The sequence below is a fragment of the Pseudopipra pipra genome, chromosome 16 (genome assembly GCF_036250125.1).
Source record: "Pseudopipra pipra isolate bDixPip1 chromosome 16, bDixPip1.hap1, whole genome shotgun sequence".
Taxonomy (NCBI): domain Eukaryota; kingdom Metazoa; phylum Chordata; class Aves; order Passeriformes; family Pipridae; genus Pseudopipra; species Pseudopipra pipra.
Window position 1 is genome coordinate 1878000 of NC_087564.1, and position 237243 is coordinate 2115242.

Genomic DNA, 237243 nt, shown 5'->3' on the forward strand with positions numbered 1-237243 from the left:
AAATCCCAGGAGACCTGGGCAAAGGACAACCCCCAGATCCCAACCTAAGCCCTGCATCCCCATCCCTCTGAAGGGGTCAGTCTCTCACCGAACACCTCAGCACCTCCCTGTCACCTCTGGCTGCTGGAACCACCTTCCCAGAGCAGGCTGGGGCTCAGGAGGGGGCAGGTCCCCACGTCCCGCCGGCCTGGAGCACTGGAACACTGCAGCATTAAGGACTGGGGCCACACAAGGCAGTGGGAGCAGCGGTTTTCCCCCCTCCCTCGGGACCCAACACCAGGACCAGTCCCCAGGGCAGGGTGTGGGTGCTGAAGCTGCTCCTGTTCAGAGAGAAGCGTCACTGCTCAGGGTGCAAATTCTTTATTCGTGACCTGAAGGAAGGAGCAAAACCTGGCAAGTTTACAATCAAGTAGGAAACACAATTAAGTGGGAAAACAAGCTTCATGGAATTCAGAGTGAGGCTAAAAACTGCCTTCAGCAGCAGGAGGCTGCATGGGAGCAGTGTGTGCCCCCAGGGTGCTGGCACCCCAGTCCTCTGGGAGGATCTGCCTTCACACCAGCTCTGCTCCTGGGAGAGGGGCACCTTGGCTGCATCCATGGCAGCCTTCAGGATGCCCACTCTGGACTCCCAGAGGGGATGAGGCCACTTCCCCCTGCCAGGGGCCAGTTGGTCCTTGTTTCCCCTCTGAGAGCTGCCAGATCCTGCTGCAAAGGTAGAGCTGGCCCCACCACACTGGGTGATTCTGACCCCAGGGGAGCTGAGCTACTCCCCCTCCCTCAAAGGAGCTGCTGCTGGGGGTCCTGGGCAGTTCTCAGGCTGAGATGGGGGCAGAAGAGGATGGATATCCCACGGCAGCACTGCCTGGGACTTGGGAAAGGCCAGGAGAGCAGCTCAGAGGAACACAAAGGGACAGTGACCATCCCAGCCCCACCCCTTGTGCTGTCCCTGCACCCTCAGCCACAGCAGCTCAGAAGACAGTCAAGGCACAGGATGGGTGTGGGACTGCTCCCCACCCAGTAACTCCTGAGCTCTGTCCCCCAGGCAGACACAGGGCTGGCAGTGTCACCACCACCAGCAGTTACCAATCAGAGGCCATGGCCATGGGCACCTGCTCTGGGACAGGTGTCACCCCGAGGTGTCCCAGGGCAGCTTTGGTCACGTCTGTCCATCGCTCAGTCCCACGCTGTCCATCACTGGGGTTGGTTTGCTCCTGCAGACCAGAAATCTGCAAGAGAATGTGGAGGTGGGGACAGAGTCCTGCCTCGCCAGGCCCGGCTCACGGAGGCTACTGGGTGGGACACAGGCAGGGGAGACGGGAAGGAAGGAGACCCCTTTCCCTGACAGCCTGGGGGGAACACATACAAGGAAGAGGCTGTCGGGACCCTCTGTGCCCAATCCTGCTGCTGGGGCGCAGCAAAGGGACATCATGTTGCTTTGGGGGACACTCAGAGGTGTCTGGACAAGCATCCAGTGGGAATGACAAGAAACACCATGTCACAATGCAGGCTCAAAGGACAAACCTAGCAAGTTCTCCTGCCCTCCCCAGGTCATCTCTATGACTGTCCATGAGGTCACCATACCCACTGCCATGGCAGCCATGCACATAGAGAATCATGGAATTGTTTAGGTTGGAAAAGCCCTCTGTGATCATCAGGTCCAACCATTCCCCCAGCACTGCCAAGGCCACCACTAACCCATGTCCCCAGGTGCCACATCCACATGGCTATTAAATTCCTCCAGGGATGGGGACTCCACCACTGCCCTGGGCAGCTGTGCCAGTGCCTGACCACCCCGGCAGTGAAGAAATTTTCCCAGTATTCAATATAAACCTCCCTTGGTGCAACTTGAGGCTGTTTCCCCTTGTCCTGTCCCTTGTTCCCTGGGAGCAGAGCCTGACCCATCCCTGGCTCTACCCTCCTGTCAGGGAGTTGTAGAGAGCAAGAAGATCCCCCCTGAGCCTCCTTTGCTCCAGGCTAAACCCCCAAGCTCCCTCAGCTGCTCCACATCAGACCTGTGCTCTGTTCCACAGGGAAAGTGCTTCCCTGAGGAGCCCTGCTCCGACCCCCCGGGGGGAAATGCACGTCACCTAGAGTTTAGCAGAGGATGAGGCAATACCCAGCAAGGCAGAGAAGCTGTTGGCAGAGGTGAGCCAGCTCCCACCATCCACGACCAGGGTGGTTCCTGTCACGTAGGAGGAGAGGGGGCTCGCCAGGTACAGGCTGCTGTGGGCAATCTCCGTCTTGTTCCCCGCGCGCTGCAGGGGGATCGTGTCAAACAGGCTCGATTTCTCAGCAAATTTCCCACCTAAAAGCGACAGAAAATAGTCAGCTTGGATCGTGGGAGCACCTGCCCATCACCACAGCCTGCCAGGTACTGCAGCATTGCCTGTGGGACTTGTTCAGTGCTCCAGGGAACTGCAATCGGATCCTGGGACAACCCTGGGGACACAAACCTGGGGAGAGCTAAAGGAGGGGAGCTCAGGCCCAGCAGTGGGGTTTGTACTGACACAGCAAGATCAACACAGGACCTCAGAGAGCTTTAGAATCATAGAACCATGGAATGGTTTGGATTGGAAGGGACCTTAAAGCTCACCCTATTCCAACTCCCTGCCATGGGCAGGGACACCTTCCACTAGCCCAGGTTGCTCCAAGCCCCGTCCAACCTGGCCTTGGACACTTCCAGGGATGGGGCAGCCACAGCTTCTCTGGCCAACCTATGCCAGGGCCTCACCACTCTCAGAGCCAACAACTTCTCCCCAGTATCCCATCTAACCCTGCCCTCTGGCAGTGGGAAGCCATTCCCCCTTGGCCTATTGCTCCAGGCCCTTGTCCCCAGTCCCTCTCCAGCTCTCCTGGAGCCCCTTTAGGCACTGGAAGGGGATCTCAGGTCTCCCTGGAGCCTTCTCTTCTCCAGGTGAACCCCCCCAGCTCTCCCAGCCTGGCTCCAGAGCAGAGGGGCTCCAGCCCTTGGAGCATCTTCTTGGCCTTCTCTGGACTCACTCCAACAGCTCCATGTTTTTCTCAGCCTCCAGGGCTGCACCAGCACTCCCCTGACGGACTACAAGAGCCAAACCATCAGGCAAGGCTGAGTTTTGGGGGAGCACATTCCATCATGGCATCAGAGAGCACAAAAAGATGCCACTCAAGGGAAAAAACAGTGCCCTGGGAGGTACCAGCGTTGTGGGAAGGGCTGTTCCCCCCTTCCACAGGGACGTGCCAGCCCACAGGACAGCCTTGCCCAGCAGCAACACCCCACGAGCCGTGTGGCACTGGGGGTCCCCCTGGTCCCCTCCCAGGGAGATGCCAGGCAGGGATGGGAGCCCAGGTTGCCTCACCCAGTCGCCGGAAGCCCTCGGTGCCCGTGATGGGTCCTGGGGCCAAGCTGTTCACACGGATGTTGTTGGGTCCCCACTCCACAGCCAGGTGACGGGTCATGGCATCTGGGCAGGGATTACAACAGGAATGAGACATGGGGAGTGGAGCCATTCCAGTAACTTTTTTATTGGGGGGTGGGGGGCAGGCAAAAAGAAGACTCTGGCTGAGAACAAAGGACCCTGGGAGAGAGGGAAGAGCCTCATCCCAAACCCAGGCATGCAGTAACCACACCCATTCATGCTTGCCCCTCCCCAGGACATCTTCCCATCCCAACATTTGGGAAGAACTGTCTTTTTTACTGGCCCCACACAACTCAGAGCCCCAGCAGGGAGCACTGAAGTACCTATAGCAGCCTTGGCAGCTCCAGCATGCACCTGGAGGGCCTGCCCTCGGTAGCTCAGGGTCGCTGTGATGTTAACGATGACCCCGCCGTGGTCCTGGGGAAGGAAAGGAGATGTGGAGTTAGGAAATGGCACAAAGGGTCACATAGGGAGGACAGCAGAGCTGGGCTAGGAGGGACAGTCAGCCATGGGCACTGCCAAACCATCGCTGGGGCAGCTCTGTCCACCCAATCTCAGAGCTGGGGCAGTCAGAGGAGCCCTGCCAGGAAGGTGGGACATGCAGGGAACAAGGAAAGGACAAGAAAAAGCAAAAGAGCTGGAGAAGGAGCAGCAGATCACAGCTTCTTCAGGTGGCAGAGTATGGAACAGCCCAAAGCCCGAGGACAAGCAGGATTCCCAGGTCAGGGCTGGGATCCCTGGAAGGGAATGGAATGGATCTGCACAGGGTGGGTGGCAGAGGCCCAGCAGCACGGCCCTGAGTACACGGTTGCTGCGCTCCCTTGTGCCCTCCACACTTCCCCGAATTCCTTAGGAGCACAGTATGGTTTGACACTACCCCCTACCTACCAGAGCCTCTCCTCCGAGTCCTCTGGCTCCGGTGCCACTTACCCGGAAATATTTCTCAAAGAGGACTTTGGAGGTGTTGAAGGTGCCGATGGTGTCGATGTCTATCACTGTCTTGAAGGCATTGAAGGACAGGGCACTGGCTGGGCACAGGAAATTTCCTGCAGCACCTGAACAACAGGAACAGTCAGAACAAGACCAGGAGAGATCCCACAGGTTCAGGGCAATTCTCTGACAGGCAGGGCGAGAGATACAGTCTGGGTAGACTGGCGAGCACGTGGAGACAGCCCTGATATGGGGACACGCTGGAGGCTCCAGGTGCCCGGCAGCACGGCCAGCCCGAGGGCAGAGGCAGGGATGGTCCAATCCAGGCAAACAGGGATGGCCATGCACCATGAACCTCCGTGCTCCCAGGGAGGCCCATGCAGGAACATGCCCTTCCCAGCAGCAAGCCTGTCCCAAACCCTCCCCCTGCCCACTCCATCCTCACCGTTAATCAGGATGTCGATCCTCTTGAACTCCTTCAGCGCCTCATCCACCGCTGCCACGATGGTCTGGGGCTGCCTCACATCTATGGACAGAGGCAGGCACTGCTGCCCTGTGGCTGCCACCAGCTTTTTGGAGGCCTGCAAGAATAAAAAGAGACTTCAGAAGCTTTCTGGGACTTTCTTCTTCAGCAGGGGTTGGACCTAGACCTTGTATCAGGTGAGCACGAAGTCGGGGAGGAGCCACATCCCTGTGAGCACACAGCAAACAGCGTGGACAGGGGAGAGACCTGTCTGAACATGGCCAGCTCCTGCCTGGCAGCAGCCTGGGAGCCCTGGGGTAGACAGAGAAAACTCCTGCACATCATGTCCCAACCAAACTGGATGCTGGCCTGGCCCTGAGGCTACAACTTGCTAAGCCCAGTTATCTTTGTGGCCTGCCATGGACACAGCACATCCCAGGAAACATCTCTGCAGGGCAAGTACAAAGGTTGGACCCCAACGAGGCATTTCTGGCATGAGTACAGACATCATTAACCTTTAGGTCCAAAAAGTTAGTGGGCAAAAGGGCAAAGGCAGAGCAGGCAGGTGTCAGCTGTGAAAGGGGCCAGCTCTGCAGCTCAGGGTCTGCCACAAGCCACCCCTGACACTCATTAAGAAAGTGATTTTCCCTAGCAAATTAAGCACAACATCCAGTGACACTCCACCTCCCTGCTTGGACTCCTTGGGCCCCTTCTGTGAGAGGCTTTGAGCCCCAACAACACTCTGGTGCACTGAGCACCAGGAGCCCCAGCCTGTGACCCCAGAGGACTAAAACCTGCTGAGCTTTGCAGCTTTTTCTAGCATATAAGGGAACATGAAATTACAGCACACCTGCACCTTCCCCTCTGCCCCAAAACACAGGATAACAGAGCTTTTGGGGCTCAGTGTACCCACCTCAACCAACACAACCCTTGCACAAGGGCATCTGGAACTACTCCAAGCTGAGGTTTAAGTCTGCCCTTGGGTTCTGCCACGTTTCTGCTGACAAACCTCTACCTCATCTTGTTTCTCTCTCTCTCACCCAGAAAAAGCCAACGTGACGTGTGGAAGAGCCCCCCAGAGCAGGTTCCAGGTTAACTGAGCTGTGCCAGGAGGCGCAGCCCCCCTAAACCCACAGGCACCCTGCCCAGCACCACCAGCTGCTGGTGCTGGAGTGCTCAGAGCTGGGAGACAGGGCAGCACTGGCAAGTCCTCTCTCCTGCTGCACTATTCCCAGGGCTCCCAGTTGCAGCCAGGGAGGGCGGAAGGATTCCCAGACTCACCTCCGACACCCGCTCCAGGTTCCGGCTGGCGATGACGGTCCGGCAGCCGTGCCTGCAGGGAACGGGCTGGTCAGAGGGGCCGGGCAGTGCCGGCTCCTCACCGGCACCTCGGCAGTGTGGGCAGGCCCTGGAGGAGCCGCTGCGGCCCCGAGCCCGCAGAGAGAACCAGAGCTCTGCCCCGGGCTGGGACAGGGCCGGTCCTGCTCCCACAGCCGCAGCCCCGGAGCCAGTCCCGCTCCTGCCCAAAGCTCCGCTCGGGGCTCTGCTGCCCTCGGCTTCACATCCCGGGGCTCCCAGGGCCCGTCACCGCAGCTGGGGAAGAGAAGGGGAAAGGGGAAGGGGAAGGGGGAAGGAGAGAAAGAAGGAGGGAGGGAGGGGTGTCCGGACCTCATGAAGATCTCGGCGATGCGGAAGCCGATGCCGGAGCCGCCGCCGGTGATGAAGGCGACCTGGCCCCTGCGGGAACAGAGGGACAGTGAGAGCCGGGCCCCGGGGGATGCGGCGCGGAGGGACCCCCGCGGCCCCCGGGACTCACGCGAGCAGGTCGGGGCTGAGCAGGTGCCGGTACTCCCGCAGACACTCGTCCGCCTCCTCGTCCGGAGGGGCCTGCGCGGCCATGGCGGCCTCGGCAATGGCGGGGGCGGGGGCACCGCGCACTGCGCCTGCGCGGCGGCCGCCGCGTCACCTTGGCAACGGCGTGAGACAGGGGCGGGCACAGCGCCCCCCAGCGGCCACGACGGGAGCTGCAGCACCACGGGCGGAGCGGAGCTCCCGGGATTCCCAGCGGTGTCCCGGCGGTGTCCCAGTGCTCCCAGCGGTGTCCCAGTGCATCCCAGCGATTCCCAGCGGTGTCCCAGTGCATCCCAGCGGTGTCCCGGTGCATCCCAGCGATTCCCAGCGGTGTCCCAGTGCATCCCAGCGGTGTCCCGGTGCTCCCAGTGATTCCCAGTACACCCCAGTGGTGCATCCCAGTGTTGTCCTAGTACTTCCCAGTGGTGCATCCCAGTGTTGTCCTAGTGCTTCCCAGTGGTGTCCCAGTGCTCCCAGTGCTTCCCAGTACAACCCAGTGGTGTCCCAGTGTTGTCCCAATGCTCTCAGTGGTGTCTCAGTAAATCCCAATGGTGTTCCAGTGCTCCCAGTTGCTTCCCAGTACATCTCAGTGGTGTCCCAGTGTTTCCCAGTGGTGTCTCAGTACATCCCAGTGGTGTCCTAGTGGTGTCCTAGTACATCACAGTGGTATCCCAGTGTTTCCCAGTGCCACCCAGTGGTGTCCCGGTGTCCCTTGACAGCCCAGCCCCCCCCCCGTCCCAGTCTCTTCCAGCGACCTACAGAGGCTACTGCAGCCCACCAGTGCCGCCCAGAGCCTCCCAGTAACACCCCAGTGCCCAACGGGAACAGCCCAGTGCCTCCCAGAGTTTTTCTGTAACACCTCAGTGCCCTCTGGTGTTACCTCAGTGTATCCCAGAGCTTCCCAGAATCGCCCCGGTCTCCCAGTGACATCCCAGCGGCTCCCAGAACTTCCCGGTACCAACCCTGTGCCCTCTGAGGACGCCGTGGTGCCTCACAGAGTTTCTCAGTATCACCCCACTCCTCCTGGGGACATCCCAGTGCCTCTACAGGGATTTCCCAGTGCTACCCCAGTGCCCCCCAGGGACAGTCCAGCACTCCACAGTGATATCCCAGCACTTCCCAGTACCACCTCAGTACCCCTCAGAGCCCCCCAGCTGATGGCATCTGAGGGATGAGACCGGAGCCAGGGCTGGAGGCACGGGGGTTTATTGGGGGTGTCCACGCACGGGGGTCCATCCCTAGGGCCCATAGGTGTGGTCCCTGTCTCTGCTCTCCCAGTCCACCAGCTCGTCCCGCTGGAACCAGAAGCCGATCTCCCTCCGGGCCGTCTCCACGGAGTCACTGGCATGGACGACGTTCCTGGGAGGGGACAGGGATGGGGACAGTGCCACGGCGTCCCACCACCATCCCCCCCTGCCCTACCTGCTGATGTGCACACTGAGATCCCCCCGGATGGTCCCCACGGAGTCCGTGTCCCCAACCATGGCCCGCGTGGACCTGACCACGTTGTAGCCCTCCCACACCTGCGGGACAGGGACAGCTGAGCCCTCCGTGCCCCCCGGGACCCCCGAGCCCCCCGGCCTGGTCCCTCACCATGGCCACCACCGGCCCCGAGGTCATGTAGGTGACGAGTGCAGGGTAGAAGGGCTTGTGCCGCAGCTCCTGGTAGTGCCTGTCCACGAGCCCCTGGTCCACCTGACGGGAGTGGGGGGTGACAGTGGGGACACCCCCCCGGCACCCCCCTCCCGGCACTCCCCGGCCGGCCGTGGAGCGGCATTCCCTGCAGGAACGGGTACCTGGAGCAGCTTCATGGCCACCAGTCTGAAGCCGCGGCGCTCGAAGCGCTGGATGATGTTCCCCACGAGCCGCCGCTGCACCGCGTCCGGCTTGGCCAGGACCAGCGTCTTCTCCCGCAGCTCCGGGGGGGCTGCGCGGACCGAGGGGCAGCGTTACCTCCGCGGGACACGGGGCCGGCACAGGCTGTGCACAGCAGGACCCCAAAACGCCCCCGCGGCACCACGGGTTGTGCTGGGTCCCGGCGGCTGCCGATGGGAACCCATCCCCGTCCGTGTCCCCATCTCCGTCCCCGTCCCCATCCCCGTCCCCATCCCATCGCGGGCGCGGCCTCTGGCCGAGCTGTGCCTCTCAGGCCGGCGGGGTCCCAGCAGGGACCCAAGGGACGTGCCACAAAGCCCTGATGGGTGCTGGGGATGTGTCCCCAGCCAGGAAACACCCTTTGGCCCAGTGTTGTCTCTGGTTTTGGCTGATGGCTCCGCACTGCCGTGTGCCCGGGCCGGGGCTGCGGGTGCCACCCTGCCTCCTGCCCGGCCCCGGGTCCTTCCCCATGCCCGGAGGGTCCCTGGTCACGGCGTCCACTGGTGGAGAGCAAAACCGAGCACCGTGGGTTGGAGGGGTCTGGCATCGCCCTCACCCACAGCACTGCGGGCAGCAGGGTCTGACTGCACCGCGGGCCCTGCCACAGCTGCGCTGCAGGAGGGGACAGAAGTGCCCCAAGGGACAGTGCATCCTGTCCGCTGAAGGGACAGAGGGGACAGGAAGGAGAGGAAGGGAGAGGGAGAGAGGACGCCAAGCCGGGGCATTTCACCATCAGCCCCAGCCTTCGGGTTCCCATCCTGGGCTGCAGGGCTGGGCAGCCTCGGTGCTGGCGGGGGCAGAGTGAGACAAACCACCCCGAAAATTCACCCCCTTTTCTGGGCATTGCTGGACATCCTGCTTTGCCGGGATCCTGCCCCGTCCCCTCAGGACAGCTCCGGGGTCCCTCCATCACAGCCCCGGGGACATCGAACCCCTCGGGACCTTCAGGGAGCAGCGAGCTCTGGCCTCTGCCCCGCACTGGCACACGGGGATGGGGTAGGAGACCCTGGCACCGACTCACACCACAGAGGAGTGAAGGACCCCGCGGGCTGGGACCCGGCCAGGATGGAGGGATCGGGAGCACCGGGAAGGGATGGGCCACCGGGGGCAGGAGGGGACAGGAGCCCCGAGGGGCAGGACAGACTGGGAACAGGAGGGGACAGGACAGGGTCCCCAGGGGCAGGGCAGGGATCCGGAGTGGGTCCCCAGGGGCAGGATAGGGAAGGGGCTGAAGGGAATATAGGGATTGGGACAGGGCAGGGATGGGGACTGGGTCCCCCGAGGTAGGACAGGGACAGAAACCGGATCCCTAGGGCGGGATGAGGATGGGGACAGAGTCCTCCAGAATAGGACAGGGACCAGGTCTCCAGGGCACGACAGGGACGGGGACTGGATCCCCAGGACAGGATGAGGATGGGGACAGGGACAGGGCAGGATCCGCAAGGGAGGATGGGGTCCTCTGGAAAAGAACAGGGACTGGGTCCCAAGGGACGGGACCGTGTCCCCAGGGGCAGGACAGGGACGGGGCCGTGTCTCACCGGAGCCGTAGCAGCGGGGCCCGGGGGGCCTCAGGCCCGGCTGCCCCCGCGGGAGGCTCCGGGCCAGGCAGCGGCCCAGGGAGCCCATGGCGGGCCCGGCGGTCGGACCTGCCGCGGCGGGGCCCGGCCGAGCCCAGGGACGGGTCAGGCTTCCGTCCCTCCCCTTAAAGCAGCCGCCGGGGCCGGGTGGCCTCCGCGCCTGCACGGGAAATCCCGGACAGGGGCGTCCCGGCACGGAGCATCCCGGCACGGAGCATCCTCTCGGTCCAGAGCATCCCGGTCCGGGGAATCTCACCGGTCCGGGGAATCTCTCCGATCCGGAGCATCCCACTTTGGAATCTCAAGCCTGGTGGGAGCAGAGCCTAAATCCATGCCGGGAGGACCCGGACCCTGCCAAGACCCAGACCTGCCGCCCCCGGTGTCCAGGCAAGGAGAGTCCTGGTTAGCCCACGCCAGCCTGAGCTGGGGCACAAGGAATGCCCCAGCCCAGTGGAAGAGGCACAGTGTGGAGCACCCAGGCCAGTGTGCCCCCTCTGGGGACACAGGGCTGCCCTGGACATGGAGTGGGTGCTGGGAAAGGGGTGTTAAGGCCATGGGGGACAGAGGCACTGCCCAGATGGGAGCCCCTCTGTTCAGTTCTCCAAGCCCCATCTCAGCCCCCATACTGGGAAATCGTTTTGTATTGAGCTTCCCCTGCATCCCAAACTCCAGAGACACTTCACGGGAGAGCAGCTTGACAAGGTCATGGAAGTTTGCTTCAAGCCTGCTTCCTAAAGCTGAAGGAAGTGGGGAGCCAGAGCCCCTGTCAGAGCCTGGGAGGGGACATGTGGAGATAGTGGCACTGAGTTCCTCCAAGTACAGGTGTGGCAGGCAGGGAGCTCAGGGAAGGCTGGGAGCAGATCACCACCCACACCTCAGTCCTCACTTGCACGGGCTGTACCAGCTGAGGCACATCCTGGGCAAGCTGGACTCTGCTTCACCTGCCCATGGCAGGGTAGGGAGCCCAAACATCCAACTGGTCCCAGTTCAGAGCCTGGATGGAGGGCTCTGCACAGGTCATCCAAACAGCATCCATTATCTCCCAAGGGCAAACACGCACAGGGAAAGGTGTTTTCCACAAAACTAACTAGAGGAACCATGGGGTAAATGGTGCTACACTCCAACTCACCCTCTGGACCTCACAGCTTTTCAGAGGCAGTCATCTCACATCCACATCTCCAAATGTGATCCACTTCTTCCAGCTGCACTCCCTTCCCAGTAACCGGTGCTGTTCCCACCACACAGCCCCAACTGCAGCTGCCCATTAACCACAGGGAATTAAGACTGATTTCACAGACTCATGGAATGGTTTGGGTTGGAAGGTTAAAGCTCATCTCGTTCCATCCCCTGCCATGGGCAGGGACACCTTCCACTAGCCCAGGTTGCTCCAACCCTGTCCAACCTGGCCTTGGACACTTCCAGGGCTGGGGCAGCCACAGCTTCTCTGGGCAACCTGTGCCAGGGCCTCCCCACCCTCACAGGGAAGAATTTCTCCCCAACATCCCATCTAATCCTGCCCTCCTTTACCTTCAGGCCATTCCCTCTTGTCCTTGTCACTCCAGGCCTTTGTGAAAGTCCCTCTCCAATTTCATCTATTAAATTTAAAAATGAAGACCGACTGAATACTGCTGAATACCTGACTAGAGACTGCAGGGAAAAGAAATCCTTCCCAGCTGCACAATCAGGGATCCACAGCTCCACAAAATCTGGTCCTGCCTGCCTGGGCACTGGATTGCTCAGATGCCACTACAGGATCACTGAGTGGCCAGTTGCTGGCCTTCAGCTATGAGTTGCTGTGATCACTGGGAATGTGGGGAGATTTCTTCCTGCAGGCACTTCACGATCGATGCAGACAACAGTCTGCTGGAGGGAACGAATGGATCAGCCCAAAGTGTGACAGAAAACACCAGGGGACACAGGCACTGTGTGAACGGGGGCTTGGAATGAGATTGTTTTTAAGGCCCCTTCTAACTCAAACCATTCTGAAAATCTGTGATGAAGGAGAGAGGAGGAAGAAGCTATCATTAATCTGCACCTTCCAGGAGCTGCTGGACTTGCTGGGAGACTGGACAGGATGCTGCTCCTTACTACTGATCCTGGGAAAGGCTGTGGATCACTGCCTGCATCACAAAGCATTAACAGAATGGCCTAGAGGGAAACTAACCAGTCCCAAGAATTTAAAACAACAAAGTAAGCACTTTATTCCCATTAAGCATGTCGTTTTAGTATCACAATGGAATGATGAGAAAATGTTTAAAAAAACCAAAAAAAGTCTCTAATCCCCCCATCGGGGAGGTTTTCAAGGCAATTTAAAAACAAACGGAGTGACAGAAGTGCCAAACCAGTCCCAACATCAGGAGACTCCTCCTCTGAAAGCTGGGCAGGGCAGGGAGGTGGAATGACACGAAGGTATGAATGTCTGAAGTTAGTCTTTGGCGCTTCTGCCTCGTGTTTGATACCGACATGATCTCTCAAGACAACTCCACAGAAATCTCCGGACGCAACAAAGTGCTACGTTATAGCAGAAGGAAAGCCCGGGGAGAGGGTTTTCCAACAGTTGGGATGCCCCACGAGTGGGCGTTAAGACACATCCTGCTGACTCCAGCTGAGGGCCTTTGGGCTGGGAAAGGAGAACTAAAAGGAAGCGTGGTGTGTGAGTCCAGGGCGTGGCCATGGGCAGGACCCCATGTCCTGCAGCACTGACAAATCCCGGGAGGAGAGGGGGTGGTGGCAAACCGAAACATGGATCCGTTCCCTACAGTGGTGGAAGAGGAGTCCAGTGCAGCAACTATAACTTCACAGTTCCAGGGGGCAAACTGTCATTGCAGAGTCTGTAGTAGCGCAGGTCGTTCACCAGCCTGTGCACGTTCTGTGTGAACGAGGGCAGGTCCTGCAAGAGAACAAACAGCACCTGGTACAGCAGAGTAACATGACAGTGAGAACAGGAGACTGGGAGGGCCAAACACCCAGGTGTGTGTTCACACATGAGAACTGATCCATTCCTCTGCAGCCTGAGCCCAGGGAATTCCGCTTTCTGCAGCCCATGTACAGGGAGCAGAGATGGCTCCAGAGCTGCTCCATGCAGAGCTGACTGCAGGATCCAGGCCTTGTTCCCAGCACTGGCTTATGAGCATGCACTCAGGCTCAACAGGTATGGTCAGAACCCCAGATTGGTTTGGGTTGGAAGGACCTTAAAGCTCATCCAGTTCCACCCCCTGCCACAGGCAGGGACACCTTCCACTAGCCCAGGTTGCTCCAAGCCCCGTCCAACCTGGCCTTGGACACTTCCAGGGGTGGGGCAGCCACAGCTTCTCTGGGCAACCTGTGCCAGGGCCTCACCACCCTCACAGACAAGAATTCCTTCCCAATATCCCATCTAACTCTGCCCTCTGGCAGTGGGAAGCCACTGTCCCTTGGCCTGTCTCTCTAGGCCCTTGTCCCAAGTCCCTCTCCAGCTCTCTTGGAGCCCCTTTAGGCACTGGAAGGGGCTCTAAGTTCTCCCTGGACCCTTCTCTTCTCCAGGCTGAACACTCCCAGCTCTTCCAGCAGTAATTCCTTGCTGTCCTTCTGCCAAGGCTCCTGGGGGCCACATACTCCCTTACCAAGGGCTGATTTCCCTGAAGTGCAATTGCCTTCTAGAGGCCAGTAATTCTCCCAAGGCTCCTTTCCTACCCTCAACCTTGGTCTTAAATCCCCATTATCTCCCTCAGAAGAGAAATCACTCAATGGACAAGCCTCAGCAGATGGAAGCCACGACCCGCTGGTTTGCCACGATATTCCCAAGGGAGGTTAAAGACCCCCCATTTGATTCCCACACACAAGGGGTTTCAAGGATTGTGAGCCATTGCAGCTATTCTGCTGTTGTCCTTACTGTAACCCATCTGGCCAGCAGTTGGAGCAAGATTTTGGCAAGGATCTGAGTGTCCCACTCTGGAAAATGTCAGTCTACCCCTATTAAAACTTCTTCCAGGAAACATATTCCCTAACTCCTACAGCACCCAGCAGCCTGAGAGATGACATGGCAGTTCTGCTACCTACAGTGAGAAATCCTTGGCTGGGGATTGCTGAGCGTGGGAATGTTTGGAACAAAAGGTACCGCCTGGAAAAACTCCGCCTGGAGACGTTCCACCGGCGCGTTTTGGGGGAAAAACCGTGCATCCTGGGAATATCAGTGTTCCCCTTCTTACCCTGTCCATTTTGAAATTCCTTCCCAGCACGTTCTTCTGGTTGGAGTCCACCCCATCACAGCTGGCCAGGAACTCGGGCAGGAAGGCGGAGTAGAAGCCGTCGAAGTCCACCGAGGCCATGTTGTAGGTGGCGATGCCGATCTCCTCCTGCAGCAGGTCGTGGGACTTGTGCACCAGCACCTGCAGCAGCACGTTCACAAACTGGAACAGCATCGTCGTCCGGAAGATCTTCTGCACAGGGAGAGAGGCACATGGTCAGGAGACTTCACTGCTCCCACAGGAGGGACCAGGGCAGCCAGAAGGACAAATCCGGCAAGGACAGACCGGGCGTGACTGCACCCATGGGCTCTGCAAACTCCTGTGAGCACTGAGGTTATTTGCCAAGCCAAGCCAGATCAAAAATGGCTAAAATAAGGCAAATTAATATCAGATTTAAAGTTAAAAATTAATTTGGCCACACTTACCTCATGCTTTGGGACTTGAAAGTCCCTTCCAGGGCCTAAAGGGGCTTCAAGAGAGCTGGAGAGGGACTTGGGACAAGGGCCTGGAGGGGACAGGACAAGGGACAGGAGAGACAGGAATGGCTTCCCACTGACACAGGGCAGAGTTAGATGGGCTATTAGGAAGAAATCGTTCCCTGTGAGGGTGGTGAGGCCCTGGCACAGGCTGCCCAGAGAAGCTGTGGCTGCCCCATCCCTGGAAGTGTCCAAGGCCAGGCTGGATGGGGCTTGGAGCAACCTGGGCTAGTGGAAGGTGTCCCTGCCCGTGGCTGGGGGTGGAACTGGATAAGCCTTAAGGTCTCTTCCAACCCAAACCACTTTGGGATTTTATGCTCTGACCCAAGTTTTAAGTATTGCTAAAGCCACCAGCATCAAGTCCCATTCCACCTTTAGCCAGCTGTATTCCTCCCCAGAGCCAGGGAATGTGGCCAGCTGCCTGGAATTCTGCACCAGGCACCTGTGAACATGAAGGGTTGTCCTTCAGCTGTGACCACAGATGGACACTGAAAGCTCTCCTTTCACAGGCTAACCAGATTCCCTGGATTCCTCCTGTAATCCCTCATGACAGCAGCTAACAGCTTAGAGGGGCTGGAGGCTGGTCCTGCCTGGCAGTGATGGAGACACCCACCTGGGCCTGTGAGTACTGGATACCCTGTCCCAGATGGGATAGTTGGAGGGACTTGTCCACTATCCCACTGATGATCCCAATTCCTACTTTCCCAGACTGTCACTGCGTGTTCTCTGCTTTCTCTCACAGTCACAGGAGGACACACATCAAGGCTTTACTATGACAAGAGCTGGGATCCCTCCCGTGCCCCCTACACAAGATCAGGGAGGTGGTACCACCACTCCCACCATCCAGAGCATGGCAAGCACCCAAAGGCCGTGGCATAAAAGCCATCAAATCCTGACCTGCAGTTTCTGAGTGGTTTAAAACAAGCCCCAGAACAACACCCACCTATTTCCATGCACAGAAGTCAGGCAGGACCCACCTTATGGTACAGCTTCTGCTTCGTGTTCAGCGTCTCCAAGTAGAAGAGGTTTTGCTTGAACAGGTGAATGTCAGGCTGCAGGAAGGACTGGCCAAAGGCCTGGGAACAAAGCAGAGTTGAAGGAAAGGGATTGGTATTACAGCAAACATCAGACATGCCATGCAGAACAACATCATTTTCACCCTGACACCAAAACAAACCCCTGGGAGCCTCAGTGCAGCAAAATAACAACACAGGCAGTTGTTCAAGTCAACTGTGCCACTGCCAGATCAATGGGAATTTTAGTGGGAACATGGTCACATCCCTGCAGAGCAGCTGCTAAGCTGAGTCCATGGGGAACAGGCAGGCCAAGCTGGCACTGAGAGGGACAGGGATGCTGAGCCCAGCTCCCTCAGCAGGCAGGCTGCTCCTGAAGCATGGGGCTGTTTCTCAGGGATGCTACCAAAAGTGAATAAACCAGGACACATGCACAGGCTGGGTCCTCAATCCCAGTCATATGACCAAGGTGACTGGTAGATGTCACTGCCCTGCACTAGAAAGAATTTAGAGGTGGGACCTGGGAGGCTGAATTGGGCATGACTGATGCAGTAAAGAACCCGGGAACAAAATTTGCTGGACCCTGAACTAACCTGGCAGGGCTGCACAGTGTGAAATAAAACATCTTTTACACCCTAAACACCTCCAAAACACTGTACAGGTGATGTAAGCAGATAAAGTCAGCTCTGTACAGAGACAGGCAGCAGAATTTTAATAATTCCTCTTCAAGGTATCACAAAAGAAGAGTTTATTCCCCCAAACCAGCCATTTATTGTCAAATGAATAAAAATGGCCCAAGTCCCCTTTAAGAATGAGCCAGTTCTGCCCTCAGAACTCGTGTGGAAACCAGCACACAAAGTATTAATATCCTTCACACAAACCACTGACTGTGTGGAGAACACTTACAGAACATTAAATAAGAGTTTCGTATCAAACCAACAAGAGCCAAGTAACAAAACAAGTAGTTCAGTATTGTCAACCAGCCTGAAGTTAATACTGAGACTATTATATAAGTATCTCCCAAAATGAGACATCCACGTGAGTTTGGAAGAGTTACACAACTACAGGTGAAAAACCCTTCCCACTCTCTGCAACTCCCTGACAGGAGGGTGGAGCCAGGTGGGGCTCGGGCTCTGCTCCCAGGGAACAAGGCACAGGAGGAGAGGAAACAGCCTCAAGTTGTGCCAGGGGAGGTTTAAATTGGGTATTGGGAAAATTTCTTTGGAAAAAGGGCTGTCCAGCCCTGGCACAGCTGCCCAGGGCAGAGGTGGAGTCCCCATCCCTGGAGGGGTTTAAAAGCCATGTGGATGTGGCACTTGGGGACGTGGGTTAGTGGTGGCCTTGGCAGTGCTGGGGGAACGGTTGGACTCGATCTCAGAGGGCTTTTCCATCCTAAAGGATTCTGTGATTCCACGTTTAATGCACTGCCACAAGCCCTGTGTGCTCCACTGCAGGAAGGGTTCTGGTGGGGAGAGGTGAGTTACCTGCATGATGGCACTGAACTGGGCTTCGTTCTCCATCTGCTCCTCTGCCACTCCCCTCTGGACACTGGCCAGCACACTGGATTTGAAGAAGTACCGCCAGTTGTGGTGCAGGACCCGGAAAAGCAGCTCAAACAGCTCTGCTTTCACATCAGGAGATGAGCGCTGGGAGGAGAGGGAACACAATTCAAAGTAGGCTCCTGGGCTGGAATCCCACTCATCCCCTGGATCCCACTGCCAAAGGACCCACATCCAGGGCTGTGCTTGGCAGCCAAAGGAAGCACCAAATTCAGCAGCTGTAGGATCATGCTGAGTTTTGAGTTTTACCTCTTGCTTTGACCATCTCTATAATTTTAGCCTTTCTTGACAAGTCCTAAAAAAATCCTCCACCCACACGGCTTCCAGTTCTCACTGACTTCTCACCCAGTTTTCCTCCACAGGCACTGACATCTACAGCTCTTGGAAAGCCAAAGCTTCATTGCTGCCACTCCTCAGCAATGCCTTCCCTTCCCATTCCCCCTTCCCTCTCCTGTGAGGGCAGCCCTACCTCTGCAATGATGGGATACACCTGCTCCATGCACAGTGAGATGACACTGGGCAGGAAAGGCTTGAACACTTGGCCTGGCTCTTGCACCACCACTTGCAGTATCTTCAGGAACTTCTCCACCACCCGGCAGCCGGTGCTGCCCTCGTGGAGGATGCTCTCTGCCAGCTGCTCCCTGGGACAACAAACAGTCATTAGGAGCCTTCCCAGAGATCTGTGTGCTCACCTGATTTACTGGAAAACACGTAATGCCTCTAAATCTGCTCAATTAATACAGGCCAAGTATATTAAGCCACAGAAGGGAGATAGGTTGTGACTGAGGACTGACCGACTCCACACCCCGAGAAATGCTCAAGTGATGGGGCACCCTCAGATCTTGGGCAGGAGCTAATAGGGAACGTGACAGTCCAGTTCAACATCCCACACTGCCAGAAAGTCCATGGGAGAGCTGGAATTGCACAATGGCAATTGACTGATGTGCATATGCTGGGTCACTTATGACTTGGAAATGTTCTCCTCAGATTTAGTCCTGAGACATGACAAAAGTCCGGACACAAAGGTTGGAAACAGCACACTCTTTAGGGACAAGGACTCTGTGTGAGCAGCTTATGAAGATAAATCAACCTGAGGGGTAAGAAAGAAGTGACCAATGTTGGACAATACCTGGTGAACATGTTCAGGAAGGTCTGTATGATCTGCTCAGTGAAAGGCACTCCCATCTGCACCCTCAGGCCTTGGAAAAGGGTAAGGAAGAAGCTCAGCATCTCATCTGTCACATCTAAGATAAGAACAGGAAAGCAAAAAGTGCATGTTAAGGGAACATCTGAGTGCATCAATAAGTCTTTTATGTTTAAATCTTTTATGTATGCCTTAAGTTTGCTCCTCCTGTTCAGGGAACCTCATTTACTCGGGAATTTACCACCAGGGTTGTCTTAGGAACTGACACCCACAGCACTACAGGGCTTAAAAATTGTTCATCCACTTCCAAAACCTGCCAGGGATGACAAGTACAGGCAGCACCAAACACCTCAGAACAAACCCAACACTGCCAGCAAGGCCCTTAGTGTGCTCTGCCTACACAGACTGCTTGGAGAGAGCTCATGGGCCCATCTCTGGTTGCTTACTGGTTTTACAGGGTTAACAGGAAACACCAGGAAATCCAAAACATCCACACAGCTTGGGGTGGAGGAGATAGAACCCAGCTTCTTTTTTTGGCAGGAACTGAAAAGGCTGTTCAGCTTCAGAAGTCATCTTTGAGCACGTGGTTATGCAGTGAGCTGATCAGCACCCAGCTGACCCCTCACCAGTCCCAAGAAAGATGGAATAACCATGGCAAGCTGGAGCTGCTCAGCTCCTCATTCATCATACAGCCTTTGACAGACAATAAACAGCCACTGATGAGGCTGCCAGCCTGTTCTGAAGGCAACAGGTCACTGGAGTCACAGCATCAGCTTGGCTGCCTTGGATCCTCTCTGCGCTTCCTTTCCTCCTCCACAGCTGCTTCATTGAGAAAATCCCACCCAACTCCAAAAGTTTTCCTGGAACACCTTGCTCGTCATGAGACAAGCACCCTGATGTGATACAAAATGTAAACTGCTGGCCAGAAGAAGGTTCCCAAGTGACAGTCCTGGTTCCATCTCAGGGAAGAAAAATCCCCAAACCCCACATCATTTGACCTAATCTGACAAGATCTATTCCTCTTTGTCTTCAAGCTTCTGGAGAGAACGTAAATGGCAAACACAGCCAGAGTATTTTAAAGCTTATTTTTGTGCTCATGATCATCTCCATCTTCTGGAATTGTGTGACCATCTTTCCTGCTGGCAGAGATCTCCCTTCCCTTTTGTGGTTCAGCCCAGTCCCCCCAGCACAGCCTCACAGCACACCCAGGCACAGCAAGTCCACACACTTCACAAAAACACCACGACTCTGAGCGGCTGCTCTGGGTGTGATCAGGGGGTCAGAGAGCTACTCACAGCATGAAACCTGGCCTGTGGTTATACCTGACTGATGAATGAAAGCTGGGAAGAGGGCTAGTGAGACCTGCACGGATTCTTGCAGCGACTGATAACAGATCTGGCGGGACTTGGTGGACTCTCCGGAGATACTTTCTACAATATCTTCCAGAACGCTGAGTGTCTGATGGATGATCACTTTGGCTGCAAAACAAGAGAATTGATACTTCTTGTATGTGCCAAAACTACTCAGGGGTAAGAGGTTCACGCACGTGACACTGCACATTTCTAACTAATTTTTAAAGTGATCCTCAATTAAAAAACCCCCAAAAGATATGCCCCAAACCAGTCCCAAAACACAGACAGAAGTTTCTCTGCACCCCATCAGTTCAGAGCTCTCCTCCTACATATACAAACCCTCTACATTACTTCCCAAGTCCTGAAGAAATTCTTATTTGCCCTCTTCAGTTTTTATAACCATGATCTTCATTAATGCTGTTTCCAGCCAATCTTTCTACTACTACAACCTCCCAGCATTAGGCTGTTCAGTATTCCTAATGCAATCCCTGCTATTTAAAGTTTTATCCCCAATTTGATTCCACCTTCCCTGGGAAGACAGTACTTTGATGGAAGAGTTTACAAGCAACCCGGGCCCTTCACACAGCAGAAAAACCTCCAAAAATAGGAAGAAAACACCAGTTGCTCCTTTCCCACCCTCCCCACAGGCTAGAAAGTTTCTCGGCAATAAGTATTGGAAAATGAGCTTATTGAGGGGCTTATTGTGCTGCTCACACTGCAGCTGCCAGGACACGTGGTACTCACTGTCCTCCAGCTGCACTTTCCTCTGGGGCAGGATGGCCGTGGCCTTGAGCTGCCGGTACTCCCTGGTGAGGGCCGAGACGAGGCTGGCGTGGTTGGTGGAGCGCACGGCCCACTGCTGCTCCCCCTCGGGCAGGTTGGGCCAGGGCAGCAGCAGCACGTTGGACAGGGCTCTGCACACCAACACCTGGGCCTGGGAGGGACCAGAGATCGGGATCACACGCTGGTTTGGGCTGGGAGGGACATTAAAGCTCATTTAAGAAGATGGGGAAGGGCCTTGATTTGAAGCCGTGTGAGGACACTGAGGGCACTTGGGGTGTTCAGCTGGAGAAGAGGAGACTGAGGGGAGAGCTCACTGCAGTTCCAACTGCCTGGGCAGGGGCAGAGGAGGGGCAGGGACTGAGCTCTGCTCTGGGGGGACCAGGGACAGGACCCAGGGAATGGCTGGAGCTGTGCCAGGGCAGGGTCAGGCTGGATCTCAGGAAAAGGTTCTTCCCCCAGAGGCTGGTTGGGCACTGCCCAGGCTCCCCAGGGCAGTGGGCACAGCCCCAAGGCTGCCAGAGCTCCAGGAGGGTTTGGACAACGGCTGGGACAGGGTGGGACTGCTGGGGTGTCCTGTGCAGGGCCAGGAGTTGGACTCGATGATCCTTATGGGTCCCTTCCAACTCGGGATATTCTGTGATTCTCTGATCTCATTCCACCCCCTGCCATGGGCAGGGACACCTTCCACCAGACCAGGCTGCTCCAAGCCCCGTCCAACCCGGCCTTGAACACTTCCAGGGATGGGGCAGCCACAGCTTCTCTGGGCAACATTAAGCAAAGACTTTTACCGTGTCTGCAATTTAACTTTTGTTAGAGCACAACCCCAGAGGGAAGTGACATTTTACAGCTGTTTGACACATCAGCAGTGCTCGCTGTTTGAGGAAAGAGTTCAGAGCAGGTGAGCCCAAGTGAAAACTAACAGCTCTGCAAGGTAAGGAAGAAGCAAAGCTCCAGTATTTAAGGCCTGGAACCAGCTCCCAGCTCTGCCAGAGCTTCTCTGATACAGTAAGTCTCTGTTGTTTATAAAAACAAAGATGATTCTACTTTTGTTTCTTCTTGTCTAGTTTACACACTGAGCTTCTTCACTTGTACAGTACTTTATGCTTCCTTGCTAGCACACAATACAACCATATCCCAGCCTCCACTGTGGCTTTTTAGTACTATAAGCAGAATATATTTATAGTATTTATATTACAGAAGTAATATAAATACTCTAAGTATATTCCATTTATAGTACTTGGAGTAACTGTAGTACTTTGAGTAACTTGGAGTGAGGCATGTGGAGTGCTAACCTATGTTTCACAGAAAACTCTTCCTGTAGGTCAGAATCAATGTGCCTGTACTGTAAAAATGATGCAGAATCAGGGACTGTGTCAGCAAGTGAGAAAGGAATCAGATCTAAGAGGTGCAATTGCATTTTTTCCTTATGCTGTTGCTTGAAATAGATCATTAATTACAAACAGCATCACCGGATATCCACAATACAGAGAGAATTGCTGCCCCTCTGTACTTTTTGAGGTTATATCTTGCTACAGTAAGAGCTGAGGTACAGCCTTCCAAGGACACCTGGTGTACAGAGACATGCCTGAGACAACCCACCTTGTCTGGGAGGCGTTGGGCAGAAGTGTCTGTGATCCTGTTGAACACCTTCTGCACCGCTGGGATGCTGATGAGGAACACCGGGCGCACCGTGGTGGCCAAAGAGACGAGCAGGTGACACGCAGAGAGCAGCAGCTTCTCCTGCACCTGAGAGAGACAGGGTGCTCAGGCTGCCCAGTAACACTCCACCCAGAACCAATGGCACACAGGACCAGGGCTGCCAGGACCAGGAGGGGGGAGCCAGGTGGGGGTTGGGCTCTGCTCCCAGGGAACGAGGGACAGAGTGAAAGGAAACAGCCTCAAGTTGTGCCAGGGGAGCTTTCGGTTGGATACTGGGAAAATTGCATCATGGAAAGGGTGGTCAGGCATTTGAACAGGCTGCCCAGGGCAGTGTTGAAGTTCCCAACCCTGGAGGAATTTAACAGCATATGGATGTGGCACTTGGGGAAATGGTTTAGTGGTGGCCTTGGCAGTGCTGGGGGAACAGCTAGACTCAGTCTTGGAGGGCCTTTCCAACCTAAACAATTCCATGCTTCTATGATTTATTTATCAATTAGAGCGTAAGTCAGTTCCCTTAACACCACGAAATAGAGATTTCCTTGCTTTCAAGCCAAAAAATCATTAGTTTATAAGCCTGTAAATTGCTTATTCTTGATTAGCTTGACGCACAGGGTTATTCAGAACTGCTCTTTGTCTCACCCTACGAGACATTTGCTGTGTCTCTCTCAGACCCACCCCCAGAGCCCCAGAGTGGTCCAGAGCAGACCTGAGCACTTGTGGGTCACCTGCTGCAGGTGGCAGCCCAGTGGCAGCAGTACCTTGGAGCTGATGAGGGGGGTGATGGCCTCCAGCGCCGTGGACACCAGAGAGATGAACTGCTCCGGGTTCTGCCGGTGAACTTCGCTGTAGAACTGGGCCAGCCAATGTGCATAGGCCTGCAGGGCTGCCAGGGACTGAGCGTGGCTGGGGAGAGGCACAGCAGCAGTCAGAGACACAGGATGAAGGGGACACAAAGAGAAGGGCACGGTGCTGAGCAGGGTGGGCAGCTCTGACAGCAGGCTGGGAACAAACACCGGGTACTCTCACACAAATCTGGAAGCTTTGTCTTGAAAAATTCCTTACTGCTATTTTTGCCTTGGTCTGGAACCTGTACATTCAAGGCATATTTAAAGGTGTGCAGCAACTGGGCTCACCATTGACCCACAATATTGAGCCAAAGGTGTGAATTGATAAGGTCAAATTATCATCAACTGGTAGGTTGACTATAACCATACTTTATAATGACACTTTTATCACCATATTAAATTTGAGTCAGGATGTTTCAGACAGGTGTCCTCCAAATGTTTGACAAAGTGCCTTTGTTAAGAAAGCACTAAAAAGTGGATCACAGGTTTCTTAGGGGCATCAGGCATAGAAAAGGATGAAAACCCCTCGTTAACAGCTCATGGAAAACATCTCCCAAATTATTTTAAACGAGAAAAGGAAAGAGACAATTAGAAGAACACCATCTGCATAAAATTCAGTGCTATTAACGTGGGACTAACAGGAGACATTCAGGGAACTGTATGATGAAATCTAGTGGGGTTTTCAAGGAGCTGCTATAGATGCAATTGCAAAGTAGAATACATGTTCAAACCTTCAATTCTGCCCACAAAACACCAGCTGGCAGGGGACACGTTTGTGCTACACAGCCTTGGGAAGGGAAAGTCTCTAAAAGGCTGTCCTAGTGGTGACCTATCACCACCAGCATCAAGATTTCACACAATATCAATGTCTGGATGGCAGGCAGTCATTTGTCCCAGAAATGGCTTGCACAGCTGGAAGACACATGCTTGTCTTGGAAGCCAAGGACTTGAAACCCTCAACTAGGAAAAACATCTTTTACCTGAGCCATAGATCTGACTTTGGTAGCAAAAAATCCATAAACTGGAACTACACACTGACAGTGGATCCAATTTCTTTACAATATCACTATTTGTAACACTTATTTAATCAGTAATTACACTGCAAAAGAATGAGGCTTTTACAGTTTGCTTTCAGAGTTAATATAATGGGCACTGTTACCTCTCAGCACAAACGTATTTTTCTTTAAATGACCTGAGTACACCCCTTAGAGGAAGCAGTGGTCCAAAATGCTGGCAGCAGCCTTGACTTTCATCAGTTTAAAGGGGCCCTGCTGGTGAGCTGCCAACAGCTGGAGCAGTGTTTCACAGAACAGCTCCCAGCCAGGGGTCAGAGCAGCACACCCAGGAGCTCTGATGCTTCTCCTCCCCACAGAGGTCCCCAGTTTGGGTGCCATCACTTGCAGAGTGTCTCCCATACTCACACATCGATGAGGTCAGGTTTCAGCACAGAGGGGACTGCGGTTTCAATGTTGTACAGTTTAATCTGGGATCCATACAACGTCACTTTTACCAGCCTAGAAGTGAAAACACGTGGCAGCGTAAAGGGATTGTTATAATTTGGATATATACATGCATAAATCAGCTTCAGCACCTGATCTGGATGCAGCTCTTCCCCAGTCTGTGTCCATATTTATCTAATATGCAAATAAGATTTAGACCATTTAGTTTAAAATAATTCAGAGTCTACTGCACTGTCTGTGATAAGATGGAACAAGTCTGATGTTCCTGCACGTAAATGAAAAAAATTAATGAAGGCAGCTGTGTAAAGCCCTGAAAATCTGCAATTAGCAACTGTGTGCTAATTAAGTTTCTTGGAGGGGAAGAATAAAATGTCGGCATTTCAGCTTTCACAGGTCTTTTCATTTAAGAAAAGAATCACAGAATTGTTAACGTTGGAAAAGACCTCTAAGAATACCAAGTCCAACCCTCAGAAGAGTTTTCAGTGATTTGGTTTTCAGAGATACAACTCTAAAGGAATCACACTCTACATGTCATTTCTTTGCATCACAAATGCAGATGCTGGAAAACAAGCACCTCAATGTTTTTAAGTAACTGATTTTATTTGATCCCTCCTATTAGTTATTTCTTTCATAAAGGACTTGGGAAACTTCGAATCATAGAATGGTCTGAGTGGGAAGGGACCTCAAAGCTCATCTCATTCCACCCCCTGTCATGGGCAGGGGCACCTTCCACCAGACCAGGTTGCTCCAAGCCCCGTCCAACCTGGCCTTGGACACTTCCAGGGATGGGGCAGCCACAGCTTCTCTGGGCAACCTGTGCCCTCCCCACCCTCACAGTGGGAAGCCATTCCCTCTTGTCCTGTCACTCCAGGCCTTGTCCCAAGTCCCTCTCCATCTTTCTTGTCAGCCCCCTTCAGGCCCTGGAAGGCCACAATCAGGTCACCCCCAAAGCCTTCTCCAAGCTAAACAATCCCAACTCTCTCAGCCTTTCCTCTCAGCAGAGCTGCTCCATCCCTCTAATCAACTTGATGCTCCTCTGGACTCACTCCAGCAGCTCATCCTTCTGATGTTGGTGCCCCATATCTGGAGGCAGCTCTGCTGAGGGGTCTCACCTGAGGGGGCAGAGGGGCAGAACCCCCCCCTGCCCTGCTGCCCACGTTGTGGGATCAGCCCAGGCTGGTTTTACAATTAAGGCTCTGGCCACCAAGTTCTTCATATCTCAATCTACCCATAACAAGGGGAGGCAGAAAAAGGCCCTTGTTTTTCACACTGCAGAGCTCCTTGTGCTGCTGAAGGGACCAGAAGGCCCTGTACCCACCTCTCCACCACAGTCAGGGCGTCGTTGAACCTGGCAGCGAAGACGTCCCCGATGAAATACTCGGCCAGGCGCCCCACGGCCTGCAGCAGGGAGCTCAGGTCCCTCAGGGAGCAGTGCAGGCGCCTGCAGTCGTTCTCTGCAGTGATGTTCAGCCTGTGCCCTGAAACGACAGCACAGCTCATCAGCAGAAAGGCCCAAGTGTAAATTATCACCTGTCTAATAACTACTGACCAGGCGCTGAAAATTCACGTTTGTGCAGGAAAAAAACAGCCATGTAACTTTGTGACTAATACTTACAGCTCTTTGGGACAGGAAGCTACAGGAAATGCAAAGTTTATTCTAATTACATTACAATCATTCTTCTTAAATTAGCTTGGTGGCAGGTCACAGTTCAGATGGCAGCACTGTCCATGGGACTGAACAGTCCAACTGGGAAAGACAATTCCAACTGCTCTGACAACACTTCAAATTCCTCTTTAAAGGCTGATAAAGATGTTCCAAGCTCTTTCAGCCTTTTATACCTTTATTTTCTTCTATATGATATTAATACCTACAGATAACCTTTTTGGTTATCTGCTGCCATCAGAAGTGATCCCAGCCCTGGAGAAAGTGGTTATCCACATTCCCTCTGCTGGCTACAGTTCCAGTGATCCAGCAGCACATTTGGAACAGTGAATTTGCTTCTGATGTGAAACACATTATGTATTTTCATGTTTCTCAGGTACAAGAAACAATCCAATAACTAGATTTGCCAATCTTCTTGCCCACACAGTCCTCCTGCTGCTCAGGTGTGGATATCTGGGCTCAAACACTCCAGAACTTTCACTAAAAAAACAAGTATGTTCTGTAACATCACCTTTCAAAGAAAATCAGATTTTCTTTCCACTCACTGTATTTAATCTCAGATTAAGCTTTCAGCAACAACCTCTCAATTTTGTGCCATCAACACCAAAAATTGTCTGGACACAATCCTGTGCCAGGTTCTCTGGGATGACCCTGCTTGAGCAGGGAGGTTGGAGCAGGTGACCCACTGTGGTCCCCTCCAGCCTGACCCATTCTGGGATTCTGTGCTACAACCCAGGGCTGAATCCACACCTGCATCTGAGCTGCTGCTCCTGATCCAGCAGTGAACAGGGTGGTGCCACAGCACTAAAAGCCTACACATTGCTTATCCTAGGGCTGAAATGATCCTAAAAGTGGAAGTATTTTTTCCAGAACTGCTCATACAACAACTGCCATTCTGCCATGTGCAGCAGCACTGAAAACGTGACAAATTCCTTTACTGGTCACACTAGAAAATTCCAATATTACTTTAAGCTACCTTAATATCCCTCATGCAGATCTCACTACTATTGCTTTCCTTATTTCTCAGGAAGGAGCTGTAGTATTTGATGTTGCACACCTGCTCTTAACACACCTGGTATCTTCATTTCAAGTACTAGAACAAGGAAAGAGCCATACCAATAAAGGGAAATCACATTATTAGATTTTTGTCTGCTGTTGGAGTTTAACTACTGAGCCATTACACACCACACGTGTTCAGATCCTCAATGAAATATGGAAGAAGAAACACCAAAGGAGGTCTTGAGTGTTTCTGCAATCATCAGTCAAAGAGTGAAGAGCAGAGTGTTGCACAGTGGTTATTACCTGTCCCTGAAGTGACCACGAACTGCTGGAGCCCCAGATACACTTCCAAGTTATCCTGCAGAACCGGAAACTGGAAGAGACAAGAAACAAACGTGATTTTGGGGCCTGGCAGACAGTTCACACTCAACTACTGATTACTCTGTCAGAGCAGAGTTTTCTGATTTCTCCCTAGAGCCTTCACACAGACATTAGGAGGAAGGGCAGGTTGCTGGGGCTCTGGGCTGATCCTGCATCCCGCAGCTTCCCAGGTCTTGGCAGCTGTCAAGAGAACAAAGATCACCACCCTGAAGGCAATTCTCTGTGGCAGCTCTTCTCTTCCCACAAATACCAGCCACTGGCCTATCAAGATAATGGTCTGACAAGTGGGAGTAAGGGCACAGCATGTCACCACTAGGAATATACAGCTGGATGTACAACCCAGCCCAAAGAGAGCAGAGGAATGGCAGAGTCTGTAGTGCAGTCAGTCTGTGCTGAATCCACTTCACCTGGATGTACCAGCTTCTCAGAATGAAGCTCTCAAAATACTATGCAACCAGAAAGCTGAGTTCAGTGCCTCTGACAGAGTAGAGAAAGGAAGCAGTGCAGCATTCTGCCAGCAAGCTGCAGGCTGCATCAGCTGAAACTCCATAGGGAAAACAGCCAAGGGAGCAAACAGCACAGTCCTCGTGCATCCTGCTGTGGGAACAGTGTAAGTCCAACTCCATCACTCAAGAGTGACAGCAAACATGCCAGGTCCTGGTGATACTTCAGCTGAAGAACATTTTTCAGCCCTTTCAGTCTGGCTCTATTTAATTTCTATAGCCAAAAGTCACCACATTCAAGGCAGTTGGTTTTATGGAAGTTCACTCCATCAGCAGAAGGAGCTGCAGCCCTTCCTTGCCCATCAGGGGACAGAGTAATGGCAACTTGCTGTCCACTGTTTTAATTATTTGCTACTGATGGCTTGCATCCCACAGCCCTGCAGACACTGTGAAAGCACTGTGATCTGCTTGAGAACCTCCCACATCACCCAGTACCACAAGAATGAACAATGCAGGGCTCAGGAAAGCTCTCCCTACCCAGTTTCCAACACGCTGTGCCTAATTAACAGTGGAGTGTCTTTGTATAACTGCTCAAGGGGAACTATTTAAAAACCCTGTGTTTTCCTCATGTGAATGTGTTACTCCAAGGAAGCCACATATGCTCTCCTCCATCTGACCCATATGTTCCCTGAACACTCCCTCTGTTTGTGCCTCCTGCTGGCTCACATTGTGCCACCACCCTGCTCAGCACTTTCTACTTTTGTTCACTACTTCAGAGCTTCTAGTGCTTAGTTTCTTAAACAAAAATATCAATTAAAAAGGCACTTCAGGTCAGGCATCTTCTGCCTCTGCAGCAGCTCAGTTTTCTCTGCTTCTTGGGAACACAGTTCAGAGGCCAAGGTGTGTGGTATCCCCAGCAGAATTAACGCACTTGATCTGAGATCCCACTGCCCTTTCTCCTCCCATTCTCCTCACCCAGCAAAAACGCAGTGACTACTCTGAATTTTGGACTACATTTACAGCCTCAAGATCTCCTCCTCAAAAACTGTTGTGATGCTACAAACCCAGACAACTTTTACAACACCAAAGTCAGTGACAGCAGCACTGGCTGGAGTTTATCCATGTTTACTGGATCTACTTCCCAATTGTCCCAGGCACTCTCTTCAGCATTTATATCTACCCTTTCATTTAAACAAAGATTCCACTCCTCTTCAAACCCTGATAATGATACTCATCTGCCCAATTCACAGGCTGCCTCCAAGATAAAGGCCAAGATAAACAGCAGGGAGGGGCTGCTGCCAAATGTTTGCACTTTGAGAGATGGGACTTTCTAAAGAGCTCAGTGTCCAGAAAGCTGGACTTAGACAGGCACTGGAGTACTCTCTTCAAAACACACCAAGAAATCCAACAAAACATTTTTTCTCCTTGCCAAGCTTTGCATCCAACCCCAAATTTCCCTACTTTTCTTGGCATTGAGGCATCTATCAAACAGCTTGCAACAAGCTCCAACAGTTGGTGCTCATCTCACACAGGACTTCTGGCCTGGATAACTACTGGGATAAGTACTTACGAGCGTGGAGAAGGCATGAGTTGGCAAGAGCTCCATGACTTTGGCCACCACTTCCAAGCTCTGGCGCAAGTACCGCTGCCACTCCGTCTGCTGCTGCGGGGAGAGACACCGAGGTAAGGACAGCACTTCCAAAGGGAACAGAGCTCTGGGGACACTGGGGACTTAATGGATGCTTGGGACTAGAGAGCTCCTTGCCAGAGCCTGGCTTCTGGGGACACCCAGATACCGAAGATACGATTCGAGACGTCTGATGGAGAGTAATTTGCCAAGCTGTGTTTTGGGCACGTGTTTCCCTGGAGTGACACGGCACAAGGTCTCACTCCCAGAGCACAGCCACTGCTCAGATGACAAACAACCTTTTGCAGCACAACCTGTCCTTCCAGGGCTCTGGCCTCATCCATTTGGCCACCTACTCCACTTTTACATTGATCAGTGTTAAGATGATCTTTACCAATACCAGCTTAGGAGAAATAAGCTTAAACAAAAGCACCAACAATATCTACAGGTTCAAGCTTTTGTCTCAGAGGTATTTCATCATTTAATTTCCACAGCAACCAGACATGGAACCTAATGTCTCTGACAGTCAGAACATAAGGATTTGTATTTCCCTCCCCCATCAGAACCAAGTTAAAATCAAAGGTTCTATCTTAGTGTGACTTTAAACACATTTTTGTCAAAAGCATTTCAAGCTGTTTTACCCCTCAAGCCCCACACACAACGGAGAGAAGAAGCGGCCGTGTGGCTTTGTACTCCAAAGTACAAGGTCTGGGAAAGACATTCCAGGTGCTAACAGTGCAAGAGTTAATATGTGGACCTGCAGCTTAGTTGTTGTTCAACTGTGCTCCTTACATCATCATCTAGTGTCTCGTCATCCAGCTCCTCCAGCTGTGCCTGGTTATACCTGAACTGGATCCGATTCAACACCTCTGTCAGCAACAGAACCAAGGCATCTTCGTACCTGCAACCATGGAAGGACAGAGAAAGAGTTCAATAAAACCCCTCCAGCAAAAGAAATACCTATAACAGAGGACAGTAACACCAGGCACCTCCTGGGATTAAGGGTATCAGGTCATTTCAGACCACAAGGAAAGAGCCTTGACAATACCTGATATCCCTCTGCCTCTGAAAGGGAAAGGAAGGACTCTTAGCAACAGAAGCAGCCCCAGAGTTCAAAACAAGAAAGGTGGGAGAAGCTTGCCAGGAATAACAACAGATGTCCATGAACAGGAGGAACCAAGAGCCTGTTGTTGCCTGAGCTGCTCCTCGGCAGCCTCTGCTCTCTGGGCACTGAGCGAGGAGCAGATGGAGCAGGGCAGTTATTGCTGCCACCCCAAGGCTGTGTGTGCTGCTATCCCCCTTTCCCTGCACTTTTGAACAAGGAATTCAGGCCCTTGTGCCTCTGAAACAAAGCCAGCACTTTTCCTGCTTTAGTACTGTAACACTAAAGGCACGTCACTGAAATATCCCTTCATGTCTGGGAGCCAGGGAGCTGGTACAGAGCACACGAGCCCCTCCTCCTCACTGAAAATAATGCCAAGCTGCAAAATCAGCACAGAGCCACCTGAGCATGCAATAACTCCTGGTGCCACAACACCAAAGTCTGGGATTTCAAGGGGGGTTGGTTTGATTTTTGTTTTGAAAACCCCCTTTCTCAAAGCAGCTGGGGTCTGATAAAAAAGTCCTACTCTTTTCTATGGTAAATCAGGTTGGAAAATTAGGCAAAGACTAAGAGAGATTCAGAGCATGATGCAACCGAAGTGTCAGCCCTGTCAGCTGTGTCACCAGCCAGGCAGCTGAAAGCTCTGTGCAAGGTGGTGTAACCCTGGATTTGGCAGCTTCTCCAGGAGTAAAAGTCGTGGCGTGTACAAAATGCAAAGTTTCTAAACCACAGGACAGGAAATTTCATCTGTGCTCCTGTGGTGTAACCACTTCCAGACTGCCCAGCTCAGCGTTCACACGGCTCAGGGAGTGCAAGGAGCTGGAGCTGTCACTAAGGGCAGGTAGCTCTGACAAACAGCACCAGCTCCAGCCACTTACAAGCCTTTTTTATTTATTTTGCAGCCTCACCCATCCCCTAGAGATGCTATTTGTCACAATTTTCTCCATAACAAGCCATTTGATAGGAAGACAATGCGCATCACACGTGGATGAAGAGGAGCAGAACACGAGGGCTGGGAGCAGCAAATTAGGAATAAATCATAAAGCTCAAACACAAACACCTACTTCTCAAGAAAGTAAAACCCCACACTCCCCATGCTGAAAGGAAGCGCTGTTTGGTGTAAGGTAGTTCCACATTTCTTTGTGGTTATGATGCCATAACCAACTGCTTCTATTTGGTGTGCTCAGCTAAGCTTCCTTCTGCACTTGGTGGAACACAATATGGCACAAGCCACGGTGCTTTTAAACCTCAAAAACCTGAACAAGACACCAGATTTTTAAAGTGACAGCTAAGAGACTTTTATCAAAAGAGAGGCCCCCATTCCAGGATCAGCATCTACAAGGAAGAGGTGTCAACCACTGTTGTAATTAATACACACAACAGGCACTGGGGGTAGCAAGTGGAACTTTCAACTCCCACACACATCTATATTTCACAGGAACACATCCTCTATTTAAACAGGAATTTAAAAATCCTAATAAAATAAAATAAATTCTAATTAATTAATTAGTTGTATGAGCTGTGTGAACACTCTACTCAGTAACTCACTGAACACTCTGTAGGTGACTTACTCTGTGGTCTCTTTCTCTAATGTGTGCTAAAATGTGCTTTAAAATTTGCTAAAATGTGCTCCAGTTCTATTTTAAACTATAAAGGTTCCTTCCTCTGGCTGCAAGGTTGACACACAGCACACATAAGTGACAGTTTCTCTACCCAAACTTGCTTGGTTTCAATTCTTTTGAATGAGTGAGAAGCACTGAGGTTTACACTTATTATACTTCACCATTTTAGAAACAGAAAGGACTCAACCACAATAGTCTATTCCTCACAGCCCTTGCATGGTGACCATGAAGTCTCTTTGCTGCTGGATTTTTTTGGGAAGCAAAAGGAATCCAGAGGAGAGGCTTGGGCACTTCCTACCGTTTCTCACTCTCCACAATTCTTTTATCACAGAATCACAAAATGGTTTGAATTGGAAGGGACATTAAAGATCATTTGTTCCATGCCCCTGCCATGGGCAGGGACATCTTCCACCAGGAGTTTATATCTCCTAATCCCAATTCTTCAGGCACTGCCTCCTCTATCCAAACCTCTCGTTTGTTTTGTTCTAAACTTTGATGATTACAGCCAGAATTTTGAATGTATTTATGCAGTTTATTCCCATTAGTTGCCCACATGTCTGGAGTTCAGTGTTTCCTTTCTTGGGATGAACTACTGAGAAAACACTCAGCCAACCCATCCCTGGAATGGCTTCATTTCTCCTCTTCCATTTGGATTTGGGCTTCTGAAACATAACTTCCAGAACATAGGACATGTGCCAGCTTGGCCACAGAGCTGAGTGAACAGCTATTTGAAATCCTTCCCTGTGAGGGTGGGGAGGCCCTGGCACAGGTTCCCCAGAGAAGCTGTGGCTGCCCCATCCCTGGAAGTGTCCAAGGCCAGGTTGGACAGGGCTTGGAGCAACCTGGGCTAGTGGAGGGTGTCCCTGCCCATGACAGGGGGTGGAATGGGATGAGCTTTAAGGTCCCTTCCAAGCCAAACCATTCCATGATTCCATGCTGTCACATCCCAGCAGCTGCTGAGCTCTCACCTGTTGAGCACTGCTTCTTTGTCTGCCAGGCGACTTTTAATTTTGCTTGTCAAGTAGTCCAAGAAGAGTGTCCAGATGTCCAAGCAAGAAAAGTAACCTTCATGTGTAGGCTGAAAGACACCACAATTCACAGTGAATATCACGAGGATTGATTTCATACAATGAAAATAGGAGTTAACATGTACTTCAATCCATGAGAAGATCTTCTTGCTTTATTGACACATTTCTAGGATGTCACTGGAGAGATTTAGAGCTGTCTAAAGATAACTAAGAGCTTTTGACAAGGGCAGGAACCCAGGAATTACAAGGCTGGGCTCAGAATTAACCCATTTCAGGGCCTAAAGGGGCTCCAGGAGAGCTGGAGAGGGACTTTGGACAAGGATGGAGAGACAGGACAAGGGGGAATGGCTTCCCACTGACACAGGGCAGGGTTAGATGGGATGTTGGGAAGGAATTCTTGGCTGTGAGGGTGGGGAGGCCCTGGCACAGGTTGCCCAGAGAAGCTGTGGCTGCCCCATCCCTGGAAGAGTCCAAGGCCACACTGGACGGGGCTTAAAGCAACCAGGGATAGTGGAAGGTGTCTCTGCCCATGGCAGAGCAATGGGATGGGTTGAACTTTAAGGTCCCTTTTAACCCAACCATTCCATGATTCTGTGATTTTATAAAGCTGTTTCCTTGTCATTATTCTTGTGTGTGGGTGTAGTGGTTTGAATCTTGTTCAAACAAGTGGGAGGGGGCTTAGACTAGGGAATTAGATTTTTGGGGCTATCTCAAACCATGACAGTGGGTATATGGGGCTGAGCTGCACTGTGACAGCTCCTACAGCAAGGTAACATGGACCAAAAGCAAAAGGGTTTGTTTTTTTATTTAATATTAGAAGTTACAAGAAAGTCACAGATTCAGGACAAAGAACAGCATCCCCAAACACAAAACAAGAAAGTCAGAGAGACTTTTCCAGACAGCATTGTCCATTCCAAGGACTAGAAAAAAATTAAAGCAGAAGCAAAGTTAAACATCAGACAAGTTGTTCTTGCAGGGTAACTACATGTGACCTCTGCCAAGAGCACACGAAGCCATTTCCAAGTCCCCAGTACCACTGGGGAAGTGCCAGTAAGACAAAGCAATAACTGCTTTTAACTGGGGCAAACAAGCTGGCCCTGCTGAGCAGGACAATAGAACAGGCTGGGAAAAATGACAGTGTAGGGCTGTACCTGATGGAAAGTGTATTTGAACAGCAGTGCCAGGAATTCAACCACCGGGAACTGAGAGTAGGATTCGATCCTCCGTAGGTGGACGCTCACAAAAAGACGGAGGAAATCTGTGAACTTCTCAATGTAGCTACAAAGAAAAGAGAAAACTGAGAAAAGGGGCAGGATGCCACAAGGAAAAGCAATTTCACTGAAACAGCAATAAAAGTCACTCAAAATCCTTTCAACTAAAGAAGAAACTTACAATTAACAGCCAGCAGAACAATTGAAATATAAAGCCCTACAACAGTTACCTACAGGACGGGGAACCCTTCATTGCTTTAACACCTGAAACAGCAGAAAAGACAGTCCTGCCAAAAGCAACTTTAATATTCACATAAATATCATTGAGTTCAACCAGGCCTGCAAATAAGCACAATCTCCCCACCCTAGAGAAGTAATTTAATAGCAAAGGTGGTCTTGCTGATGGATGCAGGATAAGTGAGATGAACTGTGCCGCTGAGGAATCCAGCAGGAAGTTAATGCAGGAATTAGCAATACAATTGTTACATTTACATGAGGTGTGGGAGAGTTGGGAGCTGGAAAGGACAATTCCTTCTGCAGTGCAGCTATCCAAGACGTCCTGAGCTGAGCCCAGGCTTGTGACTGAACTGGGCTATAGAGAAATCTTCCTCAGAAGCATGGAATTAGTCAGTGGATGGACAGAGTGCACGACCCAAAAGAAACCTGCCACCAAAACTCCAGGGAGTGCAGCAAGAGTACAACATCAGTGAAGGCACAGAAGGTTCTAGAGGGAAAAAAGGGCAAAGCCCACAATGGGGTGAGCTTTTACTGGGGAGTAAGAACACACCCTGCACAACGTGAGCTTTATCAAGGTTAAAAATCATCTTCAAATCCACCCATACAGAAAAGGTTTAATACTCCATTGCAGCATCACACACGCACAGTGAGATCTCCAGCAATCCAATGGTAAGTCCATCCTTCCCACTGCAAAAGTATTTCAGGCTTTTCTTTTAAACAAAAGTTGGGCTTAGCACAGTTTCAGACATGCATAAACAGCCTGGTTTTACTATACTGCCTTGCTCTTCCCTTCTGCAAACTCCTTGGGGTTTTTTTTGGGGGGGAATCCCCTCTCTTTCTAACAAAAACTCCCTCAAGAGACAGAGGCATTTCCAGCTAACCCAGAGCTGCAGCACTGAGGGTTGTTCTAAGCCTACAAAACCACACACCACTTTGAATATGCAAAAAAGATTCAGTTCCTTTTTTATGTGGCTCTGTCTACTTGACAAGAAATCACTGAACACACCTGATCACAGATCAAACACTTCAAAAGCAAAGTCAGTAAAAAGAAATAGAGTCCAGACTCAAACACATCCTTCATTCTTTTAATTTTTATTTTCTAAACAAGCTGTGACCTAAGACCAGTGAAATTCTCCCTTGCCCTGAGCTCTGCCAGCCCTAAAGCCCCTTCTCCAACCACTGAGCCATTGCTTGGATCCTTAGTAGCCACTTCCCATATTTTGGGATCTTCAAAGCCAAACACAAACAAAGAAAAGGCAGTGTAAACTTACTCTTTTCTGGGCTAGTCTGGCAGTTCCAAAGTGCTCAGACCACACTGATCCTTTAACAGAACAAAAATAACCAGCACCACGAGAGGAAGGGAAGGAAGGGACCCAGGGCCTGCAGGTTCTGAGGACACCCATCTACTGAAGGTGGTTTCTTCAGTGCCAATTTTGTTTAGGATTTTGTTAGTCCAAGCTAAAGTGACATTTTCAGGCAGTAAGTTTAGTTTTGGACATTAAAAAAGACAAGGAGAAAACAAAGCTCCACTCCTCCAGAAGCCAGCTAAGTTATTTCAGCTTCCAGAACATCTTAGTTCCATCCCTATTTCAGACTTTGGCAATGAATAAACAATTCCTGACACCACCAATCCCTGGGGATAACATGTCTAAGGAGCAGAACGTAACGATACGGCAACACCATCTCTGCCAGGGCCAACCCAGCCACAGAACTTCCACTGAAACTGGCTCCAAAGGCTGCTTGAGACTTTCCACAGAAGAAAGAACACAGTTAAATATGAGATTGGGGGTTTCCAGGAAAGCTTTTCTGAAGTCCAGACGGGAACTCCTGGATTCTGTGCATATATCTTGTACACAAAAGATGGCACATTCCTACCCATGTCATTTCTAGGAAGTGAGTGACACTGAAGTCAGAGCAAATTACCACAAAAATGAGCAAGTAGAATTCCCTCTTAATCCAGATTTGCCATCTCAAAGTTATTTGTGTGTCTGAAGACATGGAAAAAGACTTTTACAGAAGAAACACCCAAGTCCTCTCTGCATACGGACCCACAGCTTTGTCCAAATGTTTTTTTTTTCTTGTGTGGAAATTTATTTCCACCACCACATACCCACAGTAAGACATTCAGTACATTCACACAGTTGCAACCTCTTTGCCAATGTCAGCACCAGCCTTCCCTGGCAGCAGCACCAAATCACCACCTCTTCCACCACCCTGCCAACACAAGGGTTCAGCCACTCAGCACAACAGCGAGACAAATCTCACCTTCTCTCCTACGAGCAGGAATATTGGATATAAAAGAGTGGAGCTGTTTCAGGGAACAAAAGATGGCAGTAACTCTCTGGAAAATGAGAATATGCAGCCTTTCAAAGTGCTGCTGCTTCCCTGCTGCCTTCAGCCAAGCATGTGGACAAACTCAGTGGTGGAGCCACTGAACAGAGCTCCCCAAGCTGTATTTTGGTTTAAAAGAAGTAAAAATAAAAAAGAATCAAATATGGCCATGGCTCAATGAAGGACAGGAAACTACTACTGTTTTCTTTCAAGTCATGACTGGCAGAATATATCCCCACTTTGTGTTTGAGTTTGGGCAGCGAAGGAGGGCAGACACCGACCAGGAGAGGGGACACTGCAGTACCTTCACCTCACTGAGCCTCTTCCGTGATGTTACAAAAGGTTCAGCTCTTGTGCCACCTCAGACCTTCAGTCAAACAGCATCAAACGGGGGGCAGGGGAGGAAGAGGACAGGAAAGAACACAAACCTGTGCCACCATGGTCCCTCAGCAAAGTCAGCCCCTTACCAAACCTTACCTGTGGGCACCTACCTCTCTGCCTGGCTCCCCTAGCATGGCACTCTGAAAAAAAGGCCATTAGACACACCATGCATGACCACAGAATAATCCAGACAGTCCTTTAGAAAGCACGAGGCCCTGGCACTGGGCTGCTTGGCTGCTCTCACCTCTCATCCAGCTCCTCCAGCCGGCTCTTCACCGTGTGCGCGTTGTTCTCCTTGGTGATCTTCTGCAGGAGGTAGAAAGTCTGCTGGAACATGCGCAGCAAATACTCCTCGAACTCCATAGGCACACAGTTCTTGGACATGAGTTCGTTGATGCAGGACATGGCCAGGACCCCGAGCCGGCCCCGCTCCTGCCCCAGCACCGAGTTCTGGCTGCTGCCGTTGACCGAAGGCATCTTCCGCGCGCGGGTGTCGCAGCCGAACCGGGCAAAGTGGAAAATGGTGGTGAGGAGGGAGGGGGTGATGCTCGTGGACAGAGGGATCCAGCTGAAGAGGTGTGCCAGGCACTCCAGAGCCAGGGAACAGATATATTCACTGTCTGTATCGAGGATGGGGATTGGCTGGTTCAAGAGTTTGGCTGCACTGGGACTCTGCAACAGGCTACTTAACAGGTCACCTGGGGGAGAAACACATGGAAATCAGGGCAGGGACACTCATACTGCCAGTCCCAGCTGTCACAACCAACCAGGGAACAAACTCTGATCAGTTTGCTGGGTTAGAAAGCCACCATTACTCTATTCAGTGCTGGGAGCAGGGGCATAGCTCCACAAAACGTGCATGGCCAGCAACCAAACACACCAGATTATAGTCAAGAAACGTGTACAGATTTCACTTCTCTTACATATTCATCCTATTCCTGAATACATGCATATATGCTAATTATCTCTGTGGACTTGGATATGAGTAAGGGTCTTTTGAGGGTCTTTGGTGGTCATTTCGGAACATCCCATTTGCCAGATTTCCCTTTTATGGTTACAGATCTCCTAATGAAGATCCTTGAGACTATCTCAAGTATGAGGTCAGGTCACGATGTACTCCTCTTATCATTCTTTGCCCTGACACACAATCCTTGTTCTCAAAACTAAGACATCTGCTAGTACATATTAATCACTGATTTAGGGATCAAACACTATTTTGCTAAAGTTAAAAGAATTTTCCAACATCTTCCCCCCCTGCTGCATAGACTACTTTTTAAAGAAACATAACTTGTTTGGGAACACAGCTGGAAAGCAAAACCCACCAGAGTGTCTGGTTGCCCTGTGCAAGGCCAGGAGCTGGACTTTGATGATCCTTGTGGATCCCTTCCAACTCAGAACACTGCACGAGTCAGCAAGTCGCAAAGACTTGGTCTGAGGTGAACTGGTGATTTCTGTATTCAGGAATTAGCTTCACACAACCCTCCTGGCCTCACTGGGAAGGACACTCACACAGTATTTTGGAAAACAGCAAAGGCACGGGGTGGATTTTAAAAATCTATTATAAAATTCTCCCCCCTCACAAGGTTGAGCATCCCTGGTGTAAGCTTGGCACAAGTTCTCTGGCACATCCACGTTACACTGAACCTTGGCAGAGAGGCTTCTGCTTCCCTGTGACACTTGTGGGTGATGTACAGGCAGATGTTCTGGTGTCAGACCAAAAAGCTCCCTCGGTGCAGCACCTTCTCCCAGTGACCAAAACCCCCAGCAGGCACAGATCACACTCCCCAGCCTCCAACCACCCCGTGACAAAGGCTTCCCAAGGAAGAGAGAATTCGGAACAATTCTACACAGCCTCAGGATTTATCCTCCATGACTTTCTCCACTCTCCAACTGAAGCCACAGAAGTTGAATATTTGCAATATCCTGTGACAGTTCCACAGCTTCACTACAAAGCTGGTTTGTTTGGGGTATGTCAGTGCTAGTTTCATTTTCCACCTCCTGCACCCAAACAGGGAACAGAAACAACCTCTGTGCTCATCTTCTACATGTCACTCTCTAGGTTCCTACTACACTTCCTCACTCTCAATTCAACAGAATGAAGGTTCTACTTCCGCTGTTACTTACAGGGAAGACACTCAAACCCCTCAATCATCTTTACCACCCTTCTACAAAGCTTTCATTGCCACTCTGCACCTACTGACACAGGAAGAGCAGAACTGCAGCCACTACTCGAGGTGCAGCCTTAATTCCACAGAGAACCACAGCAGGTACCTATTTTTGACTGCTACTGATCCGAATTTTCTGTGGAATGATCTGGTGTGATGCTCAGAAGTTAAACCTGCCTGCTCCAGGGTGAGCTCCCCCCTCACAGCAAGAGGGCACCATTTCCACTCACCTTTCATCTCCCTCCTCTAACCAATCCATCAGCAACCCAGACACTCCCTTATCCCTGATGTCCTTTGCTTTCTCAAAAGCTTTTAATGAGAATCCTTGTTGAAAATTCTATGGAATCCAAGGGCCACCACCAGCCAGGCTGCTCTTCCCACAGATGCTGCCCATCATCTCCAAGCTTCCACCTGCTGGAAACTCACAACTCAGGTTGTTCAACACAGTTCTCTTTCTTGAGTACAAATCTGGCATTTGCTACACTACAGAATTTGAAGTTCTCAGCAAATCTGAGTGATTCTTTCATGAAAGTGAAATGACCCAACAAAGAGCAGTACAAAAATAACAGGTATGATTTACTGAGCTGTTTCCAAAGAACCCAAGGGCCTGACTGATGAACAGACTCCTCCTAAGTCTCCATTTCTCATCAAGATTGATGTCGTACATCAATAAATTCATAACTCCCTATCATACCTTACCCTTGCTTCTTTCTCCAGAAACAGAAGGCATCACGTGGCTTTGGCTGAATGAGACAACCCTGAACTTTAATCTTTTCCCTGAAGCAGCCCCATGGTGACACACCTCTGCAGATGCTGTAGGGCAGGAGCTGCTCACACTGTGCTTTTACAGACCTCATGGAGTTCAACGAGGCCAAGCACAGGTGCTGCACCAGGGTCAGGGCAATCCCAAGCACAAATCCAGGCTGGGGGGGAAGAATGGATGGAGAGCAGCCCTGGGAGAAGGATCTGGGGGTGCTGGTGGGTGAGGGGCTGGACATGCCCTGGCTGTGTGTGCTGGGACCCAGAAACCCCCCGTGCCCTGGGCTGATCCCACAGCGTGGGCAGCAGGGGAGGGGGGGATTCTGCCCCTCTGCCCCCTCAGGTGAGACCCCCCTGCAGAGCTGCTCCAGATATGGGGGAACCAACAGCACAAGGACGTGGAGCTGCTGGAGAGAGTCCAGAGGAGGCCACGGAGATGTTCCAAGGGCTGGAGCCCCTCTGCTCTGGAGACAGGCTGGGAGAGCTGGGGGGGTTCACCTGGAGAAGAGAAGGCTCCAGGGAGACCTGAGAGCCCCTTCCAGGGCCTAAAGGGGCTCCAGGAGAGCTGGAGAGGGACTTGGGACAAGGGCCTGGAGCAATAGGCCAAGGGGGAATGGCTTCCCACTGCCAAAGGGCAGGGTTAGATGGGATATTGGGGAGAAATTGTTGGCTCTGAGGGTGGTGAGGGCACAGGTTGCCCAGAGAAGCTGTGGCTGCCCCTGGATCCCTGGAAGTGTCCAAGGCCAGGTTGGATGGGGCTCGGAGCAACCTGGGATGGTGGAAGGTGTCCCTGCCTGTGACAGGGGGCAGAACAAGATGAGGTCCCTTTAAGGTCCCTTTTAACCCAAACCAGTCTGGGATTCTGTGATTGTTTTAAATGTCAAGCAAACTCCAAATAAATCAATGAGAATTAAAGATTCTCACCTTTTAATCCATTAACACCAGAAAAAAATTCGGTCCTTGTAACTCCCAGCTTTGCACCCAGCCAAATTACTGAAGCTCTGACTTTAAGGGATTTTAAGTGTCTTTGCAAAAAGGTGACAAATTTACAGGATCAGCTGCACTCATGCTCAAGGAGAAAACTGTCAGGGCCTGGCTCTGCAGCACCAAACATTTCTGTTACTCATCTGTTTGCCATACGACAGTGAATACGCCTAAGGCAGGGATTCATCACAAAATGTGCTATAAATCATGCAAAGACAACATTTGGAAGCTAAGATTATTGCTGAGTAAATGCTATACTGATGCAATAACTCAAATGTTTTCCCACGTGGGACATTATCAGAGTTCCTTTGCCTAAGTGATATGAGAAATGAGTCTGTCTTCAAGTACTATTTAAACCCTGTGCAAGACTTGCAAGGGACCATTTCACTCTGTGCAAAAAAAGCAAGGAAAGGTTTTCCAAGACCCTGAAGAGATTTGGGCTCTGATGGAAGATATTAAACATTTATAAGGACTCTGGAGCTTATTTTGCCTCTTGGAACAGCTCTAATTTCACCTGAATGTATAGAGAAAAGGGTGGTGGCCTCATCTAAGCAATGAAAAAGTTGGAGAGTCACCAGTAAACAGGAGGATTGTGCTGCATGAATGAAGTCCTTGAGGGAACACAGAAAGTGGGCAAGCAGTGGATGAGAGGGAAGCAATTGGTGCTCCTTTTGGAAGCAGTGGAATCATCATCCCTGGAAGTGTTCAAAAGCCATGTGGATGTGGCACTTGGGGACGTGGTCTGTGGTGGCCTTGCTGGGTTAAAGATTGGACTCAGTCTTAGGGGTCTTTTCCAATTTTAATGATTCCATGAGTCTGTGACTTTAAGAACTTGAAGCACCAACAGTTTTAACATGGAGAAAGTGCTTAAGACACAACACAGAAAAATAAAACAGAGAGTTTCAAACGAACAGGTTTGCACAGGCAGGACCCAGTGAAACGAAACCTGAACCTCTAAAGGAACTGTCAGTGTGGTCCTGATTCTGAGCAATTATCTTGAAAACACTCTGAGTAAAAAGTTTGTTTGTTTTCCCTGAGAGGGGAGAAAGGGAAGGCCCAGGACAGAAATGCAGCCTAGTTTCAGTTTGAGAAATACGATCCCAAGTCACGAGGTGAACACACAGGTGGATAAAAGCTGCCTCAGCACAAGCCCCAAGGGACTGAGGGACATCTCAAACAGGCTTCAACGACAACCAGCCCAGACTTTGTTCCACTAGTGTCCTCTCCCAGCACCACTTTCACTACTGCCAAGTGTTACTAGAAGCTTTGATCTATTCTGTTAATATTTCTTGTTCAAACTCTTCCTACCTACAGCAAAATCCACTCCCCTCCCAACCCAGAGAAATATTTATTCCCATTACAGTTTATGTTTTGTATACAAATATAAAAGTGACTTAAGCTCTTCTACAGGAAAGAAGCACTTGAAATTTTGCTCAAACTTCAATGTGAACGTTTTAATACCAACCAAAACATTCACAACAACTGTCTAAATCTGACTGGTGCAATCTGGCCACAGGGAAGTGATCTGCAACTCCTAATTCACCGTTTAAGGTCTCAAACATAAGTGAAATGTGTGCCAAGTGCAAGGATGCAAACATATGTTCTCCACTTTGAATGTAACTAAGAAATAGGTATGTAAATGAGTTTAGATCAGATAAACACCCACACAAAAGCCTAACAGGAATAGGTAGAAAACAAACTTGCACAATGACGTGCTCTCTCCAACTCCCTGACTGGAGGGTGCAGCAGGTGGGTGTCAGGCTCTGCTCCCAGGGAACAAGGGACAGGAGGAGAGGGAATGGCCTCAAGTTGTGCCAGGGGAGGTTTAGATGGATATTGGGAAAATGTCTTTCCTGAAAGGGTGGTCAGGCACAGGTTGCCCAGGGCTGTGGTGGAGTCCCCATCCCCAGAGGGATTTAAAACCCATGTGGATGTGGCACTTGGGTACACATGCTACTGAGTTGTCAGTCCTCAGGAATGGCTGGACTTGATGATCTGAGAGGGCTTTTCCAACCTTAATGATTTCACAATTCCAACTCGCTGGCACTAGAGCATTTTGCACTGACACTCCACAAAGCTTTCTGCCCTCTGAGGACAACAAGCAGCTCTCTGTGTCCTGTTCACTGAGGTGACATTTGCAGTGGGGCATCTCCTGCAGTGGAAACTGCTTCTTCCTGTAAGGGGTTTTTCTTTCCAATCAGGAATTCGGTGGCCTATGAAAAGCTCTAGCAAAGGGTTACCACAAGACGTTAGACAGTAAAGGGAGGAATCTGTGTGTGATATTGCAGGTTTAAGCACATGGAAACACCACCCTGTAGCTCAGTTTTCCTTACCGCTTTCTCCTGAAGTCGGGGATGGTGGCGGAGTGGCAGCAGTGGCACTGTGCTTGTCCCAGATGCTCTCCAAAATACCTGGCCAAAGAGAGATTTTTCAGAACAGGCTGCTAAAGACAAACTGGTCTAACAACCACGGCACAGAGCGCAAGAGAACTTCAGTAGAACACGCCTTTAGCGCTGTGAGAAGGAACATCATGTGTAAAAATTTCTTTGGTAATTTCTTTGGGCTCACTAAGAGAAGACAACCTCCACCCCTCTTCCCAGACAGGACATATGGAGCTCTGCACTTGCACTGGCTCATATTAAGCTGCCCCAACTGCCTCAGGGTAGAGCTGAGCGTTCAAACTGCAGGAGCAGCCCACGTGTTGCTTCGCTGCACCCCGAAAGCGTCGGCTCAGCAGCGCTGTTGGGATGGTGAGGTTGGTGCAGAACTCGTACCTGTGAGGAGCCCCAGCACCGTCTGCACCTGGTCCAGGAGCAGCTTGCGCAGCTCCTCCTTGCGGGCCACGCTCAGGTCCTCCCGCGGGCACGCCAGCTCCTCCGACGTCGTCTTCAGCATGATCAGCCCCAGGGGAGTGGTCACAGGAGACTGGATTAACTGAGGAACACATGAGTGCAACAGTGATGACAACACCCAGCTGACAGACAGCACTGCTGACACACAGCACCACTGACACACAGCACTGCTGGCAGTTAACAAGTGCTTGGACACTGGGGAGTCTCAGCCCCTGCAGTTTGCAGAGCTGCATGTCCAGGGGAGAGAACTGCAAGCAGTCCATTTCCCCAGACAGTAATCTGTGATGTTGCAACAGTTCAAGCCCCGTGGGAATCCTTGGGGTTTCAAGAGAGCTTTCATAATGCCATTGCACACATTCTGTGTTTACCAGTAAGTTTGTTCCTTCTGCTGACATCATCACTCCTCAGAGTCACCTCAGCACCAGCAGTGTCACCACACAACAGGGCTGTCACTGCAGCTCAGGAGCCTGCACCATCAGCCATCAGCTTCCCACTAAAAATACCAACCCCCCACACACCAAAAGCTGCAGCTGGGATCAGATGCCACCAGAACACAGCAGGAGGACCCGACCTCTCCTTGCACCTGAATTGCATCTCAAACTGAGAGTTGTGTTTACTCTGCAAAGAGTAACTTCCACCACATGCTGGAATAGGACTGGGAAAAAAGATGACTTTTGCCTTCATTAGCCACTGATGAAAGACTCATTCAAATGGGACAAAGTTTTATTTCCAGCTGAAGGACAGCTCTGCTCTCCACTGCTAACCCAAAACATCCAAAGTGATTTATGCACCGCTCCCTCGGGGAGAAAAAACTCCAAAGCCAACCACAGTTACTGAAACTAATCCTTGAGGTCATAATTCTGTAATACAGGCTGACTTTGGTCCTAATCTCCCTGACCCACCAAAGCAGAGCCAGGCTGAGTTAACACTCCTAAGAAGACACGGTTTGGTGAAATATCTGGGGAGAAAAGAGCCCATCTAAAAGCTCCTCATCCGGAGGTACACGAGCTTGGCTTTTGGAAAGGAAGGCCCCTGGCACAGGAGCAGCCAGGTGAAGAACCAAATGAAACACACCACTTGTTGGTCAGTTCTGAATAGGCTGAACATCATCTCTCTGAATACTTTCTGACAAATCCCAGAAGTCTGAGCAATACTAAGCCCTGACACTGTTTAAAACAAATTTTAAACCCCTAAGGAAGCAGCACTTTCTCTGTAGAACGACCGGATTTGCATAATGACAACAGAATAGTCCAATTTATTTTTCTTCTCCACCCCTGCAATGGTTCAGTAAAAGGTATGGAGACTATTCAGAGTACTGAGATACAATTTAATGCTAAATAATCAAACAGTTGCTTCAAATGATCTCAGAAAAAAGTCTTGAGATAGGACTCATCTGCAATTCTAAAAGCAAGTCATGCTGCTCCTGTGCTCCTCTTCATTGTTTTCAGGCCTTGGAATTCACTATTAGTGCTTTTCTTCCACTTCCTCTGAACATTTTTGGAATGTGTCTTGCTACATAAATTAATTTATGGGAACATTTCCCTCCATAGCTGAGTTCACAAGGAGAGGCTTAGGGATAAATAGATTCCTAAAGTGAGCTCTGCAATCCCTTAAGATAACCCTCAGAGTGCTAGAAAGGCCAGTGGAACTCAGGAAGCAATTCAGTTCAGATCCAGGTGAAAGGACAGCCAAAACAACAAGTATGGACGGTCATCTCAAAATATTTAGTGTCAAACTGACAATTCAGGCAAAAATTGCAGCATGTTACACCACAGGAAGCTGTCTGAGAAGTGATTACACCAGTTACTAACAAGTTCTGCAGACAAGTCAGTATTTTTTTTTAACTTTGCAGTTAACACTAAAGCCATTTCCCTTAACAAATAAACTCCTGACACTCAAGGACCTGGATTTAAATGACTGTCTCGTGGCTTGGCTGTGGGCTTTGCTGCATTCAAATCATGTCATTATGTCAGCAGAAAAAAAACGTGCAGCACTTCAGTTTACACTCAGCCTTTTTAAGTTCATTAGGAACAACTTTAAGGAACCTGGAGACAAAATACTCAAATCCAAAGAGGTTTACACCAGCCTGGTCAAGCTCCAGCAGCAGTGAGCTCTTACCCTGGCTCAGGATTCCCTGGGAAGATGCTGAATTACAACCAAAATTCCAATTAATGGCACTGTCTCAGTCAGGATCCTCTGATTCATATTCGAATCTTCCTGCAAGAACCTTCTCAAACACCCCACCAACATTCCATTAGTGACTTCACACAACGAGGTACCTGAGATTTTAGGGTATCTTTGGCTATTGGGTGAGAAATCTCCAACAGCCACATTGAGAAACTTCACCTTTGAAAATCACCCAGTGACACATCCATAGTTTTACTGACTTCTTTCTTTAAAGAACGACCCACAACTTCTTTATTTTCAAGAACTACCTCATAATATTTGAAATTCAAAGTTTATACTCGTTTCACTCACATAACTAGAAAGACACGTAACCTGTAGGAATTTAAAAGTTACCCCAAAATTAGAAAGGAAAAGGAATTTAAAAAGCAAGTTTGGTTTTCATGCAGTTACTTCATCTTCATCAAGGCAAGCCACTACTCGAGGAAACAAAATGATGTTTCCAGAGGGAAAAATTGGTTTGGTTCACGGATGGACATCTCACCTGCAAGATGTTGGTGAAGAAGTCGTGGTAGAACATGGGCCAGTCCTGGCGGCCGATGTCCACGATGACTTTGCAGAGCTTGTTCCTGATGAAGTAAGGCAGAGTTTTGTGGTGAGCCAGCAGGAGCTTGGGCAGGCAGCTGCGGATCTCCATTTTGTCTTGAGATGGGACCCCGAGCCACATCTTATTGATCAGGTTCTGGAAAAGAACAGACAGAGCTCCCAGGTGAGCTCATCTTGGACGTGCTTTACTGAACTCAGTGAGAGAACGTGGACACACAGAATCAGGGAATCACAGAACGGTTTGGATGGGAAGGGACCTTAAAGCTCATCTGTTCCACCCCCAGCCATGGGCAGGGACACCTTCCACTAGCCCAGGTTGCTCCAAACCCCGCCCAACCTGGCCTTGGACACTTCCAGGGATGGGGCAGCCACAGCTTCTCTGGGCAACCTGTGTCAGGGCCTCCCCACCCCCACAGGGAAGAATTCTTTCCCTCCTGGAGCCCCTTTAGGCCCTGGAAGGGGCTCTGAGGTCTCCCCAGAGCCTCCTCTTCTCCTGAGGCTGAACAACATCATGCAGGGACAGAGCACAAGCATGTCACCATTTTAGCTGGTTTTTGGTCAAGCAGAATTAACTGGCAGTTATAGAACTATTTCCACTATCTTTTAACCCTGGACATCCAGATTTTCCCCTTTAAAGGGGAAAGCACAGCCTCCTGTGAAGCAGGAAAAGAGCAAAGCAAGTTCAGTTTCAGATGGCTCTGATGGCACCCAGGTGTCCTGAAGCTGAGCTGGAAGGTCACTGCAGTGACTGCCTGGCAGTGACAAGGCACCACTGGAACAAAAAGCTTTTAGTCCACTTAAAGCCAGAAAAATTCCAAAGGAAGGCACAGTTGCAGATTGCTTCCCTGCCACGCTACGATCCCATTTAGGGGCTCTAGAGCATTAGGAGCTGAGCCTCTTGGAATAACCTACAGAGGAGGCTTTTACTGAGGCACATCCACAGTAGGGATGTTCTGTACAAAGGCACCACTTCACAGCAGAGAGGTACACAGGGATATTTATACATGAACTCCTCAAAGAAGTTGGTTTTGGGGTTTTCTAGCAGAGAAGATCCAAAAGGATTGCTTAAGAACAACAATGACCCAAGCAACTGAGGGTTCCTCAATGCAAGCCCAGGTGAGTTTCAGAAGCCCCAATAAAAATGGATGTTGCCTTAGCTTTAATATCTATCTTTCAGTGATCACTGTGTTTTGTCCTACTCCTTTAACCTGACAGTGGCAGCTTTCTCCACCTACAGATGTTTTGGGGAAGATGTTTTCTTTTCCAAAAGCAGGAGGTGAAAACGGTTTATCTGGAAGGGGTCCAGGAGGAGTTTTATTCCAGATTCACTGTTAACTTTCTAAACAGTCCAGAAAATACAATATCCTCAAGAAGTTTTGGGAATGATCCTTGTGTTTCCACACACCCTCTGACTGACTCAGCACTCATGGACAGCTGGAGATGGATGAAGCTGCAGACTAGGACTGGCCATGGCTCTGAGGACCAGTTCAACATGCAGCACTACAGCAGTTAACTTTGGAAATTCAAGCTCCTCCATGGAGAGATCCTAATCCCTCAGCTGGGATGTGGAGTTCTGTCCCTCACTCTATACTTGGACAGTGGTTTCTTTATTCTGGGTACAATTAGGGTTTTTTTCAGTACTACTTCCTTTTCCCCTTCCAGGGAAGCAGAGGCTCAGTAAACAAAATTCAACTATGAAGTTGAAGGGACATCCACACAGGATGATCACAAGGGTCATTGGAGTCCAACTCCTGGCCCTGCACTTGTTTTCCTCTTCATGAAAATCAGTTTAATTTTTGCAGGCTGCTGTGGGACACCCATCCCAGAGCAGGGAACAATTCCCATTCCATTTGTCTCCATCAGCCCTCCTTGAGGGGAAGGCAAATCAGATTGATTTTGCAGATCGAGTCCAGACTCTCTATGCAATCCCTAATAAATAAAGTGAATATTTAAGTAAAGAAGTCAACAACAACACAGATAATCTGTCAAACCAACACAACTTTAAGAGCAGAGTTGTTTGTTTTACCTCAAAAGTGGCTCACTGCAAAGGCTACAAGCTCTGATTCAGAAGCTCAGCTCAGAGTGCCCAGCCAGCAGGAACACAACAGAGGCCACAGCTGGACCAGGGTGAGGTGTGACATGGACCAAACCCCAGGAGATCCTTAGGGAAAGTCACTTGAGAAATCAGTTGATACAACAGAGCTGTTCACAGAGTACTTCTGTTTCTTCCAGTAGACACAGAGATCAATATTGAGGCTTTTAACCCTAATTTTGTTCTTTTATAAATAGGTGAAGGGTGGGATGTGGCCACCTAAGAGAGACCTCACCTCTACAGCCAGCACAAGTTTGCAGGATGTAGTTCAAGACCATCAACCACAACAATGAAATGTCAGAAAGATAAAAGCATCTTTGTCTTCCCTCTCAGCATTAAAGTCTGCAGGAGCTTGCAGCAGGTAATCACACACATATTTCTGATCATAAAAAGGGTATAAAAACAATAACTCCCTTAAAAGCATCGTGCAGAAACTCAAGCAGCCTCTGAAACTGGAGGTAATTTTGTACTTAGAGATGCCAGGAAATGAATTCTTCAATTTGTGTACAAAGATTCATCTTCCCCTACTCTTAGCCTGCCATTAAGCAACCTCTCTAGCAGAGAGCAATAATAGCATTCTTTATCTCTGTACTTACCAGGGCTGCCATTCTAGACAAACATTTCCCCCAAAAAAATCGATTGCCAGATAAAACTGCACCAGGCAGAAGATGCACTGGGCAGGCAAGAGCTCAGAGCTCACCTCAAACACAGTCAGACTGTACATCATCACATAGTCATTCCTCGTGCTGGACAGGAAGTACAGGCAGAATCTCCAGGCTCCAATCTGCTGGGCAAAGTTATTTAAAAGCTCCTCTGCAAAAAAATAAAGTACTGTTTTAAAATGTACTTTAGTTTTAATTTTAACTTCAATGTAAAACATTACATTAAAGTTCCTAAGCTGCAAACAAATCCCTAACAGTGTGTAGTGACAGCACAGTAACACACTGAGCATAGAAGAGACTCCATGTTCAGGGAATGGTTCAAACAATCTGGAGGAGGAAAAAAAATATAATAAAATCACACTGTAAAGTATTAAAAGCAATCTAATGAGAGACTTTAATGAAAACAAAATAGATGTGTTATTTTAGAAGCAGTTTTGACATAACTACCACAGCAGACTAAGAGCTGAATATTAAAACAAATCACACAAAAATTGTATTATGAGCATTACCATTTTATCTATAAAAGCCAAAAGTTGTGATTTCAGAGCACTGTGGAAGAGTAGGAACATGTTAGATCACACACAGTGTTCTAAAACCACCTTTTCTAAATGCAATTGCTTCAAGAGCAAGGTCAGTGTTTCAAGAACCTCTCTGAACACTCAGGTAAGGATTTGGTCATCTCACATCCAGTGACAATGTGCCAAAAAGAAGAGCCATAAGGGCTGTTTTACAGGCTAAGCAAATTTAAAGCTTAATCAATTTGTTTCTTTCCTGCAATTTAAGCAGGAAAATGAGGGATACACCTTTTCCACAGCAGATCTCCACCACGGGAAAAAACACAACAAAACAAAATCCTTGCCTAGTTGTTTACTTTTTACAGGATTTCTGGGAGAACGATTTCTGGGACAAGGATTCATGTTGATCATACTTTTGGCACTAAAGACAGCAGAAACAAAACAATCCCAGAATGGTTTGGGTTGGAGGGACCATAAAGCTCATCTTGCTCCAGCCCCTGCCATGGGCAGGGACACCTTCCACTAGCCCAGGTTGCTCCAAGTCCTGTCCAACCTGGCCTTGGACACTTCCAGGGATGGGGCAGCCACAGCTTCTCTGGGCAACCTGTGCCAGGGCCTCACCAACCTCACAGATAGGAATTTCTTCCCAGTATCCCATCTATCCCTGCCCTCTGGCAGTGGGAAGCCATCCCCCCTTGTCCTGTCCCTCCATCCCTTGTCCCAAGTCCCTCTCCAGCTCTCCTGGAGCCCCTTTAGGCACTGGAAGGGGCTCTCAGGTCTCCCTGGAGCCTTCTCTTCTCCAGGTGAACCCCCCCAGCTCTCCCAGCCTGGCTCCAGAGCAGAGGGGCTCCAGCCCTCGGAGCATCTCCGTGGCTGTTTGAGAATAAAAGGAACCTGACTCTTTACAGCCACCAAGCACTGACACCCAGAGCACCTGCAGGACCTCTGCTGGCTTTCAGGACATATTTAATAACACCAGCCAAAGTGAAACCTGGCTGTTTATTCCTGCTTGTCACTTCCCATTAACTAGGACAGCCTTCTGCTTTGTATTCCTAGTGTTGAAATCCATGCTCCATCTCTGTGCAGTGGTTTTCAAGGACACAGAATCCAACGACGTACAGGAAGAGAAGAATGTCACTGACACATCATTTACAGGACCTGCCATGGGTCCTTTGAAACCCAAGCCAGACAAACCTTGCCTTCAAGTCCTACATCAGCAGGAGAGGCTTCAGGATCAGACACAGCTCCTCCACCCACAGAACACCAAGGGGACCAGCCCAGCAGCACCATGAACTCACCTATCTCGCGTTTCCGCTCGTTTGTCGTGCAGTTGTGGAAGAACTCTGTCATCAGACTCTCCAGAGCCCGCAGCGAGGCCTCTTCCGATGCCTGGGAACGACATTGTAAGGAAAGAGTTCAAACTAACTCCCACCCTGACTCGTACTCAGGAGATGGGCATTAGGTGTCCACCCAAAAACCAACAGGAGCAGAGTGCAGATAACCTGGAATTCAAACTGCTCATTGGTGCCAAGTAGCAACGAGATTCGTCCACTGCAAGTGAAAGCTCTGGCTGTGAAGGACCATTTGCTCAGCTCCACTAACTAATGGCAACAATCCCGTTATTTTGGTGGCATTTAGTCACTTCAAGTTAGTTAAGTAGTTCTCACTAAGACAGCAAACTCAAATAAAGATCCTTTCAGATGTTTAGATAATAAATATCATGACATGACAGTAAGCATGAACTCTGAGAGGACTTTTGTTGGACACCAGGAGGAATTTTCTTCACAGAAAGGGTTGTCAGGCATTGGATTGGGCTGGAGTCCCCATCCCTGGAGGTGTCCAAGGAACGACTGGACGCAGCACTCAGTGCTCTGGGCTGGGTGACAAGGTGGGGATCGGGCACAGGTTGGACTCAATCTTGGAGGTCTTTTCCAACCTCAACAATTCTGTGATTCTGTGACCCCTGACACCTGTTCCTGTCTTTGCCTCGGTGCCATCCCGCTGCTCAGGAAGTAGAAGCCTGAAAGATTAAGGAATTTCCCACACTGGGAAAAGCAATATACAAGTATTCAGCAATCTGATACCAGAGGAACATCCCCCCATCCTCAAATTTAGCTTTTATTATTGGAAATCATCAGTTATAGCTCAGTGTTTTTAAGTTCTAAATAAAATTATCAGGATTAGCACACAATCATTGCAGGGTCACTATAGTTCAGGAGCTCTCTGGAGTTGGAATGATTTTATTCTGGCAAGGTACCAGCCTTAGAAAGAGTCCTACTACAGTACAGACCACACCATTAGCTGGGCTTCTCATGTTTTCAACTCATTCTGTCGCTAATAAACGCATCAAGATTCGAGCCCCAACCATTCTCTGCACAGGAACAAAGTCAACTATTAAAGAAAACTGAAAGTTCTGCCTCAAAAAATGCCAAAACAGAAACAAAAACCATGCCTGCCAGCCCTCGGCAGAGATGAGCATGTGAGGCAACTTGAGAAACACTCCAGGCTCCTGCTAGTTCCCACTTCCACACAGAGCAGTTTTCCCAAGGGCCAAACAGCAGGAGACCCTCCCCACTAGATTAAGCCCCCAGGAAAACCAACTCAAGCAAGAGGCCTCCAACAGAGAGATAGCAAACCCCCCAAGAGAAGTTTCCAAACCTTGGGTAGATCAATTTGACACAAATCCCCCCTGTTCTCGCACTCCGCTTTCCACCAGAAAAGATCAAGATCACCTCAATTCACAGAGAACTCTCAGTTCTTCACAGGATGGCAGAGCTCCATCATCTCTGGAGAGTTAATTGAATCCTTCTTCAGGAAGAGTAGTTGAGATAAGTCGATTTTTTTCCAAGACTCAAGATTTCTTTCCTACTTTTGGAAATAAATTACAGAGTTCTCATAAATCTTGAGCATCTGCCATGTCCCCATTGACTTCAGCACTGAGATTTGGAAGGTGACAGAGCCTCCTCCTAGGAACACACTTAATCTTTCATAGCAGAACACCACCATCGTGATGTTCAACGTGTCAAAAGCAGACAAACAAACCAGAGAGCACAACACAAACATTTAATGCAAAAAGCCCAGGCTGTCCAGCAGCCAAGGCCAACTTGGGCACAAAGAAACAGCACAACCTCCAAGATTGTTTTCTTCTCTTGTCTGACTTCTCCCAGCTGTCCCAGAGGCCAAAGGTGAAGAAGGAGAAATTGTCTGAAGTAACCAAAACCCAGCCCAGGATTGGCTCTGCAAGCAGGAGCCTCCCAGGTCTTCCCTGCCTGTGGGCACAGCGTGTACATCCCCTTCTAGCCATGGGCTGGGTTACAAAGGATCTGTGTTTGCTGATGCCTTTGGGGATTCCTCAAGTTCACCAGATCCTGGAGCACGTGGTCATCACCCACCTCGCCAGCAAAGCCCTGATAATGAGGCCACTGAGATAACGAGCTGCAGGGGAAAATCCCTGCACCCAGACAGCCCAGAGAGCAGATGAGTGAGACTCCAATCAAGGCAGAGCTGCTAGAGGACCTGTGGCTGTACCTGCTGGAATATTTTCTCTGCTATTGCTCATGTTATTGTGAGTTTGCCTTCTTCTAGGGTTCTGTGTTTACTCTGCATTGAGGAAAAGGGCAGGAAAGCACCACCACTGTCATGAAGAGAATGCCATGAATCCTGGTATGGAGCAGCACAGGTACTAAGGGTTGCTTCAGGACAAGATCCCATCCCATGGGCAGCCAGAACCAGCAAGGTGCAGTTCAGTTTCTGTTCTGAAAATCAGCCATTTGGGACATGCACAACTTCCATTTTTAAAGGTTTCCAAGGAAAGTCAGGACCAGCAGCAGCAGAATTTACTACAGACATACTGGGTAATGGCAGTTTGCCTCATCTTCACAAGGCATCACTAAATATTCAACTGTTAAAATAGAAATACTTCCCATTTGCTTTCACAAAGTGTATAATCTGACCCCTCTTACCCCTAGTGGCTCCCAGGGCTGGATCAAACCCTCAGGAAATACTATTTCTCTCTTCTGCCAACCACTTGAGGGAAATACACTCAGTTCTGTGACTTGTGTTTGCAGAGCAAGTAATGTGAGCTCCTTACCAGGAGAGCTTTGCAGTTCACTAACAGTATTTGAGGTAAGATGTGACACGTCACCATCCACACCAGCTCCACTGCCTGAACACTGCAGTTGAGTTCTGACCCACAGGCAGCCACAGGGAGGATCTTGGCTCCCAAATTGAGCAGATCCTCTGGCAGAGGTGATGTCCTCATCACAGCTCCGTTAGGGGAACAAGGCAGTGAGAGGTGAAAGCAAACATGGCTAAATGCCAACACACCCACAGCTGCTGTCCATGTTCCAACAGGATATCCACACTTTGACCTGGCAATGGGGTCAAAATAACATCTCAGAGGTGTGTCACAGCTGATTCTCCCCAGAACGGCCCTTTGAAGTGCTGCTGTGCTGGATTGGGTCTGTGCCACAGGTCTGCTCCTCCTGGAATTGTCCCATGTGACCCAAGCACGACTTGATATGGATCAAGTGAGGCAGAGAGCCACTGTCAACCTCTGTCCTTCCCGTCCCATTTCCCCTCATTAAGTTTGCTAAAGGTGTTCCACACGTTATCAGGAGGGAGGTGTGGAGCTGTTTACTCATTCCATTTATCTACGGACTCCAACCTCCCGTGCCCTCATCGTACAACCAGAACAATCACAGGTTCACAACTCAAACAGCTCCACTCTGACAGAAAACACAAGATTTCCTACCAAGAACTTGCACATGCAATGATTCTCCATCCACCTGAGCACCAAAAAGAAGGATCTACACTACCAGCTGATTTCAGGGCTATCTCCAATTACATTTGAAGTTGTGTGAGTCATTTCTCATTTATGATTTCTGCTGATTAAGGAAAAAAATAGCTGCCAACTTACTGCATTCAGGCTGTTCAGTATTGAGACTGCACCTCAGTAAGGCTCTGGAGAAGCAAAATCTTCGTCCCCTGCTGCTGACTCCAGAACAAGCTTAGTTTAGGTTGCAGACTATGACTAAAGTCTTCGGGTAGAATGAGTTACTCATCCAACTCCAGCAAACAACAGGGGAATGATCTTTGGATTTCAATTCAGACATTGCACATTTACACTAATGGATAATTCAATGCTAAATTTAAGTTTGTATATAACCAGAGACAATCTACCCCTTAAAAAAGTACCTGATCATTCTGGAAGAAGTGCTTTCTAAAGCCATTTCCATTTTCTCCACAAGCACTTTAAAAGAGTTCACTTCCTCTTCTATTTTTTATTTCATTTTACATTCTCCGAGGGGATTGTTTCGTTTAGAGGAAAGCTTTTCTCTAATGCTTTGCCATAAAAACACAAGCTGTTAACCTTTTAATGTTTGCCATTAGAGCATCAACATTCTAAATATGGCAACTCAGGCTGGTGACAACTGTAAGAGGGTTATGGCAGTTCAGGTTTTTCCTAATGTGTTTGGAAATGGGTATCGCTCCAAGCCAAAATTAAGGCAATCCCTCCCCAAAGCTTTTTTTAGTAAGATGTTAATTGCAGCTGCAACGTTACAAAGGTGACTTCATCCTCCAGGCAGCACTGGAACACCTTCCTGATGTGGAAGAATGGATTTTACACCACACAAAGCGTCCAAACACCTCCTCCAGTGGCAGGTGGGAAAAACCCTCGCGCTGCTGCACGTCACTGCAGATTGAATCCCTTCCACAGCTCCAAATAAAGAGGACAGGAGTTCTGCTGGGGAATTGTTACTCACCACCCTCTGCACCCATCATGGTTTTAATTCCAACGCCCACTCCTGTTCCACCCCTCCCCTCCGTACCTGCACTGCTGAGGCCCTTTTCACACTGTATCTAACACCCACCAGCCCCCAAACCCCCCTACAACACGTACTGACACCAAATGCAGATCTCTCCCCGGCTTCCTGACTTTTTGGAGCCTTCTCCTGCATCCCAATCCCAGCCACCCCCTCTCCTACCATCTCCAGTGCAAGGCACAGAGCCCAGCAAGACACACAACTGAGCCTCCTCCTGGTTATCAAGATTTGGATCTTAGCACATTTATCTGCTAAAATGACCATCAGCTACATCTACCAGCTTGTGGGCAACTCCTGCAGGAGAGGAGGGACACCAAGTGAAACCTGGCTGTTGGATGCATTCCCAGCAGGAATTGCTATAATGCCACCAGCAGACAGTGCATAGGGTTAAGAAAATTCATGCACAGCACCAGTATAAAATAACTCATTATCACCCTGCCTTTGCTAAGTACAGTCCCATCCTCTTCCACTTCAGACCCTTCTGCTTCCCATGTTGTGCAGTAAATTAAGAGCAGAGTCACATACATAAAAATACAAACAACTACACTCCAGCTGCTGAATTTTCTTCCTTCTGTATTTTTATAATCTTAATAATACACCTATGTATTATTAGTACTACTAACATGCATATGTGCTAAGGTAGTAATTTATTTATTTAAGAATTACCAGGGTGTCTTTCAGAGCCCCTTCCTGTCCCAACCCTAACATGATAATGAACAAGGAAATCAGTAATCACCCTCTCAGAAAGCCTGGGGATCATTTCAAGCCTTCTTTTATGGGTGACAATAGGCAGGATCACCACTCCAGAGAATCCCTGCAACAGCCCTGGGTCACTCAGCACACTGAAATTCGTGGCAGAAGTGCACTACTATTTTTAGCAACAAAAGCAGAATTATGAAGTGTTTTTAAAAGAGTTGTAGGGCACTGAACACATCCTCCAGAAAGGATGAACACACGCTGGGGGGAGGCAGAGCTCTGAGCTCAAAGGCAGCGTTACTCTCTGTATTTAATCATTTTTACCAATAACTGTAGAAGTTGGGAGTTTCACACCAACTCCCAGGATCTCCTTTTCAGAGGTCTTGCAGGAGGAGCCCAGAGCATACGTGCTCCCCCGCAGTGCACTGCTGATGGTATCAAGACAGGGCTCAGCCTTTACTCTCAGTTTCCTTGTTGCATTTCGGAGATGTTTTTGTGGTTTAAAGAACCGAAACTAGACTTGGCCTCACTCTGTGCTCTGAGAACAGTTCAGGCTCCTGGTGCCGTGTCGAGATCTCCGGCTGCAGAACTGACCCCCTTACCTGGGTCACTCAAGGGCCACAACTTCAATAGTTCACTGATCAGACAGGGATTTTGCAAACTCAGTTCTGTTCTAGCAGATTTTTTGCTTAAATTGTGGGATACAATTCGTAGATTGCTGTTGTACCTCGAGGCAACTGGCAGAGGAATAAAGGCACGACGCTCCTCTCCATCTCCCTGCGGCGCTGAAGCTCAGGGCAGCACCAGAGCTGCTTGAAGTCTTGCTGCCTGTCCAACTGGCCCATTCAGGAACCCCAGGCTGCACTTCAGGAATCATCAGCTAAGGATTAAACACAACCCCAGGCTGAGCACCGTGGAACAGGCTCTGGAGAGCCAGCAGTGACAGAGAACCTGATGTGTCGATCAGGACACAGATCATCTTCCCTGTAACACTGCCTGCTCCACAAGTAATCAGCACCTTTTCAATAGCCAAGGGATCTTATTTCTTAAACCTTCTTGGACAGGCAGGTTCAGTTAACCAGGCATCAGGTTTTAAGGTTGAACTTTGATTAACAGGCTCAAGTGTCTGAGTATGATTCTTTCTACACCAGTAACTCTTAACCCACATAACCAAGCCCAGCAGTCAGTGCCCTCCACCCAGCAGTTCCACTCGCTTCAGTACCTAGAAATGTTCTTAGAAACCCACCAAAGGAATAAAATAATCACAGCAAGCTAGGATAAGCAAAGGCAGATTGAGGCAGTGCTGTTTCAAGCCACACTCAGGCTGAAGACGAGCCCAAGAACGATTTCTGGGTCCCCGGCACTCGGTCACGTGCCCATGACTTCCTAATTGATTTCTTGTGGTTTAGCTGCTGGAAAAGGCTTAGCAACACAGTATTTTCCTAAACAAGCAGTTGCTAAAATAGCAATATACAGCTGAGAAATGCAGAAGTGCCCAAAACAGACTCCTCAAGATCAATATCCTGCACATCACCAAAACAGGCCCAGGTGCCTCTCGAGTTACTTTTTGGACTTATAACTTAAATCTGACAATCCAGCCACGGCCATCAGATCTTGCTCAGTAGCTTACACAGTTCTGAGCTGCTGTCCACTGCTTTTTAAGCCACCAATGATAATAACTTTTCGCTTTGTGTGTTATCAGCAAAAGCAACCAAGCAAAACCTGTTCTTCAGACACAGCACAAGGTTGAGCATCTGCCAAGGGTGACCAGCTGGGCATGTGCCACTTTCCAGATGCTAAAACACTGCAAGGTGACTCTGGTTCTCTCCCAGAGTTCAGAATTAATGTAAAATTTTGGAGTGGAGCCTGGAAACACCTCTGTAAAAGAACAGGTTTGCAAACTCAGTGCTTTGGTCTATCCATTCATTTTTGCTGGGTTCCTGGGATGTCCCACAGCCTGTGGCAGCTTGGAGAGGGATCCCATCCTTTCCTGTAAGGCAATGCTAGTGCAGGAGCTCTGCAACCATGGTCACAGGCTTCAAATCACTTCCTTTTTCCCTGCATAAGCAAATCAGGCTTGCACAAGCAGGACCACAGGGCTGCCCCAAAGGCAGCTTCACCCACTGAGAGAACACTTCCTCCACAGTTTTAGGTCAATTAACCCGACTGCTAAACAGGCAGGTGGCAAAAGGCCATACTCAAATGTTCCAGAACAGCAAAAGATGAGCAGCAATGTGCCAAATGAACTTACAAAAGGTACCCAGTATGGCCATTTTAGCTGAAGTCTGCTTAAAAACCCCACAACTATCACAGAGTCATGGAATGGTTTGGGTTGGAAGGACCTCAAAGATCATCTTGTTCCATCCCCTGCCATGGGCAGGGACACCTTCCACTAGCCCAGGTTGATCCAAGCCCCGTCCAACCTGGCCTTGGACACTTCCAGGGATGGGGCAGCCACAGCTTCTCTGGCCAACCTGTGCCAGGGCCTCACCACCCTCAAAGCCAAAAATTCCTTCCCAATATCCCATCTAACCCTGCCCTCTGGCAGTGGGAAGCCATTCCCCCTTGGCCTGTCCCTCCATCCCTTGTCCCCAGTCCCTCTCCAGCTCTCCTGGAGCCCCTTTAGGCCCTGGAAGGGGCTCTCAGCTCTCCCTGGAGCCTTCTCTTCTCCAGGTGAACCCCCCCAGCTGTCCCAGCCTGGCTGCAGAGCAGAGGGGCTCCAGCCCTCGGAGCACCTCGGTGGCCTCCTCTGGACTCTCTCCAACAGGTCTATGTACTTCCTGTGGTTTTAGTGAGTCTTCCTACAGAGAACACTATTCTTGCTCTTACAGATGAGTATTTTACACTTAAAAATGCTAAAAAACTTGCTCCTCACCACTTGTTCAAGTGTGGCAGGTCCTTTGACCAGAGAGAAGAGCAGAAAAAGAGATGTCCAAGTGACAGGAATGGTGAACCCAACATGTTTGTGGATCAGTTCTAAGGAGTCCAAGACGCATTAACAGATTTTTAAAAACACTTCTCAGATATTTCACCGTCTGCAAAGCTGCAAAGAAATCCTTATTTATCTCAACCTACAGACACATCACAATAACATCCAGAGAACACCCTGACTCACAGTTGTTTGCAGCCCCAAGTGAAGGAGTCTCTGGAAGTCTGCACATATGTGGAGCTGGACATGGGAAGCACTAGGACAAGCCAAAAAGAAAGTGAATGTAAGAAAAAACAATTATTCAGCATGCAGCTGCAGAAAGGCAAATCCTCCTGGGATTTTTCCAAGTCCACTTCCAACATCCAGTTCTGCCTGGCAGTATTAAGCCCATTACCACGGGGAAAAACCTGTCCCAACACCTGGCTACACACAGTGACATCAGTGCAAGGTTTGGGGCAAACCTGGGGGCAGGATTATACCTCACCCAGTATATGACACCAGCAGACCTGATTGCCAAAGAGGAATGATTCCACTACACAAAAACATGGAATTTTTAGACCTTTGCCCCTGCCAAAGTGAAGAAAAAAAAGACTGTGATATTCCAAATGTAATTCCTGGCAAGAGTAAGTTGTGTCGGGCATTTAAGAGTGTACAATGAAACCATCGTGGATAACACCATGGGAATAACTCTAAGATTCCTTTTATTCATTAAAATGTTTCCAAAGGACAGCTCATGCAGGGAGAACACCCAGCCCAATCAAAGAAAAACAAGATGTTGGTATCTGCAATGGTACTGCACTTTGTGGTACTCCACAACAGCATCTCCTGCTGGGACAACCAGTGTGTTCAGCCTCTGGGAAAGGTTCCAGGACCTGCCCCACAACTGGGGGGATTCCAGTGGGCCAATACAGGGATATTTGCCCTGGGGCCAGGAGAATCCAAAGCGCCAACACACAACCAGGCTTTGGCCAACACAACCCAACCCACTTCATCGAGCACCAGGAAACAAGAAAGAGCAGCTGTTGCAAACCAAAGCTCCTTCTCCTCCTCCACCTTTCCCCAATCCCAAAAACTCCTGGGGTGGGATCAGAGGAGCAGCTGGTGCAGCCCCCAGCCATGGATGGGAGCAGGAATTGTGCTGCTCCTGAGCACCTACCTCATGTTTCCATGTCAGAGGTCATGGATCACATCCTCCTCCTCTTTGTTTCCTTCACACTTGCAAAAAGCAAGACAAGGAATTGTAGAAAATTCCACCTTATCCCTCACAAGCAAAGGAACAGGGTAACAGCATGGGGAACAACAAATCCAGCCATACAGAGCAGCTGTTTTTACATTATCCCCTCCAGAGCTTGATTTTAAACATCCAGTTCTCCAGCACCAGCTACTACTCCAGGAAAATCGTCACTGGGACAAACTTCCATGGAAGAAGCTGCCCTCAATCCCAAAAAATTTGGGTGGTATTGCAATGCAGAAGAAACCTTGTTCTGTTCTTACCCATTGAAGCAGGAGAGAACCAACCAAGCACAACACAGCTTTTTCAGGCAAAATTATTTCTCCTAAGGAAAAAACCCCTCACTTTTTCCTCTGGAAAGCTGCATCCAGTGCTGGCTTTGGCATCCTGACAAGCCAGTATACAAAACAGATGAGCAGCTTCCTTCTCCAAAGAGGGGACAAAAAGGAATCAGGACAATCCCTCTTGGGAAGAAATCCATGCTGCATTAGAGCTGTAATAAAATATTAAGTCAAACTGCTAAAAATACACCCAGAGATCCAGCTGTAAACTTGGAGATGCTGAAACAAATAAAAAGTAATCTGGAGCATGAATGCAAAGTGTTGGGAAACTGGAAAAGAAATGGAATTCTAGGCATGATCCACACAGAGGAGGGATTGGGGGGAAAAAAATTAAGGAATTTGTGGTGTTGCTAGAAGAGGCTGGAACAGTTCTGGTGGAGTGAGAGTATCCTGACTGTAAACAGAAAGCAGAAACATGGATAAAATGTGTGTGGAGGGAAGGTAAGGTTGGTAAAGAGTTGCTTCACCACCAGAACACCTTTCATAAGCTGGAGGTGCTTCTGAGCCCAGGAGAAGCTGTGTCACTCCCAAAATTCCAGAGGACAGAGGCTCTCCTCAGAAGACTGACAAATAAAACCCTGGATGAGCAAGCAAGTCCTTGACCATCAGAATCAGTAGGAAAACTGTTTTTCCTCTACCGAACTGTTAATATTTACACTTGGGTTGGAACAGTGAGGCCTTCACAGGAGAACGGGCACATGCTGCACACTTAATAAATGGGATTCCAAGGATTATTTGATCTAAATGGGATTGTAAGAATTTTATTTTGATAAAACAAAGCAGCAAAGGCCTTGGTTTTTAATTCTCTAAAAGGAGAAGGTTACCAGGTTAACACCTGGGATGCAGAGAGAGCCAAGGCAGCAGTGACCCAAATACAAATATAATTACTACCAGGAAATATTGAAATATCTGCTGACTGATAAAGGGATATTGGAAGGATTTTAGGACACATTTTACCAGACACATATCAGCCTGTACATAAAAAAGCTCCATTCTCTTCTACTTTGCATATACTAACACCTGTTGGAAATATAACAACATCAATAGCAGCTAATTCTCCCTGGTCTAGACGACAACATCTAATAATGTGTCCTAAATTCACCAAACACAACCCAAATTCCTTGGAGATTTCAGGAGCAGTCGCAGTGCTGAACCCCACGGCATGAGCTTGGCAGGACCTGCCAGGTTTTAATGCTTTCCTACTGAAATAATTCCAACCACCACCCCCCATCTCTCAGCATCATCTATGAAACAAGCTTTTCAAACTCATTTACTCAACCTTGAGGCTCAATAATTTCACCTGGATACCTTTTAGTTCTCCTGGTGACAGGGCAGCCTGAGTTTAGCTACCCAAGTCTTTGAAATATGCATGGATCGTACTTATTATAGATCTTGAAAGGTATTATGGACAACCATTCTGCTAAATGAGCTGTTTTCCTCAGAGAAAAAGCTTTTCTTGGGGGAGCATCCTTGGCAGACACCAGCTCTCCTGCTACAGCCTCAGTTCCTCTCCAGAGCTGCACAGACTTTGCTGCAGAGATAGAGAAGATGGGAAAAATCACCAGCATTAGGTCTCACCTCCAGTTTAATGATTTAATAACTGGAGATAACTGGGGGGTACAGAGTTATAACATGACTTGCCAGTCCAAAAAGGAAGCCAGATGCTGGAGCTGAGGCCAGAACTTCCGAGTTCCTATTCTCTCTGCTCAGTAGTGAGTCAGAATGGTTGTACAAAGGGTTTACTTTTAGTGGTAAGCTGTACATAAGGGAGATGTACAGGGAGCAGACAGAAGCTCAGGCTCCACCACAGTGGTGCAGTTTTGGTGCTGCACTTCAGCCAGGACTGAGGGCAGGGAGGGAGGGAGGACACTCTGCAAACACCTCCCGTGAGGCAGAGCCCACCTCACCACGTGCCAGCACTTCCTGCCCGTGCAACACCAGCATCCTCTCCATCTCCTGCCATCCCTGCAGCTCACGTGTTTCACCCACAGCCAGAGCAGCCCTGCCATAGTTTGAATGTCTCCAGCACGATGGGACAACCAGGCAGGGGGACTTTGCAGGAGCAAGAAGCTGCTGCTGCCTCCTGTCACAACATCCTCAGCCATCTGCACGCCCAACATCAGCAGTGATCCCAAAACCAGCTCTGGTTCACCTCCCACAGACCCGATCCAGCCTAAGGCCAGCAGCTCAGCTGCTCTGACACACAGAATCAACAGGAGCTATTTTGGTAATTCAGCAGGAGCTCCTTGGCAACCAAGAGTGCCAGATACCCTGTGGCTCACCAGCATTACCTGGCTGCATGTGCTGCAATCCACACACTCTTCTGTCCTTAGTGAATGGAAGGCCTAAACCATCACCAAGGTAGCTCCAAGTGTAAGAATATGACAGCACTTACTGCCAAAAAACTGGGAAGGTGATAATAGAGGCTGTAAAATAAAAGCAAGGATGCTGCTGTGGGAAACTTAGAGATCCAGGCTACAGACAACCACTGCCTACTCCCATTTCTGCAGCTATATTTGTCACACACAGAACCAGGACACAGGATTCCTGGGATCTGTGCTGCCACTTTCATTGTCTGCTCCCTATGTGGCTCCACACTCAGTGACAACCTGAGGGAAGCGTGACTTGTTCCATGAGGAGCCTGTTCTCCAACCCCTCTGATCCCACACCTCACACAGCAGCATTTCCTGCAAGAAGTCCCTTTTCCTAAGCTGGCCTCGCTGCTGGCAGAACACAAATCCCACATAATTGAAGAACACATTCCCTAGGAGGCAATCACCCCACTTCAGCCTCACATGGGAGTTCCAAATGCAATTCCCAGGTGACAGGATTGCTGGGGAGCTCCTAACTGAGCTCTGAGGGCCTCAGAGACTGTTTATCTGCACCAGTGCAAGGGGAACAAAGGTGAAGGAATGAGTGATGAGACAAAACAAATGCCTTCAAGGATTAGTGCCACAAACAATATTTATTCTGAAGCTGTTCACTAAATCACGTAGAAAGATCCTAAAAGTTGAGCATGAAACTATATAATAATTTGTGGCCTGTGAAGGAAGAGAAAAGCTTGAAGTTGGATTTAATTACTCTGTGTTTAGAGATTTAACTCCCCAGAAACCCACCTGATTTTGCAAGACTCTTTTCCCTATGGGCACATCATGACATCCTCATTGCTGACCCCCCTTTCTCACAGGAAGCCCCAAACTGGACACTGCACACAACGTGCACGAGCAGCCACAAGAACCACCCCACAGGGACAACCAGAGCTCAGCAAAGCAGGGCTGCTCCTCACAAACACCTCTGAAAGCCAAGGATGATTCAAGCTTCTCCTGAAACTAAGTTTTAATAGTGGCATTAAGATTTCTGAGCCATTAGTGGCACCTAAGCCCAGCAAATGGGCACCTGTTCTACAGCATGTGCAGTTTCTGAGCTCACTGTGCATCACTGGTTTCCCTCTTGCCTTTCCTGGGCACTCAGACTTCACAATTTCCTCCCAAAATTCCTTCCCAGTTAATCAAGCTCCAATTCATCACTGCTCACTCCATTCCAGATCAAGCCAATTCAACTCCACTGTGAAAATCTGCTTACATGAGCCTGTATTCCTGACAGCAGGGTTTAATTATGTTTTATTTGTTCCCAGGATGCCTTCCAGCAGCTCATCTTCCCCCTTTTCCAACTGTTTCCAGGAAGGAGGTGCACTAGCAGCAGAACATGCCCATCTGTAAGCTCCAAGGAAATGGAAACAGCAGGAAAATCTTGCCCAGGAGTCACATGAGGAGTTACAACAGCAAATGGTGCAGCACAGTCCGGTGGCTGTTTCCATTTCCCAAGGCAGGGCTTGTGGCTGAGCCAAATGGTGGATGTTGATGGCAAAAGGAAGCAAACATGGTGTAATTCAGGAGGATAAATGTGTGTGTCCATCTCAAGGCAGGGGAAGAATTAAGAAGTCCTTTTGCCACCTGCAATTTTAAGTGGTCTACCAAATCCTCCAAACCACAATATTTATTCATCTTTTTGAACTTGGGAGGGTTCACTAAGACGAATCCACCTCAAAAATACCCCCCTTTGGCTGAAGCTAAATCTAGAAGGACCTGTGGCACGTGGCAGACACGTCAGGAGCCCACCTTGAGCAGGCAGGCACAGCAGGTACATCCCTCACCCACACACACCCAGGAGCAACAGGTTACTACTTGTATTTATTGAGACCATATCCCACCCCAGCAGACCGATATGGAGCAGCAAAGCCTCTCAAAGGCACTAATGAAGCTCAACTTAAATGGGCTCCAAGAGAGCAAGGATTCAATGAACCAGCAAAGAGCACATCAAACAATGAGCAGATGTGATTATTTCAGTTCTTAAGAAATTCACAACCAAGACCCAAACTCCAGAAGAAAATGGGTGCAAGGCCTGACCCTGCAGCATTTAAGTCAGTTTAAGCAAGAAAGGGGTTGAAAATTAGATCAGAAACTACTATCTGTGCCCAGTGGGACTCTCTGGGGGAGACAAGGCAGGAAGATTCCCATGAGCTGCTGAAAACATCTCTCCACTCACTGACCAACTGCAAAGGGCATGTTTGTGGCTTCCCTTTGTCAGTCCAATAAACACTGGGAGAGAAGGTTTCCCTGGAGGTAGAACAAGGGAGAAATCAGAACAGCAGTTGTGGTATGGTGACAGTGAGCAGCACCACGATCCCCTGGAGGCAATTCCCACCTCCCAGCCTGGCTCTGCCTGCACCCAAAGGATCAAAGATGTCTCCTCTGGCTCCTTATCAAGGGGAAAAAAGATTGTGCAAATCAGACTGTGCTGCATCTCCTCTGTATCTCTCCTTGGGATTGCACAGGGCTGACGCTGCTGGGAGGCAGCTGAAGGCCACTGTCTCCAGCAGAGAATCCAGGACATTCCTGCAGCTTATCCAAGGCCAAACTGGAGGCCAACACGGCAACTCGGAGACTCTGAACCACAGAACGGTTTGGGTTGGAAAACACCTTAAAACTCATCTCGTTCCACCCCCTGCCATGGGCAGGGACACCTTCCACTAGCCCAGGTTGCTCCAAGGCCCGTCCAACCTGGCCTTGGACACTTCCAGGGATCCAGGGGCAGCCACAGCTTCTCCGGGCACTCCCTCCCCGGGTGTAAGGCCGGAAAACCTGTAATTCCCAACACCCTCTGGCACCAGGAGGAATTTCTGCCTTCCCGGCCTTTCCCCTCGTGTGACCAGGGCGGCTCTGGGGCTGCAGCCCCAGGGACAGGTCCCGGTTTCCCCCGCCCGTCCCGTCCCCGCTCCCCGCACTCACCATGGCCGCGGCGGCTCCGGGGCGGCTCTAGGCAGGACGCCGCGCTCCGCTCATCTCATGGCCGGCGGCGGCCCGGCGGGGCCTCCCTGCCCATGCACCGGCGAGCCCCCGCCGGCCGCGCACCGCGGGCACCGGAGAGCCGCCGGCGCCCAGCCCCCGGGCCTCCCCCGTTGGCGGGGACGGGGAGCCCCGGGGCGCTGGGCAGGGCTGCGGTCGGACGGTGCGGTGGGTGGGGGTGCGGCCCGTGCCGGTGCCGGGTGTGAGGCGGTGCCGCTGCTCGTGCCGGGTCCGTACCGGGACTACCTCAGGCGCATCCCGGGCCCGCCCCGCCCCCCTCCGGAAGCGCTCACCGCGCCCGCGCAGCCAATCACGGCCCGGGCGGTGGTGCGGCGCCTGCGCAAACCAGCCGCGGCCGCCGCCGCCGCCATCTTGGAAAAGGTCGCGGCGCCTCGCGGGGCGCGGGAGAGGGCGGGCACGCCTGGCCACGCCCCCGAGAGGGAGCGCATGCGCGAAACGCCCTTCCCGCGCGGCAGCACGGGGGTCTTGGACTGCGCACGCGCGCGGTGGGGGAGGAGCCAAGGGCGGGACTACGGGTGGGCACGCGCGGAGGGGGCGGGGCTTGGGAGGGAATGGGATGGGATGGGATGGGATGGGATGGGATGGGGTGGGGTGGGGTGGGGTGGGATGGGATGGGATGGGATGGGGTGGGATGGGATGGGATGAATGGGCGGGGAGGGGATGGGATGGGATGGGATGGGGATGGGACCCGGAGCTGGGCCTGACCCTTGGGCTAGTGCTGGTCCCAGACCTGCCCTGGGACTGGATGTGGGCCTCGCCCCGTATCCGCAGGGATGCCTGTGCTCCCAGCTCCTCCTGACCCCCCAGCAGAGCTCCAAGGACACCCTCTGTCTTTGCTGACTTCCTTCCCATGTAACTAATTAAGTAAATAAATTAACTGGGGCGGGGGGAACCCCCAACCCTGCCAGCCCTGCTCAGCAAGGACAACAGAGCTGCACGGCCCAGAATCCCGTTCCTATTCCCATCTCCCAGGTTTGCCGCAGCCTGGAGCTCTTTGTGGCCATGGGTGTTCCAGTGCCTGATGTGGCCGGGAGAGAAGATATTAACAGAGAGATCCAGATCCATTCATCCAGTGAATTAATGTTAAATAAAGAGAAATCCAGTCCCCAACTGCTGCCTGACAGAATCAAGAAGCTGGGACCAGCCATAGCCCCAAAACAATGAAGTTGATACAGATCCAAACATTCCTTTTGGTTCCCAAACTCTCAGTGGCACCTGCAGTGACAAGAGGTGGCTGAAACCAGCGGCTTAACTGGCTTTTGAGGGGGCAGCCAGTGCCCCTGTGGGGACATTGCAGAGGCTGGCACTTACTTTAGAGGATTAAACACCGGGAGGAGGGAGAATAAACCCTCCATGGGGCTGTCACTGTCCCCAGGGCTCAATAAGGAGCTTAGGGCTGAGCAGTCCTGGGCACGTTTTCTGTCACGACACATTTTCTGTCACGGAGGTTTTATTTCCGCACTCTCAGCACAGCACTGACCCCAGAGGGGCCAGGCAGGGTGAGGGAGCTCCCCACCCAGGGTGAGGAAGAAGCTGTGCAGGTGAGGAGACGTTGCCTGGACACACGGGAGAGAATGGCCATGAGCTGCCACGTGCTGATAAATGACCATGTGCACCCCCAGGCAGAGCACTGGCTCCAAAACCTACCCCCAACACCTCCAAAACACCTCCAACACCTCCCAAACCCTCCAATGCCTTCAAAACACCTCCAACACCTCCGAAATCTCTCCAATGCCTTCAAATCCACTCCAACATCACCAAAATCTCTCCAACACCTCCAGAAACCCTCCAACCTCCCCAGACCTTCTCAAAACTCTCCAAAACCTCTCCAACATCTCCAACCCCCCTCCAAGCTCTCCAAAATCTGTGCAACATCTCCAGTACCTTTCCAAAACCTCTCCAACATTTCCCACCCCTCCAAAGCCTCCCAAACCTCTCTGACTCCTCCAAAACCCTCCAATATCCTCAAAATCTCTCCAACATCTCCAAAACCCCTTCAAAATCCCTCGAGCATCTCTAAAACCTCTCCAGTCTCCTCAAAATCCCTCTGACACCTCCTGAACCTCTCCAACACACCTCCAAAACACTCCAGTGCTTCCAAAATCTCTCCAACACCTCTGAAATCAATCCAACACTTCCAACCCCCCTCCAATCTCTCCAAAGCTGCGCTGTCTCCAGAACCTCTCCAAAGCCTCTGCAATATTGCCAACACCTCCAAAATCCTCCAATGGCTCCAAAATATCTCCAGCCTCTCAAAAATCTCCCTGAAGCTCCTCCAACACCTCCAAAATCCCTCCAACACCTCCATACATCTTCCAACCTCTCCAAAATCTTTCCTCCAAAACCCTCTATTGCCTCCAAAACTTCTCCAACATCCCCCAAACTCATCCAACACCTCCAAAATATCCACAACACCTCCAAACCCTTTCAATAACTTCAAACCCTTCTGACTCCCCCCAAACCCCAAAACCCCTTCAAAATCTCTCCAGCAGCTCTAAAACATCTCCAACCTCTCCAAAAACCTCTTCATTGTCTTCAGAGCCTGTCCAAAACCTCTCCAGTGCCTCCAAACCCCTCTGACACCTTCAAAACACCTGCAACCTCTCCATACTCTCTCTAACATCTCCAGAATCTCTCCAAAACCCCCAAAAACCTCTTCAACATTTCCAACGCCTCCAAAACCCCTCCAATACCTCCCAAATTCCTCTGACTCCTCCAAAACTCCTCCAAAACTCTTTCAAAACCTGTAAAACCTCTCCAGCACCTCTAAACTCTCGAAAAAATCTTTCCAGTGTCTCCAGAACCTCTCCAAAGCTCCTCAATGCCTCCAAAACTCCTCAGACACCTCCAAAGCTCCTCCAGCACCTCTAGACCCCCTCTGACTCCTACAAAACCTCTCCAACATCTCCAAAATCCCTCCATCATCTCCAAAATCCCTCCAACACCTTCAAAACTCCTCTGACTCCTCCCAAGCCCCTCCAACACCTCTGCGACCCCCCAGCTGAGCCGAGGCCTGTGCTGTGCCCAGCAGAGGGTTGAAGTGAGGCTGGACCCCTGGATCTGCCACCTCAGCAGGGCTCACATTAGGATCAGCTGTGCTGGCACGTTGCCATGGTGATCATTACAAGGATAAGCTCATTCCAACAGGGCCGTGTGTGGACACACGCTCCGAGGCGCCAGGGAAAGCAGGGACACGGATCTGCTGTGCCAGGACATCGGCTTCCAGAGCCAGGGGGGACCCACTGCTTCCACCACTCTGGGTTCTGGCGTGGGATCCTTGGGGGCTCCAAAACAGAAGTGGCCCCATCTCCCTGGGCTGGGGTGGGAGGGATCTGCAGGCACAGAGCCAGCTGGTGAAACAAAAAGAAGGAAGAGAACCTTCTGCCAAATTTCTGGGTCCCTACAGGGAGATTTCTTCTCTGTTCCTGTTTTCCCTGCAAAGCCCAAGGAGGTGGAACAGCTTTTAAGCACAGGATGTGGGGCTGAGGGTGATTGTTGAGCTTTGCAAGCCTTTGTCCTTGCTTTGAGCCCCGAGGCAAAGGGATCATAAAGCATGGAATGGTTTGGGTTGAAGAGACATTAAAGCCCATCTCGTTCCACCCCCTGCCAAGGGCAGGGACACCTTCCACTAGCCCAGGTTGCTCCAAGCTCCATCCAAGCCCTCTCCAGCCTTCAACACTTCCAGGGATGGGGCAGCCACAGCTTCTCTGGCCAACCTATGCCAGGGCCTCACCATCCTCACAGACAAGAATTCCTTCCCAATATCCCATCTAACCCTGCCCTGTGTCGGTGGGAAGCCATTCCCCCTTGTCCTGTCCCTCCAGGCCCTTATAAAAAGTCTGTCCCCATTTTTCTTCCAGGCCTCCTTTAGATCTCACAGACACAGCACGGTGTCCCCAGTGTCCCTGTGCCTCACACAGGCAATAACAGGTCTCACACAATCCCATGGGGGATCATGGGGTTGTAGATCCTCGAAACTCGAGGTGCAAGGACTCCCTCTGCCACCAGCATCCCTGGAGCCTAAGAACTGTGTCCTGGAAATGTGGCCATGCCAGACCCTGGGTCTGCTTTATCCCATTTCTGGAGCTCTGCCCATTGCTGCAAGTGCCATATCTTAAAGAAAATACAGAATCCACCCCATCACTGAGTGTGGCAGCCCCCGTTTGAGTTTGGGGCTCCTCAAACTGGGAGGCAGCATGGTTTGGACCGTGCCTGGACTAGCCACAAGGTAGGAGAAGTCCTCCTCCTTTTTTTATTTATGTAACTTTATGTTTTAAAACACAGAAGAAAGGGAAATACTGTGGAGCCGAACAGCTGTTTTGGGAGATCAAGGGAACAGGATTTGTGAAAATAATTTGTCTCTGCATGGTTTATCACTTAATTTTTATTACAACCAGCCGCTCAAATGCACTGGAAGGTGATTTGAAGCCCTCTTATCCAAGCTTCCTGCACAGCTCCAGCCTTGATTGCAGCCCCTTCAATCCCACATTCGAATATTCATCACATTTAATTGCTTTATTCCTGTTTTGCAGCATTTGGGGTTTTGCTGTCAGGGTGAGTCTGAGCCTCGCCGCTGGCGGGGCTTCCCCTCCCCTCCCACCTCTCTGTTCCCATCTCCTTCATTGTTCCTACCACAAACTGAGCTGTAACTCATTTGGAATGCCATGGATAAGTGAGCATTTTACTGCCCTGCCACCTCATGTAAAGCAATTTAATGAAAAGGGTTAAGCTGTGTTTTATAAGTCCAATAAAGCGGCTTGGAAAAGTTTTGTCCGCAAACCCCCACCACTCCCCGTGTCTCCCGAGTTCCTTGGCAAGGAGTTTGCTCATTTAGCAAGATGTACAAACCCAGCAGGTAAAATTCCCGAGTACAAATTCCTGCAGAAAGTACAAATGTGGGTAATTCATTACATAAACCCACCGCAGCCTGTGCTCTGGGGAAGGGGTGCTCCCAAAATGCCTCCCTCCAGAATGGGTGTCCATCCTCCTCCACCTGTGTGAGGCACAGGAACCCACAGCCTGGTGTCCCAGGGATGGAGAGAGGTCAGTTGGGGCTGTTATCCCACACCATCCCACATCCCTGTGCTGGGCAGACCGGTCAGGACCATCCAGGGTGGCCACGGTGGGCAAGGGACCTTTGTGGCCACCACAGCTCCTGGCCAGGTCCTCCTGCCTCCTGCTTTGCTCCCCACTGGGATTCATCTGGGGCTATGTGGGTGCTGGGTTTTTGGCACACTGGTTATATCCCTAGGAATGGCTTTCCAAATCCTGTGAAGGGCAGCTGCTCCTAGACTGGGACCGAAGAAGCCCACGGGTCAGGGCACTGAGGAGGAGGTGCGGGGGAACACTGGCAGGAACAAGCTCCAGGCAGGCTTTGTGAGTCAGATGTTTTGCATGTATCTGAAAGGGAGCCCTGGAAATTCATCCCAGTGTCCAAATCACCCCTTCCAACAGCTCCAGAGCCGGAGAAGCAGGTGGGAGAGGGGCAGCAATGGCAGCTTGCTCCCTCCAATGAGAGATTCCTCCACTCTCCTACAGGCAGGAGAGAGGACTCATTTGGGCTGTGGCTTCTTTCAAACCTACACAAAGATCAGAATCTGTCCCAACCTTCTTCCCAGACCTCAAAATCCCACTCAGGCAACACAACAGGATGTCCTGACCTACCCTTCCACACCTCTCCCTGCTCTCAGCCTCCCGTGGGTTTTGTGGGGGCACCAGCAGAGGTGTGGGTGGTGGTGGAGGAGGATGATGGAGCTTGGGCTCCCATGAGCCAGGTCCCACCCTGAGCAGTCTGTCACCAACCACGAGCTCCTGTGGGGATCCATCAGGAGCCACAAGTGTTCATGACCTCTCTGGGTTGACACTCCTGGGTTTTTATTGAGCGAGGGGGCAGCAGGGTCCCATCAGCCAGGGAAGGTCTCCCCTTCTTCCAGGAAGCATAGTGTGGAGTGGGATCAGGGGCTCCCAGGGACTGGACACGCTGGCCAGTTCCCTTTTATTCTGTGTTTCTGCTCTGCTCCACTTGGCCCATTAGCTGAGGCATTAAATTTTAACATTTTTTGTTGCTCCTTGCAGCCTGTTCCTGGTGAGTGGGTGCCTGGGTGGGTGCCAGGGCCCTGGCGCCGCACTGGGGGGACCTGGGGGACCATGGGAGTCTGGCTGTGGTGGGGGTACCCATCTGCATCCCACGGGCAGGAGAGGGGCTCCCAGGGACCAGCATGGAAACAGGATCACTGCAAACACTCTGCACAGCTCTTGTGCTCTCTTATGGGAGAGCTGGGAACATTCAGCCTGGAGAAGAGAAGGCTCCAGGGAGACCTGAGAGCCCCTTCTAGTCCCTAAAGGGGCTCCAGGAGAGCTGGAGAGGGACTTGGGACAAGGGCCTGGAGGGACAGGACAAGGGGAAATGGCTTCCCACTGCCAGAGGGCAGGGTTAGATGGGATATTGGGAAGGAATTCTTGTCTGTGAGGGTGGGGAGGCCCTGGCACAGGTTGGCCAGAGAAGCTGTGGCTGCCCCATCCCTGGAGTGTCCAAGGCCAGGTTGGATGGGGTTTGGATTCACCTGGGCTAGTGGAAGGTGTCCCTGCCCATGGCAGAGGAATGAGATGGTCTTTAAGGTCCCTTCCGACCCAAACCATTCCATGATTCTGTGATTCTATGAGATGAAATTGCGATAAACTACCCTCCAGGCTGGTTCCATCTCTCTCCTGGGGGACAGGACCCAGAGCAGCACGGCTGGAGCTTTCTGGCCATGAGGAGCTAAAAAGCCATCAATTTTTGCCATTAGCTGGGGGTGTGGCTGGAGCAGACACCCGCAGGCAGAGCCATGCACTGAATAATTCAGGGTGAGAGATGACGAAGCCCATGGGCCAAGCTGGGGAAACCTCTCCATGTCCTCCTGCTCCCACTTCCCAAAGACATGCCCTTTGCTTCTGTCCCAGGGTTCTGGATGTGAGCTGGGGTGATGGACCAGATTTGGGTCTCAGGGATCTGGGGGACATGTGCTGGTCCCTGAGCTGGTCCCAGTGGATGGGTAATGGTGAGTGCATGGGGCCTTGTGGGCACCTGGCCCAGGGTGCTGGACTGGCTTATTGGCCTGGAGCAGCTGGACACTGCTGGCATGGCCACCCTGCCTTGTACCAATGGTCCTCTTGGGGCAGGGAGACCAACTGTGGGGCAAAGATGCCACTTGTGGGGCACGGACACAGACTGTGGGACAGGGACACCCCTCACAGGGCACCATGGTGCTTCTGTCAGGTGCCCTGCAGTGGGGAGCAATCCTCCAGGATGGCTCCAGGATAGCTCCAGGATGGCTCCCAGGCCACTCACTCCACCGTTGGCAGGACACAGGGCACCCACGGGCACCCAGGCTGAGAGATTCCCCCCGGGTTGTGCAATGTCTCCTGTGTCAGAGCCTGGGAGGTCAGACGGGCAGTGGGGACGGAGGATGGGTCCCTCGGTGACACCCCGTGCACGGGGCGGGCGGGCTGAGTTTGCCAGGTCTCAGCTGCAGCCCTGGCGAGCCCCGAGGGAGCCTCCAGGCGCCGGGAGAGGGCGGCTGGCGCTCGGGCAGGCGGCAGGCGAGGAGTTAACTTCCAGCCTCGCCGCGGGAGTCTGGAGCTATTAATACTCGCACGCTGGTTCAGCTGTCAGAGCGAGCGGCTGCTCCACCGGTGAGACGAGCCCCGCGGAGCCGCCGCTCCACGACGACACAACTTTCCTCCTCCACCAGCGTGCTGGGCTCCCGACCCGGCCGCCTGCCTGCCGGACCCTTCCAGACCCCGCTGGATCCTGCCAGAGCCCGCTGGACCCCACCTGCTGCAGGGGACACTTTTCCCTCACAGCCACACGGGCACCGTCCACCGTCCGGTGCCACGGGGCAGCCGCTTCCCGCGGCCTCTGAAGCACCGCAGGGCTCGGACCCCTCGGCCGGGTGATGCCATCCCAGGTGCCTGCTCGCACCCCCTGAGGAAGGGCACTGCCGCCGGCCGGGCTGCACGATGGGTGCCGGGGCGGCACCGGGCATCGTCAGCCCCGGAGCGAGGGCGACGTGGGACACGACACAGCCCAGCGCTACCCCCGTGCCCGGTGAGCGGCCGGTCCCGGTGCTCAGCCCGGCCGTGTGACGGGCCCCCCGACACCATGGCCCCGACAGGGCCAGCGTGAGCCTCTGGCCACCGCCGGCACCGGCAAGGAAGATGCCAACACCCCTCCGGCACTGCGTGCCCTGCGGTCCCCCGAGCCCGGGCACGGCGGCCACTGGAGCAGAGCGATGGATTCCTTCTGCTTCGTCTGCTTCCAGAAAGAGGAGCTGCAGCCCCTGCACCTGCACAGGTCAGTGCTGCGGGTCCCGGGACACCACTGGTGGTGACACAGCGCTGGTGGGGCTGTGCCATGAGCCCATGGTGGGGCATGGCATGGGAGCAGGGCACCGAGCGGGGCTGGGGGACAGAGCCTGGCGTGGGCCATGCCAAAGTTTCCTTTGGAGTAGGTGTATCCTCTCCTGGCCAGAGGAGTCCAGATCCTGTTCTGTGCCGTGGAGTGCCCAGAGAGGCTGCAGTGCACAGCACGTGTGAGTGTCTGCCATGTGCTTCCCTGGCAGCAGCACTCTGGGGAACCCAGTGGGCATCCTGTGCCGTGCCATGACATGCTGGTGTGCTCATGGGAGCGGGGCAGTGGGCAGCGATGTGCATTCCAGAGCTATCCCAAATCCATCCAGGAGACATCCCACCCACTCCTGCCCACCTGAGCAGGGTCCCTGGCCAGTCTCTCCTCTTCCCTGGCTGGCTGGGGCCAGGGGGCCAGAGCAGTTTGAGGGTCCCCAAGGACAGCCACGAGGCTCCCCAAGGCCTGTCCCTCTCAGCAGCTGCACCAGCACTCACCTCCCCCTTCCCCAAAATCTCCTCTGCCATCGGCACTGCTGAGCAGCAGCCAAGGAGAATGTGCCGGAATTAGCCGGGCAGCCGGTGAGGATGCGAGGTGTGAATGCTGGAACATGTTGTGCCCAACTGCTCCTCCGTGGCACCGAGCCACTGCCGGCTCCTGTGCCATGCCTTCATCCCCAGAACAGAGCTCCCACCCGCTCCAGCCAGGAGCCTGCCAGGCACTGGCTGCCCATGGCGAGGGCTGGGGGGGCTCAGGGCCACCGGCTGGGCTGTGAGTGTGGGACAATGCAGGCAGTTTGTCCTTCCTCACGGTGTGCAGGAAGTTGTAGGATTTGTTTTGGTGTAAATCCTGGGGTTTTAGAGCCTTGGTTTCCGTGAGTCACTGCCCAGGTGGGGGGGGACAGGGAGACCAGGGATCGAGAGGGGCCTTGGGTGTGGGTGCTGCTGGCTGAGGGATGCACAGAATTCCCAGGGCTCCCATCCCACAGCCCAGCCTGGGGCTGGAGCTGACTGGCAGCATCCACACTGTGCTGGGTCACAGGTGTCACAAGTTTGTCGTTCTCAGCCACAGAGGGAGCACCCAGGGTGGCAGTGTGGTGGCCCAGAGTCCTGAACGGTGGCCACAGGGACCACCCCTCCCTACACAGGGGGATGGAGAAGGAGGAACATCCTTGGCTTGTGCCTGTCCTGCCCTGCTCCAGTGTGGGCTACGCTGGGGGGGTCTCTGTGTCTGAACCCCCCTCTAGTTGTCACCAGTCTGTCCCTGAGCCTGTCTGCATCTCATGGTGACATGGCTGTCACTGCATGTCACCTCCAGCACAGCCCCAGTGGGATAGCTCCTCTCGGGTGACCAAAGGGTGCTATCAGAGGGTGCTCCCTGGTCCTGCCACCTGCACCAGGGCCAGTAAGCGGGGCCCACGCACGGATGCTGTGGCAGCATCTGTCCCCCATGCCTGTCCCACCGTGCCTGTCCCTCCATGCATGTCCCCCCATGCCTGTCCCCCCGTGCTTGTCCCCCCATGTCTGTCCCCCATGTCTGTCCCCACGTGCCTGTCCCCCCGTGCCTGTCCCCCCCTGCCTGTACCCCCGTGCTTGTCCCCCCGTGCTTGTCCCCTCATGTCTGTCCCCCCGTGCTTGTCCCCCCGTGCCTGTCCCCCCGTGCCTATCCCCCCGTGCTTGTCCCCCTGTGCCTGTCCCCCCATGCCTGTCCCCCTGCGCTTGTCCCCCCGTGCCTGTCCCCCCCATGTCTGCCCCCCCGTGCCTGTCCCCCCCTATGTCTGTCCCCCCATGCCTATCCCCCCGTGCCTGTCCCCCCATGCCTGTCCCCCCGTGCTTGTCCCCCTGTGTCTGTCCCCCCCTGCCTGTCCCCCTGTGCTTGTCCCCCCGTGACTGTCCCCCCCATGTCTGTCCCCCCGTGCCTGTCCCCCCGTGTCTGTCCCCCCGTGACTGTCCCCCCCATGTCTGTCCCCCCGTGTCTGTCCCCCCGTGTCTGTCCCCGCAGCCTCTAGATGGTGCCAGGAGAACGGTCTGCGAGCGGAGGCGGCCGGCGCCGTGCGGTGCTGGATGGTGCTGGGTACCGGGGTGCCGAAGTGTTCGGGTGCCAGGGCAGACCCCGTGGCTCTCCCCGTGCCCCCAGCTCCGTCCCTCCCTCTCCCCGAAGAAACACGTTCTGCCTCTTTTCCAGGGAAACCCATTCAAAAGAACCCCCCTCTGTTTCCTTCCAGCCCGGTAGCTGCACAGACATCATCCGGCTCCAGAGCCAACACCATTCCCAAGCTCCCGGCAAGTGCGGCCGGTGCTGCAGGTCCTGACCCAGCCCGCAGGACGCTGTGCCCCCCGCTTGGGGTCCACCTCATGTCCCCCGGGAGCACGGACGGGCCCTGGGGCTCCGAGGACAGGGACATCACCCCAAGGGCCGCCGGCAGGGGCTTGGCGTGTGCCCACCGCTGCCCCACAGCTCCCGGCTCGTGTCCCCTCCCCGACCTTGAGAGCAGCCGCTGGGAATCTCATCCCGGCTGCCACCACATGGGATGGCAACACACGCGTGGGGGGACCACCGAGGTGGGGGGCGCTGAGCCCCCCGTCCACAGTCCGGGAACCAGCTCCCACCAATCCCCTTTACCCTGGAATTCCCCATGGATGGGCGCTGTCCCCAGGGACGGAGGGGGCCCCCAGCGCCCCCCGGGCTGGCGGGGTGGGGGGTGTTCGGCCCCCAGCCGGGACACGGCGGAGCCCCCCGGGACGAGCGGCTCCCTTTGCCGGAGCTGCGGCTCCCGGCGTGCTCCGCTCCCGCGTCAGTCTGCCCGCTTCCCTCCCTCTCCTCCTTCCCAGCATCCCCGCAGCAAGCCCGGCAGGTTTTGGGTCGTATCACCGGTGCGTGACAGGCTGCGGGTGGCGGTGGAACCCCGATCGTGGGGGGCTCAGCCCCTGGGCTCCTGCTCTGGCCAAGCGACGCCGAAGGGACAACCGACCTTCTCGCTGAATTCCGAGGGGATTTGGATTGCTGAAAAAATTTGGGGCTTTCCAGGTCACTTCCCACCACCCACCCTGTCCAAGCACATCCCATGGCACAAGCTGGATATTCCCTTTCTGAGCAGAAATCCCAGGGACACTCGTTGTCCCTCGGGGAGCTGGGGGATCTTTGCACGGTTTGGGATTGTATGAGGTGATAAACATATTTGATCCGGTTTCTTTCATCTCGTTAATCTTAATTAGTTATTAATATTCTGGGAGTGCTTTGAAGGCCACAAGCTCGGTGCAAACGCTCCCTGGTACTACTGGTGTTACTATTACTCAGTGTGTGTGACCCACATGCTGGCGAGGGCCTGGGCTGCAGCCTGGAAGCCACAAAGGGAGCTGACAAGCCCCATGGAGCCCCACAGAGTCCCACAGAGCCACATGGAGTCCTGCTGAGCCCCAGAGAGGTCCGTTAAGCCCCATGGAGCCCCAGAGATCCCCACAGAACCCCACAGAGTGCCGATGGAGCCCTGTGGAATCTTCCATGGAGCCCTGCTGAGCCCTACAAAGCCCCACGAAGAGCTGGTGAACCTCATGGAGTCCCATGGAGTCCTGATGAGTCCCATGGAACCCCACAGAACTCCACAAAGCTCCATGGAGTCCCATAGAGCTCCACTGAGCCCTGCTGAGCCCCACCAAGCCCTATGGAGTCCCACAGGGCCCCATGGAGTCCCACAGAGTCCCACGGAGCCCTGCCAGGCCCAGCTGGTCCCTCACTGCCAGCTCAGCCTCTGTGTACCCAGAGCATAGCACAGCCCCATCCTCCAGCACCGGGGGGTGACACTCGGAGATGATCCATGTGTAGGACCTGTGACACCATCCCCGCAGCCTGCCGTGGTCCCTGGGCTGGCTCCCTGGGCACTGGCACCTCCCACCTGACCTAGAAACAGCCCTGAGCTATAAATAGGGCGGGAGCCAAAGGAGAGCTCAGAGGAGCAGCTTGGAATGCTGCAAGCGGGAGGCTGTGGGAGCTGGAATGGCATGGCAAGGACAGGCAGGGGACACAGGGTGACATGGGACTTGGGAAGGGGTGAGGCTGGACCCACTCTGTCCCCAGCAGCCCATGGAGTGGGGTGTGCAAGGAAGGCAGGTGTGGCTTTCAGCAGCCTGTGTCCTGCTGGCCCAACGGTGCAGGGAGCACCATAGCTCTGCCCCCATCTCCCAGAACTTTCCCTTTTCCCAGCACCCTCACCCCACGACACTCTCCTGCCCTGTGCCACCCCTTTCCCAGCCCCACAGCAGCTGCTCTGGGCACCCTCCAGCCCACCCTGGCTTGCTGGGGCACTGGGCTCTGGCAGTTCTGCTCTCATGCCACGCAGATGCCCACATCCCAGTGGGGATCACCCACATCCCAGTGGGGATCACCCACATCCCAGTGGGGATCACCCACACTTGGAGCATTCGAGCCACGGGTGCTGGAGCTATTGCAGGAACTGGTGAGTGGAGGGAGACTGAGGGCACTGGCACTGTGAGCCTTTCCCAGGGCCCAGACCCTGGGGCTGGCAGTGCCCCGTGCAGCTGCCAAGAGGGAAGAGGGTGACAGTGGCACAGCCGATCCTGACACAAATTAAAGCACAGTGCTGGAGTGTGATTCACCCTCCTGCTTTAAAGTCATTCATGAAAAGATTCATTGCTCTGCGTCCTCTACAGGAGCAGATCAGAGCCGGCAGTGAGTCAGTGCCGATGGCTCCCCGGCCCTGTCCAGGGGTTGGGTGGCTCAGGGGGCAATGGGACAGCCCCAATCCCAGCAGAGCAGGCACAGCTAGTCTGTGGGAACAGCCCAGTGCCACCCCTCAGAGCATAAGGAAGCCCCATGGCTGTGGGTCAGGTCAAAGTGGCTTCAGGGGAGCAAAGGGACCCAGCACCCAGCTGAGAGTCAACCAAATCGTGGTCTGTGTTAAATGTCCCTGCTCCACATCTGTGGGAACAGAAGGAAATGCAGGAAGAGGCGATGTGCCCAGGGGTGCTCCAAGGAAGAGCACGGTGCCTACCCCTCGCCTTCCTCCAGAAAAGCTGTCACTGTCCCCTGGCCTGGAGGTACCTGGGAGCTCCTGGTGCCCAGCTCTGGCATCGCTTGCTAAGCGTGTTGCCAAATTTAAGGAGGCTGAAGGAAAGCCTCTGTGCTGCCTTTGCCTCAGCTGGTATTCCTCATCTCAGCCCAAAGGGTCTTACCATCCGTGGGAAGCCTCGTGTCCTGCATGTATTGAGGAGCAGCTCCTGGGGAGCAGCCTGTGCTATGGTGAGGCATCACCTGTGCTGTGGTGGAACAGACTGCCCACAGAAGCTGTGGCTGCCCCATCCCTGGAAGCGTTCAAGGACAGATTGGATGGGCCTCGGAGCAACCAGGTCTAGTGGAAGGTGTCCCTGCCCATGGCAGGTCCCTTTCCATCCAAACCATTCTGTGACTCTAGGATTCATGGTGGGCATCACCCACACCACAGTGGACATCACCTGTGCCAAGGGAGAGGGACCAAAGCCTTGGAGGGCTCAGGGATAGCAGTGCCCGGGGGACCACTGGGCAGCAGGATCAGTCCTGTGCCTGGGCATTCCTGCTGCATGGTGCCAGTGCTGCTGACCCTCATATGCTCCAAGCTCGGACTATCGGGGTCCTTGGGTGGGTGAGGGGTGTGAAGCTGACCCCTTAGGAGCACCGGTCTCGTCTCTATTGTCCCCAGCCCCGTGGTCTGCTCCGTGCCGAACCCGCGGTACCGGAGCTCCGCACCCGGTGGGGAGGGGGCGGCTCATCCCCGACCCCCCTCTCCAGGGCTTCTCCCGCTCTTAATCCCTTCAGCTACATGGAGGGCGGGGACAAGCAGCGCCCCGCATCCCTCATCGCGCATCTCCCCATCCCCGCGGGGCCGGCGGCGGAGCCCCCCCGCTCCTCCCGCTCCTCCCGCTCCTCCCGCTCCTCCCGCTCCGCGCTCCCTCCCCAGGGCGGCGCCGGTGCCGGTGCGGGCGGAGCGCGGCGCGGGGCGGGCGCTGCCGGGGGCTGCGGGGGGCTCGGCTCCGCTCCGCTCCGCTCCTCCGGCGGCGGCGGCGGCGGGGCCGCGGCATGAGGAGCCCGGCGGGGCGAGCGGAGGGCGGCAGCGGCGGCTCCTCTCCCGCCGGGGACGGGGCGCGGCGGCGGCTAGTCCCTCCGGTAAGGCGGCGGTGCGGGGCCAGGGGTGCGGGGATGAGGTGGGGCGATGGGGGTGCGGCTATGGGGGTGCGGGAGACGCTGCCCGCCCGGTACCGAGGCCGCCCTTTGTTTGCCCGCACGGCGCTGGGAGGGGGCAGACCCTTCATCCCGGTACAACCGGGGCTCCGGGATGAACGGAGCGGGGAGAGGCACCGCGCGGTGCGGGCGCTGCCCCCGGGATCGGCCGCCCTCCCCGGCCCGGGTCCCTCCTGCGGCCGATGGCACCTGCGCTCCGGGCGGCCCCGGCACGGCGCGGGGGGGACGGGGAGGAGGGACGGGGACGGCGGGGCGTTGAGCGACACCGGAGCGGAGCCGGGGCCGGGGGACCGGGGGGCTGGTCCCCGGGGGCTCCCCATGGATTTGGGGGCGTCTGGAAGGATGCGCTGAGGTGGAAGGCAGCTGGAAGCAGGGGAAGGGGAGAGCAGGGAGAGGCGGCCTCGGGGGCAGCTCAGGCCATGTCCCCTCGTGTCCCCTCATCACCTCCCATCGTGTCCTCTCATTGTGTACCCTTGTGTCCCTTCATCACCTCCCCATGTCATCTCCCCTTGTTTTCCATGTTCCCTCATCTCCCCTTGTGTTCCCTCATCAGCTTCCTGTCTTCCCTCTTACCTCCCCTCGTTGTCCCCTCATGTCCTCTTGTCATCTCCCCTCAAGCCCCCTCACCATTTCCCCTCCTGTCCCCTCATTGTCTCCTCATTGTGTCCTCTCTTGTCCTCTTGTCATCTCCCCATCTCATCTCTTGTCATCTCGCCTTGTGTCCCCTCCTGTCCCTTCATTGTGTCCCCTCATGTCCCCTTATGTTCCCTCATCACCTGCCCTGTCCCCCCATTCCCCCCCATGTGCCCCCGTGTCCCCTCGGTGCGGGCAGGGGTGTGGACCCCCCCTCCATCCCATCCCAGCCTCCCCCCGGCTGCGGCGGGGAAGGGGGAGCGTGACCCACTTTCCTCCAGGTCCGGCCCCTCTGCCGCTGTGGCCGCGGGCAGGCGACGCCAGCCGGGAGCCCCACCACAGCTCGGGGACCGGGAGCGGGGACAGGGACAGGGTGGTGCAGCCTCACCACCCCTCTGTGCCAGACCGGTGTGGAGGTGTCACCCACGGGGAGGTGAAGCTCAGAGCTGGGTGCCCACACACCGAGCCCCCGACCTGCCCGGCGCTCAGAGTGGCCCTGAGCAGGGTGTGCCCGTGCCCTGCCCGGGATGCCGTGGGAGGAGATGAGGCACGGTGTCGGTGGGAGCACCCTCCTTCCTGGGAGCATTCCCAGCGGTGGGAGCCGGGGCCGAGGCAGGGGGGATGCCCAGGCTGCGTGGGGCACGTACAGGCTGTGCAGCCTCTTGGGTGGTGTCAGCTCTGGTTTTTGTGGTGGGGTGATGTGCCCCCATTGCCCCCGGGAGTGAGCAGGGCTGAGGGCCAGCTGGCCCTGCCCTGGGGACCCGGTGGGCAGGCAATGGGCAGGTGCCGTTCGGGGCATTTGTCTTTGCAGATCCCAACCGTGCGGTGCTGCTGGCGCTGGTGGAAGAGTTTTGGGAGGGAGATGATGACAGGCTGATGAAACCAATCAAACAATGAAGTAATCATAAATCCCCGGTGCCGGCGGTGAAGGCGGGAGCAGCTGGAGGCTGGAGGAGCTGAGGTCCTAACGAAACCATCCCGCTCAGCAGCAGAAATCCCGGGAGACCAAAGCACTGAAAGGTGGCCAAGGTCCTGTCACCAGGGCTGATGGACAGAGACAGCACAGCACAGTGTGGATGAGGGCGGGGAAAATCCTGCTGGCAGCTCCGGGGGAGCAGTGCAGAGGGCACGGAGGACAGCAGCAGGAAGGAAGAGTGGTGGCTCCCCAGGAGCTGTTGGAGGAGAGAGTTCTGGTGCTGCTTTGTTTGCTCTTCACAAATTTGCCTGCGAAACCTGAATCCTGGGACCAGAGGCTGAGGAATCTTGTCACAGGCTGATAGTCAGGATGGGAGATGGATCCCACAGCGGGAGACACTACGGATGGGTGTGAGGGGGCCTGACCCCGCCCCACAGCTGGGACATCCCCACCGGGACAGCAGCTCCTGCCAACTGGGATCCTGCACGTGGCTGGGCATTCATTGGCTTTGCTGAAGACGATCCTGGTGCTGAGAAGGCTGTTCTAGTCTAGGCAAGGAGCTGGTATGAGAATTGTTGGATACCTTGGAATTCAGTGCCAATTCAGTCCCAGATTGGGGTCACTGGGAAATCCCAATTGCTGCAGGTGCTTTGGTGGAGGTTTGGTGCTAGTTCGGGTGGTGTCAGTGGTGCTCCAGCACTTCCCTGCAGAGCCAGCCAGGGAGCGTGTAGATGTGCCCCATCCATGGCCTCTTTGGGGGTGGCTGCTCCTCCCAGGCTGCGGGATGCTGGCAGAGGGGCTGTTCCCAAACTGCTGCCACAGGCTGATGTCCCTGAGCCACGTGTGACCGACCACTTCCTGGACATACTCAGCTTATCCCGAGCGGTTTCGGATGGTCCTGGGATGGCACAGGGGTCAAGGAACTCTTTCCCTACACGTTTTGCTGCTTTTGGCGAGGTGGGAGGCAATGGCTGGCCGGGGTGGAGGCTGCCCAGCCGTGGCAGGTACCAGTGGCTCCGAGCCCCCGTGAGATGCTTGTCCTCCCCCCGTGCCTGCAGAGACGGCCTCGTTAGGCGAAGGTGCCTTTGCAAGCCCTCCCTGGGCTCCACCGTGCCACGGCCCCCAGGAAGCACAGCTCATATCTGTTATCTGTTGTGCGGGTCCCAGCGGGGCGGAGGAGAGGAGAGGATGTCCCTGGAACGGGGTCAGGCAGGAACAGAGGCAGTGGGGTCTGGAAATGGAGCGGGGCACTGGGAGGCAGCGGCTCCGCTCGGGGCACGGCCAAAGCACCACTGGCCCCTTGCCCCAGGGACACCCCAGCACCAGGGTGGTGTGGGAGGAGGGGGACCAGGAGCAGCAAAGGGCCAACCCCCCTTGGACATGACTTTGCTGGCTCAGTGGGTAGTTTGGGGAAAATAGGGGAGGTTTGGGAGCTGGTTAGGGTGTGAAGGGAGGCAGCTTCCTCCTGATGGGTGCCTTGGCCTCCAGCCTGCTGGGCTTGGAGGGGAGTCAGTGTTACCTGCTAATAACTAAGGATTTGGGGATGGCAAAGGGAGAAATCAAAGCTCTGCCCAATACCTACCAAGTGCATGTTTCTCATTTCTCTCCTCTTTAAAGAGAAATTGGGGTCTTGCCAAGGCCCTGCCCCTGCCCTGCATAGGTTTTCCCTTAGTTTTTCCAATTCCTTTCCCCAGAGCAGCCCATGGTGCAAGTCCCATCCCCTGGCCAGGCTCCCAGCCCTGCACTGGGGTCAGCCCAAACCCTTTTCCTCTAACCTCCCTCAATAAATGGGTTGTTTTTCTGTCAGTCTCTGATGCGACCAGAGGGAGTTTTTCCCCCTTTCCCTCTTAATTTCCAAGCAGCTGCTGCTCCAGCAGCCTCCTCTAGGGGAGCCTGGGGCAGCTCTCCCGGGCGTCCTCTGCTCCTCTCAATGAGCTCTTAATGAGTTTGCAATTAGTTATCGGCAGAGCCGATGTGCCCAGGGCTGGGTGTGCAGTGGTGTGGGATGTGGAGCAGGATGCAGAGCAGGGCAAAGCATCTCCTTCTAAGGATCAGAGTGGGAATGGTTTGTTAGTGCTGGCCTCAGTGCCTGGCAGGATGCTGGGCTCTGGATATGGGATTATGTCTTCCCGGGATTTGCTCTGTGATGTTGGTGATGGAGCCGGGAGGTTTGGGAAGAGGAGCAGCAGCTGCCGACGGAGACGAGTGGCTGCCTATAAATACCTGCCAGGGAGCAAGGAAGAAGTGGGTGGATTATCCTCCTCACTCAATGAGATAAATGGTTCTGAAGCTTAAACACAGAACAATTTTAGTCTGAATAGTAGGAGAAACGGTTCAGGATGCGGAGATGATGGCAGGAACCGCCTGTGGTGAGCGGCAGGTCCCGGTGCCACGTGGCAGCAGCTTTGCTGCCCCTTTGCCATTCCCAGGATCCAGAGTGGTGGGGGCCTTTGCCAGGGCTCAGCTGGGACGTGCATCCTTACTCCCTTCTTGGGAAAACTCCTTCAGGAATACCTGAAACAACTGAGCTGGGAGAAGGCGGGTTTGGCTTCCTTTGGGCATGGTGATCTTCCAGTGTTTAGGGGCAGGACAGGAGCTGGTGCGCTGAGAAAAGGCCCCATTTTGGCTTTGGTGTCCCGACCTGGCACGTTGGTGGGCCTGGCCTGGGCACAGAGGGCAGCCAAAGATACGAGACCTCAGCCCCAGCTGTGCCAGGCTGGTGGGATCTCTTGCCGCACTGGCACCATCATCTCCCCGTGTCCTGCTGTTCCCCCATCCCAGCTGTCCCTGTGAGCGTGCAGAGCTGGAAATGAGCCCTCGCTCCCACCCGCTGCTGCCCCGCTTCGCTGCTCACATCAAACCCAACATGTTTTCAAAAGCATTTCAATTTTTAATGAAAACTTCTGTGTTTACGCTTCCCTCGGTCTCGGCACATTGGTATTTTGGTCACCGCTGCTGTTGGGTCCCTCCCGGGATCGCTGATGGCTCCGTGTTCCCGTTAGCCCTGGCACGGCGGGGTGTGCTGTGCGGGGCCGGCACTGCGGCAGGATCCCGGCAACGGCCCCATCCCTGGAAGCACATCCCTGTGCCAGCCATGCAGACCACAGCAGGGACACCGGGCTTGGTGGGATCTCTGTTTCTCATGGATTTTCCTCGTTTGATGGTCAGAGACACCTGGAAACCCCAACAGGTTGAGCCAAGAGGAAAAGCAAACAGCCTTTGACTTGGAAAGCATTTCCACAACGCATCAGTCCTTCCCCTCCTCTCTCCCATCCAACCAACAGGTTTTTTTCCTCAAAGCCCAACTTCCCTGACGTGAATAATTGCATTTCAACACCGCTTAATTAAGAGACATCGATGAGCATGATTGTAAATCCAAGTGTAGACGGAATTCTTCTTGCAGGATGCTGGGGGCTGTTTTCAGTCCTGCCTCCAGCAAGCTGCTGCACTGATCCACCTCCACCTCCAGCACCCAGACGCTGAGATGGTGCTCCTCTGCCAGGAGGCCAATGAAACACTATGGAGATGAGCTGCTTTGGAGATCTTATGAGTCAAACTGTTACATTTTTGGAACATCATGATGTTGAAGTTCCTTTTCTATTTTTTCCCCAACTTCCCAGGGAAAAAAAATATAACTATAATAAGTGAAGAAGCTGAGCTTTGCTTTGGGATGAGAGGCAGCATGGTGCAGGGAAGGAAGGAGGAAGAAGTTGGAGATCAGTCTCAGTCTTGTTGGGAAAGGGTTGGGTGTGATCTTGACCCTGGGGGGTTGTGGGTGCTTCAGGGGGTGATGGAAGGTGACGCAGCACCCTGAAGACAGTGTGGTGAGTGACTCCAAGCTCTTGTTGTAGGGATGGTCAGAGTGAGGAAAAAGAGTCACTGGTTTGATGGGAGTGAAGAATGTTGATGCTGTTGTCCATGTACTGCTGGCTGGGCCACCCCTTGCTCGGCTTTGGTGAGATCCCACCTGGAGTACCGTGCCCAGCTGTGGGGTCCACAGCACAGGAAAGATGTGGATCTGTTAGAGCAAGTCCAGAGGAGGCCACAAAGATGATTATTGGGATGGAGCACCTCTGCTATGAGGAAAAGCTGAGAGAATTTGGATTTTAAAGCCTGGAGAAGGCTCCAGGGAGACCTGAGAGCCCCTTCCTATGCCTAAAGGGGCTCCAGGAGAGCTGGAGACGGACTTTGGACAAGGGTCTGGACTGACAGGACAAGGGGGAATGGCTTCCCACTGCCAGAGGGCAGGGTTAGATGGGATATTGAGAAGGAATTCTTCCCTGTGAGGGTGGTGAGGCCCTGGCACAGGTTGCCCAGAGAAGCTGTGGCTGCCCCATCCCTGGAAGTGTCCAAGGCTGGACAGGGCTTGGATCAACCTTGTGTAGAGGAAGGTGTCCCTGCCCATGGCAGGGGGTGGAATGAGTTGAGCTTTGAAGCTCCTTCCAACTGAAACCAGTCTGGGATTCTGTGATTCTCTGAACCAGGGCATCCATCACCTTGGCAGGGGGAGGCCAAGAGTCAGTGCTGATGGATAGTCAGAGGGATATGATGGAGGGATTTCTGGAAGAGCCATCATATCCCACCTGGTTCCTGCAGCATGGCCCTGGCTCTGCTCTGGAGTGTCACTGGCTTGTGTGAGGCTCGGCTCTGGAGGGGGCTGCAGTGGTGGAGGGGACAGGGCTGGCTGCCAGGGTCCACACTGAGGACTGTGGCAGCAGTGGGGAGCCCCTAAAGGCCTCAGTGTGTGGTGGCTGTGAACACACCGGGGCTGAGGAAATGTGTGTGTCCATGTGTGTCCATATGTGTGTCCATGTCCCTCCCTCCTGTCTCTGCCATGCCCTGAGCCCTCCCTTTGCCCCCAGACGTCCCCCTGAGTTGGTAGCACAGGGACCACTGACCCACACGGCTGCAGCCCCACAAAGACTGGAGCATCCTCTCCAGAGCAGTTTGGTTGGTGGCCACAGGGCACAGAGGGGTGGCACTCAGTGGGGGCTGCTCCAGCCCTGGGGGTGGGATGGGATGGGATGGGATGGGATGGGATGGGATGGGACGGGATGGGACGGGATGGGATGGGACGGGACGGGATGGGATGTGATGGGACAGGACATGGTGGCTTTGCAGCACCCACCGAAATGCTGCCACGCCTCTGCCTTGCAGCGCAACCATGAGCGCGGGTTCGATTGAGCAGGAGCCGTCGCGCAAGCTGGCCTGCTGCGGGGTGCCCCTCATCACCGAGGACATGCAGTCCCTGGCCATCCGCACCCTCTCAGGCACCGACATCAGCAAGCACTACGACCTCATCCGCGAGCTCGGCAAGGGCACCTACGGCAAGGTGGACCTGGTGTCCCACAAAAGCACAGGTGAGTGGAGCAGGGGGCTGTGCTGGGAGCAGAGTGCCTGGCACATCCCAACCGTGCCCCGGGCTCACCTCCGTCCCCTGCCCTCCGCAGGCACCAAGATGGCCCTGAAGTTCGTCAACAAGAGCAAGACGAAGCTGAAGAACTTCCTGCGGGAGTTCAGCATCACCAACACACTCTCCTCCAGCCCCTTCATCATCAAGGTCTTTGACGTGGTCTTCGAGACTGAGGACTGCTATGTCTTTGCTCAGGAGTATGCCCCTGGGGGGGACCTCTTCGACATCATCCCGCCTCAGGTGAGAGCCCCCGCCCCTCCAGCAGGAGCCCTTTTGGGATGTGGGGGCTCAGTATCCCCAGGGCTCTGAGCAAAGCTGCTGTGGTGCTTTGGTGCCCCTGTGGGAGGGGGCTGTGGGTGCAAGGACTGGGCAGCCCTGTGTGGGTCGCTCCTGAACACAAGCACCTACAAGCAAGTCTGGGACTGATCACCCATCCCCTGGGTGGCTGAGATCCATCATCCATCCCTAGGGTGGCCTGGGACCCATCACCTGTCCCTAGGGTGATCTGGGCCTTGTAATGCATCCGTAGGGTGGCCTGGGACTTATGACCGTCCCCTGGGTGGTCTGAGATCCATCACCCATTGCTAGGATGGCCTAAGGCCCATTACCTATCCCTAGAGTGGCCTTCCCATCACCCTTCCCTTGGGGAAGCTGTGGCTGTCTGAACCATGGAAGTGTTCAAGGCATGTTGGACAGGGCTTGGAGCAACCTGGTCTAGTGGAAGGTGTCCCTGCTCATGGCAAGGGGTGAAATGAGATGGCCCTTAAGGTCCCTTACAACACAGACCATCCTGGGGTTCTATGGGGAGTCACCACCCATCCCTCAGCTGGCCCAGGGCCCACCACCCATCTCCCTGCCTCTGAAAGCACCCAAATAACACCATCCATGACCATGTTGGATGTGTAACAGGTATATATGGGGTCCCCGAGCTGGGTGGGAACACCCCAGGGCTCGGTGGCGGGTGGCTGACGCCGTGTCTGCACAGGTGGGGCTCCCCGAGGAGCTGGTGAAGCGCTGCGTGCAGCAGCTGGGCCTGGCCCTCGACTACATGCACAGCAAGAGCCTGGTGCACCGGGACATCAAACCGGAGAACGTCCTGCTCTTCGACCGCGACTGCCGCCGCGTCAAACTGGCCGACTTTGGCATGACCCGCAAGGTGGGCTGCCGGGTCAAGCGCATCAGTGGCACCATCCCCTACACGGCGCCCGAGGTGTGCCAGGCCGGCCGGGCCGAGGGCTTTGCTGTGGACACCAGCATCGATGTCTGGGCTTTTGGGGTGCTCATCTTCTGCGTCCTCACCGGCAACTTCCCCTGGGAGGCGGCGGTGGCGTCCGATGCCTTCTTCGAGGAGTTCGTGCGGTGGCAGAAGGGGCGGCTGGGGGGGCTGCCCTCGCAGTGGCGGCGCTTCACGGACAGCGCCCTGCGCATGTTCCAGCGCCTGCTGGCCCTCGACCCCGAGAAGCGCTGCCCCGTCAAGGAGGTTTTCTACTTCATCAAGTGCGACCTGATGGCCGAGGTGCGGTGCCGGCCCTCCTACCGCTCCCGCAAACACACCAGGGACAAGCTCCCGGCCGGCTCCCACTGCCACGAGGCCGCCGGCTCCTGCACCCCCGCCCCGCTCAAGAGGACCGTCCTGACAGAAGGGAGCGGAGCGCGCGGCCCCGAGTCCAGCGCGGCCGCCCCGGGGACGGCCAGCAGGACAGATGGACGGCAGGACAAAGGCAAAGGACAGATGGTCCTGGCCACAGCAATAGAGATCTGCGTCTGACGGCGCCGCGGCAGCGGCCGCACGACCCGTCCTGTCCCCCCGCCCCGGCAACAGGGATGGGAGGAGTTGCTCGTGGTGGAGGCACGAGCCGGGACCAGGCTCTGGGTCTCCCAAAGCAAAAAAACGGAAAAGAAACACAAACGAAGAGGAAAAGGACAGAACTGGTTGCGCTCCGTAGCGCCGAGGATGCCAATGCCCCCACCCTGCCTGGGTGAGGCCGGCAGCGGAGCCCAGCCAAGGGCACCGCGCGCTGCCAGGGAGGACAGGGGTGCCCACGGTCCTGCCAGGGCCATGCTGCCCCTCAAGGCTTCCCACAGGGTGGCATGGGGAGAGGTCTCCCAGTACAGGGAGGAAGAGTCGGGAGGGTAGTGGGTGGGAGGTCCAGGGCAGGCAGTGCCCACTGGCTCTCCCCCACCCTGTGCTTGATCCCTGGACTGGGAGTGGGAAGGCCGATGACCCCATACCATGGAGGAGGCCTTTGGGGAGGTTTGGGTGGGTGATGATTTGTCCCCTTCCACCAATCCCCTCCCCACTGGTGGGGACCGGGAAGGGATGAGGAGATGGGCACCGGGCTGGTGATGGGGAGCTGGGGGGTTTCAGGCAGCCCAGGACCCCTGGCAACCCCGGCTGCCTCCCTGTGGTGGGAGGTGCTGGCAGCCATCGATGTAGCAAGTGTCCCTGTCTGTGTGTCATTGTGTCCCACCACTGCCACTGGCAGCCCCTGCCCCCCCTGCCCTGCCCCACATGGCCCCAGACCCCACTGGAGGGACAGGTCCCTCCAGCCGGGAGCTGTGCTCTGGGCTGTGGCCCGTGGCCACAGTGCCATCCAGCAGGTTGGATGCTCAGGGCCAAGCTGGCTCTGCCATAGTGGCATCTCTGCAGACTCTCTGTCCCTGGGGACTGGAAGAGGTGGCAGCAGTGCAGCCCCAGGCTGGCCTGCACACCCCGGGAGCAGGGGAGGGGGCTCTGAGCAGCCTCCAGAGAGCCAGCCTGGTTCCCTGTGCTCATCCCATCACCCCTCCTCGCTGTCACCCCTTCCCCAAGCTCTGTCACTCTCCCCTGGGGCTGGCGGGGAGGAGGCGGTGGGATGGACCCCCGGGGCTGGCTGCAGCAAGGCAGAGGGTGGTGGCAGGAGCCGCTGGTGGTCCCTTAGTGACAAGGTCACGGGGGTGTGTGTGGGGGACACAACTCCCCTCGCGGTTTTGGGCACCCAGCGGAGTGGGGGGCTCACCCGGAGAGGGTGGGGGGCACCCCAAGGCGGCAGCACTCTGGTATGGTTTGGGCTTCCCTCCCATCGGGTGGGTGCCGGGGGCACCCCCTGTGCCCCCCGGCGCCGCAATTCCCGCACCAAGGGCTATCCCGCTCTCCAGCAGCAGCAGCAGCAGCAGCAGTTTACAGAGCAGGCGGGCGGACCCCCCGCCCCCGCTGCTGCCCCCGGGCCCCTCCGCCCCCCGCCCGCGGTGCCGGGCCCCGGGCGGCCTTAGAAGTAGCATTGCCCCAAGTAGAGACGCTCTAGGCGCCGGTTTTTCTCCTTTTTGCCTTAGGTCCCTCGATGTCCTCAATCTTTCGTGCAATAATGTAGATAAGGGATCCCGGCCGCCCCGGGAGGGCTCGGCGGTGCCTCTCTGGGAGGGACCTCCCGGGGGTCTGTCCCGGGGGTCTGTCCCGGGGGTCTGTCCCGGGGGGTGCCCCGTGTGATTTCTGTCCCCATCGAGGTCGCTGTGTCGGTAGGTTGTCGGGTTTTTATTTCCAGTTCCCTCAGCTGTCGGGTTTCAGACCTTCTTCCCGTAGGAGAGGCTGTAGTGTCACAGACGTTACCTCAGTTTGTCACTGTTGAAAAGGATTAAAAAAAGAAAAAAACAAACAAAAAACAAAAACCACAACTGAAACCATAAAAAATTACAAAATACATAGTTACAAAAGCAACAAAAAAATTGTCAATGGCGGTGAAGACTTTTTTTATTAAATAAAGCAAAAGTGATGCTGCTGGTGTGGGCGGGGAGCACAACCTCTGCCTGGGGCTCGCTGTCCCCCCAGTGTCCCCACGTCCCCTCCATGCCCGGCCATCGTGGCCACCCCTGGGTGGGAGGGGAGGAGCACGGGGAGCAGCACCGTGGGGCAGGGTGGCAGCTCCCTTGGGTGGGGGGCACCGAGCTGCCCTTGGTGCAGCCCCCTCTGAACAGTCAGGGCTGCCTGATGCCAAATGTATTCCAGCCACGTCCACAGGCTAATTTCAATTTCCTGGTAATTATGCAAATGAATGTGGATTTAATTAAGGGCAGATTTCATTAAAGTCTTCTTGGGGAAATGAGAACAGGATGGGGGAGAGCGAGGAGGAGGAGGAGGTGGCAGGGAAGAGGAGATGAAGGCAGCGCCTGCCCCGGAAGATAAATAGTCACAGGGGATGCCGAGGGGATGGATGGGATCCCTTGGGAGTGGGGGTCCCACTGCTCCCTGCCCCAGGACCCCCATGGCGGGGGGCTCGGGGTCCCCAGCCCAGGGCGGGGGCTGTGCGGTGCACAGCTGGGAGCGGTGCCTGGGATGGACCCCGGGAAGATGCAGCTCCTTGGTGCATTCCCAGCCCCGCTCCAGGGACAGGGCGCCGAGCCCCGTTCATCCACAACTCCAGCAGCGACGGCTCTTGTCTCCTTCGCTCCCAGCAGGACAGGGAAAGCATTGCTTCGACACGTGATTTATATTTTTCTCTTCCCCGGCTAAAAATACAGATTTGGCCACGACAAGAGGTCTAGGAAATCAATGTCATTGTCACCAGGCGCTGGCTGGCAGGACCCTCCCCTCCCCGGTGCAGACAAAAAAAGGGAACGCTGCCATTTGACGTCCTCGAGCTGAACCTCCCGCGGCTCCAGCGGAGCTGCCTTTAATTCAAACTGAAATGGATAATTTTATCCCGGCAAGGTCGGGATGCTGAGCCCGGCAGCACCAGGAGGGCCAGAGCTGCTTGTCTCCAGGTAAAACCTTCAGACCCAAAAAACGTGTCTGAAGTTTACCAAGCCACCACCTGCCCAACAAAACCACCACATCCCTGCATTACTTCCGAGTTTGCTCCCAGGTTTGGCCAGGAAGGCAGCCGGACATCCCGGGGGCCATGACCACTGACCTTGGGCAGTGCCCCAAGCAAAGGATGAGCAACACAATCACTGCTCTGAAAGGAAGATAACTCCTCCATTTGTACAGATCCTGGAGGACTGGAGGGAAGAGGCGCAGGGTGGCAGGTGTGGGGTGGCATGGATGTGGGTGCATGTGTAAAACCAGATCTCTCCCGAGCTGGAAAGGCCTGGCTGTTACACTCAGCTGCTGAACCTTCCTCTCATTTCATCCACCCTTTGATTCCAGAGCTGGATTGTGCCCGGTTTTGCTCAGAGACACCAAGTGAGGCACTGCAGCCCCAGCTAAAACACCAGGGGTGGAGAGTAAAAATAGCTGGGAATGATCCACTCAATGGGAGCACAATGATCCATGCCAAGCTGGCATTGCAGGAAGTCCCACCCCAATCCCAAGCAGGTCCTTTAAAAGGTAATGTTTTGCCACTAAGACGGTGCTTCAGCTCCCCCCTGACTCAGGAGGGGCTGTGGGATGAGAAGTGAGTTCCCACTCACGCATCCCAAGCTGGGAGGGGAGCGCAGGATCCGGGCTGACGGGGGCTTCCCTGGCCTGGCACAGGGACATGGGGGGACGTGAGCCTGGCGTGGTGAGGACCCATTAAATGTGCTTCTCAGGGCTGATCTGCTTCCAAGAATTTCCAAAAATAGTGGCAGCACCAAGCTGGAATGGGCGTTGGGAGGAAATGTGACTCATGTGCCACCCGGCACCCCAGCGGAACCGAGCACAGGGCTGAGCAGGAATGCTGGAGGGATGGGAGCTGTGGGAGGAGGCACGAGGGCATTCCAATCCCTTTCTGGTGGCAGCAGAATGCCCACGGAGGGGATGCAGCTCAGGTTCATCCCTGCCTGTCCTTCCCTCGGGGCCCCTCTGCTGTCCGTGATTCCAGCTGCTGGGAATGATGGACAGACGTCAGTTAAAGCCTGGCAGCTGCCAAGGGCCCCAGCGGGGATGAGCTGCTGGAGCCAGACAGCAAAAGCTGTCCTGAGGTGGAGAAAAATCCAGCCTGTGCCACGTGAGATGTCTCAGCAGGGCCACAGCTGGTGGAAGATGGGAGAGGTGACCTTGTGTGACAATCCAGCCACTTCTGGGAAGAGGGAGAGCAGAGCTGGCTGCACCTCCAGCCCCATCTCACCACAGCCAGTTCCCAGGTACATCCCTGCCTGGTGGAAAGAGCTCTGTGAGCATCCCACAGGGAACAGCTCTGGGCCAAACCCTGCTGGGTGTGAAGTGCCTTTGCTTCAGCCTCAGCTGGAGGATTTCAGCACAGGGCAGAGGGAAGCAGGAGGCTGCTGACATCTCTGCATTGGCTTTGTGCTCCCTGCAATGGGTTTGGACACATTTTTTCATCCAAAGGTGTTTTTTCCCCGTGGAAAACCCGGTGTTTTCACCAGGGTCTTTCAGCTGAAAGAGAGGTGGGTGTGTCAGCTTTGGGAGGAGGGGGTTGATGGCAATTTTGGGGTGTGGGGGGATGCCAGGGCTCAAGGGAGGGGATGGAGAGCACCCCCAGCCCTGCACACTCCCCCACCACCCAAAGGGGTGGGTTATGGGCTCCAGCTCGCAGGTCTCCCACGTTGCCATGACAACAGCAGCATCCCAGCTTGGCAGGGATGGGAGATCTCCTCCATCCCACCCCTGCCTCGCCCGGACATGGGTCTGGATGCCAGCACAGGCAGCCCCCCTGCCGTGCCTGCCCAGGGTGCCCGGGGCAGCACCCCAAGCCCACAGAGGAGCACAGGGTGCTGTTCCTGCTGACCACACTCCTCCGAATCCAGCACTTCTTTCACATCCCTCCAAAAGCCACAGGGCTGCCAGGGCAGGGGCAGGAAAGGGTTCTGCTTTTCAGGTGAGTATCTTCCCATTCCAGAACCCTCTTCCTGCTCCAGCTTTGCAGGATCCTGGCTAGCAGATCTTCCCTCTGCCAGCTACACCACCCCCAGGCTGCCCCCAAACCTCTCCCCTTCTCCCCTGGGGTGGTAGGCTGGGCAGTGGGCTTCCAGATCGTGGATCCTACTCCCCCAGTCACCCCAGATTTGGGAGCAGCAGAGCCAGAGGTGTCTCTGGGGTGGTGTTATCCCACCCTAATCAGAGCATCCTCATGGGTGGCTCTCGCTCTCTGCAGCCTCCCAGCTCCTCAGTTCTCAGCCTGGAGAGATCCAGAGCTAAATCCTCCCTGACATCGGTGACACCAGGCTGGGGAGAAGTTAAGCTCCTTGCCTCAGAGGCTGCTACACCTCCGGAAAAGTTGTGTTTGAAAAGCGTTAATACAAGATTAATTGAGGCTTTAATAAACAGCAAATCAAGTGCTAATGGAGCCCAACTTGTAAGCCATGTGTAACACCTCAGGGGCTTAAAGGCATCCAGAATTTGCTTAAAGGGGGTGTTAATCACCTTGTAGCCCCGAAGATGCCACGTGGAAAAGAAATTTTAGGAGAAAAGGCTGCAGATGAGCCAGGAGTGCTGCCTCACCACTCTGACCACTTCGGAGTGGGGGGTTTATAAGTGTTTCCCCCACCCCAGCCCTGACAGGAAGGCAGGCAGAGGAATTTGGGTCACCTGAGTGCCTCCGGGGCTGGAGCAGAGTCAGGAGCCACAATGAAGAAAGGCCAGTCTGTAAGGGATGGCCAGATCCCACCTGGAGTGTAGCTACCCCCCAGTCACGGAGCAGGGGCTGGAGGGGTAACTGGGGACCATTTGGAGTGGGCAAACCCTGCAGCTGGCCTGGGTCCCCCTCTTGGGCTGCACCTCCTTTGCCTTGTTCCCATCTGCACTTCCCTTGCTGAAGCTTTGCCACTTCATCCCTCTGCTTTGCACCTCCCCATCCTCTGCTTCCAGCACTGTACAATCCCGAGCAGTGACTGAGATCCCTCACCCTTCTCTTCTTCACACTGAGGCAGGTCCAGCTCCCTCAGCCTCTCCTGGCCTCACTCCAGCTTGTGGCACACCTGCCCATCACCCGAGGGACTGGCTCTTCCCAGCCTGGTTCCAGGAGCACTGCCAGGAGCCTTTCCCAAGGATGGAGCTCTAGTTCCCAAGTCCTGCTTTACCCCACGAGCATTGCTGGCTCTGCAGAGCTCCTGGGCCTTGTCTGCCCCACGAGGCTGGCCAGGATAGCTCATACATGCCAGGACTGATTGTCTGGCTGACCCCCAGGGTGCCCAGACAACTGACTTGGCTTCAGATCCAAGGGGACTCCAATATTTGGAGGCTGCCAGACACGCTGGCTGGGAGACTCTGGAGGCTGGGCAACCGAGTACAGGCTGTGGCTGTGTGAGATGCTCAGCAGCAGGTGGATGGATGGACTGTGGTAGTTTAGTGGTCAGGACCACGGTTTAGCATGGTCACATCCATGAGTTTGGATATCTGCCTTCAGGGGAGAGGAGCAGCTTCACAGGACCCCAGAGCACTTTGGCTGCCATCAGCACTTTGGATGGTTGAAGCAGCCCAAGGTTGTCTGTCAGGAGCTAAACACCACCTTGGCTGGCTTCCAGATTTGCCAAGGGAGGCTGGATCTTGTGGAAGGACAGGCTGGGCTCAGAGAGTAGGACCAGCACAACAGTCACACTGGTCTTACAGCAAACTCCCCACAGGACAAGGCATCTGGCTCTGAGTTGACTGGAGACAGCAGCTCTTGGGAGCCACTTGTTCTTGCTACTCCCCAGCTTTCTGGGAGACATTCACCAGCCAGTCTGCTGTGAGAGGGAATCAACCACCAGGATCTTCTGCCAAGAGCTCTGGAAAGGAGGAGCCCTGCACCCAAAGTCACCACTCAGGGCATGGAATCCCAGCTGTTGGGCATTAAGAGCTCCAGAGCCCCATCAGTGCCAGCAGCTGTGGGGCACAAGCCAAATGCATTCTCCAGGCCCCAAGCAGTGGCTGTCAGCTGAGGGATAACGTTCCCTCAGAGGGACAGGGACAGCCATTCCACCCTGCCCTGCTCCCTCCTTCCCTTTCTAAGTCACTTGAATTCTCCAAGATTTCAGCACCAGGCAGCTCAGCCAGGACATCCCAGCGTCCAGATCAGAGAATGCCAGAATGGTTCAGGTTGGAAGGGACCACTGGAGCTCACCTGGACCAATCTCCCTGCTCAAGCAGTGTGTCCCCAAGCACGTTACTCAGGATTGTGTCCAGATGGCTTTTGGGTGCCTCCAGGGAAGGAGACTCCATACCCTGTCTAGGCAGCTTGTGCCAGTGCTTGGTCACCCACACAGGGAAGAAGTTCTTTCTCATGTTTGTGATTTAGTGGCCACGGAGGTAGTTGGTCAAAGGTTGGACTCAATGATCTTGGAGGTCTTTTCCAGCCCTAATGATCCTGTGTTCAGGTGGAACTTCCTGGGCATCAGTTTCTGCCCCTTGCCTCTTGTTCTGTTGCTGGGCACTCCCAAGCAGAGCCTGGTCCAGCCCCTAACATCTCCCTGCAGATACTGAAGGACATGGATGAGGTCCCCTCCCAGCCTGCTCCTTTCCAGGCTGGACAGGCCCAGCTCCCTCAGCCTTTCCTTATAAGGAGATGCTCAAGTCCCCCCACCACTGTCTTTGGTCACAAACAGGTCAGTTGGAGCCACCTGAAGATCCCAACCAGCTGCAGCAACTTAATGATCTTGCTGGAGACAAGTTTTCATCTTCAAAAGGATCTTTGAAAACTCACAAAGATTTTGGGAGGTTCCTGATGGCCAGAAAATGGCCAACATCACCCAGGCCTGCATTTAGGAGGCTCCAGGGGTCGGATCCATCCACTCACCCCACAGAGCAGCCACACACAGACACAAGGCAGGGACAGGGAGCCCAGCAAAGCCCCACCTGAGGTTTACATCTCCCCCCAGCTGCAGCAGGAGCAGGGAAATGAGGGATTGGCCAGGGACAGCAGGGCAGGAGTCCCCACGGCCCAGACCAATCCCAATCCCAGCCAAGTGGGAGGGAGAGCCCAGCTGGTCCTGCAGGAGCTGAGCTGGGGTGGATGTGCAGGCCAGACATGGGGAAGGACAGAGGGGTGGATGGAAGGATGGATGGGTGATGGATGGGTGATGGATGGATGGATGGAAGGATGGATGGATGGGTGATGGATGGATGGATGGGTGATGGATGGATGGGTGATGGATGGAAGGATGGATGGGTGATGGATGGGTGTGTGGGTGGACAGATGGACAGATGAATGGATGCATGGACAGATGGATTGACGGGTGGGTGGGTGGATGGATGGATGAATGAATGGAGACAGACTGACCCTACAGCTCTTCAACCGAGCTCCCCAGGAGTGTTTGCAGGACCAGCAGCCCTCAGTTTGACCCCACACTGTGAAACTGTCCCAGCAGAGCTCCTGCCTTGCTTTAATGGAGCAGACCAGCCACGCTCTGGGATGGGCAGTGGTGCTGCTGCAGGGCCGTGGCCACGCCGGGGCCAGGTGAGCCTGGACAAGGAGCTGGTCTCCTGCATGACCCAGTTAGAGGCATCCAGGGAGCTCCTCGTGCTCAGGGCTGGTGTTCCTGCCCGAGACATCAGCTGTTCTCTGTCTAATTACCCACGGCTGAGTCATCCCAGCCCCGCTTTATCAGCGCTCGCAGCCACAGACAAAGCGCCCTTTGTGCTCCTCCAGCCCCTGCCAGTGGGGAATTGCCAAGGACAATTAATCACTGGCTCCTGCTGCTACAGGCCTGGGACATGGTGCCCTGGGAAGATGGAGATCAAGGAATGGAGAAAGGCCACTGCCTTCCCAATGGGGCAGAACTGGGACTAGAGCCCAGATCCCTATCCCACTCCAGGAAGGTGATGGCAAGGAAAATATGTCCCCTGACAGGGAACAGCCACCACCCCTGCCATACCATGGAATGGTTTGGGTTGGAAGGGATCTTAAAGCTCTTCTTGTCCCAACCCCCTGCCACCGCAGGGACACCTTCCACTAGCCCAGGTTGCTCCAAGCCCTGTCCAGCCTGGCCTTGGGCACTTCCAGGGATGGGGCAGCCACAACTTCCCAGGGCCACCTATGCCAGGGCCTCCTCACCCTCACAGCCAACAATTCTTCCCAATATCCCACCTAACCCTGCCCTCTGGCAGTGAGAAGCCATTCCCCATTGGCCTATTACCACAGGTCCTTATCCAAGGTCCCTCTCCAGCTGTCTTGGAGTCCCTTTAGGTACTGGAAGAGGCTCTGAGGTCTTCCTGGATATCCAGCAGTGGTGGCTTTTGCCCAAGAGAGGTGCTTATGGCTCTGCCAGCAAGAGCAAGGCAAATGTTTGAAAGTATGGGAAGCGTGCAGACCAGGATTATCCAGTTTGGTGGGTATGGATGATCCAAGGACAGCTCCAGCAGGTCCATCAACTCCTCCTGCTTCCTGAACCAGACACAGACCCTTGGAGAGGAAAACCAGTGCCCAATTTCCAGGCCATGCCTGTGCTGGGAAGGCTGTAAATCCCGTTTGCTGTGCAGTGATTTCCAGGCTGGCAGGTCGGAGCGGTGACGTGGGACGTTCCCGGTACCCAGCAGGGCTCATCTGCACAGGGCTGGAACAGGAATTATTTTTGGGATGGAGGCATTTGGCCAGGTTGTGAAAGTGCTGAGCAGCTGCTGTTTCTGCACTGGTGGCTGAGGAGGGTCAGCAGAGATGTCCCTGTGTCTCTGGCAGTGTCTGGGTGCTGCCCCTGGACCGGGGCTGCTGGAGAAGGGCACAGCCAGTCCCTGCTCACCAGGAACAAGCTGCTCCTGCAGTTCTCTGGCACAGCAGAGCAGGAGAGTGGCTCAGCTGCCAGTTCAGCCCCTCCACCTGCCCTGCTCAGGGGAGGGTTAGGTCACCTCTGCTCACCTGGCTGGGTATCAGTGTCCCAGTGCTGCTGGGGGAAGCCAGGTAGGGAATTTTAGGCCTGATGGGTAATTAGTTAACTCTGTTCTTGGCACAAAGCAGGACACAGCAAGCTGGAAAGCTACATGAGTGTGGCTCTGCCTGTGCCCTACATAAGGAGAAGCATCCAGCACCTCCCCATCCCTCGGGACACCAATCCCCCTGAGGCAAAGCTCACCTGAGAGCTACCGAGCCTTCCCTGAGGGGAATAAACACAACGTGCCCGGTCCTGGCAGTGCCAGAGCAGAGCAAGGAGCTCTGCAGGGCATGGAGAGCAGCTTTGCACCCCAACACTTGCCTGTCAAAGGGAGGGGACCAGGCCAGAGCACGCTGGGAAAATGGGGTATCAGCACCAGGCACCATGCTCCCATTTTTGTCACGCCAGGACTCTAAGGAGTTAACACCAACTGCCACCTCCTGTATTTTATCTCTCCTCCATTGAGGCAGCTCTGACAGTGGCAGCAGAACAATGCGAAATTCTGATTAGCTCTGGTTTTCCAGCAAGAGGGGAGGCACGAGAGGGTGGGGAATTAATACTATTCTGCATAATTTTTAATCTAAATTCCATTTCTTTTCTTTTCTTTCTCCAGGAAGCAAACAATCTAGGGGGTTTTGTACTCAATTTCTTGCTTTCATAATCTAAATGAATTGTTTGCAAGTAGGAGCCAGCTGCAAAGCTGGCAATCTTGGATCAGATCTGCCTTTCCCCCAGTTCTAGCTCCTCAGCTCTGATTAGCTAATCCTGGCTGCCTTGTGGCAGTTTCCAGGGAAAAGCAGCGTGTGAGCTGCAGCTCCCTTTGCTGGAGCCGGGGCTGATGGCCGGCTGACAGCATCGATTTCGGGTGGGTCTGTGGTGCTCCTGGTTGTCAGTTCTCCGTGGAGGAGTGGGGTATTCTCTAGGAGAAAAGGCTGGCGGGGTTATTTATGGAATCCTGGCATTTTGGAAATACCAGAGGATGATTCTTTCCCCTGCTCTGCGCAGGGTGTGTTAGTTTGTTACGCTCAGACTAATTAGCTGGGCTTTAAAATAGGAATAGGAGGCACAGCAGCAGCTTCTTGCTTGGTGATATCTGGGTGCTGCCCCATTTTTGGGGTGTTGCTGGTGTGCCTGGGGGATGTGGCAGAGCTGTCACCTCCATTTGGTGAGGCAAAGATGGTGGTGGATGGAGGCTCACAGAGCTCAAGCTTCAGCAGTGGGATGTCTGGAAGGGGATGGGATATTGGATGTGTTTTGTGCCAGGTCCTGGTTTGCTACACAGTAAATTAATCTTCCCTGTGAGGGTGGGGAGGCCCTGGCACAGGTTTGCCCAGAGAAGCTGTGGCTGCCCCATCCCTGGAAGTGTCCAAGGCCAGGCTGGACAGGGTTTGGAGCAACCTGGGCTAGTGGAAGGTGTCCCTGCCCATGGCAGGGGGTGGAATGGGATGGGCTTTAAGATCCCTTCCAAGACAAACCTGCTATAATTTTATGACTCCATGAATTAATTTGTGAATTAAGAGTCAGGCCTAGATGTGCTGGGGGTGTCCCACTGGGATGTCAGCTCTCCAGGCTGACTGCTGACAGTCCCCAGAGCATCACCTCCTGCTGTGCAGCTCCCCATTACCCCACTCTCACAGCTCTGTGGGACATGGCTCCGGTGACCCCCGTGCCCCCAGGCTGGGCTGCTGCTGGTCCTGTGTGCCCTTCCCTGTGCACAGCTCCACAGCCTCACCCCTCAGTCGCTGCCTGCCTGTGCTTTATTCCACATGCTCCTTTTTCAGATCAAATTCCCCGAGTGCTGGGGGTGGATCCTCATAATTTTCATTTGTTTCAAAGCGTACATGGCTTTACAAGCATGACAGAAATGCGCCTGGAGTGCAGGAAATGGCCTACTTAGCTGCAGGAGCAGAGCAGCTTCTCTGGCACGCTGACTCCAAGGACCTCGTCCTCCCCAGGGACTGGAGCAGCTGCCTTGCTTCCCTCACCAGTGCATTTCTGCAGCTTCTCTTCAGGAGATGTCTGGTCCCACCACGAAGCTCAGAGTGGTGAACGGGCAGAACAGTGCTGGGGAGCAGAGGTTTGGAGGGTACTTCCACATTCAAGGCCAGGTTGGACGGGGCTTGGAGCAACCTGGTCTAATGGAATGTGTTCCTGTCCATGGCAGGGGGTGGAACAAGGTGGGCTTTAAGGTCCCTTCGAACCCAAACCAGTCTGGGATTCAATGATTCTGAGTTCTGCCATTGAAATGCTGTGTGAGGTTGGGACTGGTCTCTGTCCATGTCCCCCCCTGGCTGTGACAATCTCTTTTGGCTGTTTCCAGGTGGTTTGGAGAAGGAGAGAGGCTCTATTAGGACTGTTACCCACAGAGGTAGCACAGCTTGCAGGGCCAGACCTCCAGCTTTTGGACTTACTGGGCACTTTCAGCCTCATCTGAAAGGGGACAGATCTCAGAGGTGTTGCCTTTTCAGAGTTTGGGTGAGCTGGGAAGGAGGAGGACTCACCCCAGGCTCTCATGGAAGGAAAGGCCAGTGACAGAAGGGGTTCACCTCCCAGCAGCACCCAGAGGTGGGGTGGCACATGACTCAGCCTTCACACCACTGGGACAATGCACAGGGACTGTTCGTGCTACCTCTGCCGTGCCTGGAACCAGATGCATGCACAGAGAATCACAGAATATCCTGAGCTGGAAGGGACCCACAAGGATCATCCAGTCCAACTCCTGGCCCTGCAGACACCCCAACAATTCCACTGTCTCTTTGAGCTCTGGCAGCCTTGGGGCCGTGCCCACTGCCCTGGGGAGCCTGGTTAGTGCCAACCACCCTCTGGGGGAAGAACCTTTTTCTAATACCCAGCTTAATCCTCCCCTGACACAGCTCCACCTGTGTCAGAGAGGGTAATCAGACACTGGGATGGGCTGCCCAGGGAAGTGGTGGATTCTCTGTCCCTGGAGGTGTTTAAGGTGAGACTGGATGTGGCATCAGTGCCATGGGCTGGGAACCACAGAGGGATTGGATCAAGGGTTGGACTTGATGATCTCAGAGGTGCTTTCCAACCTGACTGATTCTATGATTCTATGAGTCTAATAGCTTTAGATCCTTCTGATATTGTGGCACCCAGAACTGCACAGAGGCAGGTGAACATTAAGCTGTCCAGCTTTTAATCTTATTGAATGGCTCTACCTGGTGTACTGAACCCTCCAGGGATCCAACCTTCTCTCAGGCTATTTCCATTTTATTTGCTGTGGTTTTGTCTTTGGTTCAGAGAACACACTAGCAGCAGCAGCTACTGACTCTCTCCATGAAGTCTTTGAGGCTTGTGGAGGATGGAGTTCCCAAGAACCTGAGAGACAGATAGCAGTGAACACTGCTGAAAAGTTCACTTACTGAACTTTTCCCAGTCAGAGGAATGCTCCAAACCTTGCTCCATAGACACAAGCAGACTGTCTCTGAATGCATTCCATTAGAAACCATGGCTACAGTTCAGAAATATTTGTTTTGGGGCTCTGATCCTTCCTCCCACCACTCTCATTTATCTTAGCAATGCTAATGCCACACTTCAGACTTTGCATTTTAATCCCAAACAAATATTAGTGTTCTGAGAGCTGGGAGTCCCCATGTGTCCATCTCCACAGTGGCATCCAAGGCTGCTTGGAGGCCTTGACTGCCTTGGCTAAGAATCCTGGGATTCAATCCGGTGGATGCTCTCTGATGTCAGTGAGTCAAAAAGGCCGCAGAGCAGCTCCTGGGCCTGGGGAGAAAAGAAGGAAAGGGTTGGGGCAGAGCTGTGAGTTGTGCATGGCAAAGAAACCTCTTTTCAGATGCAGGTTTCTTGTGCAGAGGCTATTTTCCAGGCTGGATTAATCCCAGTACAGAGATGGCTGGGAAACCTGCTAGTTGTGACCACTGTTAAGCTGTTCTCAGGAGTCACGTTTTCAAAGAACAACAAATAGCAACAATATGCAGAGTGCTAAGTGGGAAATTATTCCCTCCCCCAGCTGCTCTGCCTCTCTTTCCCAAACCTTGCTCTGGAGCAGCTCTGGCATGGCTGCTTCCAAGTTGGAGAGGCCAGGATATTGCCAAGGGCCCTGGGACAACCCTGCAATCCTGGCTGTGCTAATGAGCACCATGTCCCATAAAGCACAAGAGATGCTGTGCTGATGCCCACCCTACACAGCCCTTGGGGCCCTCCTGCCAGCTCTGCCTCTCCTCACAGCTTTTTAGTCTCTGTTATAGACTCCAGCCCCTCTGCTACTGAGGGGCAGAGTGGCCAAGAGTGGCTGGGATGTGTTTTCCGCCCGTCCCTATGCTCCAGTCCCAGGTTTCAGGTGTCTGCAAGGAGGGACATGCTGGAGCAGACTCGGGCAGAGCTGAGGGATTAGTGCTGCCTGCCAGTGGGGGCTCAACTGCATCCATGGGCTCTAACTGAGGGGTGACTGTGCAGACACTGTGTCACCCCCTGCACGTCAGTGACATCCTGCACTGCCACCAAGGAACAGCCACCTCGGCCTCGGGCTCATCCCAGCCACACTCACAGCTGCAGGGAGGGGAAACATCCAGCCCCAGGACATCCCAGTCCTGAGGCTGAGCACAGCACACCCTGACTACTCTCTTATTGCTGGAGACATTCCAGTTTGGGCAGGGACATCTGGAGGTCCATGGAAGTTCAACAGCCCCTAATGGTGGCCATGGCTCCCTGGTGTGACCATGGTCACACTTCCAGATGGGAACTGGTCTGTATGTGCCCAGGATAAGCCTGCACGGCATTTTCAGGGTCACTGTGTAAAAATAAGGAACTTCCAAAGTGTGGATTCGTCTGCTCCTAAGGCAGATGTTTCACACGGGCAGGTGAAGGTGCTCCAGCAATGCAAGGCTTACTTTCCTCAAGGGCTGCAGAAGCAGGCAGACAACCAGCCCAGGCCCAGATGTCAGCACTGACACAGTCCACATTTGGAAAGCTGATTTCCCATCCTATTGCCTAATCCTAAATCTCACAGGGAGAAAGGATGATGTTCCTTTTCACTTCCCTGGCTCAACTCCACCAGTAAAGACTGCAGCTCTGCTCAGACCACGAGGATTTGAAATCCATGTTCGTTTAACCCTCCTGAACTTTGCCTGGTATCAGGATGTTGCTCATTAGCTTTGCCCTGGAAAGCCTGGCTGGCATTTCATAAACTCATTAGCAAGAGATCAGAGGCTCAAACATCATTCCTTGGGCCACCCTTTGAGGTTCAGGTTCCCTGCTGCGCTTGCTCCTCAGATCTCACTCTGATTCCTGAACCTACCCCGGATTTGGGAGCCAAAGACCCATTGGAAAACAAACCTGCTGTTTGGACCCCCAACAAGATGTGCTGCGCCCACCACTGTCCCAGGACTACAGTCCTGATCTAAACTCTGAGCTGCTGAGAGCAGCCCCTGCTTCCACCAGCCCCAGAGGGATTAGATTCCACATCCCAGGCTGTCAGAAGCAGGGAGAAGGGCTGAGCATGTTTGCTTTTTCCTCCTCTCAGCACAGAAGCGCTCTAAGCCTTTTCCTGATAGGCTGATTCCCCGGTGCCGGGAAGCAGAAAGGATTTTATGTCAGGCAGGGATATGTAATGTCCTTTCAAAGCAAATCAGAAGCCAGCCTGGACTTGCTGCCCTGTCACATTCCTTGGCAACAGCCTGGCACCCTGGCAGCAGGCAGCACTGAGCTGTGACAGCCCTGCAGAGCTGTGCAGGCAGAGCTCCCAGGCACTGCAGCGGGAGCAATCCCAGCCACGCTGGGAGAATCCCACTGTGCCACGGGGAAAGGGGCTGAAGGCAGCAGCTGAAGGACTTTGGGGAAGTTGGGGTAGTTTTGACTGTGTTAAAAGAAGGAACACAGACTTCAAAGAGGGCTCTGTGTCTTTTAAGGCTCAGTCCTTAAAGCACTAGTCCTGAAGGCAGCAGCTCTCATGTGTTCTATGAGGTTACAAGCACAACCTCGCTCTCCTGCTGGGTTTTTTTGGAGAAGCAAAAGGGATCCAGAGGAGAGGCTTGGGCATTTGCTGTAATTTCTCACTCCCTCCAATTCTTTTATCACAGAATCACAAAATGGCTTGAATTGGAAGGGACATTAAAGATCATCTCGTCCCACACTCCTGCCATGTCGTCCCACACTCCCTTCCACCAGGAGTTTATATCTCCTAATCCCAATTCTTCAGGCACTGCCTCCTCTATCCAAACCTCTCGTTTGTTTTGTTCTAAACTTTGATGATTACAGCCAGAATTTTGAATGTATTTATGCAGTTTATTCCCATTAGCTGCCCACATGTCTGGAGTTCAGTGTTTCCTTTCTTGGGATGAACTACTGAGAAAATATTCAGCCAACCCATCCCTGGAATGGCTTCATTTCTCCTCTTCCACTTGGATTTGGGCTTCTGAAACATAACTTCCAGAACATAGGACATGTGCCAGCTTGGCCACAGAGCTGAGTGAACATTTCCTGTCACTAATTTTTGACAAATATCACAGCTATTTGAAATCCTTCCCTGTGAGGGTGGTGAGGCCCTGGCACAGGTTCCCCAGGGAAGCTGTGGCTGCCCCATCCCTGGAAGTGTCCAAGGCCAGGCTGGACAGGGCTTGGAGCAACCTGGGCTAGTGGAGGGTGTCCCTGCCCATGGCAGAGGGTGGAATGAGATGGGCTTTAAGGTCCCTTCCAACCCAAACCATTCTGGGATTCTGTGATATTTTTTTAAGTGTTGATTTTTGAGAAAAAAATAACTGAATTTCTATGGAAAATATAGATTCTTTATCAATATCTCCAAGTATTTTGGTTGAAAATTGTGTCACCACTGTAATATGGGAGACAGTTTGACAGGATTTTGGTCCTGTCTTCCCCAGGTTCTGGCCTCAGTGTAAGCCAAGGTTTGGGGCTGCCACAAGACACCACCTCTGTCTCACAAAGCTTATAATTTTTCTAAAATTCAACCAATATTGACAAATTCCATTCATCACAGGGGCACAAAGGACACATATCTGTACCATAAACTTCTCTACTTGCCTGATTCTCATTCTGGGGATAAAGGAGATGCTCTGCAGTGTTCAGGATGGACTGCTTCTGCCAGCAGGCACTGGGGGGAAAGAGGAAGGGAAGGCAGTGTTAGTTTGCCCTGTCAGCTGTCAGGGAGTGCAGATGACCGAGCTCTGAGGAGGACTGTGCTCTGTGCCAGCAATTCCAGCCACGGGCATCTGCTACTGAACTTCTTTACACAGCTAAATCCTGGGTTTTACAAAGCTTTGTATAAATGGCTTTGCACTATTAAAATATAAACCTTCAAACTAACAGTTGCATAATGGGGGCTCTGGGGCAGACATGTAAGTGTAGATAGTTAGCTCTGTGCAAGATCCCTGTGCAAGGGTCTTGTTCTCCACAAAGATAATCTGGGTGTTTTACACGAAACCCAGGACTTTCTGAGCTGCAGGGACTACCCCACTAGTCCTTGTTTTGCTCTGTTCCTCCTCAAGCCACACACAAGCTGATCCTAAAAGGTATTCAAGAGAAATCAAAAGGCATGGTACAAATTTCAAAAGTGCCTTTTAAACTGACTCTCTGCACACTTGGAGCCTCAGGCTTGAAAATTCTCCAGAGGCTTTGGACGCCACTCCCTGCTCCCTGCCCCCATATCCAGGTATTGTGCTTGGCAACAGTTTTCCTTTCAGTGGTTTTCAACTGCTCTAAGATTTTACACCCCATGTGTTCATTTTTTTTTTTTTTTTATTTCTACACCTCCTACCCCTCCAAAGCTCCCCGGGATGAGCTTCCTATAGGGATAACATCGCTCCCTGCTAACAGCAATTAACACCGGGAAGAATGTTCCGTCAGGAAGAATAACATCCAGCTAAGTTCCTTAACACTTGCCTTCTGTTCTGATTGCACTACATTGTTTAAAGGCAGAAAGCCTGGCCTAAACTCTGATTTTATTCTGCTGCAGTGTTTTGGGTGTTTTACCCAACACCTGCCTCCTGAGTTCAGTACAATGTTAACCAGGTGAGCTCCTAAGTCCCTGCACAACGTATATAGGTCCTAACAATCTTACAGGCATCTGAAAGTGCTTTTTAAATGCTTAAAACCATAGAGGACTAATCACTATGGCACCAGCATCACCTATTAAGGCAGCTAAATCTGGTTTGTCATGCATAAAAAGCAGAGCATGCCTTCCTTCCAGGAGCTGCTTTGAATCCACTGCTGCACATTCTTCCCTCTGCCACCCTGCAGCCAGGAAATGTGGCTGTGAAAACAAGTTATGGCAGGGAAAATTCAAATGCTTTCAAGTGAGATATCCAGGCAGCCGGATGCTGACAGAACTAGAAAGGTAAGTCTCACATAATTTTTCCTCGTCTGTGGGGTAGGATTGTGTCACTTCCTTCTCTGGGTTCTCCCCCTGGTTCCCACTGCTCCCAGGCTGTGCTGCAGCTTCCCCTCACCTCTTCCAAACACTGACTTCACTCTGCCCTATGAGTTAGCCTTGGCACGTGCCCAGATTCTCCCAGATTCCTGCTCTGGCTCCACTCTTGGCAGGCAACCAAACTCACAAGCTGCTTTTGTGTCCACACCTGCACTGGTTTTGTCCCTCCCTCTGTTCTTCCTGCCCTTTGGTGCAGAAATAATTCCATCATGGATGTCCAGAAAGCAGCCAGAGTGGGCCCTGCTGCTTTCTGCAGCTCCTAAGACACACTTAGGAGGGTCTGGGTCTGTCTTCAAACCCCCCAGGGACTGAATGTCTCTCCAGCACTACCAGAGCTGGCTTAGGGAAGCTTTAATAGAGTCAGAACTAGGAGCAGTTACACTGGCAAAGGCCACTTTGCTCCTCTCAACACCTGATTCCTCCTTCTTATCAAGACTCATCTCCGACATCACATCCCAGGCTTTCATGCAGATGGCAACATTCCTCCCCTGGCACAAAGAAATGTGCCTCAGCTGTGAGTCAAGTCCCAGGGCTGTAAAATAATCCCTCCACCGTGGTGCTTCAGCAGTGCAGCTCAAATTCAGGCCAAAACCTGGGCAGGTCGTGGCAGAGAGAGGGAAATAAATACCCAGTGACCTACATGGTACAGAAAGGGCTGATGGAGTTGTCAGTGTAATTAACCTCAGGTGTTATTTAAATTGAAGATGTCTTGGCATGAAGTGTCCTTAGTGAAGTCAGGCTGGGTTTTCAAACATATTGGCAAAGCAGATTTTATGCAATGTCTTGTGAGACAATAAGGCCTGAGCTCCTGTTGGCTGAAGCTGTTCTACCTGAAGATGTGTGCCTCCCTCCTCCCATCCTGGGACACACTCTCCTGCCCCTCCCTTCCACAGGCACCAATGATCATGAAGGCAAATATGTTTTTTTTGTATGAAATGGCTGCCTGATCACTGGTTCTGGCACCAGGGTGAGAGGCAGAGTGGATGCTGCCACTTGAAGTGCCTCTTGACAGCTATAACTTATGCACATGTATTGTGCAGTTCAGCAAGGGACTCCTTTGTACAGAGCAGGATGAAAGGTGAAGGCACAGTGAGACTGGAACCTATTCCTGCCCACTTCCTTCTCAGCCCCTGGGCTCCCTGGTAAAGACAGGAGAAGCCATAGGAGGTTTCTCTGGAGGTGCTGCCTTGAGACTGAAGCTGAAAACACGTCAAGCCTACAGGAGAGGGAAGTGCTGGGCTGCAGCTGGTCCTGCTAAGCAGCACCCATGACTCTGGGGAAAAAAGAGAGGTAGGGGGCCTTGTACTGGCAACCACTCTCCCAGAATCACCCCAGTGATCTCTGGGGTTCCCAACAGCTCAATTTTCCCTGTAAACCAGGAAAAAAAGTGGAAGAAAACACAGCAGAAAGGTCTTGGGGAAGTTACTCTTTGCCTCCCTTTAGTGCTGTGCCTTGCAGGGTGGAAGGTTTGGGATGTGGCTCCCAAGGATGTGATTTTAAATGAATAGGAGCAAAGTCTATATTTTGCAATTACCTTAAACATATTTTTGAAAACTTACTGCTGAACTTTGTTCCAACCATTCTTCCTAGGTGTGGCCCTGAAACATTTCATCAAAGTCTGACAAGTCTGAGGTGCCTACAAACGTGGATATTCAGCTTTGATCCCCTTGATGCTTGTAAACTCCATTATCCTTGAATACTTATTCCTGTTCCACTGACAGCATCATCTGGAAGTCCTCCAGATGGTCCAGCCAAAGTCAGGGCAGTGTTATCAGTGTGGCTCCTGGCCTGCTCCTCACTGAATTTGTCAGAAAACATCCTCCTTGCTTCCCCTGCCAGAGGAACCATGTGCACGAGCTACACATCCCATTGCCAAACACCAGCCCCTGTGCAGGCAAACCTTCCCTCTGGGGAACAGAGGGTTAATTGCCCTGCTAATCACTCCGTTTCACTAATCGGTCCCTGCAGAGGGGTTCTGTTTGTTTTTCCAGCCTTATACATCCCCTATCCAACGTTTCTGGTGATTTATTTAAGAGGCTAATTTTGATTTTGCTCTCTGGCATTTCAGTATTTTTTTCATAGCAAACATAAAATCTGCCAAGATATTTCTCCAAGGAATTTTATTGATTCAGCAGGTCTATTCCCAATGTGAGTCCTTATTTCAGAATCCCCTGTATTCATGGAACCACGCTGCCAAACCTCACAGACACTCCAGGTCCTTAACCAACAACACAGCTTAGTATTTAAGGTCCTGAGTAGAGGACACATGACTTGGAAAGTGTGGGATACTCTGAGGTATTGTGACCCTCACAACAAGAAAGACATTGAAGGGCTGGAGTGTGTCCAGAGAAGGGAATGGAGCTGGGGAAGGGGGTGGAGCACCAGGAACAGCTGAGGGACCTTCTCACTCTCTCCAACTCCATGACAGGAGGGTGGAGCCAGGTGGGGGTCAGGCTCTGTTCCCAAGGAACAAGGGACAGGATGAGAGGAAACTGCCTCAAGTTATGTCAGGGAAAGTTTAGGTTGGATACTGGGAAAGTTCCTTCATGGAAGGGGTGGTCAGGCACTGCAACAGGCTGCCCAGGGTGGAGTCACCATCACTGGAAGTGTTCAAAACACACATGGATGTGGCACTTGGGGACCTGGCTTAGTGTAGTACATGGTGGTGGTGCTGGGCTGATGTCTGGATTTGATGATCTTAATGGTCTTTTCCAACCTTAGTGATTCCATGATTCGATAATTAACAAGGTAACTGTGAAGAACAGGTTGCCTTTGAGTGGCACCTGCCCTCATCAGACCTGGAATTACAGAGAAGGAGGAGCCCCTCCTCAGAGCACAAGCTCTGTAGGGTGTGGGCAGGGCCATGTCCTCTCTTACCTGTCCAGCAGGGAGCAGAGGCAGGTGACAGCATCGTCCCGCTGTGCTGCCAGCACCAGGCACAAACCATCCTTCAGGAGGGAACACTGCAAGAGAGGCAAGAACAGAGCTTTGGTGCTGCTCTTCACTCAAATGAGTCTAATTCTGGCTGATGAACCACTGACAGCACCAATAACCACTTGTGTGTTGTGGGAGGGGCTGGAGCCACAAAGCAACAGACTCTTCCAAGTTGAGAGGATCGTGTCTGAGCTGTTATCCGGCTCTTACAGCTCACTGTTATTCCTGCTCCCCTCTCTCAGAGTGAAAATAAGCAGGGGGTGTTATTCAGTCATTACCTCTGCTGGAAGCAGGAATAGGGAGATAAGGTAAATGTTGAGATGTTGTAGCAGAAGCATTCATTACTTGAAGGAGCCCACCTCCCTTCCAGCACGGGAAAGCAAAGGCTGTAACATTCACCTTTAGCTCAGCAGTGCCAGATCCTTCTGGAAGCACGCCAGCTCTGCCCAGAGTCATTAATCTCTGACAGGAGGAAGGAGGTATGGCTCTGCCCCACACACACTGATTCACTTTGTCATTCCTAGAGAGCTGCACATTCCACGTGCAGGGGGATGGATCCTCGGGGGACCCGCGGGAAAAGGAAGCAGTTCTTACAGTAATTGGCTGCTAGATGTAATTGCTGTTCCATATAGATGTGCTTCAAAGGGATGTCAGTTTAAAAAATCACAACCTGAAAAGGTCTTAGCTGCTGTTATTACAGATAACACCTACAACTGAAAGGCTGGAAGCACAAATGTGTTTTGCAGAGGGGCTGCTGTGGTCTGACAGCCCTTGGGTGGTTGTTGATTTGCTATTGCCCCTGGTTTACCCTGTGCTGCTGACAGCACTTCCTTGTACATTCCACCTTGATGCTTTGCCCTGGCAAGATTCCTGACATGGTGGGCTTTTCTTACACCAAAACAGTCTGGGCCCAATATTTGGCCGCTGTGAGGCAAGGCCTGCTCAGCCCAGCAGCACAGCCCGTGCTCCAGCCTCGTGAGCACTTGCACAAGCCCCACACTGGGCTGTAGCCTGAGCACCCACTAACTGAGAATCCCAGAGTGGCCTGGGGTGGAAGGCACCTTAAAGCTCATCCCATTCCACCCTCATGCCATGGGCAGGGACACCCTCCACTAGCCCAGGTTGCTCCAAGCCCCATCCAGCCCTAGGGATGGGGCAGCCACAGCTTCTCTGGGCAACCTGTGCCAGGCCCTCACCATCCTCACAGCCAAGAATTCCTTCCAAATATCTCATCTCATCCTGGCAGTGGGAAGCCATTCCCCCTTTTCCTGTCCCCCCAAGCCCTTGTAAATTGTCTCTTTCCATTTTCCCTGAAGGCTCCCTTCAGGTCCTGGAAGGCCACAATTAAGTCACCCCAAAGCCTTCTCTTCTCTAGGCTGAACAATCCCAGTTCTCCAGCCTTTCCTCATAGCAGGGCTGCTCCATCTCTGTGATCACCTTGGTGCCTCCTCTGGACTTGCTCCAACTGGTCCATGTCCTTCCTGTGATGGAGACCCCAGAGCTGGAGGCAGCACTCCAGGTGGGAAATCCCTGCCTAGGACTCCAGGGCACAGTCCAAAACATGAAAGAGTTGTTCAGCGTTGTAGTAGAGGATTAATGGGGTGTGATTAGAGAAAGGGAAAGAGAAATTGTATTTATATGGAGAAACAAGACAGGAGACAGCAGCAGAACACATATAATAGTGCACCGATGGGTGAATGGAATTAAATGTTCAATAAATAAATAATGGATGGGCAATTCCCACTAAGGATACACTCACATGTAATGATGGTGAGGTTGGGGTCAGTGAGCCAGCAGGGACACAGGAACACCAGGGAGGGACACTGCCCAAGTTACTCACCAGAGGTGTCAGAGCTCAGAGGCAGTGCTGGAACACTGCTACCAAAGCAAGTTTGCTCAGAGCAAACAGCCAGCTTAGCACAGCAGGGCATTAAGAAGCTCTTCTTTTGGGAAGGAAGCAAAGCCCAGCTCCAGCTGTTCCATACCTTTGCTGCCACACTGCCCTTGGCCCTGCTGAGTGTCCTGGAGATGCAGAGAGCCTGTGGCATGTCCAGCACGGTGAGACGGGCTCCGGTCACCGCGAAACCTCTGCCAAGAAGCTCATCCAGCAGGTCCATGTAAGGTGGGGGCTCTGAACCCCGCAGGATTATCCCAGGCAACACGAGGCAAGTGGTTTGGCAGCGGGTGTCCAGCAATGGCTGACCTGATGGGAGAAGAGGAAAACACTTATTTGGTATCTCCCCCCCCCAAGTGATTCTTCCCCGCCACGGACATGGAAGTGGGATGTTGGAGGCACTCAGGTGTTGTGATGTGGTTTGGGATGCTCATCCCAAGCTGCTGGACTGCTGCTGTCTTTGTGTCCCTATCTTCAGATCACAAGACAGCAGCACTGACCCCATTTCAGGAGTCAGACAAGGACAACTGCTGCTTTGCTACAGGAGACACGATTCCATTTCATTTTTTTCCACGCAAAGAAATCTGTTAATCCAGCTGCTTTTATAATCCCTGATGTAATTCTGCTCAACATACGTAAGACTTAATGTATTTCATATTTTCCTCATGATAAATCTGTCTGTCCATTAGGCAGCAGCTCTGTGATAATTATTTGCTGGAAGGAGGTTTCCTTGTGTGCAAGAGCTTCCTCTAGTGTTCAAGATGAGCCCAGAACGTGAGTGATGTGTCTGCCTTGCTGGAGGCACTTACTATATCCTGCCTGACAGTTCAGGGATCACGTGGACTTGCTTTTCCAGGACAGTAACTCTTTGAAATACATTTTCTGAGACACAAAAACATCAAGGCTGTACACTGGTTTCCTTTTTACTCTGCTTAGACATCTTCAAAGCAGAGATCCTCATGTAGCAAGAAATTAAGGGCATGTATTTTGAGATTTGACTCCAACACTGGGTTGTGCAAAGCCTGCAGAATACCTCTGCTCTCTCCACAAGCTATTTTGTTTATTTTATTTTATGCAATCTCTTATAAAAATCAAGAAGTGCTTCAGTCACAGCAGACCTCTGCTATAGGCCCAGTTCTTTCCCATTATGCAGTAAGATAATGGGAGAAATACCAAGTAACAAATACCTTGGGGAAAATCCTCCTTCAGAGACCCCCTACCCAAAGTGACAGCTCTTTTGTCCTGAGGGCAGAGGCCTTGACTTACCACCCCTTCCTTGCACTTCCACATGTGCTGCCTCATGCACCTCCTGGTATGGGACCAGTCCTGTGTCAGGAAGGGTTTAAGGAGAGATGTGATGGTCTGTAATTCCATAGCATTTTTGTCATACTCCTCTCTCAAGTCTACAACAATCCTATGGTTCCACTGCTGCTGTTGATGGCCACAGTGACCAGGTGCAGCACAGAACCATTTTCTGAGCTGCCCACATCAGTCACACCAGAACTCAAGCTACAGGAATGAGAATGAGCCGGTTCCAAACGATTCTATTCCCCAGTGAACACCACAGGGATGCTTTACTTGATCACTGCTTGTTTGTAAAGGCTTGGGATCAATCCACAACATCCCAACATGGCAGCATCCCCCTGTGTTAGTGACACCTCGTGACCTGAAGGATGCTGTATCCCAGCTGTGTTTACACTTGTCCATCAAGTCAAATCAACAGAAAAGGCTCAGAGAAGCTGCTGCATCCAAGGGAACTGACAGCCTTGCTGAGGCTTCAGCTCCACATCAAAGTCAGCCTGGCAATAGCTGGGAGTCATTTTGAGCTGGCAGCTGCTCAGCAGCAGTAGGAACTGAATGAGCTCTCAGTCCAGTTTCTGAGAGTTAGATGGCTGTGCTGCCAGCAGCACTCCCTGCATAAATTGTTATCCATCCACTCACAGAACAGACTGCCTCACCACCACCCAGCCCTCCCATGTCCTGGTGTCCTTCCTCTCCCAGGGAGCCTTTGAATGGACACACAAACCACTGTGGCCAAAGTGGTGTGAGACACCTTGTAAAAGTTCAGGAGGGGAACGTGTGCTGTTGCATCCACCAGCTGTGTTGGCAGTGCTTGTTCTGCTGCTGCTGCTGTTAAGGTCAACTCCATATTTAACCCCTAAAGCACTGGCAGTGCAAAGGCCCAGCAGGTAAAGAGTTAAATGGCTGCACTCCCCTGGAGCTGTTCTTTGCAGCTCAGAGCTGTCTCTCCCTTCTGAAAGGACATCAATACCAAATCTTGCTGCCACCAGATGGTTTGTCTTGCTGTCCAATTAATCAATAGCAGTCCCAATCTGTACCAGGAGTTACATTTCCTTACCAGGACTGCATAGCTGCTCAGAGCCCAGAACACTGGGTTTTCTTCCTGGCTCACAGTTTAGGATCTTGTGCTTCTTGCTGACTTCCAGACTGAATATGGGGTCACGTTTCAGGTTATAAATCTGCAGGAGGGAAGGGAGGGAGAGAGAAGCAAGTCACATGAACACTGCTCCCTAATCAGGAGGGCTAACAGTTCTGAAGGATTGATTCAGGCAAGCTGTGAAGCTTTTGTTGCTGTTGTGTACTTCTGTAATTGCCAGCCCAGAAAACACCTGCTTGTCTGCAGATACAAGAACATTTTGCATGCATTTTTCTTCTTAATTGTGGCTTAATTCAATACAGGATCTTGTCATCCTTTTGAAAGTCTTTCTAAGGTCTCTGCTCCCAGCTTTTCCAGGCCAGGCTCTCAAAATCTGTGAGGCTGGCAGCTTTATCCAGTGGATAAGTAAAGCTGGGGTGTAGCAGCTCCTTCCTGTCTCTGAATGAACTGGCACATCCAAGTGTCCAGCAGAGCCACAATGCCCTGGGCTGAGCTGCACAGGGACAGCAGCCACATTAGTGAAGCCTGTTACAGATGTGGCCAGCAGCATCCAGCTCCAGAGCTAATCTCCTTGGACTAACTCAGCTGGGTCACCTCTGAGCCACAGCAAGGCTCAAACATTTCCATCACTCCACTGAGCATCACCAAATCATTATTCCATCATCAGCCATCCCACCTCAGCTCTGCTCCTGAACGACACAAAGCTGGTAAAAAATCAGCCCCTGAGTCATCTTAGCAGTGCTTAGCAGTCAGGGATAATGCTGCCATCCCTGCTGAAAGTAAATATCCCCCTTCCAAATCAATATTGACCATGTGGGAGCTTTGCTCCTGAAACCCTGAGCCCTCCTGAATTTCCAGCCCAGGGTTCTGAACAAACAGATCTGAACCAGCTCTCTGGGTCAATACAGAGGGAGCACAGTGTGGTAGGAACATCCACAGGAGAAGGAAAACTCAGCAGCTGGTAAAACACATCAAAGGCAGCATTATCTAAAACATAATAGGAAAGAAGTCATGGGACAGCAAGGCCAAAGCCACTGCTCTGACACAGCAGGATAAACCCCAGGAAAGGGCAGATCCTACCTCTTCTTCCTCCAGTGTCTGACACTTGGCACAGCACAGCCCTTCTGGGAAAAACAGCTTCATATCCCGGACAGCCATTTGATAGGATTTGGAGCCTGAGAGATAAATAAAATGAGAAGATTCTCTCAGGCTTTGAATTAAACATTTTCTCTAGACTCACACTCATCTTTTGGAGAGATTGATGATGTGCAACTTACTGAAGTAATTGCTTTAAAGGCCAGCTGTTCTGTACAGTAATAGCAAACGTTTAAAACCATTATATTTAGAATAGTTTCATTGCCTCCTTGGTATTTTGATTCTGTCCTATTATCACTCAGCAGCTTCTTCATGTAAACAAGACTCCTATTTCCTAAGAGTATAGTCAAGGGAATCATGTTAAGGAGCCTGTGAAGCCCTTCAATACCAGCTCTAAATCCCATTGTTGTTGCTTTGCTTCTGGATCACATCAGGCTGATCTTACTGAAGGAAAAGAGCTAGTTAGTAAAATAAATGTACTTAGTAACAATAATGCAGGTCCTAAATAGGCTGGGGGGCTCTAACAGAAATCAGAATTAGCATGAGGCATTGCTAATGGCAGTGTATTTTCTGTTCACCCGGGGTCAAAAAAAGTGAATTGAGACTAGAACAGGTACAGAGAAATGACATGAGGATGGTGGAAGGAATGGAGAATCATCTGAAGAGTTAAAGCTAAAAGACCTTGGCTTGTTTGACCCAACATGACCCAAAGCTGAGAAGCAATTTGATTTCTGATAAACACTCCAGGGTAGAAAAGGTCAGAGGCATAAAAAGAACTACTTAAAATAAAGTCCAGATAATGGCAGAAGAACAAATGGGCACAAACTGTATGTGACTATATTTAAGTTTGAAAATGTAAGAAGATTTTTAGCTATCAGAGCAGAGAAGCTGCAGACAACCAGACAAGTGGGGTGGATGCTTATGAAAGGGAATGTGTGATGGGGTTGTCTGTGAGGGAATTAACTGATCTCAGTGACTTGAGAGGTCTCTCCAGGCTTAGCAGCTGAATATTTCCCTATAAAGCATCAGTGTTATAAAGCACTACTCAGGATGTGTTGAGATTCGTGGGTGGAAAATATTAGAGAGGGAAAAGCTATTTCTGTATAACTGGAGTCCACATAGTTTGTCAATGTGCTGGCACAGATCCATACTCCTGGGATACAAACACACAAATATCCTCTGAAATATTCCCACCTTTGAGGCTACCCATGAAAGAATCCCATCTGAGAGCACTGTTTGAACTCCATAATTCCAGCTTTGTATGGCCAGAGCCCTTAACACAGCACTTTACAATCCTAAGGTTGTGTAAGTCTCCTGTGTTTGAGCTGTGCTGGATCCTTTATGTACCTTCCATGTTTAAATCACTGATGCCATTAGAGGACACAAATGCTCCCAAAGTGAGCAACAGTAAAACTCTTGCTTTGCTCAAGGTATAACCCAGTGCAAGGTGCATACACCTAAGAGCTCTTTGGATGCAAGGAAAAGCACTGTACAATGACTTTCCAGGCTCCAGAAGAGATGAAAGTAAGGCAGGTTTAACTCTGCAGCTGAGCCTCAGACTATTAAAGCTGTATTACTGCACTACCTGGTTCAATGGTCTCCCTGGAACCCAGTCTTCATATTAATTGAATTTCCCCAGTCACTTTGGGAGGAAACAGTGAGAGTTTGCTCTGCTTCAGGCATTAACTAAAGTTCTTCCTAGGCTGGAGCAAAACTGAGAAAGCTTAGTATTCCCTCCTAGGAAAGGAAGATAGTCTTACAGTCCCCCACATTACTCATGGAAACTCTTCCTGCTTAACTTGTAGGTAAATGTTTCACCTGTATTGAAGGACAAGCTCTTGGAGGTACAAGGGTTTAGGAACACTCCTTTCCTTATGGACAGACACCTCCTTGGCAGAGCAGCTGGGTCAGACTCATCAGTTAGCTACAGCTACATCCATTTTCCTGGAATGTGTGCCAGGATGGCTTTGTACACAATGCACATAGTCTGGTCTGAGAGCAGGTGGTGGCCAGCTCAGCTCAGCCCAGACTTCAAAGGTGACTTCAAGTCCCAGCCTAGGGATCTGAAGGGAATCCCAAAGCAGAACATCTGAGGGCTTCTCAAAACCAGTGAGCTACCTGTGACTCCCAACCTAATAGGGTGAGACTCAGCCTCTCTAGTCAATATAAAGTCATCTTTCACTGAGTTATGCTGGGGATGCTCCAACTGTAGCAGGTGTCTGAAGTTTGGGGTATATAGCACCCATTCTTAGTCATGACTGAGGAGTTCTCAGTCTCAAGGCAACCTGGATACACAACCCATTAACCTTAAGGGCAAAAGAAGTAAGGGCCAATAATGTAAAAGTATTGGCTAAAGAGCCCTGACCACTCTTTTTGTGTAGGTACATCCTGCTCTTCAGTCCCTCCCACAGATAAGATCCTATGGGATCATGGTGAGAGAGCTCTCTTGGCTCAGTCTTGGTCCTCAAGATTCCAATCTGATCCTCAAGAATCCAATCTGAAGGTTCTGGATCAAGGGTTTGGTTCTCTTTCCCAAGCTGTACATGGTAGTACTTCATTACCTACCAGTTTTCAACAGACCACTTGATATGGACGAAAAGAGGGAGTGATTTCACAGCACAGAATACAACAGAAAGAGCCAAATAATCCAAGGAAAGTTCTGGGACTTGAGGGCATACAGAGCCTACCAGCTCACCTGGGTTTAAAGAAATTATTGTTTTATTATTTTTATATTTGTTTAACTACATAGAGCACAGTCAGGACAAAACACTACTCACGGGCAGTGATTTAACCCTTACAATTTTTGGAATAACATCCTTCTCTCCTTGTGGCAATACCCTTTGTTCTCTACAGGCCACTCTCTCCAGGGCTGATTCCCATTTTCTCATCACACACACACACAGTGCAGCATCCCAGTCCTTCCCTGCTGGCAGATGAGCTGTGATGGTTCAGCACTCTGAGGGTGCTGACTGTGTGCTCTGCTCATGTGCCAGCTGGAAAGAGCCTCTCCCAATGGAAAACAGCTGAGTTTACCTGCTTTCCTCAGTCAGAGAAATTCTTAATCACCTCTGTATTGGTCCTCAATGTTTTGAGATGTTACAGAAACTCGGTATCTTAGAGTCTTTAATTCCTCTGTGAAATCTGGTGGGAGTGCGCCAATGGGTTATGGAGACATCAGGAGGACACACACAAGCAGAGAAGACAGATGAGTTCTTGGGGGTAATTACAAAATAACCAAGCCAAAAGTACAAAGTGACCAAGCAGGGAAGAGATCAAAGGAAATCTATTATGATGGAACACAGATCTAGGGCTGTTCTGGGAAGAAACCTTTTTGAAATATATCCTCTAGGGGAATATTTTATATCTGGAGATACACTCAGCTCAGCCATCAAGAAAACAGTGAAAGCTTTCTAGGGAATAATGGTCTTCACTGCCTGCCAAGGCTGGATCTGTAGTGACAATGCAGGAGGGAACAGTACATTTTTTATTTGCCATTTGCATATCTGAGTCTTTGGCCTTTTCTTTTATAAAAACCTACCATAAAATCCATTGTGGAGTGTGCTGGTGCCATACTGAGCCCTCCAGAGGCAGGGATCTACTGCTTGGGCTAGTTCAGGATCCTCTGGCCCCAGGAGATCCACCAGCTTCTTCACAGCATTTGGCCTCTGCAGACACAGCACAAGAGCAGTGCCTGAGGTGAGGTAGGTACAGTGAGCTTCTAAAGCAGCAGGATCCTGAAAAGAAAGAACAGAGATGAGACAGTTATAAGGAACAGTGTTGGAAAGCACTGGGTATATCTCAGCTTTCCTTTGGCTAGGAAAAGTTGGAAGTAAGCAGATCTTGCTTACTCCTTGCTTTGTGCCCTTTTTGAGATACATGCTAGTGGGCTCTGAAGGCAGAGTTTCAAAATATACACCACAGACACCAAGCAGGACTTGTGAGATCCACCAGGTTACAGAAGGTCTAATTCCTCTGGCGTGAAGGAACTCACATGGATCAGGTGGGAGCACGGACACGGGCAGTATCACCAGGGTCACAACTGCCCTGGGATAACAAGCCACATTTCATTGTTCAGCCAGTATAAAATGATGGATTACAAATAGCAGACCCTTTCTTTTTGTATTCATGAAAGGCAAGACCCCCCCCCCCCCCCCCCACACACACACACACATACCCTGCTGCCAGGGCCGAGCTTCTCCTGGAAGATGGTAGAATTCCAGACACTAGGACCACGACCACAGAGATTAAAAGCAGGAGGGTCAGAAGAGGGCCTGCAAGAAAACCATTTGCCCTCCTGGCTTTGCCACTGATGCTGTGATTTTACAGCACTTTTTCTTGCATCCAAAATTTCTTTGCTTCATAGCAAATTTCTCTACTTTTGCTTCTTCTCCAAGCACGGTCAGTTCAGCCCGTGACCACTCCTGAGCAAAGCTGTTCCTCTTGTAGCTGTGCTGGTCACAAGACCCTGGGAATCTTATTTTGCCTAAGGATAAGTGGAAATGCCAACTAGCAACCACTGTACTGGTGAGAGGAATCTGCTTTGAGTGCTGGAGACAGACACAATGATGGAAAGGCAGCGAGTGCCTGGGGCACTTGCCATGGGCAACAGAGAGCTCATGGCCTTGCTGACGGCTTTAATCAAGGAAAACCTTGGAAAACCAGGCTTGTGGCAGATGTCTGGGCTGAACACAAGATCAGGGTGCCCAAAGCAGCTGCAGCCTCCCTCCTCCTGCCTCTTCATCTGAGTAAAGTGGCAGGAGCTGCTTCCCTGCACCCCACGGTGTGACAGCCAGCGCTGGATGTTCTCCACATGTTACAAACAAGGGCATTTCCAGCTCCCTGCCTGAACCAACTCATGGTTATTTACTTTTTTTTCTAATTTTGGAGGAAATAAAAACAGGAGGGGAATTTGATTCAGCTGAATCACATCATTCACAGAGGTTTTAATTCCTCTATTTTTTAATCTTCTAAAAGCACCAGAGGATAGCAATTCTCTAGATAAAACATTTCTAAAAGCAAATCCTACCATTTCATTTAAAAATATGGAGATAAAACACTTCAAGGCCTCTTTTGCTCCTCCATCACGTGAAACCATTCACTGACTTTGACCCAAATCTTCTCACACTCACCTTCCTCCTAAACTGCATCTCTGAGAATTAGGTTATAAATTGAAAACCATGAGCTCAAGCCTCATATTCTCCCCTCTATTTGCAAAGGCAAAATGATCCATGAGAAAGCCCTCCTGTTCTTAAATTGCTGAGTTATGTAAGGGACTGTATGTGGTGTTTGTCAGTCCTTCTACCCCATGGGCTAAGGGTCATATCTCCAGTGACAAGAGCTCTGTTTGGATGAGGATAAAGAATTTCAGCATGGCAGAGTGTGCTCCAAAATGGTGACATTCATTCGGCTCTGCATAATACAAAATAATCCCTTCATGCTGGAAAATTTTGTTAGTTAAAAAGAAATGTGTATAATTCACTTTTCTATGGGTTTTCTCCTTGGGGGATGAAAAACAGTGATGATTTTCATGAAAACTTTCAAAAAGACTGATGTGACATATCAACATTCATCCACGTCAGGAACAACTGCAAAGAAAACATTCAGTTTCTGTTAGACCAGAATAAACGAAATTATGTTGCTCCAGAGCTTCTTAACAGTGATTTTAGATCTACATAACAAAACTCTTCTCTCTGTTTCCTGTCTTTCAGTTCTTCCCCAGCAAATCCAGGCACTTGGAGTTAAAGATGATGTTGTTTCTAATTGTTAGTGAGTCGAGGCGACCCTTTCCTTCTGATACAGCTCCTCACATCCACTCCAGATGCCACCAGGCCAGTTCTGCCTTTATTCCCATCCTTTTTTCCCCCATCCTCCTTTATTTCCATCATGCTGTCTCCAAGCTGTGTCCTTGTGGATCCCCGAGCAGCTGTGGAGAGGTTGCACATGTGCAGCTGCCTTGAATTCAGTGAGCAATTTTGCTGAGAGGAAGTTCCAGCTGTGCACTGGCTCGGGAGGATAACGGGATTAACAAGCAGCAAAATTATCCTTCTGCCTTTACTGCTGGAATCACAAGATAGGGTTGGAGAGAATCACTGAGTATTGAGTCCAGTGACCTGCTACTGCAGGCAATCAGATCAGGTAATCCCCCAAAGCAGGATCAGGTCCCACTGTAAAAATCAGGCTAAAACTGCCAATCTCCACAGGGCTGGATCTGCTGGATAAGCACTGAAAGGAGATCCAGCCTCCAAGGGCAGAATTCCTCCTGGGAGCAGGCACTTCTCACTGTCTGAACACCATCAGGTCGTGCCAAAAAACTGGGAAGACAATGTCAGCTCTATTTACCTGACCTTTGTTTTTTATAAGCATTCTTAAACTTCAGATAAAACACATTGTTGTGGCTCCTGTGACTCGATAACCTCGTGGAAGAACGGAGCAATCCATTATTTATCACATGCCAAAGGCCACGCGCTGCTCCGGAGCTCAGTGTTAGTATTTAAGTTGAAAAAGCAATCACGTAGATGAGATCAGGCTGCTGAGGATATTTGTCAAGAGCATGTAAATAATACATTAGAAAGAAAAAGGAGATGTGAGGTAGTCTGGCTTCAGTGAATAAAACCCAAATTTGCTCACAAAAACTATGTACACACAACAAACTGGCACATCGCAGAGCACTTGGGAGTTTTCTAGAGGTGGATTTTGGATGAGGCTCCAGGTGAGGCAATAAAAGCCATGGAGAAAATTTCTAGAAGAGACAGAAACACTGGCTCCATTTTCTTCAACAGGACATCTCATCATCATTGGTCTCATCCATACATATAAGTATCTCCAAGGGGTGTCAGAGGATGGTGCCAGGCTCTTTTCGGTGGTGCCCAGAGACAAGACAAGGAGCAATGGCCATAAATAAAACACAAGCAGTTCCACCTCAACATAAGGAAGAACTTCTTTCCATGGCAGGTGGCAGAGCACTGGAACAGCTGCCCAGGGAGGGTGTGGAGTCTCCCTCTCTGCAGACATTGCAAACCTCCCTGTGTCACCTGCTCCAGACGACCCTGCTGAGCAGGAGGGTTGGATTATCCCCAGATATCCCTTCCAACCTCAGCTATTCTGGGATTCTGTGACATGCTAAATTCAGCAATTTCCACCCACATGAAGAGCCTCATTTTAAAACCAGCATTGTATCCTGTTGTATCCTGTTGTGCTGTAAACTGAGGAACAGATCAACACTGATATTGCTCCCATCCAAACACTGTATAAGAAATTCAGCTGGAAAACCAGCCCTGCTCCCATAGCTGCCATTGTGCTACTTACCAGCTGGATTTTCCAAATAACCCAGGCCCTGGAGCCTGCTGAGGCTTTCTGAAAATCTCCCTACTTATCCTGGGAGCTCAGCCTTTCCCAGCCCTCACCAGTGAAAGACTTTCTGACATGTTCTAAGAACGAGAAGGAGCCCCTGGACAGCAGAAAGCATTTCCTACTGTCAGTTCCCCCTTGCCAAAGGCACACTATTTCTCTGCTTTCCCTTTCAAAACCTGCTCTTTTTTCCATGAACAAACCCCCAATAATCTGTAATTTTTACACTCATTAGTTACCAGCTCTTCAAGAAAACTAAATCAATGCTCAACAGCTGCTCTGGTGTGTTGGAGAACTCTAAACCCAAGATATTTTTCATGAAACAACCTCTCCTCACATTTACCCCACAAGTATATGCATTATTTCCTGAGGATATTTGGACCTTTTAAGACGTTTTCTGTTTCAGATGATCAAAAAAGCATTTTGTATTTGGTTTTGTATTAAAAAACATATTGGGAAGCACATCCCCATCCACTCCAACAGCAACTATAACCCTCTTACCAGTATAAATATTTAAAAATCAGATGCTTGTGCTCACTGCTATCACACAGAAGATATTAATTGTTCCACAGTGCTGCCCTGGCACGTTCTTGTTTTCTTCTGGAAGCCTCTATCAAGAATTTCTTGGAGAATATGCTATAAACTTTCCCAACTTAACCCAACAACAGTATCAATTACAAAGGTTTGTTTTCTCTAAAGTTAATTGGTTACATGTCTTCATGAAAGCAATCAAATAACACAGATTTTCTTTCTCCCCCAAGGAAATTAAACAAAAAAAATAATAATCTAACTCCTCTCAAATGCCCAGTGTTCAGTTTCCAGGCTTTCATAATATCTGAACACTCAGGATATGTCAGGTTGAGGACAAAAAATAATTTCTAACACTATAAAGAGCAGAAACATATCTATTTTTAGGTAATTAACACCCATAATGCCCCAAAACTTAAGAAGCCTTTTTATTGTCTTTTAGACCTCAGCAATGACAATTTTCTCTCTTTGCAGGCCATTTTTACAGAGTTGCTCACAGGCTCCTGGAACTCAGGAGCTGTGTCTCTGATGTAATCTAAGGTAACAGCACTCCAGAGATCCATATTCCCTGACAATGCACTGAGTGTTTCCCAGGTTTAAACACATGGAATAAAACCAGGCACACGTGCAGGTCTGTGCCCTACCTGGAATGACCCTGGGGAAGGATGAGAAGACACCTGTTTGGCAGGTAAAGAGCCAGCCCTGTACAGATTCCTGGGAGGTCTGTATTCCCCATATCCTCCACAGTTTCATCTGGGAGAAACCAGGTCTGCTTCTTTATGGCATGTGATAAAAGGAACCCTGAGCATGTCAGCTCTCTTTGTGCTGATAAGGTACAGATCTGATTGTTCTGTACAGCTCAATTCCAACAACCCCTCTGAAATCCCGGGTGGGAACTGCTGCCTTTTCCAGGAATGGATTATTCACCACTTGACATATTTCCCCACTCTAAAGCCCAGCAGAGCCACGGATCTATCTGATTCTGAACCAACCTGTTTCACTTCAGAGGGAAGGAGTCCCAGAGCAATGGCTGGTTCCAGGTCTACGTGTTTCATTCCGACCAGGGTGAATTTTTCCAGGTCTAGGTTTCTGAGGATCCTGGCAAGATTCTGGCTCCAGACCCTGGGTTTGATGAGCAGCACTGTGCAGAGGACCTGGGCTCCTGGAACAAAGCACTCCCGTGAAACACACAGCAGGAGTTGTTTACTAGCCTGGGTGGACCTCTGGAGATGAGGTTTATGGAAAAGCTGGCATGAAGTTCATAAAAATCTGAACAAAACAGGTCCATAAAACGCCCCATGCATCAAGGATTATTTATTTATTTATTTATTCCTTTGTTGGATTTTTAGTTTAAAAATACATCTAAAACAGTTAAGGCTTGGAGATTCTTTTCCCCCCAGGAAATCTGCTCCAAGTCCAAAAAGTTTATGTGGCAGGTCTGTAGGATAAGACTCAAACCTTTCTATTATACATTAATGTTTTAAGAGGGATAAAATATTCCCTTTTACATTTTTCATGTGAACTGTAGAGATTATGTGATGCAATCCTTAAGGCAGCTATTAAATTCTTATCCCTGTGTTCTGTATCTCGGTTAGAGCTCTGTTTCAGAGAGGCACTAACAAGCCTGACAGGTCCCTATTAATGTCATAAACCCATTATAAATAGAATTGTGTTTACCAAAATTGACATTTCAGCAAAAACTTTCTGCTTCTGGCAAAGCTCTCCCAGCAGAGCTGCAGCACTATGAAGCAGAAAACAAACCAGACCAAGATAACTTCACTGTCTGATGGTAGAAAATGGATGTAAAGGCAGAAAATACATAAATTCCATTTTTAATGACAGCATTTTTGAGCTTTTAGTTTTGCTAAAGTACTTACAACTAGGAGCATAGTTAATATTTTATCCTAATAACATCTCTTGAAGATTTATTGGCAACTGTTGGGTCAGAACCAGTTTGTGAGGCCCCAGGAACTGCTGGTGCTTAACCATGTCAGTCAGCACGAAGGAAGTGACAGGTGGTAAAACTGATCCAAGATTATCTGTGTACAAAATATGTCATTTTATGTTTCCTGTACACCCCACTACTCATTATACAGATGCCAATGCAACAAAGCATCAACAAGGCTACCTGTGATTGAATGTTGTTATTTTCAGGTGGCAAGAAACAAGATTCATGGCAGGGAAACACAGGATTAAAAATATAAAGGAAGATTCCTGCCTTCCCACTTGAGATGGAAACCTAACCCTTGTCGTGCAGGGAGCCCTCCTATTAAAGATGTGCTATTTTCTTCACATCCATCTTGAACAGGAAGATTTAAATGCCATAGCAACAGCCTGCAAGTGCAGGAAGCTGCTTGGATCTGCTGAGCTGCTCAGATCCACCTTGGCTATCTCGATGTTCTGGAAGTGCTCATTGGCCTCCAGATGTTTTACTCACCATCTGCTACGTTTTTTGGGCAAATATTCTCATTCTTGTGCTTATGTGAGTCACTACCTGCTGCATATTTATGGACTTCAGGTGCTTCAGGAGGGATTTGTCTCACATCACTTTGCCAGGTTGGTTTGGTCAAAGACAAGTGTTGAAAAGAGGTGGGACACCTTGTCACTGAGGGTTGGCTTCCTCTCCTCAGTGATTATAAGTGACAAGAGTTAGACAAAACACCACTAACTACTGCAACAATTTCTGCTGATCTGGAATTACCAGAGGTACCTGTTTGGCAACCTAAACCCTGCCTGATTTCTACCTCCAGTTTGGCTGTTCAGTGGACATCCCAGTTTCCTGGTCTTTACTATGTTTTTCTACTTTTTAATATTAATATTAATATTTTTTAGATCCATTCCTCAGAGCCAGTGATTCCCCCCCCAAATTATTACATAGGTTTTCATTTCATATCAAAAATACTGTTTATCTTATATGCTATTTACATACAATACTTCGGACAGGTGTGTGACTTCAAATAAGTGTAAACTCAGGAGAAGCAGATACTAGATTTCCTGGCAGGCTTAGGAAAGGGAGGTTATCACTGCCTGTATTCCAGCCTCAGGAAAATGTTGGTATAATCCTGCTGCTTATTTTGGGCTGGTACATCCAGATGAGTTAGTTCCACCGAGTCCTTATCAAATGACATTTTCCCATTTGCTCTTCTCTCACCTGTGTGCAGGTAGGCAAACAGGGACTCTGCACGGCCTCTCCAGCTCTCACCCACTGAAAAAGAGAAACAGAGGGATTGGAGTGAGTGGTCTGTGCATTCCTGGAGAGTAACTGGAGGATGTTGCCATCACTTCTACATAATGCAGGCAAAAGTGTTATACTGGGGCATGCATGGCTTGATTTCAGATGTACTGGGACACCCTGGGAAGTGTCGCATGAGCCCAAGGGCACATGCTGAATAAGACTGCAAGTACAAGTCCTGTGGGTTCTTGGGTACCTTTTCTGTGATTTCAGGGAGTGGCTAACAGTGGTTTTAAGCCACCTTTGTTCTCCCAGTACTCCACAGTCAAGTTAGAAACCTTGTGTCCAGTGTAAATCCCAGAAGCTCAGGTGTTCTGTTTGATATCCTCTCCTGCGCCCTTGGAAGCCAAGAAGTGCTGTGGATTCTGAGTACTGAGCCCAGCTCTGCTGACAAAACCTCACTGACACTCCCCAAACAGCCAGGAACGACTGCTCCAGTGGTTCTTCATGAGAGCAGAGCAGGGTGAAAGGATCTGGTGAGTCAGAACTTAGGACAAAAGCCTAGAGAAAAATGTTTCCTTCAGTCTAATGTAAAACCTGCAGTGACCTGGAGAGGTGAGGAAAATTAAGGCACTTCATGTGAAGTGAGAAATTATCTAAATCTAGGGCACAATGAGGAGAATCCTGCATCAGATTAATAAAAGACTTCCTTTGCCAATGGCTGGCAAGTTTAGCCAGTGTGACAACAGAAAACTACAATCTGTTCATTGAAACAAAATTACCATTTTTTGGGTATTTATTACTGTCCAAAATCCATGTCTTTCTACTTCCCAGGACAACGTATCTGGAAGGTATCTAGCCAAAGTGTTTTTCTTCTAATAAGACCTCTTTCTCTTTCCACATGGTTGTTGTTTATTTTGCTGGAATAGTAAGAGCACAAATCGGTGGAATCAGCTCCCAGATCCTTTCCTCGTAACTTTTTAGCTCCCATCCTCACAGTACCAATTTTTTTCTTTAGGATTGGGGTTATTTGAAAGGATCTGTGAATTCCATGGTGATCTGGGTGGCACTGTGATGTACATGACAGGGAATGCCCATTGTCCTCTGATTTGTCACTCACTTGGGCAATGGTGATCAAGACATTTCACCTCTCTAAAACATAATGCCACTCATCTTTTTTTGAGATCAACATCTGAAAAGGGCTGCTAAAAAGCAGGCATTAATTACTCTTCCAGCCTAATTTCCACAGCAACCCTACACAGGTCACTCTCAGAACTGCATAGGAGAAAGGTGATCTGGCAGTCCATCTTCTCCCAGCACCAAGTGGACCCATCTGGCCCTAATTTCCTGGGATTAGGATGTCTAACCAAAGGTTTACTAATCCCCTTTTAATGGCTCTGACAGAGGACAGTTCTGGTTTCCTTCAATCTATTTAAGAGCATAAGCTAACTTGTTCATATCCAAGAGGCAACTGGGACGTATTTCTGGTCTTACCTTCAGCCCTGGGCCTCCTGCCAGGTGGTGGCAGGTATTTCATGGCAGGGCGGTGCTCTGCATCTGTAAAAGGAAGGAGATGTATTTTTATGGATTGACAGATGGGAAACCTTCACTGTCTGGGGGTAAGGGGTGACAAAGGTAAGTTTATTTAGCAGTGGAAATGGCAGACATTTGACTTGCTACAAAAGTATTAAAGAGCTGTTCTCTAGCACAAAGGCCTCTCCATTCCTCCCACAACAATAAAAACAAGAGGAAAAATGTAATGATCCTATAAAAGAGATAGTGCAGGGTGTGGAAGTCATGCCTGAGCTGTGCTCCTTTGTTCCTGACAATGGCTTTGGTGGGAAAGGCTGGCACTGCCATTATAACCTCCCTCAATAAACTGAGCTCACAGCTCTGCTTCCCTCTTATCCTGCCTTTTCATCTCGAGATGACTTTAATCAAGGGCTGCAGTGCATGAATTCCTACCAGTTTATACACTAATTTGGGATGTCTGATGCCTCCATTTCTGGAGGCCTCCTCTTCTTGCTCACCAGTCTCACATAGAACTCCCACATAGATCACTAACAAATCTAACTTTCTATGAGACTAAGCTAAGGATCTTTTCCCAGACAAATCACATTTTCTTCTTTCTTTTCCCCACAGCCAATTTGTTACTCCACACTACACAGGCACAGAGTGTTTGACACAAGTGTCTAAGTTTGTGTTGACAACAAAGGGCCTTTTTTCCCCAAGGAAAGATAAAGGAAGAGCTATAAATTCAAAGCACGAATGCACTTATGGAACTGTGTCACTGCTCTGCAGTTGATACATGGTGTTACCACAATCTTGATTTCTCTCTGCTTCTGACTAATCACAGAATCACAGAATGGTTTGGGTTGGAAAGGACCTTAAAGCCCATCTCGTTCCAACCCCCTGCCATGGGCAGGGACACCTTCAAAAGTTGGCAGGCTCAGAGCTGTTTATCTCTGGGCTTGAGGAGTCAGGCAGCCCAAAAATGGAGGTGACATGGCAAAATATTTCACATTAAAAGAAAAGAGCAGGAGCTTGTAGTCTGCTGCTCCAAAACATCCAATGCCAATAACCCCACAGTCTGCATGGTGATTTAGTTTTCAGAGGCATGGTTATACATCTCCTGGTACAGGAGTAAGTCTACTGTGCTGAAAGATCAATGCTGGCACGTATCACTGAAGCCTGAGAAGCTTTTGACAACAAAGGTCTCCATTCCTCTGCTCATTCTTGTCCAGGATAAAAAGAAATTCTCAAGAAATCTGCTTTCTTCAGGTCCTGCACATTGGTCACACCTTCATCTCCCTGAGTACAGGGCAAGACTGAGGCATCAGGCCCCAACAAGTTTGGCACTACAGTCAGGTGTCCTCTTTAGGTGGAAAAGGTCTTGGCCCTGTTCTTCAGTTTCTCTACTATAGAAATGTAAAATGCATGGTGTTATTCACTGGTCCTGCCAACTGCTCTGATATCTATTCAGTACTTATGGAGCACCTCGAGATCTTCAGAAAGGACACCAGGCCAAGCAGAGCCACATTAATTTAAAAAGCCAACTAGCAGATGCCCTCAGCTGGCTCCTGCTGATTTCATAGCCTTCATCATAATTCAGCCAAGTACAGAATTTAGCCCCAAACTATTAAGTTTTTCTGTGCCTGAGAAAACCCATAGCATTGGATTCCTTTGTCCAAGTTCAATCAATTCCCAAACACCTTATCCCTGAGGATAATATAAATAGTAACGACATGTCTTACCAGTTACAAAATCAGCCTCTGTGAAGAAGAGGATGGCTTGTCTGAATGTCACCTCTGCAGTCAAGGCCATGACTGCCTGTGGGAGACTTCCACTTGTGGTGAGCTTCTCCCTACACTGTGTTAATCCCTCCAAGACACCTGCAAGAGTTTCGTAGGCATTGATCCCCCGGAACACGCACACGAGGACGGGGTTGGACATCAGTGTATCCAGGCTCCTCTGCCACTCAGTATCTCCAGCCTCAAATGGGGTTATTTCTCTGGCCTGCCATCGAGTGAGGTGGGGCAACCACTTCAGGCCTAGGAGCTCTAATCCTGACCCAGGCTCTTCTGCAAGTCAAGAGAAAAGTGTTCAGCATCAGACAGCAGCAAGTGTTTCATGGGAGTTCTGTTTGCTTTTGGAGACAGATGTTCTGACTTCACACTGATTTTTTTCACTAGACAAGTTCCAAAGCTGCTTCACCACCACCCATCCAGAATGGACTGTAATGCAGATATAGGAACACACTGGGAAAACCCACAAGACACAAATGCTAGGAAATAACATTACATTGAAAAGAAAAAATGAGCTATCTTGGAAATCAACAGGGAGCCACAGGGAGCAAATGCCATGATTTAGATTAGAGAGCACAGCTAATGGAGAAGAGTTGAAAGGGAATCCCTGAGAATACACTGACAACAATGTGGCTTGGCACAGCAAAATCCATAATTATAGATCCTCTAGCACCTCTCATAACGTTCCACTTCAAGCAATGTTCATTATAGTAATAAACTACAATAGAATGCTGACTTGTCTCTAGTTTAAATGTTGTTGTGTTTGTAGTCTTACTGCAATGTAGCAAAATATTTAGGGACTCAATCCATGAATGCTGGAAGTTTCTGTCAGCTGGGGTCTCATGTACAGAACTTACTCAGTAGTATTTCAAGTAGTATTTCAGCATAGTTTTAGGAGTAGGATGCGACACAGTATAAGACAGGGCCAGACTTCTGCCCTTCGTGCATACACTTCCTGTATTATTACACTTCAGTGCAACCTGCATCATGAAATTATATAAAATCATCATCCTGCCTAGGGCTTGACAGCCCTCTTCATGCATGTGTGAGCATTTAACATGGGGATGGCATTGGTTTTCCTCCTGTGCACGAGGAATCGAAGCATGAAGCAGTGAAGTGTCTTGGTTCTGCTCACAAAGGATGTCAGAGGACAGAACAGAGGCTGTGACTTCCAAATTCCTGTTGCTGTGCCCCAGTTACAGTTGCCTGATCTCCCAGTACTTAGGGAGAGACATAATGCTCTGAATTACATAAAATCTTAATAATTCTAAGCACATCTTTAAACTAATTTGACAATCTCTGAAGAAAATTATGGCCACCTGAGCCATTTGTGATATGAAATGTGGCCTTGCCCATAACAAGTCATAACAAATTCTTCAGCTCTTTAGGCAGGTGAACAAAGAAACCTGTTCTTCTTCCACTCACCACATTTTCCGTGATGTTCCTGGTTGGATAAAAGCAGCTGGCCAGGATAAACTTCCCTGACCAAGTTCCCCAGCCCTCCCCAAGAGCTGGGATCACCTGCACTCCGAGACTTGTTGTTAAGCCCAAGAAACAGGATCTGGTGAAGGAGCTCTCCAGCACTTTTCATGGTCTGCATTCCAACCACTGTCAGCGTCACAACCTGCTCCATCCCAGGATCAGCAGCGTACGTTCGGTGGCAGAAAAAATCCAGAGGAATGTTGTGGGGCTCTGGAACTGCGCTGAGGTTTCCTCCTATCCAGGGAGATGATGAAACCCAAAACTGTTACCCCACAAAAACAAATCTCAGGTCTTTTTTACTGTGAAGGAATTAATTCTCAACCAAGCAAAGGCCAGTGTTTCACTGTCTCCTCATGCTGCAGCTCAGCATGGCCAGGAAAAGGTTCCTGCATGAGGAGTGTTATCACAGCAAACCTCCACTAATTAGTTCCACTCCTTCCCTGGAATTACATTTTGCCATGTGAAGCAAATATGTTCACATGTAATTTTGATATCCTTATTCACATCCTTAAGCAGAGTTGATAGATCTACACCAAAGTGATTGAAGGCATCAATTTTGGATTGATAACTGGTGTTTGACTTCACATGAAATCAATACTTCATTTGCTTTCAAGGAGATTACAGGGCATACAACTGAGAGCTAATTTGGGGACTACTGCAACACCATGCTTGTATCCACCATCCTGTTGGGAATGGTATAGCCTGTGTTTGATTCCATACTGTTTCATTACCTAATTATTAAAACCATTGTACTGATAAACATTTATTTACTTAGTTATTCCTATACCTTAACATTTCATAATGCTAGAGAATGGTGAATAACATGCATTTGATGATTATTTTTCCTTATTATTTAGTACGAATTCAGTTTTGGAAAGTAACATATTTCAACTAAAAGTCCTGACATCCAAAAATTCAAATAATTTAATTAAATAAATCTATTAGAACCTGCTTAATACGCAAGAAACCTGTAGTTAGTGAAATAAACATCTGGTTACCAGGACCTTCAAGTGCACAGAACTAGTAAGTTTAAGACTCTCCCACCCATGTGAGTCACAGTTTTAAAGCAGAAAACCCATTTCCTTGCTGTTTCAAATCCTATCAATTTCCCAGCTTTGAATGAATGAGTTACTAAAGTGAATTCAACTGTATAAACTGAAATTAAGAATATCTGAGTAAAATGAAATTGAAAAGTGCCTTTTCTGCACCTACAGAAAAAGTAGAGCATTTATCACTTCAGCACATTCCAGTTTTACACACAACCACTGATTTATCTCATTTTAATATTTTGACTTCTCTTGAAACTATGGCAATAAATATCAATAGACTGGATATTAGTCTTTTAACTAAATATATTAATTAAGGCTTAATTGGATGTTATCATGTCACATTTAAATAATTTCTTTTTGCATGTCTTTTTAATTAACTTAAAAAGTATTTTCATTTTGCTTTTCTATTGATTCTTCCATTCATTACCTAGCAGCAGAATGCAGCCAAATGAGCATTACCATGATTGATGGAGAGCAGAACAGTAAATGAGCTATCACATACAAAAAGCATATTCCTAATGGTTTTATGCAGGAAAATGCCTTAATAAGGTTGTAACACCTTATGGGGCTGCCCCATCCCTGGAAGTGTCCAAGGACAGGGCTTGGAGCAACCCGGTCTAGTAGAAGGTGCCCCTGCCCATGGCAGGGGGTGGAACAGGGTGGTCTCCAAGGTCCCTTCCAACCCAAGCCATTCTCTGAGTCTGTGATCCAGTAAAAGCCAGGCCAATGCATTTCCCACAGCTCTGACCTACCCAGGGCCTGCAGCGAGGTCTCGGCGTACGGAGCCACATGGAAGCAGACAGAGGCATCCAGGCCAGCAGTCACAGGGGGGCTGCTCTGCCCACTGCCAAGGCCTGGCTTTGCCAGCTCATCCATCAGCCCTGTGCAGGGAACAGCAGCAAACATGAGGGATACAGAGCTCTGACATGAAAACCCTCTGCTATCAAATGTTTGATTCATATGAACACAGTTCCATTACCGATGTGGGTCACGCTGAGCTTACCCGAGACACGAAATGCACCTGAACCATCTCCTCTCCCCCAAATCACATTAATCACTTCAGTGGGGCAAGTAGTTGTTGAAAATTGAGGCTGGGCCACAGCTTTCTCTGGAGACACCTCTGCTTTGGGAGCAGCACCCCAGTTGTTTCTATCACCTTCTAACTCTTGCTGTGAACGTGCAACAAATGCACAGACACTGCCACACAGCTGAATTAGAATAAATATCTTAAATAAGTTGGTATCCACTAGGAAGAGTCACAAATGTGAGCCCAGCGCTCACGTGGAAGCCCTCAAGGTGTCTGACACCCCAAGGCACAAGGCCAACGTCCTGCATCCCACATGGCACCACATGAACATGGAGGTTTCAGACCTGAACAGAGACATCATGTTCTGCTCATGTAACTCCCAGCCTGGAAAATATCTGATTCCACACCACTTTCACAGACACTAAGTGCTTAAACCCAGTAATCTCTCAGCTTCATTGCTGCTCCAAAGAGCTGGGCTGCACACAGGCAGTGCATTAAGGGGCTGGCATATGCTACACTTCCACAACAATTAGTTCAGCCTTCTGTAATAATATTTCAGACCACAGTTTTAAAGGCTTGTTATTTTTAAAATTACTTTGTACACATTTGATCGCTTTCTACCGTACAAGGCTGTCAAAAATTCACTCTAGTGGAACATGAAAAATGGATTATTGGTGCTGGAGGCTGATGGCAAAGCTCAGGTGTCAGATGTGCCACTGACAATCACCTCTGCTTCTCGAAATTCAGCAGGCATGAGGAACCAAAAATGTGCCATCACTGTCACAGCATTACCTGCTGTTTGTTCAAACTCAGGGCATGGCAAAAAGTAAAGCTTGGACATAAATATATAGTGTTTGATTCTCAAGACAGAGATCCTTACCCAAAACCACCTATTTATCTGCTCTATTTCAGGAATAATTGTTGAGCTTTTCCTTGCTCTGAAAATTAAACAGTGTTCAAGATCTAAAAGGGGTAACTGCTTTTCAGGGGTACTGATTATAAATGCAAAACTTCTTAGTAAGGTATTTATCCTACTCAAATCCTAGTGCTATTCTTCACTTCCCAGAGGCCAAACCAAAGCTCGTGTGGCAAGAGCGTTAGCTTCCCCTCTCCAGGGCTCTGGAACGTGGACTAAGGTCAGTTCTGAAGCACAGGACTGATGCAAAGAGCACAGAACACATGGAAAGAGGCATTTGCAAAATCTGTCTAGAAACAAAGGAAAAAAACCCTGAGTTCTCTACAATGAGGGAAAACATTTTACCTTTCCAGACTGTGCTTTGTTCCAGTCCCACCTATATATTTCCAGTGGAAATTTCCCTGTGCAAAACATCAACACTGTAAACATCCTCTGTGGCACTGAGAAAAGGAGCAGAAACTGTACTTTTTAATAAGCAACTTCCTTTGGGTGTAGAGGCAGCAGGTGACATAGGGCTCTAATTATTCTGCCATGATTAATCCTCTGTGTCTGCACTTGTTTTCAGAACAGTCTGTGATAGTCTCAGGAGAAAAAGCCCAGGACTTTTTGAGTTGCCATTTTTTTCCCAAACCTCTAAAATGGACAGATTAAAGGAAGTGACTGGGCTGTGGATGAATGTCCTCTTCATGGGCTATCTGTGGTGGTGTTAGTGGAGGGGTCAGTCACAGGGACCCCCTTCTTGGGAAGAGCCGAGCAGGGCAGGATTTCTGTTCCCTCCTGATCACTCTGATCTTCCCCACTTGAGACCAATGTCAACTCATCCTTAAGAAAACCAAATCATGTTTTTCCTGAAACAGAGCCTCAGCATAGTTTCATTCAAGTAAGAAGATTTGGGGCAGCAACTTGACTGTTTTTGGCAGTCCCTAATATAAAATGAGTAACCTTTCAGGTCCTTGGAAGTCACAAGTACGCAGGACTTGGAGCTGGTATTGGTAGGATCAGATGCTGCCCTCAGGCTCAGTGGCACATCTGCATTTTGGCTATCCTACCTCTGTATGCAATAAGAATATCTGAGAGAAGGTTGTTGAGGTCATATAATCATAGAAAGTCCTGAGCTGGAAGGGACCCACAAGAATCATTAAAGTCCAGCTCCTGGAAGTCCAACTCCTGGCACTGCACAGGACAATCCCAAGAATCCCACACCACGTGCCACGTGTGTGAGATGACCAAGTCAGGCCCAGTATGGAGGTGTACAAGGCTCACAAATTCAAGCAGGGGAGGCTCAACTTGACATAAAGAAAAAACAGTTCTCATAAGGATGGCCCAGCATTGAAACAAAGCCCCAGAAAGGCAGGGGAGCCTTGTAGATTTTCAAGACCTGACAGGAAAACCCCTGAGCATCCTGATTGGAATTCACTGCTGATGCTGTACTGAGCAGGAAGTTGGATGAGACCCTCTGAGGTCCTTTCCAAAAGGAACTACTCAGTGATTCTAAGTTCAAGAGGACTCCAGTGCTAAAATCAAACACCTGGCAAAGATCAGCCTGCTCTGTTGAATGGGCAGTCGTGACTGATTCACACCTTGGTCTGGGGAAACATGCAGAAAACTAGCAGGCCTTGATATTCTCCATAACTATTCCCTGCACTGTAACAGCTGTGGTCAGACTGCTAATGTTTAGCTCACATACAGTGAAATGCAAACCTCCTTCCCCCAGGCTGGTGAGCAGAGAAAGCATTACCTTTCATCAGGGCAGGAATGTGATGACTTGCATTCTCCTTCCTCAGCAACAAAACAAGGCAGTGCCCCCGTGGTTCAGCTGGGAGTTCTCCCCTTGCAGGACTATCAGGTGAGCTTGAACTCTTTCCAGGGCAAAATACATCAATCTGAAATAATGAGGGCAAGTTAGACTGCTAAATCCAGACGTAATTACTATGGCACTCCAGCAAATAGATAAATTGTGATGGCATAACAAGATACAGCTCAACACTGAGGCACAGGAATTTTCAATATCTTGGTGTTCATGCATCACCTATTCATGAGGCAGAGAAACTTAATTTAAACCTCAGGGAAGAGGCTTTACATAAAAACATTCTGCCCTGGAACTGGGCTGGGCCAAAACCACAACAGTGGTAACAGAGCTGAAATGTGGTACCACTTTAAGTCACTCATACAAAAATGATCTTGAGTCCCAAATGAAGGGATGATTTTCAGAAATTTTAGCTCCAAACAGCACATTGGAGCAATAGCTGCTGCTGTTAACTTCTTAATGGCCACTCAGGATCATGCTCCAAACAGCTGGTTATTTGGTCTGTGGTATTCCATAAATAGGTTATATTCATCCTAACAAATATCATGGCCAGGGACATTATTATTCCTTAGGCTTAAGCAGAAAAGAGGGGATTTGTACAGTTTAATTTGCAAAATGATGTATTTGCTGACTGACATAGCAAACAATGCTCAGCATGATAATTTGAAGTCAGGGATCTGCTCCTTTGTGAGAGAAGGTGCCATAAGATTTCTGTGTGATTTATAATGTACGAAGTGCAGCACTGGACTTCTTGCACATGTTAAGTTTGACTCCAATCTTGCATTTATGATTATTGCTGTTTCCTTAGGCTGACTTGTCAAAATGCCAACTGCATTTTAACTCAAATCTATCGCCATGTTAGAAAGAGGTGCAAAGAAAAAAAAAGTTAGTTTTGATAACAGGAAAGCTCTTTTTGCAACGCATTTGGAGTGCATTGAACGAGGGGACTTCCTGCTGAAAGGCCCTGATGGACTGTGAAGAACAGCACCAAATATCAGTCTGTTAGTGAAGACTATCTCCTGAACACACCTTTGCAGATCAGTGAGTGTTATTTGGTTCATGGGGCTACTTGCTTTTCTGAGATCAATGGTAAAATTCATATTTGTTTTAGTAGGAGGAGGCCCAGTGATGAATTTACGCTCCTGTTCCTAGTGAGAGGCCAAGGCCTGGAGGGATTTTTCCTGCTAGAGAAAAGCCAGCACTGAAAGCAACCCAAGTGCCACTCCCAGGAACAGGGAGAACACGAGTGCTGTTAGCTGGAAAAGAGGGAATGGGAATCCTTGGAGCACTTACTAGAAGAGCATTGGCATAATTAGCTCCAGACCAAGGGGTAACAGGGTATACAACTCGCTGTGTTCTGTCCAGTACCTGCCTTGTTGTCATGCTCAGCACAAGGCCTTGCTGGGGTGAGAGCTGCAGCTGCCTGAGGCCTTGCAGGACAAACCCCCGACGAGCGCAGACAGACATCACCTTTCCATAGGCACGAGGAGACACCACAGGCGACACCAGCAAAATGATGTCCCCTACAGCAAAGAGAGGGTAAGGAAAGCAGCGTGTTACTGTCACAGAAGCTGTGGTACCAGTGCAAGGCAGCTCTCACAGTGGGTGGTTCCAGCTTGAAGCACATCCCAAATGGTGACACTATGTTTTACAGTTTATTTGGTATATCCAGCTCATAATGACTGCCAGCCAGTGCCACCCTAGGATGGAAAAGCTTATGGCATAATCAGTAATTTCTTTATGAATCATACACTGCAGATAGCCTGTCTCATCAGGTCTGGGGGGTATGTGGCTCAGCTCACGTGCAGGCAGTGTGTCACCCCGTGGGGACTGGGGGCCTGATAAGCCTGGCCACATGATGAGTAACCAAAGTCAACAAGAACAGCTTGTTCTTGAGCAATTTCTCCACTACGAAGTGCATGAAGCAGCCCCAGCCATTCCTCTCTGCTGTTACTGGTGGTCCCAGCCTGTAGCTGCTTCTGCAATCCTGCTCAGCACCACCTCCTGCATCCTCTTGTCCCTCTTTTACTCCTGTCTCTAACCTTCATCCCAGAACCTGCCTTGTGGTACAGTCTCCTGAAGCTTTGGACCAGCCTGTGATCATGATTTCACCTCACTCTTTGGTTTGGAAACCATCTGAGGCCTCAGAGGTTCCTTGGTCATCATGACAATGATACCAGCCTGCTCTGTCCTACCTGATCCTCATCCACTGGGTCTGGCTGCTTGAGTTCTCCTTGTACCCCTCACCCCAGCACATAAGGTTCCATTGGATTTAGCACCTTGGGTTTTAGACTCCTGCTTTGTGAGTTGAATCCCAAGCTCACTGCCAACACATGCTATGGGCAAGACCAGGAAAAAGAGACTACAAGACCTCCCGAGCAGTCTAAGCCCCATCTTAGGCACTACAAGACAAGATCAAGACTTTTCCTTGAAGCTTCTGATCTACTTGAGGTCTTTGCTTTGTTCTAATCTTATTTTGGCTGTTTTTACCACCACCTCCATTATCACACCTTCCTAGCTCTAACACAGCTTTTTATCCCTCACAATGTACATTCAGATCTCATAACCTGCCAAGAGTGACCTCTGAGGGCGAAGCCTCAGTGCCACTTCCACATGGGTTTCCTCTACACTGCCCCATTAATTTCTCTTAGCTCTAATCAGGTGATATGAGATTGGAGGATTTCAGTCTCTGCGTCCTAATTACGCTTGTTTTGGTGGGTAGGACAGCGACTACTTCTTTTTATTTTAGATTTTGTGGTATGAATAACCATCCTCTCAAGAATCTGACCAAGGCTCAGACTGGTAGTTCAAAGCAACAGTACCAAAACAAGAGAAACCTTGTGTTTAGCACTAAGGATGGGACAGGTAGGGTGTTTTTTGCCTAAAATTTCTATTTGGCTTTACCACTGACTTTAAGGCAGACATTCATTATATGGGAACTATCAAAATACAGGGTTATGGGTGGTAAAATTTTGGTTCCTTTCTAGTTGACAACAGTTCTAAAAAACATTTTTGCATATAAAAACCCCAAATCAACAAAAATACCTGCTAGGGGGACTAAAACTTGGATTATTGAGAAGAGGCAGATCGACCTGGTGGGAGATGCAGTACATCTGCTCTGTATGGATAAATATTCCTGTCTCCAAGAGAAGCTGCTGGAACCCTGAGGGAAGGAGTTAGTGAATGTTTCCTTTCCTTAAAACCCCACAGAGTGTCTGCTCCCAGACCAGATTTTCAGCTTCCCTTCTGAGAGCCATGATCCAGCTATCTTAGGAATGAAGCTCAACAGTGACTTCCTGAGCCCAAATATACATGGAACGTGGTGTGGTGTAACTCAGCAGCCCACAGCAACTGTGAATCATTAATGGCCATAAAAGGAAGGGGAGGCAGAAAATGTGACTCATTCCATCAGTAGCCACCAGCTGCCATCAATCCCAATCCCAAATAACAGAGCCAATGGCTGGCTGCCAAAGTACCTGAGTTAACATGCGCTGTTGTACCAAAGAGTATTTCAAAACTGAGACTTGTTTTTTTTGCTTTCTCCCTTCTCCATTTTCCTCCCATCACCCTCTGTCTCTTTGTGTTCCTTTCATCTTTTTGCTTATGCTCTCACCCTTTTCTCATGGATTTTTTCCTTTGGCAATGTAATTTCCCATGCTTTCCTTCTCTGTCACTTCAATCCTGCCTCCCTTCTGCCACCTTCTCCCTGACAGTTACTGACCTTCTGCTCCCCTCAGGTTCCATTCCTGTGAAACTATCAACTGTGGGAGCAGAAAACAGCCACCAATGCTCTAAACATTGTCCAAAAATCCCTTGCACCCCAGATCTGCTGTGCCAGGCCCCACTACAGAAGTCTGTCAGCACATTGGCCTTTACAGCAGGTACCCCAACACCAACGGGATCCTTCTTAGCCAGGTAGGGCCTTAGCAGGTGTCCCTTGGACACAGCCTGCAGCTAGTTAGGAACCAATTCAGAAGAGAAGAAAACTCCTACAAAGGGAAAAGGGGTATTTGAGTGGAATCAGCTTAATGCAGTGCTCCCCTTTCTGACTGCATGGTCAACCCTGCCTTGAATGAAGCCTTAACCATTTAATTCCCCTGATGATTATATTCAGCTCTTCACCAGGAGAGACAGATTATCTCTGATCAGATAAACAAGCAATTTAAGGATTCTATTAGGCCTCCACTATTTCCCTGATGAACAGGCCCCTCTGTGCAGAGATTTCCTGTGCACTGTTTTTTTGTTTCTTTTTTCCCCCCCTTCAGTGACATCTAAGCAGCCTGGAGGACTCCAGCAGCTGCCTCCACAAGGAGGTTGATGTGTAACACTTCTCTGCCACTTCATCGTAGGAAAAATGTTCCACTGGAAATTCATTGCTGGCTCTAGAACTGGCCAGGTCACAGCCCTGAGCAATCCAGGGAAGCAGAATTTCCCGAGACAGGTGGGCTGGGGTAAAGTGACGACATTGCCAGTGAAGAAGAACCATTAAACCTCCAGATGAATCTAAGGCTGACCTTTGGTAGTTGAGACAAGCATGGCTGGATGTCGAGGCAGCATCACGCTCTGGAGATCAATCTTTTCTTCATCTGCTTCTGTCCCAGCTGATGAAGGACCCTGAGAGCTACAGAAAAATGATAAATATTAAAAGCTGTTACACCAGATTCTGACTCAAATCTACTTTCTGCAGCAAATCCAGGGCCACAGAAGCTTCTCTGGTAAAACTGCTTTATTGAAAAAGCCATTTCAATCCCGTGTCCCTGACATGAGTTGCATTGAGGTCTCTCTGACTGAACATTTTTATATTACTCCCCCTGAGGCTCTCTGTGTTCAATTAAAAGTAGCTAATGCAAAGTACCCAGCTTGGCAAAGAAATCTGGGAATCAATAAATATGTTAGGCTGCACTACCAGAGCTATTCCCACCCACAGACACATCAGAGTTGCTGTTCACATGGGGTTCTTTAGCCTGAGTTTAAGCAGTTTGGAAGGTTCATGTTAGGCAACAAGCACCATCGAGTCTGGCAGAGATGTGCCAGGGAAACCTCTGCAACTTCCCTGCATATCCAGAAGGCCCAGATCAGGGCAGGGTGAACAGAAGGTGTGGTTTGGAAGCCAAGGACTGTCTGGGAACAGTTTGGCTGGGACTGTGAGCACAGGCTGCTCAGGCAAACCTGCCTCAGCCCTTCTGAGCTGGCTGGAATGTATCCTGCTCTCTGGAACACATCCTGCTCGCTCACTCCAGGAGCCCATGGCATCTGCAAGGATGATCTGCAAAGGGCCATCTGAGCTGCAGTTAGCATTCCTGTCTCCCAGTGGACCAAATCACCAGCGTTAGGAGAAAGACAAGTGTATTATTTAGAATGTAGTGCCGCTCCAGACTAAGTTATACCACAGGAGCAGAACTCAGCATCTTTGTAAGAGGAAAAATAAACAAACAAACAAAATAAAAATAGAAACCAAATAATAAATAAACTAAATAATAATGTATCATATATATATAATTGATATAATAATAAATTCATATACTAATGTATATTTATATATTTATAGTAAATTTATAAGATACATAATCTTTAAATGCAAATCATAAATTTATAAATAGAAATTATATATTTATGTTTGCAAATAAATGTATATACAAAGCTGTAATATGAATTATTATTAATAAACTTATATAATAGTATAAAATAATAGTATATATTATTACTATATATATAGTACACATGTCAAGTAACAAATCAAAGTAAATTTTAAAATTTTGCCACATTGATTTTTTCCCCTATCTTAAAAATAAAAATGATGAGAGCGGCTGTTGATGGCCAAGCAGAGCTGAACTCTGACACACAATCCCTCCCCAGCACCAGGTTAGTTCCACATGGCTGAGCTTTGCCACTCTGCAGAAAGCACTGCCAGCACTGCAGCTGATCTCCCCCCCAAGCCTGCTGCCACAGCCACTGTGCCACACTGCCCCCAGGAGCAGCCAGGATCCTAAGAACTGTCCACAACCTGTAGGTGCAGGGCCTTGTCTGAGCTTCCTGCAGCAGTTTCACCACAGCATCATTTGTTCAGCAATGCTAAAAGGAGATGCCCACAAGCCAAAAACCCCAGTGCAGAGGCTGCATCCCATGTGCTTACACAGGCCTGTGGCAGACATGACACCAGGGAGAGGAGAGCTGCAGTTTGATACTACAGAATCACAGAATCATTAAGGTTGGATAAGATCTCCAAGATCATCAAGTCCAAACTTTGACTGAACACCACCATGCCCACTAATCTGCATCATGAAGGGCCACATCTACTCTCTTTTTGAACACTTTCGGGGCTGTGACTCCACCACAGCTGTGCCAGGGTTTCACCACCCTTTCAGTGAAGAAATTTTCCTCAATATCCAACCTGAACCTCCCCTGGCATAATTTGAGGCCGTTTCCTCTTGTCCTGTCCCTTGTTCCTTGGGAGCAGAGTCCAACAGCCCCCCCCGGTTCCCTCCTCCTGTCAGGGAGATGCAGAGAGTGAGAAGGTCCCCCCTGAGCCTCCTTTTCTCCAGGCTGAGCTCCCCAGCTGCTCCTCACAGGACTTGTGTCCCAGACCCTTTCCAACCTCTGCTGCCCTAACAAGCAGGAAAGGGCCCTCTGAGCACAGCAGAGCTCTATGTTCACACACAGGATTAAATGTGCTCCCTGGGCCCTCAGGTCTGAGCCTCTGTCCAGGAAGCTGCAAGATTGTCAGGAAGGGAAGAGATTGTTTTGTGCCATAGAAAGTACTCATCTCCATCAAGGAAAAGCTGCAGAGAGATTTGGGTAAGAGAGTGTTGATAAGGAGTGCAAGGGAGTCTGGGTGCAGATGGTGTGCAAGGTCTGCTGAGTGTCACTTCACATAACTGCTCAAGCTTTTCTCCCTGTCCTCCCCTTTCCCTCACCCCCCTCTGCTCTGCTGGGTGAGGCCAATAGCAGGTATTTTGTCAGTATTAAAAACTTTCAGATTAAAAACCACTCAGTAAAGCCATTTCTGTCCGGGAGAGCCAAAGTGAGCCTTTGGGAGCTGCAGGCCCCTCCCTGCAGCACTGCACAGCAGCACAGGGATGATCAGGGCTGCATGATGGAATAATGGATGCTTAAAAGCCATTCCCAGACCCATCCAAGCACGACATTCCAGACTCCTGAACCTCACTTGTGCCCAGCACTCTTTGGAACCCTATAGTTATGCCATCACTTCCTAAATTGCATTCCTCATGCTGACAGCTGAAGGTTTATAAGCCACCCTTCATTTTCACACATATCTGTCATCATCCTCCAAAGAACCTTTTCCCTCTGAAGCCCCTTATCAATTGATATGGAGGGACATAGGGCAAAGCTAGAGCAGGTTTCCTAGGAAAGGGCCACTCCTTCTTCAACACCAAGTCTCCAAATCTTGCTGCAAGTGCATGAATTACCAGGCTCACTACCAGGGAACAGGGGATGGAAAGCAATCACAAGTGTCCCACACTTGATACATCTAGGACCTGTGGGAACAGCCTGAAGTTGTGTCAGGAGAGGTTTAGGATAGATCTCAGAAAGAAGTTCTTCCCCCAGAGGGTGGTTGGGCACTGACCAGGCTCCCCAGGGAATGGTCACAGCCCCAAGGCTGACAGAGTTCAAGGACAACACTCTCAGGGACAGGGTGGGATTGCCAGGGTGTTCTGTCCAGGAGTTGGACTCAATGATCCTGATGGGTCCCTTCCAACTCAGCATATTCTTTGATTCTGTGATCTGGTGCAGAAAAGAGGAGGACTTTTGCAGACTGTATAACTGGTTTGGAAACATAAAAGTAGATAGATTCCTTCCACCTTGCACTCCTGTTCCCCAGACCTTTAGCAGAAGGCTGACATGTAAAGAACACACTGCCTGTGGGAACAACACTTCCAGACCATCACCTGGAAGGCAGGTGCAGGATCCCAGCAGCCCTTCCTCCAAACCAGAGGCACAGCTCCCTGTGCACGTGGCTGTCCAGGCAGGGCAGGTACAGGAGAGGCTCCTCTTGGCTCTCGCTGTAGATGGCATTGATGGAACCACAGTCTGTCACTCTGGCCAGCCATGGGCCAGATGGCCCCATGATGTCCTGCAAGGTGCCACGTGCTCTAGGCCCTCTCACACACAGTGCCAGCACTGGTGGCACGTTGCCAAGCTCTGAGGTGTAGGAAGAAGGCAGCTTTTCTGTGGAAACAAACATACGTGTGAGTAAAATGTGGAACAACCAGCCCCAAGGTCACTCATCCCACCCAAGTGCTCTGTCATAGCCAGACCTCAAAAGGGGAACCACCTGGTTACCTGCCCTGTGGGTCCTATGCTGGCAGCACCTGCACATTTTTACCTAATGCTAAATCTGAGATTACTGAAGGTGCTCTATTAAAGACAGAGGAGTTGGTTGCCTCATATTTGCTGTGGAAAGGTGTGAGCACAGGGTTAGTGATTACAGAGCAGGTGATACACTGGAAGTGTCCCTGTCCATGGCAGGGGGTTGGAACTAGACAGTCTTTAAGGTCTTTTCCAACCCAAATTCAGCACTTTAAGTTCCTGCGCAGTCTGTTGTTCATGACCACAAGGCTGGGGATTGAAGTAGAGACAGGACAAGAAGAAGGTCCTGTGGAAAGGGATGTTTTTGAAAGGGATCACAAACTAGAAATTTGAAGACTTCTTTTCTACATTATTTTCTTCTGCATCAAATACAGATTTTGTACAATGCTGTAAGATCAGCTGCATCAACTCTTCCCCATGTCTCTGGCAAACCTTTTCCCATGTGTCCCAGCATAGCTGGGTCCAGGAAGTAAAAACAAAGAGAAAAAAACAAATTTGGCTTCTCTGCAGTTCTTACTGCAGCTGTCAGAAAAAGCAGAAAGGCTTCCTTTAGGTTTAAAAGCATATTCAAAGACATAATTTCTTGCATAAGAATCAGAAACCAGAACATGTCTCTGGAGCAGGTAGATGATGAAGCAACTGGCTGTAAATACTTAAAATAATAATTTTCAAGTTTTCAAATGGGTAAAAGTCTAATTTACAAACTCATCCAGCGGTTCTCAGCTCAAATGAATTGTCTCTTCATACAAAATGTTCTTAAATAATACTGCCTGGTATAGAGCATTGAAGCAGATCTGCTGCCTGTCAGCTCCTAATGACTGGTGATTTTATGGTTTCCTTATTCATTTCTGAAGTCCTCCTTCATTTCTCCAGCTATCACCAGGAATGTGTTACGTGCACAGCCCCGAGAGAACTGCAACCCCATTCCTAAGGCAGTCTGCTCCTCTTGCTTCCAAATGCAAAAAGGGAGCAGGGAGACTGGAGAATTTTCTCTGATGAAGCTGGTCTTCACTCACCTTCTGCCAGAGGAAAAGCAAACCCATTTCCCTCACTCTCAGCCTGCCTATATCTTTCCCACGGGAAATAGACTGTATGAGGTGGTGTCATACACAAACCTTCCAGGAGAACTGCCTGCTTTAAAAGAAAGCACAAGCCAGGCTATATTACAGAGGCAATCTCTAAACTTTGCAGCTAATGCAACACCTGTCGCTCTGGAATTATGTTGCATTAGCAACTAATAATATTCCATAATGCTTTAAGACAGGTTTCATCATCTCTGTTTCCCAAATGGGAAAAAATAAAGACTTGAGCATAACAGGCTCATTTGACACATTGGTGTCTTTGTGATTTGAGTTCAGAGACCCAGATCATTTTTATTTACCTTATCTTGTTGGTCTCCCATCTCAGATGGGATTCTATCATGGGATTCTATTAAACAATATGACATTTTGTGGATGTTTTATCAGCCAATGCAATTACAGGACAGCTAGATCAGTACTTTGCCCATGCTTGTGAAGTCCCACAGGCAATGAGATGGGGGAATTGTGGAAGAGGAAGGCTGGATTTTCTGCAGCTAAAACCTTCAGCAACATAGTGGGGAGCTAAATTATTATATTTAACTCACATGATTCTAACCCTGGAGCTTAGAGCACTGCAGTTTGGGAGAGCTTGCTGCAAAGGAACAACTAAACTCTGAGACACAAAAATGTATCAAGGGTTAAAAATTCAACTCGTGGATACTCAACACCGGGAACAGAAGGAAAGAAACACCCCAAGATATTGTATCATTTCTTTTGGGAAAGATATAGGGACTTACAAAGCAAATCTGACACCCTCTGCCCATGCCCACAGCACCACATCACCCTTCACCTTGGATTTACAGATCTTTGTCTTCCCTTCAGCATCATCACACGACCTGAAGGAAAAGCAGAGCTCACCTGAGCTGGAGAGCAGCACATCCTGCCGGGGATAGAGCAGGCGCAGGCCACAGACATCCAGGCCAGAGCTGAGCAGCAGCTGCAGCAGGTGATGGGCAGCCAGGGGACTTCGGAGGAGCCTCTCAAACAGCAGCACCATGGCAACCTGAACAGAAGGAGCACGTTGGAAAAATGAGGCAAATGCTTCCAAGCCTTCAACAACCTCACAGTTGCATCCCTTCTGCTCCCCTTTGGTTCCCAGGATGGATCCACACTCCAGGAGCTACAAAGAGGCTTGGTTTTGGTTTATGTTTATGTGCAGTTCACAAGAAGGCTCTTAGCTTTGGACTGAATCACAACTATCAATGATAATTATAATTTAATCTATTTCTGTTGATATAATTGTGCCTTTTGTCATGTAAACCTACTAGTAAAAAACTGCAAGGTCTCTGGGGCAGAGACCAAAGCACATCACCTCTGCTGTTTAACTCTGTGTACTACCATTTGCCCATCTTTCTAGATGATTAAATAATAATAGACTAACTGGTTGTTTCTTTATACCTATAAAAGCAACACAATCAACATTAAAAAAAAAGATCAAAAGGCAAACACATGACTGGTACTCTCCCAAATTTACATTTTGAAGTCTTCTCTACCAGACTAATTCAATTCAGCCCATTCTGGCACATAGGAAGACAAACACCAACACATTCTGAACGTCTATACCCAAAAGGGAAGCAAATTATTATTACTTTCCCATCAGAGAAACAAATTGTTTCAAAAAGGAAGTGCTTTAAAACAGGGAGTGGTGTGGTGCTGTGGATAACAGACTGTTTTGCTGCAGGTCACACAAGCTGACTGCACTGGCCCCAAATCTGGGCACGGTTCTCCTGGATGCAGAGCAGCACGAGGATTTGCCCAGACCAAGGTTTACAGCTGCAGCAAATGCCAAATGAATTCATCAGTACTGGACACTTGAAATGAAATGCTACTCCCCCGTAAAGACATTGTGAGGCTCATACCAGTGTGCTAAATGAAGATATACATTTATTCAAATCATATAAAAGTGGGCTAATTAGGAATAAAAGCTCTATTTCTTTATGTTTGTTTAGCTCAAGCTTTCCAGATACCAACCCAGAACTCACAGCAGCCAGGAAGGGAGTATTTTCTGTATCTGCTCAGAGTCCCTGGAGCTTAGCTGCCTGGGCTTGGGGCCAGCTGTGATAACACAGCCATCCAGCATCAGGAAACCTCAGGAAGTGCCCATCTCCCCTCTTTTCAGGGGCCTGGCACTTGCCTTTTCTCTCTGTCAGAGCTTTGCTGAGGTGAGCCTGGCCCAGTCTTGGATGTCACCAATTCTGGCCACTGACCAAACCCATGGATTTCCTGGCTTGGCCTTGTCACTGTGGATTTCCACCTGGACACTGTGTCCAGCTCTGAGGCCACCAAGACAAGAAAGATTTTGACCTGCTGGAGCAAGTCCAGAGGAAGCCAGGGAGCTGTTCCAAGGGCTGGAGCCCCTCTGCTCTGCAGCCAGGCTGGGAGAGCTGGGGGGGTTCACCTGGAGAAGAGAAGGCTCCAGGGAGACCTGAGAGCCCCTTCCAGTGCCTAAAGGGGATCCAGGAGAGCTGGAGAGGGACTTGGGACAAGGACCTGGAGGGACAGACCAAGGGGGAATGGCTCCCCTCTGCCAAAGGGAAGGGTTAGGTGGGATATTGGGAAGAGATTCTTGGCTGTGAGGGTGGTGAGGCCCTGGCACAGGTTGCGCAGAGAAGCTGTGGCTGCCCCTGGATCCCTGGAAATGTCCAAGGCCAGGTTGGATGGGGTTTGGAGCAACCTGGGCTGGTGGGAGGTGTCCCTGCCCATGGGACAGGGCCATCCCACCCTTAACAGAAAGGAGGCACCTTTAAGGTGCCTTCCAACCCAAACCACTGTGTGTTTCCATGACTCTTGGCTGGCTCTGGTTACTGCTGCTGGACCTGCTCTGCTCTTCTCATTACAAATTACACAGGAGCAGGTCCCGTACATTTTGATGGGCACTCCTAAACAGACGGAAATGTGAGCTAACTTAAGCCACCCTAACCTTCTCTTCTCCTGGAGTAAAATAAGTAGAATTACTTCCTACTTGTTCACACAACACACAGTTATTGTAAGTCAGGTAGTACCAGAACCTTCAGCAACTTCCTTGAATTTTTCTGAGCCCGAGTTTAATCAAAGCTGTGCTGTATGCTGGCTTACAGTCAAGTGGTTTCAGGTTATCAAAATTTTGTCTACTGTTACTGATTTGCACCTGGTTGGTAGCAATTTTTTCAACCCACAGATTTCAAAGTTTAATCTCCTGTGGCTCAGAGCAATCAGCACATCAATACTGATGACATGAAACACTCGGCTGGTACATTTAGGTCTGAGTGAAAAATACTCCAAGATCAGTATTTATACCAAACCTCAAGACTGAAATATTCCAGGTCACCTAATTGTCTCTCAGTGTTCCACATCATCCCAGAAGCCAGGAAGGAGTGGTGTGCTTGCTGTTCTTTACCTCAGTGTCTGTATCTCTGCAGGCCTCCATGGCACTGCTGTCAGGGAAGTATTTGTCACCGCTTTCAACTGTCTGCCAGTAAAATCCATTTGGCACCACAAACACCTTCTCTGCTGCCTGAAACACACAAAGGACACTTCTCACTTGCATGTTATCTTGGTCTCTCAAAATAAAGGGCTTGGAAAAACAGAGTATTTTATGGCTAGAGACCACCCAAGGATGCACATGGGTGGGTTAAACTCATTGGTCCAATGTTGTTAATATGTCATTTGCTTTCTTACAACCGTTCCTCTTGCTCCAATTAAGTGATATCCCAAGAATATGAATCTGCAACCACTTCCTGAGAGCCTGAGCATTCCCAGTGTCCAATCCAGAGACTCCCCAGCACACAGAACACCCACAGGTATCACCAGGAGTACCATCCATAGCAGATGGATCTGAGCAGAGCCCTTAATTCTCCACGACTGTGCTGAGCACTCAGCAGAAAAGGGCTTTGGGAAAGCAATGCTCTAATTAACTAATCAAATGGAAGGGTAGGGAAGAAATTTCATGAACTTTTACATGCCTGTAACCAAAATAGGACATTTCTCCTGCACTCATGTCACCACAAGTGACACATATCTGTGAGACTTACTGTGTCACATACTCAGGGAGAGGCAAAAAGCTGCCATTTAGGTCACAGTGCAGCATTTCCCAGCTCAGCACCTTATTTTGTTTCTCATACATTTTCTGGGCAGCCAAGCAAGCAAGTTGTACAAGTGCAAGTGTAAGGATGTGTCACTCATGAGAATGAGCTGTGACTGGATGCTCAGTAAGCAAGGCCACAGTCCAGGGACAAAGAACTTTTGAAAGTCATGTTTGTCAAGTTCTGGCTTGGGAAGAATTGATACTGAAGATTCCAGAAACACAGATGCATTTAGGCAGAGTTCAGAGTCGGCAGGATTCATTCCAAGAATGAAAAAAAATTGTCACTTTTGAGACACAGGCTCGGGTGAAGCTTCACTTTTAAAGACTCTACTCTGATTTACAGCAGTCATTAATTTGTCCTCATCTCATGTGGACTGACCTTTCCAAAAAGCAGAAAAAGAAATTAGTTTTCAACATGGTCTCATCAGGACTTTTATTATGGAGAGAAAATGGGCTATCAGTGCATGGAGAAGCATCCATTGTGCATTCTGAGGTACATATAATGCTGATTAATTGTGTGATCACCTGAGAGATTCTGTGTGTGCTGCTTGGCCTACGACAGGCACTTCACAGCATTCTACAAATGTTATAAAAATAACAACCAGAAAATCAAATTAATCGGAATATTAAAACCCCTCTGACAACTGCCTTTCCACTTCAGTAACCTTTTATGTTGTCTCTTTCCTCTATTTCCTGCACCTCATGAGATATTTGCCTAAAAGCAGAACCGGGGATTTCACTTTTCATGCTTTTCAATCAAATCAACTACCCCAAACTCAGAGCTGTGGCATCTCTCAGTGGCTTTGTCCATTCTGTCCTGCAATTCATCGCTCTCCTGCTTCCACCGCTGCAATTACACTTGGTTGGTGTGGAAAAGGTCATCAGAGGGAAAGGGCATTCAAGGAGACAGAAGATCACCTCTGTTTCCAATGTAAGATGTCAGCTCCCACGTGCAACACTGGTACAGTATTCCCAATGCACAAAAGAGGAATGCAGCAAGACCCCAGGCTTCTATTTATTCAAGTTATTCCTTGAACAAACCTCACATCTCTGAACTTTCAAGAAGAAGGAAGAGAAGAGACAAATGTGGTCAAACCAACAGCAGCCCCTATTTCCATAGAAACCTTCAAGGTAATCATCCAGCCCCAGTCAGGACACATGGGGAAATCCAAGGTAAAATCTGCCCTTCAGGAAGGACCACGGTGCAAGCTGTGGATGAGGGTGATCCCAGGCCAGCCCTCCTCCCTGCCAGAGCAGGGATCTGGGAATTCACACCTGTGGGAAATTGTTACTGAGATCAGTCAGATTCTGTTTTCTAACAACCAACCCGAATGTGAGTTCACAAAGCAGCAGCAAATGAAGTCTGAAAAGTCTTAGTTCTCCTAGAAAGTCCTTCTCCTCATGAGTTAGGAACAGACAGATGGCTGTGGTATGAGGGCCCTGCTTTGTCCAATCTGGCTAAAATGCACCAGTGGCAAACTCCTGGCATAGCCTTTCTATCCAGGAGCAGGAAAATCAGGGAGAAAGTCACTTTCCCTGTGCATGTAGGAGAGAACTGCATCAAGTCAGTCATTATAATACTGAGATGAGCCCTGTTTAACACGTAACACAGAGCAACCTTCCACAGGCAGCTGCAGGACCTTACAGTCACTGAAATAACTGGCAAATTCCACACTATTTATGATACTTTAGTGCTACTTTTAATGTTCCACGAGAGTGTAGGTGTGAGAATTGTATTGGTTTCACCTCAGGGCTCATTCCTCTCACACCTCCAACAACATCACACCAGCTGTAAAACTTCTGTGCCAACACAGCATCTGAGGAAGCCTCTCCCAGGCCAGCGGATCCATCACCTCTGAGTGCTGACCTGTCTCCTGGTGGGAGGAGAGGAGATTCCCCCACAAGAAAAGAAAAGGATAACTACCTGAAAATCCCTCTCCTGTGAGGCTCTGCAGACTCAGCACTGTAACAACCTCACATCTCATGGGAAAGGCATTATCCCAGGGAGGAAGGTTCCCTACATCAGCCAATGGCAGCTGCACAGCCCCAGGGATACTCTGACTTATGCTATGACAGGTTTCAAACCCCAGACTCACAGAACCATGACCATTGCCATGCTATGTCTGCAGGGCTTCTTACAGCACTGAAATCATCTCCATCCAAACTGCCACAATCAGGAAGAGCAGGAAGGGAAGGCACATCCATAATATCCCATTTGTATTATTCCTTTTTGTCAATAATCTTTGTTCTTTTTTGATTTGAGTGCCAAATTCCAATATCTGCTACCTTACAACACTGAAAAAGACCAGTTTGGACCATAACTAACATTGAACATTAACCAGCTTTTCAAAAAGCATTTAGAAGAAACCCTGAGCTACTGCTTTGTTTCAGGCAATATTACCCAGATGAAGCCAGATAGTTATGGGAAGGAAATTCGCAGCAGAACAAAAAAGTGTTGTAAAATCCTGAGCAGAAACAAGAATAAGCACATTTCAGAGAAGGCTGGAGCTGCGTGCAGCAAACCCATAAATATTTAACTGTCATCCAGAAATATGACCAAACCCATGATCTCTTCTTTGTGCTTCCACTGTTTCTGTTCCCGTCTCTGACAACAAAGAAATAGCTTTTGCTGTCAGATGATCTAAGAGGCTCTTTAAAGTTGCAATGAGTCTTCCAGGCTGCTTCCCAGCCACAGCAGGAAAACAGAAACTGCAGAAAGAATCCCCACGTACTCCACAATCTCCTCTCCTCACACGCAAGGTCCTTCCCAAGGCAAGGATGTGCTCAGTTGTTATCACTGCCAGGCAACAGCAAACCCCTCCCAGGAAGATGCTGCATCTCCCAGCACCTCCAGAGCCACTGGAAATTCCAGAACTTCTCCCTTCCAGCCCCACTGAGCACATCGGGGCAACAAAGGCAGCTTCTCTCACTCCAGCACAGCTCGTGTCTGATGTGATTCACCAAATCCTGCCCCTGATTTAGGCAGCATTGCTCTCAAACTCTCTCCCCTCCCCACTGCCATGAATCCCAATAAATTAACATAATATTCCTAGGGGGATCCAGATTAACACAATGTTCCCTGCACATCTTCCCTCCCACTGTGCACACTCTCTTCAGATGGCTAAGGAATTTAGTATTTACAGAATTTAGCACAGGATCTCCTTGACATAATTCTTCTCCATATTCTGAACCAGTCATTCATCTGAATAATGTATGGGAAATTCCCATGTTTTTTCCTATTTCTGGAAGCTTTCTTCAGCTTGCAATTTGCAGGAGACTGTTCTTGCCTTGTAGGTTCTCATTTGAATGAACTCAAAAAAGAGGATATATTTAATTAATATTAATATTTTTTTTTAAATTTGACTGATAAGTGAAAGGATGCTATAGGAAAGAAAAGATCCTATAGGAAATGTGGAGGCACCATAGGAAGATCCCAGGCAGCAAAAAGGCTGGGATAAAGGCAGCTAATCAAGGAAGACACAACTGTATTTCAGGCAGTTTGCAATGGATCTCACTTCCCATTGTTCCCCTTCTGGACAGGGAAAGGGATATCTTTAAACACAGAAGAGAGAGTGAGACAGTAACTCCCAGCCTTTGTGCCCATCATGCACAGCACTAATGGCAAAGCACATTAGCTCAAGAGCTCTTTAAAGCTGCTCTTTTCTGGAATAATGAGCAATGGGCCCTATTTAAATGTGAGCTATCAAATTTTAGGAAGAATGAAAAACTGTAACGGTTTATTCCTCCCCAAGCTATGCCTTCATCTTTGTGCCAGCTCTGGTAGACATCACTGTAGTCCTTCCTGCTTCTAAAGGTTAGGGGTTTTTTTACTTACAAATACCAATGACTGCCTGAACTCCTGGCTCCAGGAAAATCAATGACAGACTCCAGCAGGACTCAGCTGGGGCCAGGATGTCACCTTCTGCCTCCTGAGGGCACAGCCATGCAGCTATTCTGTGCTGCAGCTATAGATGATTTTCTAAAAATGCACAGAGGTGAGGTCCCAGGACAGATGTTTCACCCACAGACAAGTCATATCCACGTGGAATCATCAGTCACATGATGTGCTCTCACCAAAGCTGTTGATACTTTATCAGGCTGCACAGCAAACTCAGGGTGCCAGACATGCAAGATCAGACCCTTTGCACCAACTCAGATAAAGTCAAGACATGAGCAAGATTTGGAAAGCAAAGGGCAGGATAAACCTGTCCTTTTGAAACTCGTGCTTTCCACCTTTAGCCTGGATTTCAAACAGCCAAGCTGCTGGACTCCTGTCATGCTGCAGGCCTCATCCTGCTGGTCTGAGTTGGGAAGCAGATGTGGAAGAGCTGTTCTGGATGTTTTATCCCTCCCTAATGCCCAGTTCAGCTGCACAGCAATCAACTCTTTCAAGCCTTGGAGGAGGAGAGCACAGCCCTGATCCAACAGTAAAACAGAGCTCACAGCAATCTGTGGATCAGGTCTCAGAGCTGGGCAAACTGTGCTACACTCCAGGAAGCTCGGGCTGGAAAACAAAACATGGCTTGGCCCAGCTTAGGTGCTGTTCAGAGCTGCTTCTCACAGCAGGAAAGGACAAACAGAGAACACATGGGGCAATAACCCCAAATCAAACCAGCATAATTGCCCCTCCCAGACACTGAACCAGAGCATATCCCAGTTATTAGAGTTTGGGATGTGTGAAAGGCAATGTCCCCACAGCCACAGGCTGAAGAGAGTTGGGTGAAAAGCTGAGGTAGTAGTAAGTAACAGTCCCCTGAGCGTGACTCCCTTAGCATGGAAGTCAAATGAAGTTACAGTAAAAGACAGTGGAAGATGCTGAAGGCACCAAGGCTGTGCTGCCTGCCAATGAAATAATGTCACAGCACTCAAACTCTAAAGCTCAGAGTGTTCTCATTGAGCTCATGCTGAAACACAGATTCACAGACCTGAAGGATCTCCTGGAATTGCCTCCCACTCCCTCTTCAGAGGCTGCACACAGAGCTCAGGCAACCACATCTCTAAATCAGGTCCTTTAAGTGCAACAAGTGTTGCATCCAGGCTCTGCTTTTCCATGGCATCCACGGGGATTTGGATTTCATCAGCAATGTACAGCTCTTCTTGACTACATGGTTCTTTCAGTAACACAGTTAATGTCAACTCCAGCAGGGGAAACCCAAAAGTCTGAAATACCACAGGAAAGAACTGCTCTACTTTCTGCCAGCCTCCTCCCATCCGTCAGCATCCTGTTTGGTCAGTCTGTGCTGGCTGATGGTTTTGGCAGGACTGAGTGACAGTATCAGCTCCCTGGACCCAGTCCTGGAATTCTTAGCTATGCTTAGCCAGAAAAAAAAAGGGGGAGCTTCGCTTAAGTGAAAAGCAAGGAGGGAACTTTGTGTAGACCTGCCCTTAATCATTACTATTGTCTTAAAAGAGAACACACAACCTTCATGTCAGAGCAGGGAATCTTCAAAAGGAGCAGCATGTAGGGAACTGATCACCTGGAGGTGCAACAAAATGGATTTTCTGGAACTAAAAGTAAAAAATCTCATCACTTGAGGAAAAAGGGGGAACCTCCATCCCTAAAAACGTCACTGACCCACACAGCACTGCCATGCCCTCACTGCTCTGTCCTGGCAGGCACCCACACAGGTTGGGAGTTCAAGGAGATGCTCTGGAAGGAGACCAAAAGATGGTGAGCAAATATCCCAGTGTAGGGAACAGCTGAGGGAGAGGAAGAGAAGTTCAGTATGGAACAAACAGGCAGAGGAAAAGCAGCATCAACACTACATATACTGCCTGTATCCCTAAGGTTGATGCATCCTAAGGCTTAACAGCAGAAAGTACTTTTATTTTATGCTAATATGAAGGAATCCTCTTTTTGCTGACAAGGGACCTTGCATTAATAACTTCCACAGGGATGTTGTCACTCCTAACCTAACCTGGGGTTTAATGACTGCATTGTTCCATCAGCCTGGCACGATTTCTGTCTTTAATCTACCTGGAGCAAAAGGAGGTACTTACTGAATGCTTCTCCACATGGGAGCAGGTTCTTTGGTCTGCTTATTTTGCATACACTGCCTCAAAACAAACATAAATATATAAAAAGCAAAGCATGGATCACTGGCTTTGCACCAAACCTTCAAACCAATGAAGTTAAAAGAATATGATATTGAATTTTCTATGCAGCACTTTTTGGTTGTATTTTAATGACATTTGGGAACATTCTCAGTTGGTACCACTTTGTAAAGCTTCAGGGCACGCATCAGTGGTAGCTGCTGCCTGCTGTGAGTGTGGCTCATTGAGCCCTGCTTTGAAAATCAACTTTTCTGCTTCAACAGCTATAAAAAACGTGGCTGCCCCTGGAAGTGTTTAAGCCCAGGTTGGACAGGGCATGGAGCAAGCTGGGCTAGTGGAAGGTGTCCCTGCCCATGGCAGGGGGTGGAACAAGATGAGCTGTAAGGTTCCTTCCAAGTCAGCCCATCCTGTGATTCCATGATTCCATGAAAAAGCCAGAACATGCAGTGGTCTCAGCCTAACTCAGGCCTGGGAACCTGGGTGGCACAGAGGACTTGAACCTGAGAAGTGAATGTGGCTTTTAAATTGGCTTCAGGTTTTCTGTGGCATCAAGGCAAAGATCCACCCCCAGAAAGTGTCTGCTATCTTGCTGTTCAACTCCTAATGACTTATAATTCCCCTAATAAGGGATTTGCATAAAAGCCCTGACTGTTTTAAACGATGCCTTGGTTTATGCCTTAAAAGCTACTGTAGATTTATCTTTTACGAGTCTGTCAGGCTGCTTTATGGCACTTGCTTCTGCTTGAAAGCCACAGTGACTGCAAATCAACAACACTAAGCCTCCTTTTCCTCCACAGAAAGTGGGATAAACCTTTAGGCAAATTGCTAAGTGCACTGTTAAGCCCCTAAGCTTTACACTGATTCTCACAGAGTCACAGTAATCCTCAAATCTGGTTGAAATTGCAGAAAGGTTCTCCTGCCACCTTATTTTCAAAACTAAAAACTTCAGTCTGTAACTAGAATTGCAGGTTTTGCCATTCCCTGGAATTGTGTCTCAAGAGTTTTATCGATTTAGATATGTTGGGAAAAGACCACAATTGTGGTGAAGTCATGGGAAAGAAACAAGTAGAACATTCCCTCAAAAGATACAGAAATCAGGCCATATTAAATTGGCTTTGAAAACCCACTCCAAATATTTACACTAAGGTAGGAAAGTTTGTAAAGGCCTAAAAGCAAGCTTGGATGCCCTTAAGGAATAAAATCCCCCCCTAAGTATAATGAATTCTTGTAACATTTCATACACTTGAATATTTGTTACAGAGCACTTGCTAAGCTGAAAGAGGTGAAAAGTTAATTATTATTCTACTTATATACAGCAGAGAGTATTCTTGCAGACAACTCCAGGCAGGCAAGAGATTGGAAGCACTTGATTTTGAGGTGTGCTCCATCCTTGTAACTCACACACTTCCCTGGAAATCTACAGATACTAAAATCACAGAATCATAAAATATTCTGATATTAGAAGCATTTGTTTTCAAAGTCTGCTTAAATACTTTGCTAAAGTAAACAAGAATATCTGTTAACACTGAAAGAACAAGTTTTACTGGAGCTGAGAAAACAATTACCAGAATTCCAAGCTTTTCTGTTCAGTACCTGAGGGTCGGGATTAACAGCAACAACGTTACTGAGCAGGACAGAGGGAATATCATGAAGAAGTGGACATGGCTGGTTTTGGAAGCAACTGGCCAGTTCTGCCCTCCACCAAATAACATCTGGAAGCCATGTAGAGGCAAGAAATGCAGAAATCTTCTGGTAAAACACAGATGGTCCTCGTAGATCTTCTGTGTTCTGCAAAGAGTCAATGGTTAAAAATCAATTGGTGGTTGCCTTAGGAGCTCTCTCTCTGTACCTTGCACCTGGAACAGCTCCTTCTTTGTCTGCAGCCATCCCAGAATCCAGTTCCACACAGTTGCACTTCAGATTCTGCAAACCAAATCCCTAACATAACACCCCACAGCCTCCCAAACCATCACACCCTGCTCATGACATCCATCAGCTCACAAATACTACTCCAAGGCAGAGTACACCACACTTACAGAGGGAGAAAATGCCATAAACAGGACCATAAAACAGCCCAGTACAATGAAACATTTATTTTCAAAGGGTTTCATAGGGATATGAATGAATATATTAACATGCCATCCCTGGCCCAAGGCCAGGTTGGATGGGGCTTGGAGCAACCTGGTCAAGTGGAAGGTGTCCCTGACGATGGCAAGGGGTGAAAAAAGATGAGCTTTAAGGTCTCTTCCAATCCAAACCATTCCATGATTTTTTTTTAAGACTGAGACTAATATTAATACACTGACACTGAATACCCCACTGCTAAATTACAGTTTTCCATCATTTAACCTCCCCTCTAAGCCTCATTGTTCTTCAGGTTGGTTCTTAATTAGCAGAACTTTCAGAGAACAAAACTGATGACCTCAATGAGACCTAATTAGAAATAAACAGACAACAATTATGCAAAGCATCTTCTTTCACCAGCTATTGAAAGGAAGTGATGGTTCCGTCCTTCTCTGAGCTGGGGCAACCTCACCTTGAGTGCTGGGGGTCACAATATCAGAAGGATCTAAAGCGATGGGAGAGTGTCCAAAGGAGGGACACAAGGATAGGGAAGGGTCTGAGGAGTGGCTGAGGGCACTTGGTCTGCTCAGCTGGAGGAGACCCCATCAGGGTCTGCAGCTTCCTCAAGAGGGGCAGTGGAGGGACAGCTCTGATCTCTGCTCCCTGTGTCCAGGGACAGGACCCTGGAGTTGTGTCAGGGCAGGGTTAGGCTGGACATTAGGAAAAGGTTCTTCCCCCAGAGGGTGGTTGGGCACTGAACAGGCTCCCCAGGGCACTGGGCACAGCCCCAAGGCTGCCAGAGCTCCAGGAGCATTTGGACCACATTCTCAGGCACATGGTGTGACTCCTGGGGATGGTCCTGTGCAGGGCCAGGAGCTGGACTCATGGTGTTTGTGGGTCCCATCCAGCTCAGAATATTTTATGAGTCTTTGATTACTGCACACAGGAAGTGGAGCCCAAGGAAGAAAGGTCTGCAGAAAAACCCCAAATCTAATGACTGTGAGCTGTTCTGAGCCACCAGAAGATGAAGTGACAGACAGGAGCCACAGAGCTCTGCACAGTGCCAGCGTGCCTAATTGGGAATGCCTGGAAGATTCTTAGAAAGCAGAGGCTTTACAAATCTAATTCCCATCAGACATGCTTGGAACTGCAGCTTGTCTATCAGCAAGCAGGGATTACAAGAGGTCTGTATTTAAGCATTTGTTCTGCTAATAAGAAACCAAAACCATGCAGGGATGTTCAAATCTGCCTCGTTTTTATTAGCTATTTGGGGAAGGACAGAATAAAAATACCCCAAACTAAAACCCAAAAAACCAACAAAAATGGGAAGAAACAGAACTACTGGATATAGGAATAGATGTCACCCTAGTTGAATAAGCCAAAAGGCTTATTGATCTGCTGAGAACAGGAGCTTTTGCCTGGAGAGACCACTATTATTCTTCCTTTTATAACTGTGGATGGGGAAATAAAATGTGATAAATAATAGAAGATACACAGATGACAGTAAATAAGAAGTTGATGGCTCAGAGCCCCCTTTTGGGGGTTGAAAATGGACTCTGGCCTCTCCATGTTAAGAACATTAAAATATCAATTTGTCATAATATTAAACATTTGCATATACTAGGTATGTCTCATTTGCATACATTCCTATGGCAAACAGATGCAACAAAAGCACCTGGAAAGCCAGTCACAGTTTGAAGGTAAGCCCTCATGAGTGGTTCTCTTTGTGCCCATAGGAGACAACTGGAACAAGAGCCAGTAAGTGCCCCAACAGAATTTTGTTACTCAACCATTAAATCCCTCCACATTAACAGTACAGTGAGAGACTGAGGACTTAAGTGTAAGGAACAAAATCCACCCCATTTCTCTCCAACTGTAGCTGAAGCTGCCCAAGGGAAGGAACAGAAAGACAGGACCACTTGCTGTTATTTTTCTTGTCTCTGCTGTGGCTGACATTTGGACTTGTGTTGTTCCTACCAGCTTAGATCTCTGTTGGGGAAAGCAGCAGCTTTACAAATGCCTCAGAAAAGCAAAATTAACAAAAGTCAGTGGAACCACAAAGGTAGAGCCTCTAACAAGAGGAAACTGTGTTACACCCACAGCCCTGCCTGAGGGAACTGTCCCAATACCTCCAGGTCACAGCTGAGGTGGCCACTGACAGGACCCAAGGGAATGGCCTGAAGTTGTGGCAGGGGAGGTTTAGGCTGGATATTAGAAAGGGGTTCTTCCCCCAAAGGGAGGTTGGGTTGGTGGTTGACCAGGGTTGACAGAGCTCAAGGAACATTTGGTTCTGTGCAGGGCCAAGGGTTGGACACGATGATCCTTGTGGGTCCCTTCCAACTCACACATTCTGTGGTTCTGTGAGTTTTTTATGATGAGGGTGGTGAGGCCCTGGCACAGGTTGCCCAGAGAAGCTGTGGCTGCCCCAGCCCTGGAAGTGTTCAAGGCCAGGTTGGACAGGGCTTGGAGCAACCTGGGCTAGTGGAAGGTGTCCCTGCCCTTGGCAGAGGTTTGGACTCAATGGCCTCAAAAAGACTCCTTCCAACCTAAACATACCACGATTGTATGACATGGACTGGAGGAACTGTACAGCTTGTTCCACTAACTTGTGATTCAACCCTCCCCAGCTCCAACCAAATGCTCAGAGCAGCCTGAGTCCAAAAGTTCATTCAATTGTGTATCATTGTTCATATTTTGAACGTACACAGTGCTCAATAATTTTGCTGCTTTGCCCAACCCCTCACCTGAAACCAGCAGGGAGCAACCAGGCAAGCAGGCAGGTCAGTCTCTGTTCCTCCATTTGCTTTGCTCCATAGAGGAAACATCTTGAATTCAGTTGCCTGAGACTGAAATCAGCATTAAACCTTTGTCCAGTCCAGCAGACTGCCTGCTCTCATCAGCCTCTGCCCATGGGCACTTCTGTCCAAACACTAATGCTTATTGTTTTGGGAGTTTTTTGGCAGTTGTTTTATTCATGACATTTTGGTGCCAGCATCAATCATTTACTTGCAGAAGTACTGGAGCCACAGCTGTCAAACTCCAGGCTTTATGATACATCATGGGAAATTCAACCTTTGCTGCTCACAGGCAAGGGAAGAACTCTTGCAGCTGAGTATGGGAAGTTAATTGAGCTTTTAAAACTTGTTTACATCTTCTATTCCATTTAAACTTCACACAGTGTGTCCAGCAGGTATAATCCAGATACCTGGGGGTATATCTGTTAACGTGACTGGGGTGTAACAGGCAAAAATAGAGTAGAAATCCCACTGTTGGCTCACTAAAGCCACAAGTATTGCTTTGAGCCCCTTGAGAGGAACTCAGCAGCCTCAGCAGAGCACAGGGCAGCACCTCAAAGGATACTCAGTGATAGGACAGTTGTTCAAGCAAGTGGTTCTCAGGAGATCTGGGGTACACACAGATTGTTGCTCCCCAGATATACCTGGGTACACTTTCCAGTAAGAGTCAGCTACACTCCATAGGTAGGATAGGTATTTATACCAGGCAAGAGTAGCAATAACACCTAAAAAACTGTCTCCAAAAAAGAAATAGGAACAAGATGCTCAGAATTCCAACCTGTATTGTATCAGCTCCATGAAAAGACAGAACCAACAAACCACAGCCCACAGCTGCTGTTATGTAGCTCTGCTGTGCTCAGGACACAGATTCATATCATGCCCTATATTGCATGTGCCACCTGCATGTGTTTGTGTGCAAGACCTTCCAGCTTGGTGTTTTATTGCACAATACAGGCCCTGTTGTCTTCCAGACTTGAGGGAACAGAGTCTCAGGTCGTGCTTCTAGGCCCTGATTCCTGGGGGCCAAACAGCAAGACAGTATTCCCTCTCCTATGCCACACTCTTCACATGGTTAAAGTACAAGAGGAAAAACCATTATATGTCCCAAAGATGTGTCTCCTCTGAAGCCAGTTAAATTTCTGCAGTGTGAGGTTACAGCTAATGAGCAATAGAGAAAAAATTATGCCATAGAGAGCTGGTTTCTTGTCTGCACAAAAACTAAATTCAGCAGCACTGAGGACAGCTGGGGCTGGCAATTAGCTGTAAGCAATCTTTCAGTTCCCACAGTACTGGGCTGGTCCCCCACTCCAATTTAGAGCAGCACTTATGCTGCTCTCTCCTGCCTTGCTGAAATTTGAGCTCAAACTGGCATATGCAGGGCTGGTGCTAGTCAAGAACACTGGTACCTGCTATGGCTGCTGTGCACAACCAGCAGGTGTAAATGCTGCTACTCACTTGTGTCTCGTGGGTCCTGGGGCAGCTCTGGGCTGAAGACTCATCTGCTGGGATCAGACCAGCCCAGAGGGCCAAGCCTTCCTCCCTCCAGGCCTGCTGCAGCCCCACCACCTCAAACGGAGCTTTGGGGCCATTGTTCCTTTTCAAAGGAGGCACCTGTAAATCCATTGGAACAGAATTTGACTTTTAGATGGACTGAAAAAAAAACCCTTTATCTTTTTCTGTTGCTTTTGAGTAGAGCCCCCCAACATACAACAATCCAGGGAGCACTCTAGCTTGATTAGTAGATTAGCTGTGGTTTAGCCAGTAGAAAAATCAATCAAGACCAAATTAAATAACATGTGCATTTTTCACTATGTGACAGCAAAAATGCACATTATTTCCCTAGTCCAGCAAGGAGTGAGAACAGAGTCCCTGGCAATGCTGCTCGGAACATTCCTGCCAGAGCAGCACCATGAGTGCCTTCATCAATGATAAGGAGATCAGTCCCAGTTCAAAAATCAATGCAAAGTGATGATATAATTCCAAGTAGCTAATGGAGGCTTCCCTAATAAGCCTTTCTTTTCCCCATTGGTGTTCACTAATAGCCCAAACCCCATCAATCCCCATCCACTGAATCCCCTTTCAGTTTGACCGAGGTGAGTTCTTTTTGATGGATTTTTTTGTGCACACGTGTGTGGGAGGCAAATATCTTATTTTCCATTATACACATCTGATTTAAACAAAACAGGCTAAGAAGTGACTTCTGCCAATCCCAAGATGAACCCTGGACATAACTGATTATTGTAAATACCACAGAGACAGGGTTCCAGTAGGAGAGACCACTCCTTGGCTCTTCAGGCTGCTCAAAGTCAGAAGAAACATGATACACTTTAACATGCAGAATACACGAAAAACTTTATTATAGGTTAGAAAAATAACCTATAATTAGGAGCGACACCTGAAACAGAGTATGGAGGCACTGGAGCACCTGCAAAGCAGGTGAAAGAGGGCAGAAAGCCATGGGAAAGCCAGGCACAGGGAATCAGCAAAGCCAGGAGAAGGGAAGAGCAGCCCTGCGAGGCAGAGATTCCTGAACCAGAACACACTCTGGATGAAGAGACAGGCAAGTTTGAGCTACAGGACTGGAATTCCTTCTGGTGGATAAGTGTTGTTCTCTCACTTTATACCACCACCACAGTCTGTAGATAGATTATCAGCTCTGCTATTTACTGCACATATAAGCCCAAACTATTTACAGTGAGATAAAGGCCTTTAGAAATATGTTCTCAACACAGTACCTGGGTGGATTGTCCAGGTCAGCTGGATCACTCACAACACCAGTACCCAGCCCTTGAGTGCTCTGAGCACTGGTTTCACATGGGAAATTCTGCAGCAGCTCTGCCACTGGGGAATGTTTTCACCTGGAGGATGCTCTCAACTGGCACCAACCAGCACATCTCCAATGAAATCAATCAATATGCTGATTTACACAAGCCAAGGAATCAGTGGAATTACATAGATTACCAGATAAGAATTTGGTCTAAAAAAACCCCAACATTTTCAATTCTTCCAATGAAAGAAATACAGAATTTTCCATTACTATGCCACAGCTGTTTGAGAATCTGTGTGCAATAAATTGATGGATTTAACCCCCATTTGTCTTTGGCACAAAGTCCATCTCAGTATGTGACCTGACACTCAGCAGAGTGACACTGAGCCCTGGAAGCTGAGATATCCTTTGAGGCTTGGAGAGAGCTACTACACCTCAGAGTTCTGGGTTTTTTAAGGGGAATAACACAGGGGAAGCAAGCTCACACTGCAGCTGGTCATGAGCTAACCAGTCTCTGAACAGAAGATCCAGGCTCTGGGGCTGTTCCAGTGGTGATTTTCATTAGCACTGAACTAACACTAAAGAATGTTAGCAATGTTTTAATGGAAGCATGAACATCATTAACAATTAATTCTGTTTAAGTGGAGTTTAAGTGATTTAAAAGCCTGGTGCAGGCTGGCTGCTCAGGGTGAAATCTACCTTGACTGCATGGATCAGTATTGGTATCCCAGGGAAAAGAACAAGGCCAGAATGCAGGGTGGGGAGGGAAAATACACATTGCCTATTTTCCTAGGGGTTGGATGAGGAAGGAGAGAGGAAGAGGGGGCTTTTTAGAGGAGAAAACCACATGAACCAAAGGACAATTAAGATGAAGTAGTCCCCCACTTGTTTACAGCCCTCTCGACTACCAGAAAGGATCTATTCTTATCTAGAATAAGTGGTTAGAAACAGGCACCTGTATCCATCAGCTTCTTTTGCCAAGGACAAAAGTCAAACACTTCCAGCAGCCACTTTTAACGATTGTGAGTCTGGCCCAACAATTTTTTACTTCTTCATGAACTACAGACACAATGCAACTCCCACTGACTTCAAGAGACTTTTATTTACTGACTCTAAGGTGAATTAGAACATAATTTCCCCGTTGTTCAGCCACTGTTTTGTAGCTGTTGTAAAGAGAGGAGATTTCAAGAGTGATTATATATTCACTGGAGGTCAAAACACAGCCTTCATCACCCAGAACCTTTTGTGCCCTGGCACTGCATGTACTCACCAGAGAGAGCAGCCACGTCACGAGGGCCTGGTAGATGTTGGCTGCTCCCAGCACCTTGTCAGGCACCTGCCCTTCACACTGATCTGTGGCCACTTGGCCACAGCTTGTCAGCCTAACAGTCATCAGCAGCACCTCATTCTTCACACTCTGTGGGCCAGGCAATGTGTCAATAGCTGGCAAATAAGATGCTTCCTGTCAAAAAAAAAAAAAGTATTAAAATGGAAGTAATTTGGATTACTGGAACTGTTTCATCATCGAGAATTAATTACATTTGCTGCCGTCACAGGAGAGGCAATTAATACCCAAAGAGCATTTATCAAAGAGCCACAAAAGCCAGGTCATTCTATCAGTGACACCTCCTTGAGCACTTTGGTTTTTCTTGGGCAGCTGTCACCTGGCTCTTCATTCAGTAGCACACTGCTTGGTGAATGGAAGGTTCCGCGGTCACAGCTGGAAAAGTAGGATTGAATTTATTCTGTATTCTTTAAGATTCAGGGTTTTGGCTTTTCTTTTTTTTTTTCTTTTAATCCCTGAAAAGCCTTCAAATAAGCCTGATAGTGTGAAAACTCATAATTTTCTGCTTCACCTACCATTCCTCATTTCATAGATGATGTCCCATTTAAGTGAACTCACCTTCTTTCTTCACTTTAGTATTGATACTTGGTTATTTAGGATGCAAATTCCCACTCCTCTAAGAGATCTGTTCAAGAACCAACTTAAAGCTTGAATTGTAGACTTACAGTTTTTTGTCCTTCCAAAGATGCAGCAGCTACAGCTTGTTCTTCCTATCTATGTTCAATTTGTTGCTCCTGACATTTCTTTGGTAAATTAAGAAGCTAGTCTCTAAAATCACAAAGATTCTCCAGTCCACTGAAGAGTACTGCTCCTCAACATTTATGATTATAAAATCATGGAATGGTTTGGGTTGGAAGGGTCCTTAAAGCTCATCTCATTCCACCCCCTGCCACGGGCAGGGACAACTTCCCCTAGACCAGGTTGCTCCAGGCTCCATCCAGCCTGGTCTCATGTTTTCAGTTGCTTCCTGTAGCAAATAATGAGGATGTCTGCCCACTCCTTTACACTGAATTAACCTTAATTTGATTTACCTGAATTTACTTTGAAAGCAAAGTAAGCTAAATCCAATTAAAGCCACTTTAATTCTGAATTAAAACGTCCACAAAGGTGTATAATGACTAATCCACTTCACAAGTTAATGGAGCTTGACTTGTGTGTTGGTCCTCAAATCAGACAGCTGCTTAAAATAGTTCAAAACCCAAAAAACTAATAAAAATCCCAGGCAGATCTACTGTGTCACCCAGTGTTTTGCTGTCAAAACATCTGCCACAGGCTCAGCACTGCCTACAAGTACCAAACAAAAACTGCAATTAGTAATAAAGGAAAAACAGTCACACCAAAGTGTCTGATGCTGCAGAATAACATTACTAATGCTACTATTCCTGGGGAGCCAGCAGAATTCCTCAAGGCTTTCACCCCACTTCCTCTGAGGAAGAGGAACCTGGAGATCATCAAGAAAATATGACCTTCTCTACTCTGTATTGGAGAATTGATTCTTTTTTCATCTCTCAAGGGTGTGGGGATAAATAAGAGGAGGTAACTCAAGAGCTAATGCTAAAAACACTATTTACTACTAATGTTCCAGCAGGAAATTTCCAATTATTCCAAATTTGCTTAGCTCAGCAGCAGGGGAGGGCTCAATAGGTTTTCTGACAAAGATCAGGTAAGAAATTTAGTTATTGAGGTTCCTTCTGAGTGAGGTATTGAGCAAGTCTGGTCGTTCCCTCTCCTTCCTCTGCCAGTCTCCTCACCCCAGCAAGAATCTAGGTGTAGAATCAACCAATACCAGAAATATTAAGTCTAATGAACAAAAAAAAGGAACAAATCCTGTTTAATTCTGGGCACAAATTGCTGAAGTAAGATTCAGTGCTTTCTGGGTTTATCTTCCCACAGCACTGCCCAATTTACCCAGTTTACCTATGAAGAGAGTTTCATTTGCCTACTTGTTCCACTGGCTTTTATTTGTGACAGTATTAGGCTATAAAAAGATTAAAATTACTCAAATGCTGGGATATTTTTGGCTTCTCTGGCTGGAATTGTGCTGTCAATCAGAGACAGGCAGCTGACTGTAGTGAAGGGCCAACAATTACCAGAGAGTAAATAAGATAAAATTTCCTTTTTCCACACACTTGCTATTTTATTTTGCAATTATAGTTTATGGTGTTAAAAGTTGCAGCTCTTCAGCTCAGTTTTCCAACCACTCTCAGCTCTGGCCTTTTTTTTTTTTTTCCACCCTGCTATAACAGTGCAAGTAGGAGCAGTAACTACACCAAGCAGGGGAGGAGGAACCTCTTCAAATCCACGTGGAAATGAAATGATGAAAAAGGAATTGCAAGATAACTTAAGGGTAATCACACACTTCAGCCTTCAGCTCCAGTGGCATTGAACTTACACACATAGAGGCACAATGGCCTCAGGCTGAAGGAGGTCAGGGGGAGATTAAGTATTAGGAAGAAATTAAGGGTGGTGAGGCCCTGGAATGGATTTCTCTGAGAAGCTGTGGCTGCCCCATCCCTGGAAGTGTCCAAGGCCAGGCTGGACAGGGCTTGGAGCAACCTGGGCTAGCGGAAGGTGTCCCTGCCCATGGCAGGGGGTAGAATGAGATGAGCTTTAAGGTCCCTTCTGACCCCAACTAGTCTGCAATAACCCCAAAGGAAACTACTATTCAGAAAAACTCAAAATGTGAAGACCCCTGTACAGACAATCATTTTTTTAAAGTAGCATTTTATCTCCATATTATTATAATTTTTAAAACAAAACCCAGAGATCTACAATCACAGCAAGCCAAAACTTAGTGGACACAAGTTTTCCAGCCAGACAAACATCATTTTGTTTCCAATAAAATAGCTCAAATTGGTTAAATGATGCCTTTGTTGATTTTTTTTAAAAAGAACAGCGGGCATTGCCTTTGGACAAAGAGCTCCTAAGAAGGGAAAATATTATCAAAGCTGTGAGAGGCTGGAATGACCGAGGAGCAGCTCAGGAGCCAGGGGAGCTTGGTGACAACTTCACAAAGATTTCCCACAAGAACCAACTCACCCAGTCTGAGGGCTTGCCCCAGAGGCAGGAGAGGTCAAGAAGAAACCATTTTTTTTTATTTTAACAGGCATAGTCTCTCCTTTTCAGGTAAAGAAAACTTGCATATTCCCCTTCCAGCTCCTTTTCCAACACTAAGTGATGCTAACACAGAAGCCAAGCATCATATCCCATAAAATACACTCCCTACTACACTGAGCAGAGTCTGCAGCAGAAAGACCTACATCCAAACATCCACCACATGGAAAATGGAGATAAGTTATACTCACACAATCTCCTCCTCCTTTGTCAGAGGGGGGTGAGTGAGGGGGAAGGGGAGGAATAGGAAGACTCTTACTCTCATTGGCTGGAGACTTAATCAAAATAATTGTTTTCAGCCATCTCTAAATTTATCCTTCTGTGTCATCTGCACCCTCGCCTGGATCCCAAATTTAAGAGGCAATCCTTGATGAATGGCAAATCACTGCCTGCAGGATCTTTTGCCAAAGGATGCATCTGCTGGAGGTTTGTAAATGTGAGCTGATTTCTAAGCACTGTAGCAGCTCGAGCTAATTTCTCTAATGAACATTCCACACTCATTCTCCAGCTGCAGCAGCTTGGGCATTGCACGTTCCTGCTTTGTTATGGGCAGAGCTGGTAATATGACACAACCATGTTGATTCTGTTCTTATATACCTATTTTTCCTGCAGGATTTTTAGGACACATTTAACAATTCTGGCCACCTAAGGCAAAGCAGATATCGCTCTTCCATGGCTTCTAAAAATTCTCGCATTAGATGAAGACATATTGGAAATGTCAAGTGTTTGTTCATTTTCATTCTGTGGGGAAGGAGAAATGATGACAATGCCATCTGTTAGATTATTTGAAATTCCACATTAAAGCACGGAATAAACCCTGAAACCAATCAAAGAACTGCTTTATCATTGCAAAGTGGAAGCAATGGGTAAGAACAGCAGAGTATCTGCATTTCCTGCATGCAACTGGCAGAACACACTAATTAGGAAGGTAACTTTTAATGACAAAGAAGAGAGTACAATTGATGTTAATGGTCTGAATAGTCTTTCTGTAAATGCATTTTTGTACTGAATTTGCTCTCTATAGCACCACTGGCTTTCTGAGTATCAGACATGCTGAGGTCGTGGATCTGAAAAACACCACATTGGCAAGATGTTATGGAAATTTCTGATGTGAACTGTGCCTCAGATTGCTCAAATGGAGGAGTTCTGATCCTCCAAAGCAGATAACTCTGCCCAAGTAGGATTGCAGGAATTCAAAGAGCTGTGTAATGGAGCATTATTTGCTCTGATCTCTCTAGTTTTCAATTCAGGGCATTACAGATCATGTGAGTTGAAGTTAAAAATATAATAATAGAGAAAATTTCTTGGCTGAAAGTTATCTTTTTGTTCTGGGCAATTATTCTTAGTCTTGGGCATGAAGAATAAAACTTCTCCTGGTTCAGAAGAAGCCACTTCTCCATCTCTGGCAGCACGAGTGTGCTAAGCCAGGGAGTGTCTCTGCTGGAGCACAGAGGGCAAGTGACAAAGAGAAACACTGGCGTGTCACCAGAGATTCCTGAACTCAGGAGTGCAGTGAGACATGGGAGGAGCTGAGCTCTGCCTGCCACAGGAACCAAGGACAGCAGAATCCACTGGGCACACCTTTTGTGTTGCTGCCAGCTGAGCATGGGCAACCCTGAAGTAGTTTTATTGCCACCACAACACTGCAACAAAAATCCCTCTTCATCCTCTCTGTAAACCCTCTCAGCACAACCAAAGGCAACAGGGAGATGTGAATTCCACTGTGCCACACAAGGGAATTCTGAGCTGCTTCCCTGGAGTTAACAACTCATCTGTGCTATCAAAGATATGCATAAACCCTCTTCCATGGGAGGTCAGGATCTGGCCCATACTATGGATCAGGATCACACAGGCACAGAGTATTTTTGGCTAAAACTCAACAAGTTTGAATTCAGCTAAAAACCCCTCAAATAACTGGTAACAAACAGCTGTTTTTTTTTTTTTACATACAATTTCTTCTTTATTTTTTAGAAGTGCAAAGATTTCCTGACAAAGGCTCAACTCAGGTAAACAAAGGCCTGAAAACTGCACTAAAATTTAAATCAAAGTAGCACTGAACACTGTTTGCTTTCTGAGACACAATCATTAAAAATGAGAAGTGCCTTTTCCATGATTGGTGTTTACACTCCAGTAATACTTGGAGAGGCTCAGAAGAATTCACAGCCTCATTGTGCCAGTGTTCTGAGCACATGTAACAAAAAGTTCCTCCTCTAATGAGTTTATACTCCTGGTTAATGAGAAGCAGCTGAAATGAGTAAAGGACGTTTAATTACTTGCACATTTCATGTGAGCACAAGATCCTGATTCCCAGTCTTGTGCTCAGCTCTGGCATGAAGTATTTCTCTGTGGAACTGCAAAGTGAGGATAATATTCCCTTCTCCTAGTCCCTTGTCTAGCTGGATTAATTATCAAAAGCCTGTAAAGCACACTGAAGAGGAGGAGTGTATGATTATCAACAAACTTTCAAAAGTCATATCTGTTCTCTTTCTTTACACTCACGAAACAGTGTCACGGCCTCTAAAACCCAAACAGCAATATCTTGTCTGCATCTTCCACAATATTGTTCTTCAAATGATTCCAAACTGCCTCCCAAATAAAATATGCCACAATTTCTAGCAGAGAAGGGAAGTGTCCATGGTCACTCAGAAATGCTGTGACAGAGCATGGAATTGGTCCTCAGCCACCCGAAATCTAGGCTGGGATTTGGCACATGCTCCAAGCTGGCTTGAAATCCAACTGAAATGGCTCTGGTTTGGTACTCCAAGAGATTCCCTGTTCCCTGCCCATGGCAGAGGGTTGGAATGAGGTGATCTCTAAGGTCCTCTCCAACCCAAACCATTCTGTGATTGGTTCTATGACCCAACATATACTTACCAACTTGGGTAATGCCTCATTTTTTTTTGCAGTCTTCCCATTTATTTATCTTTTCATGTATTTCCCCTGATACTCTATGGAAATCCCCACAGAAATAAAGGAAAATCGGGGGTGTGGGGAAGGAAATTATGCTCAGCTGCTTTATCAGGAAGTGACAGCAGAGCTAAAGTGCCTTGTTTTTCAGCCTGTCAGCTTCCAGTTTAAATGGACTGTGTCCAGCTTGTCCCAGGCTCTGTGAGCTTCCCTCCAGCTACAAAATACCCTTCAGGTAACCCCTCAGACCTGTGAATTTAGGGTTTGTGATCCTGAGAAGTGCTAAGTGCTTACAGTGTCCCCTGAAGCCTGTGGGAACTGCAGGTTGGCACAAGAGCTGGACTGAGCTCAGTGTTTGCAAAAGAAAAGTAACTGCATGATTCTTCCACTTCATAACCTCAGATAAAGCCCTGAATTCCATTCCCTGCCACTGAGAATAATGCTCTGTAATGAGTATTTGGGTAATAATGTGTTTACAAGTTGTGACCAAGCTTACCCCCCAGTGTGCTAAGATTTGGAACACGAGCCCATCTTAAGTCAATGCTAAACAAGAAGGCATGAGGAAAAGCAGGAATCCAGCTCAAATTATACAGGTTCTTTAACAGCAGTGTGGTGTGTCAGGCAAGTCTGTACATACCCTTTGAGAAACAGAGGGGCAGAATCAGCCTCCTTTCATCTACAAATAGCATCAATGATCACAGCCCTGAGGTAAGGCCAGGAGTTGTGAATTCTATTTTGATTCCAAGAGAGAGATTCATGGCAGAAAGTATTTCTCTGTATAATTACAGTGACTGGCACTTGTTCATACACATTGCAAACTCAGGGCAGCTACTCCTTCTGCCAACAAACACAGGGCCTGTCAAAGAGCAAGACCTGGTAAGACAAAAAGCACAGAAATGGTTTTGCATTCTCCTGCCTACTTCTAAATCAGGATTAGAATTTAGCCCATGGATGTTTTACATTATTGTCTTCTCTTCAAGTTTAATCTGAGCATCCTCCTAATGTGAAAGGAGGAGTATTCAGGACCTCTACTGGCAGCAAGTTCATGCATGTAATCCTGGAAACTAAATTCTTCATACTTATATTAACCTTTCCCTTAAGCAACAGCAACCAATGTTCCCATCTGTCAAGATCATGCATAAGTATATTGAAGAATAAGCCTAAACTAATTTTAATCATTTCCAAGATATGCCGAGAAATATAAAGGATTAAATATTCCCCATTATCCTGGGGCGTCTTCCAACTCCAATCAGAGAAACAGCACTGGAAGCACTCACTGCTTTGTAAAGACCTGACTGTTCAATTGGTTCCACAGCTGGAAAGTGCAGTGCCCAAAAGTAGGAGCCCCTGTGAACCACCAGACTGGGACTTCAGGCAGCAGTTCACATCCAAGGTTCTCCATGGCTTTTGAGTGCTCCTGTTGCATTCAGGACAGGAGAGTTTCCTGATTCTGGGCATTTATACAAACATTTGGCTGAAAAACCTATTAAAGCAGTCACCAGGTTAGCAAAGCAGCACTTCTGTATGGCACTTTGACCTGCTCTGGCTGTGTGAGCAGAACTAGTGATGTAAAGCACACCAGGATGTTAAGTACAGCCTGCCCTAAGAGTGCCCAGCACACATTCCATAACAGTCCTGATTCAGGGAACATGGAGAGCAAGCTCCGCCTGTGCAGAGGGAGTTGTTTATAACACAGACATGTAAGGCCTAGATCCTCTGCTTTGCTTATAAAGGCAAATCCTTAGGCTAGATCCATGCCATCCCGAGCCTCAACCCTCTGGCTTGTGCAGCCAAAGACACCAGAACCAGCCACATCCACCCAGAGAAGGATGAAGCTCTGTGCCAGGAAATCCTACCCCCTTTCCTTTCCCTGGACCAAGTGGGTAGATGAAGAGGAGGCCAGAGACACAGGCTCTGTGTCAGCTAACATGCTGGAAAAACATTTTCTTGGGAACTTCCACCTTACTCCGAATCCTCTGTGCTGGACTAGTGGCACAAACAGGAATCTTGGCCTCCTGTCTCTGCATGCTAACTTTAACTCCATCTCTAATTGCCTTAGTTTATTTTTAAGCATTTCTCGAGTCGAGGCAGCAGGTTCATTAAGTACAAGAGATTTTAATCTTGTTTCAGGAACTCATTAAGTAGCTTGCTGTAAGGAAAAGGAGGAATTCAGGGGCCATCTGCTGGCTGTTGGGCACAGCACTGTGGCCACAACTCTGGTGACAGGCCAGGAGGGAGAAAACTGGGAGCCAAGCACAAACCAAACTCAGCTCTGATGCCTGATAATTTAGAGTAGGAAATATTTGGCGATATTTACAATGAACAGCTTTTTATAATCTATATTAAAGTAACAGTACGTGCTAAATGCTGTTTTAATTACTTTCACACTTGTGCAAACGTAGCTTTGGTTCAGTGTCAATGAAAACATCTGGTCACAGGTGATTTATACAACCAGGATCAGTTTTGAAGTAATACAGATATAGAAAAATTAAACTACTGTGTCACAAACCCATTACAGCAGTAATGGGATTTAATAGATTTCCTCACCCTCTCTAAATCTGGGTATTGCAACACATTTTGGGGGATGAACTGGCATTTCTATACAGCAGTGGCATAAAACCTATTCCTTCATAACTGGTTCATCAGCCCTTTGTACATTCTTTATACTGAGACATTAATTTCAGTTTCTTACAGTCCTTTTCCTTTATGCATTTTCCACTCAGCAATAAAAAGGGTATATTTTTAAATATTGCTTAGGACATCACCTAAGTGCAGTCATGTGAGCTGCTGAGATGCCCAAGTGCTGTGGTCCAGCTGGTAAACTGCTGGTTTGGGATCCTGAGATCCACAATGTCCTTGAACAACCCAAAGATGCAAGAAAAGGGCAATTTCCAATGTTGATGTCAGCACTACTGCCTTAAAAAGATCAAAACACCCATAGAATAGCAATAGAGGCACCTATTTTAGTAAGGCAGGTAAAGAATCAAAAGCATTTTACTGACAACTGTGCAGATCAAGGCACCTCCTCAATAAAAATAACTTACAGGGCCACCAATTGAACTAAAAATACTTCTACAAGTTTGGGAAATCAATCCTTACTTTCCTAGTTACTAAACATACAGAACTTCAGCACCACTCTTGATGGTAAATACAGATTTTGTCACAGATTTTCCCACAAAGAGATATCAAAGAGAGAACAAGGCCATAAAAAGGGCAGGAAGATTTTGACCACAGTAGAGTGTTAATTCTGTGGGAATTCAAGTAGAAAATCTTGTGGTTGAGAATTCTACCTGACATCAGTAAGCTGAGTCAATGCTGTATTAACATAAAGAACCTATTGATTTGGACAGAAAGGTTATAGAGTCTGTGTTTACAAGCTGGAAAGGAAAGTATTCACATAATCTATTTGTTAAGGCAGAATGACTTGGTTGTGCCTGTATGTTTTTGTTTTGTAAGCCAGTTGTAAGGTTGAGCTGCAAGGAGATGAGGATTATGGTAATATAATCACTAATACAAGGTTGGCCAAAGTGATTGTGTATGCCAAGAAAAATGAGATGCCTCAGAATGAGTCAACACATTCATTTCCCAAACAGTTTGGCTGTGCAAGGCAGATAAAACAGTGTTTATAAGGGACTGGTTACAAGATGGTTCCTAATAGCTTTCAAACGACGTTATCTTGTTCTGCCGTATCATGATAAAGCAATAAATAGACAACCAAGGTGAAGCCCTGCTGAAAACACCCACTTTGTCCCAATAATAAAAGAGCTTAACACAAGCGAAATACTAGTTGTTCCCTGTTAGATGAATTCCAAAGCTGGAAAAGTGTCAGGGCCGTGAGCACCACCCCCTGCAGGGGTTTGGCTGCCTGGGTTTGAGGCCAGTGCTGACAGCAGCTCAGGTGTGTCATGTGGGGCTGCTGTGGAAGGAACACTGTGAAGGTGCTGGGCCCTTCCCCCTTTGCTCAGGAGCTGCCACAGAAAGGGACTTGGGGGTCCTGGTCAATGGCAAGTTGAATCTGAGCCAACAGAGCCCTGGCAGTCAGGAGGGCCAGCCGTGTCCTCCTGGGACAGCAGGCACCAGGCTGGGGGAGGGAGGGGATTGTCCCGCTCTGCTCGGCCCTGGGGCGGCCTCACCTCAACACTGGGGCACTTTGGGGCACCATAGTATAGGAAAGATGTGAGGCCATTAGAGAGTGTCCAAAGGAGGGCAAGGAAGATGGGGAAGGGCCCTGATTTGAAGCCGTGGGAGGACACTGAGGGCACTTGGTGTGTTCAGCTGGAGAAGAGGAGACTGAGGGGAGACCTCAGTGCAGTTCCAACTGCCTGGGCAGGGGCAGAGGAGGGGCAGGGACTGAGCTCTGCTGTGGGGGGACCAGGGACAGCAGCCAGGGAATGGCTGGAGCTGTGTCAGGGCAGGGTCTCAGGAAAAGGTTCTTCCCCCAGAGGGTGGTTGGGCACTGCCCAGGCTCCCCAGGGCAGTGGGCACAGCCCCAAGGCTGCCAGAGCTCAAGGAGTGTTTGGACAACACTCTCAGGGACAGAGTGGGATTGTTGGGGTGTCTGTGCAGGGGCAGGAGTTGGACTTGTGATCTTTGTGGGTCCCTTCCAACTCAGCATATTCTGATTCTGCATTTCAGCTGAGACATTTCCCTTGGTCCTTGTCAAGCTACACTGCAGCTCTACCTCTGCCTGGCACCTCACTCACCTGAACTGACCCTTCATTGACTGGTTTCATCCCTACAGACACCCTGGGGCATCCCTGCACTGGCTGACCACGTGTCCTGTCCCTGGACCCACTCCTGTCCCTGGGTTGGCTTTCTGGCATTGATCTTGGACCTACCTCATTCCCACAGACTTCCCAACTGGCCACCCTCAAATGGAGCTGCCCTGCTCCTCGTCTGGGGACTGTGGGACAGCACTCCTTGCTGGTGAGGTCCCTGCCCTGCTCTCACCTGCAGTTCCTGCTTTGTCTTCCCTAAAGGCAGGACAGGGTAAGACTGGATATTAGGAAGAAATTAATCCCTGTGAGGGTGGGGAGGCCCTGGCACAGGTTGCCCAGAGAAGCTGTGGCTGCCCCTAGATCCCTGGAAGTGTCCAAGGCCAGGTTGGACAGGGCTTGGAGCAACCTGGGCTAGTGGAAGGTGTCCCTGCCCATGGAAGGGGGTGGAACAAGATGAGCTTTAAGGTCCCTTCCATCCCAAACTATTCTGGGATTCTACAATTCCTAGAGTAACCCACTTGTGCTGCTCCCAGACATAAATCTCAGTTACGAGCCTGGCAAAAGTAAAAGCTATTATCTGGATCCCACCTAATGGGAATGTAATATGGAAAACAACATCAGTACAAAGTTACTCCATCATAATAAGCAAGATGAATGAAGTGACAGATCAAACCCATTTCATTTTACATCCCTATTTAACTGGTTTACGTACTGTGCAGCTTTCCTTCTCCCTCCCTCATCAATAACTCTGCTCAAACACTGAGACAAACCCTGGGCGTGTTACTCTAAACTATTAATTCATCCTGACCTTACAACAAGGATCACATCACCACTCTGCTGGCTTTCACAGGGCTCTAGATGCTCACATCAGTTCTGAATCAGATCCAAGGATCCAAATGTGGGAACTGAAATAGGTCCAAAGATTCAAATGTGGTCAAGGGGCCCAGTTTCAGAAGAGATCAACTCATGCCAGTCTTAAATTTCACTGAAAGTTTGCCTGGTGAAGGGGAGCAGAAAAAACCTAAACCATTAAAAAATACAGGTTCTTCCACGTGTTATTTTTAAAACAAAGAGGTGGGACAGATGGCAAAAGTATTGACACCTAAAGACACAGATGTGACAGGCAGAATTCTTAGAATGAACCCAGTGATTTCCCAGGAAAGTTGGTACCTGCATAACCTGAAAATACACTGGATCTCAGCCCCTTCCTCAGAAGCTGAAGTGGTCCTGGAAGTTAGTTCTCAGTCTCCCAAGTTACCTGCACTGTTTGGAAAGTGTTATCCCCAACCCTGACTCTCAAAGTGAAGCTGAGGACAGAGTCTGACTGAACTAGGTTAAGAAAAAAAACAGAGCACATTAAATCTGAGTTTCACTGCTTTTATATTTTAGACAAGAACTCTAATGTAACCCTAATGCAGCTTTTAAAATTTCCTTTGCTAGTCTTTTTCAGCATCTCAGCTACAGTAATTGCAGAGTTTCTAAACTTTCTCTCTGATTATTATTCAATTCAATAATTTATGTACATTATAAATGGTCAGAGGAATTCTGGAAACTATGACAAGTGTTCCAGATCTGAACATCTATCACTGCCAAAACAAAGGACTTACAAAATAAATTTGAAAGTGTGCTACTCTGTCAAACACTGGGGTTTGTTCTTTGAATATACATGTTTATATATAGATATTAGATATTTTCACTGAGACATAGCTGCCAAATTATAGCTTCTTTAGTTTTAAATGTCAAAACATTCAAGTTTTTCTATGTTCAGAAAAAAGAAAGAAAAGAAAACCCTGTTCTAATAAAAAAAAAAAGCTCCTATCAAGGGGGATTTCAAGTGATCTTATAAAGGACTGTTACATTTGATGCATGATGTTGACACATTTTTCATTCTTAATTTTACTAATTAATATTCCTAAAGAAGAACTAAGAGCAAAGCTGCCCACAGAACAGAGTAATTCCAGGTTGTGCTGGCTTGTTTTGCCCGGCAGTGCCTCGGGAGGTCAGGCAGGCTTCCCCCAGGCAGGCTGGCAGTTAGTTTAGAATCATGGAGTGGTTTGAGTTGGAAGGGACCTTAGAAGTCTTGTCCCACCCCCTGCCATGGGCAGGGACACCTTCCACTAGCCCAGGTTGCTCCAAGCCCTGTCCAACCTGGCCTTGGACACTCCCAGGGATCCAGGGGCAGCCACAGCTTCTCTGGGCAACCTGTGCCAGGGCCTCCCCACCCTCACAGGGAAGAATTTCTTCCCAATATCCCATCTAACCCTGCCCTCTGGCAGTTTAAAACCACTGCATCTTGTCCTGTCACTCTCTGCCTGTACAGAAGTCCCTCTCTCTCCCTTTAGGTGCTGAGAGCAGTTTCCATGGGCAGCAGAAGGCTGTAAACCCTGGGCAGCAATGCCCACGTCCTACTGCCATGACTGGCTGGCAGGAGCATCACCAAATCTGTCAGGGGCATATTCACACTGCCATTCAGCTACAGCAGAGACACACCCTGAGCTGCACTCCAGAGAAACCCCATTACCAAGCTGTTATCTTCATTTTATTGGCTTCAGCACAGCAAATATGGGAAATGACCACGACAGAGAATAATTCCGCATTGCTTGGTGCATTGTCAGGAATGAGATAGCAAGGCTCAAGTAGATTCCTCATGAGCAAGTAAGTGTCTGCATCTTAATGAGGGCTAACTGGAACTGGGTGGTACCTGACAGCAGCAAGAGGCTGAAGGATCTTACACCCCCAAAACAGAGCTCTGGGCAGTGCCCTGACCTTGTCAAAGCAGGCTGGTGGAGGGAAAGTCAGCTGGCAGTTTGTTAGTCCTTTACTCCTCATCAGTGATTAATCCAGTGCTAAATAAAATGAGCTTTCAAATCTCCAGAAACACAGTAATCAAGTTAGAAAACAAACCTGAATGGTCCAGCCCCCAGTTTAGGGTTGTAAGGTCTTTCAATTTTTGTACTGACAGAAGAGCTTTGTTATCACTATCAGCCCAAATAAATCAATACAGATAAATTCTGGAGTTTCTCATCTCTGACCTTCTCAGCTGGCCCTGTGCTCAGTGAACTCAGTGAAAGGATGAAGCAGGACTGCATATCACAGCATCCTGGAATGACTTGGGTTGGAAGAGACCTTAAAGACCATCTCATTCCAAGAAGACATAAGCAAACCTTCTCAGGAGGAAAACCAGCCCTGTCCTCCGAGCCTTATTTTAGGCTTTGGGAAAAATCAGGATAATTTCATACTCCCTTAATCAGGAGCAAAATCTATTACTAAATTCACAGTCCACAAAACCTACCCACTAAATTGACCTATGAATCTGCTGGGGGCAGACAACCAGACAGGACTCAGCATAAGCTTTGCTTTAGGAGTATGACAGTAAAAATGTTTCACTTTTTTAGAAAAAGTTATGAAAAATCATGTGGGAGAGCCTGGCTCCCATGAAGTAGATGACACTGAGCACACTGATTTCAGCAAGCTGGGCTCCTGCCATACTGTGACAGGTTAAAACTCGTGGGCAGCTGCATGGGGAGCACTCCCTGCACAGGAAAGTGGAAAAAATACAGTTAGTGTGAGAGAAGAGCTGTGGAACTGCTCATCTCATCGGGTAATGGTGCTCCATAACAAACAGATTTTAAATAATGCAACGAAAATTACTTTTTGCTCTAGGATCACACTTGCCCGTAGCCAGGAAGCCACTGTGAAAGGCACAGGCAGCCACTGACCATGTGGAACAGAACAGGGGTGTTCTCTGCCATGGGCTGCTTCCCAGACACTGACTGCTGAGGCTGCAATCCCTCCAGCTGCTCCTGGAATCTCAGTCTCCTCTGTCTCTCTTTCATCTGCTCTTCTTTTTGGGATAGCTCTCTTTCACTTTCTTGTGTCCTGAAAAATATAGAGATTCTGCTTTGCTTAAGCTTTTCACTTGGGAGAAAAAGCCACTTGTTCATGTTTGCATTTCTTTTTTTTTTTCTTGTATTTATACCACACACTTGAGAGTCAAACATGACATGAAAGGCTAAAATAGATTTAGAAAGATTTTTAGGTGGTTGTGGGGGGCCACAAGAACTTGTCATTGGATGAAATCATCTCTGAGAAAAACACCCAACCTCAAAGCAAAGCAGCAGAGCTCAAATCTCTGATAAGTGGTGATGATCTATTTGGAGATCAAAATTCCTTTACGCAGAGATGTGTTTGTGACATTTCACTCCCCATCTCCACAGCAAAATTCTCAGTCTAACCCCATTCCTTTCCTATCTGCTATAGGATAGGACAGTAACAAGTTTCCCTGACCCAAGACCTTCCATCTTTCTACATTTTGATTTGCAGGAAGATTTCCTCTGCCATGGAGTTCAATTTCTTCTGACTTCTTCCAGCCCCAGGTGCCCCAAAAATAATGAGAATAGCAAGAAAGAAAACTGAAATCAGTTAAAATCATTGTGAGCTACTACTTGGGCAATAACTAACCCAGATCCTTGCCTAGCTGTGGGTTCCCATCTCTGTGGCAGGTTAACAGGTAGCCAAAATGGAGTTTTATACTCCTGATGGAAGCAATGAGCTTTAATGTCAGGAATTCCATAGAGGAAAAAACCCTGCAACCAACCATCTGCCATTTAAAGCAAGTACACAGGAGCTGAGGTGTTTAAGTGGCAGGGCCAGCAACTGTTTAACTCTGAAACAGTCCCAGTCTCCAGAGCAGGCACATCCTAATTCTTTCCAGGGCTCATATGTCAAAGTCATTTCAGTCTGAAAATAGCAGGCAGAATATAACCTTTGAAAAGGCAGTATAATGGAGCTCTCCCAAACAGCTGGGCAGGTGCACAAGGCAACCACCTGATTTCACTTTAAAATTAGACCTTCTGCAGAATACACAACATTAAACTAAGCCCAAGGAGGCAGAGGCCCAAATAACTCTGCTATTTCCTCAACTGATATCACTCTTATTTCTACTTTTTAAAGCTTTCCAAGGTATTCCTTTGGTATTCCTCATGGGTGTACTTTGTCCCTCCAAGGTCTTGCATTTTCCTTGATGGCAAAGTGTCAGAATTCCTTCGTTTGGAAGAAAATGTTACAAGGGGAGGCTGGTACATCTTCCAGTTTGTAAAAGGTGTTTGATATTGAGAAACAGAAATAAACCATTTCCCATTCCTTCCAGGAACACAAAAAAACAAGCTTAAATTGGAGAGAGGATAATTTAAGGAAAACTTTTACAACTGTAAAGATAATTAAGTAGCAAAATGTACTACCTGGGAGTCAAGGAATCCTCAACATTGAGGATTTCAAGACCAAGTTATATAAAGATCTGCCAGGAAAGGATTAGATTTTACCTCACTCTGTATTGGTAAAGGGAGATTGACCCTTCCAGACCTATTTTCTAGGATGCTGTGCTTATGAAACCTCAGTGCTCTTGTTCATAAAGGAAACCAATGTTGTTATCCTCCTCTTCTACAGAATAAAAACTAAAGAAAAAGGCTAAATTTACAATGTCAGAAGTGCCATAGCACAACTAATCCCAGGCCACTTCACTGATCCACTCAGGCTTCCTCTAAACCTTGCAGCAGGAGCTGCCAGGACTGTTGCTGTTCAGGTAACAAAACCAGACACCCTTTTGCTCCAGCTCACAGACCAGGTAAGTAATGTTCTTTAATCTTGGACAATTACACAAAAATCAAAACCACTGATGACTTTTCCTGTGGGATACCTTGGCAATTCTGTTGTAACTAGAGGACACTCTGGAGCATTTCCTGAATTCTGAACCTTCTCAGCTTCCATTTTGTTTCCCTTTTCTATGGCAGCTTCATTGTCCCCACAGCTTGACAAAGGGGGACTTTTCTTCTCTGGTTCCAATCTCATTAGTTTCCTGGGAACCACCTTATTTGTCTCTTGCCTCACTTTACAATACTGGGTTTGATTTATGTTAGAGGAACCTCTGTCTTCCAGACTTTCTGGATCCAGTTTGTCAGCTGGAGTAGATGCTTTACAAAGAAGCTCCGAGGTCTCTTTACGGGCTGCTCGGAGCTGTTGCAGTAACAGGCTTTTCCCTGAGCAATTCCTCCTATAAAAGGAAATAAAAAACTCATTTAATGCAAGACAAAGCATTATATGAATAAATTCAATCTCTGAGGAACTTCTCATATGAGTAACAGCTACGAAACAAGGGCTGGGCATCTACAGGAATGATAACTGTTGGTAATAGCAGCAACAGCACTCAGGTGACACAAAACACCACAGAGACAGAACACAGAATTTATCTTAATGGCAATTTATTTACCTCTTCTGCATTTCAGGCACAACACACACCTACCACAAGAGCCTTCAACAAATGTATCATTGGAAAGGAAATCAGAGCCTACAGATTTTTGTCCCCTTTGGATACAGGGGTTGGGATTCAAATACATACAGAAGAAAAATTTTTGAGCTTTTGGCTTAACCAATGTCTTCTCCAAGTTAACAAGACTGCTAAACTGTCAGCAATTACATTACTGTGATATATTCTGTTGTGGAAAGTCTGGTCATGACCTAGTGGGCAGAAATGGTGATTTTGCAGTTCTGTTCCCAAGTCACCTGCTAAAATCAATTTGTACCTGATCTGGTGATTATGAGCAAATAAAACACCTTATTTTAGTTGTACCTGAAGAGTACACAGACTGAGCAGCCATTGGTTTGGGTTGGACAGTAATGCTGTAGGTTGGTGGTGTGTATGAGCACTCAGCATCGTAGGTATATTGTACTACAGAATATATAGAATATGTTTAATAATTCCATCCAGAGAAGAGTGAAAATGGCATTGACCCCTTGTGAATGAAATCAGAATCTTGCCCTGCTGAGACCAAGAGGATTTCTTTATTTACAAACAGAACTGAGCAATATTTGCCAGGCATTTCAGTTGGGTATGTTCTTTAGCAACATTAAAGCAAATCAAAATCCAATCAGCTAAGCTCTGCTCTCCATCACTCAATTTACACTGGTGCAACTGCTGAATCTCAGTCAGTGCCAGGGAGAGTTCCCCAAGCATCACCTCATCCCTGCCTTTTGGATTTTGGATTAGATGTCCTAAATGATATTGTTGAGGCTCTGCTCTTTGTCAAATCATTTCTTCTTTCAGACCATCAGAAAAAAAGTATAATTGGCTGGCACAACAATACATGTGTCCTGCTGGTCCTCTGCACTGCTGTGATGTGAACTTACACACAGCAGACTTTGAAATGAATCCACAGCATAAATGCAGGAGGATCCTTAAGGTTTGACATCTCTGCTTCACATTAAACAAATGTCTCATAACTTATGGGTATGAATCAAGCCCTGAGTTTAGTAACAGGAAAAGGCTGACATCTGTGCCTATTGAGGAATTTACAGTTTAGGATTCCATCCATCACACTCTTTCCCCTTCCCCCTCCAATTAAGGAGAACTGGGAGCATCCCTGCCCACACAATGTATTCAACATCCTCTCTTAATTTCTATCTATTCTAGCCTGGTTTATTTTTTCTAAAACATTAAGGTTTGTCTGAGTCAACTCCCTACAACATTTTCAAAGACTGACTGTGAGTCATTTAAAGGACAGTTCTTGTGTCAAACAGGTCTGGAGAAAGAGTCACATCTCCCAGCCACCCAGGGCTACTCCAGTTGAGTTTTGAGTTGTTCCCCTGCAGCTGTACAGGTGCAAGGGCTGCACTGCCTCAAGGATCAGCAACTGTTTTCTACCTTTGGCACCTTTACCATGCAACAGAAAAAGTGATCTCCTGGGGCCAGACAAACACTTTCATTATTGGGCTTTTTTGCTGTGAAGACCAGAAATGGAGAGATTTCAGTACACAAGCTTTCACTTGAATCACTGTTAGGGCAATTATTTTAGTTCCAGAAAGAATCAACATCCTATCACTTGAACTGGGGTCATGGTAAAGAATCTTACATTCTGCTTTCTGCTTCATCCTTAATTGTCACAGTCTCTTCTTCTTCTTCGGTGGAGCTGTCACTTGAACTTGTGAAACAAATCAGACCACATGAGTTAACTCTGTTCCAAATGGGTGTTGGCTCTTCATCAATTATACTGAATATATATATGAAATATATATATAATACAAATTCAGAAAATTAGAAAAAGGGAGAGACTTTCAGAGAAGAACTCCAGGTGTTATGGATAGTTCTTCACACTATTACTCTAGCAAAAAAATTAAAATATTCAAGCAACCAGATCAAAATGTGTTACCTATTTATTATCTATTAGCTGTTTATTAACTACAAGGTTTCTTTTGATGACAGAGTGTGGAAGAAAAGACCAGTTTTAAAGTTACATTTCACAACCATGCAATGCAGAGAGGAGGTTTCAGTTTCCCACTTTTTGTTACTTATTTCTCACTACCAATAAAGTGGCATAAATCCAGGCTTTACCTTTGTTCTTCTTCAGGGAATGTCACCGAGTTCTGTGGTTCATCATCTCTTAAGTCTAAGTACACAGTTGCAGGCTCTGGCAGGCTCTGTAATCTAATGTTCCTTCTCAGAGAACTTAGAGAGGATGATGGCAAGGCAGCATCCCTGCATATAAAAAACACCATTTCAGCATGTCCTCTGCCTTATCCAGACAAGAAGTCCTGCAGAGTGTGGATTAGGATCAAAACCGGGTTGAGAAAAGAGCTTTGTGCTTGGCTACCATACAGATTCCAACTCTACTTCTGTCTACTATCCACCACCTTTCAAAGCTTAATTCAAAGATTCAGCTTCCCCCAGGCATACAGATCACAGGCAGGATGATGAGGGATATTTAGTTCTCAAAATCTGACAACATCAAATAGTTCTGTAGAACAAAGGCAGGCAGTTATGGTACCAATTAGCTGTGTCAATGTGAAAGAAAAGGTCTCCCTTTTCCTCTCTGCCACTTTTGGCAGTTCTGTTTTATCCTTCAGAGCACACAAAGTGCAAATCATCTTCATGACTCTCTCTGCTCTGGCAATGAGGATACTTCCCACCTTCCACTCCACAGGCTTCTTCACTGTTGTTTCCTCTGTGCCTACACCATTGATGTTGTTTGCTCTGAACAGCCTAAAAATCCAGTTATTTCACACAGAACCCTCCATGCTGCCCTGACATCCCCACTGATACCCACAAAAAACCATCCTGTATATTTTACCTAAACTGAAGTATCAATAAAAAGAAATTGGTAGCTTGGATGACAAAAAAACATGAAGATGATAATTAGCTCAGCCTCGTTTTCCTGCCTTTCCCCTTTGTCTCAAGTAAAGCCCAGACAAAGGTGGTGGTTGATGGATAATGCTGAGGTGTTTATCATCAAATGTATAGGAATGACTGAGTCTTAATTTTTCCCATTAACATCCCTGTAGCATATTGCAACCATGGAATCAGCTTTCTGCAGTGGCCACAGGGAACAGCACCTCCAGAAGACAGGGAGTTCCCAGTATCCCTACGGGCAGCCAGGATTACCTGGGGGATGGGACAGAAAAGGACCTACTTATTGTCCTGCTCTTCTTGAAAGGAGTAGGGCTTGGCTGGCAGCCACCTGCAGAGAGGAGACACTGTCCTGGACTGCCTGGCACACAGCTCTTCCAGCTCTTTCAGGAGCTCACAGCTCCTCCTGAAGGTCTCTACGGAAGAGCAACAAAAGGAATCACCAGTTGTGGTCTTCTGCCACAGGATCACACAATACACCCATTCCTCATTTTCACATTGTCCATTTTCCTACAGCCTGTCAGAAGGGGAAGGATAAAGATATTATTGGCATCTGGCTCTGACTCCCTTCAAACCTTCATCCAGCTTGTCTGATCCACTCTGAGGCCATGGCAGGCCACGAAGCACTGGCTTCAGACTAAGAAAACCAGATGAAATCTTGAGGGAAGCTAATTAAACATGTTTTACAGGGATTAAAAACCCCCACTATGATTTCAACATTCAAAATCATGCTGCAGGGAATGACTTTAACACAGGAACCTGAGTTTTATTTATTTTTACACACTTTCAGCAAAGCTGGTGTTAATTTAGTAATATTACCACAATCAGCTGAGAAGAAAGCAACTTCTGCATGAGTGTTATCTCTCTGCTGCTCCAGCTCCTCAAGATTCTTGTCTAGATCCCATTTCTCAATATTCTGAAAGAAGACAATAGAAATGTGATGGAAAGTTCACTCCCAAAAGACCATCCCTAACTTCAGTGCCAGCTTGCTTTCAGCAGCTCCACAAGGAACTGCTGGAAGGAATGGAATGATTTATTATATCCCTTTGGACAGTGCATCTCTCCAGCTGCTTCATCTACTTCTGCTGAGGTTTTTTCACTGACAATCACGAACCCTTTTGAAATAGGCTACAAAAAGTCCCTGGAGACAGTGAAAGAGATTAAAAAATGGCCTGATCCGAGACCAAGCACATGTATTCTGATCCTGAATAATGCTGAGAACTTCTCACTGCCACTCATAAGAGAAGGAATTCTGGCTTTTCCGTTCTTTGAGATGAGGCTCTGAGCTTTTTCCTCCCTCTCCAATTTCTGACCAGGGTAAATTCCCATTCCCCTAGGTACAGTCAGCAATCTTGGGTACAGATGCAATCTCTCAGCTGCTTATTCCACAGTGAATATGGGATTCATTGCTAGGAATCCCACACACCTGGCTGAGGGCACACTCACACTGCTAACTCAGGTATGAGAACCAGGCTGCCATGACAAATCCTCGTGCATTTAAAACACTGATTGCTTCTCCTCTGAACAACACTTGAAATGGAAAGTTTAATTAAAAATACTCACATCCATCTGAAATATCATCACCGGAACTTAGAAGTACTCATGAGTTTTATTAAAAGGAAGGGGCTGTCAATTGTGACAATGATGTCACAGCTACAGCAAACATGCATTTCTCATAACCACTCCCAGGTTTTGGAAAGCAGAAGCAGATTCCAAACCCAGCAGTTTCACCTTGTAAAACCTCTGTCATCTGCCCCTCTTGTTTCAGAGAAGACTCTCCGTCCTCCCTGAGCAATAAACCTTCACACACACCTGAACCCTGACTAGTTCTGTTCTAACATTACATGCTGCAGCTGAGGAAAGATAAAAGCCTGATGAGAGTCACAAGTTGAAGTCTCTCACCAACACAAAGCTAACACTGGTTCAACAATGCCATTATTTATTGGTCTGGAACAGCAAGAAAGGACTGACAACTGAGAACTACATCACAGGTTCTGTTTTATCAAAAAGCCCGAAGAGAAAGACAGTATATACATTTATTTTATTCTGATGCAGTTAGAACTAAGCTTCTCTTTCAATAATAGTGCTGAAGTACAAACCATTATAATAACAAAGATCAAAATATCATCTAACCTGCTTTATTAAAGCTTTAGACTCCTTAGTCTTACTAGGAACAGCACTGTTGGAAGGTACTGGACAGGGTCCAGAAGAAAAGAATTTAAGATTTGCACAATTCCATTTCTAGCACAGAAAGGAATTTAAGGAAAAAAATCAAATTAACTGATAGGAATCAAGAAGCAACTGTATATGAGTTTTAACAACTTGACATAAATGAAATACTTTGCTGAGCTGGCAAGTAACAACCACCTTCCAAATCAAAGTGAGAACACACTGAGCCTGGTCTCAGTACCCAACCAAAACCATCAGCTAATTGAAGTCACTGATATCAAACAGGTTCTGAAAGGCACATGATGCCTCCTGAATTAATATAGCAACTGATTTACATGAGGTGAAATGGGAATTAACCCCAGAACCACCTGAAAAAGATCCCCTCCAATGAGGCAACACAATTTAACACACAGGCAAGCAGCTGCATTCTTTGCCTGCACTGGAACAGCTCTAACATTAAAATGTATATTTGTGAATGTAGATGAAAGGGAAAGGAAATATCTGTACTCTGACCTATGGAAGGCTTTGAACAGAAATATCAGGTCGTGCTCTGTGCTGATTAAGTCCTAATGAACTCAAAAAATAAAGGAAGACCTATAACTATAGTACTGAAGAGAACCATCTCTCCACGCTGGGCCACATCCCAGTTAACACATAAGCTAGTCATCCCACAGAACTAAGGAAGAGATTTAGGATTTCAGGAACAATCCTAACCACCTTCTCTTCCAGCACTACAGGAAAGATCAGACACTGGAAGGCCAGAAAGGTCCCTGTTTCAGTGCCAAGTCTGCCTGGAACCAGAAGGGTTTCCTGTGCTTCCAGAGCCAGACGCTGTGGTTGGCTCTCCTGAGGTTCCAGGAGCCACACTGTTCATCCACTGGTTTGGCCACCAAGATGGACTTGTGATGACAGCTCTGAGACAGCTTTTGGTAGCTTGTAGAACACATACCCTCTGTATGTGCAGAAGTTGGCACTTCAGTTCCTCACTTTAGTAGGACTCTGCAAGCAATGCACTGTGCCCCCACCCCCCAAAGTCTGTTTTTGGGGCCACTCACCTGCAGTGACAAATGGGTCACTTCTCCAAGATGCTCATCGGAGGAGGTCTCTCCCTTTGCAATTCTTTCTAGACTGTTGTTGATGCCACAGGAGGGAGGTTTGACATCCTGCTCTGGGTGGCCTGGGAATGGCTCCAGAATGGTTTTGGAGAGTATCTTTGTCTCTATCAGCTTTTTCCTCTCTTTTTTACTGTACAGCCCTTCCACAGACAATGTTGGATCAAGCCAAGAGTTCCCTGCTTCCTTGGCCTGTCTCCTGCCCAGTTCTTTCTCTTCAAGGTGATCTGTGGAATCTGCAAGAGACTCTTCAAGAACAGCTCCCTTTTGGTTTGGCATTTCTTCAGTCTGCCTGGCAAGATTGCAAGTCTTATCTTTAATCATTTGTACATCTTCTTTTGCAATGATTTGGGTGCCATCTGTTTCTTCCTGAAAGCCAAAACTTTCCAGGTCTCCGTTCCAGATTTCCCATGGTTGTCTTTCTGTTTCCTGGATTTGCTACAGGTAGAAAAAGCACACATGTGCAGAAAGTGATATCTCCCTGAGCTTTAGAAGCAGATAATAAACCAAAACAAAGTGATTGGAAGACAACAAGTCCAACTCAGATACCATATGGAAACAACCCACACCACATCCACCATGGAAAACAGTAAGACTGTTTACTTTCCAGAAACTTTAATTTCAGGAAGTGCTAAATATCCTTGAAATTTCTTTTCCTTACACGTGCTCATTGTAGGACATCTCTCACACCAAGATAAACAATGGGGAGTTAGTCTTCCCATGATGGAACAGCAGGGTCAGCTGGCTCCTCTTCCAGCTTCTCATGATGGCTAATCTTCCAGGAATGGGATGCCCCATCCCTGGAAGTGTTCAAGGCCAGGTTGGATGGGGCTTGGAGCAACCTGGGATAGTGAAAGGTGTCCCTGCCCATGGCAGGGGGGGTTGGAACAAGATGAGCTTTAAGGTCCTTCCCAACCCAAACCATTCTGGGATTCTATGAACTCATCACTACAGGAACAAAGTAAAAATTTTCTCCCAGAAAAGCTGTTCAAGAGTAAACTTCATACTTGTCCCCCTTTCTGCACTGTCCTAAATAATTCTTCGTTTTCTAGACACATAAAATGGTAGCTGAAACAATTTAAAACCCTGAAAAATTCAGGCATCAATCCGCAGGGTTAGTGTGCACTGCTAGTGCACAGGAAAAACAAACAGTAAAAGGACAATAAAAACTGCCAGGAGACAGGACAAAAAGTTCTAAAATCTCAAGAACAGAGAAAACTTTAAAGAGTCACTGTATAAAGAGAATGAAAGATCCAGTTTCTAGTGGGAGAAAGTATTGGGGACTAAGCTTTTCCATCACATAGTTCAGTCAAACAGGTCCAACACCAGCAGATGCCCACACTGGAGACAGTCAGAAGAGAGGGGTGACAGCAGTACAGCCCCCACACAACAGTCACAACCTGCACATCGGAGTCTTCCAGGGAAAACATCATCAGTTCTTCTGAAAGGTCAGGAATTAAGTTTGGCAGCTCCCGCTGGAAGATGAAAAGTTCCTCATCACTCTCACAATCAGACTGGAAACAAGAAAAAAAAAGAGAAATTAAACAGGTGACTGTAATACTTGCCTGAATACCTGGTTTGCAGTGACAGCTCCCATGTTGTCACCCCTTGAAGTGCAGAGCCAAGAAGTTTCTTTGCAGTCACAACAGACAGTCCAGTAGCCCAACAGTCACCAACCCAGGCTGTCTCACAGCCACCCAATGTTTGAGCAAGCTACAACTGTAAAAACCATGTAAAACACTGAATTTCCACGGAGGTTGATGACAAACAGTTGAGTCCAAGCAGAGCAATGAAAAGGGTGGGAAGTTCTCTAACTCCTGAGAGATTCTATGCCTACCTCACTCACCATCAGTGGCAAGAGCAGAGCTGCTCACTATTTACAAGGGGGAATGGCTTCCCATGGCCACAGGCAAGGGCTGGATGGGATACAGGGAAGAAACTCTTCCCTGTGAGGGTGGGGAGGCCCTGGCACAGGTTGCCCAGAGAAGCTGTGGCTGCCCCATCCCTGCAAGTGTCCAAGGCCAGGTTGGACAGGGCTTGGAGCAACCTAGTGGAAGGTTTCCAATCCCCGTGGCAGGGGTTTGGAAAGAGATGAGCTTTAAGGTCCCTTCCAACCCAAATCATTCTGGGATTCTGTGATTCTAAGGGAAGGGGAGCTCATGACTGGAAAGGCAAGGCCCCACCAGGCCAAGCCCAGTTTCACAGTACCCAAGAGGAACAAGCAGGACAGACCAGGGGTAGCAACGAGGCTGAGCAAAAAAAATCTACATGATAAGGCAATATTGTGGTGATGAGGCAGGTCAGAGGTAAAGCCTGAAAGTTAATTCACAGATGAAAGTCCAGCTCAACCAGAAACCAGCACTTCTCCAACACAGCTCAGACAGAGAATGAAGGCCCCGAGCTGAGCTTAAGTAGAGCTGCTGGGCACCAGTTGAGGATGGGCAGGGCCATGAAAGCTTTTTATTGCAACCAGGACCCTGACATCCACTCTTCAGAATGCAAACAGCATCTGTGGTTGGCAGGTCAGCATTTAAACAGCTTTGAAAATCCCTTTTCTAAACATAAGATATGTATTGGAGATGAATACTTATGCATGGACACCAAGGGGAGATTAAGCACCTCCTCAGCAGTCAGGACACAGCTTTCCTGCTTGTCCCTCTGTTTTGCAAGTGTGCATTTTTGGGAATTCACTGCAGAGCAATCTTTCTGGTATCATTAACTTTCCTTAACATGAAGAAACCTCCAACAGAACACCTTTCCTCTTAATAAATTGCATATCAGGGTAATGAAGGTACTTCAGGGCATAAAACACATTTGTCAGTGCCATTTTCAGAGGCAGGAGCAGAGCACATTCAGGTCACAGATCCTGGATGCATAAATGGATCTTCAGGCACGTGGGAATCGCTCAGACAAAGGTGCAACACTGGAACTGCAGGTTCAGCAGCACAGGGATTATACAACCAGATCTTCTGAATGCCAATGAAGTGCCAAATGGATTGCCTCGGCTCCTTCAGCAGGAATTTTTAAATAGAAACAGAGAAACTGGAGATTGTTTGTAAGCAAAAAGAAAGGTTCAGTGGGAAATAGAGTGACACAATGGTATTTGGCCCCAAAGTGTGGAGCTTTTCCTCCTCCTTAACCTTATTGTACACTTACACAACAAGAAAGCCTACAAATAATTCCAGTGCTGGGCCTTAGTCTAGACTATACAGACACATATTAAAATGCAATGGTTGTTTTAAATAGGTAGAGGGGAACTGAGATACTGTGAGGCAAAATGGTTTGCCCACCATGGTAGTGACAGATCCAGGTGCAGAAATCAAGTCATGGTATCTCTATCAGCACTCTATCCACTAGATCACAGTGCTTCAGATCATTGATAATGATAAGTGATAAATAGCCCTTGGAGGCATTTCCTTCACTGCCCACAAGACTCCCCTTGTACCATCAGTGGCCACAATAAGATGGAATAAAATATATCCTTTGTGTGTTCAAAATTATTTTTTCAAGTTTATACATGTTTGAAAATTAACAAAATCTTTTTATTTGGACAAAAGGCCACCAATAATAGAGTCTTGAAACACATTATCCCCTCAGGAAAGTCAGTGCCAGAGCATCTTGGACTAGAGTGGAAGGCACTTTTTTATTTGCACCAGACTGATGCTGCATATGAACAGAGATCTTGAGCAGCCAAGAGCAAGCTGACCCAGCCCCAGCAAGTGAAAAATGTATCACACTGAAGAATTCTGCACAATATCTCTCAGTCTCATTCTTTGCACGTAAAACTGAAGCACAAAAAGGCAACAGGGCTTGTGGAGAATTACAGGAAGTAAAAAAAAAGCAGAATGCAGGATTGAAATATCTGCCAAATGCTTTTTTCCAGTGGATCACCAAGTCTTTAGGACTATCACTTTCCTGTGATCCTCATAGATACAAAAACATACCAACAGGCCTACTGTCTGCAAGTACATTGTTGGAATGAATAGCATAATACTGCCAAGCATAAAACATTATCATTTCACTGTAAATCAGCAGGGTGCTGCTTTCATACCAAATTTTTGACTGAACAAACTAAGAAGAAATGTGGGTTCATTCTGTAAGATGCCCTCTACTCTCCTCTTCCCTGGAAATACTTCTTGTCTGGAGAATCACAGAATTGTTTGGGTTGGAAGGGACCTTAAAGCTCACCTCATTCCACCCCCTGCCATGGGCAGGGACACCTTCCACTAGCCCAGGTTGCTCCAAACCCCGTCCAACCTGGCCTTGGACACTTCCAGGGATGGGGCAGCCACAGCTTCTCTGGGCAACCTGTGCCAGGGCCTCACCACCCTCACAGCCAAGAATCTCTTCCCAATATCCCATCTAACCCTGCCCTCTGGCAGTGGGAAGCCATTCCCCCTTGTCCTGTCCCTCCAGGCCCTTGTCCAAAGTCCCTCTCCAGCTCTCTTGGAGCCTCTTTAGGCACTGGAAGGGGCTCTCAGGTCTCCCTACAGCCTCTTCTTCTCCAGCCTAAACAATCCCAACTCTCTCAGCCTTTCCTCACAGCAGAGCTGCTCCATCCCTCTGATCATCTTGGTGACCTCCTCTGGACTCTCTCCCACAGGTCCATGTCCTTCCTCTGCTGGGAACCCTGGAGCTGGAGGCAGCACTGCAGGTGGGGTCTCACCTGAGCAGAGGGGCAGGTTCCAAAGAATACAGCGAGAGGAGATGGCAATGACTGACAACTGAGGATGATCCAAAAGGCTGTGGATTAATGCACAGTGTTACACAGCCAGGACAGGCAGCCCATTCAGAACACCACCCCAGCCACTCTGAAACACCTGCCTAAGGTCACCTGCTCTTGCCTTTGAGAGATTTTTCTGAGGCAGTGTGAAGAAAGGCAGGTTTCAGTGCTTACTGCAGAGGACTCGGAGTCCAGAGATGGGAGCTGGTCTTTCACTGCAGCGAGTATGGATCCCCACTGGAATGGTCTGTCACTCTGCACAGGAGCTGCAGGAGGCTCAGCTGGATGTGCTGCATCCTCACTCTGCCCTTCTGAGGCCATTGGAACAGCTTCCCTGCAAACAAATGAAAGATGAGCTTAAGGATACCTCACCAAAGAACGAGGGGTAATATCAGCACAAAACAGGAGCACAGCACGTGCAGTAAGGGCAGTGGAATTCTCAGCACTCCCAGGGAATGATACAATCTGCATTTTTGGAGCTGTTCCTTCCCACCTGAGTTCAGAGGTTCACGAGCTTTCTGCCCTGCTTACCACACACACCCCAGAGGCAGCTGAGCCTCTCATTTAGAGAGTACTTTTTGGGGTTCTTAGCCAGACTGCTGTAACTGTGTTCTCTTAAAGCATGTTCCCATGTTCTGCCTGCATGGAGAGGGAAGGAACACACCAAAGACAGGCTGACATCTCTGCTCTCAGCTGGATTTCACTTGTCTTCCCTATTTCCCTAACGTTCCTCTCCTCACTGCTCAAATGACAGATAAAATGATCCTAGAGTCACAGAATTCCAGCGTGGTTTGGGTTGGAAGGGACCTTAAAGCTCATCTCATTCCACCCCCTGCCATGGGCAGGGATGCCTTCCACCAGACCAAGTTGCTCCAAGTCTTGTCCAACCTGGCCTTGAATACTGGTTTGTGTTTGCTATTGTTTTCACTGGATTTTTAAACAAAAAATAGTTGAGAGTCGGCATGTTCTTGGATTTTGACCTCTCAAAGTGTTTCTAAAGTGGATTCTTTCCATGATGTACATGAGGAGTTGAGAGAACACAGAAGGGGATGTAGCTGTACTAAGAAATCAGATCATTAATCCTCACTGAAAACCTTTACATTTTATGCTACAATTGCATGGTTTTCTGGGCAATTAAACATGAGAGTAAATGATTTCTTTTCGGGAAAGAAAGGTTCAGAGGTTCCATAGAATCACAGAAGACCCAGAATCAGAAGAAACTCCCAAGGATCATCAAAGGTTGTGTGTTGTTGAGGACTGAAATAACTGTTCAAGTGATGTCACTATTATTTGCATTGACGTAGGCAATAAAAATCCTCAAAACATGAGGTTAAACTCAGCTTATGCCCTGGGATGTTTATAACTTGCAATTGCCTCTGTAAATACCTTATAGTCCATATCCACACAGTGGTTTTGTTGGGACAACCCTTGAATTTGATTTAAGTAAAGAGGAGGAAAACTTCCATGGCTGGAGTAGAGTGCTCTGGCAGTGAGCAGAGGATGTTAAGGAAAATAGGAGTCCCATGAGGATAAAATAAACTGCCTGGTGTGGTACTCTGTGATTATTTGGGAGGTCAGTATCCCAAAGTTATGGATGTTATGCTGGATCTGACTTATCAGTCAGCAAACGGCTCGTCTTCAGTGGGAGCAAGCAGTGTTTAAAACAAAGACTTGTCAGCAATAAGCACAACAGGCACTTTCTGGAGAGCTTGGGCATGGAGGTTATTAGGTCTTAGGTTGGACTTGATGATCTTCGAGGTCTTTTCCAGCCTTAACGACTCTATGATTCCAATTGAGACGTAAGATCCTGAGCCTTTCCGTGTCACTAGAACTGACGTTTGCTGTCACATTCACCTCGACAGCGTCGCTGGGAGGGAGCAGCTGAGAAGACACAGGCAGTGGTGGAAGACAGAGCTTGGTTTTAGGGCTGCCTTCAGGGGCACGGGGCCGGGGATGAGCCACCGCAGCCCGGTCACAGCCCAGGGACGGCCCGGGGTGAGGGACCCCAGGGGGACCCCCCTCAGAGCCCCCGCAATGGCGGCCGCGCGGCGCACGCGCACCGTCCCCATGGCAACGCGGCTCCCGCGCCCGCGGCCCCGCTCCCTTCCCCTCACTCACAGCACCCACCGCCCCGCTCAGCCCCGGCCCGGGGCCGGGCCGCGGACACAGCGAACTGCCGGCAGTCGGGACGAGCGGCACGGCCGAGCGGCAGCGCCAAGGGACCGCGGGACCGCGACGACTCCTCACTACAACCGCCAGCCCCAACCCCCTCGGCCGCCCTTCGCCCCGCCCTTCGCCCCGCCCCTCGCACGGCCCCTCCCATTGGCCCGGCGCCGCGGGGGCTCTTGGGTGTTGTAGTCCGCAGCGCTGGCGGGCGGGGCGCTCCCAGCATGCCTTGCGCGAGCGGGGCCAGTTCCGGCGGGGCGCTCACCGGGGCAGGTGAGGGGTGGAGGGGTCGCTGCTGAGCGGGGGAACCCCTCGGGGTTGTCTCCGGGCGCTCTCCGGTCTCGGTGGGCCTCAGCGGGCCTCAGCGGTTCTGACCCGCTCGCTGAGCCGGGCGCGCGGCGCTGAGACCGCGTTCCCAGCAGGGCCTCGGGGGAGGTGCGCGATCAACGGGCCTGGGAACCGTCTGCCGGGAGACGTTCGGTAACGGCCGTGGGGCGGCCGGTGTGGCAGCTCCAGCCGCGCCGGGCCCGCGCCCAACCCTGGCGGTGCCGTGTCCGGCTGCCTTGGGCACAGCCCCTGCCATGGGATATGTGCTCCCTAACGCTGCGCCTGAAGTGCTCTTGTGCCTCTTATCTCGTTTTTCTAAGGTTGTGTTGTGTGCTTTAACGTGCCCGAGAATGCCAGGCTCGTGGTAGAATTACTAAGGTTGGAAAAGATCTCTAAGATCGTTGAGTCCAAGCTTTAAAAGATGAAAAACTTGGTGTATTTTCAACAGTAGAATTGAACCCAGGTGTGATGCGTCCAGGAACGCTTTCTGTCACACCACTATGGTCTGGAACCTGATGTGGTTCCTGCAGCTGTGATGTGTGTCAGCAGTGCAAAGATGAGATGTTTTGGTTCTTGTTGTTGTGGCTGAGCTGGTAACAACTCTTTGTACCTGTACAGGGAGGTAACAGGGCTTCTAACTCCCTCCAATAGGTTGTTGCTGCTTTTAGGGGAGATAGAACTAAGGAGCAGAAGTGGAGCATGTTCCTGTTCTGCTCTGGTGTAGTCTCACCTCGAGTCCTGTGAGCAGTTCTGGGTGCCAAGGTTCTAAAGCTATTGGAGAGTGTCCAAAGGAGGGACGTGAGGATGGTGAAGGGTCTGAGGAGCAGCTCAGGGCACTTGGTGTGATCAGTTGGAGAAAAGGAGACTGAGGTCAGACCTCATTGGGATCTGCAGCTTCCTTATGAGGGGCAGTGGGAGGGGCAGCTCCAATCTCTGCTCCCTGTGACCAGGGACGAGACCCCAGGGAACAGCTGGAACTGTGCCACGGCAGGGTCAAGTTGGATCTCAGGAGAAGGTTCTTCCCCCACAGGGTGGTTGGGCACTGACCAGGCTCCCCAGGGCAGTGGGCACAGGCTCAAGGCTGCCAGAGCTCCAGGAGCATTTGGACAACGCTCTCAGGGACAGGGTGGGGTTGTTGGGGTGTCTGTGCACAGCCAGGGGTTGGACTTGATGCTCCTTGTGGGTCCCTTCCAGCTCATGAGATTCCATGATTCTCTGTTATCAGCTTGATGGCTCAATTGGAAGCTCCAACAACCTCCACACTTGTGCTGTCTTGAGAGTCATGTGTGTTTTGTGACAGAAAGACCCCTGTGGGTGTCACTGTGCTTGTGGAAGGGCATGTGAGAGAAAGAACTGAGCAGAACCAGTGCAGCTGAGCTGGTGAGGGCTGATTGCTGAGCAGAGTTGGATTTGTTCTGTGCTGGGGAGTGGTTGCCTCAGTTGCTTCTCAGATCACCTCTCATTTATTTTATTGTGGCTCTTCCATCACTTTCCATCTGCTGTCTCATGTTCCTTAGGCTTATCCTCCAAAAAGGTGCATTAAGTACTAAGTTTATATTGTTTAGGGTTTCTTTCTGCCTTCCTTTTTGCTCAAGCAGCAATCTCTGAATTGTGGGGTTTGAATTGTCAGTGTGGGGTTTGCTGCCTACTCTGAGCCTCAGCTCTGTAGAGTTCTGATCCTGATAAATAGCTGGGTGTTGATGGAGTAAATTTAATAATAATAACAGCAGCCTCACAGGTGTCATGGCTTACTCCAACTGGTGAATAAGCTCAAGGCTGCTGCTCTTCCCTTCCCCATCTCAGTGGGATGGGGAGAGGAATCAGAAAAGAAAGCAAAAAACCTGATGGCTTGAGATAAGAACAATTTAATAATTGAAGCAAAATAAAATATAATGATAATAGTAATTATAATGAAAAAATAAATCCAACAGAAACAAGGGATGCACAACAGAGTTGCTTACCACCTGATGGCTGATGCCTATCCCATATCCAAGGAATACTGGCCCCTCCCAGCCAACCTCCCCAGTTCATGTGTTGGGAATGATGTCCTGTGCTATGGAATATCCCTCAGGCCAGTTCAGGTCAGCTCTCCTGGCCATGCTCCCTCCTGGCTTCTCTGGAACCTTGCTGGCAGAGCATGGGAAACTGGAAAGGCCTTGATTTAGGGTAAGCACAGCTCAGCAACAACGAAAACATCGGTGTGTTACCAGCATTATTCTCATCCTGCATCTAAAACACAGCCCTGCATCAGCTGCTGGGAAGAAAATGAACTGTGTTCCAGCTGAAACTAGGATAACAGGGTTGAGGAAGGGCTCTAACAAACTTTGCCTTGGTTATTCTGCCCCAAAGCAAAAGAACAGCCTGTAAACGTTCAGGAGGTCTTTGTCAAGCTTATTCTTAGTAACTGAATCTCCCCCAGTACTCTTGAGTGTACTTTTACAAGGATTTTTGTGGGGTTTAGCTGAAATCTTCCATGCTATGACTTGAGTCTTTCTGTGGCTGCCCCATCCTTGGAAGGTGGTTGGTCCAAGGCCAGGTTGGACAGGGCTTGGAGCAACCTGGGATGGTGGAAGGTGTCCCTGCCCATGGCAGGGGTGGAAGGAGATGAGCTTTAATGTCCTTTCCAGCTCAAACCATTTGATGATTCCATGATATTCACCCTGGCCACAAAGAATGGATTATTGCTGCCATCCTCTCTGCAGCAGCCAGTTGTGTATTTGAGGCTGGTGTCACATGTCCCCTCCAGGCATCTCCTTTTCAGACCAGACAACCCTGATTTTATTTCACCCAGGTCTTTTCATTTCAGCCCTGAGGGCTCTGATCACTTTTGTTGTTCTGTAGACTCTGCTCCACTGTCCTCAGGTGCTTACAGAGCTGACATCATGCTCCAGTTCAGTCTGAGGTGAAATCTCAGAGTTTAAAAACAATAAAAAAGCAGAGATGGAGACAGGGCACAGTGCAGGTGGTAGGAGTGAGGCTGAGTGCCTTGAATATTCTGAAGTCCAGCATAACCTGTCTGTCCTGTCAGTATTGCCCTGTTGACTGTGATCACCTCACCAAGGTTGTGTTGGTAACTTGTACCTGAGTGGGGCTGATTCTGACAAACACCAAACACCTCTGTGGTTTATAATTAATGTATCCAATTAATAAGCAGGGCTGCAGAGACAATGAGTTTCACTTGCATCTGAATATGCTTCTGCAAACCACCCTGGATTTTACCTCCTTTCTCATGCCTTTTTGCCTTCCAGGAGCAGCTTTAATCTGTTGCAGTAAGAAACATTTCTATTTTCCTCCTTACGAGCAACTTAAATCCACTTCTATCTCTTCGTATTTTGGTTCTGAGGTGTTCAGGCCTTTCATTTGTGCTCTGCCCTGCATATTCTTGCCTGAGAGCTCTGGGTTGCCCAGCGTAATACAAACTGCTGCTATTAAGTAAAATAAGTGCTTTTGCACATATCTTAAGGAAGGAAATGTTTATCACCAGCTGATTAAGTAGAATAGATGGTGCTTTTGTAGTCTTAACAAGCTGAAGGAGGGGAAGAAAAGGAAGGTGTGAGAGAAAGGATCCGGGTGTGGAGTGAAGAGGTGGGAATTAAAGGTGGTTTCTTATGTTTCTTGGTGTTTCCAAGACAAAGACTCACAGTTGATCAGAAAATATAAATATGGTTTTGAAATGTTACAGCTGAGGGAATCTAAAGAGCAACTGCTCCTGAAAAGCCTGTTTCTGCTCTCTTTTATTCCTCCCCAATGCCAGATTTGGCATTTGCCTGACCCCAGAGTGAATCAATCTGAGGAATTAAATTGTCAAGAAATTATCAGGAAGAAGAAAGACCTCTTTACGTTGGCTTAGCTGCCCAGCAGAATATGTAGTGGGACCAAGCAAAGCCCAGAAATGCTGCATGGTGGGCAATGACACTACAGGGAGGGGAAAGCACTTCCATGGGATTGACTGGAACAAGCTGCCCAGGGAGGTTGTGGAATCTCCTTCCCTGCAGATATTCAAAACCCACTGGACATGGCCCTGAGTAATGTGCTCAGGGGGACCCTGCTTGAGCAGGGAGGTTGGGGGAGATGATTTCCAGTGGTCCCTTCCAACCTGAACCATTCCAGGATTCTATGCCTGGAGCTGCAGCTGAAGCCCTCAGCTGATGGATGCAGCTGTGTTGAACAGCTCTTTATGAAGTGCCAAACAAGAGCACTCCTGTGAGTGGTTATAGTGGTTATAGTGATTAATCTGTGATTGCTCCCTAAGGCTGGGAATAAACCTTGCAGGTAGTGCTGGATCTGGAGGAACTGTGTAATCAGGTTATGTCTGCAGAATGGTGGGCATGTCCCATAATGAATGGGCAGGTGCTGCTGCTCCAAGTGCTTCAGCAATTTCCAGAATTCACAGAGACAGGGCTGGGCTGCATCTGAAGAGCTGAAACAATAAATGGTAGAAACATTCTCCTTACAACCTGATGACAGTGAAGTGTGAACCCTATTTAGGTGACATGAACCACTTTTGGGAGCAGTGGGCAGTCGTCATTATTAGTGACTGTGTCTTAATTTAAGCAGGGCCATCCTGTAACATAAGACAGTTGGAAAAAACCCAGGAATGTCTGACACATGCATTCTTAATTCTCTCTTTGCATTATAAAACATGCAGAGCAAGAGTTACATCCTTTTGTATAACACTAAGCATCTTAAATAGGTGTTTAGTCCTGTCTTGATGAGGGTATCCAAAGCTGCCTTAGGCATGTTCGGATTAGAAGGGAAGGAAATAAAGCCAGTGCTTCTGAAATCTTAATATAGGATTTGAAAGATGTGGAGTTTAGCATTATTGCCTTTTATTTTTCCAGTGTATTTGAATCCCAGAGTCCCCTGCAGCAAGAGAGAACTTTCAGCAAAATCTCAGCAGCTGTTCTTGCCTCGGGCTGAGGAGTGGATCAGAGTAGAGGTAGGAATTTGAAACCCCGCAGCTCTGAGCTGACCTCACCTTCCAAGCCTGTGGCACCTTGGAGCTGTAGCTCCAGTGGGTGATGCCTTGATCTATGGAAAATGGGGGTCAGGAGCTAAATGTTGTGCTTTGCTTTGGTTCCTGAGGGCGGGATGTCGGAGCTGAGTGACGAAGCCAGCGAGTCGGAGCTGCTGAGCCGCAGTCTGTCCATGTGGCACGGGGTCGGGATGATCTGTCGGGAAGAGCTGGATGTCCCTCTGGACTTGCACACGGCCTCCTCCGTTGGGCAGTATGAAGTGGTGCAGGAGTGTATCCAGCGGTGAGAGGGGCTGGGGTGGGCACAGCTCTGGGGTTACCTCTGCCAGGTGTGGTTCTCCCTGGCTGCCGCACTGGTCAGTGCAGCAGGGACACGTCCCTGGAACTCCCAAAGGGTTCTGGGGCACAAAGTTTCAAGGGCAAGTCTGCTGATTAAAATTATTTCCTTAGTAATTTAGCAGAAGGTGTCCCTGCCCATGGCAGGGGGGTGGAACAAGATGGTCTTTAAAGTCCCTTCCAACCCAAGCCGCTCCATCAATCTGTGGTTTGGTGGAAGTTGTGCTAGAGCTGGAAGGAATTCCATGCAGGCTTCAGTGTAACGATGGTAGCAAGAGGAGCTGATTTCTTTCCTCTGTTATTTAGTGGAGACCTGGATTTAAACCAGAGGAACCGTGGGGGCTGGACTCCACTCATGTATGCCTCCTACATTGGCCATGACAACATCGTGCACCTGCTGCTGGAAGCAGGAGTGAACGTGAACATCCCGACCCCGGAGGGCCAGACCCCGCTCATGCTGGCCTCCAGCTGTGGGAACGAGAGTGTGGCTTACTTCCTTCTGCAGGTGTGTATCCCATGAGAAACAGGTAAAGCCACAGCACGTGGTTTAAATGCTCGGGGTAGGACTGTCCACAAGCTGCAATGTTGTGTTGTGTTGTGAGTTCAGCTTTGCGCAGGGATTTAAACTCTTGGTATCCCAGCACAGAGGGGTAGTAAAAGCCCAAGCAGAGGGGGTGCAGTAAAGGACATTGTCTCTTCTCTTGAAGCAAGGTGCAGAGCTGGAGATGAAGGACATCCATGGCTGGACTGCCTTGTTCCACTGCACCAGTGCTGGGCACCAGCAGATGGTCAAGTTCTTACTGGAGAATGGGGCAAACGCCAACTGCAAGTAAGGAGGAATCTGTCATTTTATTGTCATTTCTCATTTAGATGTGAAAGCTGCAGTTGGCCCATAAAAATACTCCAACACAGACTTTTATCTTCCTCTGTACCTTAGGACGTGTGGCACGACTGATACAAGGACAAACTGTACACTGAATGGTGATCTGCCCATGTGGTCACTGTTTATTTATTACTAAGATCAAGAGAAATTATATTTACTGCTTGTAAATATGAGCTGAACTCTGAAAGCAAAAGGTGCAATGCCTTCTGAACACAAGTGCACTTTGCAAGTGTTCCTGTTGAATTCTCTATATACTCAGAGTGCAGTTTGATTTTTGAAGTGTGCAGTGCATTCCCGTGCCTTGGGAACTGCTGTATTCCATTTATGCACATGGAATTGCTTGAGGTCAACAAGACATTCATACTTTATTAGCTCCTGCAAAACTGATTTTGCCTCTGGAAGGCAGATCTGCAGCTGGAAGAGTCATCTGTTGCTGTGCAGCCAGTCAAGTAACACTGAATCTCACGGGGAGTTTTTCTGGGATAGACCAGAGTGCAGTAGAACAGCCAGTATTTGACAGTTCATGATCAGCAAAGATTGAGGGATGGAGATGTTCTGTTAGGGTATGGCAATAACTGCAGCACAGTCCAGCTGTGATTATCCCAGTCCATGTGTTTGTTCTCTCTCTAGGGAGCCAGTGTATGGATATACACCTCTGATGGAAGCAGCTGCTTCTGGCCATGAGATAATTGTTCAGTACCTTCTCAATCATGTAAGTGTTGTGACAGTTCTCTGGAAAGCTGAAAGTCTCTGCCTCCAGCCCTCAGAGGAAGAACATCAAGTTTGACACCAGCCTTTTTTGCAGTGTTATGTTTGATCCTTGATGACAGTCAGAAGTCTCAGACTTCCAGCATTGCTTTCAAAGCATCTGTTTTCTGCAGACTAGTACTGTGATTTTACACTGGCCTTGCAAGAACAAGAGGGAGGCCTGATTGTAGATTTAATTGAATAATGACTGAATTAGGAAACAACTAAAGCTGTAGTTTTTCTACTGTGTTTAAAGGCTTGCATGCTCAGGCTAGTGGGCATCTTCTGCCTCCAAAGCTTTATTAGCATGCATGCCTCTTAAACAATTTGGTTTTAACATCCCATTTAAGTTGTCCAACTTCCCACCAGAAGGAGGCAGCAATACAAAACACTTCTCAGATAAACAAGTTCCCCATGCACAAAATGGATATACCTGGGCTATTTGGCATTCAGGGATTGGGGACACTGTGGATAAATAGAAAGGCATCAGTGTATCAGTGGAGCTTGAACTGTCTGTCAAAGGTGAGCCTGTATTTCTGAGGGAGGAACCAAGACAGTCCTTGGGGTTTTTTTATATAGTGCCTTCTGCTATGTGCATTTAAACAGGTATTTTTTCTGCAGGGAGTGAAGGCAGATGTCAGAGATAACACTGGAGCCACAGCACGGACACTGGCCATGAAGTATGGACATCCAAAGATTGTGGGACTGATAGATTTGCATGCAGCCCCAGTGCCCAAGGTCTTCTGCAGGGGTCCAGGTAACAGATGTTTTACCTTGTTCATTTTGAGATGGAACCTGAAGTGAGGTGTTTGATGTTTTGAAAGCATATTACTGTGTGTAAGGGGTAGTGCTAGTTGGTCTATCCTGGAAATTCCAGAATTTCTGAGGATGGAAGAGTCATGAATCCAACAATTTTTGTCTGCTGTCCCTTTTCTGACCTAGTTTAGTTGTTTCACCCTCCCTCTTTAACATTTTCCTTTTTCTTTCAACTGCATTTTCAGGACCAGTAGCAAATTAAGTAGGTAAATTACTTACTGTGCTGCTAACAACATGTGTTTGAACTACAGGAAAATATGAAGAGCTGAGTTCCTCAGATGAATCATGTTCTACTCCCCAGAGACAGAGACCTGCTCGTAGGATGAAGGGTCCCAGCATCCATGATGGGCCCCAGGCTTTGGCAAAGATCACAGCAGTTGGGATCGGGTGCAAGAAGCTGTCTTGCTATGGTGAGAAGAGTCAGGAGCCTGACTGAGAGTCCTCTGAGGTCTTTCTGGGCCAGCAATTCTTTTTCTCTTCGTTTGGGATTCATGTGTGTTTTGTACAGATCAGAGGCAGTAAACACCATCATACAAGGCTGTCCAATCTCTGGTTTAGAAAGAAAACCCCTTGAATTCTTTTGTCAAGGCTGGATATTGATGAGTGGGACACTTCCCTGCTCCTACCTCAATGACTGCTCCCCTCCCAGCTTCCCTTTTTGAGGCAGGCTCAAAAGCTGGAGTCCTTCTCAAGCTGATGACAGAGGAAGTGGTCACACAGGCCAGGAAATCATTGATCATGAAAGTGAACTCACTGCTCCTGGACCTGTCAGGTTTTTTGCCTTCCCTGATGCTTGAAATACTGCTAAAAATGAGATTACAAAACCTTTGCAATAGGCCAAGAGACAGACAATACCAACTCAGGCTTCAATCCCTGGATGCAGTGGTATAAAGTTTGTATTCCTGTGTCACAGGTATTTGTCAGGTTGATTACCTGGTTGAAATAACAAAGGATATGGACTTCAAAAGGATGTTCAGAGATCAGTTCCTTCTCTCAAAAACAGATATGTATTATCCCACAGGCACTGTCTGTATCAAAATGATACTGTGAGCTTCTTAAATGGCAGTGAGATGCTCCTGGTGTTTTAGCACAGTTGCAAAAGGGTTGGTTTTGCAGGGTGTGCTGGGCTGGGGATGGGACACAGTTGTCACCTTGCTCTCTTGAGCAGATGTTTTTGCCCTTTGATAATTTGGGTGTGAAGAGGGTTATTTATTTAAGCTGCTATCTAAGGTGCATCTCTGTTATGAGGCTGTTTCCTCTGACTTCTTTTCAATGCAACTATGGAAGTAGAGCTGCTATGGGGTTGTGTGAGAGAGCACCTGCATTTCTCAGGTTCTTTCTGTGCCTTCCAGAATGAAACCTGCCAGTTGAGAAAACAGCCTCTTGTTTTGAAATCCTTGAGTGGTTGTATTTTCTGCTGGAGCCTCCCTGCTAACTTGTATCCTAATCTTAGTGTGTTCTCCCTTCCTCTTGCACACAGAGCAGGTCCCCCCTCAGGGCTACGTGACCTTCAGTGACGATGGCAGCTGTGAAGGAGGTGACATCCGGAACCGGGACGTCACCTCTCCGATCAACGAGCAGGATGTGGAGAGCAGCAGCAGCCGGGGTAGGTCACTGTCTGAGAAAATGGTCCAGCTTGCAGTGCACACCTGGATGTGAGTCCAGCCCTTGGCTTGCACGTTCCTTTCCCACTAAGATGTTGAAATTGCAGTATCTCTCCTGGGGGAAGGCTGAGAAAGCTGGGATGGTTTAGCTACAGAAGACAAAGCTCAGTGTGGGGATCTCATCAATTTGTACAAATAATCTGAAGGAGGGTGTGAAGGAGATGGAGCAAGGCTGTGTCCAGTGGTGTCTGTGGTACTAAACAGACTTGGGGAAAGATTAACATCTGGGATCAGATGTGATATTTCTGCCTCAGGGTTATCTTGTGTGATGAGTGCTGCATGCGAAGCCTTGCTCTGGATTTCTCCTTCCTTTACACCTCCAGGAAGTTCTGCTGGCAATTGTGTAGCAAAAACAGAATGTAAGAAGTTGAAGCTGACCTTAAACATTTTTTTTCCTATTCCTTTACAGAGGATAATGTTTTCTCCAACAACAACTTGGGAACCATCAGGAGCAGCAGCAGCAGCAGCGAATGCCTGACCAGAGCCCTGGGAGTCAGCAGTGAAGGCTCCTTGGAAAGCAATGAGGTAGGGTCTTCAAATATCCTTTCTCTGCCTTCAGCTTGGCCAGTGCTGTCACCCTTACACAGCCTGCCGTGACTCTACTTCCGTGGGAGGTGAGGAAAGGTACTACTACAGGGACAAGAAAACCAAGGAAGGGGAAGAGGTTGGAGGTTATTCCTTGTTTTAAACTCACAGCTCACATGGCTCAAGGCAGCTCTGGGGCTGATGTATAGAAGTGCCCTTAGGTCTTGAAGGAGTCTGTACTAGTGACCCTGACATCTTTGCACACTCCTCCTTGACCTTTACGTTCTGTGGGTGTTTTCTCTTTTCCAGGACTCTGACCATGCAAACAGTCCCCCAAGTCGGAAACAAGCCAAGAGCTTTAAGGTCAAGAACCGCTATAGCAACAGTGACAGCCAGTGGAGCCACTGCTCAGGGAAGGCTGGGGGCTCTGCTCAGCACGTGGTCCTTCCTGAGCCCCCTGCCTACACAGGGCCCCAGGTAACTGCACGCAGTCAGTCATACAGCCTGTGTCACTGTAACAGGCCTGGGAGGCTTTTCCAACGTTGCCTAAGCTGCTCTCTTGGATAAAAGGGAAGTTGTCACCAAAACACCTTTGATTCCAAACCTCTGCCCAAACTTAAATGCTTGTGAAACAGCAATTTCTTGTACAGATAACTTTTTACTTAGGTGTTGCTTTTGCTTGGAGGGGTTTTCTAGACCTTTCAGGCCTGTGGGTGTGCTACCAAACCTAGCAGTGGTGTGGGCTGAGGTAGCTGTTAGTGTGTCATTTTTCTCTGCACTTGCTAGAAGAGGCCATGGCTGCAGCAGAGAGTCCAGTCTTGCCCTGTTGTGTGGCTGTGGAAAAGGGCAGGGAACCAGGGGAAGCTGTGTTTGCTGCTGGAACCCAGGAAGGTGTTACAACAGCCTGAGGAAGCAGATACTTATGATTAAGAGAAATGGTAATACTTTTTGTTTGTGAGGGTATAAATAAGTTTGGTTTGGATGGGCTGCAGGACCTGGCAACATTCCTTGAGCAGATTGGGTGCCTGAAGTATCTGCAAGTGTTTGAGGAGCAAGACGTTGACCTGCGGATCTTCCTGACCCTCACAGAGAGTGATCTGAAGGAAATAGGCATCACGTGAGTGTCTGTCATGGTGTTCTCCTCTTACCCTTACAAACCATGCACAACCTGGCCAGGAAAGTTTAGCTAGTGAGTGCTGCTCTCTTCTGGCTGCCTCTACACAATTTTGATACCCCCTAGTTCTTGGCTGTAGCACACTCGTGCTATTCACAGAACCACAGAATATGCCAGGTTGGAAGGGACCCACAAGCATCATTCAGTCCAACCCTTAGCCCAGCACAGGACCATCCCCAAGAGTCACACGTGTGCCTGAGAGTATCATCCAAACACTTCCTGAACTCAGCCTTGGTGCTGTGACCACTGCTCTGGGGAGCCAGTTCCAGTGACCAACCTGGGTGAAGAACCTCATTCTAATATCCAACCTAAACTTCCAGTGAGCAACCACCATCTGGGTGAAGAACCTCATTCTAATATCCAACCTAAACCTCCCCTGACACAACTTCAGGCCATTCCCTCAAGTCCTGTCCCTGGTCCCCACAGAGAAGAAATCAGTGCCCACCCCTCCTCTTCCCCTCACGAGGAAGTTGTGCCTGCAGTGAGGTCTCCCCTCAGTCTCCCTTTTGGCCTAGAGACAGATGGCGCAGGGCTTGGTCGCTGAGGGTTTGCACTGTCCCCCAGGCTGTTTGGACCCAAGAGGAAGATGACCTCTGCCATCGCCCGCTGGCACAGCAGCGCTCGGCCGCCCAGCGACGCCCTGGAACTGGCCTACGCGGATCGGCTGGAGGCCGAGATGCAGGAACTGGCCATTCAGCTGCACAAGGTGAGCCTGCTGGGACCTGATCAGGGCCTCACACGCTGCAAAAAGTGATTGGTGGTGTGTTTTTGTGTTGTGCCTCTAATGTCTTTTCCCTTACCCCGGGCCATAACTTTTAGTGGACACACTTGGTGTCGAGTTGGTCAGATAACAGCACAGGTACAGCTTATCAGCTCGTGGAATATGCTGAGTGAAGGGACCCATCAGGATCATTGAGTCCAACTCCTGCTCCTGCCCAGGACACCCCAACAATCCCACCCTGTCCCTGAGAGCATTGTCCAAATGCTTCTTGAGCTCTGGCAACCTTGGTGCTGTACCCACTGACCTGGGGAGCCTGTTCAGTGCCCAACCAGCCTTGGAGGGAAGAACCTTTTTCTAATATCCAACCGAAACCTCCCCTGACATAACTTCAGGCTATTTCCTTGGGTCCTCCTTATCCTCTGTGCTCCATGCTTGTGAAGCCTTTGTATCTGCTTCCCATCCAACTGAGAACCATAGGAGCCAGGGGCAGGAAATGAATCCCTACTCTTTTCAAGCAATGTCATTTTTATGGTGAAGTTGTGCAGCCATCAGTGAACAGACTTGTGTTGGTTTGGGAAAATTGCCCTAATGAATATATTTGTAAATGGAGAGGAAGGTGGAATTGGGGCTGGGCTTGGTGTGGAGAGAACCTGTACTCAGTGTACAAGCTTTATCCAGCTTCCTTTCCCACTGGAAAGGAACCATCTGGTGTTGCCTAAGCCATTCAAATGACTTCAGAGCCGTGCCAGAGTGGCAGGAATGAGAGTGATGTGCAGTAATCCCAGCCTAATCCCCTGTTCCGCTCTGCTGCAGAGGTGTGAAGAGGTGGAGGTGATGAAGGGCCAGGTGTGCCAGGAGCAGAAGCTGCGTGCAGTGGCTGAGAGCTGCTTGATGGAGCGGGATGAGACCTGGAATGCCATCCAGTGCCAGCTCCGAGAGGCTCAGGCCATGACCAAGGATGCTGGAGTGCTGCTGGATCAGATCAAGTAAGTCATTCCCAGGAAATGACACTGAGGCTACTGGGAAATGGGGTTTGGGGTCATATTGGCAGTCTTACAGGTGATGTTTAGGGTAAGGCAGGAGAGCTCACTGGGAACGGAATCTGAACCCATTTTGGATCCTGCCTGACTTTCCCTAGTGGAAAGCCACAGCCATGGGAGCAGATGTGAAGCCCTAGTCAGATGTACGAGCTGTAAGTGGCCTGACTTTTTGGGAGTGCTGGGTGCTCCTGTTTCAACTAGAAGGAACCAAAAGGCTGAGGGCTTTGTGCTTACCCAGGGTATACCTTGGTGATCAGGTGAATGCAGAAAGGAGTTAACTTCCAAACCCTTTCAGAGGGCTCACAGTGTCCTGCCCTGGCTAGTGAAGAACACTTTCCTTGCAAGTCTGACAACCAGCAGAAAATCCTACCCTGTCCATTCACCCCCACCTCTTGAGACACCTTTTTATTGACTTTGTGGTGCTTTTCTCTCAGCCCCAGTTGGACTCCTGTCACAGGCCCTGTTCTGTCCACTGGTAGAACAGGCACATCCTTGGAAGTGCAATTAATCCTGCTGCTTATGAACTCTAGCCCAGCAGGGAGTAGGGTGTGCTCACTGAGCTGGGGTTGGATCCAGGACAGCAGAGCAATATTCCCAGCTGCAAGAGGCAGAGCTTGGCTTTTTCCCTGACTGAGGAGCTGAGGCTCCCTTGTAGAAGGGCCTTGCCATGCTCTGAGGATACACTGCTTGAATTGATGGGATGGTGATGACAGCCAGAGAACTTCTGTGCCTTTCTGATGCCTGTCCAAAGGTCGCTTCCTTCGCCCATTAAAAACCTTGGATCAGTCTTGATTCTCACACCAACCAGGCACAACCCCTGGCTTGGGCTTCCTCCTGCTCACCCCAGCCCCTCCTTCTCTTGTCCCCCCTCAGCTCCTCTATGAATGAGGCAGAGATTGCTGTGGATGGAGATGGGGCACAGTGATGAGCACCCCAAGCTTTGGCTCCAGGAAGGAGCAGTTTGTAACCCAGGGCCTTAGAGGCTGTCCCTGGGCACCCCACACAGGCTGTAGGAGCACACAGAGCATTGTTGCCAGGAGTCCCTGTGCCCTGCTGATGGGCTGTGTGTTGTTTGGCAGGAGCTGTCAGGCAGAACTGTCCTCCCGGCTCGCCCCGGAGCGGGTGGGCAGCGCAGTGCCCGACACCGGAGAGAGTCGGCGGCCCGGCGAGCGCCCAGGTGAGGAACAGCCCAAACTGCAGAGATGGGTGCAAGGAGGGGGGAACAGGAGGCCCCAGAGCCAGCCTCGTGCTTGTCTTTCCTTGATGAAAGGATGAAGTCAGAGAGTTGGAAATGGATGAGCAGCCAAACCCTTGCACTGAATGTAAAACGTGCTCGGGGGAAGCGTTTAAAGCACTCGGGGTGTTGGGAGTTTAACTGCAGCAGTTTCACAGCAACTTTTGGTTCTCAGCAAGTGGGAAGTTTAGGGATCTGGCAAGTGCTTGTGGTTAGAAATGCAGAGGTGTAAGACAGGTGTTCAGTGACAGCCCTGCTTCTTGGGCCTCTGGCTGCACCTTGGGTGTGTCACTGCACTGTGCACTGGAGCAGGGGCTCAATCAGAAACTGTGGTTGGTTCCCTATCCCAGTTTGGGGGATTGTCCCGTTCAGTTTGTGGGGCAAACACCTGTACATCTCTAGGTAGGCCTGGCCAGCAGCTCTTTATTGCAAGGAGTTAGCAAATCATCCCTGACAATGTTCAAGGCCAGGTTGGATGGGGTTAGAGCAGCCTGATCTAGTGGAAGGTGTCCCTGCTCATGGCAGGGGGGTGGAGTCTTTAAGGTCCCTTAAGGGAGATGGTCTTTAAGGTCCCTTCCAATCCAAACCAGTCTGTGAATCTGTGGTCCTGCTGCCCATGACACACTTCTTTCTGCTCTTTGCTTCCTGTTTTAAAAGTAAGACAGAGATCCTGTTGAATTCTGTCCACTTAATCTCTGAGATTTTTAATATGACCCAGACAGTATAAAAACCTAAATTCCAAAGTGGTAGAATTGTCAGAAAACCCCCTCAGTTTGGCATGGGCAGTTCCAGCACTCTTCCCGTGTGACTCAAAATTCCAAACTGGAGCCACTCTGGGTGTGGATGCTTCCCAGCAACACCAGCCCTTTGTCTCTGCTCTGTGTCACAGAGAGCATGCAGATGGAATAACTGTGTGGCTTCTGTCCTTGCAGTGCTGGAAGGGTGGCCACCTTCCCTGAAGTCCCTGAGCCTGCCTGAGCTGTCAGCTGTGCTGGAGGAATGTGTGGAAGAGATGGGTAAGGAGGGAAGGACTCTGGGCAGGTGAAGGGGCTGTTGTGCCAAGGGAAGGCCTGGCTGGATGGGTTTCTGATGGCTTGGAATGGTAATTGAGAGGGACCCAACAATCCCTCCTCATTCAGGGAAGGCTCCAGGCTCTGAAGTTGGTGCAGGCATTTTCTCGTGCTTCTCACTGCAGATCTGGGGCTCTGCCTCATCCTCTGCTGAGAGGCCCAGGCTGAGAGATGGCTCCTGCATCTCCTGCTCAGTAGTCAGAGCTGCTTGGGAAGTGGTTCCCAAAGCCTGTGTCCTGTTCTCCTGATGACAGGAACTTGTCCCAGCCACAGACAGTCACCCTCTTTTTGGGATGCTGGAAGCTGCAGGGAGCAGGCAGACAGCAGTGGCTGAGTGCAGCCTGGTTTTCCCTGTTCCCTGCCCTGTTCCTAACGCTGATTTTTCCCTTTGGTTTGTCCTCAGGAAAAGCTCTGCAGACTGTGACTCAGAACCTCCAAAGGCTCCAAGCCCCAGGGCAGAGCGAGCCGAGCTGGCTGGAGCCATAACAAAGCAGGAGGGTGAGTGGGAATTACTGCCATCCATCCACAGGGACAGGCTGTGGCACTGAGGGACATCAACGAGGCTGGTGAAGGGACTTGAGCACAAGTCCTATGAGGAGAGGCTGAGGGAGCTGGGGTTGTTTAGTCTGGAGAAGAGAAGGCTTAGAGGCGACCTCATCACTCTCTTCAACTCCCTGAAGGGAGGTTATAGCCAGGGGGGGTTGGTCTCTTCTCCCGGGCAACCAACAGTAGGACAAGGGGACATGGGCTCAAGCTCTGCCAGGGGAGGTTTAGGTTGGATGTTAGGGAGAAATTCTTTACAGAGAGGGTTATCAGGCATTGGAACGGCCTACCCAGAGAGGTGGGGGATTCACCATCCCTGGAGGTTTTTAAAAAGAGATTGGACATGGCCCTTAGTGCCATGATATAGTAATTGGAGTCGGATCAGGGGTTGGACTCGATGATCTTGGAGGTCTTTTCCAACCCAATCTATTCTATGATTCTATGATCACCCCTCGCTGCCAGTCCCAACCAGTGCACACACACCAGGGCTGGGCTCTAACTAGTCCTTACGTGCCCTCTGGTTGGTTTTCCCTTTGGAAAACCCTTAGTCCCCTCATGTCTCTGTCCCACCAAGGGGTGACTGTCCTCTCTTTCCTGGTGGCCGCAGGAACACCGACGTCGGGTGACTGTTCCACCCGGAAGCTGAAGGAGCGCGGGAGCTGTGCCAGCACCGCGGCTCTGCCGGGCACCACCACAGCCAGGGGGCCTGGCAGGAGGGCTGGGCCACCAGAGAACACACGTGGGAGGACAAGGGGCAGCAGAAGACGACAGCCAGCAGCATCCTGGGCCTGAGTGCTGCCTGGGTTCCCAGGATCCTTGTTCATGCCGGAAGGTTTGGGTTAGGAGGAGAAGCTCTGAGCTCAGAGATTTTACCTGCCTTAAGATTGCTGCAGCCCTTGTTGTTCAGGTCTGTGTGGTGTTAGAAAGTTGGCAGTTACACACAGCAATCAATTAATTATCCTTTTATGCATCCCAACCTCCTCACCATCTCTGAAACGTGTCCTTGGCTCCTCCTGTGCCACGTGGATTGGCACAGAGGATGTATCTGAGGCCATAAGGAAGACAGGTTGTTGTGGAGGAGTGAAGTTTGTAAAGTTTGGCTCTTTGAGCTGCAGTGAAGCTCTGTCCCTAGTTGGAAAGTCTGCTCTACTGCCATCCCAGATCTGGGCTTCAAAACCTCTTCCTTCAGCCAGCCCACCCTGGTTCTCTTCAGATTTTTGCCCTCCTCAGGGGTTGTTTGGGATCACATGTTGTAGTTTAGGAATGGAATTCCCCAATTTACTGCTCCCCCTGAAACACTCCCAACCATGCTCATTCCCTCCTCCTGTGGTGTGCTGGAGAAGAGAATTGGAGGCACAAAGGGTACAGATCAAGAGTTTAGATAAGAACAATTTACTGGGAGCAGCAATGAGATAAGAAAACAAATAGTAACAGCAACAATATTAACAACAGATGGTACAAGAGAGGTGAACAATTCTTACCCCCCTGACTAAAAGGCACCCCTTTCCCCCAGCCCCTCTATGTGGCAGGAGGTAGTACAGAATAACTTCCTGGTCCTGGTCATGCCCCTCCTGGCTACTCTAAAAATTAACCCTGTCCTGGTTATTCCATCCCCAAAAGCCTGTTTTTGTGGTAAATGCTTTGTAGCCACTTTGCAGCAGAGGCTGTTGGTCTGGTTTGTCCATGCCAAGATCCCAGCGCTGGCAGTGGCTGCAAGGCAGATATTCCCCTGGAAGTGCATTAGAGAGAAGGAAGAGCTCAGGACTGTTGAGCTTCCCATGCCTGTGGCAAGCAGCAGAATGCCAGGGCAGCAGAGCAGGAACTGAGGGATGGCTCTGTCCCCCATGGGAGATGGGCACAAGAAACCACATCCCAGATGGAGCTGTGGTGCAAAGCTTTGGTCCTCACCACTGCCTGCCTTTCATTGAAATAGTTCTGGCAGGGCATTTTCAAAGGACAGGCAGTGCAGGAAGAGGTCCCTCCTGTGGGAGCTGAGAGTGACCACAGGGGCTCTGGTGACAGGGACTTTGGTGTAAAATGGTTTCCAGCAACTCTGTTCCCATTTACTACTGAGTCTTTTGAGGGGGGGGAAAACAACAATGAAAACCTGAGGTCTGTGAGTGATGGCCTTGAGGAGTTGAGAAAAGTCTCTTGGGGAAGAGGATGAAACTGTTCCTCTGATTTTTGGACCTTGGTCCAAAAATAATGCCAAAATACAAAAATCCATTCTGGCTCCATCCTTTGAGCTGGTCACCCCTTCTGATGAGCTGCCTGAGGAGTCCCCTCAGGCAGGGTTGAGAGCTGGTCTGCCTGTGTAACAAGGGCATCTGCTCTGACTGGGGGGTCTCTGCCTCCTGGGACAGCCTCGGGGCACCCACTGTCCCAAACCAGGCAGGTGTGGCCCTCTCTGCTGTGCCCCTGCCCCACTGGCAGTTCCTGTGTGCTGGGGGTGCTGCTTTCTGCTCACATTTAACTCTTAAATCCATCACAACACACTATTGTGTCATTTTTAGCAAATGCCATAGTGCACATGGCACCCAGTGCCAGCTGCAGGAGCTTCATCCTGAAGAATTTTGATGAGGTGGAGCTAATTCTCCTAAGGCAGCATCCCTGGAAATTCCTCAGAATTTCTGGAGGTTGTGCTGGGAAGAGTATTCTGTGCTTTGCCTCTCATTCCCTGTCAGTGGAGGAATGGGGCCTCCTTTGCCTTGGCAGTGCCTCTAGCTGCATTATGCAGGTTTATCAATACTGTGTCCCTTGAATTTAAGGCAAAACCACCTCAAAAAACTCAGGGAAAGGGCCTGGGAGCACCTGGAGAGCAAGGGAAGCTCTGGCTCAGCAGTGCCTTAGAACTGGGTGGGCTTTGCAGGACACGGCTGGAAGGAGACTACACAGATTTAGGTCGGGCTTTGCTCAGTCTTAAGAGTGGAAAACATGGGTTTGGAGGGGTTAAGATGGTCCATCCAATAGATTGTAGTGCTTGGGAGCCTGGGGAAAGGGGAAAGATGGGGCAGTGTGTGAGTGAAGGAAAAGGAGAGGCCCCAGAAAAGGTGCTGCAGGAGCCCAGGTGTAAAGGCTTCAAGGGGTGTGAAAGCAGAAAAGGGGACACTGGGGTGGGAATTTTCTAGAACAGTGTTTCCCTGAGGAGGCAATTCCTTAAAGAGGATGTTAACCAGCATTCCTTGCTGCCAGGGTGGCTGTGCAGGCAGCAGGGAGCCTGGTGCTACCCTAAGGCAAGCTGTCTGAGGAAAATAGTAATTGCTAACTTGGGATAAAAGAATAAAAACTGAGAACCTATTTGTGGTGTGTGGGTTTCTCTGGAGGGTGCTGGACTGTGGAATCATGAATTAGTTTCCTGATTTATTTGGGGCAGTGGGTAATACATACAGTGCTTTCCAGCTTCCTCTCCCAGGTGGTTGCAGGCTCAAGGGACTGGGAATGCCTCATCCCTGGCTTCCCAGCCCTGCCCAGGCTCCTTTCAGAGGTGCCATCCTTGCAGCACTACCTGGGTGGGGGATGTGGGAATCCCTTGGGACCCCAAAGCACCCACCAAAGAGCAGAAAATCAGCACCTGTGGAGCTGCTGGAATGAGTCCAGAGGAGGCCATGGAAATGCTCTGAGACCTGGAGCCCCTCTGCTCTGGAGCCGGGCTGGGAGAGCTGGGGGTGTTCACCTGGAGAAGAGAAGGCTCCAGGGAGACCTGAGAGCCCCTTCCAGGGCCTAAAGGGGCTCCAGGAGAGCTGGAGAGGGACTTGGGACAAGGGTCTGGAGGGACAGGCCAAGGGGGAATGGCTTCCCACTGACACAGGGCAGGGTTAGATGGGATATTGGGAAGAGATTCTTGGCTGTGAGGGTGGTGAGGCCCTGGCACAGGTTGCCCAGAGAAGCTGTGGCTGCCCCATCCCTGGAAGTGTTCAAGGCCAGGTTGGACAGGGCTTGGAGCAACCTGGGCTAGTGGAAGGTGTCCCTGCCCATGGCAGGGGTGGAAGGAGATGGTCTTTAAGGTCCCTTCCAACCCAAACCATTCTGGGATTCAGCTCTGGGTGCCCAAGAGCTGTGTCCCTCCCTCCCTCGGAGCAGACAGAAGCAGCAGGCTCTGCTTGCTGAAAAATAAACATTTATTTACATCTGAAAAGAGTTAATGTGTAAAATGGTCTCATGGGGGCTACATCAATCCAGGACAACTCCTGTGTGACTCCAGCATGGCACAACCTCTTTTGTTGGTGTGCTTGAGACAGCCTCTCTGTGAGACTCCCCCAGCCTGTCAGGGAAGGGGCAGGAGCTGGAGAACCTTCTGTGTCCATGTGCATGTGCTGGAGAGTCCCAGCTGCTTCCTCCAGCCTGGAGGGGCCTTTTTTGCAAGAGAAAGGAAGGAACCTGGTTAGGAACAAGTACTCGGGAGCATGTCTGTCCTGCTCCTGAGGGTAACAGCAAGGACCCAAGGTGATGGTGGTGACTGTGGCTGCTCCTGGCTCTTCCAGGAGAACACAGGACCAGGACAGGAGCTGGAAGGCAGGCATGTGCAGCCCCACTCAAATCACTCTGCCTCAGATGCCTCCCTTGCCAAGGCAGAGGTGTCAGTGCTCCTGAGCTTCCTGGGCTTCACAGGCTGCTTGGAGAGGGTGGGCTGATGCTTTGGCACCTCACAGGAAAGTGAACTCCCTGAGTCAGCCTTTTGCCACCAAAACAGAGCGTGGCTCCTGTCTGGGCCTGCCCAGCTCTCCCCCAGCAGAGGAGGGGGTGGTTGGGCTGGATTGGGATCCAGAAGGTTGGGCTTGGCTCCAGCTCCCGCAAGCTGCTACTCTCAAATCCTTCACTCCCTTGTGACTTTGAGGCTCCATCCTTGGCTCTGCCCACAGCAGGGGGGACCTGCTGCAGAAGGGGCTTGGAGAGGAGGAACCAAGCAGTGTGTGCAGCTGGAGAGCAGCGAGGAGGAGGTGGGTGCTGGAGCCACGTTCTGTGTCCGTGATGAGGATGGAGAGAAGGTGCAGAAGCAGCACCTCACTGAGAAGAGCTTCACAAGATGACCGTGGATGTCTGGGAGCTGTCAGGGGATTGGTGAGATGGTCCTTGGGTAGGACAAGGAGGGGAGGACAGGGATGCCTGTCCTGATGTGTTGGTGCCACAGGAGGGTTTGGGCAGAGGGGCAGCAGGTCCATGCAGCAGTGCCAGGCTGAACAAAGTCTCCCGTTCCCACTGCTGAGGGTCAGGCTCCCTCCAGCTGCCGTGATCCCCTCCCACATGTGCCTGGGCAGTGGGTGGGCAGGGGGTTCCCCTGCACACAGCTGGTGGGTGCTGGCAGGGGTTGCTGATGGTGCACAGGTGGTGGTAGGAAGCAGTTCCTGCTGCCCACGCAGCCCCCAAGCCCAGGCAAGGTGAGGCCCCCAAGGAGGCAACGATGCCTGGCAATGTCTGGGGTGCCCATCTCCCCCTTGGACCACAGTGGGGGGATGTCCCTTCCAGCAGCTCCAGTGTGGCACAGCCAAACGCTGGTCCCAGCCTGGACACCCCAGGTGGGCACTGCCCAGCACAGCTCCCCACAATCCCCCACCCTCCAGCTGGGCCCTCGTGCCCGTGGTGAACAGCAGCCCCTGTGCCCTGGCTCAGGGCAGTCACTGCATCACTGGGCACAGCAGAGCACTGGGTAGTCGAGCTTCCAGAGCTGCCACTTCTTCTTCATCTCAGACTTCACCTGACACGGAGGGGAGAAGGGGGGCTCGTCCCTGGCCATGCCCTCCCCGCAGGCAGAGGATGGGATGGGAAAGGCGGGAGGGAGACAGGTACATACCTCCTTGTTGGCAAAGCAGTACAGCACGGCCACCAGGAAACCCTGCAGGGAGAGCAGGGAGTGAGACCGCTGCCATCCCTCTCCTGGGGCTGGGGTGAGCTTAGACTCCCCCCAGACCATTTCTGGGTGCTTTTAGGGCTGAGGTCCCTCTGCCACCGCTGCCCCAAAGAGCACAGGAGGCACCGGGGCAGAGGGTGAGAGATGGGGTCCCCCACCCCATGGAGGCACCACGGGGAGAGCAAGCTGGAAGAGGCCCCCCCAGTTCTTGCTCCATTATGTGCTCAGAGCAAGGACGTGTCACACTCGTGCCTCACCTGGAAGGAGTTGAGGAAGAGGGTGAAGAACACCTTGATGTAGCGCAGGATGCCCGTGGTTTGCTCATCGGTGGCGAAGATGAAGACAACCTCATGGATACCGAAGAGAGGGATGAGGGTGAGGGTGGCTTTGGCCAGCCTGGAAGAGTGTAAAGGGATCCTAAATCTTCTAGTTAAAGTCAGGGTGGTCATTTAAGGACGTGAAGGGTGGAGGAGCAGGGTAGGGATGGAGGGGGAGGGGGAGGTGGATGTGGTGTTATCCCGGGCCCAGGGATGAGCCAGAGTGGCCACCCCCTCCCTCCTTCCCAGCTCACCGCAGCTTGTAGTCAGCGTAGCCCTTCTGGTTGGCTCGGAGCTTGGCCAGGATCACCTTGAGGATCCGCATGAAAATGAGCAGGTTGATCTGGGGAGGGGGAGACAGTGCAGGGGCACACAGAGCCCAGCACCCCCACCCCTCACAGCCCACCCTGGCCATGATATGCACCCTCAGGGCCTGCAGCAGATGGCACATCCTGTGCTGCCAAGGCTGCTGCTGCCCTTCCTCCCTTCCTGCCATCCCAAAATCCTGACCAGGAAGCATCAGGGACCACCCTCAGTCCCTTTCTCTGGAGTTAAACACTCTCCTTCCTGCACAGAGCCTGGGGGTTGGCAATTTGCTGGTAAAAAATCAACCCCGTGTCCATTTCCCTGATCCTTGGAGGCCAATCCACCTTCCTGCACTCTGGTGGGAGCTTCCCCCAGGGATCACAGCCCTGCCCAGGGCTGGGAGCCAGGGGCTGAGCTGCTGTTGTCCAAAAAGGCACAGGGGTAGCAGGTGTCCCCTACCAGGGAGGCAAGCAGGATGGGGATGCGGATGATCCACCAGTAAGCCATGTTCTCGTTCAGTGCCCAGCACCTGCCCAGGGAGACACGGAGAGCAGCACCATCAGCCCGTGCCAGGGGTGCAGGATGAGGCCAAGAGCTTTCCAGCCCCAGCCAGGTGGCTCAGGGACCTTGAGCAGCCTCTGTCCAGTCCCAGCCTGGAGCTGAGCATCCCTGAGGAACCCCCACCCATCCTCACTCACTCTGCATTCTCCTTCAAGTACTTGGCAGCCATCCAGGGCACCACGAACACCACGGGGGTCCCTGCAAGTCACACAGCAAACCCTGTAAAACCAAGCACCCTCCTGAGATTAGAAACCAGTCCCAGGGCAGGGGCACCGTGGGGACACCCAGGGTCAGCAGGGCCCCCACCCCACACCCTCCCGGGGCTGGTTTGGACCGTGGTGCCCCCCAGCACTGGGTACTGTGCCCTCCCCACCGCACACCCAGGTGGCCCCTACCCCAGCCCAGGTAGAGGTAGAGCCTGTAGTAATTCTTCTCGGAGAACACGGCCCCGATGAGCAGCTTGTAGAGGTAGATGGCTTCCACCAGGAACCAGTAGTGGTTGGCCAGGATGCAGTACTGCATCAGCACCTGCGCCACCCGGCACCCCAGCGCAGCCTGCCACAGGAGAGCCCCCGTGGGGCTGGCTGGGTGCCCACCCACAGCACCACGGGCACCCCGAGAGCTCCCCCATGGAATGCACAGGCACCCCAAAATGTTTTCCATCAGATGTACAGTGTTACACAGGCACCCCAGGTGCTCACCCACACGGGCACAGGTACCCTTGGGCTCACCCAGAGGGGGTGTGAGCACCTCAGAATCTCATCCATCAGGTGGATGGTCCTACACAGACACCCCAAGAGCTCACCCACGGGAGCACAGGTGCCCTGAGCTCACCCAGAGGCTGTATGGGCACCCTGAGAGCTCATCCCTCAGGTGCTGCACAGGCACCCCAAGCTCTCTGAGGGCTCAGCCACTGGGTGCACAGTCACCTCAAGAGCTCATCCCTCAGGAGCAGGGCACTGCACAGGCCCAGAGCTCTCTCATCAGGTGCACAGGTACCCCAAGGGGTACCCACAGGGGCATGGGCAGCACAGGCCCCCCAGAAGCCTGTCCACTGGGTGTATGAGCACCCAAGAACTTGCCTACCCACACACACAGGTACCCCAAGACCATCACCGGGTGCATGGGCAGCACCAGCACCCCAAGGGCTCACCCACCAACACAGGGCTGCACAGACACTGACACCCCCTGCTCCCCCCTCCCCGGGGGCAGGATCCCCACCCCACCTCCGGCCCAGCATTGATCGGGGTCCCCCCGGGGCAGCACTTGCCTCGTGGCTCAGCAGGTTCTCCCAGTCAGCCACCTGCAGCAGCTCCACGCCCCAGCGCCGCTCCAGCAGCGCGTCCTTCACCATCACCGAGGTCGCCCGCAGGCCAAAGGAGGCGAAAAGGTTGGCGTGGATGTAATTCCTGGTGCAGCGGAGGTTCCTGCCGAGCGCCAGGGGTCAGGCAGGGCACCTCTGGGCTCAGCTGTCACCAGCTGGCAGGGACCAGGGCCGTGTCCCCCCAGCTCTCCCACCTGAAGACGGTGAGGACGAGCAGGGCAGAGATGAGAGTGAGGAGTGACAGCGAGTACCCCACGGTGTAGAGCACCTTGAAGCTCACCATCAGCCTGTGGGCACCCTCCTGCAGGGAGCACAGCACCCTGAGCCGGGTGGGCAGCACCTGACGAGTGGTTGGGGCGCCTGTCCCTCCCTGGCCAGGGTGCCCTGTCCATCTCTGCCCAGTGCCTGGGCCAGGGTCCCACCTCCTCAGCGGTGACCTCCATCTCCTCCTCGCACTGTGAGTAGTCCCTCCAGGGCTGGCTGCCATTCACCATCACCCACTGCCCGTCGGCACCGCACCGGCGACTCACCAGCCCGTGTTTCACTGCGGACACAAAGCACCAGCACGTTCCCCTTGGGCTCCCCCAAACCCCTCTCCTGGGATGATAGGTCAGACCCTGCTCAGCCCCAAAGACCCTCTTCCAGGGCAGGCATGAGCAGGGCATAAGCTGGCTGTGCTCTGTGCTCTGTGCCCCAAGTGTCCCCTTACTCCAGGTGTGCTTGTGGGTCTCCCCCATCATCAGGCAGGAGGGGAACCCTGAGAGCCTCTCCCCCCCAGCTCAGCTCTGCTCTGGCTCCCAGGGGTGGGATGGCAGAAGGGGATCCTCACCTTTCTCAAACCAGGGCAGGTAGAAGGGGCAGGAGACGTTCACAGCGGTGCCAGGGCTCCCGTCGGGCCAGCAGGCATACATGTCGAATGTCCGGTTGCAGAACAGCCCTTGCAATGGCAGTGAGGGGGAAAAAGCTGATTGTCAGATGCTGCCAGCATGGCCACATCCAGCCCTGCCATCCCAGCACCTCTGAGGGGGCTGGTGTCACCCTGAAGGGGCCGTGGTACCCCACACCAGCCTTGGACTCCCCTGGGCATTCCAGCCCTGGGCATCCCATCTGAGATATGGAGATCCTTGTCAGTCCTCCTGCTCATGAGGGTGACCAGCACAGAGGATGCTGGAGGAGGGATAAAGCCCAGCCCTGGCTCTGTGTCCCCTGTGTCTGATGCTGAGCTGGGCACGGCTGGGTACCTGCGGGGTAGGGCTCGCTCGCCATCCTCCTCAGACACTCGTCACGGTACCGCAGCCACTCCTCAAAGGTCTTCTCCAGCACCTTGGCCCCGCCGTGCTGCAAGTCCAGAGCTGAGTCAGAGCCTCCTGCCCCACCACCTGCATCCCCCCGCAAACTACTGTGTGCTGCATCCTCGGGATGGGCAGGGACACAGGACAGAGGCAGGATGGAGCCTGCTGGCTGTGGGTCAGAGGCTGGCAGTGCCAACCCTGCTGCCCCGTGGCCCCAGCTCGGCCCTCACCGGCACGGAGAACAGGCACATCCAGGCGAGTTGGACAAGGCTCCCAAGGCATCCAGATCCAAGCATGTCCCTCATGGCTGCTCCCACCAGCCTGCAACCAGTGCTCCCAGTGCCGAGGTGCATCTCAGGCTGAGCTGGGGACCCGGATCCTGGGGGAGAGGTGGAGGAATGAGCATGGCTCAGCTCTGCTGGCCACCCACACCAGTGTGGAGGAGGAGATGTGCTTCTCCTCAGGCAGCAGAGAAGATCCTGGGCATGTCCCGGGCTGCCACAGCCCCGGATCACTTCCCTACTGGAGACAAAGCCTCGGGGAGTGCCAGGCAGAGTAGCCGGGCTGTAACTGGATCACACCTCTTGGATGAGCCTTGCCAGCTTCTACCCATCACTGCCGGCCCCGGGCTGCGACGGTGAAACCGCAGGGGAGCAAAAGCCACCGTGACAGCCCCAGTGCCACCGCTGCCACCCCAGCAGGTGGCACTGGGTGACCCGGGAAGGGGCCATGGCTCCAGGGCCAGGAGTCAGGGAGTCCTCTCCAGGGGTTCCCCGGGACACCCTTGCCCCGCTACCGGCCAGAGGATGGGACGGCCCAAACCGGCTGCTCCCCATCCCCTCCCGCCCCGATCCTGCTCGCAGAGACCCCTCGCAGCCCAGCCGGGGGGTTCGGGGGCAGGAGGAGCACAGTCCCCCCCGGGGCTCCCCGGTCCTCCCCATCGCTCCAGGCTGGACGACCCCAGCCCGGGCCCCGCTTCCAGCACGGACCCGCCGGTCCGTGTCCCCCTGAGGATCCCCCTCAGGTCCCGCTCGGTGCCTGCGGGGGTCCCGATGCTCCGCCGGGGCTGCGCCGCTTCCTCCGCCCGCTTACCCGGCTCCGCGGTACCGGCAGCCCGGGCAGTCCCGGTGTCACGGTATTCCCAGGATTACCGGCAGCTGGTACGGTGTTCCCGGTATTACCGACAGCACCGGTGTTCCCGGTGTTTCTGGCAGCCCTGCAGCCCCGGTGTTCCCGTTGTTCCCAGTGTTCCTGGTATTCCCGACGTTCCCGGTGTTTCTGGCAGCCCTGCAGCCCCAGCGTTCCCGTTGTTCCCGGTGTTCCCGGTATTCCCGGTGTTCCCGGTGTCACGAGCAGACCCCGCTCCGCGAGGTGAACGCGGCGGCGACCGAGCGGTGTCTGCGGCGGAGCCACCTCCTGCCAGCGCCGTGCCCCGACCGGAGGGGGAGTTTCGGGGGGGGCTTCGGGGGGTTTAGGGGGGAGTTTGGGGGCGGCACCGCCCCCGGGGGCTCGGGCCGCCCCGAGGGGATCCGCGGGGTCCCGGTGCCGCTGCCCCCGCGCCTACGGAGCTCCGGCACCGACCCACGGAGCCCCCGTGCATCGCACAGGAACGGGGACAGGGATCCAGGTCCAGCCCCATCCCGAGTCCCCTCAGAATGACAGGAGAACAGGGATGGGGGTCCAGGTCCAGCCCAGCTGAGGGTTCCTATTTGCATGACATGGGGACAGGGATGGGGGTCCAGCCCTCAAACGATGGTCACAGGGATCAGCCCAAGGGTCCGGACTCCTCCAGTCTCGCCCAGAGCCCTGTCCTCCCCATCATGCAGCCCCAGGGAGAGTCACGGGGGTCCTTCACCTTCCAGACTTGGTGCCCCTCTGGCTGTTCCCCGGGCTGTGTTGTGAGGTGCTGGCACAGTGACAGCCCCTGTGCAGGCAGGGTGGGCTCTGGGGCCACGCTCTCCTGGGGACAATACTGGATCCAGCACAGCCCATGGCTCCCATCATCCATCCAGGGAAACCTCAAGGGCAGGGACAAGCCGTGGGACAAGCCTGGTGGTCCTGGTCACATCCTGGGGAGGGAGTGGGTCTCTGCTGACCCACTACCACAGGCAGAGCTGGGGAAGGTGGTTTTCCCTCAGTGGAGCAGGTGGGGGAGATTCCTCTGGGGACCCCCAAATACCAGCAGCCCCTCTGGGCTCCCACCTTCCCTCCAGTGCAGCCATGCTCCCCTCCACCCCTGCACGCTGGTGCTGGCCCTGCCCTGCAGCACAATGCCACGTTCATACCTCAAAACTGCCTGAATGCACCAGAAAATGCATTTATTTTGCAAAAATAATGCTCTTTGCCTCAAAACTGCTGCAGTGGGCTCAGAGCAGACACACGAGTCAGATGGATGAGGAGTCACATCTGTTGCTCCAGCCATGCAAGCGTTGTCTGGTTATTCCAAGTGACAAATAATGCATTTTGGAGTAGCCCAGGGTAATGATTTGCTGTTTGGGGGGAAAACAAGCCCTCAGGTACCTCCTTCAGCATAAGCCAGCACTGGGGGGTTTGCTCATTAGCAGATTATGGACTTGGGACAAGGGCCTGGGAAGGGGACAAAGGGGAATGGCTTCCCACTGACACAGAGCAGGGATGGGATATTGGGAAAAAGTTCTTCCCTGTGAGGGTGGGGAGGCCCTGGCACAGGCTGCCCAGAGAAGCTGTGGCTGCCCCATCCCTGGAGGTGTCCAAGGCCAGGTTGGATGGGGTTTGGAGCAACCTGGGCTGGTGGAAGGTGTCCTGCCCATGGCAGGGGGTGGAATGAGATGAGCTTTAAGGTCCCTTCCAACCCAAACCATTCCATGATTCTATGATAACTTTATCCTGTGGCACCTGTGGAGGATGATTCCAGCCATGTCCCTCTTCCCAGACCCAGACATCCTACATCTTCACCCCAAAGAAATCCCTGTGTTCCTATTAGATGTGAATCCACCTAATACCAGCAGGAGCATGGGGTGGGCTCATCTCACAGGGATGCTGGATTTGGAGGACAGCCCAGGGCTGCAGCATGTGGGTGCAATTCCCGAGGGAGGGATCACAGTCCCCCAGACACCACCCTCCCAAACAGCACCAGGGCAGAGGGTCCATCTGGGTGGGATTTTCTCACTGGTCCTTTGAATGGGAACATGAGGAACAAGCTGTTCCTCTCCACATTGATGAACCTCAGACAGGGTCTCCATAGCGACTGCAGCACTTGCAGCTCAGCTGGGGCCAAATCCTGATCCATAGGGTGCTGCAGAGCCAGCTGTGAGCATGGGAGGGGACTGGGACAGCCCTCTGTGCTCCAGGAGCTGCTCTTCTGCCAGGGTGGGTTTGGGACACAGCTGACACTGAGGAGGCACAAGTGACAAATTTATGTGTTAAAGGTGTAGGGTTCATCATTGGAATTGGGAAAATCACCCCACAATGGTCTCATGCTTTGAAGGTGTTGGTGCCTCTTAGGCAACTTGAGAGCTGCAGGGGGCTCAGGAAGGGAAGAGCATCTTCCAGGGTCCTCCAGCATGGAATCATGGAATTGTTTCGGTTGGAAAAGCCCTCTAAGGTCATTGAGTCCAACTGTTAACTCAGCAGTGCCAAGGCCACCACTAAACCAAGTGTCACATCTACTTGTTTTTTGAACACTTCCAGGGATGGGGACCCCATCACTGCTCTGGCGAGCCTGTGCCAGTGCCTGACCACCTTTTCAGTGAAGAAATTTTCCTAAATATCCAATCTAAACCTTTCCTGGTACAATTTGAGGCTGTTTTCTCTGGTCCTGTCGCCTGTTACCTGGGAGAAAAGTCAGTGTCACCATGGGCTAGACATTGAATCAGACAACCCCACAGGGCTAAGTCCCTTCCTCGAAGGACCATTACTAGCAGAAACACCTCCTGAAGGCAGATTTCACTTTATCTATCCGTTATTAATGGGGAAATCCATCCGTGAGTATTCTTGCAGGCTCTGCTAATCAAGCTGCTTTTCTCCCCGTGCAGAAGCAATTCGCAGAACGGAAACGCTCATCAACACATCCTGACCTGCAATTATTCAGTGAACTTCTCAGAAAAGCCTGTCTGAGCAGTTACCAGGTAGAGAAATCCATCAGCATGTGAATGCCCCGGAACCAGCGTGAGGAGGGGCAGGGCTCAGCGCCGCCGATCGATTCAGCAACATTTTCTGATCCACCGGGAGGCTGCTGGGAGGTCAAGGGCACCAAAGACTTGTGGAGATGCTAAAAAACGAAGTGTTTTTAATATATTTAATATCAGCAGATGGTGCTGTTTAAGGTTACTGCAAAAGTGCAGCCTGATGAGATGCAGACCCACAGGAGCACGGAGCTGTTTGCCCTGGGATTTCCTCTTTTTGGAAGCTGCTCCCTGCAACTCAGAAAAATCTGTTTCCTGCTTGGAACCTCTCTGATGCAGGAGAAAAATGACCCCAAGCTGTGCCCAGCCACAAAGTGCTTCCTATTTCTGCAGGGCAGAGAGTTGGGATGAGTCTCTCTCCTGAGACAGAGCGACAGGGACATCACCTTCTGGGGGACACTGAGTCACTCCAGCATCATTGTGGGGCTGGACCACCCCAACTCACCTCCAGATTTCTGCCTTGAGGTTATTCCTGTAAAGACCATGAGAAATGTTATGTTGAGTGTTCCATTATGTGACTGAGCATCTGTCTGATGACCACAATATGATTATAAAGTCAGCCTGTCATGACAATGTCAACATAGCCAGAAACCAGGCAAACACTGCTGCCAGCCTACCCAATATGACCAGTTAGATTCTGTAGGGAATCAGCTGCTTGGACATTTATTCCCGAAAAATGTTGGTTTTTAGGAGATACTGAGAGACAAATGGCTTCAGAGGGACAGAGAGAGATGCTGTTTTGAGTCAAAAATGAAAAAGCTTGCAAGTCACGTCCCAGGAGGTGCCTTGGAGGGTGGCCCCAGCCAGCACCTTGCAGGGATTGTACAACACCCAGAGCTCTGAGCTTGGGGTTTTGCACAGTGTTTGCAGGATAGGAGCATCCATTTCCATCCCATTTCCATCCCATTTCCATCCTGTTTCCATCCCCTCAGGAGATGACAGCCAGGGACCCCACTCCATCACACTGCTCCATAGCAAAGGTCACTTCCAAGCTGCTGTTCCCTGTGATCAATGACTGTTCCCAGCTAACAATGGCACATTGGATTTGGCACTGACTCAGAGGCAGCTGCTGTCCCTCCAGTGAGCCCCTGGGCACCAGGGCTGTGAGTCTGCATTCAAAGTCTCTTTGGTTTCCACTGGGGCATTCTCACCTAATTCAAGCTGGAAGGCTTCAATGATAAGATCAAGAGCTTCTCTGAACATCATCTATATTCACATCCTGCCCCAGGGCTGGACTCTTTGTACCCATACTCTGCTGAAGGGCACAGCTTCCCCTCTTCCATATGTAAAGCCTTGGCAGGCAGTACAGCATCCATATAACCCCGGGACCTGGAATTCAAGGGCAAATAAAGGGATGCATCTTTTATGTCCTCCCTGCCTAGGAGGAGCTTCTGGTTGAAACTTCTTCTCTTACCACCTATTTAAGAAGATTTTGGCTTTATCTGTAGCCAGCTCTGGGGCCCCCAGCACAAGAAAAACCTGGCTGGAGCTGCTGGAATGAGTCCAGAGGAGGCCAAGGAGATGTTCCAAGGGCTGGAGCCCCTCTGCTCTGGAGCCAGGCTGGGAGAGCTGGGGGGGTTCACCTGGAGAAGAGAAGGCTCCAGGGAGACCTGAGAGCCCCTTCCAGGGCCTAAAGGGGCTCCAGGAGAGCTGGAGAGGGACTGGGGACAAGGGATGGAGGGATAGATCAAGGGGGAATGGCTTCCCACTGCCAGAGGGCAGGGTTAGACGGGATATTGGGGAGAAATTCTTCCCTGGGAGGGTGGTGAGGCCCTGGCACAGGCTGCCCAGAGAAGCTGTGGCTGCCCCATCCCTGGAAGTGTCCAAGGCCAGGTTGGACGGGGCTTGGAGCAACCTGGGCTAGTGGAAGGTGTCCCTGCCCATGGCAGGGGGTGGAACTGGATGGTCTTTAAGGTCCCTTCCAGCCCAAACCAGTCTGGGATTTGGTGATCTATCCATTGCCTGCCTTTTTTGCTGCCCAGACTGGCTGGCTCCAGCCACATCAGCATCTCCCCTGCTGGTGTGGAAATAAGGGTGGCCAACACCTTCCTGTGGGGGTGTGATGGATGAGGGGATGGGGACGAGGGTGGGAACGGGGATGGAGCTGTGCTTTGTTTTGCACCCAGCTTCATTTACAGCCCCGTGGTGGAACTCCAGATGACTTTCCAAAGCTGAAACACGGCCCTGAAGGTGACTTGTAAAAATCCCACTGTTCCGCTGATCCACAGGAAAAATGAACCCAGAAGTTTCCTCCCAATGAATCGATACTCAATAAAATATTTGGCAGGGACTGTCCCCTGCAGCCACCACAGGGCTTGGGCAATTTCCTGTATCTTCACTTCCATATAAAAAATGAATAATAATTTTATATATATATTATATATATAGTATAATATAATTATATTATATTATATTATATATATAATTATATATATAATTATATATATATAATTATATTATATATATACACCTATAAATAATAATATAAACAAACATATAAATAAATAATATATATATTAATAATATTAGTATAAATATATATTTTATATACTTATATATAAATATATATTTATAATATATATTTAATATAAATAGAATATATAAATATATAAACATAAATAAATGTAATATAAATATAATTATAATATAAATAGTATAAATAAACATATAAAAAATAAACCAATAAATGTAATTTAGCTTAATCACCATTAAAGTGTGCACAGTCAGTGTTAACCCCAGGTGTAAATCACTGAAGGGCAGCTTCATCAGAGCCTCCCACTGGCTATTTATGTGCTCACAGTTTGGGGAGGAGGGAGGTTGGTCCCTAAGATTTCCAAGGGGAAGCTGGGCAGCCTGGAAGATCTCCTCTGCTACTTGCCAAAACACATTTAAAGTTGTTCTGAGGAAGAGAGGGTTCAGTCCTGCCTGTGAATGCTCAGCCCATGCTGCTGCATCCCAGCTCCTCCCAGTCTGGGGGCATCTCCAACCACCCCTGTGCAAGCAGAGAAGAGAAGGGGAACATCCTCTGTGGGGTCTGTGGTAGGAGAACTTTAGTGTGCCCCAAGACTGGGGTGCTCTCCAGCTCTTCTGAGAACAGACATATTTTCTGTACCTTTGACATCCTGTTTTGTAAAACCGAGGGATTAAGAAGTTGCCTTGTCCTGCAGTGGGTTGTGGGTCCTTCCCAGCCTTCCAGCTGTCCCAAATGTTGGATGTTTGCCACCTCATGGCACTGTGTGATGGATGGAAATGTATTTTTACCCTGGACTGCAATTGTCGGGGCTCTGTTGTGCTCAGCAAAGCGTTCAAGTCACTCGGATCTGCCAGGGGAGAGACGTGCTCTGCATTTCCCTCTTGTCAGCACATCTGAAAAGGCTCTGAAAAAACTACTCTGAGGCTTCCAACCCCTCTCGTGGTAACATGGCTTAGAGCTGGGAAAAAGGAGGCATCAAGAGTGCAAGTGCTGTGCTCTGTCATGGGGCAGGACGTTCCAGGAGGGACTGAGGGATGCTGGAAGCCCATTCACAGGAGGAGATGTCAGGATGCAGCTTCTCCAGCATTATTTCATGGGAATTGCCCGAAGCCCACAAGTTTGGGAGATGCTGTATCACAGCACTCTTAGCTGTTTACCTTCAGCTTGCTGGGAAAGCTCCCTCCTCCCCCTCACTTTGGGGAAAAAGCAGCTCCCTGGTTTCTTAGCTCCTTGCACGTGTTCCAGCAGGAGCTTCCTAACTAGCTGGTGGAGCAGGAGGATCTGAGGCTGGGTAGAAGCCTGGAGGTAGCAGAGCAGCTGCTGCTCTTCTCATGGTGTTTGCAGGGAGATGCTTCTCTGCTCAAACACAGCTCTCCTTGGAGGCTCAAACAGGAGTGACAGAATCATGGAATGGTTTGGGTTGGAAGGGACTTTGAAGCTCATCTCCTTCCACCCCCTGCCATGGGCTGGGACACCTTCCACTAGCCCAGGTTGCTCCAAGCCCCATCCAACCTGGCCTTGGACACTTCCAGGGATGGGGCAACCACAGCTTCTCTGGGCAACCTGTGCCAGGGCCTCAGCACACCCTGTAGTTCTGGGCTCGTCCTGGCATCAGTTTTCTCTGTGTGTACAAAATCTTCACAAAAACACGGGGGTTTGTGTGTTGTATCTAAAGCTATCAATAGATGCCACAAGCTTGGCTGAAAACACCCAGTCGATCTTTGTGGCAGCCAGAACTGCCCGTGGGTGACTTTCCTTCTGACAATAATAAAAAAGCTGCTTAATCAGTACAAAAAAGTCAAGACTGTGTAGTCCCTGGTCATTGCTCCCTGCACACACACTCCTGTTCCTGCTGTTGCAGGGAAGCTCTCTGGGAGCAGCAGTTTGGACCACACACCTTCTGCCTCAGCAGCTTCTGTCTTCTCCATAGAACAGAGATTTTTAGCTCTCAAAGCACCTGAGCTCCTTCTGCTGGGCATCCCCAGCTCTAGGGGCTCACATGAGGGTGCTGCACAGAGCAGAGCACCCACCTGTAGGGATGGGCTTTTATCAAACCATCTGCTGATGAGGTGCAGGCAGACATCACCCCAACTCCTGCTCTGCAGCCTTCCCACCCTGGAGCCCATCCTCCTGCAATTCCATAGGCTTTGGACTCAGTTTTGAGGAGTATTCACTTCTCTTTTAGTTAGTGAAACTTAAAGCTGAGTCCTGGGCTTGCTGGCAGTGTGATATGTTTTCTGGAGCTCCTGTAAAGAGAGATTTCTGGCCGTACTTGTCATCTCTGCTCACAAAGATGCACAGACATCTTCATCAGGAGTGTTTTTCTGACGTGACCAGAGATTTTTGAACAGCTTAACAACCAATGGAGGCACCCAGCCTGCAAAGAAAACAATATCTATATCCTGCTCAGGCAGCCAGAGATCCTCATTGCTGAACTAAGGGGGGATGATAATTCCTCAAATCCCATAATAACTGCAGTGCAATAGCTTTTGCTTGGAGGTTATAACATCTTCAGGCAGGGGCAGTCAGCACAGCTGAGGCACAGGGAGTTGCTGGGAGTGATGCTGAGTTCATCCAGGCCTCCTCTGGAATCAATTCCACAGCTGAGAGTAGTTTTGCAACAGAATAAGGTGGTTACAAGGAAGGGGTTATTTCCAGGTGTGACCCTGCTGGTCTCCTCGTGATCATGCCTGGCTTGCTCTGGCTGGGATTCCTGCCAGGAGATGCAGCTGGATTCAGGGATCCCTTTGGCTTTGCTGGGAGCTCCATGGGAGGACTCAGCAGTGCCATCCCCTCCCTGGGCACTGGCACTCACCTGCCTGCAGGTAAGAGCATTACTTGGGTTGCAAAATCTTCTGCCAGCCTTGCTGTGCCCAGCACCCCTTCCACTCCCTCTTGCTCACCAGTCCCTGCCCAAAGCCCCTCCATCACTTCCACTCCAAACATTTCCTTGACACAAGCCTATTTTTAGGTGTTTTGAACACAAACCAACTCCCCTCACCTTTTAACAGAGCAACATTTAATTCTGCTGCTGAGATAACAGGTTTCTGTCAGCACAGAGACATAAAATTCCCAGACTGGCCCAGCCCCAAAGTCTTTTTATCCAAGACTCCCACTCCCCCCTGAGAGCTGAGACTCAGAGAGGGCTGAAAACTAGGCAAAGGTGGTACCTCCAAAGATAAGGCAATATTAGGGATAATCCTGGAAGGAGTATCATTTTCACTCACTTATGTCCCTAGTTTTGATGGTGGTGCCCAAATGCTGATTACAATCAATTATTGCAGATATAAAACACTTAACAAAGTGTTAAGGGGGGAAATCCTCTGGAGTTGTACTTAAGCCTACACATTCTCATGCAGTGGACGTGGCACTTGGGGACATGGTTTAGTGGTGGCCTTGGCAGTGCTGGGGGAATGGTTGGAGTCAATGATCTTAGAGGGCTTTTTCACCCTTAATGATCCTGTGATTGCAATTAGTTAAATAAGGGGGCTGGGCCAAGATTGGAGCCTGGAGAAGAGAACCTTGCCCAGGAGGGCTTGACTCACCCTTGTGCTGTGCAGGGCTCGAGCTCCTCACCCAGGACAGCAACATTTTCTTGGTGATCCTTAGCAAAAAGGGTAAAATTGGGTGCCTGTGACAGTGTCCTTCCAAGCCTGCTTTGACTCTATCCTTGTCACCTTGGCTTGTTGTTCTCCTTTCCCTCCAGGTAGGCCAAGAATCAAAATGTTGGTGAAAAACATCCCACACCATCTCATGATCCATGTGGGTCCCTCCCAACTCAGGATGTGCAATACAAAACCAGTGATTTTTGGATCCTTTTGCATTGTAATGACTTTTTGCTGGACTTTTTGCTCCCAGGGACACCGGAGGGCTGTGTTGGCTACAAACCAACCTGTGCTATGCCACTGAAATGGGACACCCAGAAATTAGGCAGATTCTGGGAAATCAGCACTTAGTGCTGGTTTTGGGTGGATCAAATGGTGCTTTGCTTTGCAGGGAGCTAGTGGAGGCTGGGAATATAATCTTGTTTTTCACTGCATGTAAGTGAGAACCCAATCTCCTCTGACTTGTCAGACAGACTGAGATGGATCTGGAAATCTACTTGCTCGGGGGTGCTTTTTCATCTTAAGTAGCTTCTCTTGCCTCTCTCCTGAGTGATTAAAGGGCAGCTGTTGATTTATTACCCCTTCTGCTTGATACATGGGCTGTGGCTTATCCTGGGTACCAGCTCCTCTCAAATGCCACCTCTTTAACAGGGAGCGTTGCTCTGCAGTGTAATTACAGGGAACGTGATGTTCCTGGATATTTTGCTTCCCAGACCTTCAGATTTCCCCAGGTTCCTCAGCACAAACAGCACTTCACCTTCCCCTAAGGATCCCCAGCCATTTCCCCTCCTCCTGGAAGCTGTTGTTTTCCCTTCCTCATTTCTGGGCTGATGAGGTTAATGTTAAATAATGTTAAATACAGTGGGAAGGAAGAAGTTTGCTCCCGAAACTCTCCAAAGACCAAGGAATCTCCAAGCTGAGCCAGCCCTTCAGCAGCAAACAGAACCTCAGGTCCTGTGGATGAGGAAACATATGGTGCAGGCCAGGGATGAAAATAGATTTTTGGTGAAAATTAATCCATCCCAGATGGGAAATAGGGGAGGCTCGGATTGGAAGAGCAAAAAATTGGTGCCCACCTTGCAAGTAAAGGCCAGACAGGGATGCAAAAAGGTGTATGACAACTCCATGTACCAACCAAATTAAAACCTCATAATTTCCTACCCTGTATTTTTTTTTTTTTTGCACCAGGCCCCCTCTGAGCAAATGGCTCTGTGAGATTCCCTTCCCAATCTCTCAAGCTATTTGTAAAGCTGATATCTCTTCTAACAGGCAGCTTGGGAAACAACCCAGCAGAAACAGGTCATATTTTCTCCACCATTGTGACCACTCTCATTTTTTTCACAGTATGTAAAAGGTGACCTGGAATATATTGAAGTGTACAGAAGATTCACATGAGGGTTTTTCTGGGATGCAAAAGAAGCCTGAGGACTTATAACCCTTTTTTTTTTCCCCAACAGGGAGGCCACAGATGACTGTTTTCTGATTTTTGTGCCTGAAGATTCTGAAGAATGCCTGTTCGACTCAGTTCTTTTATTCCTACTTTAAAAAACACTAGAGAAATCAGGTTAAAAATTACTTGCTTTCTCACTTGATCATATTTTCAACAGCACATTATGTCCCAGCCCAGCCAAGAGCTACAGCCCTGGGACTGTAGGATGGAATTTGAAGTGTGAGAATAACCAGGTAAGACAACATCAGACAAAGAGCAGGAAAATCCTGAAGCTCTTTTTCTTTGCTTTGTAGTCCATTTTGCAGAAGGATTGCTCCAAGCCCTGTCCAACCTGGCCTTGGACACTTCCAGGGATGGGGCAGCCACAACTTCTCTGGGCAACCTGTGCCAGGGCCTCACCACCCTCACAGCCAAGAAGCTCTTCCCAATATCCCATCTAACCCTGCCCTCTGGCAGTGGGAAACCATTCCCTCTTGTCCTGTCCCTCCATCCCTTGTCCCAAGTCCCTCTCCAGCTCTCTTGGAGCCCCTTTAGGCCCTGCAAGGGGCTCTCAGGTCTCCCCAGAGCCTTCTCTTCTCAGCCAAAAGGGACTCCATGGCACGTCAGTGATGTTCAACTGCCCAGGTCAATCGTTCCTCAGTGAAACCTTTGATTAATGGATGCTCATGAAGCAAAGGGTGACTTCAGTCGTGTATTTGGGGATGGATGGGAGCCAGAGGGACTAAAAGGGTCCTGAAACCAGAGTGGAGGCCGTAAATAGGATGATGCCAACAGCCCGCACGTGGAAGGGTTTTCCTGGCACCACTTGCAACATGCAGAGGGATTGTTAGCCCTACAGTGATGCAGGGAGCCCCCAAATCCACGTGTACAGCACAGGAAACAGGTAGAGGGTATTATTTTCCATGAGGTGTTAAACCACAACTCCCTGACAAGAGGGTGGAGCCAGATGGGGGTTGGTCTCTTCTACCAGGTAACAAGCAACAGGATGAGAGAAAATGGCCTCAGGTTGTACCAGACAAGGTTTTTAGGTTGGATATTAGGGAAAATTTATTCATAGAAAGGGCGGTCAGGATTGGAATAGGCTGCCCAAGGCAGTGGTGGAATCCCCACCCCTGGAGGGATTTAAAAGGATGTGGCACCTGGGGGCACAGTTTAGTGGTGGCCTTGGGGGAACAGTGGGACTTGATGATCTTTGAGGGCTTTTCCAACCTTAACAATTCTGTGATTCTAGAAAATACCAGCTGTTGATTCTGTCATACCCAGCCGTGTTTCAGAGCAAACACGGGGCTGTGAATGCTCAGGCTGCAAAGTGGGGTCACCACCTTCTGCTAGAAACCAGCCTGTTAGTGCTGCTGGATGTCTGCACACCCTTGGATGGTGTTACCATCCCCAACTGGGTTCTTCCTACACCTCTGCCAGGACCCCTGCAGCAGTTGTGGCTTCCTACAGCCCTAAAGAAGAGAAATTTCATCTAAATTAAATCCAAGGTTTGGATGGAGACAAGGCACTGCTGATGTGCAGGGAAGATATGACCACCTGCACCCAAAGCCTGCAGTGTCAGCTGATGGCTCACCCACTGCCACAGAAACTTGCACCAAAATTCCCAGTTTTCTTTCCTTTCCAGCAAAATTTCCACTTTTGCAGCGATAAAGCCGGGCAAAAAAACCCATCTCTCAAGTGTGGGATGAGGAATGGGGAGCTTTTTCCATGGAGGGTTTATGTGTCTAGGGAATAAGCAGAGGTGTGGGTTGCTAGAGGTGGGAAGGGGAAAGGGAGAAAGGTTTATTTTTCATGGATGTGGTCTGAGATCCTACCCTGGTTTGTATGGATGCAGTTTGCTCCTCTCTGGGTCCCTGTTTAGTTCAAAGCTACATCCAACACACTTCCACATTTGTGCCACCTAACATTATAAACCTAATTAATATTTCTATATTATAAAGTGCCGGTGTAGTGTTTATCTCAGCTCTTCAATTTATTTAATTTCTTTTACAGCTTTGGCTTTTCCCCACATATTTCATCCCACCTGCTGGTCAACATAATCCAGCAGCAGAGCAGGGGAATGTTTCCTTCCTTCTTTGATGCCCCTGAACAGGTTTTTGGAGGTCTGATACACTCCTGAAGTAGTGAATTATTCAAGGTTTGCAATCTCATGGCTTTCTAGCATAAGAAACCCAGTCTCTAATCACATCTCATATTTTCTAATGTAACTACTTCATTTCAATATTGATTCTTCCATGACTTATTGCTGTTTCCTTGCTTTTGATTACTGTTTCAATCAGGTGGATGGGCACTGCTCAGTACAGAGTCCATGTCTGTGTGTCTCATAACTACAGGCAGTTAGAACTGAAAAACTGTGGATTGCTCTGAAAATGTCCTGAGACACCCACAGATCAGCCTGACATCGAGATTATTTTCAACTTCTTCCACCCTGAGGTGACCCTGTGAGGAAGAGCTGCAGGTGCTTCATCCACTGTTCCTGCAGAGCCTCGTGGTCACAGCTCCTGTTCCTCTGTCCGTCTGTCATCACCACTGCCAGCACAGAAGCTGTCAAGCTGTCCTTTTTTGGAGCACCAACATGAAAACTGCCCTGGGACATGTCTGTAGGGGCAAAGCTGGGACACTGAGAGCCTTGAAGAAGTTTGTTATGGAGCTGCTGACAGGATCAGTTGGCATCAGTTGTGGTTAAGAGCTGAGAGGTCACAAAAAGACGTGTTGGTTGGCCTTGGGATATTGTTTTCTGTGGGTATTTCTGCCCACCAGCAAGAGCAGTGCTTCTGTGTGTCTCTTGGAGAACCCCAGGGAGATGCTCCTGCCCCTTCCCTGGTGGGCCAGGGTCATGTAAGCACCTTCTGGGTGACTCCACCACCTCCCTGGGCAGCCTATTCCAATATCTAATCACCCTTTCTGGGAAGAAATTTCTCCTAATGGCCAACCTAAACCTCTCCTGGCACAGCTTAAGACTGTGTCCTCCTACTCTTTCTCTGGTTACCTGGGACAAGAGGCCGACCCCCGCCTGGCTATCCCCTCCTGGCACAATATAGACAGTAATAGAACAAAAGATAATTTGAAGAAGTAGTCAATAAAACATTTCCAATATTGGTATTCCCAGTTCTTCCTGTAGAAAGATACGTGTCCATTTTAACTGACTTCAATTCTAAAGAACTTGAAGAGTTCTGAGTCAAGGATGAGGCAGAGCAGCACTCAGCTTGAGTGTTGGTGTGAGCAAAGCCATGTCCTGCCCCAATGCTCATGACAGAGGGAAACCTGGGAGAGAAATGGAGGCCTGACCATAGCAACCTGAGAGAATATACACTGAACATTGTAGCAGGGTGAGGAATTTTGTGTTTTGTGTTTATGGCGTGTGTGTGACAGTGGGAAAGACACCCATGAGGATCTTGGATGCTGTTAGTTGACCTTCCTGCAGCTATTTTTTCATCTCCTTCTGAAAATCAGTATTTCACAGCCTTGACTGAGCCAGCTAAATTTTGCTCCTTATCCAGACTGGCCGAAGAGGTGTCTTCAGGACTCCATGGAAACAATTTGAGCCAGAGAAGTGTCTCAGTGTCTCACACTTTTTACGGTTTGTACACAAACCCATGGTGTGCATTCCAGATTCTGGATACTCCAGTCTGCAGGAGGAGTTAAGAGATTTATTTTCCACTCTCACACACGCTTGTTTTGTTTGATTTTTGCCGCACAAACGCCGGGCTCCTGCACTTGGAGAGATCCTTCTCCTCTGACTCCAACAGGACCGAGATATTGGAGGGTTGGAGAGTGTGCAGGGAAGGGAACGGAGCTGGGAAGGGTCTGGAGCAGTAGGAGCAGCTGAGGGAGCTGG

General features: G+C 49.9%; 7 protein-coding genes and 1 long non-coding RNA gene across 25 annotated transcripts; 3 read left to right on the forward strand and 5 right to left on the reverse strand.

Annotated features, from left to right (window-relative positions):
• Nucleotides 1-344: 344 nt before the first annotated feature.
• Nucleotides 345-6755, reverse strand: DECR2 (2,4-dienoyl-CoA reductase 2). Of its 2 annotated transcripts, none has more exons than XM_064672509.1 (9): nt 6605-6755; nt 6457-6525; nt 6070-6121; nt 4771-4906; nt 4326-4450; nt 3719-3812; nt 3336-3440; nt 2117-2305; nt 345-1226 (listed from the first exon to the last, which is right to left on the reverse strand). In XM_064672509.1, exons 1-9 carry the CDS (start codon nt 6685-6687, stop codon nt 1192-1194), a joined length of 888 nt encoding a protein of 295 aa, XP_064528579.1. In that variant the 5' UTR covers nt 6688-6755; the 3' UTR covers nt 345-1191. The 2 variants fall into 2 exon arrangements, with proteins under 2 accessions (XP_064528579.1, XP_064528580.1); XM_064672510.1 differs by having other exon boundaries at nt 2088-2305.
• Nucleotides 6756-7829: 1074 nt separating this feature from the next.
• On the reverse strand, nt 7830-10190 carry NME4 (NME/NM23 nucleoside diphosphate kinase 4). Of its 2 annotated transcripts, none has more exons than XM_064672565.1 (5): nt 10053-10190; nt 8436-8566; nt 8233-8334; nt 8062-8162; nt 7830-7980 (listed from the first exon to the last, which is right to left on the reverse strand). In XM_064672565.1, the coding sequence occupies exons 1-5, from the start codon at nt 10138-10140 to the stop codon at nt 7878-7880; spliced, it is 525 nt and encodes a 174-aa protein (XP_064528635.1). In that variant the 5' UTR covers nt 10141-10190; the 3' UTR covers nt 7830-7877. The 2 variants fall into 2 exon arrangements, with proteins under 2 accessions (XP_064528635.1, XP_064528634.1); XM_064672564.1 differs by having other exon boundaries at nt 7830-7998.
• Nucleotides 10191-12267: 2077 nt separating this feature from the next.
• On the reverse strand, nt 12268-67032 carry XPO6 (exportin 6). 2 transcript variants are annotated; one of them, XM_064672527.1, is made up of 24 exons: nt 66703-67032; nt 51691-51781; nt 49916-50028; nt 47062-47259; nt 44316-44475; nt 43875-43952; nt 37878-38331; nt 34625-34751; nt 33414-33523; nt 30514-30622; nt 29665-29754; nt 27574-27643; nt 25927-26086; nt 24570-24662; nt 23062-23206; nt 22244-22390; nt 20606-20795; nt 19832-19987; nt 18495-18609; nt 17835-18006; nt 17291-17452; nt 15771-15869; nt 14279-14509; nt 12268-12981 (listed from the first exon to the last, which is right to left on the reverse strand). In XM_064672527.1, exons 1-24 carry the CDS (start codon nt 66703-66705, stop codon nt 12880-12882), a joined length of 3375 nt encoding a protein of 1124 aa, XP_064528597.1. In that variant the 5' UTR covers nt 66706-67032; the 3' UTR covers nt 12268-12879. The 2 variants fall into 2 exon arrangements, with proteins under 2 accessions (XP_064528597.1, XP_064528596.1); XM_064672526.1 differs by having other exon boundaries at nt 29665-29757; nt 66703-67031.
• Nucleotides 67033-67462: 430 nt separating this feature from the next.
• LOC135422934 (uncharacterized) lies at nt 67463-67890 on the forward strand. The gene is made up of 2 exons (XR_010434651.1): nt 67463-67632; nt 67753-67890. It is a non-coding gene; the product is annotated as an uncharacterized LOC135422934 (long non-coding RNA).
• A 6370-nt stretch (nt 67891-74260) lies between these two features.
• On the forward strand, nt 74261-92068 carry SBK1 (SH3 domain binding kinase 1). Of its 5 annotated transcripts, none has more exons than XM_064672583.1 (5): nt 74426-75115; nt 82842-83509; nt 88104-88306; nt 88397-88599; nt 89345-92068. In XM_064672583.1, the coding sequence occupies exons 3-5, from the start codon at nt 88111-88113 to the stop codon at nt 90125-90127; spliced, it is 1182 nt and encodes a 393-aa protein (XP_064528653.1). In that variant the 5' UTR covers nt 74426-75115; nt 82842-83509; nt 88104-88110; the 3' UTR covers nt 90128-92068. The 5 variants fall into 5 exon arrangements, with proteins under 5 accessions (XP_064528655.1, XP_064528651.1, XP_064528653.1 ...); XM_064672582.1 differs by lacking the exon at nt 74426-75115 and adding an exon at nt 79514-81322; XM_064672581.1 differs by lacking the exon at nt 82842-83509 and having other exon boundaries at nt 74425-75115.
• An 11542-nt stretch (nt 92069-103610) lies between these two features.
• Nucleotides 103611-196288, reverse strand: DNAAF8 (dynein axonemal assembly factor 8). 8 transcript variants are annotated; one of them, XM_064672569.1, is made up of 32 exons: nt 196280-196288; nt 194023-194182; nt 190523-190639; nt 189069-189563; nt 186664-186760; nt 186128-186260; nt 185053-185196; nt 184574-184642; nt 182365-182718; nt 180389-180566; nt 165856-166047; nt 163274-163429; nt 158553-158747; nt 150219-150335; nt 147701-147845; nt 145343-145622; nt 141950-142056; nt 138804-138958; nt 137367-137511; nt 134438-134566; nt 132676-132870; nt 131104-131430; nt 129344-129406; nt 127829-127882; nt 125670-125839; nt 120341-120536; nt 116788-116882; nt 115669-115789; nt 113401-113618; nt 111359-111444; nt 107077-107146; nt 103611-103803 (listed from the first exon to the last, which is right to left on the reverse strand). In XM_064672569.1, exons 2-32 carry the CDS (start codon nt 194167-194169, stop codon nt 103726-103728), a joined length of 5028 nt encoding a protein of 1675 aa, XP_064528639.1. In that variant the 5' UTR covers nt 194170-194182; nt 196280-196288; the 3' UTR covers nt 103611-103725. The 8 variants fall into 8 exon arrangements, with proteins under 8 accessions (XP_064528639.1, XP_064528644.1, XP_064528642.1 ...); XM_064672574.1 differs by lacking the exon at nt 196280-196288 and adding an exon at nt 195967-196124 and having other exon boundaries at nt 180389-180548; nt 190526-190639; XM_064672572.1 differs by lacking the exon at nt 196280-196288 and adding an exon at nt 195967-196124 and having other exon boundaries at nt 190526-190639.
• Nucleotides 196175-215366, forward strand: ANKS3 (ankyrin repeat and sterile alpha motif domain containing 3). 3 transcript variants are annotated; one of them, XM_064672576.1, is made up of 18 exons: nt 196175-196287; nt 201183-201280; nt 201427-201599; nt 201959-202157; nt 202360-202481; nt 203166-203247; nt 203904-204039; nt 204350-204508; nt 205579-205704; nt 206172-206287; nt 206597-206764; nt 207280-207404; nt 208026-208167; nt 208996-209168; nt 210302-210399; nt 211389-211472; nt 211930-212024; nt 212677-215366. In XM_064672576.1, the coding sequence occupies exons 1-17, from the start codon at nt 196239-196241 to the stop codon at nt 212010-212012; spliced, it is 2133 nt and encodes a 710-aa protein (XP_064528646.1). In that variant the 5' UTR covers nt 196175-196238; the 3' UTR covers nt 212013-212024; nt 212677-215366. The 3 variants fall into 3 exon arrangements, with proteins under 3 accessions (XP_064528646.1, XP_064528648.1, XP_064528647.1); XM_064672578.1 differs by lacking the exon at nt 196175-196287 and adding an exon at nt 196535-196719; XM_064672577.1 differs by lacking the exon at nt 196175-196287 and adding an exon at nt 198486-198507.
• An 803-nt stretch (nt 215367-216169) lies between these two features.
• LOC135422938 (glucagon receptor-like) lies at nt 216170-222915 on the reverse strand. 2 transcript variants are annotated; one of them, XM_064672579.1, is made up of 14 exons: nt 222807-222915; nt 221945-222093; nt 221664-221760; nt 221252-221359; nt 220845-220966; nt 220617-220723; nt 220369-220525; nt 219494-219653; nt 219236-219296; nt 218997-219066; nt 218486-218574; nt 218172-218310; nt 217858-217899; nt 216170-217761 (listed from the first exon to the last, which is right to left on the reverse strand). In XM_064672579.1, exons 2-14 carry the CDS (start codon nt 222065-222067, stop codon nt 217690-217692), a joined length of 1347 nt encoding a protein of 448 aa, XP_064528649.1. In that variant the 5' UTR covers nt 222068-222093; nt 222807-222915; the 3' UTR covers nt 216170-217689. The 2 variants fall into 2 exon arrangements, with proteins under 2 accessions (XP_064528649.1, XP_064528650.1); XM_064672580.1 differs by having other exon boundaries at nt 218486-218541; nt 221945-222915.
• Between the last annotated feature and the right edge of the window lie 14328 nt (nt 222916-237243).

Excerpts from the sequence above, each read along its gene's own strand:
- XPO6 (XM_064672526.1), bottom strand. Across the intron at positions 27,644-29,664 it reads CTCATGCCTTCTCCACGCTC|TTTCCGGTTCTGCAGGATAA; the intron begins GTAAGTACTTAT and ends TGTCTCTTCCAG. Across the intron at positions 18,610-19,831 it reads AGCTTTCATTCATCAGTCAG|ATGTGACAGATGAGATGCTG; the intron begins GTATAACCACAG and ends TTCTTATCTTAG.
- DNAAF8 (XM_064672569.1), bottom strand. The coding sequence starts at position 194,169 with ATGGCCTCAGAAGGGCAGAGTGAGGATGCAGCACATCCAGCTGAGCCT. Across the intron at positions 166,048-180,388 it reads CCCCTGTTCTGTTCCACATG|GAAGCATCTTATTTGCCAGC; the intron begins GTCAGTGGCTGC and ends TTTTTTTGACAG. Across the intron at positions 111,445-113,400 it reads AGGGCAGTGTGGCAGCAAAG|TGTTCCCTCCTGAAGGATGG; the intron begins GTATGGAACAGC and ends CCTCTCTTGCAG.
- LOC135422938 (XM_064672579.1), bottom strand. The coding sequence starts at position 222,067 with ATGCACCTCGGCACTGGGAGCACTGGTTGCAGGCTGGTGGGAGCAGCC. Across the intron at positions 221,360-221,663 it reads GAGCGAGCCCTACCCCGCAG|GGCTGTTCTGCAACCGGACA; the intron begins GTACCCAGCCGT and ends TGCCATTGCAAG. Across the intron at positions 220,724-220,844 it reads TGGAGGTCACCGCTGAGGAG|GAGGGTGCCCACAGGCTGAT; the intron begins GTGGGACCCTGG and ends TGCTCCCTGCAG.
- SBK1 (XM_064672581.1), top strand. The coding sequence starts at position 75,054 with ATGGATTCCTTCTGCTTCGTCTGCTTCCAGAAAGAGGAGCTGCAGCCC. Across the intron at positions 88,307-88,396 it reads GGTGTCCCACAAAAGCACAG|GCACCAAGATGGCCCTGAAG; the intron begins GTGAGTGGAGCA and ends TGCCCTCCGCAG. Across the intron at positions 88,600-89,344 it reads TCGACATCATCCCGCCTCAG|GTGGGGCTCCCCGAGGAGCT; the intron begins GTGAGAGCCCCC and ends GTGTCTGCACAG.
- ANKS3 (XM_064672576.1), top strand. The coding sequence starts at position 196,239 with ATGCCTTGCGCGAGCGGGGCCAGTTCCGGCGGGGCGCTCACCGGGGCA. Across the intron at positions 202,158-202,359 it reads TGGCTTACTTCCTTCTGCAG|CAAGGTGCAGAGCTGGAGAT; the intron begins GTGTGTATCCCA and ends CTTCTCTTGAAG. Across the intron at positions 204,040-204,349 it reads GGTCTTCTGCAGGGGTCCAG|GAAAATATGAAGAGCTGAGT; the intron begins GTAACAGATGTT and ends TTTGAACTACAG.
- NME4 (XM_064672564.1), bottom strand. The coding sequence starts at position 10,140 with ATGGGCTCCCTGGGCCGCTGCCTGGCCCGGAGCCTCCCGCGGGGGCAG. Across the intron at positions 8,335-8,435 it reads TGGCCATGAAGCTGCTCCAG|GTGGACCAGGGGCTCGTGGA; the intron begins GTACCCGTTCCT and ends CACTCCCGTCAG. Across the intron at positions 7,999-8,061 it reads CTCAGTGTGCACATCAGCAG|GAACGTCGTCCATGCCAGTG; the intron begins GTAGGGCAGGGG and ends GTCCCCTCCCAG.
- DECR2 (XM_064672509.1), bottom strand. The coding sequence starts at position 6,687 with ATGGCCGCGCAGGCCCCTCCGGACGAGGAGGCGGACGAGTGTCTGCGG. Across the intron at positions 3,441-3,718 it reads AGCTGCCAAGGCTGCTATAG|ATGCCATGACCCGTCACCTG; the intron begins GTACTTCAGTGC and ends ATCCCTGCCCAG. Across the intron at positions 1,227-2,116 it reads CAGCTTCTCTGCCTTGCTGG|ATTTCTGGTCTGCAGGAGCA; the intron begins GTATTGCCTCAT and ends ATTCTCTTGCAG.